Here is a 255,828-nt window from a genome sequence, read left to right as displayed (position 1 = left end):
TTCAAGCCCCACATGGGGCTCTGTGCTGAAGTCTGGAAGCCTGCTTGGAATTCTGTCTCCCTCTCTCTCTCTCTCTGCCCCTCCCCTGCTCGCTCGCTCTCTCTCAAAAATAAATAAACTTTAAAAAAGGTTTTTTAAAAAAGAAATGGGGAAATAGCCGTGGGCTACGGTGTACGCGTCCGCCCTCCCTCAACCTTCCATTGAAATGTAAATTCCATGAATGAAAATACTTTGTCGCGGTCGCTGTTACGGTGACCTAGCAGTGTACCTGGCACACAGTTGGGGCTAATATTTACTGAATGAATTAATTAACGGAGAATGTGGGTCCCCAAGGTTTTAAAGTTTGGAGAAACCAGAACTGGGATCCCGGTCTCCTGGCACTGGCCAGGGCTTTTAATTTGCCACGGTAGGCGGGGCCGGCGGAGGTGCGGCTTTGGTGACCGTCGGGATCCCAGCAGTTGGCCCTTTGCTTGGGTCATGCCAACCGGTTAGGTAAATCCAGGCAGAAGGAAATAAAAACTGCTGGTGGGCTAGTTTGAAAGCTTGTAGCCCCCATGGCTAACTAGAAAAGGGAGAGATTACTTAGATTTCATCACTGCTTTTGTGGGCGTGTCCGTGGCTCTGTGTATTAAGCACTTCACACTGAGCTCTACCTTTAGCCCGAGTAGTTGGTGTTCTGAAACAGGAGACAAGACAGTTAAAAAAAAAAAAAAAAAAAAAAAATCCCTCAACATTTACTAAGTACCCTTTATGTGCCTAGCAGAGCTAAGCATAGCAGGAGCCTGGAGGGAGATAAGGAAACTTCCATTTAAATCCTAAAGCAAGAATGTGTTTTAACAGGTTTGGGGGCAACACAGGAACAATGTACCAAATTAGGAACAGATAGGTAAAAACAAAGATGTGAAAATACAAAATTTTTAACATACGTGAAGGCTTTTTTTTTTTTTCCTTTTTATCTTGTGGGATTGGTGGGAGGATGTGGTGGGCTATGCAAGACCGCGTATTCACTATGGAATCCGTGTCCACTCTGTATCTCAATCTGGGAGGTCTTCCTGAAGGAAATGACACTTCAGGAAACTCAAAGCAGAAATGATTGCCAGCCTTGGGAATGGGAATTTTCCGCCTTAGGGAGGCTACTCCTTGCAAGTGATAGCAAAGCAATTAGGGTAGGAAATAGAGGGGCAAACCCAATTCCTGGGTACTCCATCGGAAAAAGAATTCCTAATGTTTCCATCCTGGAAACTCATCCGTCTAGCATATTTTGGTGCTGTGAAGAACATTGGCAGGAGTTGAGGAAAATAGGGTTCTAAACCAAAATTACCATTTTTGAAACGGCTGGAAAAACAGGACATTTTGCCAACTATCAACCAACGGGTAGCGACAAGACAAGCAATAGGTTAAAACAAAACAAAACAAAAAGGACAAGGCATTTAATCAATGAATATTTATGGAGTACCAGCTATGCCCTCAGCATGCTGCCAATTACAGAAAATTGAGAAACAGATCCTGTCGAGCAGCCCAGGTAGCAGAAACCTAGCCATCAAAGGCATCTTTATAAAATAGGACCAATCCTGGCATGTTTTCGGAAAGTATGTATAGCTAAATATCACTATCTCTTAGCTACGGTTCCTTTAAAGATAATAAAACCTCCTCACCCTCAAGATAAAACTTTTAAAAATGCAAACATTCATCCATTTACTCATTCACTAAATAATCATTTTTGTAGACACCTAATATAAAAAACAATCTTGAAAAAGAACAAAGTTGGAGGACTCAAGCTTCCCTATTTCAAAACTTACTGCCAAGCTGTCAAGACCGTGTGGTGCACGGTCTTTCTAAACATAGAAATCAGTGGGACAGAATAGAGTCCAGAAACAAATCCATGTTTTTGGTCAATTGACTTTGCCAGGGTGCCAAGACAATCCAGTGGGAGAAAGAATAGTCTTTTCAACAAACGGTTCCGGGACAACCGGATATCTGCAATACAAAACAATAAAGTTGAACCCTTACCTCACAACATATACAAAAGTTAATTCAAAATGGTTGAAATACAAGAGGTAAAACTATTAAATCCTTAAATGAAATTAGGAAATCTCAGCCCCATGGATCAAGCAATGACTTGTTAGATGTGATTCCAAAAGCACAAATGACAAAAGAAAAAATAGGCAAATTGGACCTCATTAGAACTAAAACTTTGTGCTTCAGACGACACCACAGAGAAAGTGGGAATAGAAACTGAAGAATGAGAGACTATTTACAGTTCATGTATCTGATGAGACTTTAAAATATATAAAGAATAGGGGCGCCTGGGTGGCTCAGTCGGTTAAGTGGCCGACTTCGGCTCAGGTCACGATCTCACGGTCCGTGAGTTCGAGCCCCGCGTCGGGCTCTGTGCTGACAGCTCAGAGCCTGGAGCCTGCTTCCGATTCTGTGTCTCCCTCTCTCTCTGCGCCTCCCCTGTTCATGCTCTCTCTGTGTCTCAAAAATAAATAAACGTTAAAAAATATATATATGCATAAAATATATAAAGAATATATGAAGAAGTCTTAGCATTCAATGATGAAAGACAACCCAATTCTTTAAATAGCCAAGTAATTTGAATAGATATTTCTCCAAAGAAGATATTCAAACAGCAAATAAGCACATAAAAAGAAAAAAATCATTAGCCATCAGGGAAATGCAAATCAAAACCCACAGTGAGATCTACTTCTCACCCATTAGGGTAACTATACCAAAAAAAATCAGACAATGGCAAGTGTTGGAGAAAAGGTGAAGAAAACAGAGCCCTTGTACATTGCTTATGGGATTTTGAAATGGTGCAGACACTTTGTAAAACAACCTGGCAGCTCCTTCAAAAGGTGACACCTAGACCCCTAAGTATAGAACCAAGAAACGAAAGTCCAAAACTTATAAAGTACAAGTACAGAAACTTGTAAATCAGCTTTGTCATAGCGGCATTATTCGTAATACCCAACAAGTGCAAAGGACCCAGTATCCATCAATTGATAAATAGATAAACAAAATGTGGTATATCCACAATGAAATACTATCTAGCCATAAAAAGAATGATACATGCTACAACCTGAAAACATTCTAAGTGAAAGAAACCGGACGTAATAGGTCACATGTGTCACATAATTCCATTATATGACATATCCAGAATAAGCAAACCCCTGAAGATAGAAGATAGATTCATTGTTGCCAAGGACTAGGGACATGGGAATGGATTTCTTCTTGGAATGTTAGAAATACTTCAAATTAGATTATGGTGATGGCTGCACAACTCTGGGGATATACTAAAAAAAAAAACACTGAATTGAGGGGCACCTGGGTGGCTAAGTCGGTTGAGAGTCTGACTTCTGCTCAGATCATGATCTCACAGCTCTTGTGTTCAAGCCCCACATTGGGCTCTGTACTGATAGCTCAGAGCCTGGAGCCTGCTTCAGATTCTATGTTTCCCTCTCTCTGCCCCTCCCCTCCTGGTGCCCTGTCTCACTCTCTCCTTCAAAAATAAATAAACATTAAAAAGCAAACAAACACTGAATTGAGCATTTTCAAAGGGTGAATTTTATGGCATGTGAATTAGTTCCAAATAAAGCTGTTTTTAAAAAGCCTACTATGAGTCACACATTCTATATATCTTAATGACTTTTCTGGCAAATTAATTATAATTGTCAGCAGCTTTAATGTAATTGTTAAAATGATATAAAAGAGTTGAAACTTCCTGAAATCAAATTGTTTAGGGCCAGGTAAAAGGATATTTGAAAAGCTGAGCCATTTGAATTCATAATTCATAAGTTTACACAAGCTTTTTGTGTAATCATCATGTTACAAAAAATAATTGTCCATTCTGTTCCAACAGTTACTGAGAACTACTATGCGTAAAGCATATGGGAATATGTCTCAACTTAACCATGTACAGAACCAACCAAACTTAAAATATATAGTGTATTGTGGGAAAAGATTCTGAAAAGTGCCTGAGACTTAGTGGGCTCTCAATAAATATTTTCTAAATATTGTCAAGTAAAAAATGGAACCTAAGCAGTAAAGGCAAGCATCTTGGGAAGTATTGTGTGGGTTGATATATATTTGTTCTATTATATGGACAATTTAAAGTGAACAAATAAATAAATAACACCATAGCATGCAAACACCTCAGTGTTCTCTCTGCAGCACATTTACCACTGCTGACATGTCATGGGCTAGAAGTGAAATTTCCAGACAGAAACGAAAGCTCCTTTTAATTATTTAAACCTTATAAGCTCTTCTGAAATTGTATTTATTAATATCATTGAAAATCCCATTGTCTCAAGATCTCATAACGCCAGGAAATCTAAATTAATTTAGGATAACTGGATCAAGTGATCAGTAGATTTTTGCCTTTTATAGGAAAAAAAAAATAGGACAAGGAACGGAGAAAAGACTGGGAAGTATGTGTAATCACTTCCTAAGTTTAGGCTTGGAAAATGTGCAGACCCTTTTGATAAATAGTCCAACAGTTCCCCAGTGACTAGCAATACGGCTCAAGTCCTTACTCATGCAGTGGCAATGGCATTTTTTTTTTGTGGATTCAATGGACTATTGAGAGAATAGAAGCAAAGCCAGGGCTGGTATTCACAGGGAGTTTCAGATGACACAATCTGAACAGAATAATCAGTTCCCACACAGCTTTGAATCATTCCAGCACGAAGGGGAGGAGCCCAAACACCTCAGGTGTTCCCTGAATTCTGTTCATCAGATCTGGTATTAGCAAAGGAGTGGTTAGACCAGAAACACTTTGTTCTGTGCCCTGTTACCTGCTTCCGACTGCCTTAACCAATGTGATGATCAGGTCTACTGATAATAACTAGGCCTGCTAGTTGGAGAGGAAGAAGTGGAAATATAAGATATGGCTCCTAATATGATTTGGATTTTATGTCCCCTCCCCCCAATTCCTCTGTTGAAATCCTAAAATCCTAACGTGCAAATATGATGGTATTAGGAGGTGGGGGCTTGGGGAAGAGTTTAAGTCACAAGAGTGGAGCCCTCAGGAATGGGATTAGTGCCTTAGAAAAGAGGGTCCAGAGGGTCCCCAGCCCCTCCCACCGTGTGAGGACACAATGAGATGTCTGTGACCTGGAAGGGGGCTCTCACCAAATCCGACTGAGCTGGCACCCTGATCTCAGACGTCTAGCCTCCAGAACTGTGCGAAATAAATTTCATTTTTTTTTGTTTACCCCATCCTCCTTTTTAACTCTTCCCCCACTTTTTTTAATACCTCACCCATGAGCAATAAATTTCTGTTGTTTACAAGTTACCCCTGTCTCTGGTATGTTGTTATAAAACCCTGGATGGGGGCGCCTGGGTGGCTCAGTCAGTTAAGTGTCCGACTTCCTCTCAGGTCATGATCTCGCGGTTCGTGAGTTCAAGCCCCGCGTCGGGCTCTGTGCTGATGGCTCAGAGCCTGGAGCCTGTTTCGGATTCTGTGTCTCCCTCTCTCTCTGACCCTCCCCCGTTCATGCTCTGTCTCTCTCTGTCTCAAAAATAAATAAAGGTTAAAAAAAAAAATTAAAACAGAAGGAGAGCATTTTTAAAAATTTTTAAAAAATAAATAAATAAAAGCCTGGATGGATTAAGACAGCCCCTGTACATAAAGGGCTTAATATAAAGTAGCAAAAACAAGACATTACACACACGCGCACACACACACACACACACACACACACACACTAACAATGCAGTAAGTGCTGTAATGTGTTGCCAGTGGTGGTTCTAACATTACTGAGCCATCTGGTTGTACGCCAACATGTTAAATATCCGCAATCTTGAATGTTCACACAGTTAAATATCGGTAAACAGAAGAACATGATAGTAATACAGCTCACCCCTCCCAGAGACCAATGGGGAGCACGAAGCCACCTTCACACCCCTCCCCCCCCATACAGGTGGGAGGCCAGGTTGGGAGACACGCCCTTAAAGGCTAAGAGGTCGACTGTGAACATGCCCCGCCGTTACAGAACTATTTTGCCAAGATTAAAAAAAGGAGAAGATGGAGGGGGGGAAAAAGTGTGTTATAAAAGATTAAAGCGAGGCAACCATGTAAAATTAAAAGTGCCATTTCCTTCCATCCCATGTCCCCTACCTCACACTGCAGAGATGAGCACTGTCAACATTTTGTTACATATATTTCTAGAATGTTTATAAGCATGTAGGCTGTATATTTCACATACCTATGTGCCTGTAGTAGGATTATACTGTGTGTGTTTCTTTGCAATATGCTTTTGGCCTTCACTGCTACATACTGAACATTTTTCATGTCCTGTATATAGATCTACCTTGTTCTTTTAATGTCTAGCAAAATTTTCCAAAGTGTGGATGTGGGGTAATCTATTTTTAATGACATATCAATTGTTCTAATTTTGTCACTAGTCAATGTCATGGAGAGCATCTTTGTACGTATATTTGTGCCTTTAAATGCGGGTTCTTAGGACAATTTCTTCCAAACATTTTAGAAGGTGGTCCATGAGAAAGTTTACCGACCCCAGGAGGTTTTGAATGCCAGTGAATCTGATTTGTTTTGGAAACTGTTGCATTTATGAAACATATTTAATGACATTTAATTCTCCCCCATAACTCCAGTTTTCCGTTGAGACACAGGGAAAATAGCACTTAATGATTATATTTCTATTTTTTTTTATGTTTGTTTATTCTTGTGTGAGCAGGAGAAGGGCAGAGAGAGAGCGAGACAGAATCCGAAGCTGACTCCAGGCTCCGAGCTGTCAGCACAGAGCCCGACACGGGGCTCGAACTCACAAGCCATGAGATCATGACCTGAGCTGAAGTTCGACACTTAACCGACTGAGCCACCCAGGCACCCCAATGATTATATTTCTAAAGGCTCTCTCTTTATCATATGTAAACTTACACAGTGCTAATAAGTAGACATTTTTAAATGAATGAATGGAAACAAAATAAAAGAAATCGTAGTCTCTTGGCTTCTGCAGCTTTATAACTGAGACTTCTCAATTTTCTGGAAACATCTCCCAGCTTAAGAATCTCAATCATCAAAATTATAAAAACGGCTGTGAAGCCAATGCTTTTTTTTTCAATGTAAAAACAGTTTTATGGGGTTTCTTATTATGAAAATACAAAAGACAGAAATGTTTTCCTAAAAAGTCCATCCACTGAAAAGACAATTCCTGGGTCAATTGTATCTATGTCAGTGGTTCTCAGCCCAGGTGATCTGGCAATGTCTGGAGGCGTTTTTGGTTGTCACAATTGGATGGATGGAGGCAGCTACCGCCATCAGAGGTCAAGGATCCTGCTAAATAGCCTATGGTGTATAGGACAGCCCCTTGTAGCAAATGATTATCTGGTCCCAAACGTCAATAGTACCAAGGTTGGCAAAACCTGAAACACATTACACGTGGGTACAGACACAATGTTTTACAAAATGAGATCATATGCAGATACTGTGTAGTCACCTCTTTTTCTTACTTGATATGTCAAAATCTCTTCCATACTAAAAATACACTTCTCCGGACTTTTTCTCCGACAGCATTTTAATGAATCGGTTATCCTTCAGTCTTTTAGAAACCTTGTAACATCCTTACACAAGGGGTGTGTAAGTGTCAAGTCCGCGTTGTGCGATCTGCTTAATAATAATACCTGGAAATATGAAGACAACTAAAACATATACCCTTTAGGGGTGCCTGGGTGGCTCAGTCGGTTAAGCGTCCGACTTCAGCTCAGGTCACGATCTCGCGGCCCGTGAGTTCGAGCCCCGCGTCGGTCTCTTTGCTGACGGCTCAGAGCCTGGAGCCTACTTCTGATTCTGTGTCTCCCTCTCTCTCTGCTCCTCCCCCGTTCATGCTCTGTCTCTCTCTGTCTCAAAAATAAATAAACGTTAAAAAATATATGTATACCCTTTAAAGTGATTATTGCTTCCCCTGACTCTATCATTGTAGTGAGAGCTTTAATATTTATTCCTTACGGTGTCTCAAAGACTGTGAATTTTAGCTACCTTATCGATACAGCCAACTCATCTAGCAGCTTCCTGCAAAGTGGTATAAACGGTCATGGCCTTGCATCTTCTTTTTTAGAGTTGTTAAAGTTCTGGATTTCTTTATGCCACGGCCTTCCCACCCTTTTTTTGTTTTTGTTTCTGTTTTTTTGTTTTTGTTTTTTACTGCAGCCTACAACAAGAAGTAGGTGTTACAGTGAGACCAAGTGCACTGCTGTGTATATATGTATGTATGCATAACGGAAACAAGTTTCTTAAAATAATGCTTACTTTTACTATATACATGCATTCTAATTTAGTTTTTCTTCGATTTCCTCTTTTAAATTTTCATTAGAACTCCGGGGCACCTGGGTGAAGCATCTGACTTCAGCTCAGGTCATGATCTAGCAGTTTGTGGGTTTGAGCCCCACATCGGGCTCTGTGCTGACAGCTCAGAGCCTGGAGCTGCTTTGGATTCTGTGTCTCCCTCGCCCTCTCTACCCCTCCCTCACTCTCTCTCGCTCCCTCTCAAAAAAAAAAAAAAATTTAAAAAATTTTTTAAAAATAAATAAATGTTGAGTATAACCCCAAATTCATTTCATGGCCCACCAATGGTTGTGACTTCGAATTTGAAAACCATTATGGCCTTGGTTTTACTCTGATTAATCATTGTATTTATAGTATAAGCTGACCCTTTTACTCCAATACATTTGCTGAGAAAATGGAATCATTGAAGAACAATGTAATTTTTCATTAAGTGAGCTAACCTGCAATTTATGTTCCCGCACATTTTTGAGGGAGAAAGGGGTTCCTCTTAATAATTATTCCAGTCATCAAGGATAAACCCAAAGTGTCCCAGACAAAATAGCAGGTGTGGTCACTCCATCAATAACTGACAGAAGAGAAAAGTTATTTTCGTATTTTTCCCTATTTTCTCCTACAACACATTCCTCTGTCATGTCCATGAAAATCTAGGATCTCTGATATTTGGTGCATGAGTCTTTTAGTTTGGTAGAATATGCTAGAATCAGGAGCTGTGGATTCTCTTCTCAACTTCAAAACTAAACGATCGGCTTTGAACAAATCTTTACATCTCCCCGGCCTTAATTATTTCATATATAAAATAAGAGTTTAACGATCTGTACGATTCCTTTCAACTCTAAAATTAAATGACTTTGGGGCACCTAGCTGGCTCAGTCAGAAGAGCACGTGAGTCTTGATCTCAAGGTCGTGAGTTCAAGCCCCATGTTGATGAAGAGGTTACTAGAAAATAAATAAATAAACTTTAAAATAAAAAACTAAAAAAAAATTTAAGTGACTTTATACCATAGGAAACGATACGAAAAAAGCTTGCAATATACGTGAGGTAACTAAGTCACATAATATCCCAGCTTTCCCCCAAAACATTATCTCTTAGAACATTTGAACACAAGAACATTTCAATACAAGTACGTTTCAATACCATACACTTGTATTGAATAAGAATAAGAATACTTGGTGCTGGGCTCAAAGAATTAACAGCCAAATATGTAAGCGGATTGGAAGCCGAAAGTGTCCCCTTCCTTTGTCCACCCAGGCACGATCCCCCCAAAAAAGACAAGATGATTAGGTTAGAGTAAGTTTCTCAGATGAAACCGAAAAACAGGTAAGAAGAAAGAGTCTGGGGTTGAAGAAAACTATGACAAGAGGCTAAACGAGAGGCTGACAATGTTGTTGACATCACGATTTTGTTAAGAGTAGATCCTATTTTTCTTAACTTTATTTATTTTTGAGAGAGAGAGAGAGAGAGAGAGAGAGTACAAGTGGGGAAGGGGCAGAGAGGGAGACACAGAATCCGAAGCAGGCTCCAGGCTCTGAGCCATCAGCACAGAGCCCGATGCGGGGCTCGAATTCACGAACCATGAGATCATGGCCTGAGCCGAAGTCGGACGCTTAACTGACTGAGCCACCCAGGCGCCCCAGAGTAGACCCTATTTAAATTCATGGTTGCAACCCTGTGTGTCGACTATAATTTCAAAAATAAATTAAAAAAATACACAGTAAAATAAAATCACGGTTGCTGAGTCAGTTAATCCTCATCGTTTTATTCAAATTGAATGAAACACAGCACATATGGTTTTAAGAGGTGCCGACCACAGAGGGCGTTTGTCATGTTCGTCACTGCCCAGCATCTCTTGAAACATCCTTTTCGTACGGGAAGAGCCCTTCCTCCCCAGCAGGAAGACCGGATTCATTCTCCCAGCGCCCAGAAAATGAGGTCCGGGATTTGACCGGGACTCCGGCCATCTGACACACCACGGGCCTGGCACTTCAGTTCGGAAGGGAGTGACAGGCACAAGAAGGTATACAAGGGACGCGTCCCCTCTTGGGGTTGCCAGCATCGTCTCTGCCCGTGTGGCACCCATGTGAGCACCAGCAGGGTGATGGAGGCCTCGCCCTGGAGCAGCCCCTGTTAAAATGTGGGCTTGTGGGGTGCCTGGGTGGTTAAGCCTCGGACTCCTGACTTTGGCTCAGGTCATGATCTCGCGTTTTCGTGAGGTTGAGCCCCACGGCCGGCTCCATGCTGACCCTGTGGAGCCTGCTTGGGATTCTCTCCCTCCCTCTCTCTCTCTCTCTCTCTCTGCCCCACCCCTGCTTCCTCTGTATCTCTCTGTCTCAAAATAAATTAAAAAATAACAAACTTTAAAAAAAATGCGGGCTTGTTCCAGCCCCCCTCTGACTCTCCTGGGGGAGTTGCTGAACATCCTGAGGTTACGCAATGCATTCAAAGCTATTTCGAGGAAACGCTGTTGTACTAAGGACACTGAAAGATACCATAGCTCTGTTTCGTCTAGCAAAGTTTGACTAACGGACGAAGAGGTTAGTTTTGTCCCAAAGGGGGGAAGTCTGTGATGGGACAGCAAAGACTCTGGACAAGGAAGATGGCTGAGGCGGGAGAGTTTAAGGCTGGCTGTGGAGCAGTAGACACAGAGCAGTGGCCCGCGGACAGCGGATAGACGACTCTGACACCTAAGCCTGCATTTATGTGTTCATGATTTGGGGGGCACAGGGTAGTCATCATAGAGGTTTCCTTCCGTGTGAAGTGATTAGAACTGATTTTAGCAGCAAAGACATGCACGTTTTCACAAGTAAGTTTAAACACTTAACTTCAGGGGCACCTGGCTGGCTCAGCCGGTTGAGTGTCCGACCTCAGCTCAGGTCATGGTCTCACAGCTCTCGGGTTCGAGCCCCGCGTCGGGCTCTGGGCTGACAAACAGCTCAGAGCCTGGAGCCTGCTTCGGATTCTGTGTCTCCCTGTCTCTCTGCCCCTCCCCTGCTCATGCTCTGCCTTTCTCTGTCTCTCAAAAATAAGTACATGTTAAAAAAAAAAAATTTAAACCCTTAACATCAGTGGTCTCAATATTACCATTCCATGAGAATTCCAGAAAGGTGCATCTAGAAGAAAACTCAAAAGAAGGAATAACAATCTCCCGGGAAAAATGAGAAAGTTGGGAGGAAAAGGGATGGGGGAGGAAAAGGATTTTTATTTTTATTTTTAAATATAATTTATTGTCAAATCGGCTAGCATACAGCGTGTAAAGTGTGCTTTGCTGATTGCAACAGCTGATTGCAATCGCATCAGTATCGTGAGAACTGCTTTGCGCTCTACACACCCTGACTAAAGAATCGCGATGATTTATCCTGGAAAATGCACAAGTACAGTGGAAGGATTTGAGAAAAGAAGTGCATGACTATCCCCCAAAGATATAGAGTACAGAGTAGTAGTATATTAGTTATCTATTTCTGTGTAATAAATGACCCCAAAGCATAATAGTTTAAAACACCCATGCACATTTAGTATCGTGTACAGTATAGATATATCATGAATTCAATAATAGCTTGGCTTAGTAGCTCATAGAGTCAGAGTCAAATCCTGGTGGAGGCAAGTTCAGGAAGACTCGCCTGGGGCCGGAGGACCTCTTTGCAAGCCGGCTCGCTCACATGGGTGGCAGACAGCTGGCTGTTGGCACATGGGTGCTGCCCAAAGGCACTTCCATGTCTTTGTGGCACGGTGGTTCACGCCCCCCAGGACAAGGAATCAAAAAAAGGAGCAGAGCAAGAGCTTCCGTGGCCTTTATGACCTAGCCGTGATGTCACGCACCATTATCTCCATCGTAATCTGTGAATCACATGCGTCAGCCCTGACTCAGTGTGGAGATAGACGATGTAAGAAAGTGACTACCATGAGGATTATTGGGGGCCATCTTGGAGACGACATATTGTAGAAATAAGGGAAAGACGATTGAGAAAGGAGCAGTCCTTCCCCTTTAGGTAATAAAAGATGAAAGCTATCTGAAGACTGGCACATTGAGGGGGGTCTGGGTGATTCAGCTGGTTAAGCGTTAGACTTCAGCTCAGGTCATGATCTCACAGTGCATGAATTTGAGCCCCCGCATCTGGCTCTGTCATCAGCGCAGAACCAGCTTCAGATCCTCTGTCCTCCCCCTCTTTCTGCCTCTCTCTCTCTCTCTCTCTCTCTCTGTGTCTCAAAAATAAACATTAAAAAAAAAAAAAAAGACTGGCATATTGAAACTGTTGGGAGAGTACAGAAAGAACTGTAAAGAAAGAGTCTTAGGAACCTAGGACCTAGATAGAAGAGAAAGGATAATGGCTCTCCGTGGATCCTAGCTCCTTAGGAAATATTTAGGAAGGTAGAATGGGCGGGAGAAAGAGCTGAATGCCTGGCAGTAGGATTTGTACCAGATTCTTCCTCAGAGCTTCGATCCCAAAGGGCTCCTTCTCATTTCCTCGAGATGCTTCCTTTAGGTCACTAAACTCATTTCACCAGAATACAGAGGGATCCTAGGGCTCAAAGAAGAAACTATTTAATAGTAAAACTTGTGGACTAATGGGGAGCCTGGGGGGCTCCGTCAATTAGGCATCCAACTCTTGATCTCAGCTCAGCTCATGATGTCACGGTTTGTGAGTTCGAGCCCCGCATCGGGATTGGGATTCTGTCTCTCCCTCTGCCTGCCTCCTTCTCTCCAAATAAATAAATAAACTTAAAAAAAAAGCTTGTGAGCCAAAAAAAAAAAAAAAAGGCATAAACCAGTAAACCTCATGTCGGTAAAGCTCCTGAACCCATCTTCACGGATGTGGCAGAGAATGAAGAATGACACGGCTGGCACCATGTGACTGCTCTGATGCTGTTACCTAGCTGGGCCGTCTGTAAGCACGAATCCCACCCACACCACCAGGGCTACCATTGCATGAAGCGAGGCAGGGGAGAAACTAATTACTGTTGAACATTTGACATGCGCTGGGCACCAGGCTAGGTGTTTTCTACACACTGTTTAATATAATTCTCTGCATTTCACAAAGGTGACACTGAGGGGCGCCTGGGTGGCTCAGTCGGGTAAGCATCCGACTTCAGCTCAGGTCATGATCTCGCGGTCCGTGAGTTCGAGCCCCGCGTCGGGCTCTGTGATGACAGTTCAGAGCCTGGAGCCTGTTTCAGATTCTGTGTCTCCCTCTCTCTCTGACCCTCCCCTGTTCATGCTCTGTCTCTCCCTGTCTCAAAAATAAATAAACATTAAAAAAAAAAAAAAACAAAGGTGACACCGAGGCTCAGAGTAGTCAAAGGGGTCAGGGTCTGCTAATTGTTTCCCCAAGGACCAGTTTTCATCCTTCCTTTTCATACTAGAACCTTTGTGGTTTCAGCTAAGCACATAGCTGGCCAGCTAGAGACTAGGATTCTCGACCTCTCCTCCACCCCGGTAATAGCCAAGTCAGTCAATAATAGTCCATGGAAGGTGATGAGAGAATAGATGTATGTAACTTACAGGTCAGGCCTTTTTAAGGAGTGCCTTCCACTGACATATTTCCCCCATTCCCAACAGGCAGGAACATAGATGTAGTGATGGGGCGCCCAGGTGGCTCATTCGGTGAAGCGGCCAATTGGGGCTCGGGTCATGATCTCACTGTTCATGAGTTCAAGCCCCGCGTCGGGCTCTGTGCTGACAGCTCAGAGCCTGGAGCCTGCTTCAGATTCTGTATCTCCCCTTGTCTCTGCTCCTTCCTCACTCATGCTCTGTCTCTGTCTCTCTCTCAACAATAAATAAACATTAAAAAATTAAAAAAAAAACATAGACGTAGTGCTGAGTCAACTTCCACACTGCAGATAAGACCACAACCTCATGGCATTGCAAACCCCAAGTTCTCAGATGGCCACATGAAGCTGTCTATTAGCGTGGACTGCCAGCCACCTTGAAGTTTTAAGTGACAAAGAACTAAAGTAATATATTTTATTTACTCCATCGTTCTCTTGATCTCTATGAAAGCAATTAAACCAGTATTCTAACCAACACGTGAACGTGTCAGAGATCAACCAGCAGTAAGTGGCAGATCAGAGACACTTCCGCTTTCAAACTTCTACTCCATCACTTGCCATGCACTTTCACAGGGAAGATGTCCTTGTTAAGGAGAATGTCACTTGTTTTCTTAGGTAATCTCCACGCCCCCCATGGGGCTTGAACTCATGACCCTGCGATCAAGAGTCCCATGCTTTACTGACGGAACCAGCCGGGCACCCCAGAAGGAATGCCACTTTTTCTCTCAACGCTCTTGTGTATTCTAAGAGCTCAGTACAAATTTGAAAATGAGTGGGTCCATTCGGACAACTTTATGCCCTTATTTAGTGAAGAACCAAAATTGTGTCTCCTTCAATGTTGAGCACAATCTACCTCCATTATGATGAACGTTACACTTTTTAGAATTTGGGCTCTGTTTATGTTCTGTTTTGGGGTTCTGACTCATTTTTTCTTTGGAACAGAAGTCTATTTGAAGGATGTTAAATTTACTGATTGTTTTTTCAAGCGCAGTGTTCTCTGGGCACATTTCTCCTGTAGCTTATACAGATGCTTACCATCCTGCCATCTTTATATAGCTCTTCCTATCCGTACTAAAAATAAGAACATGTACAGCTAGTATTAAGCCAATACCTACTGGTGTGGTCATCCCTGTTGGTAATCAAATATTGAAATAGTTCCATATTCCTTGGTAAACAGCCAACACCCTATGACCTCTGAGGTTTCCCAGCTGCTCTCACATCTCTGCTCCCTCTTGCAGCATCCCTGGTGGTCCCGGCACTCAGAAACCAATAAGCAGCCTCCAGCTCTGTGACGAGTCCTTCCGGATTAATTGCTGCCTATATCCTAAGGCTATTAAGTATTTTTAACGTCACTTCTGGACGCATGTCCAGTCTATGGCTTGCAAAGTAACTTTTTAATTTTTTTAATGTTTATTATTTTTGACAGAGAGAGAGAGAGAGAGAGAGAGAGAGAGAGAGACAGAGGGCCAGTGGGGCAGGGGCAGAGAGAGAGGGAGACACAGAATCTGAAGCAGGTTCCAGGCTCTGGGCTGTCAGCACAGACCCCAACATGGGGCTCAAACTCACAGAATGTGAGAAACATGACCTGAGCCAATGTCAGATGCTTAACCAACTGAGCCACACAGGCACCCCGACAAAGTGACTTTATGATAGTTTCTAAAGCTCCTCATTTCAACAATGCCTTTGAGAAACCAACAGCATGAAGATACTATTCTGCTGATAGTTTTATGTCTTCTCAAAGACTTTATGTATATTTCCATAATTCAAAGCATACATTTGCAGCATTCTTCCAAGGCCTTCCCACCAAATCCCCACTTACCCTACTACACACACACACACGCACACACACACACAATCATTAAGCTAACACAAAACGGCACTATAGGGAAATAAATTAAACATAATTCAATTTTATTCAAAACTACTCTGTACTTCAACCAATTTTCCCAAGTAATTCTATGTTCCCAAAATGAAAAGTATCCTGTTCGCTTACACTGTCAAATTACATCCTCTAAAGCTGGGGTCCACACATTACATAACGCCTCACTTGTGCTGGTAATCATGGAACAAAGCCCCATTTAAGTAAAATAAAATGAATCTCCTTTCCATTTTCTGACAATCACAGCATAATGTATATAGCTTTTATTGTAAGCAACAGTAATGGCACTTGAAACATATATTAGGGAGTGTTTGATATAAGACATTTAGTATCGTGTCTGATATGTTATCAACACAATGAATATTAGCAATGATTATTCTTGTTATTTATTATGATTATTATTATATATCTCAACTGCAAATCTTATCCTATTATCCTCCCTTGCTTAAGAACCTGTGTGACTGACTCCCCATTGCTTTGCTTTGCTTTGCTTTTTTGTTTAAGTTTATTTATTTATTTCAAGAGAGAGAGAAGGTGGGGGGAGGAGCTGAGAGAGAGAGAGAGAGAGAACCACGAGAGAGAGAACCCGATATGGGGCCTGATCCCACAAACGGTGAGATCATGACCTGAGCTGAAATCAAGAGTCGATGCTTAAACTGACTGACCCACCCAGGCGCCCCTCCCCATTGCTTTTCTTAACACAATGTAGTAGGTTTGGTGGTCAGGCTTTCAGCTTCCTTTTCAGCCCTCGTCTCTCAAAACTCATACTCTGTCTCCCTTTAACCTTCAAACCACAGAAAGCTTCATTAAGTCCCCTAACCGGACCCTGTCTCTCTGATCACTGGGCTTTTGCACATACTGCTCCCTTTGCCTGAACACTTTACCTGGGTAATTCTTGTCCATTCATAATGTCTCAGTGTAGAAGATGCTTCTTCCTTGCAGGTCTGGGTTAGATGCCTCATGTCTACGCTTTCACAGCAGCCTGGGCCTCGTGACACTGCTTTGCCATGTGGTGATTTGCCCATCTCCCAGATCACAAGCTTTGTGAACATGAGGAAATGATCAGTCCCTTCTCCCTCTTGTATCCCCATAGACTGCGTTAGTACAGCAATTGTTGAATAAATCAATGTTTGAAGAGGAATGCGGGCTTCTCTCATAATAAGAATAAACCCTTTCACTCTGAGGCAATTCATCGCATATAACTAAAGAGACTGAAAACAAAACGGAAATCTATATTTATATTTAATTACCCTGTGTAAATAAGTTAATAAGCCTCTTACATTTTAGATGGCAGCTTATGTTTTTATTTCATAGCCAATAAAATGGGGTAAGAATATTCACTCAATTTTTTTTTTTTTTTTGAGAGAGAGGGTGCAAGTGAGCGAGGGGCAGAGAGAGAGAGAGAGTGAGTGAGAGAGGGAGAGAAGCAGGGCTCACCGAATGCAGGACTCACACTCATGAACCATGAGATCATGACCTGAGTCAAAGTCAGATGCTTAACTGAGCGACTGAGCCAAGTAGGCACCCAATATTTACTCAGTTGTATTGAACTTGAAGGAGCAAAGGAGATTAAAAGTATTTTTAATTATCAACAATTAATTTTTAGTGGTAGGCTAATAGGCATTTTGTTATATAAATCTTATGTCCTTTCTCCATTAAACGTATCTTCAGTAAATGTTTTTGAGACTAAAAAGTACCCAGAGTATGACTGAATTATATTTTTAAAAAATATAATCTGTATTTAATTTACCTCTTTCCTAGATCTCATGATTATAGTGTCCTTAATTAATTTTGCTGTATGGTATTTTTTTTAATCCAAGGAACATATAATCAAATCTATCTTGTCATAAGATACAGACAAATATTCATATGTACTTTTAGAAGTAATAGGGGCAGATGAATGTTAAAACTTAAAGTAAATACAAATAACTAGTAAAATTATATCATATTTAATTAGGAATTAAATGCAATTAGGAATCTTTTTGAATTAGCTTATATAGGCCATACATACATGGTTATATTTCTACTCTTTTTTTTTTAATTTTTTAAGTTTATTTATTTATTTTGAGAGAGAAAGAGTGACAGCAAGCAGGGAGGGACAGAGAGAGAAGGAGAGAGAGAGGGAATGGATCCCAAGCAGGGTCCACACTGTCAGCACAGAGCCAGATGTGGGGCTTGAACCCACGAACTGTGAGATCATGACCTGAACCGAAATCAAGAGTCAGATGTTTAACTGACTGAGCCACCCAGGCGCCCCTGTATTTCTACTCTTGAGTGGTAAACATCATTCTGTATTCTTGATGAAAACAATGTTATAAGCACTCAAATAATGACTTACTTCAAAATTAAAGCTGAAAAGGAGAGCAGGACCTCAGCCTTCTGGAACAAAATTGGACCCAAATGTCTAGAACCCTTTTCCAGGCAGAAAACTAAATACGTTCCTTGTTACAAATAAAAGAGTGTTGTTGCCTTTAGACGACTGGCTTTCACGCTGCAATCTGAGATCACATATTTTGATGGAAGCCAGAGCTTTAGGACAGGCAAATTTACCAGAACTACTTGTTTTTAGGGAAAAAGAGACATAGAGCAGTGGAAATGGATTTTTAGACTGTCTGCATGAAAAAAAAAAAATGGGAAAAGATTTCCAATAAAGTTGCTCAAGTTGGAGGAAGGAGGGAAGAGTCAGATCTGTAGATCCAGCCACAAACTGGATCAAAGATGTGGAGTTTCCAGGAATAAGGAGCGACCTAAAGAAGTAAATTACTAATGGGGTACCTGGGTGGCTCAGTCGGTTAAGCGTCCGACTTCAGCTCCGGTCATGATCTCAGGGTCCATGAGTTCGAGCCCTGCGTCAGGCTCTGTGCTGACAGCTCAGAGCTTGGAGCTTGCTTCTAATTCTGTGTCTCCCTCTCTCTCTCTCTGCCCCTCCCTTGCTCGTGTTCTGTCTCTCTCTATCTCAAAAATAAACATTGAAAAAAAATTTTTTTAATAAAAATAAAAAATAAACATTTCTCCAAAAGAAATACAGCAGTGGTCAATAGGCACAAGAAAAGATTTTCAACACCATTATTAGTCTATACAGAACGGTAAATCAAAAGCCACAATTAGATAAAACTTCTTACTGGATTTTTTTTAAGTTTATTTACTTATTTTGAGAGAGAGAACATGAGCAGAGGAGAGGCAGAGAGGGAGAGAGAGAATCCTACAGCGGCACCCCACCATCAGCACAGAGCCCAATGCAGGGCTCACACTCACAGAGCATGAGACGGTGACCTGAACGGAAACCAGGAGTCAGTCACTCAACCAACTGAGCCTCCCGAGTGCCCCTTTACTGGACTACCTTTGAAGAAAATGAACACAAATCTATAGAGATAGGAAGTAGATGAAAGACTGCAGGGGTGAGGAGTGGGGCCATTGGAGAGTCACAGGTACTGGGTGAGGGTTTCTTTGGGGGTGATAAAATGTTCTAAAATTGGTTGTGCTTACCGTTGACAACTGTGAATAGGCTAAAAACTATTGAATTGTACACTTTAAAAAGGTGAATGTTACTGTAATGTGAATTACCCCTCAATAAAACAGGGAAAAAAAAACCCACAATAACAAGCATTAGCCAGTATGGGGAGAAATTCAAACCCTCAGACATTGTAGGTGAGACTATATAGCGGTGAAGCCACTTTGGAAAACAACTTGGCCGTCCCTCAAAAGGTTAACTATAGTTACCATACGACCCAGCAATTTCACCCGTCGGAATCTGTGCAAGAGAATTGAAAGTATATGTCCACACAGAAAGTTGGAGATGAATGTTCATCGTAGCGTTAGTCACAATAGCCTGAAAGTGGCAACGAACAGAATCAATGGATGAATGGATAAATAAAACACCGTATAGCAGCACAACAGAATATCAGCAATACACAAGAATTATGTACGGATACATGTTACAACATGGATGGACTTCGAAAGCGCTAAGCTAACGGCAAGACGTCAGTCATCACAGATGACCACATTTGTAGATTCCCATTTGTACGAAATGTTCAGCGTAGGCAAACCTACAGAGACAGAAAGTCGATTAGTGGTCATCTAGGCCTGGGAGGTGGGGGAAGGAATAATAAGGAAAGTGGGCAGGGACCAGTAACGGGTATAAGATATCTTTGGAGGATGGTGAAAATGTTCTAAAATTAGTGCATGGTAATGGTTGCCCAGCTCTGTAAACATATTTAAAAACATGGAACAGATGCTTTAAACCCCGTGTATTTCATGATATGTGAATTATATCTCAATGAAGCTGCTAAAAAAGAGTTGATTGTGGGGCGCCTGGGTGGCTCAGCTGGTTAAGCGTCTGACTTGGGCTGGGGTCACATTCTCGAGGTTCCTGAGTTCAAGCCCCACATCTGGCTCTATGCTGATAGTGTGGAGCCTACTTGGGATTCTCTCTCCCTCTATCTCTGCCCCTGTCCTGCTCTCTCTCTCTCTCTCTCTCTTTCTCAAAATAAATAAATAAACTAAAAAAAAGAAAAAAAGAAGAGAGTGCTAGGCATATTATCAATACTGAGTTTTCAGCCTCTCACCTACCTCCTTTCACCTACCTCCAACTGTGGCTTATTCCTTCCACGGGCTACCTTTCTTGAATAGAATGTGTGTCCCTTGTACCTGGAGAAGAAAGATGAACATTTTCTATTTTTCTCATAAAAACCAAAACACCCAGCATGTTGCTTCTTCCTCTTTCGGGTGTCAGGGATTACCATTCTGAAATTTAAAACTCTAGGGGCACCTGGGTGGCTCAGTGGGTTAAGCGTCTAACCGCAGCTCAGGTTATGGTCTCAGAGTCCGTGAGTTCGAGCCCTGTGTCACGTTCTGTGCTGACAGCTCAGAGCCTTGAGCCTGCTTCTGATTCTGTGTCTCCCTCTCTCTCTGCCCCTCCCCCCCAATAAATAAATATTTTAAAAAATTAAATTCAGAGTCTATGGAAGCAATCTCTAGAGAGATAGTTGAATGATCCTGCAAGAATAGTCTAGTCACTCTTACTTTTCTGTGAGACTTTCTGACCTGCATGGAGCTGAATTTGCTTGCCCTGCAAAACTTCTGCTGTCAGTGTATAAATCTCCCTAATGTAAGGATTTTTCATTCATTAAAATGGCTTCCGGTTAAACATTTTGGAATTGCTAAAAAAAAATTTTTTTTTTTTTTTAATCTGAATGGATCTCTCCTTTCCATTTCAGGCCCTCACACTCCTCCAGAGCTAAGCATAGCAAACAAAAGAACAATCTCAAAATGATTAGTGGAAAAGAGTAAGCTTTCTTTTTCCAAAGGGCTTGTTTTTTTGACTGTGCTTTTTCTTTTCTTCTTCTTTTTTTTTTTTTTTAAGAGGGAAATTTCCTCTCTCTGGCTCTTCAAGTGAGGTCAGAGCTTCAAAAATACCATACTGTATCATTTACTTGGACATTTTCTTAGAACAGGATTAACTTTGGGAAAGAGTTTAGGTGGTTACAAATGACTCAGAATGATAAAAGATGAGTCAGGGAGCATTGCTAAAACTGTAGCCCCTTCACTACAACCTTAGGAAGATTGGATTTTTTTCTGCAACTTGGCAACCGTAAGCGTATATTGATTAGCTTAATGGATTCCTTCTGAGTATGGTAATGAAAACACAGGCAGAATGTTCTTAGCACACCAATAAATTCTACCAGTCATTTTTTGATACTTGGAAAAATTACTAGGCTCAGGAAGCAAAGTTCAACCACATAGCAATCTTTGCATTATTGGAAAACGCTCTAAGAAGAAAGGCACTCTCAGCTGGATCTCTGTTTACTCAATAATATACAGAGACCAAGCGATCTTTAGTAAAAAGCAAATTTTTTTTTTTTTTTTAAGTTTAGGACGTAGCCTATTTCCTCTGAAACTTGAGAAATTATCTGATCATCTTCACTCTGGGAAATATCTTTAAAAAAAATTTTTTTTAATGTTTATTTATTTTTGACAGAGCATGAGTGGGGGTGGGGGGAGCAGAGAGAGAGGGAGACACAGAATCTGAAATAGGCTCCAGGCTCTGAGCCATCAGCACAGAGCCCGACGCAGGGCTCGAGCTCACAGACAGTGAGATTATGACCTGAGCCGAAGTCGGAAGCTCAACCGACTGAGCCACCGAGGCGCCCTGGAAATATCTTTTTAACAGGTTACTTTTGGATAAAACCACGTAATAATGACCAACGTCCTTAGTATGTTCTGGGCACTGTCTAAAACTTTTACCTGTATTAGCTCAGTTCAACCTCACAGTCCTTGTATAAGATAGTCACCATTATTATCACCAGTTTATAGATAATAAAATTAAGGTACAGCATATCCAATAAGTGGCAGAGCAGGGAGTTGAATTGAAGGCAGTCCCATTCCAGTGCAAACACTATTTCTGTGCCATATTGCTTTTTCAGGTTATGGTCTTTCATTGGAAGAAAGGGAATCCCATTTTATTATTTTTTTTAAGTTTATTTACTTATTTATTTTGAGAGAAAAAGAGCATGTGCACGCAGAGGAGGGGAAGAGAGAGAGGGAGAGAGAGACAAAATCGTAAGCAGGTCAGCATAGAGCCTAATGTGGGGCTTGAACCCATGAATCACGAGTTCATGACCTGAGCCAAAGTCGGAAGTTTAACCAACTGAGCCACCCAGGTGCCCAGAAATTCCATTTTGGTCTCACGAATGGATCCTTGTGATGAAGTTGAGTCTAGTTAGTGTTCATTCTGAAGATCTTTTGGGGTCCCCTTTTTATTTTTTTATATTTTTTTTGAGTGAAATTTCTAGGATCCATCCGAAATCTTGTGCATCTGAAAGGAGAATGTGTTGCTTCATAAATGCAATGTTTATCCAGTTGGGTTGGATCGACCGTTCATTGCTTGGATACCCAAGTAGATGGAATAATGACATCTGTCAGGAATAGAGAATAGCCTCTTAATCCGTAGTTCTTAGATAGTATCTTCATTTAAAGGGTGGCTTTAAGTTAATTCCAGTGATGACTGGAGTTTTGCATCCAAGACCATCCTAAAAGAAACTGAAAGGGCTTCAACATCTGGAGCTCAAGTCTGATCCTTAGAGGGGACTGCCTCACTGATATGTTTCCCAACTTCAAACTAGTTTGTTATGTTTCTCATTTTGTAACTGATTACTAAAAGCTTTACATGTTTAAGACATTTTAAAAACCACAGGCAAGTCAGAATAAAACTGAGAATGGAGATTCTGATCTCTTGAGGTATTGGTGATATTTGCTGAAGTTTGTGACGTCAACAGTGCTTCCCACCAGATGTTCAGGAATATAACAATGAGAATTTAGAACTACTTTTAGTATTCTTTTTTTTTTAAATATTATATATATATATATTTTTTTTTTTTTTTTTTTTTTGAGAGGGAGAGAGAGACAGAGAGAGTGAGACATGAGGGAAGGGACAGAGAGAGAGAAGAGACACAGAATCCGAGGCAGGCTCCAGGCTCTGAGCTGTCAGCACAGCGCCTGCCGCGGGGCTCGAACTCACGGAGGGTGAGATCATGACCTGAGCCGAAGTCAGACACTTAACTGACTGAGCCACCCAGGAGCCTCTAGAACTACTTTTAGTATTCTTAAAAGATGAGTAAAAGCATAATTCCGTAAAGTTATGTAAGCTAGTTAAATGTCAATTTCTCTATTTTTTATTGGAATATATCAACAGTAATTAACTATGAGCTCTCCAGAAAGAGCCTATTTCATTCATCGTTCTGGGAGCAGTGCTCAGAACATGCCTGGCATGTGGCAGGAAGTAAACAGTTATCTAGAGAAGTGACCACATGCCCACAGAAGCTGTGATTGGCTGCTGATGACATCATGGAGATTCCTGGGATTTATTAAATGGAGCAGATGGTTACCAGAGTGTTTCAACATGCTAGAGTTTTTTTTAACAACCCAAATTTTATCAATCTAACACATAGTTAATGTCATGCATAAATACAGAGTGACTGCTGCTAAATTTTAGTGACCAATAATAGCCACAAAGAGCACTGAAGTGTCTGTACGTTACTTACGTAATTGCTTGGGGTTTTCTTGTTTATTTAGTTTTTTTGTTTATTAGTATCAGAACATTTTTGTTTATTAGTATCAGAACCACAGCAGTGATCTGTGCAATCTTCCCATTTTGTCAATTTCAGATGATTTTTATCTGATAAATACATGGCTCGGTTTTGCAAGAGAAAAAAGGAGATACGCTGCTGCAACCAATGCTCCCCCGATATATGCATATGGCCAGATGAACGCATTCAAAGGATTGCAGTCTACTGGAGAAGATAATGAAAGGAATAGCCAAGGGTAGAAAAGGTGTCTTTGGCGGTGATGGTAAACATTCTGGGGTAGAACTATGTATATATTTGTGGACGTGCGGATCCCGGGTATGAGGTCCTAACCCATAAAGCCACCCACGAGGTAAGAGCTCAAGACATGGCCTGGAGTCACAGAGATAGGAAGCACCCTCCTCTTCCCCTCCACCCCTCCACCTCCATTCCTGTCCCCTCCAGCCCTCCACCCTTCTTTGCCCACTGCTCTATCCTTAATAGCAAACTCAAACCCCACCTTCACCCAGGCAAAAAAGGTGATTGGCTCATTGGCAGAGGCATTCTGGCATTCCTGAGTCCTCTCACTGAATACCTTCAAAGTCCCTTTCTTAACCACTTAGTACAACATAATTTTCGTTGCTCTTTCAATCTCTGAATATTTTGGGGTGCCTGGGTGGCTCAGTGGGTTGAGCATCTAGCTTTAGCTCAGGTCATGACCTCACAGTTCATAAGTTCGAGCCCCGCGTCGGGCTCTGAGCTGACAGCTCACAACCTGGAGCCTGCTTCAGATTCTGTGTCTCCCTCTCTCTCTGCCCTTCCCCCACTCATTCTTTTTCTCCCTCTCTCTCTCTTTCTCAAAAATAAATGAACATTAAAATTTTTTTTTAAATATCTAAACACTGAGCCTTATTAATCTGCAAACCATGAGGTCACATAAACTTGAATTTGGGGGAAGATGCCTGCTTTAAGAACAGGACATGGGGGTGCCTGGGTGGCTCAGTCGGTTAAGCGTCCGACTTCGGCTCATGTCATGATCTCTTGGTCCGTGGGTCCGAGCCCCACATTGGGCTCTGTGCTGATGGCTCAGAACCTAGAGCCTGCTTCAGATTCTGTGTCTCCCTCTCTCTCTGCCCTTCCCCCACTCATTCTTTTTCTCCCTCTCTCTCTCTTTCTCAAAAATAAATGAACATTAAAATTTTTTTTTAAATATCTAAACACTGAGTCTTATTAATCTGCAAACCATGAGGTCACATAAACTTGAATTTGGGGGAAGATGCCTGCTTTAAGAACAGGACATGGGGGTGCCTGGGTGGCTCAGTCGGTTAAGCGTCCGACTTCGGCTCATGTCATGATCTCTTGGTCCGTGGGTCCGAGCCCCACATTGGGCTCTGTGCTGATGGCTCAGAACCTAGAGCCTGCTTCAGATTCTGTCTCCCTATCTCTCTCCTCCTCCCTTGCTCACTCTGTCTCTCTCAAAAATTAATAAACATTAAAAAAAAAATTTAAAAAAAAAGGACGTGGGTTTATTTTCTTCTCTACATTTGTCTATAGTTTTCAATGTCCCCAAATGCCAAAATAAACCACTGCTTTTGTAATCAGAGAGAAAACCAGTAAACCATCAGAAAGAAATAGACTGAGGAAGGAGGAATAAGCAAACAGCTTCACAGCAGTTGTTGGGAAGAGTTGAAATTCACACTCTAGAGGAAGATTTTTATTACCTCTAAGACTTACGTTACGATAAGAGTGAGAACAGTTTACAGAGTGATTTTATGTACCTTTTCCAGTGTATGTTGGTAGTTCTTAGCCACAGGCTGATTACTACCTAAGTGCTAGCTTCCTTGATACACAGGAGACATGTGAACGAGTCAAGGAATATGAAGCTAGGCCCAATTTCCCCCATGTTTATCCATTCATTCAGGAGGTATTGAACTATATTCCAAATCAAAAAGCAGGTATTTTGAGTATAATAAGAGACAGGATAGACATGGTCTCTGCCTTCTGGAAATCTCACGTCTAGTTGAGGAGATAGGAGAAAAAGTAAACATAAAACAATGGAAAACATTTAGTCCATGCTATGGGAATCAATTCCATCCCGCCAAAAGCCATTAAGAACACACTTAGAGTTGAACAAGTTGGCGTCTGACTCATTACAGTGAGGGGAACATACCATGTGGAACCACGGGCTGTCTCAGTGACACGGTGTTGTTAGAACTGAGTTTGAAGAACCTGCTTGGGTGATTTGTGATTTGCCCCACAACGGATGCTGTCAGAAAGTGGGGGGCGATTCTATGATTGGATACAGAAGCATCAGACACTCATTTAGTAAGAGAGGGGAAAGTTTGGGATCTGTGGGTTTTACGTACAGTGGCCTGGTTTTGTCCGTGCTTTGCCCAAGTGACGAAGTGGCCTCGCTTTGTCTCATTTTATCCTGGTCTCTCGGAGGAAGCGTGTCTGAACTCGATATTCCGTGAGATTGTTTACATCTGAGAGCACCATGGCATGGCCTAGCTGTGAATGCCAAGACAGCTTCTGAACGTCAGCTGCTCCTCTTTTCTCCCCACAGTAAATGAATGAAGGACTGCAACCCCAAACAGCGGGGGAGAAATCTGTGTTCACCGGGGAGTGATCAGGGATTGCTATTATCTTCCCCAGAATGGTACCACGAGGAATCCTTAGAAGGGCTTCTCAAAAGGCACATTGGTTAGTGGTATAATACAGTATCTCTATCTCACTAGAAAGAGGTGGTGTGGTTGTGTGTGTGTGTGTGTGTGTGAATAAGAGACAGAAGCAGATCAGGAGAGAGAATGTGTTTGCATTGAAGGTTCTGGGCTAGGTGACTTTAAAGTCCTTATAGCGCAGGGGCCTCTGGGTGGCTCAGTCTGACTTTGGCCCAGCTCCGTGAGCTGGAGCCTCGCTCGGGTCAGGCTCTGGCTGACGGCTCAGAGCCCGGAGCCTGCTGCGGATTCTGAGTTTCCCTCTCTCTCTCTCTCTGCCCCTCTCCCGCTTGTGCCCTGTCTGTCTCTTTCTCTCAAAGATAAATAAAACATTAAAAAAAATTTTTTTTTTTTAGGTCCTTGTAGCTCAGCCAGTCTGTCGGTGCCCCTGACGAGACGAGTCACGCACGCGTGGTGATCGAGTAGTTGCCCTAACGGATCAGCAAGGAGTCTTGAAGATCATCTGTCTGTGGCTAACAGAAACACAGGCCTACACAACAGAAGCAAATACCGGTGCAATGACTACACATGACGACAGCTCTCCTGCTGACCGCAGTTAAAATAACAGGATGGAAAACAGTCAGAAACGCAACCCAGTACATTTTATTTTTCCAATCCCCACACCCTACTTCAAGTCCCTGCTCTCTCAGCTTTCTATTTTTATTAGAAAAACTATACCGGGAATATGTTGGTGCACCATGAATTCTGTCTTGAGTACCATGGCAACTGCTTGCTCTCAGTGGAGCATTTTATGTCCAGATTATACATTTAGACAATTTGTAAAGGATGCTTAACATGATGGGTGCATCTCAGTAACAACTTCACGGGTAGAGTTCTTGCGCGGAGCCCCACAGCGGGTCACCACGAAGTGACAGCAGGGTGGGAGATAAGGAATCGCTTATGCTTACGCAAAGAAGCTTAGTGTCTTTCACCAACGTCGGAAGGGCGACGCACATGCACCAAGTGACAGATACCCTTCCCCCTGTCACCACACACACGTCTGCAACTGGGCAGACGAATGGCCAATGGCTGGCCTTGAGTCTGGAAACCCAGGTTCCACCCTCTGGCTCTGCTCCTGAGCATGTAACCAAGAGTTGTGTGACTCACCTGCCCTATCTGGACGGTGAAGAGATTGGTCTAGAGGCCTCTACGGCCCATCAGCTTTATGCTTCTGTGATTGGGGTTTTCCTTCTTGAGGACACTCTCTCAAGACCTTTCCCCCCTATTTCTTTATAGATAATGCAACATGGTTAAGAGTTTAAGTTTGGAATGTAAACAAACCCAGCTTAACGGCTGGCTCAGTCCCCCTGGATGCGTCCTTGAGAAGTTCTTTTATTTGTGAAATGGATCTTATAATAGTAACCACCTCATAGGGGTGTTGAGAAGATTGACATGAGTTTAATATTAGCATCTAGCTCATATGTTGTGCAGATTGTCTGAGATAATACGCATAAAACTTACTTAGTCCTGTGTTTGACCCATCAAAAGCAAACAACAAATACTAGCAAATGTCAATAACAATCCTAAAAGGCATCTTTCCCTATGGGGTCCCCTGAATGGCACAGGCAGCCAGCCATAAACCTTTTCAGATAAAGTAAGAAAATCTTGAGACACAAAGTATTTGCAAAATATTTACATTTCTTGAACTATCTTGAAGCAATTTAACAGCCGTTGCCTAAATTCACTGGTTCTTGTCAATAAACCTCACCCTCGGGATTATTCAGGCCGAGATTCCAGGTAAAAATCACTCTCTGCAGAGCCAGCTAAACAAATCGCTCTGTGTGATTGTGTCCAAAGTCAAGGCCTTGTCAAGCTAATTTGCCTCTGGTCAGTGAAGTTTTTACCTGCCAAGCGCTCCAGCTTTTACTTTAATCTCTTAATCTGAATGCTTAGTTTCTCTAAAAGCAGCCTGGTATCTTTACATCATTTATCTCTTCCATATCATTTATCTCTTTTTCCTGCACCGTGACCTGCACACATAGGCAGAGTCATATCTGCATGGTTTAACCTCACGTGTATACTGCCTGTCAAGCAGGTGCAAACTGCCAGTCAGTTGTAGTAATACGTGATAGCACTATATTTAAAACTCATATGGGGAGCCTAGGTGGCTCAATCAGTTAAGTGTCCGACTCTTGATTTCGACTCAGATCTTGATCTCAGGGTCGTGGGATCGAGCCCCACTGCAGATCAAGCTCTGCACTGGGCATGGAATCTGCTTAAGATTCTCTCTCTCTCTCTCTCTCTCTCAAATAAAAAAAAAATAATACAAAGCTTCATATTAATATTGTGATTCCTGGGGCACCTGGGTGGCTCGGTCCATTAAGCATCCAACTTCGGCTCAGTTTATGATCTCACAGTTTGTGAGTTTGAGCCCTGTGTCGAGCTCTGTGCTGACAGCTGGGAGCCTGGAGCCTGCTTCGGATTCTGTGTCTCCCTCTCTCTCTGCCCCTCCCCCGCCTCTCTCTCTCTCTCAAAAATAAGCATAGTATATATATATATATATATATTGTGATTCCTTTCAATCCCTCTGAATTTAGTTTAAGAAGACCATTTAAAAACCTGCCTGTGTATATATTACTTATTCAATCACAAAATTACAGGTAATCATGAAAGATCCAAACATTGTAGTGTTAAGGAAAAAATGATTTGTGACGCTTGTTGAAGATGGTAAGGCACTTTTTGCAAGGGGGGACTGCTCCAGGGGAGCTTTGTAGTAGGGGCGCCTCTACTCCAACCAGGATAGTCGGGGGTTCATATGCAAGGAGCAGGCTGGAGGTCAGTGGATGGAAAAGAGGGACTCTCAGAGGTAAGGGGGCTTCTTACCAGACCCAACAGAATTTCTGCTGAAGGCAAGCCAGAAGGATAAGATGGGGGAGGGGAGGATGAGGCATTTGATCAGGTACCGAGGGTGAAGGCTTTTCTTTAAACTGGGTTAGCGGGATTCTTGCTGAAACCGGATCTTGCAAAGGGCAGACCCAGAAGCTCAAGATCACGCTGAGGCAGGTGGAGGGTTTAGAGGCACCAGGTCAGGGTTAGGTCAAGGAGAGAATCTTCGCCGTAGAAATAATATCCTGCAATGCTAGTCTCCCATAACCCCACCCGGGGACAAAGTCTCCATCAGGGTTTTACACAGTCCTCTGAGCTTGTTCTGTGCCTGTACTAACTTAATTAGGCTAAAGAGCAAGCTGCTATAATTACAAGGGGACTAAGTGACTTTAAAAGCACCGAGCCTTGTTTTTCTTTCACCTAAAAATGCCAGCCTGAGAAAAAGCTATAAACTGCACGATTCCAAATATATGACATTTTGGAAAAGGCAAAACTAGGGAGACAGGAAAAGATCGGGGGCTGCCAGCAGTTGGGGCGGGGCAGGGAGAGGGATGAGTAGGAGGAACCCAGGGCGTTTTTAGGGAAACGAAACTATTCCACAGGATACCGTGGTGGGAGACATAGGTCATTATATCTATGAGTCAAAACTCATAGAATCTACAATGTCAAGAGCAAACCCTAATGTATCCTATGGACCTCAGTTAATAATAATCATCCACTGTCACTAATGCACCACACTGACGCATGATGTTAATAATAGAGGAGGGGCGCCTGGGTGGCTCAGTCGGTTTAGCATCCGACTCCTGGTTTCAGCTCAGTTCATGATCTCATGGTTCATGAGATCGAGCCCCGCGTCAGGCTCTGCACTGACAGTAGGGAGCCTGCTTGGGATTCTCTCTCCCTCCTTCTCTCTCTCTCTCTTACTCTCTCCTTCTCTCAAAATAAATATGTAAAACTTAAAAATAAATAAAAAAATAATAAAGGAAACTGAGGGGGCAGTGGAAGGCTTATAGGAAATCCCTGTAATTTCTGTTCAAATTTTCTGTAAACTTAAAACTGCTGAAGAAAATAGTCTTTTTTAAAATTTTTTAAATTTTTTTTAAATTTATTTTTGAAGGAGAGAGAGAGAGAGAGAGAGAGAGAGAGAGACAGAGCATGAGTGGGGAGGAGCAGAGAGAGAGGGAGACGCAGAATTCGAAGCAGGCTCCAGGCTCTGAGCTGTCAGCACAGAGCCCGACGCGGGGCTCGAACTCACGGACCGTGAGATCATGACCTGAGCCGAAGTCGGATGCTCCACCGACTGAGCCACCCAGGTGCCCCATCTTTTCCTTTTTTTTTTTTTTAATGTTAAAGTAAGAATTCCAGGCTGTTAGGGAAATTCTGCTCCTCGTGGTCATTCAAGGACCCAGGTTCCTTGCCACCCCCGTGACCTGTCATTGTCGGAATAGTGAGAAACAGATGGGTCCCCATGACCTGTCATTGTCTGAATAGTGAAAGATAGATAGGTCCCTCCCGGGTCCAGGTTCCAGTTGGTGGGAAAGATGAAGAGAAAGTGGAGGATGTATGCCCACTCTCCAAGAACCTAGACCTGCACACGACCCTAAGCCATCTTCTATTTTGAGAATTTCGTCACTTGCCCACGCCTACACACAAGGAGAGCTGGGAGATGTCTACACCGACGCCCAGGAAGATGGTAAGAAGAGATCATGGGGCACAGGCATCCCTAGCCACACACACGCACACATATTCATATTTCATATTTTATTATGTATTTTATATATATACGACAGGAAATTATAATTATTGTCATTTTAAAACTAGGATAATACCACAGCACATACTACGGTCCAACTGTTTTTCAAATTTATATTTTATCTCGGACATAAGCTCATGCTTTTCAGCTGCCTAATTCTTTTTTTTATTAAGAAAAAAAAATTTTTTAATGTCTGTTTCTTTTTGAAAGAGAGAGAAAGACAGGGCATGCGCGAGGGAGGGGCAGAGAGAGAGGGAGACACAGAATCCGACGCGGGCTCCGGGCTCTGAGTTGTCAGCACAGAGCCCCACGCGGGGCTCAAAACCACAAACCACAAGATCATGACCTGAGCCGAAGTCAACCACTTAACCAACTGAGCCACCCAGGCGCCCCTCAGCTGCCTAATTCTTAATGACAGTTGTATGTGATTCTATTTATAGATTTGCTGTAATGTGTTAACCTATCCCTGAACTTTTTACCTATTGTGAACTTTGTGCTGTTCCCTATTTTTTTCTATTTCACTTCTCCGGTCTGGTCCACATCCTTTAATTACATGTGCTCAGAGTGGTGCATACTTCTCTTTTGTTTGGCCTTAAATTATATTTATTTAAGTAATTTGAATAATTTATCATCGTGTCGTTTCTTTTCTTTTCTTTTCTTTTTTCTTTTTCTGTTCTTTTCTTTTCCTTTTCTTTCCTCTTTTCTTTTCTTTAATTAAATGTGTAACCAAATCATGAATTGTGTGACTCCTATCTGTGCTCTCTTCTGGCACAGAAACTTTGTAAGAGCCCCCCATTAAAGCTGTACTACAGCCATCTTATTCAGTAATATATCCCCAAACCCCGCCCTACACCTACCACAGAGTAGATACTCAATAAATACATGTCAGTTGAAAGTTGAGTGTATGAATCACTACCTACCAAAAATGTCTCAGATTTTTTGATCCAAAAATCATGAAACTTTTGTATTTTTATAGATATTGCCAAATAGTCCCCCGGAAAGTGTGTATACTAATTTACATTTTAAGATTTTCACAACAAAAATACATAAGATCAAAGAGAGGAGCATTTTAAAATTCAATTTATTATACCTCTATCATTGTGAGATGAGAAATGTTATTTTTGGTTTGGGGGAGAAATTTTATTTTATTTTATTTTATTTTATTTCATTTTATTTTAATTATTTTGAGAGCTATAGAGAGAGCAAACAAGGGAAGGGCAGAGAGAGGGGGAGACAAAATCCCAAACAGGTCCCAAGCTGTTAGTGCAGAGCCCGATTCAGGGCTCTAATCCACAAACCCTGAGATCATGACCTGAGCCAAAGTCAAGAGTCTGACACTTAACTGACTGAGTCACCCAGGCGGCCCCTGGGGAAGCAATTTTAAAAAGATAAAATAGAGCCCTACTTACATATGACAGATTAAGGTCTATCAAACTTTGTAAAATTTTCAAACATTATCTTCAAAATATCTCAAATATGTATTGTCATGTGTATATGGTTCGTTACTGTTACTGCTCAATTTTTCCTCGAAAAACTGAGAATAAATAGCAAAGGTTTAATGTTCTGAAGGCGTCTGGGTGGCTCAGTGGGTTGATTTCAGCTCAGGTCATGATCTCATGGTTCTTGAGATCCAACCCTACATTAGGCTCTGTTTTGACGGTATGGAGCCAGCTTGGGATTCTCTCTCTCTCTCTCTCTCTCTCTCAAAAATAAATAAACATTAAAAAAATAAACAGCGTATGTTTCAAACTGTTTATTGAAATATAATACAGGAAAATGCGCGTAAGTGTTTGGTTTCGTGGATTTTCACAAACTGAATCCTCTCGTGTAAGCAGCTCCCAGACCAAGAAACTGAACACTGTCAGGACCCCTGCAGCCCATCAAATAACAGTGTTAATCGATACATGTATTTGTCTCAATTATATCAGCAAATCGATCACACGTGTAGTAATAATAGTAAGATGCATTTATATTACTATATTTAAAATACATTCGTGGGGTGCCTGGGTGGCTCAGTGGGTTAAGCATGTGCCTCTTGGTTGCAGCTCAGGTCATGATCTCACAGTTTGTGGGTTCAAGCCCAGAGTCAGGCTCCATCCTGACAGCATGGGGCCTGTTTGGGATTGTCGATCTCTCTCCCTTTCTCTCTCTCTCTCTTTCTGCCCCTCCCCTGCTCACTCTCTCTGTCTTCTCTCAAAATAAATACACTCAAAAAATAAAATAAAAATAAAATAATAGAATAAGATAGAATACATTCTTAAACACATTTCCATATATTATTGCACAGGGGTTCACACCAAAGTTTTCTCCTGACTTCCCTTCATCGTTACACTACGTATTTCAAAGACAGGTCAATGGAGACACGTAGAAGGTGCCTGACGTCATGCGTGGTTAAAATGAAAATCACCGATTACCCTGCACATTCTTAGCGGTTTCCAGATAGTGTTGAAAGCCAACCACACAAGTCGTGGAAACAGCTGAGGACCCCGGATGACACCTCAGTGACGCAGGATGATTCAGGCCCATGGGCTATTATTAGAGTAAGCAAGTGCTGCATGTGTAAACAGGCTATTAAATAATCCCCTTGGAAGAGGAAGGAGAAAAGGAAAAGTGAGTCCCTGGCGCTTTGTCCCTCCAAACTGTACTAGTCACAATCCAAACGTCCTCTCAGCCAGTGTCCGAAGAGCTCAGATTCTTGGCCTCTGCGCGTCTGCTGCAGGACTCCCATGGGCACAGCCAGCCCCCGTGTGTCCGTTTGTCCCTCCGCAAGAACTCAGGATCACTGTTACTCACTTCAGACACTTCAGGAAGCACATGCATTTCTTTTTCTCAGATCTTCTGTCACAGTTTACTTTGACTTCCAGTATGCTTGCTATGTTCTTAGGCTTTTTTAAAATGTTTATTTAAAATTTTTTTTCAACGTTTTTTATTTATTTTTGGGACAGAGAGAAACAGAGCATGAACGGGGGAGGGGCAGAGAGAGAGGGAGACACAGAATCGGAAACAGGCTCCAGGCTCCGAGCCATCAGCCCAGAGCCTGACGCGGGGCTCGAACTCACGGACCGCGAGATCGTGACCTGGCTGAAGTCGGTCGCTTAACCGACTGCGCCACCCATTTATTTTTGACGGGGGGGGGGGGGGGGGGGGGGGGGGGGGGGGGGGGGGGGGGGGGTTAGAGCGTGAGTGGGGGAGGGGCAGAGAGAGAGAGGGAGACACAGAATCTGAAACAGGCTCCAGGCTCTGAGCCATCAGCACAGAGCCCCATGCGGGGCTCAGACTCACGGACCTCGAGATCATGACCTGAGCCAAAGCCAGACGCTCAACTGACTGAGCCACCCAGGCGCCCCTTTCTTAGGCTTTTAAAAAGAGCTTTTAAATGGCATGGTCTTTTATGATTTTGTTTGGGTGATAATTATCTTACATTCGAAGGCCCAAGTAAGAAAGAAAAGCATCTGTCAGCAGGATAAATGGAATCAAAGCAGAAGCTCATATGACTCTCCAATAAAAAAACAAAATCAATCACGCAACAACAATAAAAAAATTTTTTTAGAAAAAGTAACTGTCCCGGAGGTACCAAATAATCACACACATATTTGATTTTCATTCAGCAGACCCCGTGGATGTTCAAAATAACCCAGAAAATTAGAAAAATTATCTATTGGGGAGGGGAAGGGGGAAAAAAAAAAGAGGTTAGAGTGGGAGAGAGCCAAAGCATAAGAGACTCTTAAAAACTGAGAACAAACTGAGGGTTGATGGGGGGTGGGAGGGAGGGGAGGGTGGGGGATGGGTATTGAGGAGGGCACCTTTTGGGATGAGCACTGGGTGTTGTATGGAAACCAATTTGACAATAAATTTCATATATTGAAAAATAAATAAATAAATAAATAAATAAAATTTAAAAAAAAGAAAAATTATCTATTGAATGAAATTCATTAGAATAATATTACACTAAATAAAATTCAATAGAAGTTTGAAATATGACACATAATCCACTTCCTGTATGGCAAACATTTTTGCATTTTTTTCTTGTTCACTTAATCCTTCTAATGGTGCAATGAATTAGTTACTATTATTATTGCTGTCTTATAACAGGGGACACTGAGTGTCAGTGAGGTTCCGCGATGCACACTCATTTACGTAAAAAAAAGACACCAGAACTCAGGACTGTTTTGATTTGCAATGAAACCTTTGGAAAGTTCTTCTAAATGTTATGCTCTACAAAAACGACTGCATATTCTTTCAGCTCAGGTTTACCTAAAGTCTTGGCCCAAAATGTGAATGGTAATGTGGAAATAGGTCAAAGACAAAAGTTGTTGACTTACAAGCCACGTGTCCGCAACACTGTCTTTGAGTACCTGTAATTTACCAGATACGATGGCAAATGTTCACCCATCAGTTTCCAGATGAGGCTCAGAGATGGGTCAGAGTCTTGCCCAAAGTCGAGCAGGTAAAGGGTCCGGTGGTGGGGTCTACGTGCATCACTATCAGTCTGACTCCAGATTTTCCTGCGGATGAAGCACATTAGAAATGTAGCGCTTTAACTTTTGTGCCTTTGTTCTAAGGTGTATTCCTGACGGGCCTGGGAGAGGCGTGGCTCCCTGTGGTCAAGCGTGAGGCTGCCCCTGTTACTCGTGCACCCGGGCCAGGAGTACAAATGGAGGCTCACATACCGTATGACTAAACATGTAAGAATGAACCAAGATAACATTTGTTAAATACATTATGTTCCATCTTTCTGCCTACGGGTATATACCTTTATGACGATCTGGGAGGCCAGATTGCAATTGCGGATTCTGACTCCCTGGAGTTACAAGCCGGGCTGACTGCACAGGGCCTAAGCTTGCCCTCCTCTTCCGTTGCAGTGAAAGGTCCTGTGCTGGGCCCCTACTCCTCCGCCCCTCTATGCCCTGCATCACCTGCCTGGCCGTGGGTACACACTTAGCTGCACAGTCTGCTCTTGGGACCCCCAAACGAGACCCGAACAAGCCCTGTAAATCAACCTGAGGCCATCTGGACAAGAAATTCTGGGGTCCTGGGTCCTTTGGGGCACCTTTGTGGGTGTTGGGTGGGCATATCTCTCTGGCCCCATCTCTTCACCACAAGCTACAGCTGCAGGAGATCAGAGCAAGCCCCCCCCACCCCTCCCCGCGCCTCCTTATGGGCAGAAAGTACTCCTTGTGGTCCCCAGAGACTTTGAAAAAAAGCATCCTTCAAACAGCCAACATTACAATTACTTTTTAAAATGAATTCTAGCCTTTTAACCGCGCCTAAGTTTCAAAACATTAAAAGCTATCCACTGCACAAATCCCAGCAATAATTCTTTAAACCTCTCTTCTCAGGGGCACCTGGGTGGGCTGAGTCAGTCTTCGGCTCAGGTTGCGATCTCGCAGTTCGTGGGTTCGAGACCCACGTGGGGCTCTGTGTCGACAGCTCAGAGCCTGGAGCCTGCTTCGGATTCTGTGTCTCCCTCTTTCTCTGCTCCTCCCCCACTCGCCCACACTCTCTGTCTCTCTCTCTCTCAAGTAAATAAACATTTAAAAAAACTAAACCCCTTTTCTCATGTATACAATTTTGTACCACCCCTAAGGCTCCCATCCCCCACCAACTACACATCCACCCAGGAAAGAAAGGAAGACAAATGCTTGCTCTCCCTGCACCCAACTGTTTAGAACTTGGCCTCCACCCTTTTATCAGTGGGAAAACACTTGTTCCCTGCTCCCATCTAGCTAACCGCCTACTCTAACAATATATTTTGCCCTTTCTTTGGGGGGAAAACCCCTCACATGTACACTGAAAATCTGACTCACAGCATTAAAATTCAGGAAAATCATTAAATATGTATGACGACATTCCAGTAATGTTATTTTTTTACTGACTGATTTGATTTCTTGCCTACTGTGGGTTTTTGTATCTTTGTTTTCTTTTTTAAAATAACAATAGAAAAATCGTTTTTAGACGTCGGAGGTAACATTAATTCTCACAGCTTGGGCAACCCAATATATGTATTGCTAGCTATATGACCCTGGGGAGGAAGTGTTCACAGAACTTCATTTTGTTAAGTTCAAAGGAGTTATCAATGGTGGTTTTCCTTTCAAGTCTTGGCTATTTTTCTACATGTAAAAATAACTATGAGACTATTTGCATTGGTATGTCGCTTAAACGAATGTGAATATTTTAACTAACAACTATCATTTTCCTTAAAGCATATGCTTTCAAAAGTTGGTGCCTTTATAGGTGAGCCTGTTTTCTTCCTGAGATGTGTTTCTTCCTGGCAAACATCTCTTGAATTTCATTTTGAAGGACATTGAGAAAACAAGGGTTGATAAGTAGGGGTATGTTTTATAGATAATGTTTTTAAGAATATATTAATTATATACCATAAGGTAGACCTGTCTTCCTTTAAAGGTTTCATCTGTACTCTGAGGAGAGATTTATGTTCCTTTTGTATGATTTGTATAAAGCATTGCTGGGGTGCCTGGGTGGTTCAGTAGGTTAAGCGTCCGACTTCGGCTCAGGTCATGATCTCACAGCTTGTGAGTTCAAGCCCTGCATCGGGTTCTGTGCTGACAGCTCAGAGCCTGGAGCCTGCTTCAGATTCTGTGTCTCCCTCTCTTTCTGCCCCTCTCTTGCTCGCACTCTGTCTGTCTCTGTCTCTGTCAAGAACAAATAAACATTAAAAAAAATTTTTTTTAAAGAAATAAAGCATTGCCTAAAAAGGGACATCCGGGGGCACCTGGGTGGCTCAGTGGGTTTAGCATTTGACACTTGACTTCGACTCAGGTCATGATCTCATACTTTGTGAGTTCCAGCCCTGCATGGGGCTCCATGAGGAGCCTGCTTGGGATTCCCCCTCTCCCTCTCTCTCTCTGCCCCTCCCCCACTCTCTTGCTCTCTCGTTCAAAATAACTAAACTTTAAAAAAAATAAAAATAAGGGGCACCTGGATGGCTCAATCTCTCTCTCTCTTTCAAAAATAAATAAACATTAAAAAATATATAAAATAGAGGCGCCTGTCTGGCTCAGTTGGTTAAGCGTCTGACTTTGGTTCAGGTCATGATCTCATAGTTCGTGGGTTCGAGCCCCACATTGGGCTCTGTGCTGATGGCTTGGAGCCTGGAGCCTGCTTCAGATTCTGTGTCTCCCTCTCTCTCTCTGCCCCTCCCCTGCTCATGCTCTGTCTCTTTCTATCTCTCAAAAAATAAACATTAAAAATTAAAAAAAATATATATGTATATATATATACATATATATATACATATATGTATACGTATATACATATATATACATATATGTATACGTATATACATATGTATATACGTATACATATATATAATATATATATTATATTTTATATATATATTATATAATGTATTGTGTATAATGTATATATTATAATGTATAATGTATATATTATATATATATATTATATAATGTATATACATATATATATAATAAAAAGGGGACATCTGGCTCCTGTAAAGTGAAGCTGAAGGCAACATTTTTTAACATGAGTCTTTCTTTTTACAAATGAAACACACTTATTATTTTTTTTTACTTTTTAGAATTAAACATTATAAATTTACACTCTGTAGAAACTAAAAACCCTTCCGTAGTTCTTCAGAGAGCCAGTCACTGTGAGTATTTGGGTGGCGACTCCTCCAGACTGATTACTCTGACAGACCCAATCGGATCCTATTCTAAACACTGTTTTACAACTTACGGTATTCATGTCAGATGGGTACTGACATCTTACCACGCATATATGCATATGAGTTGGGGTGTGCGAAATCGCCTCACAAGATAGAACCCAAATACGGAGGCTTAAAGAATTTATTCTATTCTTGCTCACTTAAGAGTTCCAGTTTTCAGGGAAGGAAAGGCAGGACATGGCTTCAGTCTTCATGGAGTCATTTGAAAACTTAGGCTGATGGCCGTTCCAGCAATTGAAGTCCAAGGTCACTCTGTGTGTGGTCCCAGTCAGCCAAGAGAAGAGCTCAGAGGTCTGCACGAGGGCAGTTGCGGGACAAATATCACTTCAGCCCCCAGGCCACCAGAAAGAACTTCCTCATACGGCCAGAGTTAACTATGGGAAAGACGGCCAAACGCAAGCCTAGAAAAAAGGGGAGGAGGCCTGTGGTCAGTTTATGTCTCTACTGTGCCATGTTGTTACAGAGCATTCTATATCATTCTAAGTGCTGTGGGGCAGTGGTTTCTAAAAGACTCTTCTGGGGCCAGGAACTCATCTAAAAATGCTGGCCCTTTTGTCTGAATTTACACATGAATGTTGTACATCTTCAGAGAATTTCATTTTAAGAGAAGAATCGGGGGCGCCTGGGTGACTCAGTCGGTTAAGCGAACGACCTCTGACTTTGACTCTTGTCACAATCTCATGGTTTGTGTGTTCGGGCCCCATCTCAGGCTCTGTGCTGACAGCATGGGACCTGCTTGGGATTCTCTGTCTCCCTCTCTCTCTGCACCCACCACCCCTCCCCCCAGCTTCTCTCTCTCTCTGTCTCTCAAAAATAAAGAACCATTAAAAAAATAAAAAAAGAATGAGTTCTACCTTTATTTTTTTATGAGTGTAAACTATCAGACTGCTGATATTTAAAATTCACAAGGCATTCTAACATAGTAGTTCTACTGGGTCAGAAATACTTGGACAGGAATCCTTCTTATGACATTTACTAACCATCTGCCTTTGGGCTTGAATGGACTCATCTATACATAGGCTATAATAATAATTTGCCCCTCACAAAGTTGCTATGATTCAAAGGAGAAAATGTGTACAGAGGGCTCAATACTGCCTGGCACATAGTAAGCACTCAATAAACGACAGCTTGGCTAACATTGCTAGAAAGAACAATTAACATATCGTTGGACTTTACCAAGGAAAGGCATCGGTTGTCCACCAGGAATGTTGCCTCACGTCAAGTGTGAGGCAATGATGCAAAAGGTCCCACTACCAACATACAGATGCTTGGGATTTCCACAAGTTTCCAGGAAATTACTTTTGTGTCAGGCCGCCATCAGCCGACTTTTGACGTCATTCCGATTTCTAATTTCTGACCATCTTCCTCTTGCGTGTGAAATACTTCCGTGTGGCTTCTTCAGAATGAGCGCCATGCTGCTGGGGTCGTTTGGTTAACTCTAGACTGAGCGGTAATGTGAACTGGCATCAGCTTTTTGGGCTTGTCGTTTTATAATAACCAGGCCTTGCGACATAAATGCATTATGATTTCAATATGAGTTATCCCGGGCGCCTGGGTGGCTCACTTATTAAGCATTTGACTTCGGCTCAGGTCGTGATCTCACAGTTCACGAGTTCGAGTCCCGCATTGGGTGCGCACGAGCCCCGCTTCAGGTAAACACGAGCTCCACTTCTGGTGAGCCCCACTTCTCTTTCTCTCTCCCTCTCTCTCTTTGCCTCTCGCTCACTTGCACCCTCTCTCTCTCTCTCAAAAAAAAAAAAAAAGAATATATATATATATATATATATATATATATATATGAGTTATCCTTAAGCTGCTTTCTAAGATCTGTTTCTGCACGTTCATTTTAATTTTTAAATTTATTTTTATGTTTTGAGAGAGAGAGCACACAAGTGAGGGAGGGGGAGACAGAGGGAGAGAGAGAATCCCAACCAGGCTCCACTCTGTCAGTGCAGAGCCTGATGCAGGGCTCGATCCCAAGAACCATGAGATCATCACCTGAGTCAAAATCAAGAGTTGGGCACTTAACCAACTGAGCTGCTGAGGCACCCCTGTTTCTGCAGTTTTGAGGGGCTCTTCCCAGTAAGACTGGGCAGGCTTTGAGGCCTTTTGTCCCTTTATCTAAAGTGGACCATGGTACAAACGAGTTCTAAAACACCACAACATAATATTCAAGACGACTTCTTGGAATCTTTGCTGCTGTTGTTGGAAAGTCTAATCATTTTTGAAAACGACTAACAAATCTTCAAGTGCAGGATGTAAGGACTGGATAGTGATTACCCTCTAAATTTGGTACTAATCATATCCTTTCAAATACTATATTTAATTCTAGGCGTTGCATCTAAAAGGAGACAGAAAATTTGGAGAGAGTTTAAAAGGAAGCCATAAAAATGATTAAAGGTTTAGGAAACAAGACCCATGAGGAAAAGCTACAGATGATTCCTCTTCTGCCTACGGCACAGAGCAGGAGCCGAAACCTGAGAAAAGCTTTCAAGGGGAGGACAGCGATCGTGTCCTAGCTACCACATAGAAAACAATTTACATTACATGTAAGATATTTTGACACTGGGGAGTGCTTTACGTAAAAGGCCTATTAAATAAGTCCTGTGCAAAGGATTACTACAAATAGGGTAGGTTTTCAGCTGCCAGGAAGGAGATTTGGGGCCTACCTGATGGAAAGAAATATACACAATGTCCTTTTGAAATTTCTTCTCAATCTCATGGTCCTAGGATCCTTTCTCCTTCTGTAAGTGAAAGGCTAATGTTAAGTTACAAATGGTGTGGGGCTCCTGGGTGGCTCAGTCGGTTGAGCGACCGACTTTGGCTCAGGTCATGATCTCATGACCGTGAGCTCGAGCCCGGTGTCTGGGCTCTGTGCTGGCAGCTCGGAGCCTGGAGCCTGCTTCGGATTCTGTGTCTCCCTCCCTCTCTGCCCCTCCCCTGCTCACACTCTCTCTCTCTGTCTCAGAAATACATAAACATTAAAAAAAAAGTAAAAAATAAAACTCCTTTAAGTTACAAATGGTGAGACCCCAACCTCAGGTGTGTTTAGGATCCCAATCTGATCCTGAGGATCCAGGTGAAGAATAAACTTTATGGTAATGCAGTCAATGTGATTCCAAAATGATGATGATGCTAATGAAGGTCAGAATGCAGTTCTATTGATATTCAGACTAATTCATTCATTACTGGAAGGCTTAAGCTCCCCAGCTGCAACCCTGCTCCACTGATCACTCTAGAAAATTCCGGGGAGATCATAGGGAATTGTGTTCATTCTATCGCTTTGTTGGCAAAGACCAATAACTCAAATACATGTCCATGGCCATTTTAATAATCAAGAAAAAATGTTGTACGTTCAGAATGTCAGAGCTAACCTGTACCTTTATCTATAGTTCTTTACTTGATGTGTATTTGACCCTGTCCCTCTCAACAACTTTGTAGATTCACTGAAGCACAGAGAAGCTGTAAAAACGTGTCCAGAAGGGATCACTGTATGAGCAAGAGTGGGACACTAGGTATAGTGAGCATTTGCTTGGTATTAAGAAGGTTTAAAATAAAAGTCTGAAAGGCACAAGCTCTGTCCTCCCCAAAACAAACACACTAAAGAAGCATGTGATGTTTGCTAATAGGACCAAGCTATGTATTATATAAGATAATTTTTTAGAACCAAACCGGCTTAAAGTCTTGGCACACCAGAGTTTGGGACAAGCCATGACGTCAGGCAAAGAAAATTCAAACTTTCACTTTAAATATTGCTTTGACTGCAACATAAGCATATTCGCCAAACTTGATTCACATAAATCTAATAACGAAGAAACAAGTAGGGTAATCCAGAATGTGGGACGTTGTTCTTCAAGACTCTTGGGGAAAAAAATCATTAATGTAGAATATTTTTTTTTAAGGCAGAGAAATTGTCTTGCAGTAAGAACTGAAGAATCACCAAATGGGAGGGACAAACCTGGGTTGGAACCCAGAGTAGGAAAACCAGCATCAACAGCAAAATCCAGCTTTAAGACCTTTTTTGGAAGAGCAGAGGAAATTCAAATATAGATTGTATATTAAATGGTATTATACGATCATTGTTAATGTCTTTTTTTAATGTTTATTTTATTTTTGACAGAGAGAGACAGAGCATGAGTGGGGGAGGGGCAGAGAGAGAGAGGGAGACACAGAATCTGAAACAGGCTCCAGGCTCTGAGCCATCAGCACAGAGCCCCATGCGGGGCTCAGACTCACGGACCTCGAGATCATGACCTGAGCCAAAGCCAGACGCTCAACTGACTGAGCCACCCAGGCACTTCCAGAGCATTCCAAAATAAAAATGTGGAGGGTGTGTAATTGTTTCAAAACGGTGCAGTTACAAGCCCCACTATACAATTAAGAACCCATATAGGGCACCTGGGTGGCTCAATCAGTTAAGCATCTGACTTTGGCTCAGGTCATGATCTCATGATTTGTGAGCTCGAGCCCCGCTTCGGGTAAACATGAACCCCCCCGTGAGCCCTGCTTCTCTCTCTTTGCCCCTCCCTTACTTCCATCCTCCCTCTCTCTGTCTCTTTCTCTCAAAAGAAAGAAAGAAAGAAAAGAAAGAAAGAAAGAAAAGAAAGAAAGAAAGAAAGAAAGAAAGAAAAAAAAAAAAAAAAGAAAGAAAGTAAACCCATATAGTTTTAGAAATAACAAAAGAAGTGAACTTCTTTTTGTGGTCATTATTTTCTTATAGCCTCTCTTACTCTCAAATTTATACTTGCCATTCAAAAAATATTTGCTTTAAATACAAAAACTTCCAAAGCTAAGAAACTAAGTGCTATAGAAATTCAAAATAAACGAACAAAACCTAAGTCATTCTCAATGTACATATGTCAAGTCATGTGGTATGCCTTAAACTTATACAGAGCTGTATGCCAGTAAAACTGGGGGGACTCTCTGTCTCAAAAATAAGTAAACTTAAAAAAAAATTAAAAAAAAAAAAAAGGGGGCGCCTGGGTGGCTCGGTTGGTTAAACGTCCGACTTCGGCCCAGGTCATGATCTCACAGTCCGTGAGTTCGAGCCCTGCGTCGGGCTCTGTGCTGACCGCTCAGAGCCTGGAGCCTGTTTCAGATTCTGTGTCTCCCTCTCTCTCTGACCCTCCCCCACTCATGCTCTGTCTCCCTCTGTCTCAAAAATAAATAAACTTAAAAAAAAAATTTTAAAAAAAAACTGGGGGGAAAATAAGTCCTATCAAAATTAAAATCTATAGACATTGTCTCGTGATTTACAACCCTCTTTCTCCCTGAGTTCTCAGAAACCCCATCTGTGTTTGTCTGTGTGATCATATCGAATAGCGGAAAAGTGAATAAAAGTTAGGGGCATAATTATAAAAATGCTTTGAGTTCCTATTCTTTAATATGTCAGAATATAGCCCCTAGGCTGTAATTTTCTTAATAACCTTAACAGTGCATAAAGTTTACATAAACGGATTATCCATTGAGCTGATCCCATTACTCCAAACTTACAATTTTAACATGTTCGTAGGTCCTGATGTCGTCAAGTGTAAATAGTTGATGAAACTATAACGAATCCAATTCAATTTGCCAGCGTGAGGCTTTCCGTTGCCTTGGTCTATCGCAATCCTCCCCATGTTCCTGTGCGATCTGCCAGATGAGTCGTAACTTGCACATTTCATATTTAGATTAGGGAATCCTTCTGGAATGCTACGGACTTGTTTTGCTTTGTTCACTGAATTCTTTGTTGTGTGTCTTGCAAAAAGGATTCAGCTGGATGGTTGAGGGCGACACCCAATAAATGCTTCAGAAACAGAAGTTGGACAGAGCATTCATTCTGCTTTCTGTTCTGAGTCACCGGAAGACTTGTTGGGTCTTGAGAGCTTGCTTGAGTAGAACAGGCTTGAGGCATGATTCAGAGCCACTGAGCTCGCAGTGTGCTCCTTTCACATCAGGTTCAATAAAGGGGCCATGGATATTTTTCTTGTAACATTCATGTTCCAAGATTTCCTTTGAAGCGTTTATTAGTGAAGCGATATTCAAATTCTTCAGTGTTATCGTATAGGTATTAAACCATTTGGGAGAGTTGGAGTCCATTCAAGTATTTCGGGAAACAAGCGACCCATTTTGGCAAAAGAGGAAAAACATCCTACAGTGGCATGGAAGTCTCCCTCTATGCTTTGCGGAAGGCAGCTCCAAGGTCCTCTGATTAACCATCAAAGAGAAACCTAGCAACGACAATGTACTCTCTTCTTGGGTGAAATCAATAAGGTTTGTGTCACAGACATACTTGTAGCTAATCCTTTGTTATGTAATATGACGTAGGCAAAATGTGGGGCAGAACAATTTTGCCCAGAAAGGTGTTCAGAAAGGTCTGGTCTTGCTACCAACTCAGGGCGCCCGGTCCCCAGGGTTTTTCCAAGGGTCAACGATGGCCCTCTGCCCGTTTCCTCGTGGAGTTCAGATGCCGCCTGAAGAAGGTGTAAGCAACGAGGAACTTCTTTCTCCCCTTCCACCCTAGTCCGCCATCCCTCGTGTGCTTTTGCAAGAGACCTTCTTCTGTGTCCCCAGAGTCCCCTAGCACTGTCGTTATTGAGTCCCGGCAATCTATTAAAGCCTTCTCGAGTACCTGGACATATTTTAAATTTTTATTACCATTATTTTTTAATACTACCGCCACTTAGACTAACTTCATGGAGTCACATGCCAACATTTCATGCGTCGAAGTGATTCACCAATTTCCAAGGACACCTGCAGATAATTATTAGAACAGTGTTTGTTCTTATTACTTATTATTAGGACTATTCCATCCCTATAAAAAAGAATTCTTTTCTTTAAGCTTATGTATTTATTTTGAGAGAGAGAGAGAGAGAGAAGGGCAGAGAGAGAGGGATAGAGAGAGGGAGAGAGAATCCCAAGCAGCCTCTACACTGTCAGCACAGAGCCCGATGCAGGTCTCAAACTCACGAAGCTTGAGATCAAAAAGAATTCCATTTAAAATTATTTATCATTGGGCCACCTGGGTGGCTCAGTCAACTGAACATCGGACTCTTGATTTCAGCTCAGGTCATGATCTCATGTTTCCTGAGTTCAAGCCCCAAGTGGTGGCGCAGAGCCTACTTGGGATTCTCTCTCTCTGCCCCTCCTCTGTTGGTGTGTGTGCTCTCTCTCTTTCTCTCTGTCCCTCTTTCCCCCTCTCCTTCTCTCAAAAATAAATTTAAAAACTTAAAAAAAAAAAGAAAACATACTTTATCATTTCCAAGCAGTGAGGTATAGTGATGCTAAGGTATCCTGCTTAGATCCTGCCCACCATTTCGGGACTGAAGGATTCATTCCGCCAGCTGCTGTAAGTATTGGTGCTGACCACTCCCATCTGAGTTCCTTTCTGGATGTTGCCCTTTTTTATACCAGGTGACCTTACCCCTGGCCAGGTAATTCCCTGGCCATCGTGTGTTTCTTAAAGGGCCATTGTCTTCTACCTGTGTTGGAAGCAAGTGCTGGTCCTAGGAAACCGGAGTTTCCTTTGAGTCTCCCTAAACTCCCATGCATCATGGTTTTACCACATCTGTACTTACGGGGCATCACATACACTATATGTAAACTGGGGGAGACACAAAACTCCATAAGTGGATGTGTATATTGTGTGTATCTCCTCTGTTCCACACACATGTTCCATTGTCCATCAGATTTCACTTGCAAGACACAGGTTAAAAGATATGATTAAGGGGCGCCTGGGTGGCTTAGTCAGTTAAGCATCTGACTTCGGCTCAGGTCCTGATCTCACGGTTCGTGAGTTCGAGCCCCACGTCAGGCTCCGTGCTGACAGCTCAGAGCCTGGAGCCTGCTTCAGATTCTGTGTCTCCCTCTCTCTCTCTCTACCCCACCCCTGCTTGCACCCTGTCTCTCAAAACTGAATAAACATTAAAAAAAAAAAGAGGTATGATGAAGAGAGTAGAGCATTAAACCAAGCACAGGTCCTCCTAAGCATGGAGACGTGTGCTTCTGGCAGATCTTATGTCCATAAGACATAAGCTACTGGGAAACGGAAAGAGAGGTGATGTTTTCCAGATTCTAGTTCCAAATCCTCACCCTGGGTGGGGCACACACATCCCTCTCTCTCAGTTCCTGGAGACACCCGTTCTGGGCACAGATGCAATGTAGACTTGAGCCGGTTTCGTAGGTTGCACTCAAAACTCTTAATGAATAGAAACGATCACGCATAGCGGCTTTTGTTTTTCCAAATGAAGCATCTGAATTGGGTCAGCCTGTATTGAAATGAGAAGCCCTTAATGATATCTCAAATGCTTTTCAGTGGTCTCTTGAGGTGACCTCTTCAGCTTCACTTTATTTTCCTCCAGATGCCGTGAGTAGGAGCACACTGCGTGTTAGACAGGTGCCTCTGGTTAGAGTGCAGGGACAAGATAGATGCGAGCTGTGCTATTCCGTTCACTTATCTCGGGGATGGAGGTCGCACACGTTCTCAACTTTCTTTCAATAGTATAAAAACTAAGAGCTCGGGCTCTGGTGCCAGGCTGTCTGGATTTGAATCCCATTCCCACCATATGCTTACACAAATGAATGCCTCAGTTTCCTCATCTGTAAAATGGGAATACTACTAGTCCTTACCGCATAGGATTATCGTGAGGATTAAGGGCTTTATATAGAAAGCACTTGGAATTCTTTTTTTTTTTTTTTTTGAGATTCTACATATAAATGAGATCATACCATATTTGTCTTTCTCTCACTTATTTCACTTAATCATAATGCCCCCAAGATCTATCCATGTTGTCACAAATGGCAGAATTCTCATGACCGAATACTATATATATATACTATAGATATATATATACATATATATATATATATATATAGTATGAGGGTTCTTTATGTGTGATGAAAATATTCTGGAATTAGAGAGTATATTCTGGAATATTCTGGAATTAGAGAATATATATAGTATATAGTATATAGTATATAGATATATATATACACACACTATATATATATATAGTATATAGATATCTATATACTATATATACTATATATACTATATATAGTATATATACTATATAGATATCTATATATATACATATATATATAGATATATATAGATATATATATAGTATTCGGTCATGAGAAACATTTTCTTTATCCATTCATCCGTCAGTGGACACTTAGGTTGTTTCCATGTCTTGGTTATTATAAATAATTCTGCAATGAACACGGAGGTACAGATACCTCTCTGAATCAGTGATTTTGTTTCCTTTGGATAAACAACCAGACACAGAATTGCTGGATGATACGGTGGCTCTTTTTAAAAACTTTTTGAGGCATTTCCCTGCTGTTTTCCATAGCGACCGCACCCATTTACATCCCCACCAACAGTGCATGAGGGTTCCCTTTTCTCCACATCCTCGCCAATACCTATTTGTTAGCTTTTTGATAACGGCCATATGACAGGTATGGGGCGATATCTCATTGTGATTTGCATGACGATGAGTGGTGTTGAGCCTCTTTCCATGTGCCTGTTGGCCATCTCTGTCTTCATTAGAAAAATGCCTCTTCAGATCCTCTGCTCATTTTTAAACTGGGTTATTTGGTCTTTTGTTATTGAGTTACATTGACTTGTATGTTGTGTTTTGGATAGTAACCCCCTATTGGATACATGATTTGCAAATATTTTTATCATTCAGTAGGTTGCCTTTTCATTTTGTTGAAGGTTTCCTTCACTGTGCAGAAGCTTTTTAGTTTGATGCAATCCCCCTTGTTTATTTTTTCTTCTGTTGCCCTTGCTCTTAGAGTCAGATTTTTTTTTTTTAAGTCACTAAGACTGGTGTTGAGCAGCTTTAGCACCTCCGTTTTCTTCTGGGAGCTTTATGGCTTCCAGATAATCCACTTTGAGTTAACTTTTGTATATGGTGTAAGACAGCGGGCCAGTTTCATTCTTTTGCATGAAGCAGTCCAGTTTTCCCAGTACCATTTACTGAAGAGATTGGTCTTTCCCATTGTCTATTCTTGCCTCCTTCATCAAAAATTAATTGCCCATATATGCCTGAGTTTATTTCCGGGGCAAAATAGGATTTTGTTCCATTGATTTATGTCTCTGTTTTTATGCCAATATCATACTACATGACTACATGACTTTGTAGCATATGACTACAGCTTTGTAGCATAGCTGGAAATCAGGAAGCCTGATACCCCCAGCTTTGTTCATGGTTCTCAAGATTATTGGCATCTTTTGTGGTTCCTCTCTGGCTTCTCTTTAAATCCTTACTTAAACAAGCTATTCTGTGATGAAACCTATAAGGCATCAGAGCTGACGGGATCCTTATAGATCATCGAAAGCTCTTTGCCAGAGGCCCCTGGGATTCAAACAAAACACAAATGATCTCGATCATTTTCCCTTCATCCATATTTGTTTACCATCTCAAGTAACTGTTTTAAATTACTAAGATTTTATTTCCCCCTATGTTAAAATGCTTCTTGGGGCTCCTGGGTGGCTCAGTCAGTTATGTGTCCAACTCTTGATCTCAGCTCAGGTCTTGATCTCAGGTTTGTGAGTTCAAGCCCCGTGTTGGGCTCTGTGCTGGGCATGAAACTTACTTAAAAAAAAAAAAGCTTCTTTCCCACTTCAGAAATTGGAGAGAATTATTTCTGAGACATGATTGTATGTGTGTGTGTGTGTGTGTGATACAGCAGGTTGGATAAAGCATTGGTATTTCTTACATAACTGGGAGTTCATATTTTCAACACCAAAAAACCCCCAATATATCCCGATTTTGTCGCGTGAGCTGGAGCCAAACTAAGAAGTCAGGTGGACGAGCTTCCCTTCAAGTTTTTCTATTTCTGGGAAGCTCAGGCTAGTTCTGTTCCCTGGGTCAGAGAGGAGGTAATAAAACTCACACAAAGCTGTGAGTGATTCAGTGCTAAGGAGGACGTATCAGAAAGCATGACTTCATACAGACAATGAATCACTGACGCCGAGAAATATGGCCATCGGCCAGAATAGGAGATATTGCCAAGTTTCACATCAGTTGTTTATTCAATAAGTAGTATTGATTACTTTTCATGGCTGGACTGTAGTAGCTGTTGGGGATACTCAAAGCTTTTGCTTCCAAAGAGCTGGTGATTTGGTAGAGGAACCAGCATAAAGGCAATTATAAAAACATGATAATGGAATAAAAGCAGGTGCCAAGACGTGCCTCAGATAGGCGATGTCAGGAGGGAAGCACAGGAGCAGAAATTGTGTTTGCCCAACCTCCTCTCCACCTCTTTCTCTCTGGGCAGCTGTCATAAGGTCAGCGGGCTGGTTCCAGCTCCAGGGATGGGCCCCGAGGAACCTAAGTCACTCAGAAGCCACGAGCCCTGCTCTGGATGCAAGACATCCCCCGGGACCCTGGTCAACCCATTCACGTGTCACAGTTTAGACCATCAACAGCTGAGGAGAGAGAGGTCTTCTGAGAACGCTGGGGAAAGAAGTGTTCATGCTCTTCTGTGATTATTAATTGAGATACAATTTGCACGCTGTGGTAGTCAAACCCACCCAGGTCAGTGGTGTTCACATATAGCATATAGCATAGAACCACAAAAGATGCCAATAGCCAAAATAATCTTGAGAACCGCACTCTCTAATTCCAGAATATTTTCCTCACCCGTGAAGAACCCTCATACTCATTTTCCTCTCCCTCCAGCTCCTGGCAACCTTTAAATTCCTCTCTGTCGCTAGCCTGTTCTGAACAGTTCATGTACACGGAATCACATAATACGTGGCTTTTGGGTCTGGCTCCTTATGTTTACTTAGCGTAATGTATTTAAGGACGATCCGTATTGCAGCATGTTATCAACACTTCCTGCTTTTTCTGATGGAATATTCCATTAGGTGGGTACACCAGCCACATGTGGTTGGCCCATTCACCCGTTGATGGTTCTTTTCACTTCTTTGGTTATAACAAACAATGCTGCTATGAACATTTTTGCATAAGTATTTTTGTGTACCTATGTTTTCAATTCTTTGGGGAAGCAGGGTCCACACTCTCAGTGTGGAGCCCAGTGTGGGGCTTGAACTCACGAAACCACAGGATCATGACCGAAGCAGAAACCAAGAGTCGGACCCTTAACCCACTGAGCCACCCAGGTGCCCCTGGCTTGTTTGTCTTTTAATTGTTGAGCTTTCAGAGTTCCTTATATACTCTGCACACCAGGCCTTGATCAGCGACATGATTTGCAAATATTCTGCCCCCTTTCGTGGGTTGTCTGTCCATTCGCTTTTGAGAGAAGTCTTGCACGTGATCCTTCTCCACCCGCATCTCAATGAGGTTTGATGTGGCTGCAGCCAGCTTGCTACTGCCTGAGAATGAACTGAGGAAATTGCAGGGACGTGAACTTGGAGCTACTCGCTTGAGTCAGTCCTTGGGAAAACTTTTTCTCTTATCTCTTGACTCCCAAGTTCATGAGCCAGTATATTTATTTTCAGTTGTGATGTTCAGTTACCTCCTGCTGAAAGCCTCCTAAATGATACAGGTACCAAACCCTGCCTGAGGGAGAAAGTCTTGACCATTTCCTTCTCCTCAAATCAAACCACGGAGTTCAAGAACTAACCTTCAAAAATCTCAACAGCAACATTTGGGAGTCTATCCAAGCATTGTAAGAGCCGTGAATAGTGTCACCACCAAGACAGGAGTGCCTTCTCAGAGGCAGTGGTTGTAGACGTTACTGTTGTGTTGCTAATTAAAAGTTAGCTTAATTACCTTTTATCTCTGCATCTGGTTTTCTGATATAATCTATATTTTAATGGACTTCAGGCAGATCAATGGGGGAAAGCCCAAATGGGTAATTCTACCGCCCCAGTCAGGAAAGCATTCTGAGTAAATGAGTTTCTTAATAGAGCACAACACCCTAGCCAGTCTCTACTTCCTTTGGTTTTCCACAAAGGAAATGTTCAGCTGCTTTGTTTTCAAAAACCTCAGGGTGTATCAGTTAATCAATTGTCCTGAATGTGGCTTTGCTGGTTTGTATACTGCTACAGAATGAATTACGGAAGGAAGGAAGGAAGGAAGGAAGGAAGGAAGGAAGGAAGGAAGAGAAACAAAGAAAGAAAGAAAGAGAGGAAGAAAGAAAGAAAGAAAATAAGAGAGAAAGAAAATAAAGAAAATAAAGAAAGAAGAAAGAAAAAGAAAGAAAAGAAAGAAAGAGGGGAAGAAAGAGAAAGGAAGAAAGAAAAAGAAAAGAAGAAAGGAAGAAAGAAAGAGAAAGGGGAAGAAAGAAAGAAAGAAGAAAAAGAAAGAAAGAAAGAAAGGGGAAGAAAGAGAGAGGAAGAAAGAAAACAAAAAGAAGAAAGAAAGAAAGAGAAAGGGGAAGAATGAAAGAGGAAGAGAGAAAGAGAAAGGAGAAGAAAGAAAGAAAGAAAGAAAGAAAGAAAGAAGAAAGAGGCAAGGTGGGCGAGAACTGATCATAGTAAAGACGTGCAAAGCACCGACGGGTGAATTTCACTCTCATTCAGAAACTCTAGTGATAGAGGCCACTCAATACCTACCCGACTTTTTTTTTCTCTTAGAAGAGAACTCCTTTGCTTTAGGAATCAAAATACCTAATCATTTTCACCAAACCTTTGTTCTGTGGATTTCCCTCAATCCATTTTCTCACAAGGATTTAGTAACACAAGCTCTGGTTAGATTTTCTCTTAGATGACATTTGGTCACATGGTTTGAAGGCTTAACCTATACCAGACTGTCAGTGCAACATCTGAGGGAAATGCATGGACCCTTCATTCTTCATCGGTGTACTTTCATACCACCTGGCATGTTACGTGTTCAAGTGTTGATTATCTCATGAGCGGGTGTGCACACGCACACACACACACACACACACACGCACCCACTATGTGACAGAAGGGAATTACTTCTATTCCAAATGCCTAGAAAAATAGTGGACAATAAATTTAATTGTTTTTTATTTTAGAGAAAGAGAGAATGTGACCAGGGGAGAGGGGGAGAGTGAGAGAGAGAAGAGAGAGAGAGAGATTGAGAATCTGAAGCAGGCTCCACGCCTCGCTTGGAGCCCAACAAGAGGCTTGAACTCATGACCCTGAAATCATGACCTGAGCCGAAATCAAGAGTCAACCAACTCAACCAACTGAGCCACCCAGGCGCCCCTGGACAATACATTTTTATGCGATAAATAATTCAACGAATCTGCCTCTTTATTCACTGATTCATCTGTTTAAAACAGCATGCGACACAAGTTAGGAGCACGGGGTCAGGACACAGACAAGTTGAATCCCAGTCCTTCTACTTATAAGCTGTGCGATCTTGGGCAATCACATAACTTCTCTGGGCCATAGTTTTGTCATTAGGGCAACAGGAATAAGAACTCTCACGGAGCTGTATGAAATGAGATGTTACACAGAAAACGCTGAAAACAGTGTCATATATAGCATATAAGCACAATGCCTATGAAATCTCTTGTGCTCGGGGCACCTGGGTGGCTCAGCGGATTGAGTCTGACTTCAGCTCAGGTTAAGATCTCGTGGTTTGTGAGTTCAAGCCCTGCATCGGGCTCTCTGCTGTCAGCCTGGAGCTGAGCTGCTGTGGATCCTGCTTCGGATCCTCTACATCCCCCTCTCTCTCTGCCCCTCCCCCGCTGGCTTACACTTACTTGTGTGGTTACTGTAATTCATAACTTTCTCCCTCACTGTATTATAAGCTCCATAAAGGCAGGGTCCATTTTTGGTTTTATCCACCATTGTATTCCCAGCACCTAGCACAGCACCTGGCCCAGAGTAAACGTTAAATAAATATTTGCTGAAGAAATGAGTAAAGACTGTTAACGTGTTGGAAGCACAAGAGATTTTTATTAACCGCCTTTTTTTTTATTTTTAAGTAGGCTTCACCCCCAGCTCAGAGCCCAACGAAGGGCTTGAACTCACGACCCTGAGACCAAGAGGCAGATGCTTAACTGACTGAGCCACCCAGGCGCCCCTGTAGCATTAACTATCTTAAAATTTAGGAAGAGATGGGGCAAGATTATATTTGTAGGGGACATTTGATCTGGCCAGAAACGGAAAACCCACATTTCTGGGAGAAGCCCGCTAGGTATGTGTGATGCGGTAAGGAGGTACACAATATTCGATTTCCAGTTGTTTTCTTTTATGTGCTGTTCTTTTTAAAAAAAAAAACATTTATTCATTTCTGAGAGACGGAAAGAGACAGAGCACATCGGGGGAGGGGCAGAGAGAGAGGGAGACACAGAATCCAAAGCAGGCTCCAGGCTCTGAGCTGTCGGCACAGAGCCCGACGAGGGGCTCGAACTCACGGACTGTGGGATCATGACCTGACCTGAAGCTGGACGCTCAACCGACTGAACCACCCAGGTGCCCCTCTTTTATGTACTAGTCTGTAATCCCCTCTTTTTCCTCAAAGAGTCTGTAGGATAAGAGTGAGCTCATAGCCTCGAGTTGTGATTTTTGCACTGAGGAAGAGGCCGGTCTCGGATGAGGCAGAAGCTCTCCTCAGAATGGACAGTAGCCATGGGCACAGGGACAAGGACAAGAGAATAAAGCCCTCCCCCCATCTCTGGGAATTAAAAAAGAAAATACAGGAAAATAGTGGGTTGTATAATTAAATCATTTTATTTGGACATAAAAGGAAAGTCGGAGCCCAGTGTCTAGCGTTTTGAACATCTGGTTTGTTTATAATAACGATGTTCAGAGAGAATTTAGAGGCAGGAATAAGTTCATTCGTAATCCCACCTCCGTACATAATCGTTTTTCCTTTTTGGTTTTCTTTTGTTTTCCCTTTTATTCTCGAGCTATTACAGCCGCAGGCATTTTTAAATGGTTGTACTCACAGGACACAAATAATTTCACGTCTCCCTTTTATGTGGTAGATAGTGTTCATAATTATTCATAGTAATCATCATCCTCTTTTTATGGGGGGGGGGGAGAAACTGAGCCTTAGAACCTTGCCGATTGCCGTCCTCGGCAAATTAAAGGCTCATGGTCCTTCGTCAGAAAGGCAAGTCCTCGACGACAGCATCTGTCTTACTGCTGCAGTGGAAAGACGAAGAAGGTACATTTTAGAGATGGAGAGACATCTAAAGAAAAACGTGTCCTGTGCCTTCTACTCCTGACGCTTCACTGGACACTTCCCTTTTGACTTCAGACGTGCGGGGCGTCCACCCTCCAAGCAGTTCTGCTCCACCGGCTGGGTGTTCTAGGGTTTGACTCGATTCTGACACTACCCTCCCTGCGGATAGTGTCAGATCCCACAGGTTACGGGCTCGGTCCCACAAGACTGCTCCCCTCCTTCAGACGCCACTCACAAGGCCAGCTTGCCATTTCGGTTTCTCACGGACCGGCTGTCCCTTGGAGGGTCCCAGACTCCGTGCTCGGGTTTAATGAATTTGCTAGAGGGGCTCGCGGAACTCAGGAAAACAGTGTAGTCACCAGATTACTGGCTTATTATGAATGGATATAACAGCCAGATGGAAGAGAGGTGTGGAGCAAGGTATGGGGAAGAGGGCGTGCAGCCCCCATGCCCTCTCTGGGTGCACCACCCTCCAAGAACCTCCATGGGCTCACCATCTAGAAGTTCTCCAAATCTTTGTTTTTCGGGGGGTATTTACGGAGGCTTCATTACAATAGGCATGAGAGATTAAACCGGGTCTTTGGTGACTCATTCAGCCTCCAGCTTGCCCTCCCTGTCTGGAAGATGGGGCTTGAGGCAGAAACTTCCAACCCTCTCACCCTGATTGGCTCCTCTGGCAACCGCCCCCATCCTGGGGCTAGCCAAAAGTTCCCTCCTTAACATCAACTGGTGGGTTGAGAGAGGGGCTTGTTACGAATGACAAGACACCTTTATCTCTTCTCTCTTGGGAGATTTCAAGGGTTTTTGGAACTCTGTGCCGGAAGCTGGACAAGACAAAGATACGTATTTCTTATAAATCGCAATATCACAGGGGGGCCAGAGAGCGGTCTGTGGCCAGGGAAGGGAAAAGGTGCAGGTAGGTGACAAGCCAAGGTCTTGGACCCATTGATTGGTCTCATTAGCTTATTCATTGAGCTTAACAGCCTGAAAAAAAAAAAAAAAAAAGAAAACAAGAAAACAAGAAACAAAAACTACCAACTGTTTCAAGCTTCAAAGGGTGAAGAAATTTTCATTTTAAAAGCGGGGGAGGGGGGGATAATAAATAAGATCCTGTGGACATCAAGATAGCGAGCGTTTGGATTAAAATTCATTAAGACACAATAAGAAACTCTAGGCTCCTTGCAGGTAAAAGAAACTTTGCTAATGAATTATTCATGAAGAAATGAGCTGAATGAGGGAATCCTGTCTTGGCTTGGCAAAGGTTCAGACTTGGTTCAAACTTTCTCCCCAGGTAATAGTATAACAAAAAGTAACAAAGAAGCGTGTTTGTTTGTTACTTGAGTACCTTGCTTGTGGTACAAACCAACCTGGCATTAGCCTTCCCGTTACAGTCTGAATCTTTCGCGGAAAAAATGCTAGGAAAAAACGCTAGGAATAAAATCTTCCACTTAAAAATCAGCAACGAACAGGCTCAAGAAAAGTTTGGAGCCTGTGTGAGTCCCTTTTTCTATGATTCTAAGCAAAAATTTTAAACCATACAAAGTAAACAGTTTTGAGCACAATTTATGTGCCATGTGCAAAGCTTACTGCGCATATACAGGGATAAATAAGTCCTGTTCCTCAAAATGACAACAATCCAGTGGGGTAGAGATACATCTAAGCAACTAATAATAACCCAAAGTGACGTGCCACCCCATGCCACTTTCCCGGGAGCACAATACAGCTCTACCATTTGTTCATGCTGTTTCTAGAACTGACTCCCTTTTCCTGTTCACCTATCCAAACTATATTCAGGCTTTGAGTCCCGGGTCTACACCAGCTTTTGCACGAAAGGTTCACTGAGTATTCCTTTTTCTTAGAACTTAGTTTTCTTGGGGCACCTGGGCGGCTCAGTCGGTTAAGCGTTCGACTTGGGTTCAGGTCATGCCCTTGAGGTTCGAGAGTTTGAGGCCCGCATCGGGATCTGGGCTGTCAGTGTGGAACCTTCCCAGAATCCTCGTCTCCCTCTTTCTACCCCTCCCCCCACTTGCTCTCTCTCTCTCTCTCTCTCTCTCTCTCTCAAAAGTAAATAAACGTTTTAAAAATTGACATTAAAAAAAAAGAACTTAGTTTTCTTCGTATTTCCTATTTGGAGTTTTCACTGTACAAAATAGCATTTTGTTATAGACCATTTGATGAGAACATGTGTCATTTTACATGTATTCATTTTGTCTTTTTCCAATGATGCATACGTTTCCAGAAGACCATCATTTTCCTCTATATTCTGTCCTGTGACTTTTTTTTTTCCCCTCCCCGTCCTGTGACTAACTTAATACCAAATGCTTATTCTGTGATTGGCTCTGCCATTCTCATTTGGCTCTACTTCTAAAATCCTAATTGTTGGGGCGCCTGGGTGGCTCGGTCGGTTGAGCATCTGGCTCTTGACTTTGGCCACGGTCATGATCTCAGGGTTCGTCAGTTTGAGCCCTGCATCAGGCTCTGCGCTGACAATGCAGAGCCTGTTTGGGATTTCTCTCTCCCTCTTTCTCTTTCTGCCCCTCTCCAGCTTGCTCTCTCTTTCTCAAAAATTAAATAAACATTAAAAGTTTTTTTAAACAGGGGCGCCTGGGTGGCTCAGTCGGTTGAGCGTCCGACTTCGGCTCAGGTCATGATCTCACGGTCTGTGAGTTCGAGCCTCGCATCGGGCTCTGTGCTGATGGCTCAGAGCCTGGAGCCTGCTTCCGATTCTGTGTCTCCCTCTCTCTCTGCCCCTTCCCTGCTCATGCTCCGTCTCTCTCTGTCTCAAAAATAAATAAAAACATTAAGAAAAAAAATTTTTTTTAAAAAAGTTTTTTAAACATAGATATTGTGTCTATCCTCACCTACCAGGCAGGTTTTGTTGCAAAATTTGGTTATAAGTAAAGAAATCATAATTAGAAACTATTTCTTTACTTTTACAAACACTTTTGCGTCAGAGCTCTTTTATACTGAATTCTGGGGATGGGTTTCTCATATTGGCCTGTCCCCGGATGAGATTCCGAATTATCCCATTTTTTCTTCTTCGGTCATCTTCAGCTCTGACCAGACTGTCAACATTTCATCTCCTAGAGACTCAATTACGTGATCCTAAGCAAATCACTCCATTCAACTGAACTTTCCTTGAGACTGATTTTCTCATATGAAAAGGGAAGATAATGTTATTGAACAAGGGTGAGTGAATAATGCATATGAGAGAGAGACGCCTGGGTGGCTCAGTCGGTTGAGCGTCCGGCTTCGGCTCAGGTCACGATCTCACGGTTCGTGGGTTCGAGCCCCGCGTCGGGCTCTGTGCTGACAGCTCGGAGCCTGGAGCCTGTTTCGGATTCTGTGTCTCCCTCTCTCTCTGCTCCTCCCCCGCTCGTGCTCTGTCTGTCTCTCTCTCTCTCTCTCAAAGATAAATAAACATTTAAAAATAATAATAATAATGTATATGAGAGAAGCATTCTCTGGACCTTAAGGACCTATGAGATATCAGATATCATCATCATTGTCACCATCATTGTTATTATTTCCTTCCCTACTTTGAAATTTGCAAGGTTGTTTAAGAAGGGTGATATAATAATGGGGGCGCCTGGGTGGCTCAGTCGGTTGAATGTCCGACTCTTGGTTTCGGCTCAGGTCATGATCTTGCAGTTTGTGGGTTCGAGCCTTGCATTGGGCTCTGTGCTGACAGCACAGAACCTACTTGGGACTCTCTCTCACCCTCTCTCTCTGCCCTGCCCCTGCACTCTCTCTCTCTCAAAATCAAAAAATAAACTAAAAAAAAAAAAAAAGGAGGAGGGTGATATAATGAAAAGAATACTGGTTGATATTACTAGTGTTCACTAATATCAGTTCCCTTCTATTTCCTGAGAGCTTGACCAATAGATTTTCTAGTCCCCTTTGCAGTTGGTAGAGCCATGTGGCTCTCATCAGTGGAATGGGCAGAAGGGGCCAATGTATTTTACTGCCAGTGCTTGATTCTTTCTCCTTCCTTCTCTTCGTAAAGTGACTCAAGAGGCCTTGTGTTCCACATCTGTTCCCATAAGAAAAAGATGTTTCTTGGCACAAAAACAGACCCTCAGATCAATGGAACAGAATAGAGAACCCAGAAATGGACCCACAAACATATGGCCAACTATCTTTGACAAAGCAGGAAAGAATATCCAGTGGAATAAAGACAGTCTCTTCAGCAAGTGGTGCTGGGAAAACTGGACAGTGACATGCAGGAGAATGAACCTGGACCACTTTCTTACATCAGACACAAAAATAAACTCAAAATGGATGAAAGACCTAAATGTAAGACAAGAAGCCATCAAAATCCTTGAGGAGAAAGCAGGCAAAAACCTCTTTGATCTTGGCCGGAGCAACTTCTTACTCAACACGTCTCCGGAGGCAAGGGAAACAAAAGCAAAATGAACTATTGGGACCTCATCAAAATAAAAAGCTTCTGCACAGCAAAGGAAACAGTCAGCAACACTAAAAGGCAACCGATGGAATGGGAGAAGATATTTGCAAACGACATATCAGATAAAGGGTTAGTATCCAAAATCTACAAAGAACTTATCAAACTCAACACCCAAAAAACAAATAATCCAGCGAAGAAATGGGCAAAAAAAAATGAATAGACACTTCTCAAAGAAGACTTCCAGATGGCCAACCAACACATGAAAGAATGTACATCACTCATTATCAGAGACATACAAATCAAAACCACAATGAGATACCACCTCACACCTGTCAGAATGGCTAACATTAACAACTCAGGCAACAACAGACGTTGGCGAGGATGCGGAGAAAGAGGATCTCTTTTGCACTGCTGGTGGGCGTGCAAACTGGTACGGCCACTCTGGAAAACAGGATGGAAGTTCCTGAAAAAATTAAAAATAGAACTACCCTACAACCCAGTAATTGCACTACTAGGCATTTATCCAAGGGATACAGGTGTGCTGTTTCGAAGGGATACATGCACCCCCATGTTTATAGCAGCACTATCAACAATAGTCCAAGTATGGAAAGAGCCCAAATGCCCATTGATGGATGAATGGATAAAGAAAATGTGGTATATATATATGTGTGTGTGTGTGTGTGTGTGTGTGTATGTGTGTGTATATAGGCACACACACACACACACACACACACACACACACAATGGAGTACTACTCGGCAATCAAAAAGAATGAAATCTTGCCATTTGCAACTACGTGGGTGGAACTAGAGGGTGTTATGCTAAGTGAAATTAGTCAGAGAAAGACAAATATCATACGACTTCACTCATATGAGGACCTTAAGACCCAGAAAAGATGAACACAAGTGAAGGGAAGCAAAAATAATATAAAAACAGGGGAGGGGACAAAACATAAGAAACTGTTAAATAGGGAGAACAAACAGAGGGTTACTGGAGGGGTTGTGGGAGGAGGGATGGGCTAAATGTGTAAGGGGCATAAGGAATCTACTCCTGAAATCACTGTTGAACTTTATGCTAACTTGGATGTAAAGTTAAAAAATAAAATAAAATAAAGAAAAAGATGTTTCTATCAGCTGGATCCCTAGGGAGTTGCATGGAGCGGAATTTCTTGCCAACTCGGTGGGAATTGTAGTGTGAGTGAGAAATTCACTTTTGTTGAATCAAGTCACTGAGATTTGGGATTGTTTGTTAGTACAACATAACATAGCTTCATGGGGCTAACATACTGTGATGGACCAAAGGATAAATGAATCCTAGATAGGGGCACTTGGAAGGCTCAGTCAGTAGAGCATGCGACTCTTGATCTCAGGGTTGTGAGTTTGAGTCCCACATGTGGCAAGGAGTTTACTTAAAATTTAAAAAAAAAAGAATCTTAGATGTATCTACGGCCTAACCTATATGCCCTTGAGTGAGCAGACTAAATTATACTATCTCTAAGGTCCCTTCAGCTCTGAAAACTCTGATATTGCAATAACACAAAGCAATCTCATGGGAGTAACAAAGAAATGTCACCTTTTGTTTAAAGAAGAAGATAAAATTTCAGTTATATCAAACCATCTCAGAGAATGAATTCAGCCAGAATAATTTTTAGGACACTTTTCTTGGCTGTAGAGGCAGAAAGCGGATTTCCAACTCTGTTGGGACTCTACATAATGGTAAAGATATATAGGGTCTAAGTAATGGGTTAAGAAGCTTTCCTAGGAGCAAAGCAATTAGGATTTAGGCATGAACTTTGTAGCCTCTTTAGGCTCACAGGTCTTTTGCTTAATTTCTAGTGCTCATGAATATTGCACAAAGGTGAATTTCTCTGATAACCAGGCTCCAGTTATACAGGGTGTTAGTGTATTTCTCTACAGCAAACCCAGCAACACAGATCCATAGTTACATGGCTAATATGTACTTGACAGTTTGAGAGATACTTTGTAGGCCATTTGCAAAAACGAACATTATGGAAAGAACTGAAATAATTCGTTCCTCGTGATGCTTCAGTGAGGCAATATAGCATCACGATGAAGCGTGTTAGGTTCTGGAACAAAACTGTCTGTGTTCGGATTCCAATTTCACCCCTGAAAACTGTGAACGTGGGCAAGTAAATGAACCTCCTGGTGTCTCCATTTTCTCATTTTTAAATTGCAGGTAATCAAAGGGATGTGTTAAATGCCTAAAAAAGTTGCCGGCACATAGTAAGCACTCAGTAAAGATTAGACTTGTAGCGGTTATTTTTTTCAGTCCTTTTAATATATTTACTGTATCCGTCAGGGTTCTCCAGAGACACAGAATCAATAAGAAAGATTTGTTATAAAGGGTTGGTTCATGTGACTGTGGAGGCTGAGAAGTCTCACACCCTATGGTCTGCATGCTAGAGGCCCAGGAAAGCCGGTGGTATAGTTCCAGCCTGCACTGGGAGGCATGGGAACCAGGAACCCATGGTCTAAATCCTTGTCCAAGTTCAAAGGCTGGGGAACCACGAGCGTGAATGTCTGAGGGCAGGAGAGGGTGTCTGTCACAGCTCAAGCAGAAAGCTAAGTAGTCCTTCCTCCCCCTTGCTGTTCTATACAGTCTCTCAACAGATTGGATGATGCCCACCTACATTAGTGGAGGGAGGGGGGCAGTTCTTTACTCAGTCTCCTGATTCAAATCCCAATCTTTTCCAGGAACATCCTCACAGACGTATCCATAAATAATGTTTTACCAGCTATCTGGGAATCCCTTGGCCCAGTCAAGTTGACACATAAAACTAACCATCACAGGGGCACCTGGGTGGCTCAGTCAGTTAAGCATCTGACTCTTGATTTTGGCTCAGGTCATGATCTTACGGCTCGTGACTGCTAGACCTGCATCGGGCTTTGGGCTGACAGCGCAGAGCCTGCTTGGGATTCTCTCTCTCTCCCTCTCTTCTCTGCCCCTCCCCGCCAAAGTAAATAAATAAACTTAAAAAACAAAAGATGCTCTCTTTCTCTCTCTCTCTGCCCTTTCTCTGCTTTCACGTGCACACTCTCTCTTTAAAAAAAAAAAAAAAGAGGGGCGCCTGGGTGGCTCAGTCGGTTGAGCGTCCGACTTCAGCTCAGGTCACGATCTCGCGGTCCGTGAGTTCGAGCCCCGCGTCAGGCTCTGGGCTGGTGGCCCAGAGCCTGGAGCCTGTTTCCGATTCTGTGTCTCCCTCTCTCTCTGCCCCTCCCCCGTTCATGCTCTGTCTCTCTCTGTCTCAAAAATAAATAAATGTTAAAAAAAAAAAAAATTTGTGGAGTGACTAAAATGCACTTCTTAAAAAAAAAAAAAAAAAAAAAAAAAAAGAAAGAAAAGAAAGGGAAAAAAAACAACTAACCATCACATTTACTATTATTGATATCATGTAAGAGCTGCAAAGAATATAAGAGTATCCTTTGATTAATTTATTAATTTTTCATTGGTCACTGTGTTAGCCAGGGTTTTCCCGAGAAACAGAATGAATACGATGTATAGAGAGATTTATTTTAGGGAATCAGTTCACGTGATTATGGAGGCCGGCAAGTCTAAAATCTGCAGGGCCTGGAAGGCAGGATGGAGATCCAGGGAGGAGCTAATGAGACAGTTGTAACCTTCAGGTCACCAGGCGGAAGACCTAAGAAAGAGCTAAGTTCGAGTCTAGAGGCCACCGGCTGCAGAATGCCCTTTTGCTCAAGAGTGGGCAGTCTTTCGTGCTATTCAGGCCTTCGACTGATTGGATGAGGCCCACCCACATAATGGAGGATAATAGGTTTTATTCCAAATCTACCAACTTAAATGCTAATCTCATCCAAAAACCACCACAGAAGCATCTAGAATAATATTTGGCCATATATCTGGGCGATGTGGCCCAGCCAATTTGATGTACATAATTAACCATTATAGTCAAACATACAATTTTTCCTTACCGGGCCAATCATTTCAATTGGTGGCTTGAACCTAGACCTAGAATTTCCTGATGGGAACTCACCACTTGCAATCCTTCCCTCCTTTCCACTTGTACATTGATGATGGGAGTTTCCTTCTTCATAAAGAATGAGGCAGCAGAGAAACAGGGTCTTTCTGGCCCAAACAGCTCCTTCTCCCCCCTGCCATGGGGTATGGGATTTCAGGCAGCCATCTGGCTTTGGCAGTCTGGATTAATGTCTCCCCCCGCCTAAAAATAGCAGCCAACAGTATTTGCCTGCCTAGTTCCTAGCGTGAACCACAGAGGTACATTATGCTTAAGAAATAGCTCTTTTAAAGGAACTTATTCAGAATTTCCCCATCACTGATTCATTGGACAAATTCTTACTGAATTCTTACTATGTGGATGGCACAGGCTTGGGCTGGGAACATTCAAGGACGAATTAAACAGATACAGATTTTACACGTCAAAATCAGTTACAATGAAAAAGATTTGATTACGTCTTCTGGCTTCCTAGAACACTGACTTCATTTGGTCACGCACAATTCTTACGTTTCTTTGCATCGATGCTATGTCCTTCAAAGAAATTTGATGAAGGTAAAGGTTGGCTATTCCCCACCTCCTCGCTCTCAGCTTGCTCATATTGAAAGCAAGTCTCAGGATGCCTGGGTGGCTCAGTCAGTTGAGCATCTGAACTTTGGCTCAGGTCGTGATCTCATGGTTCGTGAGTTTAAGCCCCACGTTGGGCTCTGTGCTGACAGCTCAGAGCCTGGAACCTGTTTCAGATTCTGTGTCTCTCTCTCTCTGCCCCTCCCCTGCTCAAGTTCTGTCTCTCAAAAAAAAAAAAAAAAAAAAAAAAAGTTGAAAAAAATAAAAAAAAAGAAGGCAACTCTCCCTCATTTTTTTTATTAAAAAAATTTTTTAATGTTTATTTATTTTTGAGAGAGGGAGAGAGAGCATGTGGGGGGGCGAGGGGCAGAGAGGGAGGGAGACGAGGATCCTAAGCAGGCTCTGCACTGACAGCAGAGAGCCTATGTGGGGCTCGAACTCACTAACTGTGAGATCATGACCTGAGCCAAAGCTGGACTCTTAACCTACTGAGCCACCCGGGTGCCCCTCTCACATTTATTTTTAAAAACACTCATGGCAAGCAGACCCCAAGAGGTTTATGCAGGCTATTTGTGGAGGTCTCCAGAGCCCCACCTTTCTGTCCTGGTAGGTGCCCTAACGGCAGGCATGAATGATTCCTTCGAAGCCGATGTGATAACATTCCAGAAGCAAGATCCTAGTCCCTGTTAGTAGGCATCAGGCAATTACAAATCAAAGGCTGGACGGAGGGCTGTCAGGGGATCAAGCTCCAAGCCCCATCCCTCAAGGTTTAAGTTCCAGCCTCCCTGAGACTCTTGCATACTTTTCCTGCAAGGTAGAGAGGGTTTCTGAACGATTTTGGCTGACCTACATAGCTTGAAGATCTTTAAATTCACCAATTTAAGCCCACTTCTAACATCTACTGTGCTAGTCACTGGGCCACTACATTCACCAACAAAAACCCACTGCTGACATCCGGTATATTAAGTAGCATGGCGTGGCTTGTTGATCTAGAACAGTTAACAGCAGAGCTTGGAGTAGCCCCTTCAGTAAGTTTGAACTTCCTGATTTGAGCAAGAGTGGATGTGCCATCGTAGACTGTGAGCTCCTGATCAGCACCTTGGTCGAGCAGAACCCCGGTAGCATAAGTCCCTCTCGGGGTACCTTGAAGCCTTTCTAGGTAAATAAACAGGCATAACAATAACAAATTGGAGTTTCACACTACCGAATTCTTCTGTGTCCAATATTCCCCATGAGTTCTCAAAATTGCTAAATTAGAATGTTTTACTCCACGTTTCTGAGATGGAGTTCGAAGCAGAAGGACAATGAAGGTGTTCATATTACACTCGCTGGAATACTAGTCCAAGAGCCGAGCTGACTTTCTAGGCAAAGCCCGACCTGGTGGTTCGTTGTGGGGAACGTCTTGTCTCTAAGTCTGGTCCTCCAGTAGAAGGTCTAAGCACTGTATCTTATTTATCAATTCACTTAGGTCAAAGCACAGGGGAATACTCACGCTAACCAAAACCAGATGTCTGCTATCTAGATTATGTCTTTTGTGTGAATCTATATATCCAAGGATCTGAATTACCCTGTGGCACTAGAAATAGAACAGACAACTAGACGGTCCTACGTAGCTGATTTATGGCAGTCTGATGAGTGTTCCCCTCCTCGTGACAGTAAATCCCAACCTTCTGTGGTCTGATGAAACGGAGCCCCCAGAAAAGGGCTTCGTCTCATCAATTCTTATTATTTCTTTCACTGATTCTAGGATTCATACCTTTACCGTCTTTCGTTGAAATCTCAGACTGCACGAACTATGGTAATCGCCCTTTTATATTTTTCTCCATTCAGACTTCTACCTTTCCAGAGTCACTTCACTGCATATTGCAATTTTCAGTATATACATATTGCACTGTATATGTTGCAAAGTTGCCAGGCTGTGTTGGCAGGCATGCAGACCCACTATGGTCAGTTGGCCAGACCCAGGAGACTTCCCGAATTTCCCTCGGCAGCAAGGTCACAAACCTTCTTGCAGGTGGACTGACTTCGGCAGACGGCTAAGCCCTACCATCTTTTTTTTCACATTTTTACTGATCTCCCTTTTAAACATCTAGACCAGCTCCAAATAGAGGATATCCTCTATCAGAGCGCTCAAGGACATTTGGCAGTAAGATCCAAATTCCACATCAAGACTGCTCCTGCCCAGCTCCCATCATACTTCCCATCTTGGTTTTCAGCTCTAGCCACGTGACGAACACTTACCAATGGATTTTTACAAGAGTGGATATGCTATGTCATTGCAGCAAAATTTAAGACATAAAAATGATCCAGTCTCAGGAGGTTTTCCATAAAGGATTTAGTAGTATAATATTGTCCTGGCTAAAGACCTGGCCATTTCCTTTCCCAACCCTTTATTTAAGACCTTGGGTTATGGATGAAGCACAACATAAAACAAGTTTACCTAACAGAGCCTGCACCACATAATCACAGATTACAGCTGGTGATAAAAGAAAAATAAGCACTTTACATATGATGACTCCAGAAAGAATTTAAATTACAAACCTAACCTGAAAACTCTTGGCTTTTATTAGACTACAGGACCGATAATATCCAAGTGGAATATATAAATTACTATGTTTAGAGTCAGCACTTGACTCGTAATCAAATCCTCATGCTGTGTAATCTGAGATGTTATCACTTTTAATAATTGGTGGGTGATATTTTCATATAAACACACATTACATTTATACCCGTTTCAAAGAAGCATTTGAAAAGTTAAAATCGGGGGTGCCTGGGTGGCGCAGTCGGTTAAGCGTCCGACTTCAGCCAGGTCACGATCTCGCGGTCCGTGAGTTCGAGCCCCGCGTCAGGCTCTGGGCTGATGGCTCGGAGCCTGGAGCCTGTTTCCGATTCTGTGTCTCCCTCTCTCTCTGCCCCTCCCCCGTTCATGCTCTGTCTCTCTCTGTCCCAAAAATAAATAAAAAAACGTTGAAAAAAAATTAAAAAAAAAAAAGTTAAAATCCTGCCGCAAGGAACACAAAGTTAAAAACTTTAACTTAAAAAGTAAACTTAACTATTAACTTAAAAAGTAAAAATTATTTTAGCTTATAAGACATTTCACCTTTTTAAAAATGGAAAACTTTAATTTTTTTTTTTTTTAACGCTTATTTATTTTTGAGACAGAGAGAGACAGAGCATGAATGGGGGAGGGTCAGAGAGAGGGAGACACAGAATCCGAAACAGGCTCCAGGCTCTGAGCAGTCAGCACAGAGCCTTACGCGGGGCTTGAACTCAAGGACCACGAGATCACGACCTGAGCCGAAGTCGGACGCTTAACCGACTGAGCCACCCAGGCGCCCCGAAAATGGAAAACTTTAAACAGTGTATTCCTTAGCTATGGTTTAGAAAGGAGGGACCCGCTTTGTTACAGGCCTGGTTAGGATCTGTTTTACCATGTGCTGCTTGAGCCGTGTGCTTTTCTTCCTTTATAGATTGCTCCCAACCATCCTGAGAAAGGTTGATTAGCCAGTTTTTACTGGTGAGAAAAAAGAGGCTTGGAGATGCTGAATCAATTTTCCAATCTTCTAAAGCAGCTAAATTTCACAGGATTTATTTATTTTTAATGTTTACTCCAGAGCTCGTGAGCTTTCCACCAAAAACCATCAATTAATTCATCGTGCGATTCAAGAGCCTGGATTTAGTATGACAAATGCTTTGACAGGGCCAACCCCAGTTGTTTATAGGTGAGAACATGATCTGAAATGACCAGTTTTATAAGGCAGAACGCCTGAGAGGTAAACGTAGGTAACTGACAACAAGAGAAGTGCGTTAGGTAGTTAATAGTTTCAAAAACAATCCTGCTCATAACTTGGTCTCCCAGACACTGAAATCTGAAACTCTTTGATATGCTCTAGCAAGGCTTGAAACAAAGAAGTTTTGTTCAGTCCATGTTTTCGTGGGATGGTGTAACTATGTCCGTATCAGCCAACAAATGCTGCACAGAGCTGACCAATGACTCATGAAGTGAGATGTCCCTCTTCAGTTTCAAAATACTCACTTTGAATTGCATTTACGGAAGCGGCCAACAGCTTGTCACGGTCTTTTCACCACCTTAGCCCAGTCCTAACCAGATTACATTTTTTTTTAAACAACAGATTTCTAAGTTTTTTTTTTCCTTTGAGATAATACGTTTTATTTTTTAATATAATTTATTGACAAATTGGTTTCCATACAACACCCAATGCTCCAGACAAAGCATGAGAGGGGGAGGGGCAGAGAGAGAGAGAGAGAGAGAGAGAGAGAGAGAGAGAAAGGGAAACATAGAATCCGAAGCAGGCTCCAAGCTCAGAGCAGTCAGCACAGAGCCCGAATTGGGACTAGAACCCATGAACCGTGAGATCATGACCTGAGCGGAAGTCAGACGCTTAAACCACTGAGACACCCAAGGTGCCCCTAACCAATTTACATTTTTAATTTTACCTTTTAGAATGTTTACCTTTTAGAATTTTTATGTGCACTGTGATAAAAAAAAAATCGCTTAAGATAATTATAGATTTATACATTTCTCTCTTTTAATATACTTTTTGATTATGATGAAATTTCCCTCAAAAGACTTAGAAGTTAGATTTTGAAAATAAAAATCTACATAAAATAAAAGTAACGCTTTCTGTCTTCACCTTCTCAAAGGAAAACGAAACTTTACAGAAGATCATGTTGGCATTGGTTGCGATTAATTTTTTAGTCGTCTTTGGATTGGGGCCTTCGGTCTTTGTCTTTAAATACAAGAGCAGTGTTAACGCTACCTAATTTCCTTTTTGTAGTTTGAGCTGCCAATATCAAACTTACTTTGTTTTCACACGATTATGAGAGAAAATATTCTGTTTTCCTGTAGCCCATGTGTTGAAATGGAAATCTAGTCTACTTAGCTCTAAAACTAGCAAATGACATACTATGACATTAGAAACGATGTATCACCATTGTCAACACGTAATTTAGAATAACGGATGAACACCAGCGTGACCATTAAGCAGTTTCTCTTACGATTTTAGACACTTTGCAACAATAAATTCCACACGACACTTCATCGCTTAAAACCTAACGCCGGAATTCTGACCTTCATACTAAGTAGGAATGTAGGCTGTTGAATGTGTGCAAAGAATTTTTTGTCCACGAACGCCTACGTCTGTGGTCAAGTGGCAGGTGTAGGCAATTCATCAGGCAGCCCTCTTCCTTCTTATTAAGGCACTGCTCCGGGCGCCCGAGGGTCCTTAGGTCCCGAGCATGGCTATTTGTCGTCCGCCGGGAGGGCGCCTTTTGGCGCAGGGTGGACGGCCACGGAGGCGACGGTCGCCGATTTTCGTTCGAACGTCGCGTGGGGAGGGGTGTTCGTGTGAAAAGAAAGGCGCTCGGGAGAAGGGGCGGCAAGGAGAGGAGGGGGCGTGGTGGGATGCTGCAGGGGCGGCTAGACGGGTCCAGCTTTTCCGGGGACACTTCTGCGGCGGCCTGGCGGTGGGCGCCCGGGGCACAGGGCGCCGGGTCGGGAAGCCCAGAGTCAGACGCGCGGTGCCAGCCGCCCGGGCCCCTCCGCGCAGGCGCCGCCCATTCCCGCGCTCCGCCCGCCCCCAGGGGTCGCCATGGCAACGGACGCGGGGTTCTGGACTCCGACTCCCCCGAGCCCCCAGCTTCGCGGGAGGCGGCCGGCTGAGGCGCGGGCTCCGATGGCGGGCAAGGGCGACACGCCCGAGACCGAGGAGTGCTGGAAGATCCTCGAGAGCCTCGAGTCGACTCTTGAGCAATGCCGGTTCAGCCCCAGGTGACCCGCGCGAGCCGCAGCGCCACCCCTCGTCCGCGCGCCCCTTTCCCGCGCCTCCGCGCCCGCGCCCCGGGCCACGGCCCTGCTGGTCTGATTTCTTAAGTGTATTCACTAAACTGAGAGCACGGGTTCTGGAGCCAGAGGGCCGGAGTTCAAATCCTGCGACCCACTGCAGGGCCCCTGAGTTGGGCGAGTCACTTAAAAACTCTGTCTCAGTCACCTGCTGGGAAAGCAGCCGGGGTGGTGCCGAGCAGCGCCTACTTCATAGCCCACAGTGAACATGAAATGGGTGCGTGTGGGTAACGTGTTTAGAAGTGTGCCATACATATACATATACATAGTACCCTGTAGTACTATGTACCCATAGTACATATACATAGTACCCTGTAGGTGTTTGCCAATATTCTAGTTATTTCTTGATGTTTTCTTTACATCTCCTCCCTCCTGTGACCCTTTGCCCCCCCCCCCCCCGCCACATTTTGTTTGGATAACATAGAGCTGATGTATCTGAGAAAATGTATTTTTCTTTCTGAAATCAGTAAGTGGCCGGCACTAGGTTAGCTACCGTGTACAACCACTTAAAATTCTCCAAGTCAGGGGTCTCACGGTGCCAGGTGGGCGGCTTAGAGGCAAGTCCCACACACTGAGGCTCCGGAGTGAGAAGAAAGGACGAGCACCGTACTCGCCCGATGGTGGGGACTGACCCAGTGAGCCGGTGCTGCTTAAGTGGGTGCGTGTTCAATCAGGTTTTTTTTGGTGGTTGTGAAAGTCACATATTGCCGGTGGCACGTAATAAGCACCATGGGCACAGTGTCTAACCTGTTCGGCTTGTTTACTGCTAGGAATGACTTCCTGCCTGGGCATTGCGTGGCGTGTGGCTCTCCCACAAAACACACCGGCCCCGCTCAGCGGACAAGGTGACGTACCAGGTGCCCAGGGCTTGCTTGGGGCCCAAACAAAGGAGCCGCTGATGCCCACGTGAATTCCTCTTCACCCCGAGGGCCAGGGGGACCGGGTTGGTGCTCTGGTAGAAGAGGCTGGAGTGCTGTCTGCCATCCTGGGTTTAGGGCACAGGTTGGCAGCGGGCAAGCAGCAGCCTCCGCCTCCTCTGAAGCCCCGCCTTTCTAGACAGGAAACCGATGATGAGCCAGCAAACTAGACGATAAATAAGTTAGCCTGTAAGCCCTGAGGACGGGATAGCAGGGAGGGAGCAGAGGAGCTAGTGTATGGAGTGGGGAAGCGGATGGTAATTTTAGACACTGATGACGTTTTAGGGTGATGGGGGCTTGGTTGGTAGGGTCCGGAGCCAACAACCAAGAAAGAATTTTAGAAGATGTCTTTGGTGCAAAAAAGTGATTTTATCGAAGCGCAGGGACAGGACCCGTGGGCAGGACGAGCTGCGCTGCAGGTGTGGGGGGGGTGACCATTTGGTGGAAGGGGGGAGATAAAGTCTAGAGGGAGTTTCGGAAGAGAATTTCACATGCTAAAGACTTACTGGAGGCCTACCTGTTGTCAAGCTAAGGTGGGTTTTCCCTCTAGCAAAGCATTAACATTAAGACTCTCGGGAGTTCCTGGACTTTTAGGCTGTTGATGGGATCGCCTTGATTGCCCTTTTCTCGTAAACAGTTTAGCCACTTGTGGGTTGTTTTTTTTGTGTGTTTTTTTTTGTTTTTTTTGTCCTTTCCTGTTTTGGGGTAGCTTGGAGTGTCCAAGGAATTACATGTCCCACCTCCGGGGGCAGGGGTGCTGTGAGCCTGTACTTTGCCCCCAGCTTGCCCCACACTCCCTCATCAACACTGTGGTCAAGGAAAGCTTCTCAGAGATGACACTGGAGTGAAGAAATGCAGGCTGGGGGTGGGGGGACCATTCTGATCTCTCAGGGGACAAAGTGTTCCGGGCAAAGCACAGGAAGCCGGAAGGGGTGGGGCTGGGTGTCTGGGGCCCAGCCAGGACCCCTGTGTGCCTGCAGCAGAGAGAGGGGAGCGCAGTGGAGAGGAGGTCAGACGTAAGGGGGACAGTGCCAGATGGTGGTGCGGGACCTGGATCATCAGAAGGACCTCAGCTTTGACTTTCAGTAAGGTATCAGATGTGATTTTCAGCACCGCCAAGCAATTCTCCAAATGTCAGCACTGACTGAGTGTCCTACACTTTAACTCAGTGCTGACACTGCTACCTAGAGACGGCCTCAGACACCACAGGTCAAGGGCTCAGTCCCACCAGCCTGCTCTCCCCCACCCCACTTCAGGTGCCAGTTGCCAATCCAGGTTGTTACCTGTGCTTCTGACCATTCAGCCTTAAGTGAGCGCTTCCCCTAACTCCCTCTGTGGGTTCAATTAATTTGCTAGAGCCACTCCTAGAACTCAGGGTAGTAAAGGAGACAAATACATACGTGACCAGATAAAGAGACACATAGGGTGAGGTCTTGAAGGGGCCAGAGCACAGAAACTTCTCTCCCCATGGAGTTTGGAGTGTGCCACCCTCCTGGCACCTGGCTGTGTTCTTGTTCATCAACCCAGAAGCTCGCTGAGCCTTGTAGTTCAGAGATTTTTATGGAGGCTTCATTACAGAGGCCCAATTGATTGAAATCATTGGCTTCTGGTGATTGGGTCTACCTCCAGCCCCTTCAGAGAGAGGTCTGGTCAAGGGACTGACAGGTTCCACCCTCTAATTGTGGTTGGTTTCCCTTGCAACCAGCCTCCATCCTTAGGGGCTTTTCACAAGCCCCCTTAGGAACATCAACTAAGGTGTGGTTCAAAGGAGTTTGTTATGAATTACAAAAGACACACAGTTGACCTTTTTCCACATTGAAGCTATTTCAGGAACTGAGGACAAGAGACCAGATATAACAAAAGATGATCCTATTGCCCTTGTCATTCAAGAAATTCCAAGGGTCTTGGGAGCTTTGAGCCCGGAACCTTGGATGAAGACCAAAATATATATTTCTTATAAATCACACTGTCAAAGATGGGAAGCCATTGCGGGGTGGGGGTGGGGTGGGGATTGGAACAGAGGAACAATTTCATATGATTAATCTTTCGACTGGATTACTCTGGCTGCTGTTTTGATAATAGATTATAATGAAGATAAGGGCAGAAACGGGTAGACCAGTTAGGTGGTATGGGGGGGAAAATCATTTTGCCTTTACCTTTCTGTGTTCTCAGATGAGACCAACCCCATAATAAAAGATAGATTAACAGGAAAAAACAAACAAACAGAAGTTTAATAGGGTGTATGCCTCTTGTATGCATACACGAGAGATACCCAGGAAAACTGAGTAACTCCTCCAAATGGCCCAGCCAGCACCTTAAATACCATCACCTAAACACAAAAGATGGAGGTTGGGTAGAGGGGAAGAGTGAGTTATGGGAGATATTCAGGAAAAGCACAGTAAACAAAAGCATGGCTGTTATGCAGATTTAAATTGGCGCCTTCTCATTGGTAAGCTTCTCCTGTGATTTACTCATCCTTTTCTTCCTGGTCTGGAGAGGAAGACACTTCCAAATGGCAATATTTGTAAATGTAAATTTATAAAATATATTATGTAATATATGTAATATAAATATACATAAAGAATATGATATATTCTTTATAAATGTAAATTTACAGAAGGAGAACTTCTGCTTTGTTTTCAGAGCTTCTCTTGTGTCTGCAGTTCTCAGAATAATTGACTCACAATAATCCTCGTGCCAAAGAGGCATACTTTGAGGTACCATATTCTGCTTCTCTTCAAGTCTGATGTCCAGAAGAGAGGTCCAGGCTGGCTACATCAATTTGGGAGTAATTAGCACAGAGACAGAGAGGCTGGAGGACTTGGTGAGATCACCTAGGAAGTGGGCATAACCGAGAGAAGTCTCTTTGAGCCTGGGGTACATCATAGTTGTGTATTCTTGGAGGAAAGAAAGAGGGAAGCAATGTTTTTCTTATTTCAAATTGAACAGTACGCCACGGTGAAAGTTTAGCATGCCGAATGTCATCTTCTTCGACTAATTCATTAATGAGCATTTGTTAGGGTAGTCTATTCTGGGATTCAGTGAGAAGTATCATTGCATTCTATTAATAAATATTCATGGGTCTGTTTTCTATAATAAATTTACATGTTAATTTTGTATCTAGTTTATTAAAAAAACACAATCGTCATCTTTCCAAGATTGTATTTTATGCACAACAACCAAGCCATTATTCAGAAGTTGAATTGCTGAGACTATAAATAAGGACTGTGTAGGAACCACTTAGCTAATTTGTTGTGATGTGGGTTTCCATTCTAGGCACGGCACGGGGGCTGCCATTTAAAATTAGAGACATTTGGAATGTGACGGGAAACTGAAGAATGAACCGTCATGTTTCACTTAGATCCTGAATGAGCCAGATCTTTCTGAGTCGATTATACAAAAATTTAAGACTCGAGAGACCTTGGAGCCGTGAGCCTGTTCCCACTAGGGATGGAGAATTGGAATCTGTCACTTCAGGCTTATGATTCTACAGGAGTTATTTCCTCTCTTCAAATCCTGGTTTCTACATCTTCAAAACAAGAAAGTCAGTATCTCTCTTATGAAATTATTGGGAGGATAACCTGAAGGGAAAATGTGCGTGTTAATGCATATATCTTAACAACCACACGGGACAAGTTAAGCACTCAATACATAGTGCTTAATATAATTTTTAGATGCTCTGTAGGAGGTATCTATAGAATTTTTGGACTTGATTTTAAAGCATCGTATTGTAGTATTATAACATTATAGCACCAGAAGGAATAACTGAAAACGTTATGCCAAATATGTAAATCATATCCTGAAAATATATGTATTGGAGGTGTTTTAAAAATACTTTTAACTTATTTTTACCAGCGTCATTGGCATGTAATTGACATGTAACATTATATATGCATAATAACTACCCACATTCCATAAACCTACTGTCCACAAAAGATTTTTTGCTTAAAATGGAAAAGAAAGAACATACATGTTCAAGCTTAATGAAAAATGAAGTCGAATAATAAAAAAGAGCTACTTGGCACCAGGGAGGGTAAAAGATTGCATTTCTAGACTGGAGGATGAAGCATTGAGGTCTGTGAAATGTGCAGCATTGTAGAATATAAACAAGTTAAGTCATTGTTCGTATTTATTATATCACTGTAGGACTCGGGATCTAGACAAGAGGGAGAAACCTTGCCAGTATTTGAATGGGGGAATATTTCCCGTTCCTTATTAAATTTTAAGTATTTTAACTAGTAAAAGTACGAGAAGTAAGTGAGAGGATTCATTTTCCGAAATACCAAATAAAAGCCGTGCTGTCTAGTTAACAATAGATTTACAACCTATTGGAAAAGATGTACGAACCCCCCACCCCCAAATGGAGTCCCAAACCCCTAGACACTTCACCTCCTTGGTTCTTCTTCCCTCTCCATCTTGCAGGCTCATTTTCGTGGGCTTTGCAATGAGCATGCACCAAAGAACTGAAGTCTCTGTGGCTCCTCAAGGAATGTACTTTGGGGCTTACACGGGCGTGGGGCGGGGGGTGCTGGGTAAGGCTGTAACGTCTGTAGTACTCAGCCAATGGAGAGTCAGGGGAGGAACTTGCACGCTAGGAGATAAATTGCCTGCTGTAACTGCCTGTCTGTCAGACACCCGCTCTTGCAAGAATGTTCTAAAGCCTCGCCTCGCTGTGCCTGAGTCTCCATGTCCCTCCTTTGATGGGGCTTATTTCCCACAAAAAAGGCAGTAACGTTGGCAAAAGAAGACTTTAAGCAGTATCCTCACAGCAATCGAAGAATGGAGCTGTGATCCCAAGGGCAGAGGGAGAGTAAAAAAGAAAGGAACTAAGAATTTAGAAGACCCACACTTCCACCCCGTCCCGGTCCAAAGCGGATGTTCGGACCTCTTGGGAGAGAGCATGGCTGGTGGCAGAGAAACTTGTCAGAGTGGTGGCGAGTGGCCAAGAGACTTGGGGGAAGATGTAGGCAGGCTGAGGTTCTTCACCCAGCTGGGAGATCCACATCTTCATTCCTGAAGGTCCTGAGTTCTGAAAAAATAACTTTCCCAGGGTGCCTGGCTGGCTCAATCAGTGGAGTCTGTGACTCTTGATCTCAGATTTGTGAGTTTGAGCCCCATGTTGGATGTAGAGATTATTTAAAATCTTAAAAAAATAAATAAATAACTTTCCCTCTACCCTTCTAGGCTGAGACCCCTGTAGGAAAAGACAGATTACTAGTAGAAAAACAAAGAGAAGTTTAATAACATGTATACCTCCTGTATGCATGGACGATACCCCAGCAAATTTAGTAACCCCCCAAATGGCCCAAGCTACCACTTTAAATACCATCTCCACTTAACGACAAAAGAAGATGGAGGGTGAAGAGGGAGCCAGTTGTGGGAGGTTACCAAGCAAAGCACAGTAAAGGAGGGTATGGTTGTTATGCAGATTTAAGTCCTTGCCTTGTTAAATTTCTACAGATTTAGTCTTCCTTCTCTTGCTGGTACAGCTTGGGAGACACCTTTACAAATGGAGATAACCCTCATAAATGTACATGTCCCTTACAAAAGGGCAATTTATGCTCTGTTTTCAGAGCTTCTGTCCCTGCTGGTCCTCAAAAATAACTCGCTCAAGATAATCCTTATACCAAAGAGGCATGCTTTGGGGTGGCAAATTCTGCTCCCGTTCAGCATGGAAATGCTAAAAAGCACCCCAGAGAATCCCCTGGGTTCCAAACGTAGCCTTCCCTGACTCCATTGTGTACCAACAACCCCCTTAACCCCTTTGTAATCAGAATCAACCATTTCAGCCAGACCCCATTCTCTCCAATTTGGTTCAAGGGCAAAAGGATAGCGAAGTGGCCAGGTAACCGTTCAATTAAATCTCATCTAACCCACTGGAATTATTGTTGTGTTTCTGGGTGGAAGTAATCACCCCTGAAAATGAAGACCTCCAAGCCGGCAGATCATCAAGTTGCTGGGACAGGAAGCAGTACTTTAAGGAGTGGGTTACGAGGTATCCTAGTGAGAGGAGCCACTTTACTTCTGTCTCTCGGTTCCTGGACCCGTGGCTGTGGGAATGAGAGCACCACGTGCTGATTCAAAGCATATACTGTGTCCTGTAACACAGAAACACATCCTCGCATGGGTTTGTGTCTCAGATGCCGTAATGGAATCTGCAGTAAGCTATTTTACCCTTCCATTAGGCCAGCCACTACTGGGTGATGGGATATGTGATCAGACCAGTCATTTCCATGGGCATGAGCCCATGGCTCCACTTCTGCTGTGAAACGAGTACCTTCTGATAGAAGTGCTTGTGTGCACCATGTCATGATGGCGGATAAGGCCTTCTGTGACGGATGGTGGTTCTGGCAGATGCATTATGACCAGGGAATGCAAATCCGTGTGCAGAATGCGTTTATGTCTATCCCAGGGAGGATGATGGAAGAGGTTCAGCGTTATCAAGCTGGTACCCGCCCCCCTGGTTAAGACTGCCATGTTAGGAACTCAGGATCGGTGTGTGTTGTTGGCTGAGTAGGCACTCAGTGCTTGCAGCAGCCAGGCCATCCTCCGTAAGGGGAAGTCCGTGTCATTGAACTCCATCCCTGCCACCATAGCCATTTCGTTCAAGGGCCAGCGAGCGAGCGCTGGGTTGGTTGCAGAAACTAACCAGCTGCTATCCCCAAAGGATGTCATTTTGCCTCCTTGATCACTGGATACTTTCTCTGCGGTAGATTCCCTTTTGTGAGCATTCACATGGGGCACAAGTATCATTATAGCCTGGGCCTGTTCTTCAACGTTCATCCACAGAACTCTTCCCCAGACTTTCTTGTCACCAATTTCTCAGTCTTCTTCCTACCAAGTTCCTGACCATTATCCACTTAACACTTGAACAACAGAACATAAATTGATACAGATACGCAATCCTGGCTGTCTCTCATCCAGAAAAAGTAAACAACCGAATGTACTGCATGAAAGTCTATTCAGTGGAAGGATTTTCCCTCATGGCTGTCCTTCACGGTCACCTCTGAGCAGGGCTGTGGGACTAAAGGTATCCCCCTTCTGACGGCAGCACCCTCTGTTAACCAGGCTTGAGTTCTTCTTCCTCAATCAACTGATGATACGGAACTGCCCATGAGGCCGTAGCCGTGGACTGAGGGGGAAGAGGCGATGCAGCGCGAGCCACATGCTCCCTGTAAGTGTCGTCCCTTCTCCTTGAGCCTGGACTCTTACATGTCCCTTCCATCTTATGAGACTGAAGCTGCCTATGCCCAATTTTACGGTTTGGTGGGTCAGATAAAACCCAGTTTGTCATGGGAAACTCAGGCCTGCTGACTCACGGTGACGTATTCAGTCTTTTCCAGGCTCCTTAGCAAGCCAGGGCTGTTTCTCAAAAGGATAATAGTCATCTGTACAAGAAGGCATAAGATTTGCTCTGAAATCCTAGAGGTCTCTGCTGTGATGTTCTTAGTGGTGCTTGCCACAGGGTCACAGATCATCCCCGTTTGTCATAGGCACTCATGAGAGCCATTTTATGTGCTGGATCATAACATCCAAGTGGAAAAGCAGCTTGCACTACAGCCGAGATTCTTTTATTCTGGGCTCCCATAAAAACTGGCAGCCTTACCTGTGACTTGGGAAATGGGTTGAAGTAGCATATACAAATGTGGTATATGTCGCTTCCAAAGTCACACTTCATGGTTCATTAAGGCCCAAAATATTGGCAGTTCTTCCTGGTTGAAGGTGGTGAGATTTGAGCTTGCTTGAAGAATGCATATGACTTTTAAAAAATCATTTACTTTGGGGGCGCCTGGATGGCTCCGTCTGTTAAACATCTGACTCTTGATCTCAGCTCCGGTCTTGATGTCTCTCTCTCTCTCTCTCTCTCTCTCTCTCTCTCTCTCTTTTTAATAAGTTTATTTATTTATTTTGAGAGAGACAGAGATAGCACAAATTAGAGGGGAGCAGAGAGAAAGGGACAGAGAGAATCCCAAGCAGGCTCCATGCTGCCAGCACAGAGCCTGATGCAGGGCTAGAAAACACGAAACCATGAGATCATGACCTAAACTGAAACCAAGAGTTGGACGCTCAACTGACTGAGCCACCCAAGTGCCCCAGCTCAGGTCTTGATCTCTCGGTCATGAGTTCAAACCCCCGCCCCCTCGCCCCCGTTGGGCTCCATGCTGGACATGAAACCTACTTTAAAAAAAAGATTAGTCTGAAATTACTTTGGATCTACAGAAAAGTCGCCAGAACAGAACTAAGATCTTTCGTATCCCCTTCACTGAGATTCTTCAGTTCTTAACATTTTACCATATTTGTTTTTCCTCTCTCTCCCTGCTTCCTCCTCCTCCTTGTCCCCTCCCTTTGTACACATTCACATATATAAAAACTCATACACTCATTATTGTTAGTCTTTTTCAAACATTTTGAGAGTAACTCTAGAATTGGTGGCCACCACTGCTAGGTATTACGGTACGATTTTCCTAAAATGGATATTCTCCTATATAACTAGCACACAGCTCTCAAAATCAGGAAGCCGACGTTAGCCCAGCACTACAACGAGCCCCTTCAATTTGTGCCAGTGTACTAACAATAACTTTTTCCTTTTTTGTTCAAGATCCTGTCTACGTATGTGTTGTGTTTAGCTATCCTGGCCTTTCAGGCACATTCAGTGTGGAAGAGTTCCTTAGCCTCTCCCTGGCGTTTATGTCCTTGACACTTTTAAAAAGTATTGACTTCAGATTTTGTAGGATGACCAGCTCTATCTGATGTTTTCTTGTAACCAGACTCAGGTTATGCATTCTTGGCAGGAATGCCCCAGAAATGGAGATATGCTCTTTCCAGGGCATCAACTTCAGTGGGCAAATGTCATTCAGTCTGTTTCCCCATTGGGGCTTTAACTTTGACCTTGTTGGGTTGGTGTTTGCCAGGGTTCTGTATCATAAATTTACCATTCTTTCCTTTGTAATAAATTATTATTATTTCCTTTGTAATTAAATTATTATATATTGGCTCAGCCAGTTAGGCGTCCCGCTCTTGATTTCGGCTCAAGTTATGATCTCAAAATTTGTGAGACTGAGCCCCGTGTTGGACTCTACTGGGACGGAACACAGCCTGCTTGGGATTCTCTCTCTCCCTCGCTCTCTGGCCCTCCCCCATGTGTATGTGCTCTCTCTAAATAAATAAATAAATAAATAAGCATTAGAAAAATTTTATTTTGTGAGTAGGTATTACAAAATCTCCTTCCCCCCCCCCTTGCTTCACTGAGATATATTTGACACTTGACATTATGTACGTTTAAGATGTATAATGTGATGATTTGGTATACGTATGTATTATAAAGTGGTTACTGCAATAAAGTTAGTTAAAACATCCATCACCTCACATAATTACTTGCGTGTGTGTGTGAGGACATTTAATATTCACTGTCTTAGCAACTTTCAAATATACAATACAGTACTGTTGACTGTAATCACTATGCTGTACATTAGATCCCAGAACTTCCTTCTCTTAAAATTGGGAGTTTGACTAACATCTCTCCATTTCCCCACCCTTCAGCCTCTGCAACCACCATTCCTTTCTCTGTTTCTGTGAGTTTGGCTCTTTTAGATTCCACATATAAATGAGATCATACAGTATTTGTCTTCCTCTGTCTATCTTATTTTACGTAGTATAATGGCCTCAGTGTTCATCTATGCTGTCACACAAATGGCAGAGTTACCCTTTTTTATGGTGGAATAATATTCCATCGTATATAAACATTATATTTTTTTTATCCACTTATCCATTAATCGGCACTTAGGTTGTTTCCATCTCTTGGCTATTTTGAATAATGTTTCAGTGAACGTGGGGTGTAGATACTGAGATAATGACCTCATTTCCTTTGGATATATACCCAGAAGTGGGATTGCTAGTACATAAGGTAGTTCTATTTTTAAGTTTTTGAAACAATTTCTTAAATTTTGATTAAGAAAAATTCTCTTAATCAAAATTCCGCTGACCAGCCTTACCTGTCACTGATGACTCCCACCTTAATGAGTTGCCTCTGCGGGGGTTGCCAAATGCTGGTTCCCTAGTTTCATCATTCTTTTTTACATCCATTACATTAATGTACCCAAGTCTCCCGATCATTCTGGCTCTGCGATGCTGTTCCTGTTTCTCACACTACCCTACATTCTTGGCTACTGGGCCTACTGGCCTTTTCCCCTGCATGGCTTCCAACCTTTCTCATGGGGAAATTGACTCTTGTCATTGACCACGATGTTGATTCCTCCACTCTTGCAAGGGAAGGGAATGGAAGGAAAAGGAAGTTGGAAAAGATAGTGACTACATATGGTTTCAATAGGTGAAACTGTGGGGAGACTGTATCTTAGGCTATGGGTACTACCAAGGTACAGATGTATTTTGAGAACATTTAATAGGTGACCATGGTACATAGTGTATATGCAATGAGAGATGAGTTAATCGCTGCCTCAGAATATATAACATATTTTTGTTCACTTGTTTACTGGTTGTCTTTCCCTTTAGAATGTAAGTTCCATGAGAACAAAGACTTTACCTTGTCCACTCCTATTAGCTTTGGTGCCCAAAACAGGGTCCAGCAAAAAGTAGGTACTCAGTTATGCTTTGTTAAATGTGTGAAGCTCAGACAAGTAGTTTGCACCCATATTTTGAAGGTCAGAATAAGAAGACTGTATTTAATTCTCTTTGACAAGGGAAGACTGTCAAAGTCTTTTATAGCAGGATAGTGAAACAACCAAGGTTTTCGTAAAATACCTCTAGGGATAATGGGAATGATAGATTAGAAAGAGAGAAATTTGGAGGCCTGTAGTAATTTTAGGAAACATTTATTATCTATATTTTATGGGATGCTTACTTAGAAGTAAAATGATTTTGTTTTTATATCATGTTTTAAAAGATTTCAGGGGCACCTGGGTGGCTCAGTAAGTTAAGTATCGGACTTTGGCTCTGATCACGATCTCACGGTTCGTGAGTTCGAGCCGCCCCCCCCCCCGCCCCGCCACCCCTTCGGGCTCTGTGCTGACAGCTCAGAGCCTGGAGCCTGCTAGGGATTCTGTGTCTCCCTCTCTCTCTGCCCCTCCCCCGCTCATGCTCTTGTGTGTCTCTCTCTCTCAAAAATAAACATTAAAAAAATTAAAAAAATTCTTATCATAGATAATAAGATTCATCCATTTCTATAGTGTAGTATACTGAATTTTAACATAATATACTGAATTTATACATAAATATACAGTATATACATAAATATACTGAATTTTAACATAATAATTACAACTTGGTGGTTTTCGCAAATTATTTTCAAAAATGGTTGTAAATGTCAGGTAGACAAAGCTTTAAATATTGGTGATCTTTTTAGTTAATTGCTATATCTTAGTCATAAAAAAATTCGATACAGAGGTGTGTGGCTGGTTCAGTCAGAAGAACATGCACCTCTTGATCTCAGGGTCATGAGTTTGAGCCCCATGTTGGGTGTAGAGATTACTTAAATAAAAAACTTTTTAAAAATAAAATAAATATAAAAAATTCAATACAAGAAGCATTTATTGAGAGGATTTATGGGTCAGGTACCTGTCAAGGACTCTGTAGTGTTTGAGATCTTACCCTACTTATAAGCTAACAAGTTTGCTTGTTTCATGGCTGTCAGAAGACACAAGACTCCTGGGTCAAAGACAAAGGACTTTATCATCATTGCAAAAGCACTGTCCAGACTTTCATGCTTATTTCCGATGATTTGCCATGCCCCTGCAGTGCCATGAGGCTAACACTGAAGACCCGTCACAGATACCTATATACACAGCGTGTTGCATTAAAGGAGGGGATCCCTGAGCTCGCCACTCTTTATAGTAAACAGTATCAGCCTGCTTCTTGGCAGAGGAAAGGCATTACCTCATCCTTCAAGATTGCTCACTGCAAACTCAACTCTGAGGAATGGCCTGCGGAAAGAGTGGTCAGGATTTTGCATTCTTGGCATACGCAGAAAGAATGTACAGGGACCCTCAGGGACCAAGGAGATGGCCTCTTCCAATAGTACTGTGTTAGTGCGAAAAAGATACAGACTCCTAAAATGAAATTAGGCCAAATCTAAAATACAATTTTCTGTGGAAAAACACTGGAAATATTAATTGGAACTGAGGTGTACAACATTACCGGTGCTCCCTCCCCATCTGGATAACACTACTGATGAGATTTGTCATCAGTCTGATATTGATGAGTGTGAGGAAGATGAGTTGAAAATTTAGTGGGAGTAGTTGAAAATCATTATATTAAGTGCTTAAAAATTTATGAATTTAAATTTAACCTTTCTTGGTTGAATATTACTAGACTACAATGGTTTTTTTCCAAACGTGATGAAAAAATGATACTTCAGACCGTAATAATGATAGTAACAATTGCCACCACCACACCAACAGCAGTGAACATTTCTTTTTTTTTTAATGTTTATTTATTAATTTTTGAGAGAGAGACAGAGTGTGAGCAGGGGAGGGTCAGAGAGAGAGGGAGACACAGCATCTGAAGCAAGCTCCGAGCTAGCAACACAGAGCCCCGTGCGAGGCTCGAACCCACGAACCGTGAGATCATGACCTCAGCCAAAGTCGGATACTTAACCCACTGAGTCACCCAGGAGCCCCAGCAGTTAACATTTCTTAAGGGCTTACTATGTGACATGCATCATTCAAAGTGCTTCTGGGTATTAACACACTAATCCTGACAATAACTGTATGAAATAGGCACTATTTTTTTTTCATAAGAAGAAATTAAGGCCCAGAAAGTTAGGTAATTTACATCATATCACATAGCTAGAATACCAGGAAGCGTTCAGCCACGATTAACAGAAACTCTCAACAATTGGTGCGTTTATTATATGATGCAGGAAGACCAGAGGTATGGCGGGCTTTAGAGCTAGTTGATTCAATGGCTAAACAAAGTCATCAGTGAAAATCACTTGTTTTTTTTTAACAGCTCACCATTCATGTACGAGCTTTGCCCTCTGACTGGCCCCACTTGTGGTCACCAGATGGCCGTGGCACTTCTTGGCATCGCTTCCACGCAAGGCAGTGTTCGGTCACAGAGGAAAACTCTCCCCTGGTGCCCTGTCGGTGTCGGAGTGTAAAAAGCTTTCCCACAAGCCCCCAACATATCTTTCCTCGGGTCATTCTTGCCAGAAGCAAGTTCCACACCCTCCCCTAAAACATCTGCCCAGAAGAATGGGATCTCTGTGATGGAGACAAGACAAGAGTTACCCTCGACAGTGGGAATATGATCACCCTGCCCTGATTTCTGTGGGAGATACATGTGAGACTCTGCCAGCAAATAAGGAGGGAAAGGGTTGCATGGGGGGTGCTCCCAGCAGGGTCAGCTGGTCAGCAGACAACGGAAGATAGAAGCACTCTGTCTTCTTCGGGGTCTGCCCTGAAAAGTCTGGTGATTCTCCTTGGGCTTTCGTGGCTTTCTTTGTTGAGCTGACATTTTATAAGCTGGTAGTTGTGGTAAGTTTGATCACATTGACGGAGTGAATCCAGAAAATTGGCTTTCTTTTTACTGTTTACGATAGCCATCATTCAAGGTCGGTAGGAAGAGTTTACAAATACTTAAACTCCTTGCCTACTCAGATTTCTCAAGAAACGGAGTCTGAAAATCAAATACAGTATGGTGGTGTCATGATCCCAAAGAAGAATCCTCAAATTGTTTGGTTCTGGGAACTGTGATCGTTCCTGGGGACCTCAAAGAGCTTTAGTTGATGCCTATTATTCATGGTAACCGTATTAGAATTTTACAAGGAGAAGTGAAGAATATACATATATTAATTCATTGAAAATAATGGTAAACCAATTCTATGTTAAAGTAAATAACACAGTTTAAAGAAAAATGAACTTGATTTTTGAAAACAAGAACTTTAATGAGTATAGTGTCATTGCTTTACATTTTTGCAAACCTTTTCAGTGCCCGGCTTCGTGGGGTAGCTGAATTCTCATATCTGCTTCTACATTCATGTCTTATGCTCACATAACCTGTAGCTTCTGGAAAACTCCACTGAACGCTTGGGAGAGCGTGATGGTGGAAAAGGAAAATAAAATTTTAATGCTATCGGGGTGCCAGGGTGGCTCATTTGGTCGAGCGTCTGGCTTGATTTCGGCTCAGGTCATGATCCCATCCATGGTCGTGGAATCCAGCCCCGTGTGGAATCCAGTCCTGCCAGAGCATGGAGCCTGCTCAAGATTATCTCTCCTTCTCCCTCTCCCCTGCTTGTGCACTCTTTCTCTCTTAAAAAAAAAAAAATCTTAATACTATTATGAAAATAATTTTGACCTTGTGGACTCCCTGGAAGGGTGTCCTGGAACTCCAGGGGTCCTCAGGCCACATTTCAAGAACCCCTATCTCAAAGTATTTTTGCTTGTATGCCTGTGTATAATTTATAATGGGTTTAAGCAGTAGCACAGGTAAAACAGTAGATAGGATATTAAAAGGAGGCTCAAATTGATCATAACTCAGAGAATGGAATTAAGATGAGTACCAGTAGAGCAATATGCCCAGTGCAAGGAATCTGATAATCCAGCAGAGTCCTGGTGAAAACCCCAAAGCATGAGCAGCTAATTCAGAACTTTCCTCACCCCACAGGTCCCTTTGAATCTTTAAAATATAATATGATTTGGGGCACCTGGGTGGCTGAGTCGGTTAAGCATCCAAATCTTGATTTTGGCTCAGGTCATGATCTCACGGTTCGTGGGTTCGAGCCCCCATCAGGCTCTATGCTGACAGTGCGGAACCTCTTTGAGATTCTTTCTCTCCCTGTCTCTTTGCCCTGCCCCACACATGCTCGCTCTCTCTCTCTCAAACTAGGTAGACTTTAAAAATATATATAACATGATTTACACAAAAAGATGTGGAATAACACACATGCTAAAGGAAATATCTATTCTATAAAGCACTTTTCATCTCCGTTTATTTTTTCCAGACTTAAAATTTCCGATGATTTGAAGATTGGCTTTTTCAGCACAGACCATGCTACTCAAACAGATTCCAATGAAATTTTGCCATTGAAAGAGTTGAGTTCATCTACAGAGAAGCTAGTTCAGGTAAATCTGGATTTATTTAGAAACTTCTGAGATTATTTTAGGTGTCATTTACCTTTATGTCTCTTTCCTTCACAGAATGGAAATGAGTAAAAAAATTTAAATATTAGCATCTTTTACAAGCTGAATTGGATGAGAGCTGTATTTTTTTAAATAATTTGTATACACTACTGCTTGTATTTACATCATGCGCATATATGTTTTGCGAAGTGTGTTGTTACTCTCCTTGAAATTCTTTTGACATCTGTGAACATTTTCTATTTATGATACCTTCTGAGATCAGACGAGATCGTGCGTGTTCAGGCTGGTATGGCCGTAGACTATTTATGATACCTTTTAAAAATTGTAAAATACTTTTGGTGTGTAGAAAAATGTGGCGAATACTACAACGAATAACTTGGGTTACCCATCATACAGCTTTGTCGAATCTTGACATTCCATCATATTTCCTCTGGATCTTTCTTGATTGTTAAGAAACAGCACATTTCATACACATCGGATATCAAGAGTTATTAAGGTCCCTAATCAATAAAACTGTCACACGGGATAGCATACAACTATAAATACTCTTGTGTCCTTCTTTCTGTTTTTTCACTCAACAATATAACTTGAAAATCATTCCATATTGATACATAGTTTCCTTGCCTATTTCAAAAGTACATCATATCATAAAATGTGCATCATTTATTTAACTATCCCTCTATTAATGGATGTTTTGGTCATCTTAAATCTTCTACTGCGATGAATAATTCTGTACATACTCATAAGCCAGCAAATTTGTGGCATAAATTTAAAAGTGGAATTTCTGAGTCAGAGGATGTATCCATTAGTCACTTTGAAGGATATTGCCAAATTGCCCTACACGGAGATTGTATCAATTTACACCCCAACTCATAACTTTTGAAAGTTATTTTCTTACATACTTGCTAATTTATTGTCTTTCCTAATGCCTTCAGAACGGTTTTATAACTTCATTTCCTTTGCAGTTTGGCGCGCCGGAATGACTGACTTCTGGTCAGTAGAATTAGGTGGAAATATTATGTGGCAACTTTGGGGAACCTTCCTTAGTGAACAGTTCATGTGCACTCATTTTGTGCTACTTCACTCCTTCCTCCACCTCTTCTCCCTACCTCCCTTCCTTCCTCCTTCCTACTTTCCTTCCCTTCCTTTCCTTCTTTTCCTTATTTCTGTGCCTAGAACATGGGTGCTAACGTTTGTACCGTGATTTTGAGGCAGTGCATGCAGCGGAGTGATTTTGAGGCAGTGCATGCAGCGGGGTGATAGAATGGGAGGGACTTGTGTCATTTTCACCACTGATTGCCCACATCAATTTCCAGTGAAAGAGAAATAATTTCTCATTGACACTTCTGTTATTTGGAGTTCTAAGATATAGCTGAACCAAATTCTGACACAATATGCTTAAATCAGATTAAGAGTGTTTCCTCTATTTTTAATTAATAAGAGGCATTTTAAAAAATATCATGAATGACTGGATTTGAATGCTTTTCATGGATCTACTGAATCATATGACTTTTTTCCTTTACATGATGATGTGGTGAAAACTGATTTCTTTTTTTATTCCCGTAATCTTTTTTTTTAATTTGTTTATTGTTTAATTTACATCCAAGTTAGTTAACATGGCGCAACAATGATTTCAGGAGTAGATTCCTTAATGCTCCTTACCCATTTAGACCATTCCCCCTCCCGCAACCCCTCCAGCAACCCTCTGTTTCTTCTCTGTATTTAAGAGTCTCTTATGTTTTGTCCCACTCCCTGTTTTTATATTATTTTAGCTTCCTTCCCCTATGTTCATCTGCTTTGTATCTTAAATTCCTTATATGAGTGAAGTCATATGATATTTGTCTTTCTCTAATTTCGCTTAGCATAATACCCTCCAGTTCCCTCCACGTAATTGCAAATCGCAAGATTTCATTCTTTTTGATTACCGAGTAATATTCCAGTGTGTGTGTGTGTGTGTGTGTGTGTGTGTGTGTGTACATCTTCTTTATCCATTTACCTGTCAATGGACATTTGAGCTCTTTCCATACTTTGGCTATTGTCAATAGTGCTGCTATAAATATTGGGGTGCAGGTGCCCCTTCAAAACAGCACACCTGCATCCCTTGGATAAATACCTATGGCTGGACCATAGAACAGTTCTATTTTTAGTTTTTTGAGGAACCTCCATACTGTTTTCCAGAGTGGCTGCCCCAGCTTGCATTGCCATCAACAATGCAAAAGAGAGCCTCTTTCTCCGCATCCTCGCCAATATCTGTTGTGGCCTGAGTTGTTCGTGTTGGCCATTCTGACAGGTGTCAGGTGGTATCTCACCGTGGTTTTGATTTGTATTTCATTGATGATGAGTGATGTTGAGGAAAACTGATTTTTGAATAGTAAACCCGGAATGAACCCAGCTGGACCATAATAATTCTTTCTGCTTTCTGCATCATTTGCTATCATTTTACCAATGATTGTTTTCATTTATGTTCCTAAGAGATTGTCCTGTAATTTTCTTTTCTTCTTACACTATTGTTCAATCTTGGCACCAGGGTCTTAGTACCTTTATAAAATGAGCTGTGAGATGTTCCTGACTCTTTTCTCTGGAATAATTGACATGAGGTTGGAATTACCTGTTTCTTTATTTGTTAGAAGTCACTTGTAAAACTGAATGTGCCTACTTTCATTGCTATTTTGATTTTGTTATGGATATATTAAGGTTTTCTTAAATCTTCTTGGGTCAGTTTTGACATGTTTTTCTACCAAAGTATTCAGAACGGCAAATTTTTAAATTACTGTCTTCTCTTATTATTCTTAAATCTTTATTGTATCTGTAGTTATATATTTTAAAAAAACTATAATTTTGTCCGCACACTCATTTTTCCCTAGATGAATCTTGGCAGTTTTATCTATTTCATTAATTTTTTCAGAGACTCAACTTGTAGATTTATTAATCCTCTCCATCATATCTTCATTTCTAGTACATAAATTTCTTATCTTTATTATTTAATTTTTGCTGCTGTTTTGGGTTCGCTCAGTTTTCCTTTGTCTAATTGCTCGAGTTGGATCTCAGTGTCAGTTAGGATGGCATATCACTCTATTTTTAGAAAATGCAACTATCGTGGCTCCCCTGCTTACACTCTGTCCCTCTGTCTCCCCAAAATAAATAAAACATTAAAAAAAAAAACTTGAAGAGGCACCTGGGTGGCTCAGTCGGTTAGGCATCTGACTTCAGCTTGGGTCATGATCTCATGGTCCTTCTGTGGGTTCGAGCCCTGCGTCAGGCTCTGTGCTCACCGCTCGGAGCCTGGAGCCTGCTTCAGATTCTGTGTCTCCCTCTCTCTCTGCCCCTCCCCTGCTTGCACTCTGTCTCTCTGTCTCCCCAAAATAAATAAGACATTAAAAAAAATTTTTTTTAATAAAAAATAAAAAAAAAGAAACTGCAACTATCGTGCCTTAATCCCATAGGTCAGTCAGAGTTAGATAATCCATAGTTGGGGCAGTAGCTCTCTGTTGTTATCTATATACCAGACTTGTTTTATTTTTTCAAATCTCCATTATTAGTGCACGGTTTTGCTTTCAAATTTCTGACCTCATAGTAGCAAGATTGCTGTTTCACTTCCAGTCTCCATTTGCTGTTCATGGAGGAAGGAGAAGAGGAGAGAAGTAGAGGGGGCGGCAGCCATGTGAGGAAAGCAGAAAACCCCATAGAAAGCCCCCGCTTGTTGATCGTTGGCCTTAACCGTATCCCTTGACCCCTTTAACTGGACGGGGTTCTAGAGAAGTGAACATTTTTTTTTTAATGTTTATTTATTTTTGAGATGCAGGGGAGGGGCAGAGAGAGAGGGAGACAGAATCCGAAGCAGGTTCCAGGTTCTGAGCTGTCAGCACAGAGCCTGACGTGGGGCCCGAACCCACTGACTATGAGATCATGACCTGAGCCGAAGTCGGACGCTTAACCGACCGAGCCACCCAAGCGCCCCTAGAGAAGAGAGCATTTTAACTAGACATATTTCTGTTCCAAAAAGTCCTGGTCCTCTCAGAAAGGAAGAACCAGTGTAATGGATATTGGGTTATCAGCTACCAAAGCCTATAGATCATTGTTTTTGAGGCCTCCTCTTTTCTTTGATAAGCATTTACAGTCTTATATTTCCCATAAAGTACTTTTTTACTTTCATTCCACAAATTCTGAAATATAGTATTTTTATTGGTATTCATAATACTAATTATTTTTATTAGTTATTGCTATTAATATTTATCGGTATTAGATTGAAATACTCTAACATTTTCCAAGTATGCTTTTTAGTTATTCTGATGTTGTTGATTTTTAACTTCAGTCCTTTGTTGTCAGTAAAAACTCGTTGTGAGACAAATCATTTGGTGTTTGTTTGCAACTTGTGTTCGTGTGAGGTCGGTCTTTGTCATTGTGCCCTGGATATGGGAAATTAAAGATAAGCTGCACTTGTTAAGAGTTGAGAGCGTATATACATGTATGTGTATATGTGTATGTGTATATATATGTATATGAACATATATGTATGTGAATATATATGTATGTGTATACGTGTATGTATATATGTATATGAATCTATATGTATGTGAATCTATATCTATATCATCTATATCTATATCTATCTATATTTTTACCATTCTCTTCAATACTAATATACCTATATCAACATTCTTTGATATAGTGTTTGCCTGATAAATCTTTCTCATTCTTACACTGACCTCATTTCTGTGTTGTGCCTTAGTACGTCTTTTACAAATTATATATAGCAGGTTTTAAAAATCCAACCTAAGGGCTCCTGGGTGGCTCAGTCAGTTAGTTAAGCGTCTGACTTTGGCTCAGGTCGTGATCCCACAGCTCGTGAGCTTGAGCCCCGCATCGGGCTCTGTGCAGACAGCTCAGAGCCTGGAGCCCACTTCAAGTTCTGTGTCTCCCTCTCTCTCTGCCCCTCCCCACTCATACTCTGTCTCTCTCTCAAAAATGAATGAACATTAAAAAAAATCTTTTTAAACATTCCTATATATATTAAACTAATAAGAGGTAAAACTAGTCTTTTATATTTGCTTGGATATTTACTATTTCCAATGCTCTTCACTCTTTCCTGAAAGTCTAAGTTTCCAGCCTGTAATATTTCTTTTTAGCCTGAAGGAATTTCTTTAGCAATTCTTGTCTTGGGCAATGAATTCTCATAGTTTTCTTTATTTAAAATGTTACATTGATTATAGCATTTTTGACTGATATGTACTTTTTTACTTTTTGCTGTAACATTGCGCCTCTGACTTCCATGCTTTCTAATAAGAAAACATCAATCATTTCAAAAGTTATTCCCCTGTGTATACTCGTTTTCTTTTCTGACTGCTTTCAAGATTTTCTTTTTGAGGCGCCTGGCTGGCTCTGTTGGTAAAGTATGCCACTCTTGATCTCAAGGTCATGATAGGGCATAGAGTTTACTTAAGAAAAAAAAAAAGTGTTTGTTTTTTTTTTTACCTTTAGAGAGAGAGAGAGAGGGACAGAGTGTACACATGAGGGGAGGGGAGAGGGGCAGAAGAAGAGAGGGAATGAGAGAGAGAGAGAGAGAGAGAGAGAGAGAGAGTCTTAAGCAGGCTCCATACTGATGTGGGACTCAATCCCATGACCCTGGGATATGACCTGAGCCAAAATCAAGATTTGGGCACTCAACCGATGACTAAGCCACCCAGGTGCCCCTAAAAAAAGATTTTCTTTTTACCTGTGGTTTTCAGCAGTTGAATTGTTATGTACCTAGGTGTGGTTCATATGTATTTATCCTGCATGAAGTTTGTTCAGCATCTCGAGTCTATCTTTCACCAAATTCGGGAGCTTTTTGGCCATTATATCTTCACAAAAACACATTGTATGTTTTGATGACGATCAGAAATGATTCTTAGTCACCATGCTAGTTATATATTTAAATGTTTGGCTAGTAAATTCACAACAAATATGAATTTTTTCCTATCTTTTCTGATTTAAAATCCACATCTTGGATGATACTTTTTGAGGTGTGATAAAGGGTTGTTGTTAATAACCCAGGTATTTTGTTCCATTTAGGAAGAAACCACCAGGAACCTTCTCTCCCTTACTCCATTAGCATATGTTAATTTAGCAAGTTAACTGGAGTTCTCCAATGTGCACCATATTTCAGAGGTATTCTTAAAAGGCAGGACAAGCCCCTGACCACATTCCAGACCATATGCTCATGTTGGGGAGGAGAAATTTTTATTGACCCTTCAATATTCATCTGGCTGGTCTAAGAATCAGATTGATGTTCGACAGATTAACAGGAGAAAATCAAGCAATTTTGTGACACGTACACCCCCTGCATATATGGGAGAGACCCAGAAAAACTGAGTAACGCTGAAATGGCGGAAGCCGTCACCTTAAATACCACCTTCAACTAAACACAAAAGAAGATGTTGGGGGAGGTAGGGCACAGTTATGGGAGGTTACCAGGAAAAGCTCAATAAACAAGGGTATGGTAGTTATGCAGAGTTAAGTCAACATAAGACTTTCTAGGGGAGTCTGGGTGGCTCAGTCGGTTAAGCATCCCCCATGATCTTGGCTCAGGTCGTGATATCATGGTTCATGAGATCAAGTCCCACATTTTGGGCTATGTGCTGACAGCACAGAGCCTGCTTGGGATTCTCTCTCTCCCTCTCTCTCTACCCTTCCCCTGCTCACGTGTGCTCTCTCCCTCTCTCTCTCTCTCTCTCAAAAATAAATAAATAAACTTTAAAAAAAATGGTCTTTAAAGATTTTGTGTCATGCCCCTCTTGCTGGTACAGCTAAAGAGACACCCTTACAAGTGGTGATTTCCCTTATAAATGTAAATGTCTCTTATAAAAGGGAAGCTTATACTCAGTTTTCAGAGCTTCTCCTGTGTTTGCAGTTTCTTAAAAAGAATCAGCCTAAAATAATCAGTTTGCCAAAGAGGCTTGCTTACCTTGCGGTGGCAAAATTTGCTTCTCTGTGCCCGGAACCAGGCAATGTGCTAGAACCTTTACACAGAGCGCCCTTACTCTCTACAATAATGTAGGTTTTTCCCATTTTTAGGTCATTAGATCTCTTCAGGTGGATTTTGGGTTCCTCAGAGAATTGCTTCAGCTGAAGTTTGAGGACCGTCTTAAAGAGGAGTCTTTCAACCTGTTCACTGCTCTGCATGACAGGATCCTAACAATCGAAAAACACTATCAAGAGGTACAAACTCTCTCATTTCCTTTGTTTTATATGGCTTGATCACCTGCTTAGGTAGATACCTACTGCAGGTTTGAATTTAGCAACTCATGAGGGCGATTTTATTTGCCTACGTTGTGTCTCATAGAGTAGATAATACAAATAGTAGCTTTACTTTGTGCCAGAAACTTTGTGAGTGCTGTGTACACAAATTAATTTAATTCTCACACTCACCTCATAAAGCAGGTGCAATTATTATTATCCTTCTTTCACAGATGAGGAAACTGAGGCCCAGAAAGTTTAATTCACTTGCTCAAGGCCACCGGTTAAAACAAAACATCAGGGTTTATGTTCCCAGCCAGCCAGTTTGATGCTTGAGATCTGACTCTTAAGCACAATTTTATATCCTTATTTGTGCTTATTATCTCTGTAGGAGCCAAAGGCTTGAAAATTCTGCTGTTTCAAGGAATTTTCTAAAATCTTTGGTCAGGTTAGCGTACGTATCTGTCATTAAGAACAGGTATGGGGGGTGCCTGAGTGGCTGGCTGAGTCAGTTGAGCATCCAACTCTTGATTTCGGCTTGGGTCGTGATCTCAGGGTTTTGGGATTGAGCCCCATGTTGGGCTCCACACATGGAGCCTGTTTGAGAGGTTCCATCTCTCCTCCTTCCTCCCTGGCCGCCACCCCTGCTCTCTATCTAAAAAAAAAAAAAAAAAAAAAAAAAGAACATGTACTGTTACTTCTCAGCTATAAAACAAAAATCTCATCTCACCATTCTAAGAGCCACACTAAGCCTTTTAAATTTTTTTTTTTTAATGTTTACTCATTTTTGAGAGACAGAGACAGAACACGAGTGGGGGACGGGCAGAGAGAGGGAAACACAGAGTCCAAAGCAGGTTCCAGGCCCTGAGCTGTCAGCACAGAGCCGGACGCGGGGCTGGAACCCATGAAGCATGAGATCATGACCTGAGCTGAAGTCGGACGCTCAACCGACTGAGCCACCCAGGCGCCCCACACTAAGCCTTTTAAATGTGTTTCCTCCTTAAGTCAATGCTTAAATGAAACCTGATCACCCCTAATCTACAGATAAGGAAACCGAGATGCCAAGGTCAGGTAACCTGCTTCAGGTCAGACAGATTGAAAGTGGCACAATGATACTGAAATCCAATTCTGTCTGACTCTAAAACCTAATCGTTGTTTGCACTCCATGCTGGAATCAGAATTGACATCAAAATCAAGATTTGTGAGTTTTTTTTAATGTACTATCTTTCATTGTTATCCAAAACAGTGGTCAAGTGATTTGATTAATCAGAAAATCACTCTGGTTGATGGATTAGTGGCTCTAGATTTCTTTTTATGCGCATATCCTATTCAAAAGGTATAAGGACCGGGACAAGATATGAATCATAAGTAGATTTTATTACTATTAAAAGCAGTTCCAGGAAGATACTAAAAAGATATGTGAAGCGAAAGAACGTGTTCAGATGATCTGTATTTATTTTATCCATGTGAGCTCTCTATTGCCTTTGGTTAAGTGTAAGTAAAAATTGACCGCAGTGTAATAGCTTTAGTGTAGGAGAAATGGTTGCAAATTGAAGTGTTCACAAGATTTGTGATGATCTGAACGATGGTTTTATATGGAGTCCCTTAGTAGGTGTGAGAGCTATATTTGAAGCTACATTATGGTGCTCATTGTATTTATTTTTTGGTTTGCAGAATGAGGACATCATAAGAAAATGCTACAATCAGCAGTTGGCCGATGCCATAGCTGTTATCAAAGGAACGTACAAGGTGGGTTTTTAGTGCCGTCACGGACCGGGCCAGCGTCACGTCCTGGGATCGCACAGAGTGGGGCTCACTGTGGGGTCCCCGTCCGTGTTTTTGGCTTTGAAGAGCTGTTTGCTCAGTTTTCAGGTCACTGTTCACACGCACATTAAGTTGACCAAAATGCCACTTTATGGTGACAGATGTAACTTTGCAGACGCTGGAAAATTCCATCCTGGTATGCGGGTAAGTGAGGGAATAATCCAAGGTTTGTTTGGTGGGCGTGCAGTTGGAGGGAAGGCTGGCTAGCCTCAGAGGGTTCACTGGGTCTGTGGTAAATCCCGATGAATCGTCTCTGACTCTCGGTCGAGTCACTTTTCTTTTGATGAGGACTCATCTATTCGCCAGGTACGGTGCTTCATTCTCCTCCATAGTGGGAAAACTCATCGTTTTCCGTGCTTACCCTGCAGGCTTAGGAAGGACCTTGTGCTTCTTTTAGATTTTATAACTGGAACCTTGTCTTTCCTGTCAATAAACCTCCGGAAGAAATATTTTTATTGTGGCAAACTGTGCGTTGATTACATGCATTTTTTCCTTGACACTTGCCACATTTGTACTTAATTATAACTGCTTGTTCCGCGTTCTGGTCCACACCAGACTGCAAGCCTTAGGAGGGCAGGGATGCTGTGTCTTACTCACTGCTCTGCCTGCCTCTTAGCAGGCCCGATGTGTGGTTAGCGATCAGCTAATATCTGCTAAACAGGTGGACGGCTGCCCACATTCGTGGCAGACACTGGTGACTCAGGAGTGATTCTCGCTCTTCCTTTTTTTATTAGCGGAAGCGCTTCTCACTTCTCTTCACAGTATTAAGGGGCCCAAATGCTGGGCCCTTTCTTTGCCTGCGCCCTTTCCAGATACGGCGGGAACACGGGCAAGGTCAGGTCCCTGACCAACGTGAGCTGAAGCTAAGTGGGCTCCGAGGTTATTCTTGGGCGCGTAAAGCCACCCGTGGGAAGAAATACCCTTCGTTTTCTTTGCTTGACACGTTGCCTCCTTCTGATGCTCGGGATTGCCGCGGCCAACCGAAAACGAAGGACTGAGACACTTTGGATGGGCGACGTACAGGTGGCAGAGTGAAAAGATGGAAAGCACTGGGCTCCTGGATGACATCACTGAACTACTAAATAGCCCCGGACTCGCTCTGCCCCTTGGCCCTTCCATTTCCAGACACAGTTACCCCTCTTGCTGTTCAAGCCACTGTTGGCTGCCTGTTCCGTAACCTACAGCTGGACCTACTGCTCTGTCAGCCGCCTCTCTGACTCTGCACCAGTCGTTTGCTAAAGTGGCTGGGACGGTGTCCCACTCACGTGCAGTGTTACCTCGCCCCTCTTCAACGGAGAGGACGAGCAGGAGCCTGACTCCCCCTCCTTGAACCTGGGCTGGCCTCAGTGCCTTGCTTGTCTGTAGCCAAGGTGAGGGCAGTGACGCCAGCTCGGAGACCAGGTCCAGAGAAGCCTTGAGGCTCCATCCTTCTACCCTTGGAATGTTTTCTCCGGCTTCACCCTCTCCGAATCCAGCTGCCGAGCCGCGAGAGGCCCAGGTTTTCGGAGGACCCACGTGTGGACACTAGGTCCACAGGCTCACCTGGGCTCAACTCCCCAGTCACGTGGCCCCCGGCCACTTCGTCCTTCCATCTGAGGTCCCGGGCAGTATGGAGCAGAGACAAGCCATCTCTGTGCCTGTCTTAACCCCCTGACTCACAGAGCCCGGGAGCACGAGGAACAGTTGTGGTTTCGAGCCACTAAGTTTGGGAAGATGTATTCTGCAGCAGTAAATAGAGGGGATGGCTTCCTTGCACTCCCATCAGTGAGCAGTTTCTGAATTACATTTGTTGGATGACAGAGTTCTGCCAGCACAATGTAGCATCATGGGTAAGAGTTAGCGTAATGTGTGTTTCAGAACAAGGACCCTGCAGTCAGGCTACTTGGGTTAGAATCCTGGCTCTGTCTCTTAATCGTTCGGCAACCCGAGGCAAAATACCGAACCCCTCTGCCTCCGTTTCCTCATGTGTCCACTGGGGATCATAGTACTACCTGCCTCCTATGCTTGTTACGAACATGAAGCGAATTGATCCTTGTGAGGCCCTTACAACTGTACCCGAGTCGGTTAAGTGTCCGACTCTCGGTTTTGAGCCAGGCCACGATCTCACGGTTCGTGGGTTCAAGCCCGACAACAGGCTTTGCGCTGGCCGCACGGAGCCTGCTTAGGATTCTCTCTCTCCCTCTCTCTCTGCCCCTTCCCTGCTCACACCGTCTCTCTCTCTCAAAATAAATAAATACACCTTTAAAAACACATAAATAAATAAACATTGTCACATATTCATGACAGTCCTTGGTACTGGTAAATTTTTTCCGCTCTTTTATCATCTTAGCATTCAGGCTTGTATCTTTCTGTCCACTGACTGTGGACTTCAGATACGATAAAGCGCCCTTAGGATACCTATAATAATTATCAATATTTATTATGTTGGACAATATGAAATTGCCACTTTTGGAGCCCGAAATGTCAAATATCGGCAATTTCATATAGTTCACCATAATAAAATACTTATTTTAACAAATAAAGGCAGCAACAAACTGCATAAAATATTAGGCTATATAATAACTTAATATTTTTTTTTAATGTTCATTTATTTTAGAGAGAGAGCACGCGAGCAATAGCCAGGGAGGGGCAGAGAGAGAGGGAGACACAGAATCCAAAGCAGGCTCCAGGCTCCAGGCTCCAAGCTGACGGCAGAGAGCCCGATGTGGGGCTGAAACCCACGAACCGCACGATCATGACCTGAGCCGAAGTCAGATGCGTAACTGACTGAGCCACTCAGGTGCCCCTAGGCTATAATAACTTAAAGTCAAATAAATTCATCTTCGATTTAGATGTTGAGTGAATGCTGTGTGCTGAGATATGCTGGACACTGACATTTCAGAGATGGAAGAAGGGCAAATGGAGGAAGATTATACACTAAACCATAATATACTTTGTTCGGTGCAGAGAAAAACACGTAACAGGAGTTATGTAAATTCCACAAAGGGAACAATTATTTCTGCCTTTGTGCTTTGGGAAGGCTTCACAGAGGAGGTGATATTTGGGGTAGGTTTTAAAGTAAGCTCTCAGTTTGTAGACAAGAAATGCAAAGGGATTCCAAGTAGACAGCATGGTGTATATTAGTCAGAATGTTTACAGTGGCAAGTTATACACATAGCTAATTACTCTGGCATTAGTTAAAAGAATTTATTGGTTCATGTAACTGAACAGTGTAATGATAGTAATGACTTCAGGAAAAGCTGGATCTAGGTGCTCAAATAATGTTATCGAGCAACCGTCCATCCCCTGCTTCTGCCTTCTTCTGTGAAGGTTTAATTTCCAGGCAGATCTTCTTCCCCCCAGAGCAACCTTAGAGCATCTCTTTCTAAATAGTTCCTACAAGAGTCTCAAGGCTGACCCTGACCAATCTGGCCTAGTGATTCTCCCCCGCCCCCACCGCAAGCCAAGCCAGAGTGACCTACGCATCTCAGGAGATGATATTGAGGACAGGGTTTACCCAAATGGAAAAGAGAAGTTTTGCTGCCCCAAGGAGGATTACTGGGGAGGCAAAACTGGTTAGGCAAACTGGCTTCCCACGTCCCATAGCATGTGAAAAGGCAAGTAGGACCTGGTCGGTCACTGACCGTTTCATTGCCCTACATGGTAGCTAGGAGCCATATGTGGCTATTAAAAATGAAGTCGAAATCAAATTAAAAATTCATTTCCTGGGTTGCACCAGCCAGAGGTTATCCAGCAACATTCTGTGAAACTAAGTAACAGGAGAACTCATGAAAGTTTGCACAGGTATATTTCAGTTATTTATTTTATTTTTCTATGTGTGTTAACAATAGTAAAAGAACAGTGCCTTACTGAGTGCTTTCTTTGTGCCAGGCACCATGCAAAGGTGTTTAGATACATTGTTTTATTCGGTCTTCACATGAGCAAGTAGCAAGAACTGGGGCCCCAAATCGAATCCTCACTTCCTAAGGTGGTAATAATAGGAACGATGTCGCAGGCTCGTATTCTAACCTAGTGCTCTTGCTAATTAGAAGGCAAATTAGGCTGCTACCAAAGTGCCTATGCTCTCGGGCTCATCCAAAACGTGGTGCCCAGAGATGAAGTCCAAGTATCTTTTGCTGGTTCAACTGCATGATATGAGCATTTGAAGTGGGCAGTAGGATCCTCCTTGGCTAACCGGGGAAACGGAGGCATGGCTACATTAAGCAACTTACCCAGAGCCACAGAGCTGGTCAGCAGTGGAGCTGGGACCCCAATTCCCATCTATGTCTCTAACGTGGTTCTACAGAAAATGGGAAATGCTTGGATTTTCTGAGCAGGAGAAGGAGAAACCCTTCGGGTTGGTTACTCCTGTAACGGTGTTAATAGCACATTGGAGAAACGGAGACTCAGGTAGATATACCATCTAGGAAGACAGAAACCGCGAGGAGTTTCCCCAGTGCCCGGCACTGTGCTTGGCTTTTAATAAATGTTTCTTGGAGAGAGACGGAAGGAAGAATGAGAAAGAGGGAAGGGTGGAAGAGGGGCACTATCTGTGGTTTAAGGCAGAATGTTGGATAGTGGAGGGAGGGACAAAAGGAACCAAGTTCTGCTCTAGATTAAAAGCATTAAAGAGACGAGGTCTCACTAAATGCAATCTGTGGGGCTCGTTAGAATCCTGGTTTGAACAACTGTCGGAAAATTTGGAGAAATTTTAATATGGACTGGCTGTTAAATGACATTAAGAAACCCTTCGTCAATTTTGTTAGTGTGATGGTGGCATTATGATTCTGTAGAAAAAAAAAAAAGAAGCAGGAGGAGGAGGCGCCTGGGTGGCTCAGTCGGGTAAGCGTCTGACTTCAGCTCAGGTCATGATCTCACAGCTTGTGAGTTCAAGCTCTACATCGGGCTCTCCGCTGACAGCTCAGAGCCTGGAGCCTGCTTCAGATGCTGTGTCTCCTTCTCTCTCTGCCGCGTCCCTGCCCGCACTCTGCCTCTCTCAAAAATAATAAACAAATAAATAAAACATTAAAAATTTTTCTTAAAAAGAAGAAGGAAAGAAACCTTTAATTATTAGCGATGAACTGGAAATGTTCAGGGCTCAATGGCAAGATGTGTAGGAGTCTCATAAAAATATGTAAGCACAAAACGGGTAGATAAGTGGGTAACAGACTATTATAATTTTCTCTACTTTGGCATATGTTTCATCATAAAAAAGTAGACATATTTGAAAAACGCAGGCTACTGCTTTGGTCCTCTTTCATAAAACCCTCCGATGGCTTTTTAAAAATTATTATTATTTTTTTTAATGTTTATTTTGAGAGAGAGAGAGCTTGTGCAGATGGGGGAGGGGCAGAGAGAGAGGGAGAGAGACCATCTCAAGCAGGCTCCACACTGCCAGCACAGAGCCCAAGTGAGGCTCGAACTCACAAACGGTGAGATCACGACTCTCCGATTTCAAGAGTCCCGTGCTTAACAGACTGAGCCGCCCGGCCCCCACCCCGCCCACAGTGCCTTTTAGAGTTCAAGGTGGAGTCCAAGCCCCCGTGCTTGGTCTATGCCTTCCAGGCCTTGGGTGACCCTGCCCCGTTGGCTCTCCAGGTTCATTCTGCTGTAGCTTTCGTACCCTCAACCCTGCCAAGTACGTTCCTGCCTCAGGGCTAACGCCTGGAACCATCTGTCGCTCGTGTTCATCTTGTAGCTCAAATGGTGCCTCCTCAGGCTCCCTGTGACCGCCACCACCCAGGCGAGATCTTCTATGCCAGTCTCTCCCTACTCCATCATCCCATTCTGTGGCCTTCAGAGCAGTTCCCCTGGCGACAACTGTCTTCTTCATGTTTGTTTACTTATGAGAGTTCTGCTTCACCCCGCCAGACTTTATGCTTTGGGAGGGCAGCTGTCTCGGCTCCATACCTAGAGGCATGTAGCAGGTGCTGGACAAACATACGTTGAAAGAATAAATACATGAACAGATAAATGGGGAAGGGCTTTCTGAGCATGAATCTTTCCACGGAGATCATAAAGGAAAATAAAAGTAGGCATAAAATGAAAAACTCTGCACAACAAAAGCAAGGAAAAGCGGTTGGAAGACAAATGAAGAACTGGGAGGTGCAAGTAACCTATGCAAATAACATATTAACATTCCTAACGTATTGAGGCCTCCTACCAATCATACAGATAATGCCGAATAGCCCAGTAGAAAACGAAGCAAAATATGTTCAAAAGCTGTTAAAATAAAGATATCCAAATGGCCAACAGACTTATAAAAAATGCTCAGCCTTATTAAAAATCAAACAAATGCAAATGAAGCAAAAAATACTGCTTTCGTCTATCAGGTTGGCAGAAATGTGAAAGATTGAGGGGCACCTGGGTGGCTGAGTCGGTTGAGCATCTAGCTCCTGATTGTGGCTCAGGTCATTATCACATAGTCGTGAGATGGAGCCCCGTGTCAGCCTCTACGCTGACCGTGGAGCCTGCTTGAGATTCTCTCTCCCCTCCCCCCCCAAAACAAAACAAAACAAAAACTGTAAAAAAATAAAAGATTGATATGATCTGCTGTTGGCAACACGTGGGTGAATGGACAAGCACATATACTGTAGAAGCATATATTGGTACCACCCGTTTGGAAGAAATTTAGCAAATTCTAATAAAAATTCAAATGTACGTTTATTTTGATCAAGCTATCCCACTTCTAGGGGAATCTATTCCACCAGTTGAAATAGAGACAAATACGTATACAATGACTAGCTGCATTATAATTTACTTTTTAATAGAAAATATTGGAATAATACTACTTAATGATACCAATGATAGAAAAATACCCAGCCATTTAAATTAAGGTAAATTCATATGTACCTACTATGAAGCCATGTCCAAGATATATTTTAATTGAAACAAAAAAAAAGAGGCAGAACACAATATTGTAGCATGTGCAGAATGTCTGGAGAATGAGGGAGAAAAAGAAAACAATTTTTAAATTGAAGTCTCTGTATTTTTATAACAGTCATGCCTCCATTTTTTATAACATGTATTACTTTGTAGTAAAAAGAAGTATCATTCCAGTTGCAATACATTTCTTCCCCCCCTTCTCTTCTTTCTTTCTTTCCCTTGACATTGACTTTTGCAACAAATAACAACAAATAAGGCAGTTGTCTTTCCAAATGTCCCATGTTCCGTATGTGTTAGTTTGCTTCTTAAAGGGATGTGTCACTTGTTCCTCTGTTTTCCATATTTCCTGTAGAATTTAGCTCTAAAATCTTGATTAGATTCATGTTCAAGTTTTATGCCTTTTGACAAGAAGAACTTATAGGCAGAGCTTTTAAAAAGTAAGCTTTTAGGGGCGCCTGGGTGGCTCAGTCAGTTAAGCATCCGACTTCAGCTCAGGTCACGATCTCGCGGTCCATGAGTTTGAGCCCCACGTCGGGCTATGGGCTGATGGCTCAGAGCCTGGAGCCTGCTTCCGGTTCTGTGTCTCCCTCTCTCTCTCTGCCCCTCCCCCGTTCATGCTCTGTCTCTCTCTGTCACAAAAATAAATAAACGTTAAAAAAAAAAATTAAAAAACAAAAAAAAATAAGTAAAAAAAATTTAAAAAAAAAGCAAGCTTTTAATTGAAGTGTAACTCACCCACATAAAAGTACACAGATTGTGGGGTGCCTGGGTGGCTCAGTTGGTTAAGTGTCCAACAGCTTGAAGCCTGCTTTGGGTTCTGTGTCTCCCTCTCTCTCTCTCTCTCTCTCTCTCTCTCTCTGCCCCTCCCCCACTCGTCGTCTCTCCCCCTCTCTCTCTCTCTTTCAAAAAGAAACATTATTTAAAAATTTAAAAAAAAGAAGAACACAGATTACAAGTGTACAATTCAAATTTTTGTTAAACAAAATGAACATACCCAGATCATCACTGCCTAGATCAAGAATTAGGACGTAGGATGTTAAGGTATGCCGGCACCACCCCGCCTCTCCAAATGTTAACGTGACCTGACTTCTGTCGCATAGATTTGTTTTGCCTGTGTTTGGATTTTACTGTAAATACAACCATAGGATACTTGCTTCTTTGTGTCTGGCCTCTATCACTGGACCTTCCATTTGTAAGGTTTATCCATATGGTTGCCATAACAATAGTTTGTTCTTCCTTATTGCTGTACATTGTTCCACTGTATGACTAGAGTTGTATGAATTGTATGAATGTTTAGTGGACCCATTCTATTGTGGATGGACATTTGAGTTGTTCCCAGTATTTGCCTGTTAAAGGCATGGTGCTGCTATGAACATTCTTGTACGTGCCTCTTAGATTTTAGATTTTATTTTTTTCAAGTCATCTCCACATGTGGGCTCGAACCCACAACCCCGAAATCAAGAGTCAGATCCTCTATCAACTGAGCCAGCCAAGAGCCCCTCTTGTATGTATCTTTAAATGCACATATGAATGCATTTCTGTTGGGCATATACTGGAGTAGAATTGCTAGATGACAGAGAAATATACAGAGAAAAAGGTTGAAATACAGATATATCAGCTATAGAGTCTATATAAAAATGTTATCCATGGGGCGCTTGGGTGGCTCAGTCGGTTGAGCGTCCGACTTCGGCTCAGGTCATGATCTCGCGGTTTGTGAGTTCAAGCCCCACGTCGGGCTCTGTGGTGACAGCTTGGAGCCTGGAGCCTGCTTCGGATTCTGTGTCTCCTTCTCTCTTTGCCCCTCCCCCACTTGTGCTCTGTCTCTCTGCATTTTATTTTATTTTTTAAGATTCCTAAGGTTGCTGGGAAGAAAAAGGATTATAGGAAGGCAAGGATGGAAACAAGAAGAGCGGAAGGTTGTTTTAGTAATCTCTGTAAGCGATGATGATGGCTTGGAATAGGACAGTAGCAATGGAGATAGACGAAGTGGATGAATTTGGGATGTATTTTAGAGGGAGAGCCAACAAGATTCACCAGTGAATTCAGTGTGCAAGGGGAGCAACACGGAGAAATCATGGGTAGTTCTTAGCTTTTTGGCTTGAACAGCTGGTTGGATGACGGGTCACGCTACTTTTTTTTTTTTTTTTATGTTTCTTTATTAATGAAGGCAGAGACATCACCACAAGCTATATCAAGGTGGAGGAAGTGAGAGAGAGAGAGAGAAGAGAAAATTGGAAAATATTGTGCATTAAACAAAATTTTTTTTTTGATCTGTTGTTTTAAATCTGTTTTATGTTTTAAATCTGTTGGGTCTTATTTAACTTGCAGGCGATTAACTTCTGACATATAAATATCTAGTTGGCGTAACTTTGGTATAAACTACCTGACTGTATAAGTATCATTTTTAAATTACCTTTATTAAGTTTTGAATAGAAACAAAAGAATTTTTATAAAATGTAATCACATACGAGATCATGGCACAACAAATACCCATGTAACAACTGCTCTACTTAAGGAAAAAGATGTAACAGTATCTTTGATGCCCTGTGTATATCCTTCCCCAGGCCTGTCCCTACTGCTTTCCATGCCCAGAGGTAACCATAATCATAAATTTTGTGCTTAATAATCCCCCCATTTTTATTGTTTGCACTTCAATGTATATTTCCAAATGAATTATTAAGACCTACATTTTGAACTCTCTATATGTAATTGTATATTATATATACTATTGTATGTATATATTTTTATACTTTTGTTCTGAAATTATGTCCCTGAGATTTACACTTCTTGCTATGTATAGCTATCATCCATTGACTGTCACAGCTATATAATATTCTATAACATAATGCCACAATATTCTTATCTATCATGGTAATACTTTTTTTTTTTTTGCTGTAATTACAGTTTTGTTTTTAAAAAAATCTGATACCATATTTGGTGCAAATGTGCAAGAAGAGTGCCCTTAAAGTATATTCCTCAGAGTAAAATTCTTAGGTAGAATATATGTGTATTTTGCTACTTACTAGAAAATGCCAAACAGTCTTCTAAACTGATTGCAATTGGGGCACCTGGGCGGCTCAGTTGGTTAAGCATCCAGCCCTTGGTTTCAGCTCAGGTCATGATCTCCGGGTTCGTGGGTTAGAGCCTCGCGTCGGGCTCTGTGCTGACAGCTCGGAGCCTGGAGCCTGCTTCAGATTCTGTGTCTCCCTCTCTCTCTTCCCCTCCCCTGCTTGCACTCTGTCTCTCTCTCTCTCTCTCTCTCAAAAATAAACATTAAAAAAATTAAAAGACTAAAAAAATGTAAAAAATAAACTGATTGCAATAAAAGACATTCCCTTCAGCAGTTTATAAAAATACTTCTACTTCTTCACTGAGACTTCATAATTTTTCACATCATTCAGTTTTCTTGTTCTCTGAGATGCCTGTTTAAATTAATTTTGTATTGGTATTTGTTTTCTCACTGATTAATAGGAGTGTTCTGTTAAATTAAAAAAGCAGGGGCGCCTGAGTGGCTCAGTCGGTTAAGCGTCTGACTTCGGCTCAGGTCATGATCTCGCGGTCCGTGAGTTCGAGCCCCATATCGGGCTCTGTGCTGACAGCTCGGACCCTGGAGCCTGCTTCAAATTTTGTGTCTCCCTCTCTCTCTGCCCCTCCCCTGCTCACGCTCTGTTTCTCTCTGTCTCTCAATAATAAATAAATAAATGTTAAGAAAATAAAAAAAAAAAATCAAACTACCAGTTACTTTACGGGCAAAAGATTGGTTTATTTGGGGGGGGGGGGGGGGGGGGAGGGAGGAGGTGGGGGAAGCCAGGGAGGGAGGGCTGGAGAGGAAGCATTCCTGCCTCCTGCCAGGATAGTAAAATAGTACCTGTTTACAAAGTCCCGCCTTTTCCCGTTTGATTTGCAATTGATGGGCACCACCAGTGAGACTGAGGCATGAAAGCCACACACCCTTTCCCCACCCCCAACCTCCTGACTCCATTCTAGTGAGATTTCCCTTTATTAATTTTCACAGTTTTTAAAAACATATTATGAACTCATTTTTATTTGTTGTATGTTACAAATATCTTCTCACTTCTTTGTCTTTCCAGCCTTTTTATGGTGTTTTTTGATGCCCACCGCCCCCCCCCACAAACTTTTTGAATGTAGTCAAACTTTCTCCTTTCCTCATTGTTTCCACATTCTATGTTTTGTTTTTAAAATGCTGCTACATCTTAAAGTCTTTTAAAATTTTTATATTTTTGCCTTTTACATTCAGGTGTTTAATCTGCTAGAATTGATTTTTAGTATTGGTTTGAAAAGCAGGGATTCATTTTTCCCCATAAGTGATGAGCTTTTGGGGGTGATGGAGGTTCGGAGCTGATGGCCAAGAAAGAATTCTTGGAGACATCTTTGGTGCAAAAAGTGATTTTATTAAAGCATGGGGACAGGACCGGTGGAACAAAAAACACTGCCCTGGGACTACGGGGAAAGACTGATTATATACTCAGGAGCTGGGGGAGGTAGAGTCAAGGGGAAGTTTCCAAAGGAATTTTCATATGCTAAAGAAGACTCACGGGATACTGGAAGCCTAGCAATTGTCAAGCTAAGATTGTTTTTCCATCTAGCAAAACATTAACATTAAGACAGTTCCTGGAGAAATGTTCTACTCTGCCAGCCTCAAGTATTTGTCAATGGGCTGCAGGTAATAAGGAAACTTAATTTTATCTAGCCATTTCCTTCTTGCCTTTGTTCCCATATCACTGTGGAAGAAGGGTGATGTTGGGGTTCCAGGACACTGAGTCCATAGGTTTCTGGAGATTTAAGCTACTGATAAAATTGCCTTTTTCTTGTAATTTACTAAAATATTTTAAACTGATGGAGACTCCTGTTCTGCATGGCTGTGATCTTTATCAGTTCATCATTTGTTTTCTTTCCTTTTCTTTGTTCTTGGGCAGCCAGGCATGCCTGAGGAATATCACACATATTTCACCTAGGTGGGGGGGCGGGGGGCAGGGGCAGGGGGTTGGTAGTTGCGGGCAGGCGTTAGCTTGCCTTTGGCTCCTTCATCAGTACCACTACGATTTACATGAAATTTTACGTATTTGGTAAGATAAGTTATCTCATTTTCTTTTCTTCTACAGAAATGGACTGAATGTTCTTGGCTCTGTGTCCCTCCGTATACATTAAATAATGTGTTTCGTGACATATTGTACAAATAAATTCGTTGAAAATTGTGTTGGGTTTGCATGAAAACTATAGACCATTTGGGGGGGGAGGGGATGCATATTTTCCTATAGTTAGAATTTTTTTTCCCTCCTAACACCAAATTTGCAGACTTTTCCAAACCCTGACACCAACAGGATGTCATAGAGGAGGAAAAACTTTTTCTTTTTCTTTTTATTGAGTGAGATGGCAAAAATCAAACTGATAAAAGACAGATTAGGGGCACCTGGGTGGTTCAGTCGCTTAAGCGTCTGACTTGATTTCGGCTCAGATCTCAATGGTTTGTGAGTTCGAGGCAGATCTGGCTCTGAGCTGACTGTATGGAGCCTGCTTGGGATTGTCTCTCTCTGCCCCTCCCCGGCTCTCACACGCGATCTCTCTCTCTCAAAAATAAATAAATGAACTCAAAAGAAAGAAAGAAAGAAAGAAAGAAAGAAAGAAAGAAAGAAAGAAAGAAAGAAAGAAAGAAAGAAAGAAAGAAAGAAAGAAAAAAGACAGTGGCGCCTGGGTGGCTCAATTGGTTAAAAGTCCAACTTGGCTCAGGTCATGATCTCACAGTCTGTGGGTTTGAGCCCCACGTTGGGCTGACAGCTCAGAGCTCGGACCCTGCTTCGGATTCTGTGTCTCCTCCTCTCTCTGCCCCCTCCCGAGCTCACGCTCTGTCTCTCTCTCTCTCTCTCAGAAACAAATAAGCATTAAAAAAAAAAAAAAGATTAACCGGAGAGAAAAACAGATTTAATTAAATGCTATGTAATATGGAGATGTTGGGGTTCGACGCGAACGGTCAAGAGAGAATTCTTGAGATACCTTCAGTGGTTTTATTAAAGCACAGAGACAGGACCCATGGACAGAAAGAGCTGCACTGGAGTTGTGAGGGGTGGATGATTATATACTTTCAAGTTGGGAAAGGGTTAGGGATAGTGTAACTCTCTAAGGAATTCTGGAAGCAAGGTCTCCAGGACCTTGAGGGGCTAGCTGTTGTTAGGAAAAGGACATTTATTACTGTCTAATAAAACCTTAGTCATGAGACCCTTCAGGTATATATCAGTGGCACATATACCTAGAGGATGATTGCTGACATATATCTTGGGAGGGTAGAGATAAAGGAAGTTTCCAAAGGAATTTCTACATGTTAAAGGAGACTTCCAGGATTCTGGAAGTCGGGATAATGTTAAGCTAAGATTGCCTTTTGCAATCTTTGCCTGAGCAAAGTATTAACATTGAGGTAGTTGAGTTCCTAGAGGAAGGTCACTCTGCCGGGTCTCAAGGACTTGTCGAAGGGCTGTAAGTTGTAAGGAAATTTAATTTTTTTTTCCTTTGCCTTTGTTCCCCACATCACTATGCATGCAAATTCACAAAGAAATGTGGCTTAAGGAGGCAGCCAGAATTTGGGGGCTGATAAACCCTCCCAGAAGGCAATAAAGTCTGGAGAGGCTAAACAAAAGAAAAGGGATTTGGGGCTTTTGAGGGAGGAGGGTGGTAAGTTATGGGCAGGTGACTAGGGAGAGTTTGATAAGCAAGGATCATTTACTAAGGACGTTATACAGATTCAAGTCAACGTCTTCTCCATTCCTCAGAGCTGCTCATGTAAGGGTCCGCTTCCTGGTCCGGAAGTGGGAGACACCTTTACAAATGGGAATTTCCTTTGTAAATGTCAATTTCCTTCACAAAAGGAGTTTTATGCTGTTTTTAGGACTTTTCCTGCACCTGCTGTTCCTCAGTTGCCTTCAACTCAGAATAATCATGTCAAATTGGCATATTCTGGGGACCTTCATTGTCCAAGAATTTGAGTCAGTTCTGACACCAACTATCCATAGCTAGTGCAGACCCCACAGGTAAAGGGTTCCATCCCACAATACTGTTCCTTTTCAGATGCCAGTCGCAAGCCCCAGTACTTCTGACCCGCTGGTTATAAAGTGGGTATTCCCTCTCCTGCCCTATCCTGCTAAGGTTTGGTAATTTCATAGAAGGACTCCCAGAGCTCAGGAAAGCACCTTACTTCTAGTCACCAGTTTATTATAAAGGACACAACCCAAAAAGCCAAATGGAAAAGATGTGTAAGGGAGCAAAAATAACTTTCCTTCTTCTTTTCTACGTTCTTAACTGAGCCCTCGACCCCTCCCCCCCCCCTCCAATAAGTGACAGATTAACAGAAGAAAAACAAACAGAACTTAGTAACATGGCGGGGGGGAGGGGGAGGCAGGAAAACTGAGTAACTCCACAAACGCCCAAGCCACCACCTTAAACACTATCTCGGGGTGGGGGGGGAGCCAGTTCTGAGAAGTTATCAGGCAAAGCACAGTAGACAAGTCTCTGACTGTTATGCAGATTTCCATCCTCCTCTCGTCCATCGATAAGCATTTCTAGGGTTTTAATCATCCTCTTTCTGGCCCAGAGGGAAGACACCTTTACAAATGAAGGTTTTCCTTACACATGTCTCTTTCATATCTTCTATGTCTAGTCCCTTGTCCATGTCCTGACAAAAGAGTAACTCCTCAGTTTGCAAAACTTCTCCTATCTGCTGTTTTTGAAAGGAAATCAGCCTAAAATAATCCTTATACCAAAGAGGCATATTTTGGGGGGGCAAATTCGGCTCTCCTTCAGATGCACAGCACAGCACGAAGCTTCCGTGACCTCTCCACAGGCATCACCTTCCCCGCTTCTAGTTGTGTTCACCAACCAACAAGCTCTTTGAGTGCGCTCATTTGGGTTTCTCATAGAGATCTCATCGGGTAGACACGATTGAATAAATCATTAGCTATTTACTCAGTCTCCAGCCACTGTCCCCTCCCAGAGGCGGGAAGATAGAGCCCAAAGTCTTAAGCTTCTAATCAAGGCTTCATCTTTCTGGCAACCAGCCTTCATCCTGAAGCTATTTAGGGGCCTCCCAAGAGTGGCCTCATTAGAACAACACGCTTCTGGGGCGCCCGGGTGGCTCCGTCGGTTAAGCATCCGACTCTTGGTTTCGGCTCAGATCACGATCTCACGGTTCATGAGTTTGCGCCCGGCGTCTGGCTCTGTGCTGACAGTGTGGAGCCTGTTTGGGATTGTCTGTCTCGATCCCTCTCTCTCTGCCCCTCGCTGGCTCTCACGTGCTTGCTCCCTCTCTCTCAAAATAAATAAATTTAAAAACAACAACAACAACAGATGTTCATGCCTCTCTTACCAGAACTTTTAAGAGCTTTAGGTGCCGGGAACCAGGAACAAGGACCAAATATCTTCCTGTGATACCACGCCTATATTGAGTCAATCAGTACTGTGCAAAATACAGTACAGTATTATTGACTTAGCAGTACAGTATTGACTTAGCTTTTTTTCATATTTTAAAATACAATTTTACAATTCTATTCAAAAGGACGTCTGCTAGTTTTGATGAGGGATGGAAGCAGAACGTTTTTCACCTTTAGCCGAGCAGGCTGACCTATGGCCCGCATATTTTCGATAAGGATCAGATATGTGCTGGTCACTGCATTCTCAGATGGTCTTATGACTGCCTCTAAGTCTCACTGATAGTTAATAGCGACTGAAGGAGAAGCATCAGAGAAATCTCGCAAAAAGTGGTTTTACAAGTAGAAATTCGAAGAAGACATTCGTGATCTCATATTCCCTGCACACCCCCTTCCCCCTAAGCACCAAGCATATAATCACCAGCTTCATACAGCAGAAGTGCAACCCTTTCTGCCCACGGGTCCTGTCCCGGTGCTACTTAAACTTTGCCGCACCACACAATGTCCCAAGAATTCTTTCTCGACCATCAGTGCTCCATAACCCCACAACACTTTTACTGCATTTATTCCAAAATACTTTTCTTGAAGATACAGCAAAGTACCTTTTCAAAACTACATTTTCTGACTGTTTATTACTGGGGTAGAGAAATGCAATTGATTAGTATGCATTGATTTTGTAATGACCATCATTAAATTCTTAGACTTTTGGGGGCGTCTGGGTGACTCAGTCCGTTAAGCGTCCAACTTCGGCTCAGGTCACGATCTCAGTTCATGCATTTGAGCCCTGCATCGGCTCTCTGCTGTCAGCACAGAGCCTGCTTCAGATCCTCTGTCTCCCTCTCTCCCTCTACCTCTCTCTCTCTTTCTGTCTCAAAAATAAACATTAAAAAGATTCTCGAACTTATTTTAATAATTCGTCCATAGCGTTTTCAGGACTTTGTATATAAACAGTTATAGTAATTGAGAGGAATTACATATTTGTTACTATATTTTTCATCCTTATACCATTTCTTCATTCATTCATTTATCTTTCTTTACTTCACTGGTGGTGCAGCCACTATAGTGTTAATAAAAGTTATTAAAAGCAAGCATCCTTATTTTATATGTAATCTAATAGAGAACGAATCTAATGTTTCAACATCACACATAATACTTTCTACATTACCAGGCTATTTTAAAGAGACTATTACAAAATCATGGATACATTTCAGTTTTATGAAGTGTGGGTTTTATGAGTCTACTGCGAGGCCATATGATTTTTCCCTCAATCTATTAATGTGGTGAAATTAATTAATTACATTTTTTTTAAGTGTTACATCAACCTTACTTTATTTGTCTGAGTCCAACTTGGCCATGATACGGCTTTTGGAAAAAATGGTTGTTGATCTTAGTGTATTAATATTTTGCTTAGGGTATTTTAAATCTACATTCATCAGGGCCTGGACAGATTGATTAATTGACATCTTTTGGATTCCTCAATTTCCTTAGTGATTATAAGACTATCTGGTTTTCTATTCCTTTTGATTCAGATATAATGAGATATTTGTCTAGGGTCTTGTCTATTTGATTGAAACTTAAAAATATGTTGGAATAAAGGCTTAATAATATATATTGTTCTCATGTAAAAATTTTAATACTATATTTTTAAGCCCACTTTTTTTGTATTACTGTTTTAGCCATTTCATAGAGTTTTTAAATATTATTTATAATGTTTTTTATGAGTAGGAATTCTATTTGACACTGTGCTTGATTATTGGTTATTTTTTTATGACCCTTGCTCTTTGCTGATAATTTTAGCCCAGTTGTCTTTCTAAATGTATTGGAATATACTTGATTTATATTCTGTGTTTCACCGTTTCCATCATGGAGGGTCTGATAAGTGCTGGCTGTCACACGTGATGTGTCATTTACTTTTGGGTTTTATGATTTTTTTAAAAAATTTTTAATGTTTATTTATTTTTGATAGAACACAAGGGGGAGAGGAGAAGCGAGAGAGGGAGACACAGAATCCGAAGCAGGCTCCTGGCTCTGAGCTGTCAGCACAGAGCCCGACGCAGGGTTCGAACCCACAGACCATGAGATCACGACCTGAGCTGAAGTCGGTCACCCAAGAGACTGAGCCACCCAGGCATCCCTGGATTTTATGATTTTTGACTCTGAACTTACATTTCTGTGGGAATTCCTTGAAGCCTAGGACAGAAGTAGTTTCTGTAGAGAAGATTCGTGTTTGCTTTTGTGAGATTCCTGGGTCTGTGACCACTTTAATCTGACTTTAACTTGAGACATTTTAGACCACCCAGATGTATGAATTTATACAGGTCATCTTTCATCTTGTGCTTACAAAACTCAGAAGAGATTTTTTTCCCCATTCTCTGCACTTCGTGCCAAGTTTCCAGACAGGAGGCAATTTCACTTGTAGTTGACTGGGAGCGGGTACAGAGTTCAAGGTGGTTCTGGTTTGTCCTCACACTGAAGGAGAGTGGCCTTTGGTGTTTCTGCCTTGAAGAGATGATCTCCTATTATTTAGAATGACCACTTTGAGCAGGACCTATGCGATGTCTCTTCTCTGTGTCCTGCAAAGAGGTGTAAGCCAAAGTTCATGTTCACCTGGTTTAGCAATTCCCTAGAGTGAAAGCCAGCTTCAGTGTGCGGCATACTTCTGTGGAATTTTGCATTCACTTCATTTTGGCCTAAAGTATTCCTTACTTTGTCAGCTTCTAGAGGCATTTCGCGTATCTTCTCCAGAATTTTTGTTGTTTACAGTAGGAGAGTAAGTCAGAACCCTATGGTTTTTCTTGAAGTGCTTTCCTAATCTTTTGTGTCTTCAGCAATTTCTGGGACACTGATATACTTCTAGTGTATCAAATGCTCAAAAAATATGGTGCTTGGCTAGCTCCGTTGGAAGAGCATGTGACTCTTGATCTTGGGGTTGTCAGTTTGAGCCCCACATTGGGTGTAGAGATTAATAAAAATAAAGAAAGAAACGAAGTTAAAAAAAATATGACAGAATAAATGGCTATCACTATATATACGTCTTGTACTTCTAAAAGTAGAAAGCCTTGAAATTATCAAATGTTGTATATTCATGAACACATGCTGATTAAATATACTTAGGCAACAATATTAATTGTAGTTAGTTGGCTTATCGAATTAGAGAATTATTGTAATGACATCAAAGTGATTATTTGAGTCTTCCCTTTGGCTTGTTGTCATTACTTTGATCCATGACCTCAGACAGTCTTCCTAATCCTGGCCACCCAGTTTGTTAAGGCTCAGTCATAAGAAAAAAAACAGGAGAGTATTGGGGGAAAAAAATCAAAGTAAACACTTTGGTTGAGGTAACTTTAGTTAAGTATAAATGACTCTACTGCCCTCTGGAGACCAGTTAAGGATACACAGGTACATTCCCTTTTCAGCTATGGAGAAAGTTTTTAAATCTACTTAACTTTTTTTTTTTTTTAATGTTTATTTATTTTTTGAGAGGGAGAGAGAGAGCACGAGCATGAGTTGGGAAGGGGCAGAGAGAAAGAGGGAGACACAGAATTCGAAGCAGGCTCCAGGCTCTGAGCTATCAGCACAGAGCCCGACGCGGGGCTCAAACTCACAAACCATGAGATCATGACCTGAGCCAAAGTCGGACGCTTAACAGACTGAGCCACCCAGGTGCCTGCCCCTCTACTTAACTTTTGAAACAATCTCTTGTGTTATATAATAGCACCTCATTTGCAGATGAAAGAAAATATTTTTCTAAAACTTAGACCTTATTTACTTATTTTTGGTTTTGGAAATGTATGAGCTCAGATTCAGATAAAAAAACAAACTAGGTATTTCAAACACATAGGGATTTAATGCAGGGATTTTTTTTATTTTTATTTTTTGTTAATGTTTATTTATTTTTGAGACAGAGAGAGACAGAGCATGAGCAGGGGAGGGGCAGAGAGAGAGAGGGAGACACAGAATCTGAAACAGGCTCCAGGCTCTGAGCTGTCAGCACAGAGCCCGACGCCGGGCTCGAACTCATGAACTGTGAGATCATGACCTGCGCCGAAGTCGGATGCTTAACCGACTGAGCCACCCAGGCGCCCCAATGCAGGGATTTTTAATGAAGGGATGTAGGAGCTTATAAAACCCTTGCAAAAGTGAAGGAGACTGTCACTAGCTTTTGAATTAACAAGGAGTTTTTCCATTTCTTTTTTATTCCTCCAGGTAAACTTTAAAATAATTTTGTTTACTGCCACTCCAAAATGGCCTCTGTTGGCATTTTTATTAAAATCGAACTGGTTGGAAATTATTCATGAATTTTGAAAGAAGTTTTATCATAATATCCAGTCTTCCTATTCAAGCATATCTCTTGATTCACTTATGTCTTACTTTATGTATCTTAATAAAGTTTTATAGTTTTATTTATGCAGGTTGTATCTCTTTCTCTTACAACTAAGTTATTCCTAAGTATTATATTTTATATCTTTAGAATATGGAATCTTCTTTGTTGTATTTTAAGAGTATTTTGGTATACATGGAATTTGTTGATTTTGTTTTTTAAGTTTTTTATTTTTTTAAGTACTCTCTATACCCAATGCAGGGCTCGAACTCATGACCCCGAAATCAAGAGTCGCCACTCTTTTGACTGAGCCAGCCAGTCACCCCAATCAACTTTACTAAGGTGTAATTTACATAGCATGAAATTGACTCGTTGAAAGCATACAGTTTGATGATCTATAGTATATATACAGAGTTATGCAACCATGACCATAATCTAATTTTAAAACAGTTTGATCATGTCCAAAAAAAAAATTGTACCTATTAGCAGTCACTCCCTATTACTCCCCCTTTCTTCCTCCCCACTCCAAACCTCTGGCAACTGCAAACCTATTTTCTGTCCCTACGGACTGACCTATTCTGAACATTCCATATAAACGGGAGTACAATACGTGCTGATTTGTGATTGCTTTCTTTCAGTTCGCCGATATGTTTTGAGGTGAAACAATTGAATTTATAAATACTGTATCCAGCCACTTTCTTGATAGATTTCCAAATGTGGAATTATCAGATCTCTCTCTCTCTTTCTCTCTTTTTTTTTTATTGACGTCTACTCAGCATATAACGTTTATATCGATTTCAGGTGTGCCATGTGATTCGATATTTGTGTGTATGGTGAAGTGATCACCCCAATAAGTCAAGTTCAACATCCATCACCACTCATAGTTACAAATTTTTTTCTTGTGACAAGAACTCTTAAGATTTATTCTCTTAGCAACTTTCAAATATACAATAGAGCATTGTTAACTATAGTCACCATGCTATGCAGTACACCCTCATGACTTACTTATTTTATAACTGGAAGTTTCTTTGTACCTTTTGACCCCCCTTCACTCATTACACCCACTTCCTACACCTTGCCTCTGGCAAACGCCAATCTGTTCTCTGTATCTATGCGTTCAGTTTTCTTTTCCTGTCTTTCTTTTTTTTAAGATTCCACATGTAAGTGAGCTCACATGGTATTTGTCTTTCTCTGGCTTATTTCGCTTACCATAATGCCCTCAAAGTCCATCCATGTTGTTGTAAATGGAAAGATTTTATTCTTTTTCATGTCTGAATAGTATTTTAGTAAATAAATTAAAAAAATAAAAACATAGATGTTATATATAATCACATTTTCTTTTTTAATTTTTTTTAAATTTTTTTTCAATGTTTATTTATTTTTGAGACAGAGAGAGACAGAGCATGAACAGGGGAGGGTCAGAGAGAGGGAGACACAGAATCTGAAACAGGCTCCAGGCTCTGAGCTGTCAGCACAGAGCCCGACGCGGGGCTCGAACTCACGGACCGCGAGATCATGACCTGAGCTGAAGTCGGCCGCTTAACCGACTGAGCCACCCAGGCGCCCCACTTTTTTAATTTTTTTAATGTTTATTTCTGAGAGAGAGAGCACGCGCGAGCATGAGTGGGGGAGGGGCAGGGAGGGGGACAGAGGATCCGAAGCAGGCTCTGTGCTGAGAGCAGCAAGCCCAATACGGGGCTTGAACCCACAAGCTGTGAGATCATGACCTGAGCCAAAATAAGAGTCGGATGCCTAACCAACCGAGCCACCCAGGCGCCCCTCACACTTTCTTTATCCATTCATACATCAGTGGACACGTAGGTTGTTTTCATGTCTTGGCTATTGGGACTAATGCTGTGGGGGACACAGAGGTGCAGGTATCTTTTTGAATTTGTGATTTTGTTTCTTTCAGATAAATACCCAGAAGTGGAATTGCTGGATTGTAGGGTAGTTCTATTTTTAGTTTTTTTGAGGAACCTCCATACTGTCTTCTAGAGCGGCTGCACCAGTCTGCGTTCCCCCCAGCAGGGCGCGAGGGTTCTCTTTCCTCCACTTCCTCACCAACACTTGTTATCTCTTGTCTTTTTGATATCAGCCATTCTAACGGATGTGAGGTGATATTTCATTTTGATTTTGATTTACGTTTCCCTGATGATTAGTGATGTTTCACATACCTGTTGGCCATTTGTAGCTCTTCTTTGGAAATATGTCTTCTGTCCATTTTTTAATTGGATGGTTTTGTTTTTTGTTTGTTTGTTTGTTTTTTTGTTTTGTTTTTTTGTTGTTTTTTTTTTTTTTTTTTGCTATTGAGTTACATGGATACTTTGTGTATTTTGGCTGTTAACCCCTTATCAGATATGTGACTTGAAAATATTTTCTCCCATTCAGTAGGCTGCCTTTTCATTTTGTTGATGGCTTCCTTTGCTATTCAAAAGCTTTTTAGTTTCATATAGTCCCGCTTGTTTAATTTTGCCTTTGCTTTTGGTGTTAAATCCAAAAAATCCTCCCCAAGACCAATGTCGAGGAGCTTACTGCCTATGTTTTCCTCTAACAGTTTTATGATTTCAGGTCTCAATCTCAAGTTTTATCAGATATTTTAAAAGTTCTTGGTTGATTCATTTGTATTTTCTACATACAAACACCTAACTGAAAATGATAATATTCATGTCTCAATTTCTCAATGGTATATCTATCTCTCTTTTACACTAGATGGACATCGTGGGATATTAAGTTGTAATCAAGACAGTGATCATCCTTTGTTATTACCGAATTTGATAGGAATCCATCAGTAACTCCTTGTTAACTATAACAATGGATTTTTGTTTGGCGTAATTTACTGACTCCGTCCCTAGATGGAGCAGCTGGACGGAAAAAGAATGAGAGATGGGTTGGTGGTAGGAATGGAACTAGCCTACGGTCTTAGTGCATAGGGCAAGCAAAGAAATATAGAATACATGTTTGTGGGAGAAAGCTAAAATTGCACCAGAAAAGGAGGTCAATAAAGGGCTAATGAAGCCAGAGAGACTGGCTATTGGATGTCAGGTGTCTACAAGTCAAACGGGGATCAGGACATCAGAGAAGGTTAACATAAGCAAAATGAGGCTAGAAAGTGCTTTCCAGTTTGGAATATGCTCACTTCCTGTGCCTTACTGCTTGATTTTGGATGCTTTTTGAGACGATGATCTCTCAGGTCTTTTAAAGAGAATTTTAGAAACTATGAAGCTCTAGTCTTTTCTCCATCTACACTGGATGTTGAGGATTTTCTTATACAAAGAGGAATTTGTGACTAGATCAGAACTGTGCATAGCAGGCCCTGTGAAGATGCACAGAGGGAGTGCTGGTGTTTTCTCGCAGGACTCTTCGTGTAGGAGAGACTCTGGGTGACATGGAATTGTATTAGGCACAGTCACACCCCCAACGTGCTTAAAATATAACCATGAGAATTTCATTTCCTCGGGTGCCTGGGTGGCTCAGTCGGCTAAGCCACCAACTCTCGGTTTCAGCTCCGGTCACGATCTCGCGGTTCATGAGTTCAAGCCCTGCATCGGGCTCTGTGCTGGCAGTGTGGAGCCTGCTTGGGATTCACTCTCCTCCCTCTCTCTCTCTCTCTCTCTCTCTCTGTCTCTACCCCTCCCCAGGGCATGCTCTTTCTCCCTCTAAATAAATAAATAAACCTTAAAAGCAAAGAGAATTTCATTTCCTCAAATCAAAGCACCACCCTCTCCTTTACCAACAGAGGGCTGAGGAATGAAGTCATGACCCTCCTAGTGGGTGTTCTTTTCTCTGTAAGAAAAATCTGCAATAGACAACGGACGCTTGAGGGGAGTTTGGGGGAGAGAAAGGGGTATGGATAGATGCTTTAGTTGAGAAAAGGATATGGGGGTGTAGAGAAAGCCCTGGATAAGCTTTGTCTCCACCCACCGTCTGGCTTACGCCTGCTCTACTGGGTCTAACATGGCCTGGGGCTGCAATTACTCTTTTTGTCTTTGGTGGCCTTAGTCACTAAAGGGGAACAGAAGTCATAATGCTTGGGGAGACTTCCTCATTTTCTCCAGGCTGATGTCTCCAGCAATCACATATCAAATTATTTACTATGGCCCAGGCACTGTGCAAAGTGCTTCAAAGGCAGCATTGTTATTTATTATATTTCTTTTTTTTTCAGTGTTTATTTATTTTTGAGAGAGAGAGAGAGAGAGAGACAGAAACAGAGCACGAGAGGGGAAGGGACAGAGAGAGAGGGAGACACAGAATCCCAAGCAGGCTCCAGGCTCTGAGCCTGTCAGCCCAGAGCCCTCGGGGCTCGAACCCACGAACCATGAGATCATGACCTGAGCTGAAGTCTGACGCTTAACTGACTGAGCCACCCGGGCACCCCATTATTTATTGTATTTCTACAGAAAGACGAAAGAGACTAGAGTTAAATTCAGATGGATTAGAGAAAATGAAAATGTTTAAAAATGTTTGTTTATTTATTTATTTTGAGACAGAGAGAGAGAGAGAGAACTACGCGTGCACGTGTGCGTGCACGTGTCGGGGAGGGGCAGAGAGAGGGAGAGAGAGAATCCCAAGTAGGCCCCACGCTCAGCAAGGAGCCTGATGCGGCGACACTCGAGCTCACAAACCATGAGATGATGACCGGAACCGAAATCAAGAGTGGGAGCCACCCAGGCACCCCGAAAAATGTAAATCTGTACGTCTAGGTTTATGACTTCTTTTTTTGGTTCAACTATAATCGGCATTCAGAAGGAAAGGTGAATGCAATTAACTCCTTTTTCAGGTGTTCTCACATAATTGGAGAAAACAGTATTCACGTCTTCTCGCCTCTGGTTGAGTCACCAGCTCCTAAACTGATCTTCATAGGAAGAGAATTTCACACTCCTCAGCATCCTGATCTTAATTTAAAAAAAAAAAAAGAAAGAAAGAAAAGTGACAATTGTTTTATCATTAAGCCAGAGAAAATTTCTTTTCTTTTTAACTTTTATTTATTTTTGAGAGGGAAAGACGGAGTACGAGTTGGGGAGGGGCAGAGAGAGAGGGAGACACAGAATTTGAAGCAGGTTCCAGGCTCCCAGCTGCCAGCCCCAAGCCGGAGACGCAGGGCTTGAACTCACAAACTGAGATCACAGCCTGAGCCGAAGCAGAGCGCTTAACCCACTGAGCCACCCAGGCTCTCTGCCAGAGAAAATTTCTGTGCAGTTTTCTCCCTTCCCAGAAATCTCTTTCCGATTGTTGTTCGTTGGGAAACTGGAAAACTGCTGTAATGTTTTCGAGTGTTTCGAGTGTAATGAACTTCGAGTGTGTCCCCAAGACGCCTTCACCATCACATAATCATCCTCGCTGACTTCAAAGAGATCTCGCCAACAGCTCAGAGACCATTTTGCAGGACTGAAGTCCTTTTATGGATACCAGGTAGCAGTGTTTGTTCCAAGGAAAGCGTTTCGGGTTTGTCTTCTTTACTTTGTCATACAGAGATGAAGATTTGATGCAGGATTCCCCAAATCCATTTCAAGGCGATAAAAAAATGTTTGTTACAATGATGAAATGTTAACATTGTTTTTAAAAGTCTTTGAACTGGGAAAGCACGTCCGTATTCTTACAATGGAAGCCTTGCTTTCTGGACTATCAGTGTCTTACACTCTTAAAGATGGGAGAAGGAGATGGGGTGCCTGGGTGGCTCAGTCGGTTAAGCACCCGACTTCAGCTCAGGTCATGATCTCACGGTTTGTGGGTTCCTGCCCTGCATCAGGCTCTGTGTTAATGGCTCAGAGCCTGGAGCCTGCTTCGGATTCTGTGTCTCCCTCTCTCTCTCTGCTCTTCCCCCGCTCATGCTTTGTCTCTCAAAAATGAATAAACGTTAAAAAAAACATTTTTTTTTTTTAAGATGGAAGAAGTAGAGAAGCAGCATATCTAATGAGGGCACTCATTTTAGATCCCAAATTTTAATGCAGCAAATACTATCCGGGTGTTAAATGATTTTTATTTCAGATTTTTTTTTTTTAAGTCTTATTAACAGTGTTGTGCAATAAAATACCAACATGTTGGTATTTGGAAGGGATTGAATTTTCTGGACTCTGATTTAGGAAACCAAGGCGGGCCTCTGCCAAGGCAGGGTGCATCTCCTTGGATTGTGAGGAACGCCTTCCCTGCAGCACTGCTAATGGCCTGAGGGAGGCTTTATGCTGGGGAGACGCCGGGAAAGAAAACCGCCTAGAGGAAATGGCAAAACAACTAAAATGAAAGAAAAGACTTACGAAATGAAGTCACTGCAGACTCACCACCACACAAGTTATATAATGTATCAGTCAATACAAGCTATATAATGTATCTTCTCCAGCTGCTGCTGGGAAGCTAGCAGGGGCTGCTTGTGCTGAACACCCACAATCCAGCCTCTATGCGTTCACACCTTCTGTGATCACCCTCCTTATCTCCTTGAGAGAGGGCAGGATTCGGGCCTTGCTTCTAACTGACAGAATACAGCAAAGGCAAAGGCGCTGGCATGATTATGTTCCACAAGGGTGTGGCTCCTGCCTTACAGAGAGTCTCTCCTTTGCTGCCTTGGAAGAAGCAAACAGCCATGATGGGAAGCCCCAACATTTGGAAGGCAATAACCGCAGGCAGTCTTGAATGGAGGGAAACCTCTGACAGTCAGCAAGAAACTGAAGCCCTAAGGCCTCCAGGTACAAGGACGTGAATCCTTCCAACGACCTGAGCGAACGTGAAAGCAGATCCTTTCCCAGTTGAGCCTCCAACAAGGCACTAGGATTGCAGCCTCATAGCCCCTCCACAGAGGACCCACTTAAGCCATGCCTGAGCTCCTGACCTGCAGAGACTGTGAGACAATGCGTGTTTGTTTTAAGCCACTAAGTTTGTGGTAAAACTGTATGCTTGTGACACAGCATAGATAAAAAACACACCTTAATTTCCAGGGAACCATCAACTCCTGCCTGTTTTTTACTTCCTACATCCATCCCCGTGATCTTGCCATGGAACTGGCTCAGGCAGCCAGCATTGCTTGCCTGGCCTGTGGCTGTTATCCCCTTATCCCATCTGGTCTCCATTGGTCTTTATCTGCCCAGTCAAGTGAGTGGTCTTTCAAAACATAAATCCCTTCACATCTTGCCCTTGTTTGAAACCCTTCAGTATCTTCTCCATACCTGTAGGGTGACGTCTAGCCCTTAGCAGGGCCCAGAAGGCCCTTACATTTCTCCACTCTTATCTCCTTCCACTTCGTAGGGAAAGCTTTACCCTCCAGCAATACTGAGCTATAGTCACCTGCCTCCCTCTGCACACCTCAAGGTATCAGTCACCTCCCTGGAATTTTCACATAATGTCCCTTCTTGCTGGAATGCTCTTTCTGTCCTCAATAACTGACACACTGAGTTGTGTCACAATTACCCACTTGTGGATTGTTCTGTACTCTAGATCCTTTGCTCCTGTGGACCAGGGACTAAGCTGTGTTTATCTTTGTACTTTCCTCCTAGCAGAGAGTCTGACCCATCATAGCTACTCAACAAATGTTTAGTGAATAAAGGCCTGAATATAACCAAGAAAGGTACCAATGAACTTGACCTATGCCATGCTACTGGAAATAGATCATGAGTTCTTAGTAAAAACGTCTTAGACCATGGCAGTGCATGATGCTGAGGGCTTAAATTGTTCTTTCACTCAATGATTGATTCATCCACCCATCGTCTGATTTTGTAGCAGAGACAAAAGCAATCCTTGCACTCAAGTTGTTCATAATCTAGTGGACATGAGAGATGAAAGAAAGAAAGAAAGAAAGAAAGAAAGAAAGAAAGAAAGAAAGAAATAGGGAGAGGAAGGAAGGAAGGAAGGAAGGAAAGAAGGAGAGAGAGGAAGGAAGGAAGGAAGGAAGGAAGGAAGGAAGGAAGAAAAGAATACTCAGCAATTAGAACCCATAAATGAGGTTTGCACCTGATGGATTCCCAACTCTTCTGGGTGATTTGGAGCAAGGAAAAGGAAGATTTTTAGGGCAAGGGGATTTCTGAGCTACACCTTGAAGGATGGTGAATTTTTGGCGAGCCTGGGGGAGATGGGAGAAATCAGGGACGTGGCCAATTTCACAGAACAGAGGCATTAAGGTGCAAGGAAGGCAGGGAGGTGGTTTGGTGAGGCCGGAAGACTGCAGGACTGGAAAGCGTGGTGGGAGGCAATGCAGGAAAGTGAAGCCAAGGAATCAGTACTTTACTTCCAGGACGTCAAAGAACCATCGTAGAATTCTAAGCAGTTTTCATGACATGCTTAGATTTCCCACCTTGAAAGATAACGACTATCGCAGTGTTTATGCTTGATAAATAACACCGCTCTTCCCCTCCCAGGTTCTGGACAAGTTGAAAAGGAAAGTCAGGGAGCCAACAGATGGAGATCATCTGCTTTGCTGGTGACGCGGGCTGCCTCGTGCTAAGTCTCAGAGTTTGGCAGACTCGACTCCCATCACAGTCTGCACTGGGCTGGGCGGGGCTCTTCCTGCCGGAGCAGAGCAGATGTTCCTGCAGCATTTGCCCCAAAGAGAACGGGAGAAGGAGAGAGATGGCCAAAGCGTGACCACCTTTCTTCTTCCAAGGGCATAACTGAGAGGAGGCTATCACTGCCCATAAAAGGAAACCACATTCCCTGGGCTTCTCTTTTTCTTTTCACACACTGATCCTCACCGTTTAGCCTGTGATCAATTAGGCGTGTATCTGAGCCTTGGTGGGGAGGACACTCTCCTGCCACCTACGTGATGCTGTCCTCCCCCCCGCCCCGGTACCACGTACTGCTCTGGGGGGTCCTGAGACCGCAGGTGCCCTGGAAGATATGGCGTCCAGCTAGAAGAGTGCATTATCGACATTTAGCTGCAAAGTGACTATGTATCCACTACTGGGACTTCATTTGCTAGTCTGTTTCTCACCCCTGGTTATATCCAGCTGTGTCGTTCGATACGGCTGGTCAAGAGGCTTTGCCCATGAGACCAAATGACATCATCAAATTATTCTAATAATACAAAGCCAACAGTTAATGCCAAGGATTTGAATATTAGGTCCTTCTCACTTTCAAAGGCTGAAGGAAAAATTAAAATACAAATATTAACTCTTCTTGCAAGACCAAAGGAATGAATGGACGCCCACAATAAAATTTTCTTGCCATGGTGAATTAAAAGTCCAAAGACGTGCTTCTGCCGTCCCTGTCCCATCACCTGCTTCGGAGCCAAGCTCTTGGTGGCACGGTGTGGTGTGGTCAGGAAATGGGTTACCTGAAGGGAGGGTTGAACAAACACATCAATGCATCAGGCATCATGGGACCCAGCTTTCTCACTGCCAGAGGGCTATGCGATGGAAAGGAGACAGGTTGTAATGACACCACGGTGTTGGGTTGGAATTGACGGTGTTGGTGTGAATTTAGGGTCTTTAGATGTAGATATTAGATTAGTTGGGATTCTCCAGAAACAACAGAACCAGTGTGCATAGAAAGAAAGCGAAGAAGCGAGAGGTTGATTTTAAGGAACTGGTACACATGACTGTGGGGGCTGGAAAGCCTGAAATCTTCAAGGTGGGGTAGCAGGCCAGAGATTCGGGGAAGGGTTGGTGTTACAGTTCAGGTCCCAAAACCGTCTACTGACAGGATTCCCTCTTCCTCTGGGACCTCAGTCTTTCTCCAAAGACCCGAAAACCTTCAACTGATTGGACGAGGCCCACCCACATTATGGAGGGTAATCTGCTTTTCTCAGTCTGTCGATGTTAATGTTAATCTCACCTAAAAAACACTTTCACAGCAACATCTAGACTGGTGTTTGACCAGATCTCTGGGTACTAGGAAGAAAGCAAAACCCAAAACAAAAAATAAAATGCCCCAATTCCCGCCTAATCTTACCCATCAAGGTTCCTGTCCTCCCCACCTGTGGTCTCCCTTGGATGTGGCATTCTGTGCTGGGGGAGATGGCTTGAAACTGGCTTTCTTTTCTATCTTTCTTTCCTCTGTCCAGTGTTGTTGCTGTTATTTAAGAGTTAAAAAAAAAAAAAAAAGCAGTGGAACTTTCCCGAGAGTTTTTCTCAAAGGAGAGAAACACGAGACGGGAGACCAGATCGGAGGGGTGGTGAAGAAAAATAAAAGCGCCTTCCGCTTGTCTCCTCGTGAGCCCAGCTCATTCCATAAATGTTGGTCGAACATCAGAAACATTCCTGGAGATGAAGAGAAATGAATCCAATGTGTTTGGGCCTTACAATTATTTTATGAAATGTCAAAAGTGAAACTTTTTGTTCTTGCAAGGAACTGCGTGACCCTCCCTGCCCTGAAGTCCAGAGGGACCGAGCCCTTCCAAGAGGCAGGCTCCCTGCTGAGTTTGCACAGCATCTCCGCCCAGTTCCTGGGGGCAGATTTTAAATGAGCGTCCAGGGGTGGTTTGTGTCATGTTAGAGAGGAGACTACCTGTCCAGCTTTTCGGAAGCATCTTTATTTTGGTGTTTTTTATAAGTAAAATAGGGACGCCTGGGTGCTCAGTCTCTTAAACATCGGAGTTGGGCTCAGGTCATGATCTCACGGTTGGTGGGTTCAAGCCCCAAGTCGGCCTCTGTGCTGACAGCTTAGAGTCTAGAGCCTGCTTCAGATTCTGTGTCTCCCTCTCTCACTGCCCCTCCCTTGCTTGCTCTCTGTCTCTCAAAAATAAATAAAAACATTAGAAAAAAAGTAAAAAAAAAAAAAAGTAAGAGAAACCCAAGGGCATCTGGGTGGCTTAGTTGGTTGGGCGTCTGACTTCTGCTCAGGTCATATTCTCACGGTCTGTGAGTTCGAGCCCCACATTGGGGTCTGTGCTGACAGCTCAGAGCCTGGAGCCTGCTTTAGATTCTGTCTCCCTCTCTCTCTGTCCCTCTCCCACTCGCACTCTGTCTCTCTCTCCCTCAAAAATAAACATTAAAAAAAAAATTTTTTAGATACAAGTAAAATAAATCCAGCATATACTGAACATAAAAAAAGCAGTGAGAAAATAAACAAATAATAAATGAAGTGACCCAAGAAGCACGTTGGTTGACAAGATACAGGAAGAACACAGCAGTGGAGAGCAGGTGGGCAAGTGGGGTGCTAAGGCTTCCCAGAGGAGTGGCATCAGGGTTTGAATGACAAAACAGATAGAACGATATGAAATTCTAAGATGTAATACTTACAGGGAGCTGATCGTGTTGTGGACACTGTTCAAAATGGTTTACGCGCATTAACTTATTTAATTCTCGTGGCAGTTTAGGTATTGTTATTAACCCCATTTTACAGATGATAAAACTGAGGCACAAGGCACAGGCACAAAGCTACTAAGTGACAGAGCTGGTCTGCCAACACAGGCTATCCTGTCCTCCACAATCAGCCTTGTTCTTTAAAGTCACTCAATTTAAAAAGCTGGTATTATTAGGGCACCTGGTGGCTTAGCTGATTGGGCGTCTGGCTTTGGTTCAGGTCATGATCTCACAGTTTGTGAGTTCGAGGCCCGTATTGGGCTCTCTGCTGTTAGCTCAGAGCCTGCTTTGGGTTCTCTTTCTCTCTCTGCCCCTCCCCGCTCTCAAAAATAAATAAAAAATAAAACATTTGTTTACAAAGCTGGTATTGTCATTTTGATTGTTCTGTCTTCCCTCTTTTCCATTGTGCTGTATTATGCATATGCTGATTTTTACGTTAGCACTGTGTAGGTCATGTTAATGTTCTGTTCCTAGCTTGACTCTTAATTCTATCATGATATATTATTCTCCTCAGGTGACTGGCGTTCATTATATATTATAGGACAATTTTAGTTTGTAAATCTAACTCTGAAATATAATATTAAGTGTAGTGGCAGATACGATTAGGTTTTCCTGTATTTCCTGTTTGTGCATGTGCTCAAATATATTAGCAGTGAACAAATGACAAAAATAAAATAATTCTGTAATTCTCAAAAGGGTCCCATATGAACAATAGGATTTTACACATCAGGGTTGAAAATGAGATTTTTTTTTTTTTAATGTTTATTCATCTGAGAGAGAGAGAGAGAAAGACAAACGGAGCTCAAGCAGGGGTGGGCAGAGAGAGAGACAGAATCTGAAGCAGGCTCCAGGCTCTGAGCTGTCAGCACAGAGCCCAACACGGAGCTTGAACCCACAAACTGTGATATCCTGACTTGAGCCGAAATAGACGCTCAACTGACTGAGCCACCCAGGCGTCCAGAAAATGAGATTTTTATATGCTAGAAATAAGAAACAGCATTCCTGGGGCTCCTGGGTGGCTCAGTCAGTTGAGCGTCCTACTTTGGCTCGGGTCATGATCTCGCGGTCCGTGAGTTCAAGCCCCGCGTCGGGCTCTGTGCTGACAGCTCGGAGCCTGGAGCCTGCTTCGGATTCTATGTCTCCCTCTCTCTCTGCCCCTCCCCTGCTCATGCTCTGTCTCTCTCTCTCTGTCAAAAATAAATAAACATTAAAAAAAAAATTAGAAAAAAAAAGAAACAACATTCCTTTTTTAAACATTTCCTCCCAGTTTGGTTTTGCGATACAGTTCTTACTGACTGTAAACAGAGGCCAGTCCCAACAGACTGTGGAGAAATGGCGCTTCTATTCAAATGCAAACAGTAAAGCTGATCAATAACACTGATGAAGAAATTGATCAGTGGAGGTCCTAAAACTATTTTGAGTTCTCAGTAAAAGGGCGTATAATTAGAATCGAGGACTTTCAAAACACAAAGCATAAACAGCTAATATCATGTGAAGAAAATTCACTTTGAATGGCTATCAAAACATGCTGATTAAGGGGCCCCCGGCTGGTTCAGTCGGTAGAGGCATGTGACACTTGATCTCGGGGTTGTGAGTTCAAACCCCATGTTGGTTGTAGAGGCTACTTTTTCAGAAAAAGAAGTAAAACAGGCTGATCAATACAAAAATAAACCACGATGTTCCTATATTGTCACAGTAAGACTTACAAAATAACAATATATAATCTTTCAGGGAGTATAGTAAGACAAACATCCTCATTCTCAAGGTGGAGTGTAAACTGAACAATCTTTTTGAAAAGAAATTTATAAAAGGAGTCAAGGCCATCAATACCTTCATATGCTTTGGCCAGGAATTCTACTTCCAAGGGTCTCTGTCAAGAAAAAAATAATTAGAAATGCAGACAGTGATGTATATATAAAGATTTGGTATCATGGAAAACTTAAAATATATATAGTATGGTGAGTGTGTAAATTATGGCATTTCTGTGGAACAGAATGTTATGGAACCATCAGTAACTACACTCATGTACAAGGTTAATGGTGTGGGAGATGCTCACGATATGAAGTCAAATGAATTAAAATAGGGGCAACACCATTTATGACGCATTGTATCAACTCATAGACAAATTCATTTCAAACCAATTCAAGAGTATGTTTTTCATTTGCTTTCTTTTTGATTAGGGTTATCAAAAAACAGCGTATGGGGCGCCTGAGTGGCTCAGGCGCTCGGTTGAGCGTCTGACTTCAGCTGGGGTCATAGTCTACAGTTCGAGCCCCACCTCAGGCTCTGTGCTGACCGCTTGGAGCCTGGAGCCTGCTTGGGATCCTCTGTCTCCCTCTCTCTCTCTCTTTCAAAATAAATAAATAAACTTAAAAAAAAAAAAAACCACAAAAAAACCCCAGCTTATTCAATTTTTTTAAGAAAAGCAAAAACATGCCTGCTTTTTCATGCAGAGAGAAGTAAATGATATGCTAGAATTACATAATTTTATAATGCACATGGACCCTGAAGATGACTTTCTCATACCTAATGGTTCATCTTCCACAGCTACCCACGGGGGGAAAAAAAATTCAATCGTAACGCGTCTTCCTCTGCTCTGGTCTCAGTTTCCTGATTTTTCAAATGGAGCCTCGTCTGTCTAGATGCATGGTCTGCAAACCTCCTCTGTGGGCGAAAGAAAAGGAATGGTATTTCTCTCCACATCCACACCAAAGCACTGGGGGAATTAGTGACACCATTGAAGTTTACGGCTCCTTTTTACATATTCAAATGTGCGCTACTTTCTTTCTAGGGGAAGGTTGAAGTAGGACGTTCACACCACGATGTGAATTGACAATTAAAGTTTAGTGTTATTACTTGCGTGGCCAGTGCAGTTAGAATACCACATTATGCTTTGTGTTTCATAGGATAACGATGTGCTGTATTCTGTGGCACTTGAGCGTATCATTCGATATAAATATAGTTACTTACTGAAAATTGTGTGCAAGTTATAAAAAGAACTTACAAGATAGTAGCTTAAATAAAACATGAAATAGTTTTCGCTTGGTGTCTGATTTTCTAATGCTGCTTTTCTCCCTAGCAATTCTTTGAGGTGGAGGAAGAGACTTTTGTGAAAGAATCAGCTACTCTCAAAATGAGTAATTTGTTAAAAAGACTGAAGGAGAGAGAAGAAACGATTAAGGAGTTACGAGAAGAGCTATGCCAATATGAAGAGTCTAGATTTCAAAAACTTGTAAGTGTCAAAACAATGAATAATTAATTTTAATACAGGTAAATAAGGCTATAGCTTTCCAAAAGTTTGGGTTAAGAATAAAGGAAATACAGGTGGTATATCTTGGGCATCTCTCCACAACATCAGCCAGTCCAAACTTTTCTGCTCAATGGCATATTCCAGAAAACCCATAATAGTTATAAATAGGAGCAATATAATTGTATTCAATTTTTATTCATAATGGAAATAAAATAACCTATCTCCCATTGCAAAAATTTTCCTCCCCTCGAAGAGCACGTAAATAGATTTTTGTTTTAATTTTGAAGACCCCGGCCCTGTTTTGCTGTTCTGACAGTTTGAAAGACACGAAGCGATCTCCCTGAGTCAGAGGCTTCCAGCAAGGCCCTTGGAACAAGAGAACTTCTGAGGAAAAATCTTGGGGAGGGTTTTCCCCCAGTTCTTGTCACAAAGGGAGTCCAAGGCTGGTTTACTACTTAAACAGAGGACTGGTGGGAACAGATATGGAAAGAGAGAGAACAGAGAGGCTAAACTCCTGTCAAGGAGGAGAACTGGAAAGTGTGGACATTGAGGGCGAGTTCATTGTCACCTCACTGTGAGCCAGTGGCCGTGGCCCCACGGCAGTTCAGAGCCATACAGGGGTTTTCATTAATGGATTCTAAGAACAAGAAGCTGATTGTTTGAGTAGGAGAGGCTCGCAGAGAGGCCGGAGGAATAACAATCTTTTTGAATATCAACTGGCAGGCACCGCATGCCTCACCAGCGGTATATTATCTTGTAGCTAAGTTTACAGCGGAGGAAGCAGAGATAGGGTGGCTAAGTTACTTCCCCCAGGCACATGGCTAGTAAACGGTGAAGATAGCATGTGAACCAAGGTCCAGCTGAATCCAAAGCCCACAAAAGGAAGTGGGGCTCTGGGCTCCACAGTAATATGTCAAGGTTGTAATTTTCAAAATTAACTAATTAGTATGTACATATAAAATAGACTATTATCATAATATGTTATTATAATGTACTAGTATATTAATACTTATGGATACATCCACCTGTAAATATCGACACACGCATATACATGCACAGAAAAAGTCTGAGAAGTTAGGTACCAAAATGTGAACACTGGGGGGAAACACTTGCTCGTTGCTGGGCCCTTTAAGTGCAGTCTATAATTTACCTAAATCCCGCATTGGTGTTCTTATTTAAAACGCCAAGTTTAGAAGAGATAAGGAATTGAAATTACATGATTCTAAAGGATTTCGTTTATTAACTGGTGAAGGCGTGTTTGCTTTGTATAATCTATTAGGATTCTTTATGTTCTAAAAAAAACTGAGTATCTTCTAAGCAATGTAATTGTGGAGTGTGATTAGCATAGATCTAATAAAAACGAATACTAATTCTTTTTACATCTTCTGATGGCTTTGGAGGAGGCATATCCGGTTCCTGCACTTACATTAACCTTTTCCTGGGTCTAAATCTCGTCTTTTTAATTAATTTTTAATTAATTAATTAACTTTTAATGTTTATTTTTGAGAGAGCGAGAGAGACAGAGACAGAGCGCGAACAGGGGAAGGGCAGAGAGAGAGAAAGAGAGAGAGAGAGAATCCAAGCAGTCTCCAGGCTCCGAGCTGTCAGCACAGAGCCCGATGCGGGGCTCAAACTCACAACCTGTGAGATCATGACCTGAGCCGAAGTCGGACGCTGAACCAACTGAGCCACCCAGGTGCCCCTAGTCTTACTTTTCGGAGATAATAACTTAAGAGAAAAGACTAAACAAACTTTAATAGTATCGGCTTTTAATCTGGACTTGGTCAAAGTTATCCAGCATAGATTGGCAAGGTGATTTTGATCCATTCATTTCCCGTTTGTGAGGTGCAAAGCAATACCCGCTTAGCTAAAAGAGAGTTACGAGAAGGATACCTGTTGTACTGACTGTGAATTGCTTTGAGCTCTTTGGAAAAAGGTGAGTGTATACATTCCAGTTATCATTATGAGGAAATGCACTAGCCCTTATGACTGTCTGGTTTACATTTGGAGAAATGCACTGAACAGAACTCAGGACTTGGTGAAACCTTCCCAATTTAGTAATTGAGCCCCTTACACTAAGACATGAGGTGTATCTTGTAATGTTTACACTCGTAAGTGTTCTCTACCTGTTAATTGGTCTCTCTGATGCCCTGGGGAAAGAAGGAAGATAAGAATAAGTGGTAGTGGCTTTGTGGGGACCAGGGAAATGGAAGGGTCCACCCTGCTCTTGTACAAGCAGGTGTTCCCTGGCTCAAGATGGCATCCGGAGGCCCCGGGTTATTCCACTGTAATTTGTCCCCAGGGAGACCACCTCACAATTTCTGTAAACACCCTAAGATCTGAGGAAGGTGAGATAGTCCTGATTAACTAGGTGTGTACGTTTCTCTCAGCTCCTTCCGACTCCAACAAAACACGTGACCCTGGTCTCCCACCTTGACTGAGGGCCAGGTAGGGCAGTCAGTAATATGGTGTACATTTCAGAAACATGGATGTGAGTGCCACAAAACAGATCGTGATTTGTATAAAATAAACCTATGGAGAATACCCCCACCTTTTTTTTTTTTTTTTTAATCCTCTAAGAATAAGATTTCCTAAAACTCCCTGCCGCTTCCAGAAGAGGTCTTTTTTCATTTGTAATTTCATCTTGTGCAACTGCTCCCTCTGGTGGCACCAAGAAGCTTACGACACGGAGCCTCTGAAATCTGATTTGGAAAAATGAGTTTGGAGAACCAGTTGGGAAATCTCAAAGTAGCAATGGAGATCACTTGTTAAAAAAAAAAAAAAAAAAAAAAAAAAAAAAAAAAAAAAAAAAACTTGAAATAAGCAAGCCGAATAAGGAGTATCTTTCCCTACTGCTGGTTTATTCCCACTGGCAGCCAAATCACATAGCTTTGTAGTTAATACGTATTCCGATTATCTCTCCAGAACTGTTTTTGAGGAAAACCTGATAAGAATGCGATCGCAGAGGGGAAAGTTTAATAAACAGCCGCCCTAAATCATACTTGTAACCAAATGGAAACCAGGCAAGAAAACTCTTCGACTTCCAGAAGCCTCCTCTCTCCGATCGGAACTTCCTGGGTGTCGAATATTCCTCAGAGCAACTTCATGCAAGGGCTGAGCCTCGTTTCCAGGTTTGGGCGCCGTGACTCAGCTGCGTCCTGCTGCAGTTGCCACGTGGTCACGCTGTAGGCTGACAAACCCCCGTGAGGACGGCCGAAGGAGGCCAGCGTGTACCTGGACGCGTGTGTGTGCCTGCAAACACGCGTGTGTGCTGCGGTCGCTTTAATTAGTTGTCGTTTTGAGAAGGCTTCATTTTTTTCTCACCTTAGCACGGATGAGCTGTGCCACCATCGCCCTCGCACCGCCCACAAGCGCACAGGACTGCTTGCTGCTGACGGCGCTGAAACAGAGCTGTCATTCAAGAGCCACAGCTCTGCAGGGCTGCACTGCCCCAGTGCGCCACTTTCCTGGTTGTCACTCACTGGGAGAGCACCTGCTCTTCTCCATGACTGTCATGCAGCACGGGCACGCATCAGCACAGCACAACACGCCCCAGCAGCAAATTGAGATGTCCAAGTATTATACGCGGAGCCTGCAGAATTGAGACACGAATACGGCAGAAGGAAGACTGCTGAGAGGCACATGCAGGGCTCTGAACAGAACTCCTCAGACTTTATTGTGCGTAGGGATCACCCGCAGGTCCTGTTAAGATCCAGATTCTGACAGTAGGTCTGGGCTGGGTCCTGAGAGTCTGTTTCCCATACGCTGCTGGGCGATGCTGAGGTTCCCGGTCTGTGGACCAGACGTGGAGTAGCAAGGCTCTGTGGTGTGCCAGCCCTCAGACATGATTCTTGCAAGATCTGTTTAGGATTCTGAAACCTGGGAACAGTGATCCCATTCCGCACATCTTGTGAGTGTTCACCAGAGAAAAATAGTGCATGAGCCATGGCCTGAAGTCATAATTTTCACATGATAGAAAAACTTGACATCGGTGAGTTCCGTTATCAGTTTAAAATTCCAGAGTGATCATGGATCGCACACGATCTCTCCTCAGCTATAATGCAGCTGTAAATAGCGACACCTAGTTAACCACCTTTTAATGATCTCCATCCTTTTCAACCTTGGTTTATTAAATGCAGTTTATTTTAAAGAAGTCTTGTGGTTTAAATAAGCCAGAGCTAGTGGTGTGGGCAGATGGTAGAAGGAACCCCACCACAAAATCTGCCACTCAGAGTGTAACAGATGACCGTAGCAGCCCAGAACTATCCCTTTGTTCATTTTGCTAATGAGTGTCCTCATTGCTGTGGGAGTCTGAATAGTTAATTACGTGCAGTTCCTGCAGCTGACAGATGGTGGGGACAGAGCTACAGATTAACCTCACAAGAAGGAGGGGCTGTAGATGGACACGAAGGGGAAAACCAGTTGAATGTGTTTTCCTTGCTTCCTGCTTTTATGTGAGAATTTTAGAAAACACATCTAAGTATTAGCCGCCACCCCTTATAAATACTTTGTGTGATTAGTTCAAATAGTTCTTGTATAGTTTATGCTAATGGGTGCTCATGCAATCCACTGTGGGTATTCTTATCCTGCCAGTTAGGAAACCTTTGCTTAACCCTTTGAAGACAAATATTGTTTGTTTGTTTGTTTGTTTGTTTGTTTGTTTGTTTAAAAAGGCCTTTTAGTCTATAAGTACATTCTGTGATGGCTTCAAGTTGAACGTGTGGGACTAGAAATTAATTTATTAAGGAAACAGTGTTGTTTGTTAACTATTCGATTTGTTAGCTTTCCTTAGTTAAAGAGTGAGTTGGGCTCAAATGATTTAAATAAAATGGTGATTCAAAATCATAAAGATCTGTATTGGGTTTAGTGCAAAATTTAACATTGTGTTAAAAATTAACTCTCACAGAACTAACTTCCTTAGTAGGTGGCTTGTTATTTCTTAAGGGTTTATTAAATGCACTGCAAAAATCGCAGCCACTTATTTGTCTTTTGAGCCATTACGGCCACAGAGAAAAGCATTTTAATAATTGACTTTCAGGTATCTGTGAAGTTAAAGAAAAATACAATTCCAAAAGGAAAGCAGTATACTGGGAGTATGCTGTTTTTGAGGAAAGGTTTTATTTTGGAGTATTAGCAATCACGGCATGCCTGCAGAAAGAACAGGTTATCATTCATCTGAAGATGAAAGTTCAAAAGTATTTCTGTCCTCTAGATGAATTTTGAAGGGAGGCAGATAGAACCTTCCATCTCTTGTAGCATAATAATATAACGACTTTTAAGCATCCTCCTTAAGATCTTGAGATTGCAGAGTCATTTAATATTTTCCCACCATGAAATATAAAGTTCTCCACCAGCTTCCCCAATCCATTACATCCTAATTTTAAAAAAAAATGCGCGGCAGTAAAATCTAGACAGCCATAAGCGAGCATATTCAGATGTGTTTCAATAGCTTTGAAGCGGACAAGAAGAAGAAGAAGAAAGGAAGAGTAGCTTCCCAATAAGCTTCTATTGCGTAAGAAAAAGCCTCTCCCATAACGGACAAGGCGAGATTTAAACAAAAGACGCACATAATAAAAATGTAAATGAGTTTGCTTTACTAAAACTATAACTTTAAAGTCTTTTGTTGTAAGTTATCCTGAAACCTTCTTACAAGGTAATCACTGTTTGCATAGAGATTTAAACCGAAGTCTTCAATAGCATTCAACGCCTGCACAGCCCCAGTGTGACAGGCATGCAAAGCCATGTTAATGTTCAGAATGTGAATTGCCTCTGGGTGGTTCCTCCACGAGGCAGCAAACCAACTGTGTGGATATCCGTGTGCCTGATGGACTCCATGCGGCTCCCGGCCTGAAAACGTCACCACTTTGACATGTGATGTGCTCCTCATGACACTGGCGACGCTGACACCGGGAAATGCCACAAAGGCAACAAGCCCCCCTCCTTCGCCGTGCACTTTGCTACCCCCTGGCGCTGCCCGTCCCGGTCTCCCCAGTCTGCCTAGTTACAGGCGGACAGCACTTCAGACACACACAGAGGGAAGGGTGTGGGTGGGGGGGCCCCAGCTGCCTCCCCGGACACAGCCTCCGTAATGAATTGACCTGAATGATGAGGGCACACAAACAGTATGATATGCATTATTCCTGTCAATAAAATGTCCCCATGGGCTGTGGTCTTTGTACGGAATGTACCACAGCCTTTCTTCCAACGCGCTCTATTTAATCTCCTTCCTTTTTACTATTCATATTATAAGTGTGTAATAGAATTCAGAAAATTATATGATAGCTCTTCTGTATCTGTATTGTGTCGTGTTGCATATTTAAATCCTCGGCTCTGTGCTTAGAAGTACGGGATTCCCCATCTTTTCAGGACGCTTTTGCCAGAGAGACAGCTCTAGGAAGAGAGGATTTGGAGTACAAACTGGAAAACGAGAGGCTGCTTCAAATCGTTTCAGAGCTCGAAGAAGCAATCCGACTCAATCTAAGGGAAAATGCAGTATTAGGTAACATTTTACAGTCATCTTGGAGAAAAACCTATGCATCGGGCACTTCCTAAAATCCATAGCTCTATTTGTCCTTACCAAATGTACATTTGCTTGATCTGTACATTGTACATTTACAAGATCTGTTTGATTTTCACGGAAGATGGCATTCCTTGCTTGGGAAAGAGGATTTTTTTTTTTTTTTTTTTTGCTTAGAAATATTATAAACAGAAACTTTTGCTGATTTCTGTCCCATATGATTGATTGATTATCTGAAAGTTATGACATTTAAATACTTAACACGCAGATTGGGGTATGCTTTGCGGAGACACAGAGTTAGCCCTTTCGGAAAAAATATGCTACTACTTACTATGGAATTATCTGCAATTTTGGATTCAGATTTAAAGCACAAATTTCCCTGTGTATGCTTTATACACCCCCCCTTTTTTTCTCCAAACCATAAACGTTGGCAAAAGTTGCATTTAAATCACCAAAGTTGAAGTGTTTTGAAGTATTTTGTCACTTACTGTTATCTTCGTATTTATGTTAATTATATAGTGTTCCCCTCACCTGCAGTTATGAAAAGCAATGAATAAGCAATAAAAAAAAACCTTACAGCAAAACGTTGATAAAACCAGAGATACTACGATATCCCTTGAATATAAATTATGCCTTGCCAGTGCAGTTTCATTTTCCTTCTAATGTGGTGTAATAACGCTTTTTCAGGTTCTGGTGGTTCTTACTGTGTCCCAAAGTACCACCTGCTAAAGCACTTTGTATTGGCTGTGACTAACAGCAAAAACGTCCCTTGCTAGTATTGATGAAAAGCTTTCAGCCCTCGGCCACACTTGGATCTTGAACTTAGTTCTTAATCCCTATCTGACCAGCCGTCTGAACAGCAGGAAGAAGGCTGTGAATGTCAAGGGCAGTTGTGAAGGTCACAGTCCTGCTAGGACTCGAGTCCACCACGCCTGCCAGCCGCGTACAGCCTGTCCCGGAGCAGGGAGTTTGAATACAGGGCCATAAGTTTGTAATTTCATGCTTGGCCTCTCTCTCCTTTTGTTTACAGAAGATGAAATTATAACTCTGAAAGAGATGGCAGCAAAGGATCATAGAACTATTCAAAAGGTACTGTAACTTTTTATATCGACGAATGACTCCTTTATGCTGAAATATCAACACTATCGGTGGCTTAACACTGCATCCCGCTTGTCCCGAGGTACAGAGAAAAATCGATTTCTGTGTTTCATCTCTCCCGTTATTTAGGGAGGGTCTCTGGTAATCAATAAGGATTCCATCTTGAAAATGAATTAATGTGCAGAGGCTTTTTTCTTTGGGATAGCTGAGGGTTTACCTCGTTGACTGTAAGGAAAGAAAAGTTACAGGACAAGGAGATCCCAAGATGCGCCTGGGGAAAACTTGTCGTTATTATTAACAACGAACAATCTTATTTGCAGCCCAGATGTGGCCGCGTGTTCATTTTGCGGTGTGGATGCACTGGGCTTATGTTGTGCAGGAAATCTGTATTTAGAACAGGGAATTCTTTTGGTATCGCCAAGGTCAAGATCTCCTAGAGCATCCAACGCAGCAGGACCTCAGCGGTTCTGCGCCCTCGCACAGGTCAGGCGCCCCTGCTTTGGGGTTTCTTCGCTCTCTGTACCATAGCCATCGACACATTTTCAGTGATGGTGAGTCCTCCCTGCCATGCTGTAAGCCCCACGAGGGCAGAAGCAGTATTTTTTCCGTCTCTGGTACATTGCCAATGCTGAGCACAGAGCCTGGCAGCCTTACAGATGCTCTTTCAGTGATCCGTAGGATGAGAATGTGTTTAGAGGTGAAATTCACAGGCGAAAATGTGTATTTACGTCCCTGAATTGTTCCGAATACACACAAATGCTTCCTGCTAGCTGAATCGAGGGTCAGTTAAAAATGAAAATTAATTTAAAAAATGAAAATTAATTAAAACTGGATAACATTAAACATTCAGTTCCTCAGTTGCACTACCTTTATTTCTAGAGCCCAGGAAACGGCCACCTGTGCTTAAGTTTAGGTCCAAATTTCAACTTGATTTTACAGTTCAGGGTATTCTTGGGTTTTAGGTAAACGACTTTTAAGAATTATTTTTTTATCTTAATTTAATTTTTTTAAGTTTATCTATTAAACTTGAGAATGAGAAAGCATGAGTGGGGGAGGGGCGGGGAGAGAGAGAGAGAGAGAGAGAGAGAGAGAAGAGAGTCCCAAGCAGGTTCCACACAGTCAGCACAGAGCCCGATGCAGGGCTCGAACTCACAAACTGTGAGATCATGGCCTGAGCTGAAGTTAGGCACTCAATGGACTGAACTACCCAGGAGCCCCTAAGAACTACTTTTGATTTGATTTGATTTGATTTGATTTGATTTGATTTGATTTAAGTGTTTATTTTTGAGAGAGAGAGAGAGAGAGGCAGAGAGAGAGAGGGAGACAGAGGATCCGAAGCAGGCTCCGTGCCAACAGCAGACAGCCCTATGAGGGGCTCAAACTCACAAACCGTGAGATCATGACCTGAGCTGAAGTTGCACACTTAATCAGCAGAGCCACCCAGGCGCCCCCTGAGCACCATGTTTTAAAGAATTGGTTAACCTGAAGGCTCAGAGTCGGGAGACGTTTTCTCTGATAACTGAACCCATCACGAGTTTTCAGGGCGAATTCTTTTTCTGGCACTGCAGCTTACTTGCAGTGGTGACCGTTCAAGTCCCATCCACACAGAGAAAACAACAGAGTTTGCGGGCAGACAAGTTTCACCTTCTTGGCATCAATGTCTATGGTTGAAAATGAAGCCCCAGCCTTCTCGTGTCACGTCACCTACAAGGAACCGTCACAGTTTATTTAAATGTTTCTGAAACTGCTCAATCCGTACGGCCACCGGGAGAAATGAATTGTGTAGGCTTACTATTCTCTGGGAGGAGCATGAGAAATTAAGGCCAGAAAAATCTGAGCATCAGGCCACTGATTAGAAAAAACATGCCCTTCAAATGACAGGTTATACCCTCTGTGAGCTTAAATATTCCCCTTAAATCCTTCCTCAGCTTCCTTAAATCTTCACTGTCCCAAGGTAGCCCTCTGTGGCTATTTGAACACATGAATCACGTCTAGTGCAACTGAGGGACTCAATTCTTACTTGTATCTCATTTTAATTTAAAAAATTTTAAAACCAATACTTTCTTCGGTATATTGGAAAACCTTTATGTATATTTTAAGTAACTTGGTATGTGAGTCTACTTTTTCTTCTGTGGATTTTATGCAGTCTAAATACAGATCAGACATTCCCAATGAGATTTTAGCCCCCAAATGGACACACTGGATTTCAAAGACTTCGTGTAAGTGAAATATCTCAGCACTGATTTTTAATATTAATTATTACACATTGAGATGATAATTTTTCAGACAGATATTTGGATAAATAAAATTTATTATTAAAAGTAATTTCACCTGTTTCTCTCACCTTTTCTCACAAGGCTACCATAAAATTTAAAATTATATATGTATTTACACCATATTTTAATTCACAGCTCTCTTCTACACAAATATAGCAGATCCCTAGTCTGTTTGATTTTTTTTTTAACTTTTTAAAACAGTTTTATTTACTTATTTTTGAGAGAGAGCAGAAGCAGGGGAGAGCCAGAGAGAGAGAATCCCAAGTAGGCTCTGCATTGTCAGCACAGAGCTTGAGGTGAGGCTCGATCCCACGAACTGTGAGATCACGACCTGAGCCAAAATCAAGAGTGGGATGCTTAACCGACTGAGCCACCCAGGCACCCCTGTTTGATCATTTTTTAAATCCTGTATCTTTCTTTGACATGTACTCGATCGCCACGAAAACATTGAATATAGGCACAATGTGGTATCGAGCAGAAAGAATCTCGAACCGTAGGTTCCTTTTCATTTCTGCCACTATGGTCCCTTGGGCCAGTGACTTATCTTTGCTCCTGTCTCTCATAGCTGACTGTGTGGATAGAATGAGAGAGTGTACATCAACGTGCTTTGTCAACTGGAAAGCGTACCAGGAGTTGTTGAACAAGTGAGAACTGATATTTACTGGTTTGGTTTCCAATATCCTCCATGTAATCAATTAATGTAGTAATGTTTATTAGATGCCTTTTAGTGCCAGGCACTGTGCTACTGCTGAGATACAAAAATCACATACACACACACACACACACACACACACACACACACCTCCCTGCTATGGAGCAGATTAAGTCTAGAGCAGGAGACAAAAACCCCTGGGCTGTGTGATAATGTAATGTAATGTAATGTAATGTAATGTAATATAATATAATATAATATAAACAATGAAATAATGAGATAATTAAATAATGAATATAATATAATATAATATAATATAATATAATATAATATAAACAATGAAATAATGAATATAACATAATAACATAACATAACATAACATAACATAACATAACATAACATAACATAACATAAGTATGTACACAGAGAAGAGATGTCTAGCTTTACCCAGAAGGGTCTAGAAAGGCATCTCAAAGAGTTCCACACCTGTCTCACACTCTTTCACTCGAGCTGATCTTTCCAGGTAGGTAGGAGGGTGTGGGAGCTGGATACAGAGCGTGAATGCATAAAGTGTGAGATATCCCTGTGGACTTGTTTGTGATTTGGTATGGCTAACGAACGAGGTAGGAATCTGGTGAGCCATGTGGTGAGAATTTGTGTTGGGGCAGGAAGAGGGGGAAATCTGGGGAATGACAGGCAGAAGGAGAAGCAGTTCAGAAGCCTCTGGATAAGACACGTTTTCTTTTGTAGCCCTGGATGCAATTAGAAACAAGTTGAAAAAGGCCTGTCTCCGGGGAGGCTGACCTCTTGCCATCTCTCAGGGCTTAAAGCACTGTCTGTGATGGCATTCAGTAACTTTTATGTTTCAATTCCAATACTCTAATAACAGCTGCATCAAATCTATCCTCCAGCTGTGGCCATAACATGAACGTCCTTCTGGGAAGGAGTCGGACCAGAAGTCAGACATCACAGCCCAGGGTGTGATCAGCCTCGGGACGCGGGGCAGCACAGACGGCCGTGGGGCACGTGGGGGAGCCCAGCATGGATTGTAAGGGATCCGGGAAGGTTGGAGGAAGGACTCTGAGTCGACTCCCCGAAGAGAGGCTCTAGTAAGCCAGGAAAGGGATATGGGAAGTGGGAAGGGTGAAAAACATGCAGAAGGGGAGTAAATTCAGGCGATCTGCGATAGCGGGAAGGGTACGTGAGAGCAAACGGCAGCAAGGAGCAGGGCACGTGGCAGGGGATTATTATTCACGCCAAGGGGTTTGAATTCCCTTCTGAGTGCACTGGGGAGCCTTGGACATCGGGGAAGGATTGGATTCATTGGATTTCTTTGTTTCAGAAAGGAAATGGGTGGGAAGGGGGAAAATAGAGAGCTAGAGAGACCAGTTAAGAGGTTCCTTGGATAAACCAGGGAAACTACGATCTGAAACAGGAAGAGGACAGTGACCCTGGTAATATTAATGAGAGTCATTTGGCGCAACTGAAGGAGTTGAGAAGCCGGGTGAATGCCGAAATGGCGACGGTGGGCAAGGGGAACTCTCTGGAAGTTCGGCTGTGGGTGGCCAAGAAGCGGTAGGGGAGTAGTTGGACGGGGACATGGGCTGAGGAAGGAATTTTTTTTTAAAGAAGAAACTAGAGTATTTTTGAATGATGTCAATGGAAAGAAGAAGGAGAGAGTGGACAAATGGCAGAAGTCCTCACTGATAAAGAGTGCTCTCAAGAGGACAGGAAGGGTTGGGGTTAACGGCCTTGACGTTTGTGGTAATCGGCCCCCGTTGGAAACTTGGCGACCCTCCTTTTCAGGCCGAGGTATGGTGATTTAATACAACATCTTTTCCTTTCCTTCCACCTCATTCCTTTACTTGCCCTAAAACCTGCCGTCCAGCCCTCCACCTCATCAACTACACCGCTGAGTCACCTCTGGAGCCTCCTGTCTAGCCAGTCCCCATGTTCTCCAGCCCTGCTCCGGTGGCAGTGGGCCAATCCTTGCCTGTGGTGGCATTGCTAGACTCTGGGGTTTTAACCCAGGATAGCCACGCCCTCCATCTGCCTATCATTTCACTTGAATCTAATTAGCACCCCTTCTTACTACCCCCCACAGGTCTTCCAATCTCCACTACTTTTCTCAATTCCCTTATTCCATCCCCCCATGCTACTTCCTAATTCACAGACAACATGACAGGCTCTTGGATTTTTTTTCCCTTCTGCACTCTCTTACTCTGTCACCTTTACTCTTTTTCAACAGAAGAAGGACATTCTTTGTCCTGATTCATCCTTCCATCTATTCCCCGACTCATCTCTACGTCCCTCCTCTTCTGGAACTTCCTGCATCAGCCCCTTTCTCTCTAATGCCTTTAAAACTTTCCCTCTAGCCTACCGAGTGAAACCATCATCTTGGTGGTATCTATTGACCCTAATCGTCTCAAGTCATTGCCATTTACTGTACTTCAAATATTATTTCAAAGAAATCTGTATTTACCACCCCTTTCTCATTACCCCAATGCTACTTTTTCCTGTGGGTAAGGTCACAGTGAGATGCACATTGCTTTCAGTCCTTTTGAGGTGTTCTCCTTCCTGAATTTTCTTCTGTATGACAGGATTGCCACCCCCCCCACCCCCCACCCCCCATGTCATAGATGCGTTCTGCAGCAATACTTGCTTCTAATTCTTCACACACTTCTTCACTCCTTCCTAAGCAAGATCTGTCAGTGGCTTCTCCTCCTCATTTTCCACTTGAACGCTATTCTTGGGATTTGTATTTATCCTTGGTCTTCTTCGTTTTCTCTCTAGCTGACCTCAGACTTTCCCATAACTGTTTACCAGTGACTTTCAAACTGCCTTTCCTACTTCATGATTTCCCTGAATAGCACGTCCATAGTTTTCACTCTATTCTCATCCTTAATTTCAACATTACATGCATTTTGATAGTTTCTGTCCACTCCCTAGGGTAATTAGAAGCTCCCTCTGGGGCCCCAAATACCTGGGACTATTTGCCCCCTTAAGGTCAGGAAGCATCTCGTTTATCTTTATATTCTTAGTCACCAGCACTAAAAATTATTGGCTGAAAAATGCTCTACACATTTGTCAAACCCAGTGTCAGAACCTGAACTCATTACCCCTTGAATCTAGACTCTCTGTGTTCCCCAGTTTAAATGAATGACACTGCCATGGATCCAAAAGAACAGATGACAAATCTAGGGCCATTCTCTACGCTCTCCTTTATACTTTATATCCAATTCGTGGCTCAGTCTGTACATTTTTCTTCCAAAATTTATCTCAAGTCCCCTTTCTCTGTCACAACATTGCTCCAGACGTGGTTGAGTCTCTCATCATTCCCATAGATTCGAACTTCACTTTCCTGTCTCCACCCTCACTCATCCCTTTTCAAATCCAGCGTTCGCACCCCTCCATAGTTTTCTCATACTCTAGTTGTATATGCTAAAACCTTCAATGGCTTCCCGTTGCCTACGGTGTAAAATCAGGCCACGCAAAAATACACTGAGGGATTTTTATATGCCGGGAACAGCCTAAAACACCTTCGCATTTGCTGTCTCAAATTCTCTCTGGAAGAACTCTTTGAGGTGGGGTTTATTCTCTTAATTTCCAGACAAGAAAACTAAGACTCGAAGCGTAGATTTAGTTTACCCGTACAGCTTGTAAGGAGAGAGCTTAGATTTGAGCAGTCTCCTGTTCGTCTCACTGCACCACCCTGCCTTCCACCCCTAATGATGGCATCAAGTGCCTCTCATGCCGTCACCTGACTCTCCTCCTTTCTTTTCCTGCCACTTCTTTCTCTCTGCACCCTGGGCCCCACGACGTTAAGCTTTTCCCAACTCGTCCGTGACTCCACGCCCTCTCCAGTTGCTGTTTCGTCTGCCTTTTTCTCTGCCTTTTCCCTTCTCCAGCTTGTTGCGCTTTTTCGTATCCCTCACAACTGTTGTCAAATGGTGCTTCTCCTGTTATATCTTATTATAATTATGGTTGCTGGGATGTGTGGATTTTTATGCTTTTTGACCATCTGAAATTTTGATTTGTCAACATATTTTCTTATGTATCCTAGTCAATTTTTTCCCCATTGCTCTCCTGCCATGGTGTAGATGCTCCAGAGGAAGGGGTCTGTTCTACTTCCTCTCTGTACCTCTATAGATGAACAAGATGCCTGGCATCTAAAAGGTGTTCCTTTTAGATAATATATACATATACATATACATATACATATACATATACATATATATATATTAGATACAATAATACATGTGTATTAAATTAATGATATACAGATACAGATACATATATATGTATATATATATTAGATACAATAATACATGTGTTTTAAATTAATGAACATATGAATTTTTTTTTTAATGAACATATGAATTGATTGAATTGAATGGATGTCAAAACCAAGGTTTGAATTTTATCAGCATATCTAACATACACAAATGCAATCATTTAAGATACCGAAGCAAGTCATAGGAGTACAGTGGCCCTGCATTGTGTACTTTTTGATGGCTATTTTCTTTTTTTTTTTAAGTGTTTATTTATTTTAAGAGAGAGACAGTGAGCAAGCGGGAGCAGGGGAGGGGCAGAGAGAGAGGGAGAGAGAGAATCCCAGGCAGGTCCAGGCTCTGAGCTGTCAGCACGGAGCCCGACGCGGGGCTCGAACCCACAGACTGTGAGATCATGATGTGAACCAGCATCAAGAGTCTGACACCTGCCCGGCTGAGCGCCCCTTGATGGCTGTTTTCATTAGGCATGAATGTACTTTGATGTGCATATAAATATAACACAAAAATCTATAAAGAGAAAAGCAACATTGCTCTTTTTGAGAGACTATACTTGCTTTATTATATATTGATGTCACATTTAAAAACATTTTTTTTGATGTTTGTTTATTTTTTGAGAGAGAGAGTGAGACAGAGTGTGAGTGGGGGAGGGCCAGAGAGAGGGAGACACAGAATCAGAAGCAGGCTCCAGGCTCCGAGCTGTCGGCACAGAGCCCGATGCGGGGCTCGAACTCATGGACCACGAGATCATGACCTGAGCTAAAGTCGGATGCCCAACCGACTGAGCCACCCATATTGATGTCATATTTTGTCGGGATAAGGTAAGGAAGATTGTAAATAAATTGGCATTTTCTGTGCATATTTTGCTTGCTTTTATAGTCAAAATATAGTAATTACATAATAATATATTATTATTACAAGTAATCTACAGACATTTAAATTTTCAAAATCCTATTAGGATCCCCTTTTCTCATATTTAAAAGCAAAATACATTTTGCTCAGTTCTACTGGGGAGGAATTTTAGGTGTTCTGTTCTTCTCTTTAATGACAATGTAATATTCTTTTTCAGCTAATTGATGGTAGAGACAGATTGCTATGTGAGCTTGATTATGAAAAATCAGTAGTTCAAGAAATGGTAAGGTGATTTACATTATTTCCTAATAAATTTGAAATCAGGAATTTCGTTTAATCATGAAAGTTTCCTTTGTAACCATTTACTGTAAACGATTATTTCACCTTCGTGCATAGTCTGAATGCATGCATAAGTATAAACTTTTTTACTGAAGTTTTATAGTAGTGTTTTTTATAAAACTGAAGTTTTATAGTAGTGAAGTTTTTACACAGTGTTATAGTGTATCAGCTATCGTGACCTGACAAATCTATACATTAAGCTACACACACTACAATAAATGGACTCACCACACAACGTCATTACGATATTATTGACTATATTCCCCACGCTGTATTTTTCAACCCCGTGACTTCTTTATTTTATAACGGGAAGTTTGTACCTCTTAATCCCCTTCCCCCGTCTCTAGCAACATTTTCGAATGATCGTCTTAAGAAAACAGTTTGATGAGTACGCGAATAAATGTGATACGCTGTCGTGTTGAAATAGCGTCACCGTTTAGAGCACTGCACAAAATTTTTGAGGATTTTTTGTGGAGATTTGAAAAAAAAAAAAACGCAAATGTGAGAGCCCAATATTTTGAAGGATTTGCTACTTTTCGTTACAAATTGCCATAACTGACCACAATAAAGAGCCCAGCTAGATATTTTGGCATTCTGTGTTAGTCTCGTAAGAAAACACTGCCTTTTTATGTTCTTTTAAGAGAACTTTCCAGACGGCTGCTCTTTTATTTTATCTGTTGACTACCCACCCCCTAGGCCCCCGCCACCTCACCCCTCCCCACCCCCGCCAGCTTATGGTGTTGTAATTCGGCTTTCAACTGGTCACCACTGGTATGTCTTTGTTACAGTAAACTGACTGTGTTTATTATAATCAAAAATAAAACACAGCTTGACTTGCGTTCTAAATGTGCTTGAAAAGAATATGATACTGTTTAGAGGAGAAAAGGTTGTTCATAGGAAGTCAACACCACTTCAGATATTGAAACATTCCCCTTTTTACAGCTCGTCACACTTAGTGCCAAGTCATGACTGTTTCCCTAACTCTGTTTTGTTGCTCTCAGCACCATGTGTTTTGGGTTCCTTGTCATAGAAATTAATGCCAAACAATGCTCCGGGGCTACAATAAAGCCTTCTATGAAACCAACTTGGGAATGCAGGCGAGGACAAAATGATGGTTAGCTCTTCACAGAAACCGTGGGCTAACAAATACGTTGTTTTGAACCCTCTGCTTTTCGATACCTGGCCTATAAAAATCGTCTCCGTTATTTGAGGTTACTTGGTTGATTCCCTCTCTCCCCTCCCCCTCTCCTGTCATTCCTCCAAAAGTCTAGGAGTTGCTTCTGAAAACAAACTAAATGTGCACATTGTCACGAAAAGCGACAGTGTTTCTATAGAATGGGGGCCAAATGTTACATCGTCAGTCTGTTTGTGGCGTCAGAAATCAGACTTGATCGTAGAAAAGTGAGTTTGGGCCAATACTATGAACAGAACCCATAGGTTTCCTTTGTCTCTTTATTTAAGCCTTAAGCAGTTAACTGGTGCTCTTACGGTGCCCGCAGAGGAGCCAATCACGTCTTATTTTGTTGTTGAGAAGTTTTTTGAGCACCGGGCTTCTTGCCAAGCAGCAAGATCTTGCATCAGAAACCCGGCCGGGCACAAGAGCCTCCGGAAGGCTCAGAACTAGCTTGGGGGTTCGTGTTTTCAGTAGAGGGAGTCTGCTCAAGGTTCTTCTGATGTCCAAGGTTTCCATGGTGTACTGTTGGGCCCAGCAAGGTCACTGGCGCCCCCTCCCTCCCACCAGAGCATTCCGTTACTAACTCCGAGGGAGGTTGGCTTTGTGGCTGGTGGGCTTCCTTTGTTTCTTGCCACGGGACTTTTTTCCAGAAATGAAGATTTCTGGATTGATGATCGCACCTAGATGGGGAAGTGGGAGAAGGTGGAGTTGATGCTGAGTCGTTTTGTAGAAATTAAAAAACTTTCTCACTGAAGGGTTTTTGTTCCATGCTTGTCTATTACTGTCCTCCAATGCAGTTTATTTTCTGGCCTCTTAAGAGACTAGTTTAAAAAGTCAAAGAGTTGGGGCGCCTGGGTGGCTCAGTCGGTTGAGCCTCTGACTTCGGCTCAGGTCATGATCTCGCGGTCCGTGAGTTCGAGCCCCGCGTTGGGCTCTGTGCCGACAGCTCAGAGCCTGGAGCCTGCTTCGGATTCTGTGTCTCCCTCTCTCTGACCCTCCCCCGTTCATGATCTGTCTCTCTCTGTCTCAAAAATAAATAAACGTTAAAAAAAAAAGTCAAAGAGCTACAAGTAAAAAGGCACCTTCAGTAAGGGTATGTAAGCAATGAGATATGGGGCAATGGTGTCCTTAGATTGGCTTGAGGGGAAGCATATGAAATAATTTGGTATCTTCCTGTGATTCCTACACTTAGTGGCTTTCACTTATCTTTTTTTTTTAATTGAGCTATAACTGCCACCTAACATTGTATTCATTTTAGGTGTACAACAAAATGATTTGATATATATGTGTATATTGTAAAATGATCACCACTGTAAGTCTAGTGAATACCCATCACCAAACCTAATTACAAAATTTTTTGCTTGTGATAAAAACTTTTAAGATCGGCTCTCTTAGCAGTTTCCGGATATACAATACAGTATTGCTAAGTATAGTCACCATGTTGTATATTATATTCCCAGGACATTTGTTAAAACTAGGAGTTTGTATATTTTGATCACCTTCACCCATTTCACCCACCGCCCTTCACCCCCCCCCCACCCCCACCTCTGGCAACCACCAATCTGTTTCTCTAAGTTCAGTTTTTAGACTCCACCTATAAGGTGTTTCTCTTCCTGTGACTTATTTCACATGCTGTAATGCCCTCAAGGTCCATCCATGATGTTGCAAATGCAGGATCTCCTTTTTTATGGCTGAATAGTATTCCGTTATACATATATGCCACGTTCTCTTTACCCATTCATCTGTAATGGACTCTTAGGTTGTTTCCACTTGTTGGCTATTGTGAATATGAACGTGGGTTGCAGATAGCTTTTTCAGATAAGTGATGTTGCTTCCTTCAGATAAATACTCAGAAGTAGATTTGCTGGGTCACATGGTAATTCTATTTTTAATTTTTTTGAGGACACTCCATAGTGTTTTCCAGAGCGACTGCACCAATATACATCCCCACCCGCAGGGCACACGTGTTCCCTTTTCCCCCCTTTTTTGCCAACACTTGCTATCTCTAGTGATAGCCATTCTATCAGGTATGAGGTGATATCTCATTGTGTTTTGATATGCATTTTCCTGATGATTGAGGATGTTGACCACCTTTAGAGGTACCTCTTGGCTATTTGAATATCTTCTTTGGAAAATGTATACTTAGATCGTCTGCCCATTTTCAATTGGGTTATTTAGGTTTATTGGGTTCTTTGTTTTGTTGCTATGGAGTTGTATGAGATCTTTATATATTTTGAATATTAATTCCTTATCAGATATATGATCTCCAAATATTTTCTACCATTCCATAAGTTGTCTTTTTATTTTCTTGATTGTTTTGCTGTGCTGAAGTTTTTAATGTGTTGTAATCTCATTTGTTTGTTTTTTATTCTGATATTTGTGCGTTAAGCGTCATATCCAAAAAAATCATTGCCAAGACCTATGTCAAGAAGCTTTTCCCCTGTGTTTTCTTTGAGGTGTGTTATGGCTTCAGGCCTTACATTTAAGTCTGTAATTTATTTTGAGTTAATTTTTGTGGTAGTGTAAGATAGGGGTCTAGTTTCATTCTTTGACATGTGAATGTCTGCTTTTCCCAGAACCATTTATTGAAAAGACTGTCTTTTCTTTTTCTCTTTTCTTTTCTTTTTTCTTCTCTCTTTAGAGAGAGAGAGTGAGCGAGAGAGAGAAGCATGTGCAAGTAGGGGAGAAGGGCAGAGGGCTGGGGGTGGGGGTAAGAATCTTAAGCAGACTCCACCCTCAGCCCAGAATCTGATGTGGGGCTCAATCTCAGGAAATTGGGACCATTACCTGAGCCAAAATCAAGAGTTGGATGCTCAACTGACTGAGCCACCCAGGCACCCCTATATTTTCTTTATTGAGCATTCTTGGCTCCTTTGTCAAATATTAGTTGATTATTTATTCGTGGGTTTGTTTTGGACTCTCGATTCCATTTCATTTGGTCTATCTGTCTGTTTTTATGCTGGTACCATACTGTTTTGATTACTATAGCTTTGTGATATAGTTTAAAATCACCAAGTGTGATGCCTCCAGATTTATTTTTCTTTCTCAGGATTGCTTTGGCTTTGGGGGGGTCTTTTGTGGTTCCATATAAGTTTTAGGATGATTTTTTTCTACCTCTGGAAAAACCACAGTCTGTGAAAAGTGGAATCTTAATAGGGGATTGCATTGGCTTTGAGTAGCATAGACCTTTTAACAATATTAATTCTTCCAGTCCATGAACACAAGATATCTTTTCATTTACTTGTATCTTCTTCCATTTCTTTCATCAGTGTCTTTAGTCTTCAGCGTACAGATCTTTCACCTCCTTGGTTTAATTTATTCTTAAATGTTTTCATTCTTTTAATTCTATAGTAAATGGGATCATTTTCTTTAAGATAATTTGCTGTTCGCGTATAGAAAACGCTACTGATTTTTGTATGTAGGTTTTGTATCCTGCACTTTCATATATCTTGAAGCTAACAACAACAAAAAAGGAGAGTTCTCATCAGGAAAGTACTAGAACTGAACTCTTAATTTCAGTTAATTTTCCATCTGCTTCATTCCAGTATACCTGGCTCCTAGGGACAATCCAGACTTAAGATGGAAAGGAGTTATAAAGGTTGCTCTGGCTCTTCATTCTGGGGGCACAGCCCTGAGTTATTGCTGCAGTTGGACTTGATCCTGTGACTGGGTTCCCTGTTGTCTGAGTTCCCTCTGAGTCATGCCTTGGGTGCGTCTGGTCCTATTCCAGGGAATGTGGCAGTGTTTGGCCATTCAATGAGGAAACCAGTATTTTGGTGACTCAGACATTTACTGTAATGAAACATAGGATTGAATTTCTGTGCCTCGGCCTGTATATTTGATAAAGTTTAGGACTTCTCATTGGTACCATTGCTGTTCTGAAGCTGGTGTCCCACAGGTAGAATCCACGGTTTGCCAACAATTGCTGCCCTAGGGCTGAGCACCATTCTGGAATCTGGGCCATGCTTTCAGTGATCTGTGCAAAACTGTATTTACATTGTAGCTCTGGAGAATAGTGGCTCTTCTAACAATTTTTTTTAAAGTTTATTTCTGAGAGAGAAACAGAGCATGAGCTGGGGAGGGGCAGAGAGAGAGAGAGAGAGAGGGAGACACAGAATCTGAGGCGGGTTCCAGGCTCCGAGCTGTCAGCACAGAGCTATTAGCACAGAGCCCCATGCGAGTCTCGAACTCACAAACTGTAAGATCAAGACCTGAACCAAAGGTGGACACTTGACCGACTGAGCCACCCAGGTGCCCCAAGAATAGTGGCTCTTAATGCAGATGAGCATGACAGACTAGTGGCTCAGGGTGACTGCCTCCCTCTATACGTGGCAGGGAGAGGAACAAGTTCCCCGATCCTGCCTACCATTAAGAAAATGTGTTCCATACAGTCCCGGACGTCTGGTGGCCCTTTATAATCTCCTTATAAGTCACAGAGGCGGAGGGCGGACCTTGTGGAAGGAATGTTCCTTTGAGCAGGTGTTGTTCACAGTCCATTACCACGAAGGCCACACGCCCTGGCAGTAATTCACCCCCTCTGAAATGAGCAGACACATTTGTCTGCCTATGGTCGGAAGGTTTATTGCAAACTATCTCAGAGGGCTGTTTCTTCTCCCTGGTTTCCTCTTCCCGAAGCGCCCTTTCTGGGTTAACTCCTGGTCATGCCTCAGGTCAGAGGTCAGATAACATCTCTGGGAACCCCACCCCATTACTGCCCCAGACTGGATGAGGTGTTTATGGAGGTTTTTCTAGCACACGGCCCCCCTCTCGTGGCTCCCCTCGCACTGTGTACAGATGGCCCGTTGACTTCTCTGCTGTCTCCATCCGGTGAGCTACTGGAAAGCAGGAGCTGCGTCTTGTCCGAAGCCTACCATGGCGGCTGCCACAGAGTAGAGACTCAAACGTTCGTTATGAATACGTGAAGGAATGAATTTCAAAAATGGCTAGCTGTGGGGCACCTGGGTGGCTCAGTCAGTTGAGCGTCCAACTCTTGATGTCGGCTTACGTCGTGATTTCTCAGTCCGTGAGTTGGAGCCCCGTATCGGGCCTTGTGTTGGCAGCGTGGAGCCTGCTTGGGATTCCCTCTCTCCCTCTCTCTCTCTCTGCCCCTCCCCCCCCGCCCTCTCTCTCTCTCCCAAATAAACTTAAAAAAACGATTAGTTGAAAACGACTTAACCCATACTATGACCTGAACTGCACAGAGTTTAATAAGCAGGTAGTACTGGGGCACCTGGGTGGCTCAGTTCTTTGAGCATCAGACTTCAGCTCGGGTCCTGATCTCATGGGTTCGGTTCATGCGTTCGAGCCCCGCATTGCGCTTTGTGCCGTCAGTGCAGAGCCTCCTTCGGATCCTCTGTCTCTCCGTCTCTGTCTCTGTCTCTCTCTCTCTGCATCTCCGCCACTCAAGCTCTCGCTCTCAAAAATAAACATTTAAAAAAGTTTTTTAAAAAGCAGGTAATACTGTTAATACATGTATGTGACATAGCTACACAATATATCAACTAACTACAGTGTACTTTCCAGTATTACTTTATAGGTTTTGTTCCAATGTTTCTCAAACTTTTTGGTCTCAAGATCCCTTTTGCTCTGAAAAATTATTGAGTCCCCTAAGGAGATTTGGTTTAAATTGGTTCTATCGGCTAATATTTGCTGCCTGTGAAGTGAAAACAGAGTCAAATTATTTCTTGATCCATTTAAAAATAACAATAATAGCCTCTTACATGCTGACCTAAGTAGCATTATTTATGAAAATATTTTCCGAAACGAAAAAGGTTGGTAAGGGTGGCGTTGCCTTACATGTTTGCAAATTTCTTTAACGTCTGGCTTACCGGAAGACAGCTGGATCCTTATATCTGGCTCTGCATTCATTCTGTCATGATAAACATCACAGAGCCTCTGGAAAACTCCACCCTACACTGGCGAGACCGTGAGAGTGAAAAACAAGGTGACCATTGTCTTAGTATTATTATGAAAATAAGAATGACGTTGCAAAAGCCCTAGAGATCTTGGGAACCCCATGGATTCTTGGACCGTGCATTGAGAATTGCGGCCTTAGTTACTAAGGGAAAACTCGTAGCCAGGTGTGATTAAGGGAAGCGTCTTTGTTCTGGTCTAGTCCTGAGCCTCTCTCCTTTGTTTTTATTGAATTCATTTATTTCCTGACTCTCTCCCTTGACACCTCCCTGTCAGGACGTCAGGCTGATACATTTCAATGAACAGAAGCCATTCATGCTGAGGTCAGGCAGAAAGCTCCAGACTTCCATTTGAGGAAATTGTCATGTATCTCTCATATGGTCGTAGCTGCAGTAAGCGTTCACTGTGGGTAACACCCACTGCTGGGTTGTGCTGTTGTAATCCTAGGTGTCGGGCGAGGGGCAGAGCCCTAAGTACCGCTGGTTTGTGTGGTATAAGTATATAACGTTTATTAATAACAATTTACAAGAGTAACATGAGCAGAGAGGACACTCTCCCTTGAGCTTGTATTATTCCACCACAAGGTGGTCTTGGGCTAGGTCGGCAGGATGAATCATGGAAAGTGCTGCAGGAGAGGAATCCCAGCTCCGTAGCACTTTGTACGTTTATTGGGGAAGTCGGAAAGGGCACTGGGACCATCCAGGCACTTTGTTGTAGCGGGAGCTTCCGGCCAGGGAAATGCCCCGTTACGATCACCGAGACGTGAGCTCAGGGAAGTGGCACCAATGCCATCAGTGTCACCCAGAGAACTCACTTGGGTCCAGTTGAGCCATCTACTGGTCAGGTGGAGGACAGATAAGTAGCTGCTGGGCTGTGGGTTTCATTTTTCCCACTGGAAAGTGTGGTGGTTCCTTTCCTCCTCCGAGAAAAGAGAGGTGGATTATTCACACCTACACTTACTGAAGAAGGGGTCATCGTTGAGAGGGTGACCCACTTATCCTGCTTTGACCAGAGTTTCCCCAGGCTTAGCGCAGAGAGTCCTGTATCCAGAAACCCCTCAGCCTTAGGCAAACCAGGATGGTGGCTTCCCCTGATGGCTAGAGACCTGAGAGCTCCTCCTGAGAACAGACGTGATTCTGCGTATCAACTCCAACATATTAAGAGTATTTGGAAGGAAAATTCAAACTCGTTGGGAAAGAGAGCCCAAACTTACACACACTATGTTGATCGGTGGGGGAAACTATCAAATAAGCTAGGCATTCACACCAACTCCCAGAGAAAAGAAAACAAAAAATTTTAGGTAAAGCATTATAAACATCTTTATAAATAAAGCACCAAAGGATTGACAAGAGAGGGAATACCAGGTCAAATCAAATGTCAAGGGAGAACTTAGCACTCCAGACTAAGTGTTCCTTTAGAGCACTCACCAGCCTGCACAAACCTGAAACAGAAGCCACAGCTGGGCGTGCTAGTGTGTGTGTGTGTGTGTGTGTGTGTGTGTGTGTGTGTGAAGAGGTGGTAGTAATCTCCCACGTGAGGCTAAGAACCAATGACCTTTTCTGCAGGGCAAATGTGAACCAAAACTAAGTCGGCAGGAAATAGGGAACGTGTGTGAGGAACAAAAGTGCTACATCAGTCATTGTTATATGCCTTCCATTCTTTCCTTTTTGGGTAGGAGAGGGTCTCTCGTGGTTAGCCTGTCTCCCACTGTGGTAGGTTGGCTATGGGGACTGGATAACTTGTCTTTTTGGTTCCTGGATCCATGGATCAAGATAGACTATCTGCACCTGGACCAGATTTAGACAATGACATCTGGGCTTCCAGCTGACACAATTACAAGATGGGATTTGGGGAAGGCCTTGGGTGGGGATGAATGTGTTTTGCATATGGGAAACAATGTAAAATGTGGGAGCCAGAGGACAGATAAAGGTAGAAAACGAATTTGAGAAAGTCCAATGTACATCTGTGATAGAAACTCTCAGTAAAATGGGAATAGAGCTGCTGATGGGTATCTACAAAACACTTAGACAACTGTTGTTATGTTTCATGGGAAAAGACTGAAACTGAGATCAGAAATGAGACAAGAGGGGCGCCTGGGTGGCTCAGTCGGTTGGGGGTCCGACTTCAGCTCAGGTCGTGATCTCACAGTTCATGAGCTCGAGTCCCGCGTCGGGCTCTGTGCTGACGGCTCAGAGCCTGGAGCCTGCTTTGGATTCTGGGTCTCCTTCTCTCTCTGCCCCTTCCCCACTCACACTCTGTCTCTCTCTGTCTCAAAAATAAACAAACATTAAAAAAAAATTTAAAGAAATGAGATAAGAATGTCTGCTCTTATCACTTCTATTCAACATCGTATTTTAGGATTTAACCAGTATAATAATGTAAGAAAAAGAAATAAACAGTATCCAGGTTGGAAAGGAAGAAGTTTTATTCCTAGATGGCATGATCATCTATATAAGAAATCCTAAAGAATTTACCAAAAAGCTACTAGAATTAATAAGTGAATTTAGCAAGGTTACGAAGATCAAGATATAAAAATAGTGTAGTGCTGTCTACAAGCAATAAATAATCAAAAATTGAAATGAAAACAACCCACCAACTTATAATAGCATACAAATGGGAAATGCTTACGGATAAATTTGACAAAACATGTACAAAACCATACAAAGCACTACGGAGAGAAATTAAGACTTAAACAGATGGAAAAACATACAATATTCATGATGGGCACAATGCATGTTGTAAGCTTTCAGTTATCGCCAGATTGTTTTATAGATTCGACACAATCCCCATCAAAATGCCAGCAGGCTTTTTTTAAATTATTTTTAATCAACCGTCTCCTCTAAAATGTATGTGGAAATGCATGGACACTGAAGAGCTGAAACGATTTTAGGAAAGAACAAAGCTAAAGGACTCATACAACCTGCTTTCAAGAGTTACTCTAAAGACACAGTAGTCGAGGTACAATGATATTGGCATAAGGATAAGCATATAGGTGGATGGAATAGAATAAAGAGCCCAGAAATAGAGCCAGCGGGTCGTGTGTGGTGAATCGATTTCTGACATCTGTGCCCAGACAATCCTAGTGGGAAAGGATATTTCTTTCAACAAAGGGTATTGGAACACCTGGATAGCTATAAGCAAAAAATGAACCTCAACTCTTACCTCACACCTCACATAAAAATTAACTCAAATCTATCATAAACCTAAATGTGATAGCTAAAACCACAGAATTTCTAGAATAAGGTATAGGAGAGGATTTTGTATATGGGAAAAATATAAAATATCGGAGCCAAAGGGCAGAGAGATGTAGGAAAAAACGTGTGAGAAAGTCCAATATACACTATGATGAAAACTTTCAGCCAACTGGGAATAGAAAGGGTTAAGAGGAAGACCACAATTAGAAAACTTTTTTATTTTTAGCTCATTTATTTTGAGAGAGAGTCAGTGAGCTCACTCTGTCAGTGCAGAGCCTGCCGCAGGGCTCAAACTCACGAACTGTGAGATTATGATCTGAGCTGAAATCGAGAGTTGCATGCTTAACTGGCCGAGCCATCCACGCGCCCGGAAATACAATTTTAAGTACATAAAACAGAAGGAAAAATAAAACGTATCAAATATATGAAACACAGCTAAAGCAGTGCTGAGAAGGAAATATAGCCCTAAATGCTTACAGTAGAGAAGAGGAGGGTCTCAAATCAAGAACTGAAGTGTCTACCGCAAGAAATTAGAAACAGAGGAGCAAAATAAACCCAAATCAACCAGAAAGGAAGTAAATAATAATGATAATAGTGCGCTCTCTCTCTCGATCTCTCTCGATCTCCCTCGATCTCTCTCGATCTCTCTGTCTCTGACTCCTTCCCCACCCACCCAACGCTTCACTTCACGTGCACACACTGATGAAAGGCCAAGTGAGCATACTGGGAGAAAACAGCAGTCTGTAATCTCACTAACCACCAAATCTGCTGGCATCTTGACCTTGAACTTCCCAGCCTCCAGAACCGTGACAAATAAACGTTTGCTCTTTAGGCCACCCAATCTGTGGTATTTTGTCAGACCAGCCTGAGTATATTCAGATAGGACAGAGTCCAATTTATCAATCTTTCCTTTCATGAATTGTGCTTTGGGTATCATGTCTAAGAACTCTTTGCTTAGCCCTAGATCCCAAAGATTTTTCTCTTTTTTTTTTTTTTTCTAAAAGTTTATGGTTTTATATTTTACATTTCGGTCTGTGATCCATTTTTGCGTTACTCTTTGTGTAAGATGCAAGGTTTACATGAGGTTCATTTGTGGCGGCTACCGATGTCCGATTGCTCCTGCCCTAAATGTTGAAAAGGCTATTCTTCTTCCAAGGAACTGGTGTTGCACTTCTGTCAAAAATCAGTGAAAATATTTGCGCGGATCTATCTCTGGATTTACTGTTCAGTTCCATTGATTTATGGGTCTAGTCCTCTACGAGTACCACAGATCTTTGATTACTGCAGCTATATAATAAATCTTAATATCAGGCAAAGTGAGTCCTTCTAATTTATTCTTCTTTTTCAAGATCGTTTTAACTATTCTAAGGCCTTACCTCTAGGATAAAATTGTCTATGTCAGCAAAAAACCTAGCTGGGATTTTGATAGAAATGCATTAAGCTGGAGATCAATCTGGGGGAGAATTGACATTATGTAGTACATTGAGTTGTCTAATCCGTGAACACAGTATGTCTATTTATTTGAGTCTTTGAGTTTTTTCATCAGCATTTTATAATTATCAGCATACAGAATGTATGAATGGTTAGATTTATATCTACTTATGTTTCCTTTGGAGCAGTTGCAAATTGTGTTGCATTTTTAATTTTTGTTTCCATATGCCCATTTATTTAGGCCTTCTCTAATTTTGTCAGCAGTATGTTAATTTCAGTGTAGGGGTTTTGCACACCTTTTGTTAAATTTATTCCATAGTATTTTATCGTTTTTAATACACTTGGAAATGGAATTGGTTTTAGGTTTTATTTCCACTTGTTTGGTACTGGTCTATAAAAATACAACTTATTTTATATTAACTTTGTATTCTGCACCTTGTTAGATTCACTTAATTGTTACAATAATAATTTCGTAGATTTCTTCAAATGTAAACAGTCTGCAGATTCTTGATATGTAAGCAATCAGGTCTTCTGTAAACGGAGACAGTTTTATCTATTTGTTTCTGATCTTTGTACCTTTTATAACAATGGCTAGGACTTGCAGTAGAGTGTTGTGTAACGGTGGTGAGAAGAAGCATTCTTGTCTCATTCCGAGGCTTAGGGCATACTTTATTGTGTCATCATTAAGTATGATTTAGCCATAAGGTTTTTATGGCAGCCATTTGTCAGGTTGAGAAAGTTCCCTTTTATTCCTCGGTTTCTGAGAGTTTCTTTCATGAATGGCTGTTGAATTTTGTCAAATGCTTTTTTCCGCAGCTATTGAAAAGATGATATATTTTTTCCCTTGTCCTGTAATGTGGCGAAATACCTGGGTTTTTGAACGTTGAAGCGATTTTGCATTCCTGAGATAAACCCCTCTTTGTCATGACGTTTTAGACCTTGTATATGCTACTGCATTCAATTTGCTGAGGACTCTGAATCTATGCTCATAAGGGACATTGGTCTCTAAATTTTCTTTCTTTCTCTGGGTGTGTGTTTTGAGTTACAGTTATGCAGCCTTCATAAAATGAATTTAGAAATATGTCTTCTCTGTCTTCTGAAAACAATATTGGCGGTGTTGGTAAAGATTTGTCATTTCTTTCTTAAATGTTTGGTAGAATTCACCAATGAAACTGTCTGAGCCTAGAGTTTTCTTTATGTAAAAGTTTTTGATAATGGTTTGATTTTCTTGCATAGCTTACAGCTATTCACGTTTTTTTATTTCATTTTCTGTTTTGTTATGTTGTGTTATTCAATTTGTTCACTTCTTTTAATTACGTATTTGTTGGTATGAGGTTTTGCATAACATTCTCTTATTATCCTTCTAATATCTATAGGATCTGAAATAATGAATCCTCTTTCATTCCTGATATTAGTAAATTATGTTTTTGATCAGTCCAATTGGGGGTTTATCAATTTTGCTGATCATTTCAAGAAATTAATTTTGGCTCTAACTTCTCTATTTTTTTCTTTTTATTTCATTGATATCTGCTCTGACCTCTGTCCTTTTTCCAACTCTATTTCCTTGTTGTTTACTTTGCTCTTCTTGTTTCAAATTTTAAAAAACTGTTTATTTATTATTGAGAGAGAGAGACAGAGCACAAGTGAGGGAGGAGCAGAGAGAGAGGGAGACAGAATCCAAAGCAGGCTCCAGGCTCTGAGCTGTCAGCACAGAGCCTGATGAGGGACTCAAGCTTGTGAACCTCCAGATCATGACGTGAGCCGAAGTTAAACACCCAACACACTGAGCCCACTAGGCACCCCGCTCTTGCTTTTTTTTTAAGTTTATTTATTTATTTTTGAGAGAGAGAGAGAGCATGCAAGTGGGAGAGGGGCAGAGAGAGAGGAAGAGAGAGAATCCCAAGCAGGCTCCACACTATCAGCCAGAGTCCAGGGAGGAGCTTGATCTCATGAACTGTGAGATCATGACCTGAGCCGAAATCCAGAGTTGGATGCTTAGCTGACTGAGCCACCCTGGCGCCCCCGCTCTTCTCTTTTGACCTTCCCAGGGTGGAACTTTAGGTAATTGATCTCCGGCTTTTTATTATTTTTAATATGAGCATTTAAAGCGATTAATTTACCCCCGAGCAGCTTTCCACACATTTTGATATCCTGTATTGTTACTCAGTGTAGAAAATTTTCTAATTTCTGGTTTCCTTTGTGATTTAGAACTGTGTTGTTTACTTTATCTTTTTTGTTATTGATTTCTAGTTTAATTCCATTGTGATCAGAGAACATTCTCCGTATGATTTGAATTTTTATCAGTCTGTTGGCAGTTCTTTCATGGCCAAAAAGCACAGAGTCTATCATGGGACTGTACCATATATACTTGAAAATGATTTATCTTCTGCCAAGTTGATGGGTGGTATTCCAACCTCTTTGTGTATTTGTATTTAAAGTGCTTATGTAATAGAAAAAATTGGTTCTTGATTTTTAAAATTTTTTTTTTAACCTTTATTTATTTTTGAGACAGAGAGAGACAGAGCATGAACAGGGGAGGGACAGAGAGAGAGGGAGACACAGAATCGGAAGCAGGCTCCAGGCTCTGAGCCGTCAGCCCAGAGCCCGACGCGGGGCTCGAACCCACCGACTGCGAGATCGTGACCTGAGCTGAAGTCGGGCGCTTAACTGACTGAGCCACCCAGGTGCCCCGGTTCTTGACTTTTTTACACATTCCGGCCATTTCAGCATTTTAACCAGATTGCTTAGTCTATCAACATTCAGTGTGATTATTGATAGGGGTGGATTAGGTTCTACCATTTTATTACTTGCTTTCTACATGTGCCCTCTGGGTTTTGCATTGTCATTTTTCCTCTGTTCCTTTGTTGATTGATTGGTTTTTACCTTTCTTTTCATATGTTTTAGAATCCCATTTTACTTTATCTGTTATCATTTTGGCTTTTCGCCTATCTTTCAGTGGTTACTCTGGCAATTATAATTTACATCCTTAACTTGTTGCCGTTTGGCTTAGAGTTAATTTAGGGCCATTTCGTGTAACATACAGTACACCTGAAATACGTAGGTTTGTTTATATAGATTTATTTCTCCATTCTTCAAGTGAAAGTTGTTCTATGTATTCTATTTACATCACAATTACAACTTTTGCCTTACTTTTTTTTAAAGTTTTATTTGTGTATTTATGTAATCTGTATACCCAACGAGGGGCTTGAATTCACAGTCAGCAGTTGAACATTCTACCTACTGAGCCAGCCAGGTGCCCCTATAATTTTTGCTTTATTATTTTATTTTCTTACAATTTTTGCTTTCAACAGTTGCATGTATTTGAAAGAAATGAAAACAAAATACTCTTACCTATTTACCATTTCTGATGCTCTGCTTTCCTTCCTAAAGATTGGAGGCTGTCCCTGGGATCAATTTTCTTCGGTCTGAGGAGATTCCTTTAGCGTTTCTCATAGATCAGGACCGTGGTGGTGCCGTCCCTCTGTTTTTTTGTCTTTTTAATGTTTGTTGTTGAGAGAGAGACAGAGAGAGAGAGAGAGACAGACAGAGGGTGAGCGACAGAGGGGGAGGGGCAAAGAGAGACACACACACGGAATCCGAAGCAGGCTCCAGGCTCTGAGCTGTCAACACAGAGCCCACGAACCAGGAGATCATGACCTGCGCTGAAGCCCAACACATAAGTGACTGAGCCGCCCAGGTGCCCCTCCTTTGCCGTCGACCTTGAAAGATACTTTCTCTCAGCACAGAATCCCGAGTCGACAGTGTTGGCTTCTCTTTCATTCTTTTAGCACTTTAGAGACGTCGTCCCACTAGTTTTTCAGCTACCGTCCAAGTGTCAGTCTGTTAACAGGCTTTTCCTTGAGAATAGATCAACCACACACCCTTGTTGTGTGGCGCATTTGGGGATTTTAAGGACATTATGAATGTTCTATGCCATTTTTAAGAATCAAGCAATGAGTATCGCTTCTCGGCCTTTTGGCTAAGATCAAGTGAAGAATCAAGCAATGAGTGGCTCACTCGGTTGAGCGTCCAGCTTCAGCTCAGGTCATGATCTCACGGTTTGTGAGTTGGGGCCCCGCATCGGGCTCGCTGCTGTCAGCGCAGAGCCCTCTTGGGATCCTCTGTCCCCCTCTCTGCCCCTCCTCTGCTTACGCTCTGTCTCAGAAAAAAAAAAAAAAAAAAAAAAACATAAAGAAATAAATTTTAAAAAGCAGGCAGGGGCGCCTGGATGGCTCAGTCGGTTAAGCGGCCAACTTCGGCTCAGGTCATGATCTCGCGGTCCGTGAGTTCGAGCCCCGCGTCGGGCTCTGTGCTGTCAGCTCGGAGCCTGGAGCCTGTTTCAGATTCTGTGTCTCCCTCTCTCTGACCCTCCCCTGTTCATGCTCTGTCTCTCCCTGTCTCAAAAATAAATTAAAAAAAAAAAAACAACGTTAAAAAAATTAAAAAAAAAATTTTAAAAAGCAGGCAATGAACTTGGTTGCAATCAAACTGCAGCCGCGTGTCGCAGGCGGTGGGTGGCGACATCGCCACCAATCCTAATTCCATCTTCAAGGCTTCCCTTCGCTGCAGGCATCGCCCAGGCATCAGCTAGAGATTAGGCAAAATTTACGCACACGGTTTGGGGCCGTGCAGTCTGACTTTCCTCGGGGTCTCCTTGCCTTGGGCCTTTCGTTGCCTATGGCTGTCCTGAACTGTGTCCTCAGCAATCCTGAAAGGCTGCGGGTTTCCCCTCGGTTTTAGTTACTCCCCCCACCAGCCAGACGGGGCACCGCTCTCAAGTTTAAAGCCATTGTCTTCAAGTAATTGCTTTCGTATACTTTTCTCCAGAGTTTATAGCTGTCATCTGCGGGAGGGTTGGTTTCACAGCAGTTACTCGGCCGCGACCAGAAGCATAGCCCCCACCTAATTACGCCTTCATAATGTGAATATTATCATGTCACACACATACACCCCCACACACTTAAAGTCATTCAGTGGTGCCCTCCTGCGTTTGAAATAAAATCCAAGCTTTGCGTGTTCTCCTTGATCTCAGCACACCTGCCCAGTTCTCCCCAAATGCAGCACTCCATGGACACCAGTTACCATCCCCCCAGACCTCAAGAGTTCATGACACAGACCTGTCTTCGGTTGAATTCTGCTCTATCTGTAGGTGACAACTACTTTTGAAACTCCATTGTAGTTGATGAGACGCTAGTGAGATGATCGGCTAGAGGTATTTCTCATTTTTCATAAGATTAGCCAGAATTAGAATCGCTGGCATTGGGGCGCCCGGGTGGCTCAGTCGGTTAAGTGCCTGACTTCAGCTCGGGTCATGATCTCGCGGTTCGTGGGTTCGAGCCCCGCGTCGGGCTGTGTGCTGACAGCTCAGAGCCTGGAACCTGCTTCGGATCCTGTGTCTCCCTCTCTCTCTGCTCCTCCCCTGCTCACGCTCTGTCTCTCAACAATAAATAAATGTTAAGGGGCCCCTGGGTGGCTCAGTCGGTTGAGCATCTGACTTCAGCTCAGGTCACGATCTCGCGGTCCGCAAGTTCGAGCCCCACGTTGGGCTCTGGGCTGATGGCTCGGAGCCTGGAGCCTGCTTCCGATTCTGTGTCTCCCTCTCTCTCTGTCCCTCCCCCATTCATGCTCTATCTCTCTCTGTCTCAAAAATAAATAAACGTTAAAAAAATTAAAAAATAAAATAAAATAAATAAATAAATGTTAAAAAAATTTTTTTAAATCACTGGCATTACTCGTAAATTAATATGAAAAAAGCTTAATATGATTGACGCATGCATTAATGATATATTATTTGCCCCTTGCAACAACACAGATGGATCTGAAGGAAATTATACAAAGTGATGTGAATCAGAGAAAGACAAATACTGTATCACCTTACTTATAGGTGGAATCTAAAAACAAACTTAGATTTGTTTTTAGAGAAAATGAACTTAGAGAAAATGAACTTAGAAATTCCAGAGGGTAGGGTGGGACGTGGGTGAAATGGGTGAAGGTGGTCAAAAAGGGCAAATTTCCAGTTATGAGATAACAAGCGGTCATAGGAGCATCACGTGCAACATGGTGACTATGGTTAATAAGACTGTATAGTATATTTGAAAGTTGCTAAGAAAGTAAATCCTAAATGTTCTCGCCAGAAGAAAAAAATGTAACTGTGTGGTGACGGATGTTTTAACTACATTTATTGTGGTGATCATGTTGCAATAGAAGCAAATTTTGAATTATTACGTTGCAGACCCAAAACTAATATAGCGTTATATGTCAGTTATATCTCAATGATACGTATGATAAAAAGCCTTTTATGCCTGGAACCTAGAATTGATTCTTTAAATCAAAATTTCATCATTATATGATCGAAGTCTGGCTATTGAATTATCTGAAATTTCTTTGCAAATTTTATAAGACCTGGGATTTATAGCTATCGTAAAAATATATGAAACAAATTATTACCACAAAAGCAAACAATATATATTTCTCTATAGTCTCTATTATGCTTAAAGCAATGAACAAATGCTAATGACTTTAAACATTTACAATTTTATTTCTTTCTGTTCACCTCTTTTAAGTGTTTTTTTTCTGGATACAAATTTATCTTCTAATTCATATTCAACATTATAACCTTACATCCTCATCATAGTTTTAGCAGTCAAGGGGTCTACAATTCTATTCTTTCATTGCTTGAGGAAGTTTTCTAGAAAATTCTTTTGAATCTTTGCAAATGATAACAAATGATATGGGCCTTCCATTTCACAGATTAATAAACAGAAGGAGGACATGGAAACAAGGAAGAGGATTGAGAGCCTAAGCGTCAAGGTTTGCATTTAACTTTAAGTTCTTTTTTTGTCTTTTATTCTCTGTGTGTCTCATTTTGGCATCTGGGTTAAAGAATGCCTGCATACCGTACCGAGACTTTTCACTTTCCAAGATCTGAGTCTGAAGGAGAAAATGCTTAAAAGTGTGTATGGGAGGAGCGTCTGGGTGGCTCAGTCGGTTAAGTGTCTGACTTTGGCTCAGGTCGTGATCTCATGGTTCGTGGGTTCGAGCCCCGCGTCGGGCTCCACGCTGACCGTGTGGAGCCTGCTTGGGAATCTGTGTCTCCCTCTCTCTCTGCCCTCCTTCACTTGTGCTTTCTCTCTCTCAAAATAAATAAATAAACTTAAAAAAAAAAAAAAGTGTGGGTGGGAAACCAGCAGCAGGAAGGCTGAGATCAGTGAGAGGAGTATAAGCTGACAAGAAGGCAAACCTGGGGGTGCCTGGGCAGCTCAGTCGGTTGGGCTTCCAACTTTGGCTCGGGTCATGATCTCGCGGTCCGTGAGTTCGGGCCCCGCTCTGTGCTGACAGCTCGGAGCCTGGAGCCTGCTTCTGGTTCTGTGCCTCCCTCTCTGTCTGCCCCTCCCCTGCTCATGCCCTGTCTCTTCAGACTCCTGCCCCTTCCCTCCTACCTTCTCTTTCCCGAGCTCCCTACAAATCCAATACAGACCTCAAGCTGTCACTGCACCCCACTCCTCACCCCGCCCCCGCCTTTCCAGCTGCTTCCAGGAAACACTGAATTTGTTGGTATGTTTTTCTTAGTACAGCAGCATCAGGGGGAGGAGTGGAAAAACAGACCCAGCCTGCAAATTAAATCAGGCCAACGGGGAGTGTGGGACCGGGGAAAAGGAATAGATCCATGCTCTTTGGGAATGAACACTTTAGCCTGAAATGCCCGCTCAAGGGAGGAAAAGAAAGAGACGTGAATCGGAGGCGTGAAGCGAGAATAACAAAGTTGGTTGTTTTTGTGTGCCAGAGCTGGAGAACACTCAAGGAAAAAGAAACCTCTTTGTCTCTGTGGTCCTCACAACCCAGGATTCCATCCAGGCCTGGAACCATTTCAAGGGCACGCTCGCCCTCCAGTTTAGCGCCTGTTAAGACCAAGAAAGTTAAGACTCCGAAGAAATCTGCCAAGGAAGAACAGCCTGTGGTAAGAACTTCTCATACGACCACACGCCATGACACTTTGGTCCACAAAGGGCCGCCGTTCTGCGGGCACTGTAGCGACCTCACGGCCAGCATCAGCAAGGCAGCGGGTCTCACCCGCCGGGTCCCCTACTCTCTGTGCGTGCAGCTGGGCAGGGCTCTGTCTGCTCTTCTGTGCACCAAGGTGTCCTTGTTGGGCCCCTTGACTGCCCAAGAGGATGCCACCCTTGTCCCCAGGTTGGTGGTTTATTAGCTTCATCACTAAGGCTTAGTGGGTCTCTATTAAATTAGCAGGATAGAACGTCCAAAGCACGTTCTAGGGGGTATAATTTCTAACTCATTACTGCCCGATATCTGTCAAAAGCTTACTGAAAATTCCCTGAATTTTCAGGGCATGAAGGCTACACAGTCCATTTGCTCATAGTATTCTAATTAACGTTTGTTTATTTTTGAGAGACAGAGCGCAAGCAGGGGAGGGGCAGAGAGAGAGAGGGAGACACAGAATCCCAAGCAGGCCCCAGGCTCCGAGCTGTGGGTGCAGAGCCGGACTCGGGGCTCGAACCCACGGACTGCTAGATCACGACCTGAGCCGAAGTCGGACGCTCAACCCTCAACCGACTGAGCCCCCCGGGCTCCCCTATTCGCTCATAGTATTCTAAATTGACAGCTGGATTAACTCACACCGTCAGGGACATGCACGCATGAAATACACGCTCTTCTTGTCCTAATCCGCCAGACCGCCACCAATCAGAGTTGCTTTTACCGGGCCTGCCGCGGTACCGCTGGTCCGTACAAGAGACCATGTTAGGAAGTAGCTTTGTGATGTGCAACCCACCCTGTCGGCTTCTTGTGCGGGCACTGAGGAGACACTCCTCCCCGCATCTCAGGAGCCCCACCTTCCTATGATCCTGAAGGGACCTTTCTGCTGTGAGTCACGGGGATCGTAATTCTCCCAGCAGTGACCCAGCCCGGGGGCACTGTGAATGGTATGACTAGTCAAAACTCTTTTTCCGTTGGAGTTTTTAGAAAGCTTAGAAGCCGGTTGGCGATAGGCACAGGCAACGCGCAGCACTTCCCAAACTCTCCCTTCTGCACGTTCCCCTGCTCTTCCTCCTTCCCCCACGGGGGGCAGAATCTGCTTCCCGAACGCTGGGGACCCGGAGGAGCAAAGCCGATTCTTGCTCCGGGGGCTCATCCGTATTCTAAATGCAGAGGTGCAGGCCTCTCGTGCCGACTCACCAGCCAGATGGCTCCCTGTTCCTCCCGAGCAGAGGAGTAAGCATGCGGGTGGAGGGAAAGAGTCACTCCCCCCGGAGCTGAGACAGATACTCTCCTCTGACAGCACCGCCACTGGGCACAGAGTTAGGAAGCGTGCACAACTGGAAAGCAGTGTAATTTCCGACGGAGGAGAATCACTATTTGGGGGGACATTTGGTGCATGGCTGACCAGCGCCTGGGTTCTAGAAGCGAGATGTTTAGAATCCAGTACTTGGGAAGTTTTTGGTTTTTTGTTTGCTTTATTTGTTTGTATGTGTTTTGATTTTGTTTTGTTTTGATTTGGGGGGTTGTGTGTGTGTGTGTGTGTGTGCAAAAAACAAAATGAAAAACCCACCCCCTGGTGTGAGTGTGCAGTGTGGCTGGCTGACCCGAATGGATAGAGCAGCCAGACTGGATGGAGGGATTCTAGCCCAAGCCTGGGATTCGGGGAGCCTATGGCCGAGGCAGTGTCCTGTTTCAGAAGGCGCCATCAACCGCCGTGATGGTGTCAGTCCCCTTGGCGATCGTGGCTGAGGAGAGTCCGGGTCTGAGGCTCTGAGCAGATGGCAGGACTGCAGAGCAAGGTCGGTGACTGGGACAGAGCAACCGAGTCTCTAATCTCACGATCACCGCCCCTGGGAGAGCTGCCCCATCCCTGCAGCAAGCCCAAGGCCCTAACTAAGTCCTGCAGTTGCAGATTAGAAACTCCAGTGTGCTCAGTTTACAGATAGAAATTGAGAGGTCATAGAAATATGACCTCAAGGTCATAGCCATGAGGGGCAGAAACAACCACTTGGTCTCACCCATAGAAAATACACTGTAAAGGAGAGACAAAGGCAGACAGGATCTCACAGAGGTATCGTTCAATGAGATGTTCTGTTCGGGTCACAGTCTTTCCTTCTGACTAGAATGATTGTTGTTTTGATGTGGCCAAAGCCTAACTGTGTGCCTTGTCAGCTGGAGAGACTCAGAAGTTAATGTTTAAACAGCAAGTAAAAATGAGACCGGAGCGGGGGATGGGGGGAGATGACGTAAGCTAGTGTTTGTATATTTATATGAATTGGCTGGATTGTAAAGTGAAATATATTTTTCTAGTTCACCAGTACGTCTATTACATGCACTTCTGTTGTTAATATTTTTATCGTAAGTGCTCCTTTATATCACCTTTCCACGTGGTATATTCCCCACTTGAGATTAACTTTACATATCATGCTCACCGGTTATAATTTCCCTCTTTTTCTCTTTTAAATATTTTATGAGACCGGACTCCTTAAAATTTTCAAAAGAGAACGAAAATTGTTTGAAATTAAAAAATGAAAAAGAAGCCCAGCCGGCTGGATTTCTTAAAAATCGCCTCTAAAGGGTTTTGTAACATTTACCGCATGGAAAAGCCCAAAGAGAGAGCTTGCTGAAGGAACTTTTTACATCAGTCACTTATCTTATCTAATTAATCATACTTATTTTTTTGAAATCTGTGTCATTCGGTGGGAACAGTGCACATGCTTCACACAGAGGAGGACACAGTGATAAACTGAGTGTTTAGCCAGTCTGAAAAGCATGATACGAACATTGCTGTTTGATTTCTATTTATGAAAGATTTCACAATATCAAATTTGTATTTGGACAGTGTTTTGTGTAAAGTTTAGTTTTTGATATCCGTAAAACATTGCAAATACTCAGGTTTCACATAACAAGGTTAGATTGGCTTCCCAGGGTTTTTGCCTGCCCCCCCTCCCCTGCTGCCCCCCTCCCTCCCCCCCGGGTAATTAGTTAATTAAGGTTGCACCCAGTCAATGATTCCCTGGAAGACTTCTGAGCTTCCACGGGGTAACCTGGTCTGTGCTCATGGAACATATGGTGTGTGCTCCGATCCGCAGAAAGCATCAGGACCTTCTGTGTGGGAAATGGGACACGGACAAAGTCAATCCTGTTCCCATTCTTAAAGTTCACTCAATACAAAGCAATTTGTACCGTACAAAGGACTTCAACAAAAAGTCTATAACGTTTTTCTTTTCCCATTTAGACATTGTGGGGTAAAATGGTTTTTGCAACGGTTTTGCAAATTATGACCACATGCACCCTGCACGCTGGTTAATTTACTAAAAAAAATATTATTATAGGGTACAGAATGATTATTATAGGGTACAGTATTATAGGCTAGGTAGGTGAGGGAAAAATCTTTCTGAAGTTGACCATTGCTCTCTCATGCCACTCTTTTATTTGATTAAATTGCACATGAAGTTTAATTAATTTTTTTAATGTTTATTTATATTTGAGAGAGAGAGACAGAGACAGAGAAAGAGAGGAACAGTGTGTGAGCGGGGGAGGGGCAGAGAGAGAGAGAGAGAGAGAGGGAGACAGAATCTGAAGCAGGCTCCGGGCTCTGAGCTCTCTCAGCACAGAACGCGACTGCGGGGCTCGAACTCAGGTGCCGCAGCGAGGTCATGACCTAAGCCGAAGTAACCGACTGAGCCACCCAGGCGCCCCACGCATGAAGTTTAAAATCAACATCCTCAGGGACGACGAAAATAATCTAATCTATTTATTGTTTCATTATTTCATTCTTTTCCCCTTTGGCTTCCTTTGCTAGAGCGGTTCCGCCCAGCAAGGCGGGAAGGCCTGCATTTTGCTCGCTGTGGATCTGGCCGCCTGGGCGGCGGTGTTAACGCAGAGCTGGGGTGATTCTGCGCATGTGCGTGCTCTTCAGAGGCTTGTCAAGCAATAGTCACCGTATTTGGGTAGATTAGGTTGACCCAAGAGAATTTGCCTCATCGTACCAGATCTTTCTCTCCTAATATAACTTTAAAAGGAGAAGATTACAGAAGTCATACCTTACACCTTTTTTATTTCAAAATCAAATTTCTCACGTGCCACTAAAATGAATTCATCCTTGGATTCTCTCTCCGAGACCGAAGTTGGCAAGCTGAGCGATATTATATTCAGAGTTCAACCGAAAGGTGGCTTTTACTTTCTACATCGTCTTATTCTGAGTAGTTCGATGGTAAATTAAATACATACTTTCAGGACATTTGGAACAGAAAATAATATTCATTATTCGTGGCAGGAATGAAAAATGCTTTTTGTTAAGAATCGCATAATGGATTTGCCTTGCCTTTTCGTTTATTTTTGGGGGGACCAATGATAGTATTTTCTTTGTAGGGCTTATGATATTTTAGAATAGCTTAGGTAAGGACCCAAGATGTTGCTGTGGGAATCAGGAAAAGATAGATTTGAGATTTGTATCGATATCTATACTCCCCTAGGCACGCTCGGCCAGGGGCAGTTGCTAGGTCCCATAATATCACCTTGGTGGTAACAGAAGAAGTGTCATCTTGACATTCAGGAGCCCGTAAGGCAGCCATCTTGCCCCTCGCTGCATGGTGCTGCTTTATTCCATTTGCTTGGATGTCAGCTGTGGGTTTCTCTCCAGTTCCCGCTGGCGGTTGAGGCCAGTCTTGAACACCAGGTCATTTAGCCAGAGTCCTGGTGCTGCCCAGACTTGGGTCTTACCCCCAGAAGACCGAACATTTGATATGCTGTCACTCATCCTAACTGCCATTATTGTACGTACCCATGCTGCTGATTGGTGCCATGAATGCTGTCATAGAACTCAGTGCTATAGGACTGCTTCTGTGTGGCTGCCGGCCAGAGTCAAGCCTGAGGTAGCTGCACCCCCACGGACACTGGCATTGGACTACTGGCCACCCTCTTTGGGTCTAACTCTGCTAACTTGTCAGTTTCTCCAGCCCTGAGCTCTTCAGGCCAGATCTCCCCCAGATCCCAGCTTTGTCCTCACACCCTGGGGATAATTTTCCAACACATCAATTTTTTTTTTTTTCTTAAGGCATATGATTTCATGAAAGATGGTATTTAAACTTTTCTTTATTATTTAATATCCCTTTGTTTTCTTTTCCTGTAGTCTCTGCTTGTTCGTTAAAAAAGCCCTGAACTGGAGCGCCTGGGTGGCTCAGTTGGTTGAGCGTCCAACTTCGGCTCGGTCACGATCTCACAGTTTGTGGGTTCAAGCCCTGCATCAGGCTCTGTGCTGACAGCCCGGAGCCTGTTTTGGATTCTGTCTCCCTCTCTCTGCTCCTCCCCCACTTGTGCTCTGTCTCTGTCTCTCTCTGTCTCAAAAATAAACGTTAGAAAACATTTTTAAAATAAAATTAAAAAATTAAAAACCCTTGAACTTATTAAAGTTCTTTGTCTTCCCTTACTTATTCATTTAGCACATGTTACTCTTAGCTTGCATATCTGATCAACCTTAGACAACCGGTGATATTTCACTGAATTGATTTAATGCCAACCAAATCCAAAGAGTTCTTAAGGATTGTTAGCTCATGCAACTTTATTAGGGAATGAAGGCACACTTTTATTTGGGCTTTTAAAAATCTTGAAAATAGCTTGAAGATCTTCTTTACCAATCTCAATGTGGGATCCATCCCTCTGCTGAATATATGAATATACATGAATATATATGAATATACATGAATATAAATGAATATACATGAATATATATGAATATATATGAAAGTATATGAAAATATATGAAAATATAATATAATATAATATAATATAATAAGCAGTTACATACAACATATGCCATGAAGCGTTATGGAGTTCAGTGAATCCATTGGCTACATGTATATATACGGTGAGCCCATATTCAGTTTCAGGCCACTGGAATTGATTGACATGGGCCTAGACAATCTAGAGTATAATTCTGGTTAGGATACGTAACATTTCTATTGGTTTACATTAAATAAAGCATAAACATATTTTTAAATTAATTGCCTATGTTAAGATTAGAAAGATTTTAATCTACAGTTTTAGATGTTTCCAACAACCATTGGAAGTGTTAGGAGAATAAGTATTAGGAAAGCGACAAAAAAAGATTTTGGACTGAGCACCCAAGTAACTGATGAATAGGAGACCAATACAAAGTCACTGCACTTTTTAGGAGCCTTTGGCCATCTCCTACCAAATCGCTTTGTCTTAGCTGTGAAGATAGTGTTTCTCAAGAGCTCTCCAAAAAGTCATTATGAAATTCATGGCTGCCCATTTACCTTGCTTCAAATGCCCCTGGAGAACCTTTCCCAATGTGTCCATCAAAAGTACAGTCCTTGGAATTCCTAACATGTTGCATCCCTCAAATATTTTGAAGTTTAATATATTTTCATGTAAAAAGGAAAAAAAAAACCTGATATAATTTGTCACAGCAAGATTTGCACCTGACATCTTCACTTACACCATTTCCCCAGAGCTTTCGTTTTTTAACGTAGATCTGGTAAGTTTCTGTCTGGTATCATATTCCCTCTTCCTGAAGGACTTCATTTTGCAGTTCTTACAGTACAGGTCTGCTGGCAATGAATTCTCTGTCTCTTGATTGAGCTTCTCAAATTTGTGGTTTGATGTCTCTCATTAATCTCTGACCATTATCTCTCGTTATCTCTTTTGCCCCATCCTCTCTCCGTTCTCCTCCTGAGACTCCAGTTACACGTATGTTAGACTGATACTCTCCCACATCTCTTGAATATTCTGGTCATCAGTTTTGAGCTATTTTTTCCTCTCTGTGTTTCAATTAGGGGAATTTCCTTTGTCTTACCTTCAAATTCACTAATCGTCTTCCTCAGCTATATTGAATCTACTGATGAGTCATCAGAGAAATTCTTCACTTTGGGTGTTGTCTTTTTCATTTCTAGTATTTCCATTTGACTCTTGTTTAATACTTATTTTTCATCTTTCTGCTGAAATTCCTTATTTATAATCATCCATGTCGTTCACTTCTCTAGATTCTTTAACATTGTAATTATAGTTATTTTAATGTCCTCATCTGATAGTTCCAAGATCTGGGTCATCTTTAAAAAAAAAATTTTTTTTTTACTGTATATTGATTTTTGAGAGAGACAGAGAGACAAAGTGTGAGGCGAGGAGGGGTAGAGAGAGAGGGAGACACAGAATCCAAAGCAGGGTCCGGACCCTGAGCTGTCAGCACGAACCGTGAGATCATGACCTGAGCCGAAGTCATATGCTTAACCAACTGAGCCACCCAGGCGTCCCCGGGCCTCCTTTGAACCTGATTTTGTTGATTGCTTTGTCTCCTGACACTAGGTTTTCTCTTCTCCTTGCCTTTTTGTCTCGTCATTTTTGACTGACCAGCAGACATCACGTGTAGACTAGTAGAAACTGAAGTAAACAGTATTCACAGCTGGAAATGGCGTGCCTCTTCTATCAGATCGCTATTGTAAGGGACGCAGCCAGTCTAGCTAGAAGTTGAGTTGACTTGAGTTGGGTCGTGGCTGTGGTTCTTCTTCATGGACCGCACGCAGCCTTGACGTACCTCTTGGGGTGGATGTGCACTTGGGATGGGAGCCGGAGGAACAGAAGGCTTTTTTCTGAGTGATGCGCCACCCTCAATTTCAGCAGAACCTTTCTGCTTGTGCCCCAGGGTAGGTCTTTCTCTGTGCTCCTATCCTTCCCTCAGTAGTTGACAGCTATTGCTTCCGTAAGTAACACAGAGGGGGTTCCCTCTTGTTCTAATCCCGACCAGTCTTTGGGGAATGCCGTGTGCCCGGGCCTCAGAGATGAGCTCTGTCAGGATTCCTGCCCCTCCTCTCTGTGGTGGTCTACCTGTGCCTGTACTTGAAGCTGACCTTGGGCGGGAGGTTCCCATCCCTCCTGCAGTAGTAGGAACCTCCCCTTTGTATTATTACAGACTCTAAAGGCCTAAGACAATTGCTTTCCAGGGAAGGAAATGTTTCTTTTTATTTTTTTTTTAATTTTTTAATGCTTATTTATTTTTGAGAGAGAGAGAGAGAGAGACGGAGTGCAAGTGGGGAAGGGGCAGAGGGAGGGAGACACAGAATCTGAAGCAGGCTCCAGGCTCCGAGCTGCCAGCACAGAGCCGGATGCGGGGCTCAAACCCACAAGCTGCGAGATCATGACCTGAACCGAAGTCGGACGCTCGACCAGTTGAGCCACCCAGGCGCCCCAGGAAATGTTTCTTTAATTTTCCCTCTTGCCATACGATGTCTTCACCTATGCCCTGAGAACAGGAAGGTTTGCTGCCCTCCCCAGCAGTTGAAAGTTTTTCCTTCCTAGGAAAGAAAGCCCTGGGAGAAGTGGGTGGGGCCTGGTGTTTCACACTTCTCCACCCATCACCTTCTTTGAGTCTGATTGGCCAGAGAATTTGCTTCCCCTCTCCCAGGGCCTTAAGACTTGTCCTTCTCTCCCAGGCAGGGTACTTTCGCCTTAGCATCAGCCGATCCCCTCCTAAAGTCTACACCATCAGCAAGTTTCCTGCCCTGCCCTCAATTGTCCCCATGAGCATCTGGCGGGAGATGGGGCAAAAAGCTGAGAGTGAGTGTGAACTCTCCCTGTAACCTGTGCCCCCAGCTACTCGGACTGCTCTGTAACCCGTCCTTGTTCTTCAATGGTTCTTCACATTTTAGCTTATTTTTCTTCCCTGCTTGTGTTGCAGCTGGCATGGTACTGCTTCTGCTGTAGATGAGACCGTTCGTGCATCACATCTCCCATCGCAGGGAGGTCCTCTCTGGAATTCATGTTGCCTGGTTGTGACCTCAGTTCTCTGACAGGTCCAAGAAAGGTTGTGATTTTTAGCATATCTGGGTTTTCTCGCTAATAGTACGGCAGTGGCTTTTTTTTTCTTCTTCATCCTATGTGGGATGCCGGAAGTCTGAAATTTTTTTATAAAACATTCATACATTTTCTCAGTAAAGAAATGTCAAGAGAAGAAAGTAAAAAAGAATCCTGCACCCAGGGATAATCACTGAAAACTTCTTGCGACCATCCATTCAGACAAATCTTGACGCATATTGGCACACACAAGATACAGGGGACATCTGTCAGTGACACTCAATGTATATAATCAATTACGGACAGTATTTTACTCCACGGAAGTAGCATCATTTACTTAACCAATCTCTGTCAATTTACTATCGCCTTCCAGAGATGTTGTTTCTATTCTTTTGCTATTAAAAACAATGACTTCGTCATCTTCATTAGAGCCATTTCCATCGTGGAAGTTTTGGTTACAAATTTCTTAGAGCAGATAGTTTGATAGAAGGTGTGTACGTAAAGTCTAGGATGATCTGGAGCCAGGCGAGGAGGCCAAACTCACAGACACTTTTGTGGCCTCCCGGGCCTTTGAGAAGACGTGCTTGAGATTTGCATATTGCCCGGATCAGCATGGATTCTGTAGGGCTTGGTAGCCCCATCGTCTACCAAGATGTTTCAGAGCCTCCCTGGTAGAGGGCACATCAAATGAAGACTTGTCCCATTTTTGAGAGAATTCCCTAGCGTAACAAGTTTATTAGAAGAAAATTCACTGGCGATATATGTAGACAAATGTTTTGTTTTTACTTTTGGCCTGTACAATGGTGAGTGCTTGCTTGCACACAGCCTCATATCTTATTTCAATGTTCTTAATCCCCCCGTCTGTTTTCTCCCAACTGGCAGCACGGAGGCTGGTCCTCCTCTCTTCATATCCTTGTCATTCCCCCTCTTCCCTGCCAACCAGCACCCACGGGCCCATACTGGTGTTTAAAAATAGCTGTGCTGCTTAGAAGGTAAAAAGAAGAAAAATGTTAACATAAAAGTCAAGATTAATGACATTTAAGGGACAAAAGATTACCTTTGTTCATGATGAGTTAGAAAGATTGTTTTGATGGTAATCTATTTAGTGGTTTAAAGGAGATGCAAGGAGGCATTCAGCCCAGAAAGAATGGCCAAAGTTTCAGAAAAGGGATATTTGTGGAAAGTAGGAGAAATAAGAGAATGTAATGACTCATTGACAAGAAAAGAAGAAAGTGGATATGATAAGGAATATGGTTAATTAATCCTATGGTGATTAACAAACATAATTGCACTGTAGTTATTACAAACGTTGACTCTTGATTCCTAATTTAGAAGATTATATCGATTAACTGTTGATTTTTAATATGTTTTACGTGCAAAAAATGGAAAACAAACTTAAGAATTACAACCTGTCATAAATGAACCTTGTTTCTTCATTTTATGGTTTTTTTAAATTTATCAATATACATACACTCAAAAGAAAATGGAACTATTTATCATAAATTATTTCTAATCACAATTTTTGGTTATTTTTACCATTATTTACCTTACCTTTTCCTACTTAGGAAGTTGTCTACTTTTGTATTAACATTACCATTCATTTTCACCTCCATCTATTGCTCTGCAGTCCAGTGTTTGCACCTGACAATGAAGTAGCCACAGAAAGACCAGCATGCATATTCCAGAGAAAGTGGAATGTCAGCAGCTGACAAAACAAAATAACAGTTCAATGTGGACAGAGCCAGGATTCAATGTAACGTGCTGTGGCAAAGTTGAAAGTTCAACTCAAACTGGGGAGCAAACACTCTGGTCTACGTGTAGTGCTTCGTGGTTTTGAGTTTTTTGTGGTTTTTGTTTTGTTTTGCTTTTTTCAGTGAAAAGAGACGCTATCTTGGTCATTGTTGAAGTATTGTCTTTTGGGGAAATGGAATGATTATTTGCTTTATAGAAGATACGCTTTAGCAAGGGTCTTATCTTTAGTTATTACAGAGTCGATCATTATATGAGAGGCAGGAAAAGAGAGCCTTGAAAATTGGAACTAGTGTTTACTACATGTGAATTTAAACACAAAGACTTTCATAAACTTTCAATTACAGGTATCACTTTGGATACAGTGACATGAGTAAATATAAATGTCTTTCTACATGAGAACTTATTTTGTTTTACCAAACTGTTTTCCTAACTTTTTGTGGATTAATTGTTAAAATTTGGGTTAATTTTTTCTCCATTAGCATACTGGCAAGTGCCCTCCAAAGCTTGAAATTCTTACCCCAATGGTTTCCTTGGTCCATTGTTAACCAAGTGGCAGTGAACTTGCTCTCTAGTCCCTGTGCCTAGGAAGAGAGGCAGTTCAAGTGGATGGTTCCCTTTGAAAAAAAAATAGGTGGAAGGATTCTAAAAAGTGCATGCCACGGTCACTTTGGTGATCCTCACTTTTTTGAATCCAAGAAAAGCTAATGATAACAAATACTTCTCATTGTTCTTGTTAAATTGGTGCTGTTGTACCTTAAGATTTCGGTTTTGTCTAGCTTTCTGTCACATGGGCCTTGGGAAGACTGAGTCACAATGTTGGTAGCGGTAGTTGGTGGTTTCATCTAGGGGGTTTGAGATACTGTGTAGACAACAGAGGGAACATTTATTTGGGTAGTTCTCAGACCATTTCAAAGGCTCCAAAGAAAGGAAACTAATTTTCTCATCAGCATCATTGATTGCTACAAGAAAATAAAGCAGGGTTTTCAAAAGGAAAAACATTTCTGAATCCTAATTCTTATGTCCAACTAAAGTCTCAACTGAGTATGTAAGAAATATAAAGATCTTTTTGAACGTGTAGAAACTCAAAAAGTTTACCCTACGTGGAACCCGTGTAAAAAAATTACTCAAGAAATACTCCAACCAAACATAGAAAGAATCCAATATGCAGGATGATATGGACACAGGAGAAGGAGAAAGTAAGTGTGACTCAGAGGGAAGGGAAGCTAGAAAAATGAAACGTTGTAGCATTAAACTAGCACTTGGAAGCCCCTCATTCAGGGGCGCCTGGGTGGCTCAGTCAGTTAAGTGTCTGACTCTTGATTTTGGCTCAGGTCATGATCTTACGGTTCATGGATTTAAGCCCCATCTTGGGCAGTGCGTAGTCTGCTTGGGATTCCCTCTCTCTCTCTCTGTGCCCCTCCCTTTCCCTCTCTCCCCTCCCTTTGCCCCTTCCCTGTTCGTGCTCTCTCCCTCTTGCTCTCTCCCAAAAATAAATAAATAAACTTTCAAAAAGGAAGATCCTCCTTTCAGTGGCAAAGCTTAGTAACAGGTTTACATTTCCTTCCCTATGGAGCCAATGACACTACTTGGTCCTGTAGTAAATAATATTTGCAAAACCACATTATACTTTTTAGAATCAGTGTGTAGATAAAGTGTAGGACACTCCATCATAGTTCGAGAACAATCCCATAGACATTGACAATGTAAAAATAACATTCCTTCCAAAAATTGGGAAGTTGAGAGAGTGAAGGGCATTGGGGGAAAAAAAAAGACTAAACAAATTTCCCATCTTTCACACCAGGGAGTTGGTAAATCACCATACAGAAGTTTCCATATATCGAAATGATAATAAAGGCCACTATGATAAAAGCTAAACCCTTGCAAAATGTTAAAACCTTGTGAAGGAGAGAAGGTGGAAAGTAATGTGAATGCTTTAAATTCTTAACCTTTATTTGTGGAGAAGCCCAAATCAATAAAGGCTATTCTTTATTTTGTAATAATGTTGAGAAAAACTAAACACAGAATGAATGAACAAAACCCTTAGCTTCTGAGAAGTGAGAGTTTCAGGTTCGTGTATGCTATTCGTAGCTCATTTAAAGAATATGTGCATGCATTATCTATCGATAAAAAATCTAGAGTAACAGGAATGAAAAGATCAATAGGTTAGTATATAGAAATAAATAGTAACATACGTGAAGTGCCTGGCACGTAGTAGGCACTCAGTAAGTGATAGCCTTTATGGCTGTCATTACAAATTTTGTTATTCTCATCTGTGGCAGCTGATGTCAGCTGGGTTCTCTCTGCTCCTTCAGAGAGAGGCAAAATTGGTTCAAACCATATTCTGGGCTTTGTGGCAGCCTAGAGCGTGTTCTGCGTTTCCTGCAGATGCCCGGGCATATTCTGTGGTTGTCGCTCTGCCCGGCTCCCTCTTCCTTTGAACTAAGTCAGTCTCCGAGTTTCATGGTGCTCCGTTTGCCATCCCAGCTTCCATTTTGTTTAATCCGACGCGAAATTCAATCCAATTCTGCGACTCCTACTAAAATGGCCCACTCACGTGACACCTTTGTCTATGTAAATTTCAGGAGGCTGAGGAGGCATCCCCAAGGTGCCGTTTCAAATTGAATAGTGGACATCACCCCTGGACACTGGTCACCTGTGGCTTCACCACACCCCAGAAGACCTCTAGGCTCGTGGTCTTGCCTGGCCATTTTCTTTCTGTCTCTTCCCAGCCCTTACTTCTGATTACCCACAGGGAGCTCTAGGTTCCTTTTACTTTATTCTGCAGAACTCTCTAGCTGCTCTTCCCTGACCCGGCTCCAGACCCTCCTGGGTAGAGCCTGCCTCACCAAGATGGGCAACAGATTTGGGGCCTTTGGGGTCACAGAACCCACCAGAAAGGTAGTGGTAGTAATAAGGAACACCTTTTTCTGTCTTTCGTGTAGGAACATAGAGATAACTAACCAAGCAGATTTTTACCTCCAGTCTGTTTTCTCACTGTCGTCGACTCTTGTCATCATCAGAGAGATACGGCAGTGAAAAGTCATCAGAGTTATCATTTAAAATAAAGTTTTCTTAAGCTTGTGACTTCACTGGGTAATAGCTGCCCACTTCGTTAAAAAAAAAAAAGTATAATGGTAAAATATGACCCAACACATAAATGCAGAGTAATGCACTTAAGTTGGTTTTAATGGGCTGTGACTGTCCAACTGCAAACTTGTACATTAGAGAAGGCAGAAAAGACCCCTGTGGGACTATGGCTGGCACATTTTAAAGCTCAGTCGCCTTTCTCTAAGCTGCAGAGAAACCACATCTCTATGCACGGATTTGAAATGTTACATTTCATGCAAATATATTTCATACATTTATTTTCATGCCAGGTAAGATCTCCAAAACCAGTCGGAGTGCACGAAGAAAAGAAGGAGAGATTACCAGTGGCTAAGGTAGAATAATAACTAATATGACCATTATTATTAACATACTTATTCTTTATGTTGATGCTGGCCCTTCTTAAAAAGTAGCAACGACTTTGAAGGCTACACTGAGAGTCCATCACCATGAAGAGACAGAGGACATGATTCCCACGATAGTCTGATTCTGGGGTACATCCGGGCTGGACCCAAAGAAATCGCTCTCATTCATATGCCTACCATTCCACTGTTAGAGATTCATTCCTTTTACCAAACTTTGTCCCCTTGTAAAATATAAACAATACTGAGAAATGGATGACACAAAGCTCTAACATGATTGCTTTGGTCAGATCTTTCCTGAGAACAGTTTTGGTAAAAAAAAAAAAAAAAGGAACTAGAGTAACTAGAGAAGCTCCTGCTTATAATGAACTAGAGAGGTCATAGGAAGGATTTAGGAAAAGGGATACCCAGGGTCGGCAGGGGGAGGGTGATGAAAATAAGTTTTGATTCCTTTGTAATATTATCTAGAGCTGGCTGCCTTTAAACGAATCACTTACAGGACATGGAAGCATGGGGTCTTAAATTCTTGAAATTGATGGGGATTTGCAAGTAAATGTAACTCAGATTATTTTTGATAGGGGCGCCTGGGTGGCTCAGGTGGTTAAGCGTCCATCTTCAGCTCAGGTCATGGTCTCACGGTTCATGAGTTCAAGCCCCGCGTCGGGCTCTGTGCTGACAGCTCAGAGCCTGGAGCCCACTTTGGATTCTGTGTCTCCCTCTCCCTCTCCTGCATGTGCTTTGTCTCTCTCTCTCTCTCTCTCTCTCTCTCTCTCTCTCAGGACTAAATAAAACACTAAAAGATTTTTAAAAATTAGTTTTGATAGTAGGTAGAATATGCATGCAATTTAACAGATACAACTTTTCAGACTTATGAAGACACAGTATATTGTGCACATAATTCACTTTGTGATGTGTTTTCTATTGAAAGATGGAAGACAAACATGATTTGGAAGAACAAATACGAGTGCTAAGGGCAAATTTAGAAAGTGAGAAAAGGAAGATAGAAAGGTACTAGTAATAATGTTCCTTTGTTGTTAATAGTTGTTCATTTGTAGTTAATAAAACATTTAACCATCTATAAATTTATTACAGATTTAAGAAAGAATCTGAATGGATAAACAAAAACTGGGAAAAGAAATTCTATATTCTCAGGAACAGGTATGTGGTGATATATACATATTCTATTTATAAAAATGTGACTAATCATCTTTTAAGGGAATTGGGAGCCTTGCATTTCTCTGTACATATTAATTAATATAAAATGCCAGCATACACTTTTAACAGGAAATGCAAACTAACTGGCTTATAATAGAAGAGTTGTTGAAGTCACTTCAAGGAAAAACTAATTCAAGACTGTTTTCAGTCCCTATCTCCATATTTCAACTTTTTTTAAGATTTATTCTTTTTAAAATTTTTTTTTCAACGTTTTTTATTTATTTTTGGGGCAGAGAGAGACAGAGCATGAACGGGGGAGGGACAGAGAGAGAGGGAGACACAGAATCGGAAACAGGCTCCAGGCTCCGAGCCGTCAGCCCAGAGCCTGACGTGGGGCTCGAACTCACGGACCGCGAGATCGTGACCTGGCTGAAGTCGGATGCTTAACCGACTGCGCCACCCAGGCGCCCCAAGATTTATTCTTTTTTAAAAAAATTTTTTTAATGTTTATTTATTTTTGAGAGAGAGAGAAAGACAGGGTATGAACCAAGAAGGGGCTGAGAGAGAGAGGGAGACATGGAATCTGAAGCAGGCTCCAGCTTCTGAGCTGTCAGCACAGAGCTGGATGCGGGGCTCGAACCCACGAACCATGAGGTCATGACTTGAGCGGAAGTCTGGCACTTAACCGACTGAGCCACCCAGGTGCCCCAACTCACACGGTCATTTTAATTTATCTTCCCGATGTCATCTCTGACTTTTTGAAAGTGTAAAATTCTGGAGAACACTATTCAATTCTGGAAAGGCTAAAAGCAGCACCAAGTAAATGCCTATTTATTTTCTCCCTAGTCCTAGCATGTTAATTTAACACATCTATATTCGATCCTCTTGTTTTCTGCCATAACGTCCCCCGGAGTCTCTTCTTTATTGCATGTTGAAAGTTCCTTTGCAAGATTTTCTCACAGGCAAGCAGCATTCAAGACAGGATCGACTGAGTGTTGGTCTGGTGTCATAGGTCAAGCATGAGAGTCACCTGACGTCATAGGATGATAATGCCCTACAATTGTACAGCGTTTCATAAGCGTACACTATTATTGTGTGTGTGTGTGAGAGAGAGAGAGGAAAAAAACCATAAAATTCTATACATAGCTGTGTTCATTACACTGAACTAGTCCCAGGCGGTACACTGATAATCCACGTGATAGCAGAAATATCATCAGATGTGACAGAAAGATCTCCTCCTTGTAGTAAAACGTTCTGCTTTGTGCTCCTGCTTGTGCTTCGAGTTTGCGCCGATGACACTTTGTGCCCTGAAAAATGTGCACATTAATACTTGCCCCAACCACCTCATACAGTCATTATAAGGATAGAATATAGACCCTGGTGAAACACAAGACTGAGAACAAAGGCAACTTGAATATGCACTTCATTTCATTTCCCCAAACATGGATTTTGGAGTCTCTCTGAAACAGAGTAGACTCTCTTCCCCTTACTTATTTCTGTGGGGTTCACGTTCATCCTTAATATTTACCTTATATCTGTCCCAATGGGATTCATCCTATGTTTCAAAGACCATTTACAAGAATGTCTCAGGTTTACTTCAAGTTGATTTGCTGTTAGTCAAGATGTTGACAATCATATTCATCATTTTGGTCTGTGCAGACCCTATGTTGATATCTAAATATCGTGAAGAGCAAGAAATCCGGTTGCATAGTTTCTATGTTTTCTAGTCGCCTAACTGGGACGTGATGTTGGGATCTAATGCATTGTGTCTCTGGTGTGGTTGCATCACCAAGTGTTCGTTCAAGGTGATATATAACATAGAGAGTGTATATATCCCGGGCACTGCATCATGGTGTGGGATGGAGATTAACGGTGCAGTCGCAGATTTGCATCGCTAGAATGGTCATTTCACTTCATCTAACAGAGCTCAGATTGGGAGCCATCATTTTGTTCAGTAGAGGAAAAACTTCACCTTGGCCAGCCAAGGAAACGATCAAATCCAACAATTTCTCAACCGATTCATGATTTATATTCAGCTCCGGTCCAATTCAGAGCTTTCTCTCCAAGCTCCTTTTCTGTCTCTGCCGAGTTGGCTCTATTTCCAGGAAGATGGAAACTAAGCGGTGATGACAAGGACAGGGGCTCGTCCTTCCTCTTAGCGTGGCATGCCTGGTACAGTGTCACTTCTCTCGACACAGATGGCCTGCAGGTGTGGCACATGGGCACAAGAATAGATCCCCCTCTTCCTGGTGCCACAGCGATGCCGCCTTTCCCGCCTCGACCCCAGACACCCATCCGAACCATCCCCCTGATCTGCCTGCTGAGCTCCTGGGGGTGGCCAGACCCACCGATGCGCATCACACTTCCCAGGTCACAGACAACTCGCACACACGCTGTTCCCCCATCACTGTGGAGTATGCACGTCTAAGAGGTGGATGTACGCACCCCTTCCCTCGCCCCTCCTCTCCGCATGCGCAGAAGCGCCAGCGTAGCATTCAGGGAGATTGTCCCCCCCCACCCCACCCCCACCCCCACCCCGGCCGGCAGAACTGAAGGTAGGAAGTGTCTGGTCCAGCTCGCTGGGCTCTGTATTCCCTCCTTCTTCCCCTCCCTTTGAACCCGTTATAAACCCCTTCGTTCTTGGACGTGGGGGGCAGGGGAGGTTAGGTAACCAGAAACTCTATACTGCTCCCTTCCTCTTCTCTCTCCACTTCTCTCCCTGCTCGGGTGTCGAGCTTGCCCCTGATGTCACGGGAGGCGTAGCACTTTCCCCGGTACACCTGCCGTCCCCGGTTTCGTTAGTTTCACCCCTGACAGGCCGAGACTCTTGTATCTTTGTTCTCAGTTCACGTCAGGGTGTGGCCCGGAGGTGGGGGGAGGTGGGAAAGAAGATTCAGCCCTTGATAGCTTGTTGTCTCTCATTGCCACGAGTGCACCCACAAAACATTCATTTTCAATTGTCTGTGAAATTCAAATTTCCCAACAACTGCCAAAGCCAAATCGGAATAAATCTGGAGTCTTGGGCATTCCGTGGTTTTTCTGAGTCTTGCCCCTTCTTCTTAATTCAGCTGCCCGAAGCCTTCTCAGAAGCTAGACCCTGGACAGGTGAGGGGATGGTGTGGGGTTGACTCATGAAGTTCCCAGTGTTCGGCTCATGGTGATACAAGACACAGTTTCCCAGGGTGGGAAGTGAGGGGCATTGGAATCCAGAGTCGAGCAGACATGGGTGCTGATGGCAGCTTTATTTATAACTGCCAAAACTTGGAAGCAACCAAGATGTCTTTTATGCAGAAAATGGAATATTATTCAGCAGTGAAATGAAATGAGCTATCAGACCATGATAAGATATGGAAGAACCTGAAATTTTCACATATTACTAATTGAAGAAAAGCCCGTCCGAAAAGGCTATGATTCCCATATGCCATTCTGGAAAAGGTAAAAGTATGCAGACAGCAAAAGGATCAGTAGTTGCTAGGGGTTTGGGCTAAGGGGAGATGAATCAGTGGAGCATAGAGGATTCGGGGGCAGTGACATTACCTTGTACGACACTGCAAAGGTAGATACCTGCCATTATACATTTGTTAAAACCCATAGAGGGGCGCCTGTGTGGCTCAGTTGGTTAAGCATCCGACTCTTGATTTCAGCTCAGGTCTTGGTTTCAGGGTCGTGAGTTTAAGCCCCGAGTTAGCCTCAGTGCTGGGCATGAAGCCTACTTTAAAAAAAAAAAAAAAATGAATGTACGAGACCAAGACTGAACCTTAATGTAAGCTATGCACTCTGAATAATAATGGTGTATGAGCGTAGGTTCATTGATTGTAACAAATGGACCACTCGGTTGGTTGTTAACCGTGGAGGAAGCTATCCACGTGTGGGGGCAGGAAGTATATGTGAAACCTCTGTACATCCTTCTCGATTTGCTGTGAATCTAAAACTCCTCTAAAAAATAAAATATATTAAAAAAAAAAGAAAGAAAGAAAAGGAAGGGGGGAAAAAAGCTAAGCGGACAACCAAACGTAGATGTCAGTCTGAAGTTACTGTTCAGAGACACAGGATTCAAAATGAATAGTAACTGGGAGCTCTCCGGGACAGAGGTGTGGAGGTACATGGTAGGGCGTGGAGGGCGGTCCAGAATCTCTGAAGGGTGTAGCAATTTTTTTTTCTCCCCTGATTCTTGTGGTTTCCTAGGCTGAGTGTGGGGAGCAGGCTATTAAGACCATCAAACAAAACTCAGAACTGAGATCCGTCTGAATTTTCCAGCTTCTCTTTTGTAGCAAATGAAAGTTGGCTTCAATCTTGGAGTATATTTATCCATTCCTAAATATCTCAGCCCAAAGTCCTCTCCCCAGTTTAGCCAGCCTACTGTCCAGAAGGGATACTTTTAGTTATTTGGAAATAGATCCTTTCTCCAGCAGTCATCTTCATCTAGCAAAGTTACATTGTGTGAAAGATCCAAACTGTCCTCTTTGCAAATGTATATGCAACAAAATGATTAATCTCATAGACGCCTGCCATGAAATTGTTAAACTGAATGAAATCTCAAGCTGATAGAGTCACCTGCCTATCTTCCGTTTTTGTATCTAAAACAATGAAGTCATTCCTATGGTTTTATAAAATTGAAGATACACTATTCTTTTAGAATTCCATCCATAGTGCCCTGTATATATCAGTTAGCCCATTTTTTCTGACCACTGCATAATATTCCATAGTGTGTCTTTTTGAAAATTTAATTTTTAAAATTTTTTTCTGACCACTGCATGATATTCCATTGTATGTCTTTTTTTAATATTTAATTTTAATTTTGTTTTTTTTTTTTTAAGACAGAAAGAATGCAAGCAGGGGAGGGGGTAAAGGGAGAAGGGGGTAAGAGAGAGAGAGGGAGAGAGAGAGAGTCTTAAGCAGGCTCCATGCCCAGTGCAGAGACTGATGCGGGGCTGTATCCCATGACCCTGACACCACGACCTGAGCCAAAATCAAGAGTTGGACGCTTCACCGACAGCTGCCCAGACGCTCCCATAGAATGCCTTTACCTAGTGTTACTAATCTACTCCATTTTTGGTGGTCAGTCAGGTTTTCGCCAGCTCCTCTTAAGGCTTGCCAGGATTTCCTTTGGTACATATGGAGTAAGGTGGTTGAGTTCTGTTACGATGATCACGCCTTTTGATTTGCCTGGGCTGATTCTGGTTTAAGCTGGTTGCCTGGTATAATGATCAATAGCATTTCCTTTCATTCTCAGATGTGTCCTGAATTGGTTGATAAATCACATGGTCACCCTAGTCCAGTTAAAAAGGCTCCTGTTCTTCTCCAGGAAGGCTATAACAGTTTACACTCCCAACAGCAGGCCCATTAAAGTTAGTTTCACTTTTGTAGATTCTGGAGATAGCGCAGTAAACAAAATAACCAAGTCTCTGCCCTCACAGAACTTACCTTCTATTGGGAGGAAACGCAATAGACAAGTAAATATATAAAATGTCCGGTTATGACATTTTATACAACACATCGTTCCCCTGCAGGACAGGGCAGGGGGTGCGAGTTTAGAAGGGGTGGGCAGGGAAGATGTTTCTAGTAAGGTGATATTTGAGTGAAGACCTGAACTGAAATGAGGGAGCAAGCCATGAGGTTGTCTGGAAGAACATTCCAGGCAGATGGAACAGCAGGTGCAAAGGCCCTGGGTTGGGAGCTTTCCTGTGTGTTCAAAGGATGTTAGGAGGCCAGGTGGCTGGAGTGGAATGAAGAGGGGCAAGTCGATGAGGTAGAAGATTCAGAATTTCGCTCTGCGTGGGAATAGCTAACATTTTTTTAACTAAAAAAAATGTTCGGGGCGCCTGGGTGGCTCAGTCGGTTAAGCAGCCGACTTCGGCTCAGGTCGTGATCTCGCGGTCGGTGAGTTCGAGCCCCGCATCGGGCTCTGTGCTGACAGCTCAGAGCCTGGAGCCTGTTTCAGATTCTGTGTCTCCCTCTCTCTGACCCTCCCCCGTTCATGCTCTGTCTCTCTCTGTCTCAAAAATAAATAAACATTAAAAAAATTTTAAAAAAATGTTCTCTTTCACGTGTCTGCTGTGACATTATCACACCTAATAAAGTTAGGAATATAAATTCTTCGCTATTATTTCACCATATCCAAAGTTTCTTGATTATCTCAAGAGTATCTTTTAAAGTTGTTTATTTAAAGTGAGATCCAGATAAGATGAACCACTACATTTGAGTGTTATGTCCCTTAAATCTCCCCCTCCCATAACAGTTCCACATTCCTGTCCATTGATTTGCTAAAAAAATATGCCCGTTTGTTGTCTAGAATGTCCCACGTTCTGGATTTGGCTAACTCTGTGTGTGTGTGTGTGTGTGTGGGTGTGGGTGTGTATGTGTGGTCATTTAGCGATTCTCCTACCCCTATATGTTCTACAGACTTATTTTTAAATCTGGAGGCTTGATCAGATTTACATTCAATATTTCAGGGAAGACTACTTCATTGGAAGTGTTATTTATCCTGCTGCATCACATCATCAGACACTTGATGTGAATGTGGCTGCATTATTTTACTGAATCCATACATTTTAAGGTTCACTATTGACCTTTCTCCAAATAATTTGAGCATCCATCAATGACCGTGAACTATGATCCACTATTTTATTAGGGGTTATAAATTAGTGATCGCCTAATTCTATCTTTCCGTCTCCATTTATTAGCTAAAATTCTATTTACAAAGTTTTCCCTCAACTATTTGGTTACCCTAAACTATAGTTTATACAAAGAAGGCAAGATAAATGCTTGACTCCCTTTACTTGTTAATATTCAGAATATTGAGTTCGTGCCCTAACACTTCATCGGAGAGTCTTTGCCAATGAAGAGGAAACCCAATCTGATTTTATATCTTAAAAACATTACTCTGACCTCTGTGTTGATTATAGAGAGGCCCAAGGTAAAGTTAGGAGTTCTGGAAATAATAACCCATTCTTAGGCAAAACACGGTGGTGATTTGGCTCGGATGGAAGCAGATAAATGATTGCATTTTGGATACATTTTGAAAGTAGGCTCAATAGGATTGTTGAAAGATTGCATAGAAGGTGAAGGAGAAAGACATTGAGGATGGATGTCAGGGTCTTAGCTAAGCAACAGGAAAGATGGGGTTGCCTGCCACGGAGACAAGCAAGCATGTTTCACACAGGAAAGCTCCCAACCCAGGGCCTTTGCACCTGCCGTTCCATCTGCCTGGAATGTTCTTCCAGTCAACCTCATGGCTTGGTCCCTCATTCAGTTCAGGTCTTCACTCAAGGATCATCTTACTAGAAACATCTTCCCTGCGCACCCCTTCTAAACTCGCACCCCCTGCCCTGTCCTGCAGGGGCATGTGGTCAGTGGGAAATCACTTCACTTTCTGATATCAGCTTAAGATGCCTATTATTACCTAAGAGTAGACGTCAGATAGGCAGTCATGACCATATGAGTCTGAAATTCAGAAGAAAGTTTAGGCTGCATACATAGATTGAGATATATTAGTATAGGTGTTATGTATGTATGTAGTTTTTTATTAAAGTTTATTTATTTATTTTGAGAGAGAGGGAGGGGGGAGGGGCAGAGAGAATCCCAAGCCAGCTTCCTACTCTCAGTGCAGAACCTAACCCAGGGCTTGAACCCACAAACTGTGAGACCATGACCTGAGCTGAAATCAAGAATTTGACACTTAACTGACTGAGCCACCCAGATGCCCCTGTGTGTGTTTTAAGTATGTATTTTAAGTAGGCTGCATGCCCAACATGGGGCTTGAACTCATGACCCTGAGATCAAGAGTCACAGACTCTACCAACTGAGCCAGCCAAGCACCCAGTGTAGGTGTTATTTAAAGCCATGAGACTAGGGGCGCCTGGGTGGCTCAGTAGATGAAGCATCCGACTTCAGCTCAGGTCATGATCTCCTGGTTTGTGGGTTTGTGCCCCGTATCAGTCTCTGTGCTGACAGCTTGGAGCATGGAGCCTGCTTCAGGTTCTATGTCACCCTCTCTCTGTATACCTCCCCCACTCATGTTCTCTCTCTGTCACTCTCTCTTTCTCTCAAAAATAAATAAACATTAAAAAAAAATAAGTAAAGCTAAGAGTGAGTGTGGGTAGAGAAAAAGAGCATGCTGGGTGAATCGGGGTGTTTCATCAGGACATACCTGAACAGGGAAATTTTTAATATCAAGAAGTATTAACTAATAGAAGGTGGTTAATTGCTAAAGGAGGTAGAGGAAACTCTAGAGAATTGGGGGAGTCACACAATGTAGGAAGCAGCTTCTGCCTCGAGGGCCGAGGAAAAGTATTTATGGAAGGAACAAATGTGGAAGAGTTCTCCCCTCAAGGCTGAGATTCAGACACCGTGGCAGAATGTGTAAGTCCGGCCCAGCGGATGGTGGAAAAGTTCCCTGAAGGCACCGCAGACTGGCCTGATGAGCAGGAAATCATCGGCCGAGGTACCAGCAAAGCTTGCTGGAGAGTGAGCTCCACGAACATCACTGACAGTTGCACACTTCCTAAGGTAAGAGGGGAAAAAACCCACCTAGGACACGGAGACTGCTTCGTGAACCCTCACTGACTATGCCCGTCCTGGGTAGTGCCGCCTGTCTGAAGAATGCAGCCCTCCTCGCTCCAGGGGTATAGGAAGGCAACAGGCCCATCACGCAGGGCAGCCAAATCTCGCCCCTGTACCACCTTTGCCTGAAAATGGAGGAAAAGTTCTGGGCACCTGGTCCCCGAGGAATTCCTCCAGTTCCTGTATCCCAGGACTGGCATAACAGGACCCTATGTGCTTGGAACTGAGCTTATCTTATATTTCCTACCCAAAGAAATATATGTGATTACTGCAGAGATCTTCTCTGCCGTGTCAACAATAAGGTTGCTTATCTATGTGGTTAACAAATGTGGTGCCTCTACTGGAGAATTTGCTGACAAACACAATGAGCAAAAAAATTGCCCAACTAGAAGAGGTGAAACAGACTTCCAACAAACAGATCCAGAACACAAATGATATGCAGAAGTCACAGCAGGCCTTAGTTCAAAAGCGCCGTTGTCTTTTTGACGTCCAGAGGAATAACACTGGAGCCTACTTACCAGGAACGGCTGCATAGAGTATACAAGGAGGTAAAGAATCGTCTGGACTATCACATCTCCGTGCAGAACGTGATGGGTCAAAAGGAACAAGAACACATGATAAACTGGGTGGAGAGGCATGCGGTGCAAAGAGCGTCTTTACACAGCAGGAAAAGGAGGCGATGGCCAAGTGCATTGCAGATCTAAAGCTGCTCACAAAGAAGGCTCAAGTACGGCCAGTTCTATAAATGCGTCTATCTCAGTGGAGACAGCTAGAAGCAATTGATCAAGGAGACTAGTCAATGTGGCAAAATCTTTCTGTGTTGCTGTCTACTAAAGTTACGCTTAACCTCTCCTAAAAATGAAAAGTTTGAATTTTACGTAGTGAGAAAGTGAAAACAATCTACGGGCCAGGGACATGTTTTTCATCCTCCTTGTGCTGTATTTTGAGTTGTTCCGTGATGACTTTTGAATGAGCAGTTTGCTTTTCATAAAACTTGTTGCCCGAATAAAGATTACCAAGACGTAGTTTAAATTTGTAATTGATTCTACCACCTTGCAATACAGTGACAGTTGAAACTAAAGGGAGGAGGAGGAGGAGGAGGGGAAGGGGAAGAGGAAGAGGAAGGAAAAAGCCCATCAAAACCAGGAAGTGCAGCCCCTTCCTCTTATGCGGACCTAGCAACCAGAGTACAGCAGGAACACAGTCAGCGTGAAAGACTCCTCTGTATTTTCCACTTCTTGGCTCATCGGGGCCCATTTCTAGCAACCCAGGTGGGTCAAAGTGGAATTCTTTTCTTGGCGGGGCGACCATGTGGTATCTGCCGCTGCAGGGACTGAAGGGAAGACAAGAACTTCATGATAACCCGTTCAAGACAAGCACGTAAGAATCCAGGCCAGCCTTCTATCTCATTTTCAGCATACAGTACAATTAATGTGTCCTTTTGTTTATTCATTCACTTAACAAATATGTATTGAGCGTGTACTAGTTGAATTTCTGGCAGGAGGAAAAGTAGGAATTGGCTGCCACTTGCTGTAACTCTGATCGACACTTCAAGCTGACAAGGGAGCGACTGTGCAGCATCTAAAGGAACAAGGAGTAAGCTGGGCAATTCGTCTCCTCGGCTAAAAAGGTCACCGATTTCTCTTCAAGAGAGATTCATATCCCCTCTCATAGCAATCTACTCGCGGGGGGAGGGGGAGTCACGCATTCAAAATGGCCGCTGCTAGTTGTGTGTTAGCGTGTTATGAGTGTGGTGAACGTATTCGATGAATGTTTTAGTTTGCTAGATGTGCCAGAGACAATGCTAATCATTTTACGTGCATCAGATCCTCCTTGAAACTGTAGGAGGTAGTTAAAAAAAATGCTAACTCCACTTTTCTTGGGAGGAAACTGAAGTCGAAAGAAGTTGAAGGAATTTGGCAGAATTCACGTAGCTGAAGAGTGGCAGGTCTCAGGCACGGACACAGCTCTTTCTGACCCTAAAAACATGTTACTCTTATTTTATTTGTTTAAAAACATTTTTTTTGTTCAGCATTGAATACGTACAGAAGAATACTCAAGATATACTACTATAGTATAAAGATAACAAGATAGCGAACACGTGTATTCTCACTACAAGATAGAGTATTAGTAGTAGCTTCGTAGCTGCCATGTGCCCACCCGGTGCCTAGTGCCTTTTCTTCCTCCAATATAACGTCTATCCTGAAGTTAATGTTTATCATTCTCTGGGGGAAGGTTTTTTGGTTTGTTTTTTTTGGTTTTTTTTTTTTTTTTTTTGAGTTCTTATTTTAATTGCAATTAGTTGACATACAGTGCTATATTAGTTTCAGTTGTACAATGTAATGATTTATCGGTTCCATACAACACCCAGTGCTGATTACAAGTGCACTCCTTAATCCCCATCACCTATTCCCCCCCACCCCATCCCTGCTGGGAGCCGTCTGTGTGTTCTCTATAGTGAGGAGTCTCTTTCTTGGTTTGTTTCTCTTTCTTTATTCCCTTTGCTCATTTGTTTTGTTTCTTAAATTCCACATATGAGTGAAATCGTATGGTATTTGGCTATCTCTGACTTACTTCCTTAGCAGAATACTCTCCAGCTCCGTTTGTGTTGTTGCAAATGGCAAGATTTAATTTTTTTGGCCAAATAATATTCCGTGGTATATGTTCTTTATCCATTCATCAATTGATGGATGCTTGGGCTGCTTCCATATCTTGGCTATTGTAAATAATACTTCTACAAGCATAGGGGTGCATGTATCCCTTTGCATTAGTGTTCTTTTATTCTTTGGGTAAATACCCAGTAGTGCAGTACTGGATCATAGAGTAGTTCTATTTCTAACTTTTTGAGGAATCTCCACACTGTTTTCCACAGTGGCTGTACCAGTTTGCATTCTCACCGACAGTGCATGAGCTTTCCTTTTTCTCCACTTCCTTGCCAACTCCTGTTGTTTCCTGTGTTGTTGATGTTAACCATTTTGACAGGCGTGAGGTGATGTCTCATGGTGTGTTTTTTAAGTTTATTTATTTATTTTGAGAAAGAGAGAGTGTGTGGGAGGTGGGGTGAGTCAGAGAGAGAGAATCTGAAGCAGGCTCCACACCAGTAGCAGTGTGGAGTCTGATGCAGGACTTCAACTCACAAACAGCGAGATCATGACCTGAGCCGAAATCGACTGAGCCACCCAGGTGCCCCTCTCATTGTGGTTTTGATTTGCATTTCCCTGATGGTGAATGGTGATTGAACATATTTTTATGAGTTTGTTGGTGATCCCTGAAGGAAGGTTTTAAATATTATCCAGTTCATTAAATAGATACTGAGTTATTTTGATTTTCTACCTTTAGTAGATTTCATAATTTATGTTGTCTTTTTAGAAGAATTTCACCTTTTCACTAAAGTGTCAGATTGACTTAAAGTTGTTCATAATATCCTCATATTATATATACACTTAAATTATCTGTAAGATCTAATGATGTCCCCTTTTCATTTCTGATAATGATAATTTGTGTTTTCTTCTTTTTTCTTGATCAATCTTGTTAAGAGTCAGCTTTATTATTTATTTCAAAGAAATCGTTTTTCCTTTGTTAAATTTCTCACATATATTTGGTTTCTTTTCATTAGTTTCTGTTCTTAACTTTATTATTTTGTTCCTTCTACTTTCTTTGTGTATGACTTGCTGTCCTTCCTAAGAAGAAAGCTGATATGATTTTTTTCTTCTACCATGTACATGTCAGGCTATATATTGTCCTCTAAGCACTGCTTGAGCTGCATCCCACAAATTGTGACATGTTATATACTATTGTTCAGTATAAAACATTTTCTAAATTCTATTTTATTTCATCTTTGATGCATAAGTTATTTAGAAGTGATAAATTTTATTTCCAGATAGTTGAAGATTTGCTAGTTGTGTTTCTAGATTAATTCTACTGTGCTCAGAGAACCTACTCTGAATTACTTCAGAGTTAATATTTAATAATTTCAGTCTGTTAATATTTTTGATGTTTGTTTTATGCTCAGTGTATGGTTGATTTTGAAAAAAGATCCATGGGCACTTATAAAGAATAGGAATTCTATCATTGGGTGCAGTGTTTTATATATTTCAATTAGGTCAAGTTGATTCATTGTGTCTTTTATATACTTATATTTTTGTCACAGTTCCAACTATTGAAACCGAAGTATTAAATTTTCCACTATGCTTATAGATTTATTTCTCTTTTAGTTCCTTCAATTTTTGCTTTAAATATTTCATGACTATGTTGCTGAATACTTACAAATTTAGAATCATGATATCTTCTTCTGAAGTTATCATTTGTATGTGTCATTATGAGCCATTCCTCTTTATCAGTAAAAATGTTCTTGGTTTAATGTCTACTTCATCTAATAGTAATAAAATTATATCACTCTTTTATGATTAAGATTGAATGGTGCATTTTCTTCAGCTTTTTTCTTTTGGCCTATCTTGTTTTTATATTGAATGTGTCTCTTCTAAGCAGTGTGGAACTGGATTTTTAATCTGTTTTGCCAATCTTATTTATTTAATTGGCCTACTTCATTTACTTTTCATGAGATTACTGGTATCGTTGAGTTTGTATCTATCACTTAACACATTGTTTTTTCTGTTTAACCAGCCTGTTTCTTTTTCTCTCATTTTCACCTTCTTTTGGATTAATCAGCTTACTTTTATTCCATATTTTCTTTTATTGACTTGTTAGTTATTCTTTCTTTACTCTTTCTGAAATTTTAACCCACACCCTTTGTTTGTCACAGTCTTCTACAAATTTCTATTTTATACTTCCGCAAGAATTCTAGAACCTTAAAATCACTGTAATGTACATCTGAAATTAATAGGACTGTGTATGTCAATTAAACTTCAAGAAAAAAAAGGAAAGAATTCTAGAAACTTAGAACATTTTACCTCCATTTAACCCCTTCTACGTTTTCATTTTCATTCCATATGAATGTTCAACACCATCAGACATTACAATTATTGTTTGGTGCAGTCAGCATTCACTTACATTAACCCACATTTTTACTCTGTGAGCTCTTCGTTTCTTCCTGTGTGCAGTGTGTTTCCATCTGGGGTCGTTTTCCTGCTGCTGGATCAGCACTCTTTAGTTTTTCTCTTAATACAGTTTGCTGGCAAATAATTCTGTCAGCTTTCTTTATAGGGAGATGTCTTTATTTTACCTTCATTATTGAGGAATATTTTCTCTGAGTATAGAAATCTGTGCTGGGAGTTATTTTCCTCAGTGTGAGGATGTGTTTCCTCAGTGTTAATGATGCCAGTGCATTGAGTACTGACCTCCATTATAGATATTGAGACCTATCAACTATCAGCCTCTCCTTTTCTAGGATTCTAATTATATGTAAGTGGTTCTTTTTAGCTATGACCTACATCTTTCTTATACTCTTGTCTGGTGTTTCTTATTTTTCTTTCCCTCTGGGCTTCACTTTGAATATATATATATATATATATATACACACACACACATATATATATACACACATATACATACACATACACATATACATACATATACATACACATATATATGAATATATATACACACATATATATACATATATATGTGTGTATATATATATATACAAAGTGTATATGTGTATATATATATGTGTGTATATATATGTGTATATATGTGTATACACATATGTGTGTATATACATATGTATATATGTGTATATATATATGTGTGTGTGTGTATAGATAGATAGATAGATAGATAGATAGATAGATAGATAGATCTTCCTTTCAGTTTAAGAATCGTGTGTTCTGCTGTATCCATTCTACTATTCAACCCATCTATTGAGCTCTTACTTGGAGCCTGGAGCCTGCTTCAGATTCTGTCTCTGTCTCTCTGCCCCTCCCCTACTCGCTCTCTGTCTCTCTCTCAAATATAAAACATAAGAAAAAATTCTTGAAAAAAGTAGGGGCGCCTGGCTGGCTCAGTCAGTAGAGCATGCAACCCTTGATCTGAAGGTTGTGAGTTCAAGCCCCATGTTGGGTGTGGAGATAACTTAAAAATAAAATCTTTTAAAAAATAAAATAAAAATAGGGGCGCCTGGGTGGCTCAGTCGGTTAAGCGACCAATTTCGGCTCAGGTCATGATCTCGCGGTCCGTGAGTTCCAGCCCCGCGTCGGGCTCTGTGCTGTCAGCACAGAGCCCGGATCCTGTTTCAGATTCTGTGTCTCCCTCTCTCTCTGACCCTCCCCTGTTCATGCTCTGTCTCTCCCTGTCTCAAAAATAAATAAAACATTAAAAAATAATAATAAAAATAAAAAATAACATAAAAATAAATAAAGACGAAAATAAAATACTGCTATTTTAAATGTTTTCCTTGTATCTCTTTCACAGTGAAAATTGTCGTTCCTAACCACAGACATGAACATAATATTAATTTGCATTGTCCTATGATTTCTATACGTTTCAATCTCACTGTTTCTTTTATTTCAGCTTTCATGTCCTTAAAAATGAGATGTTTACTAGGCACACGTTGTTTCGCCAGTTTGCAGTACTTGCTGATTCATCCTTCAATTATATTGTGAGTACATGTAATATTTAGATACTGTTGGTCTCTTTGGTGATATTTGTATGTACATGCCTTTCTGTTCTTATTTAACATTTATTGAACCCCTATGCTTATAGACTCTGGAGATAGTACATGACGGTCACTCTGCTAGACACTAAGGACATAGGACAGAGGGCCTGACCCCAAAGAGCTCAATCTGATGTGAGGTATAGACGTGAGAACAAATTGTTTCAACGCAACATAGTTGCGCTGTAACAGAGGCAAGGAAGATTTCCGCGGAGGGGTGACACTCCCTGGGCGGTATCTGTCAGTCTGACCACGTGTGGGCATGAATGGAATGGAAGGAAATATCAGAGCTCAAGATCCAAGTATCCAGTGACTTGCAAAGGGCAAAGGGAGGTAAAAGAATCTCTAGTTTCAAGCCATTCATCTTCATACTAGAAGTCACCTGGAGATAAAGCCCAATTTTAAAAGAGACTATTTTTTTAACCTGTTTGCTTAACGGTTTATTTGGGAGCTTCATTTATAAAGGTAAATGAAGTCCAGTATAGAAATATATCCAGTACATTTCTGGGGCGCCTGGGTGGCCCAGTCGGTTAAGCATCTGACTTTGGCTCAGGTCATGATCTCAGGGTTCATGGGTTCGAGCCCCACGTTGGGCTCTGTGCTAACGGCTCAGAGCCTGGAACCTGCTTCGGATTCTGTGTCTCCCTCTCCCTCTGCCCCTCCCCCACTCATGCTCTGTTTCGCTCTGTCTCAAAAATAAATACACATTAAAAATTTTTTACAAAAGAAATAAATATATCCAGTAAATTTCAAATAATGAGAAAATTAGCATGCTGTGAGTGCTATTGTATACCCATCAGGATGCTAAGTGTCCTGGGACAAGTCAGGTTTGTGGGAAAGAGCACAAGAAATACAAAATACATTCTCTTGCTTTAGGAGGCTTCCAATTTAAAATTACTCTTTTAAAATGTTTTTCAACATTTTTTACTCTAAAACTGTCTTCTAAATTTAAGTTGCTGCAGGAGATGAAAGAACTTAAGAATGTTGACAAGGAACATTAAATTATGTCCGATTTTATTTAAATATAGCTAGTAATCTGAGGCTTGCTGAGGTTTTAATAATTGACTCCCCTGAAATGTCCCTAGACTGGTGTACATAGATAAAAATACATAGTCTTGGGGTGCCTGGGGGGCTCAGTCGGTTAAGCGTTGACTTCGGCTCAGGTCATGATCTCGCGGTCCGTGAGTTCGAGCCCCGTGTCGGGCTCTGGGCTGACGGCTCAGAGCCTGCAGCCTGCATTGGATTCTGTGTCCCGCTCTCTCTCTGCCCCTCCCTTGCTCATTCTCTCTCTCTCTCTCTCTCTCTCTCAAAAATAAATAAAACATTACAAAAATTTTTTTAAATACATAATCTCTATTTTCCCCTTTTGTTTTTTCTTCTTCTCAACTGAAGGTTACAGTTTCTTTCTTTTTTTTTTTTTTTAACTTTTTTAAATGTTAATTTAGTTTTGAGAGAGAGACAGAGTGTGAGCAGGGTAGGGGCAGAGACAGAGGGAGACACAGAATCCAAAGCAGGCTCCAGGCTCTGAGCTATCAGCACAGACCCCGGTGCGGGGCTCCCGGCTGGAACTCACAAACCACAAGATCATGACCTGAATCGAAGTCAGTCGCTTCACCATCTGAGCCACCCAAGCGCCCCTGAAGGTTACAGGTTCAATTGGAAGAATCCTCATTTCAGATGTTGAATCACCTAGACAAATAAAATACTAGAGGACCTGTGAGATTGTCGTGCTACTCAACCATCAGGCTTTTTTAGGATTTCCCTGGTAAAACTGTCTGCTCCAAATGTGAATTGGCCAGCTTTTATGAAACAGAATTCTAAAATCTCAAAGTTACACTGATCTAAGCATATTAATAGATCCAGTCTTTTTTTTTTTTTTTGAGAAGAATCTTTTCCCTGCCCCCAAGCGATCGGGTCTATCTTCCTGTGGAGGAGGGCTGGTGCCCCGTCGGGTCTAGAATCCATCCATATGCCATTACCTCTCTGGGATTCCAGCCTCCTGATTCTTGTCCATACATCCACACAGTATACGGGCCCTCGAGACACTCGTCAGAGTGGAGAGCAAATATTGAAGTAAAACAGAGGGGGGTGGAGAGGAAGAGAGGGAGTGCTGAGTGAGTGAGTATTGGGTAACTAACATTTTTCCTCGGTTCCCTACACAGTAGCTGCCCATCCGCTCCACAAATATTTATTGAGTGTAAACATGTACCAAGCACCATGCTCCGTGCTGGGAATGAGATAGTGCACATGACAGATAGGGCGCTTTTCTTTATAGACTGTACCTTTCATGAGATCACAGACTGATCTGTCCTGTAAACTGTTCGGCTCACAGAGATTAGAGTAGTGCCTGACTTACAGAGCAGAGAAGAGAGGCATGAATAAGGAAATATCGAACTTTAAGTTGCAGGTCTGAATCAACGCTATAAAAAAGGTTTAATATTTTCTTGCTACGGAGGTATACATCTGGGAAAGGGCACAAATACCAAGTGTAACATTCGAAGTGCTTTGATCTGCGTAGCCATCACCTAAGTGAGAGAAAGGATAGAGCATTCCCATCTTCCCTGGAAGTTTTCTGTGTCCCTTTCCAGACAATACCTTAGTCACATCCCCCACACCGGATAAATATTGCTGTGATTTCTATCACCGCAGGTTAGTTTTGCTCGCTCTTAAGATTTATGCAGGTGGAATCATGCAGTGTGTGTTCTTTTCTGTCTGGCTTATTTTACTCAGCATGGTGCTCTTGTGATTCATCCATGTTACTGTGTGCATCTACAGCAATTTCTTTGGATTGCTGAATAGCATCCTATGGTATGAATAAAAACTAATTTGTTGATCCGTTCTCCTCTGATGGACACCTGGGCTGTTTCCAGGTAGGGGCTGTTTGGGGGGGAAAAAGGTGCTACAACCATTCTTGTACTAGTTATTTCTGGGAATATGTTTTTGTAACCCTCAGGTAGGACTGGAATAGCTGGGGCATGGGCATATATTTTTATATATTTTTTAATATTTGTATTTAGGGGCGCCCGGGTGGCTCAGTCGGTTAAGCGTCCGACTTCGGCTCAGGTCACGATCTCTTGGTATGTGAGTTCGAGCCCCGCGTCGGGCTCTGTGATGACTGCTCAGAGCCTGGAACCTGTTTCAGATTCTGTGTCTCCCTCTCTCTCTGACCCTCCCCCGTTCATGCTCTGTCTCTCTCTGTCTCAAAAATAAATAAACGTTAAAAAAAATTTTTTAAATATATTTGTATTTATATTTTTGAGAGTTATATTTATATTCTGAACGTTTGAGAGTTCCTGTGGCCCACATCTTCACCAACACGATCTTGTCAGTTTGTAAAGCTCAGCCATCCTAAAATAATGTCTCACTGAAGTTTTAACTTGCATTCCCTGATAATTAATGATGTTAAGGGATGTCCGGGTGGCTCAGTCGGTTAAGCGTCCAACTTCGGTTCAGGTCATGATCTCACGGTTCACGGGTTCGAGCCCCGCGTCGGGCTCTGTGCTGACAGCTCAGAGCCTGGAGCCTGCTTCCTATTCTGTCTCCCTCTCTGTTCCTCCCCCGCTCGCACCCTGTCTCTCTCTCAAAAGTAAATAAACAGTTAAAAAAATGATGTTAATGTATTTTGCTGTGCTTATTGGTTAGTTTTAGATCTACTTTCGTAAAGGGACCATTCAAGACTTTTTAAAAATATTGTGGCACAATACTCATAAGTTTACCGTCTTAACCATTTCTAAGTGTGGAGTTTAATAAAGTATATTCACATTGTTGTGAAACCAACCTCCAGAACCCATTCATCTTGCAAAAATGAAACTTTGTATTCTTTTTTTTTTTTTTTTTAACGTTTATTTATTTTTGAGACAGAGAGAGACAGAGCATGAACGGGGGAGGGTCACAGAGAGAGGGAGACACAGAATCTGAAACAGGCTCCAGGTTCCGAGCTGTCAGCTCAGAGCCCGACGCGGGGCTCGAACCCACAGACCTTGAGATCATGACTTGAGCTGAAGTCGGACGCTTAACCGACCGAGCCACCCAGGCGCCCCAAAACTTTGTATTCTTTAAATAATAATTCCCCATTCCCCCTTCCTCCCATTTTGTCTGTTTTTAATTATTACTAAGTTATAGCCTTTTGTTATATATTCTAGATGTGTCTTTTGTCATATATGCATTGCAAATATTTATTCCCATCTGCAGTTCCTCCTTCTATGTTCAGAACAGCATCTTTTGAAGGTCAGAAATTTTTAATTTTTGTAAGAAATTCTTAATCTTAATGAAGATCAACTTAGCTTTTCTTCTGTGCGGCAGATTGTGTTTTCTGTGGCCTTGGCTGTATCCCACATTCCGCATATACTTATGATGGGATTTTGAGCTTCCTTTCCCACTGAGTTTCGCTGGTTCCTTTGTTCTAATTCAGTTGACAATGTATTCATGAACCTGTTTCTAAAATGTGTTTTGTTCCATTGGTCTATTTGTCCTTTCGCCAATACTATATCGTCTTAATTAATATAGCTTTGTAATAAGTCTTGAAATCAGATAGTGCAAGTCCTTCCATTGTATTCTTCTTCTCCAAGATTGTCTTGACAATTCTATACCCTTAGTACTTCCATATGTTTTAGAATCTGCAAGTCAATGTCTTTAAAAAAAATATCCACTAGGATTTTGATTGGGATTTTGTTAAATTATATTTTTTGAGTCTCTCTAGCTGGAGGTTTATTTCAGAATGCAAAGACCCAAGTGGCTACCAGATATCTAGTCTAACTAAATATAAATGACAAAGATTTCTTTTTAAGTTTTGAGGCTATGCCCTACAGCAAGCTAGTAGATATAGTTAGCAAGGAAAATGCCACGATGATAGCTTTTGCTTCACATTATATATCATGATGTTTTATGATATAAAACAGCTCAGGGAGACTCTTCACTGTCCTATCTTTGCTGTGGATTATACCTTTCGTTCATGGCCAGTGAGGTTCATGCTAGCCTTGATGTCTAACTTGTCTATTATTAATTTTGTTACCTGTATTATCTTCTTGTCTGTATTTTACTATCTTTGCTCAATCTTCATGTTGCTGTGTCATTTTTAGTTGTGAACTTTTTTTAATTAAAAAATGTTTAATATTTATTAAACATGTTTTAATGTTTATTCATTTTTGAGAGATAGAGAGATGGGGAGAGAGAGAGAGAAAGGGAGACACAGAATCCGAAGCAGGCTCCAGGCTCTGAGCTGTCAGCACAGAGCCCGATGCGGGGCTCGAACCCATGAACTGTGAGATCATGACCTGAGCTGAAGACGCTCAACCGACTGAGCCACCCAGGCGCCCCAGTTGTGAACTGTTAAGTAACAGCATGATTGGATTTTAGTTTTTTAAATCTAACCTGTCGCTCATTTACATTTAATATGCAAACTGAAAAAAAATAATACACAAACTGAAACAGCATAGGTGATATTTTTGGGGGGTTTCGTCACCTTATTTTATGACTGCTGGTTCTTCTCTTTATCTCCTGGCTTATGTAATATGAACCACATTTTAGTTGTGGTTTTTGTTATCTGTATTGTAATAGTAAACTTCAATGGAAAATCAAATGACATTTCTGCAGTTACGATAACAAGAACCAAACAAGTTCAAGTCTTAACTCACTCTGAGTAAAACAAGGGGTTATATGTGGTTTTGTCCCTCCAAGTGTCATTTCAGCCTTAATTTCATCAGTGTATCCCTCCTTTCCTTCCAGTCTGTGTTAATTTTATTCTGTTTAGAGAACTACATTATTATTATGTGATTCTTTTCATCACATAAAAGTATTTTTGATTACTTAGCTTTTCTTTTAATTTTGTAACCGCTTGAATAGCAATGACTTGTACTTACTTAGCCATGTTTATCTTTAACCTCACAACCTTTTTATTTTTATTGTTTTAAATGTTTTTGTGTGTGTTTTATTTTATATTTGAGAGAGAGAGAGAGAGAGACAGAACATGAACGGGGAAGGGACAGAGAGAGAAAGAGACACAGAATCCAAAGCAGGCTCCAGGCTCTGAGCCGTCAACACAGAGCCTGGCACAGGGCTCGAACTCATGAACCGTAAGATCATGACCTGAGCTGAAGTCGGAAGCTCAACTGACTGAGCCACCCAGGCGCCCCTACCTTACAACCTTTTTTAAAATCGTGACTTCTGCCCTTCTTTAGTTCTTAATCTTGATTTATTTCTTGCAAACTAGACCATGTCTTTGAGTTTTTTCTTCTTTTCTGGAAACAACATTATCTTCACTTTGCTATGTCTTGCCCTGACTGGAGTCAGCTTAATATTTGTTTGTTGCTAATTAACCTGGCTTATTTTCTCCCAGTGAATATTTATAAGCTATTTTCTTTAAACTTGAAATTTAAAGGTGTCACCAGGATATGAGTTAAGAAGCAACATTTTATTAATTTCCCTTGAGTGAAATGAGCCTCTCTCATCTAGAGATTTAAATCTTTTTTTTTTTCCAACTCAGACATATTTCTTGTGTATTCTTCTAATGATTGCATCTACAGAATCAGTTTCTGTTTCTTTATCAGAAACACCATCATAGGTTGAAAATCTATTTTCTGTCCTCCATAGTCATCGTGTTCTCTTTAATGTCATGTTATTCTCTTTGTTCTTTTCCTTGGCGTTTTTAGGAAACCTTTCCAGTTTGAAACTCATCAGAATTTCCTGAACTTGTTTTAAAAGTGCAGACATAGTGATTGTCCTTGGCCCTCCGGGTGGCAAGGGTGAGGGCATGACTGGGGCAGCCTGAACCTCTCCTCCCACAGTCTAAGGCCATGAGTAACCTTGTCCACTCCCCCCCACCCCAGTACTCCCTACAAGTAATGCCATATTTATGTGTCCTGTGACAGGCTAAAGGTTAGAAACATTACTCGACATAAGTATTCTATTTTGTACTATGTTCATTCTAATCATTACTACCTCCAATACTGAGTTTAGTTCTGTTATTGTGTTGTTAGCAATCTGTGCATATCATATGCGCATCTGTTTGTGTAAGTTTCCTTACCTCTCAGCTCTTACTTTGGTGTTGAGTCTCGGTAAGAAAGAACCCATTTTGTTTCTACTCGGAATTTTGCTTGTTTCTATCTTATTTTTTTTTTACCGTGAAATAATCATGTGTACAAAAAGGATGAGTGAAAATACATATGTGCAATTTAAAGAATGACGATCACATGAATACTTGTGTTCCTAGGACCCAGGTATCTGTAGACTAAAACTGGAGAAGCCCACTGAGCACATTCCTCTCCATTCCCTCCCAGAAGCCATTGTCCCGATGTCCTTCTTGACAGTTTTTGTCACTCGTGCCTGTATCCCTAAGCAGCTTGTTGTTGACTTTTGCCCGTTTTTAAACTTTCTATCAATGAAAGAATATAAAATGCTGTTTTTTAGCATTTATTTATTTTTTGAGAGGCAGAGAGAGACAGTATGAGTGGGGAAAGGACAGAGAGAGAGAGAGACAGACAGACAGAATCTGAAGCAGGTTCTAGGCTCCGAGCTGTCAGCACGGAGCCCAATGTGGGGCTCGAACTCACAGTGAACAGGTTGATCTTGAACTGAGCTGAAGTCAGACCCTTAACCAACTGAGCCACCCAGGTGCCCCTATAAATGAAAGAATATAGTTGAAAAAATGTGAGTATTCTTCAGTGATGTGCTCCATTTTCTCAACATTATGCTTTTCAGACTCACCCGTGCTGACGCTTGGTGTTGTGGTTCACCCATTGAGAGTATTCTGTTGCTTGAATATACCACAACTTATGTATCCATTCTGCTATTGATCAACATGGGAGTTCATCCTCACTTTTTTGCTATTATGAGCATTGTCGCCCAAAGCATTCTTTTCGTTTCACCTGATACCCACATGTAGCAGTTTTTCCAAGTTTTGTAGTCATAATAGGATTGTCGGTCATAACGTATTGGTGCGTTCAAGTCTATGGATGAGCTGGTATGATTGCTATGACAAAACTATATTGGCTTAAATAAGATCAAAGATTACTTTTCCTTCACGTCATAGTGACACAAAGAGCCGTTCCTGGCAGAGGAGTGGCCCGTGAGGAACAGTACTCCAGTCATGATGATACACAGGTTTCTTCAGTCATTTTCAATCAATGGGGCTGGCCAACTGAAAGGCCACATGCGAAAGAATAAAACTACACCACTCTCCTACACCACACACAAAAACTAAGTTAAAATGCATTGAAGACTTGAAAATAAGACCGGAAACCATAAAACTCCTAGAAGAAAATACTGGTGGTAAGCTCTTTGACATAGTTCCTGGCCATGATTTTTTGGATCTGGCACCAAAAGCAAAAGCAAGAGTAGCAAAAATAAGTAAGTGGGACTACCCCGAACTAAAAAGCTTCTGCACATCAAAGGAAGCCATCAACAAAATGAAAAGGCAACATACTGAATGGGAGAAAGTAATTGCAAATCATGTATCTGATAAGGGGCTAATAGCCAAAATGTACAAAGAACTCATCCAACTCAATAGCAAAAAACAAACAACAAACAATACAATTTTTTAAAAACTTTTTTTTAAAGTTTATGTTTTGTTTTGAGAGGGAGAGAGAGAGTGAATGTGCAGGGGAGGGGCAGAGAGAGGGGGAGAGAGAAGAGAGAGTATGGCAAGCAGGCCCTGCGCTGTCAGCACAGGGGGCCACACGGGGCTCAAACTCATGAACCGTGAGGTCCTGACCTGAGCCGAAATCAAGAGTCGGATGCTTAACTGACTGAGCCACCCAGGCGCCCCCTAAGCAATATAATTTTAAAAAATGGCAGAAGATCTAAATAGATATTTTTCCAAAGATGCTATTCACATGGCGAACAGATACACTTAAAAATGCTCAACATCATTAATCATCAGGGGAATGCACATCAAAACCACAATGAGATATCTACTCACACCTGTTATAATGACTGTTACCAAAAAGACAAGGGACAACAAATGTTGGTGACGATGTGGAGAAAAGGGAATCCTTGTGCACTGCTGCTGGGAATGTAAATTGGTGCAACCAGGATGGAGAACAATACGGAGGTTTGTTAAGAAATTAAAAATATGAGGCCCCTGGGTGGCTCAGTCAGTTAAGCATCCGACTCTTGACCTCAGCACAGGTCTTGATCTCAGGGGCGTGGGTTCAGGACCCACAATGGATTCCACCCTGGGTGTGGAGCCTTCTTAGAAGTCAATTAAAAATAGAACCACCATATGATCCAGCAAGTGCACCTCTCAGTGTTTGCCTGAAGAAAACAAAAACAATAATTTGAAAACTTTGTACACCTCCCTGTTCATTGCAGCATTATTTATAATAGTCTATATACGGAAACAACCTAAGTTCCCATCAACAGATGAATGCCTAGAGAAATTTTGGTGTATATACACAAAGGAAAATTGTTCGGCCAAAAAAGGGAACGGAATCTTGTCACTTGCATTAACATGGATGGGCCTTGAGAGCATTATGCTAAGTGACATAAGTCAGCCAGAGAAAGGCAAATACCACATGATCTCTCTAATACGTAGAATTTAAACAAACAAACAAGAACCAAGCTTATAGATACAGAGAACAGACTAGTGGTTGCAAGAGGCAGGGGTGGAGGGTGGGAGAAATGAGTGAAGTGTTTTTTGTTTTTTTTAAGTTGAAGAAAATTCAATTAAAAAAGTTCTAAATATTGTACTGTGTGTTAAGTAACTAGAATTTTTTTTTAATTGTTTTTAACCTTTATTTATTTTTGAGACAGAGAGAGATAGAGCATGAATGGGGGAGGGTCAGAGAGTGGGAGATACAGAATCTGAAACAGGCTCCAGGCTCCGAGCTGTCAGCACAGAGCCCGACGCGGGGCTCGAACTCATGGACCGCGAAATCATGACCTGAGCCGAAGTCGGACGCTTAACCGACTGAGCCACCCAGGCGCCCCGGAGTAACTAGAATTTAAAGTAAGAACTTTAAAAAAGAGTTTATTAGGAATAAAAAAATTTCCTAAGGACCTTTTTATACAATTCGGAAACGAATCCTTTGTCAGTTATACGTGTTGCAAATGTCTTCTTTCAGTTTTGGATAGTATTTTGGTATCTTTTCACAAATGAATGTTCTTAATCTTGGTGTGAATTTAATTAGTAATATTTTCCTTTTTGCCTTCACATTTTTTCTGCTTTAAGACGACCTTACCTAACCTTTAGTCACAAATATATTCTTTATGATAGTTACATTTTCCCCTCTTTGCCTTCCATGTTTAGAGGCTTAATACACCTGAAATTGATAATGTGTGGAGAGGCAGGTGTCTGATTTCATTTTCTTTTAATACAGATAATCAACTGACCCAGCACCATTTATTAAAAAACCCATCTTCTCTGGATACATAATTCCACCTGCTATATATATATGTGTGTGTATATATATACATATATATATATATATATATATATATATATATATAGGCTCATATATGTTAGAGTCTGTTTCTGTCTCTCTATTCTGTTCTACTGTTCTATTTGTCTATTCTTGCACTAATATGAAACTAATTTAGTATTTCTACCTTTATTATTAAGTCTTTTTCTAGTAAGGGAAATACCCCTACCTTGGTGTTGATCTTTGCATCTCCATATAAAGTTTAGAATCAGATGGTTAATATTCACAGAAAAAAAAAGCAGAAGAAACAAAACAAAAATTCAATTGGGATTTTGATTAGAAGTGCATTAAATCTAGATCGATTTGGATACAATTGACATCTTTATGGTACTGAATCTTCTAATTTATAAACGTTATTTCTTTTGTCTAAGCTTCAGTTTGGTAGTTTTATAATTTTCTCCACACAAGTTTTTTTTTTTTCTTGAAAGAGAGCATGACTCGATAGAAGGACACAGTGGGGGGGGGGGGGGTGGGGAGAGAAAGAGAGAGAGAGAGAGAGAGAGAGAGAGAGAGAGAGAGAGACAATCTTCAGCAGGCTCTGCACTTAATGCAGAGCCCAATGCAGGGCTTGATTCCATGACTCTGGGATCATGACCTGAGCCAAAAAGGGAGTCGGACACTCAACTGACTGAGCCACCCAGGCACCCCTACAAAATTGTTTTTTAATTTAATGTTACGTGTCTTGTATTTTTATGCTACTCTCTTCTAATCGATGAGTTGCATATTTATTCATGTAATTTGTATCAAGTTTTGCTTTATATAATTTGAAACTGTGTCATTAGATGCTTACTACTTTAGAAATATTATATCCTCCTGGTAAATTGAGCATTTTACCATTATTTTGTGACCTCTTTATCTCTAGAAATGGTTTTTGCCTTGACGTCTGTTTTGGCTTTATATTACTACAGCTGCCTAACTTTCTGTAGGTCGTTATTTTCATGGTGTCTTTTTCTATCCTATCACTTTCAGCCTTTTATATGCTTATGCTTTGGTTGTAACTCTTTTAAGCAGCATATAACTAATGTTAGAATTTGTTCTTAATCTGGGTTGATAATCTTTGTCTTTTAACTTTAGTCCATTTAAATTTATTGTAATCATTGATACATTTGGATTTATTTCTATCTTATTTTGTGTTTTTCATCTGGCCTTCTTGTCTATGTTTTTCTCCTTGCATTTTTTTTTAAGGAATACACATTTTATTTTTTATTAATTAATATTAAGACATTTAAAAATATAATTTATTGTCAAATTGGTTAACATACATTGTGTTCAGTGTACTCTTGGTTTTGGGGGGTAGATTCCCATGATTCATCGCTTATATTCAACACCCAGTGCTCATCCCAACAAGTGCCCTCTTAAATGCCCATCACCCATTTTTCCCCTCTCCTCCACCCCCTATCAACTTTTAGTTTGGTCTCTGTGTTTAAGAGTCTCTTATGGTTTGCCTCCCTCCCTCTCTGTAACTATTTTTTCCCCTTTCTTTCCCCCATGATCTTCTATTAAGTTTCTCAAGTTCCACATATGAGTGAAAACATATGATATCTGTCTTTCTCTGACCGATTTATTTCACTTAGCATAATACTCACCAGTTCCATCCACATTGTTGCAAATGGCATGATTTCATGCTTTCTCATAGTCACATAGTTTTCCATTGTATATATAAACCACATCTTCTTTATCCACTCATCAGTTGATGAACATTTGGGCTCTTTCCCTGATTTGGCTATTGTTGAAAGCACTGCTATAAACATTGGGGTACATGTGCCCCTGTGAACCAGAATTCCTGTATCCTTTGGATAAATTCCTAGTAGTGCTATTGCTGGGTGGTAGAGTAGTTCTATTTTTAAGCATTTTTTTTTCTTTTTAAAGTTTATTTATTTGTTTTGAGAGAGACAGAGACAGCATGAATGGGGCAGAGAAAGAAGTAGAAAGAGAGAATCACAAGCAGGCTCCATGCTGCCAGCCTTATGTGGGGCTCGAGCCCACAAAACCATGAATTCATGACCTGGCCTGAAATCAAGAGTCAGATGCTTAACCAAATGAGCCACCCAGGAGCCCTTCCTTCTCACATTCTTATGAATTGGTTAATTTTTTTCTCATGTGTCATGTGGGAAGTTCTCAACTCTATCAGAAAAATCCAAATCTCTGTATCTTTACCATCATCCTGAATAGTAAGACTTCTTTTTTTTTAATTTTTTTTAATGTTTATTTATTTTTGGAAGAGAGACAGACAGAATGCAAGCAGGGGAGGGGCAGAGAGAGAGGGAGACACAGAATCGGAAGGAGGCTCCAGGCTCCGAGCTGTCAGCACAGAGCCTGATGTGGGGCTCGAACCCATGAACCTGAGTTCATGACCTGAGCTGAAGTTGGACGCTTAACCGACTGAGACACCCAGGCGCCCCAGGACTTCTTTAAGCAATTAAATTTAAATCACCACCACTGTCAGTTTATTATGCTATTATGTCATATATTTTAGTTCTATCTGGTTTCCTGTATCCCCATAACATATTATTATTATAGCCTTAATTGGTCAGTATTTATTTGAGTTTACTTATATATTTACCACTTTCTTTATTCACAATTCCTTCTTGCATCTCAGACCTTTCATCTGGGACCTCTTTCCTTATGTATGAAGTACACTCATTAGGATTTTCTTTAAAAAATTTTTTTAATGTTTGTTTATTTTTGAAAGAGAGAGAAAGACAGCATGTGAGTGGGGTAGGGGCAGAGCGTGTGGGAGACACAGAATCCACAGCAGACTCTAGGTTCTGAGCTGTCAGCACAGAGCCCGATGTGGGGCTTGAACTCATGAACCACGAGATCATGACCTGACCCAAAGTCAGATGCTTAACCGACTGAGCCACCCACCCAGGCGTCCCTCATTTAGAATTTTCTTTAGTGGATATCTGCTCCTGGCTAACACTCTCAGTTTTCACTTCATGGAAAATGTCTATTTTTGCCCCTGTTATTGGAAGATATTTTTGCTAGGTATAAAATTTTAGGTTGATGATACTTTCTCTTTGCACATGGAGTATATCATTCTACTCTCTCCTAGATTTCATTGTTAGTAGGGAATTTTGCTCTTTTTTTTTTTTTTTAAGAGAGAGAGAGAACGAGCAGGGGAGGGGCAGAGAGAGAAGGGGACAGAGGATATGAAGCAGGATATGCTGACAGTAGAGACCCCAATGTGGGGCTTGAACTCACGAACCACGAGATCGTGACCTGAGCTGAAGTTAGATGCTTAACCAAATGAGCTACCCAGGTGCCCCGGGAATTTTTCTCTTTTTAACTGTGGTTTCCTTACTGTTAATCTGTTTTTTGTCTTTTTCTGCTTTTAAGCTCTCTTTTTCTTTAATGTTCTGCAGTTTTACCATGAGGGGTCTAGTTGTAGATTTCTTTTGTTGATTCAGTTTGAGATTCATTGTGCTTCTTGAAAGTGAAGATTTGTTTCTTTCATTAGTTCTGAAAAGTTTTCAGTTACTATTTATATTTTGCCTTAACTCTACTCACTTTTTTGAAACTCTGATTAAATATATGCTATACCCTGTCCTTCTAACCTCTATATTCCATATTTTTTCTTTAATATTTGACCTTGATATTTAATATTTGACCTTTAATATTTGTCTTTGAGCTGCATTCTAAATAGTATATTCCATTCTGTCTTTCAATGTATTAAGTATTTTTTCACATATGTATATATTTTTTTTAATTTTCTTCTGAATTTTAATTTCACTTATTATATTTATCATTTTTAAGAAATGCACAAATAAATTTTGTTTGGTTTGTCTTTCAAATATGTTTACTATTCATCATCAAGCTTCTTGTTTTTATTTCTTGAAATATATCCTATGCATTGATTTTATATTTTATGACTGAAAATTCCTAGGTCTGAAGATTTAGAGGGTCTAGTTCTACTCTTTCATTTCTTCTGGCAGCCACTTATGATATATGTAAAGATTTTTGATGATGAGCTGTTCAGTTTCTTTGGAGACTTATTTACAAAAAAAAAAAAAAAAAATGAAGCCTGGGCTGAAGAGGAAGTCTTACATTAAAGATTTTAATGTGACGGGCGCCTGGGTGGCTCAGTCGGTTGAGCGTCCGACTTGGGCTCAGGTCATGATCTCACAGTCTGTGAGTTCGAGCCCCGCGTCGGGCTCTGGGCTGACAGCTCAGAGCCTGGAGCCCGTTTCAGATTCTGTGTCTCCCTCTCTCTCTGACCCTCCCCCGTTCATGCTCTGTCTCTCTCTGTCTCAAAAATAAATAATAAACGTTAAAAAAAAAAGATTTTAATGTGATTCTCTCAATCACCATGAACACCATCACCATATTATTACATTAAATCAAATGCTTTCAGCTTATGGTGTTTCAGACCACAGACGTGAATTCAGCTTACAAACAACATGGGCTAGGTTAGGAGTTTTCAGGAGAGATTTTTTATTTCCTTCAAATTTTCCTTGCAAACTGCTTGGGAGAACCTTACTTGAAGTTGTATTTAACCCTAACTGTGGTTCTAGCCTTGTGGTCCCAGATTTATCGTGGAGTGGACACTTGTCACTACTCATCTTAGGTGGACCTTGGGCTCCAGAGTCGTAGGAACCTTTGACAACTCTTACATTCATTCAGTAAGTCTGACGAATGCCTTCAAGGTGAATGGTAGCTCTGGGATGGAAACCTTGGGTGTCCAACTTCCCTTAGTCTGAGATACGAACATTCGTGTGTGTGTGTGTGTGTGTGTGTGTGTGTTTCACCCGCTAATGGCTACATTTAAGAATATAAGAAGCGGAAATCTTATTTGGATTTAAATGCTGCTCTTATATTTTAATCACCAGTAATCTTTCCATGTCACGTCCATAATCCCTTTGCATTTTATCTTACCTGATTCTTTTCCAGAGACTCCTGCCTATGTTTCCTAGAGACCATTTACTCTTGTACTCTACTGGTGGGCCCAAAAAGCTTAATGAAGTTTTCATCTAGATCTCTTCTCTTCATAGATCTTTTTAAAATTATATGCTTCTTCTGATTTCAGTATACTGTTGAACTGATTCTACAGTGTTTTCATGGTCCCTGTTTTATTTACCCTTTTCTCATCCTTGACAGGGTGAGATGTGGTGAAACCCGATATTATCAACTGTGTTCTTTTGTGTACTGCTTAAATCTGTCCTTCACATTTATGGCTGGAAGGCAGGTTGGTGTGCACGGCACCTATTTCTGACCCCAATTTTAGCAGGATTTTTACCATTTTCAGCCCTACCATAGAGGTCACATTTTCTCCTACACTTGCACTTAAAGATACGAGACTATGGAGTACCTTAAAACTTAAATTCCCAGCAGTCATACGGTTGATACTGGCTTCTTTTACCATTTTCATGAAAGACTTGAAGGTATTGAGGGAAGGAACTAGGAGAAGAATTTTCTAGACATGGAAAGGACCATTTGGAAGGCTCTAATAATGGAAGTGTGCCCGGCATGCTCGAAAAACAACAAAGTATCTGGTGTGACTGGAGCAGAGTGAGCAAGAGAGAAAATATAGTAAATGCCGTCAAAGGAATAATAGGTTTTTGACTTTTTTTTTAACTCAGAATAAAATTGGGAGCCTTTCAGAGTTTTGAGCAGAGGAATAAGACAATCTCACTTAACATTTTACAAAGGTCACTGTTGTCATTGACAAGAGTCGTTTTTTTTAATGTTTATTTATTTGTTTTGAGAGAGAGAGCTAGAGAGAGAGAGAGAGAGAGAAGGGGGGGGGTGCAGAGAGAGAGAGAGAGAGGAAGAGAGAGAATCCCAAGCAGGCTCTGTGCTGTCCTGCCTTGTAGAGCCTGACACAGGGCTCAATCTCACAAACTGCAAGATCATGACCTGAGTTGAAATCAAGAGTTGGATGCTTCACTGACTGAACCCCACCCAGGCGCCCTTCACTTAACATTTTAAAGGAGCAACTCGGGCAGTTCTGGAGAGCTCATGGGGGGAAAGAAGCAGGTCAGGGAGCCATGAAGTGTGCTGGTGACAGACAATGGTGTGGCCTGAACTGCCATAGTGAGTAGAGGGGCAAAATGAGGTAGATACATGTCTGCAGTACTAGGTAGTACTAGGTACTGTGCAGTACTAGATTTTAGGCATATGTAGCAGACTAAGCGGATCTTAAAAGCATAGTACTTATTCAAACTACTTAGTACTTAGCAGGAGAAGGAACACACAAGGTATACTGTGCGTCATTTTTTAAATTATTTTTTAATGTTTATTTATTTTGAGAGACAGAGACAGAGCACAAGCAGGGGAGGAGCAGAGAGAGAGAGAGAGAGAGAGAGAGAGAGAGAATCCAAAGCAGGCTCCAGGCTCTGAGCTGTCAGCTTAGAGACTGACACAGCACTTGAACTCACGAACCACAAAAGCATGACCTGAGCCAAAGTCAGACTCTCAACCGACTAAGCCACCTACCCAGGCACCCCTTCACTTTGAATGTAAGATGTGCTTAACATCGTTTCAAAACTTTCTAAGTCTCCAAAAGAGAAAAGTGCCACCAATTATACTGTGACACTCCATCCATTGCAAGATACATCCAATTTTAGGGATGTTAAAATACCAGAAAACTATGCCTTAGAATCAACAAAATAGGATATCACGTAGCACCACTTGCAAATTAAAAGGCACGCGCGACATTACATGTTTTTGCAAGAACGTATCCAAATAAAACACACACATAAAATATTTAAAGTGTTTCCTTGGGGTAGTAGCAAAGAGTGGGAGTGGGTTCTGGGGAATAGAAAAATACATACAAACACACCTGTGTGCAGACACGTATACATGCACACAAATCACCAAGACAGAAGCTTGGAATAGGGAAGATTTCACATAAATCCGCAGTATACATCCATGGATCTCAGACCTCTTTTTTTTCGATAAACACGTGTAATGCTCCTTAGGTCCTTTTTTCACCTGTACGTGTTTAATGTCGTAACGTACTTTGCGACATATGATGCTGGTGACAATTCTGCTTGTTTGCTGCTGCTCCTGAACTCCTGGAAGAGCTACTTCTGGTTTTTCACCATTCGGCTCCGGGGAATCAGGATTACCACTGCCATAGCTTGCCAGAACTAGGAGGTGCCGAGGACAAGCCTGTGACACCTGGCCAGTTACAAATTCTAAACCCCAAACGGGGTGGAGATCATCAAAAGGAGGCGGAATCAGGAGACAGAGGGTAGCGAGACCTGTGAGCGCAGCATAACATAACGTGTAAACTTGTTAAATCACGAAATTATGCACCTGAAACTAATGTAACATCGTGTGTCAACTGTACTCAAAAAAGGAAAATGAAAGAAAAGGAAGAAGAGTCAGAAAAGACATTGAAGAAAGCATTTTTCTTGAATCTTCTCTCAAGGTAGTCCAAATAAGGGAGGGGGTCTGTCTATTCCGTGGGTATCAAGGAGAGGATTTCCCCAGCCGTATTTAAGCAAATAAAGCAGGACCTTAGTTTTCAGATCTTAGTTAATTAAGGGTCGAAGAACGTTGTACATCGTTTGACTTGATGATCCTTTCCTCTTGAAAACACAAAACGTACCTTCTGTGCCTTTCAGAAATTAAAACCTTTATTTGTGGAGTCTAAAATGAACCTGATAACAGGCCGTACTTCCTCTTCAAGCGATCATACACCTGTGGTAGGTAGATTATTTTTTCTCTGTTAAACATTTAATCAGTTGCTATTATCCACCCTCAGTAATGAAACCTTTTCGTTTACCTGCAGCTAGACAACAAGGACACGGAGGTAGTCAGTGATCAGACATATTTTCCCCCGTCACCAAAAGGTAAGTATCATTATTGTTGGAAACAACAGTTCACACGCAGAACGGGCACTTAGTCTAGATTGAGATTTCCTTCTCGTTGTTATCGCGAGGCGTTTGGAATTCTGGGTGGATGCTTTCTTCCGCCAGTTTATGAAACGAATACTTGGATATGCTGAATAAAAGAATGCTAATACGCATTTCTGAATATCAATCCCTGCTAACTGAAAATGAATTTAATCACACTTCAAAACGGGAAGTGGTCTCAGTTGAGATCCTTTTCTATTTTATTAAACTATCACAAGCCTGAAGCTCGTGTTGAATTCCCATTTGTCCATTTTAAGAACCAGAAGAAAAGTATGACGATTTCTAGCATACTTTATGTCCCATGGGTCCTGACGGGGCTTCAAACTGAATTCTTTTGGAACCAGAAGTATGTTTTGTCCATAGGCTTCTGGAGGTCTTTAGGAAATAACCATGCTTCCTATTCTCTAACAAACAAGTTAGGCGAACAAAATCTGACATTATTCGTTTGAATTCTGTTAGTTTGCTGATGATAACCAAAGAGTGTCAGTAATTTCTGTTTTTCTGTCTGGGAATGGTTAAAAGTAGACTTCTATAATGAATATTTATGCAAGGGAGAAGTGTGGGATAAGAGGTTTTAAATCCTGGGCCCTAATTTTAAAATCTGCTTTTTGAAACCTACATTGTGCTTTAGCAGAGGGGAACCTTTCTTCTGGGTTTCCATGCAACAGAGAGGCTTTTTCTTTAGTGCTTATATTGTAGGTAGTGTCTGTTCTAGATGTACCTGCCCTGGGTACAGAGAAATCTTCCAACAATCATAGAGCTGTTTGCTTCCCGGGCTGCTGTTTACATTATAGGAACACCAGACTCTATGCCATGCAGCTGCTAGCTTGCAGAATGGCAATCTTTTCTTTCTTTCTTTCTTTCTTTCTTTCTTTCTTTCTTTCTTTCTTTGAGAGACAGCGTGCGTGCACATGCCTATGCACGCACACAGATGGAGGAGGGGCAGAGAGAGAGGGAGACACAGAATCCTAAGTGGGCTCCAGGCTCTGAGCTGTCAGCACAGAGCCCGACATGGGGCTCCAACTCACAAACCGTGACATCGTGACCTGAGCCAAAGTTGGACGCTTAACCGACTGAGCCACCCAGGCGCCCCAGAGTGGCAACCTTTATAAAGGCATCTGAAGTTAAATAAGTTTAGATTAAATAAGATCGGACCTGTTGAGTTGTTGGAAATTCTAACCCACACAGCAAGTTACTTCTGAAACATCATAATGTATTAGGGTAAGAGAGGCTCTCAGGATTTATTCTAAAAATCTAGATTGTCGAATTTGGAACCTATGGGTTGCCTGACATTTTAATTAGAGAGTTTAATTAACAGCAACATTCCATTCCCCAGAAATCCAGTTGACGTTTTTGCATCCAAAATTGATTTTCCATTTTTCAAAGGTCCATTCAAAGTAGCACAAATTAACCTTGATGGCCACCTCGAATACACGGTAGCTCCGGCCAAAACAAATGCTGTCACTCCCTTTCCTCAGCCCTGAAAATGCAGGGTTATTTCCACCCTTCATTAACCTGCTCTTTTGTTTTACTAAATAAAATCGAATGTAAATGCTTTTTTATGACCCACAATCTTGCGGTACTCCACAAAGCTCTCCCATCATTCTGAACGTTTATCTGCATTGCACTGGAGATGTATGTGACCGTGTTCACACCAAACATCTCTGGACAAAACCCCCGAAATTGCTTTCTACTCAATCTCTGATACAACTTTGACATGCCGCGTTGTTCCCTTTGAAGATAGCGTGGGGAGATAATCCAGTTAATAAAAGTCTCTTGTTAAGTGGATTCCAGTTAATCCAAAATTTACTAGAAATACATATTCTTTTTTTTTTTTCTAAATTTTTTGTTAATGTTTGTTTTTGAGAGAGATTCAAAGACAGAGACAGAGTGCGAGCAAGGGGAGGGGCGGGGAGGGAGACACAGAATCCGAAGCAGGCTCCGGGCTCTGAGCTGTCAGCACAGAGCCCTATGCGGGGCTGAAACTCGTGAACCTCAAGATCATGACTCGAGCCGAAATCGGACGCTTAACCGACTGAGCCACCCAGGTGCACATAGAAATACGTTTTCTATTTGTAATGAATGGAAATGAATAAATGAATGCCAGGAGGAAAACTGAATTCTAAATTTGCTAATTCGGAGAGTCAATGAATCTCACTAGCACACAGGTTACTCCCTTCAGGCCCCCAGGAAATAGTTTAGTACATTTCTAGTATTTTCGAGCACAAATTCACAAATACATTATTAAAGAGCTGTTTAGTTACATTATGATTTTCTATAGCATGGGGGATTACTGTAACCTGTCTGGTGACAGACCCCCAAATCAAACTCTTTAAAGTCAGTGCTGTATCGAGTTCCATTTTTTAGAACATGCAAATCAAATATTAATATTCTAAATACTTACTGAATACTTAGCCTCCATGTTAACAGCATCCTCAGTGTTCCATCAGAGAACCCGAGAGGTTATTAGATCGTACTTTCGCACCACAAGGTACTTTTAATACTTGTGTATGGCTAACGTTTAGTGGAAGTAGGCGCTGTTGTAAATGTCTTTCACGTTTTAGCTCTAGTCCTCACAAAGCCCTAGAAGGTTGGCATTCTTGCTTTCCCCCGGTCTACAGAGGAGACAGTGGGATACAGAGAGTTTTAGTAGGCTACCAGAGTTGTACCACAACAGGTGGCACAGCTGGATTCAAACCCAGACAGTGTGGCCCCAGAGCCCTGGCTTGTCACCATCCAATTATATTGACTGACCCCAAGACGTATGCGTGACATGAGCCCCGTTCTCAACCACACACAACGGGGAAATGAGGGACGTTAGAGAGAAGCCATGGAGGCCAACAGACTTCAGTTCACATCCCAGCTGCAACCGCTCGCTTACTGACATCATCTCAATTCCCTCTGCTCTGTACCATGGGATGGTGACCCCGCCTCATGGCTTTGCAATGAGGATTACACGAGATACACGCCATGTGCCTAGCGAACCCCTCTCCTTACCTTTCCTCCTGAGCTATTGACCAAATTATCCCCAAGTTCCCCAAGTAAAGTCCGCGAACCTACCTTTTAGCCCATCACACGAGTCATAATGTCCTCAGCACGAGGCTACTCTGGTGATTTAAAAGAGCTAGTCTCTCCTCTAATTCTTCAGTAATTACCTTTCTACCAGCCGGGAGCATAAGAATAAAATTGACCATTCGTATCAAAGTACACAGTAGGCATTTTGAAAACGGTGACATTAAACATAAAGTATAGTTTAAAACGATGTTATATCAGGGGACACATCTCTTCTAAGCAGCTTGAAAATAACTTTTTGTGTTGTGGCAAGTTTTAATCCAAAAAATTCTAAAGAGAACGAAAGAGAATCATTCATGCGACATAGAAAAAGAGATCGCTAAAAAAGAGAGAGAGAGAAATACATTTTTGTCAATATAAGAGAATAAAAAATGAGGTATGATACTATCTGCAAAATTTCAAAGCAGTTTTTACGCAGTAGTAATTATCCCAAGAGAGCCCAGGTAACATTATTAATTTGTTTGCTACTTAGCGGTGATAAAATTTGGGATCTGAACTGCCCATTGTATACTGTGGACTGCCACAGATTTTATGTACTCAAGAAGACCTTTCTCACAGCCCAGTAATTAGGTGCTATTGACATTGTAATCTTTGGAAATGTTCTTAATGAGCCCCAAAGACACGAATCTCATAGATAAAACCTCAAAGTAACACTGACCCTTTAAGTGGCTTGTCAGCAAGAGAAAGCTCAAACATAAATATCTGAAACACAGGAGACACCCAAATTTAAACCTAGATTACATTGTTTTGTTCATTCTCTGAGACTTTCAAGGAAGACATATTGAAGAGGTGATTTTAAAGGCTTTTAAAGAATAGTGGAACAATTGTAATATATTTGAAATAATTCGAAAATCTTTCTTTTCATCCTTTGAAGCTCTGGACTCGAAAAGTATTTTTTTTCTAAATGTGTTTTCCACCAACTTGTAAAGATACATGTTCATTGAGAGTGGAGTTCAGTGACTCCTGTTTTTGTTGTAAAATAATAATATTTTACAAATATAACTTTACAAAATAATTTACAAAAATATTTTACAAAAATAACTTTACAAATCACGTAAGAAGTTGGAACTTACATAAAAAAATGAAAAGCAAAAGAAATTTCAGACATAATGTTAACATTATTTTATATATTGCTTCTAGAGTGTAACTATAATTAATATAATTTAGTAAGGTTTTCAAATTCATGTTCAAATGCATATTTTGTAATATTACTACATACACTACATATATGCGTAAACAATATATAACATCATTTACCGTGTAATTGATAGCCATTGTGGCTATTAAAAAATGTTAGAAGAAGGAATTAGTCCATCAATATGAGTTAATGCCAGGACTAAGCTGATTTACTAAACATAATATGTTAAGGGGTCTGTAAATGTTAATGATGTCACTGCCACGAAACTTCTCTACTATTGTCCTATTGTCACCAATTACCTATTATTCAAATGGTCTATTTCCAAGTTATATATGTGATCCTTACCTTTAAGATTTGGGCTGATTCTCAACAACCTTTCCTTAGGAATCTTGCTTGCTCTTCATACCTATATTCTAGAGATATGTTCTACTCAAGGTCTGGGATTTAGGAGATTAGATGATAATTAAAGCCTGGACGATCAGCGGTTTGTCTCTTAAAACATCTTCCCAAATACCATGAATTCTCAGTAGCATAGAAAAGAGTCAAGATGACCAGTTGGGTTAGAGAACTAATCACAAAAATTAGAGGTTGTCTGTGTTCCTGAGGCTCTGTCCATGGGTTAGAGGGGGATTGAAAAATGTGAAAAAGGAAAATGAAAGGTAATCCATCCTTTGAAAACACAGTGTTGATCTTTGAAATGAGTAAGCCGGCAAGTTACTTTGAATTTGTAAGATCATAAAACTTTGAGTTGGAATGGAGTAGAAAAGAGGGTGAAGACTAATACATATTCTGAAAGTACTTTATTAATTTGGCATCAGAACTGTCTTGTATTAAATTGGTCTGGTGATGCTTTTAAGTATATGTGGGCAATGTTTCATCTAACAAATGCCACTACACACGTTCGTAATTGTGCCCCAAACTGATAGGTAGAGCTCTCCAAAAGTGTAAAGCGTGAGACAAGAACGCTTTCTGGTGCACACCGTTAGTCACGCGTTGGACCACGAGTTGGAATTCAGCAGCCTCCCTGGATCTCGTGAACATTATTTTATCCCACACCTTAGCTGCCTGCCTGTCAGTTACGAGGCCTTATAAACCATATAAGCCTCTGTGGTGGTAACGAAGTATTGAGAAAGGGTTTAATTAGTGCAGAGACAGTGGGGATTAATTTTTAAATTTAGGAGTGGTTCTGTTACAGAAATGACAAAATGTTACAAGATATTGTGTATAGATTCATGCAAATTTGTGGGCATATCAAGTACACCCTTAAGTGGGCTTGAAATGATATCTTGGGGTGCAATAGATATCGTATGAGTATTACTTTCAACTGGAGGGACCCCAAGTTTGGAAACCGAGGAAACTGAACTCTGTTGATTCCAATAGCTTGTCTGAAAGTCTCTTAGCGTGTCTGTTTAGACAATCACATCTATAATTTTAAAAACTTGTGTCTTCCAATCTTCATATAGCGATTATTTTTTCTTTCCTTTTTTATTTTTATATTTTTAACTTTTTAAAATGTTTATTTATTTTGAGAGAGAGAGAGAGTGAGCGCGAGTGGGGTAAGGAGAGGGGCAGAGAGCACGAATCCCAAGCAGGCTCCAAACTGTCAGCACAGAGCCCTACATGGAGCTCGAACTCATGAACCCTGAGATCATGACCTGAGCAGAAACCAAGACTCAGACGCTTCACCGACTGAGCCACCCAGGCGCCCCTATTTTTTCTTTTTCTTATTGCACTGGCTAGGATTGTCACTATGATGCTGAACAGAGAAGTCAGGGACACCCTTCTTTTGTTTCTCTCTTAATAGGACAAATTTTGAAGTGTCACTATTGCAATATATTGCAATATATTACAAGAATTAATTATATTCTCTATGCTGTACTTTCTATCTCTGTGACTTATTTTTTCCGTAACTGGAAGCCTGGACCTCCCCACTCCCCTTCACCCATTCTGCCCATTTCCCCACCTCCTTTGCCTCTGGCAGCCATCAGTCTGTTCTCTGTATTTATAGGTCTGATTCTGCTTTTATTTCATTTTTTTCCTTTATTTTGGTTTTCAGACTCCACATGTAAGTGAAATCATTTTGTCTTTCTCTGTCTGCCTTATTTCACTCAGCATAATGCCCTCTAGGTCCATCCATGTTGGCACAAATGTCAAGATCTCATCTTTTTTGATGGCTGAGTGATATTTCATTATATATACCATATATATACATACATAAACATATACATATACATATATATATTCATTATATATACCATATGTGTATATCTATATGTAAATATATGGCATATATATATTCATTATGTATACCGTATATGTATATGTATATGTATATGTATATGTATATGTATATGTATATGTATATGTAAATATATGGTGTATATATGTGTATATATGGTATGGGTGCCCGGGTGGCTCAGTCAATTGAGCGTCTGACTTCAGCACAGGTCACGATCTCACGGTTTGTGAGCTCGAGCCCCGTCTCGGGCTCGCTGTTGTCGGCCTGTCAGTGCAGAGCCCGCTTCAGGTCCTCGGTCCCCCTCTCTCTGCCCCTCCCCCACTTGTTCTCTCTCTCTTAAAAAATAAATAAAAACATTAAAAATATGTATGTGTATATTTATATAAATAACATCTTCCTTACCCACTTACCATACCTATCAATGGACACGTGGGTTGCTTCCATATCTTGGCTATTATAAATAATGTTGCAGTAAACATAGGGGTGCATATATCTTTTTGAATTAGTGTTTTTATTTTCTTTGGTAAATACCCAGGAGTGGGATTACTGGATCATATGGTATTTCTATTTTTAATATTTTGAGGAACCTCCATACTGTTTTCCACAGCGGCTTCCCCAACAATTTCCACTAACCGTGCACAAGGTTTCTTTTTCTCCACATCTTCACCCACACTTGTTATTTCTAGCCATTTTGATTTTAGCCACTCACATGTGTCTCACTGCTGTTTTGACCTGCATTTCCCTGATGATTAGTGATGTTGAACATATTTTCATGTGCCAGTTGGCCATATATATGCCTTCTATGGAAAAATGTGTATTCAGGTCCTCTGCCCATTTTTGATCAGAGTATTTAGGGTTTTGTGGCATTGAATTGTGTAAGTTCTTTATGTATTTTGGATATGGACCCCTTGGCAGATGTATCATTTGCAAATATCTTCTCCCATTCAGTAGGTTGCCTTTGTTTTCGTTGGTTTCCTTCACTGTTGCATTTTATTTTGGAGTAGTCCCAATAGTTTATTTTTGCTTTTGTTTCCCTTGCCTCAGGAGACATATCTAGAAAAATGTTGCCATGGTCAATGTCAAAAAAATTACAAGCTCTATTTCTTTTCTTTTCATGTATATATTTATGTATATTTATATGTTCTTGTGTATTTTGTTCTGGCCTATTTTGTATCATAATTTTTTTAATGGACATTATCAATTATTTCTGTGATACACATATTTCAAAGTTTTTGTCGGACTATGTTATCAACTAAAATTTATCTGGAGTGAATTCATGTTCTCACAGCTTATCTTGCTATTGTCTTTACAAGCATTCTATTCTTTTGTTTATTTTGGAACTTTGGTTTTCAGGCTCATTTCCTTCCTCCTTCCTCCCTCCCTCTGTCTTTCTCTCTTTTCTTTTGTTTTTCTCTTCTCTTCCCTTTTCTTCTCTTTTCTTTTCTTTTCTTTAATTTTCTTTTCCTTTCTTTCTCTCCCCACCTGAATACAGCTCTGTGCCTGCTTCCACTATGCTAGTCTCACTCCTAGTCCAAAACCAGTTCTTCTAAGTTTGGGGGTTGCCTGTGCCACTGTGACATTAGGGTCTTGAAGCCTCCAAGCCATCGGGTGGCTTGGTTCAGTTCCTCTGTGTGAAGTAGTTTTTGCCTTTGAGCCTCCCTAGGCCCAGAGCTTTCTATAAAGCCATAGCCCCAGATTAGAAACTATTTTTCTGGGGTTTTTTTTTTCCTCCCACAGTATCCTTTCATTCAAGCTACTGCCTTTGAGGAGTGAATTTCTTCTTTTACCCAACATGGAGCACATTTAGTCTTTTTGACCATACAGGAGCTCTGGGGCGTCTGAGTGGCTCAGTGGGTTAAGCATCTAACTCTCGATTTCCGCTCAGGCCGTGATCTCACAGTTCGTGCTTTTGAGCCCCACATTGGGCTCCATACTGACAGTGCGAAACCTACTTGGGATTCTCTCTCTCTCTACCCTCCCCTGCTCATGTTCTCTCTCTCTCTCTCTCTCTCTCTCTCTCAAAATAAATGAATAAGCTTAAAAAAAAAAAAAAAAAGGAGCTCTATTCCCGGCTGTCATGAAATCCTGCAGCCAGAGCCCATAGGCCTGTGGTTTCAGCCCCTGTGTCAATTTCCTAGGGCTGCTGTAACAAAGTACAGCAAACTGGGTGATTTAAACTGCACAAATGTTATTGTCTCACAGTTCTGGATGATAGAAGTTTGAAATCAAGGTGTTAGCAGGGGCGTGTCCTCTGACAGCTGTGAGGGAGGCGAGGGAGAACCTGTTCCATGCCTCTCTCTGAGCTTCCGGTAACCTCGAGTGTTCCTGGGCTTGGCAATGGCATTTCCCCTATGTCTTCACATTGCCTTCCCTCTGGGTGTGTCTGTATCTGTGTCCAAATTTCTCCTTTTCATAAAGACACAGACATATTGCATTAGGGCCCACCCTGAAGACCTCATTTTGACTTGATCGTCTACATGACCTTATTTCCAATTACGTTCACACTCACAGGTACTAGGACTTCACCATCTTTCAGGGAGACACAATTCGATCCATAACAACCCGGTTCGTTGCTTTACATGTCTTTACCAGAGAAATGTTTATCTTATCATGGGCATTATGTCTTTCTGGTCTCTCGTTTGAAATTTTATTTATCATGGAGCATAGGGTATACTAGATCGTAGACTCACTACATACCATTGTACTTCCTTCTCCCCTCACCAAAAAAGTCCTAAGTGTTCAAACCAGTTTTCTTTGTGTTTCTGAAGCAAAGACTTTCAGCTTTACCTTATGCTGTTCTAAGAACATTTTGTCTTGTAAATTTATGGCCACAATTATCATTGTCTCATACACCAAAAGTGTGCATTAAGATATTTATGAATATAAAAGAAATATATAAATATATATTATATATATTATATTTGTAAATATATTTAAAAAGAATACCTTTTTAAAATTTTTTAATGTTTATTTATTCTTAAAAGGCGGGGGGCCTTTTAGAACCAGAAACTGAAGCAGGCTCCAGGCTCTGAGCTGTCAGCACAAAGCCCAATGTGGGGCTCGAACTCACCAACCATGAGCTCATGACCTGAGTGGAAATCAAGACTCAGATACTTAACCAACTGAACCACTCATGTGCCCCTGGTTTATTTCTTAAATTCCATATTTGAGGGGCGCCTGACTGGTTCAGGAGGTATATAGCATGCGACTCTAACTCAGGGTCATGAGTTCAGGCCCCACGTTGGGCGTGGAGCTTACATTTTAAAAAAAGACAAGAAAAAATTCCACATATGAGTGAAATCATCTGATATTTGTTTTTCTCTGACTGACTTATTTCACTTAGCTTTATACTCTCTAGCTCCATCCATGTTTTTGCAAATGGCAAGGTTTCAATTTCATTCTTTTTATGGCTGAGTAGTATTCCACTGTGTGTGTGTGTATACACACACACACACACACACACGTATATATATACATACATGTATGTATGTATATATGTATATAATACATATAATATAAAATAATATACATATAACACATATAATACATATATGTATATATACACGTGTGTAAATATATGCATACATGTATCTATACACACATATATACACATGTGTGTATATATACATACATGTATGTATATATAGAGAGATGAATAGATAAAGAAGATGTGATATCACATCTTCTTTATTCATCAGCCAGTAGACTGTTTGACTATTGCAAATAATGCTGCAATAAACATAAGGGTGCATGTATCCCTTTGAATTAGTGTTTTTGTATTTTGCAGGTAAATACCCAGTAGTGCAATTACTGTAGTTCTATTTTTAAATTTTTGAGGCACCTCCACACTGTTTTCCACAGTGGCTGCACCAGTTTGCATTCCCACCAACAGTGCAAGAGCGTTCCCCTTTCTTCACATGTTTGCCTGACCTGTTGTTTCCTGTGTTGTTGATTTCAGCCATTCTGACAGGTGTAAGGTGATATCTCATTGTAGTTTTGATTTGTATTTCCCTGATGATCAGTGATGTTGAGCATCTTTTCATGCGTCTGTTGGCCATCCGTAGGTCTTCTTTGGAGAAATGTCTGTTCATGTCTTCTGCCCATTTTTTAATTGGGTTATTTTTTAGATGTTGAGTTGTATCAGTTCTTTATATATTTTGGATACTAACCCTTTATCGGATATGTCATTTGCAAATATCTTCTCCCATTCCGTAGTTTGCCTTTAAGTTTTGTTGATTATTTCTTTTGCTGGGCGGAGACTTATTTTGATGTTGTCCTAATAGTTTATTTTTGCTTTTGTTTCCCTTGCCTCTGGAAACATATCTAGAAAAGTGTCACTATGGCCAATGTCAGAGAAATTGCTGCCTGTGCTCTCTTCTGGGATTTTTATGGCTTCAGGTCTCACATTTAGGTCTTTAATCCATTTTGAGTTTCTTTTTGTGAATGATGAAAGAAAGCATGGTCCGGTTTCATTCTTTCGCATGTGGTTGTCCAGTTTTCCCAATACTATTTGCTGAAGAGACTGCTTTTTTCCCATTGAATATTCTTTCTTGCTTTGTCAAAGATTAATTGACTATATAGTTGTGGGTTTCCTGAGTTTTCTGTTCTATCCCATTGATCTGTGTCTATTTTTATGCCAGTACCATACTGTTTTGGTTACTGTCACTTTGTAATATAACTTGAAATCTGGAATAGTAATACTTCCAGTTTTTTTTCTCAAGATTGCTTTGAGGTCTTTCGTGGTCCCATATTAGTGGAATGTGTTTCCATTTCTTTGTGTTGCCTTGAATGTCTTTTATCGGTGTTTTACAGTTTTCGGAGTACTGGTCTTTCACTTCTCTGGTTCAGTTTATTCTTAGGTGTATTACTATTGTTGGTGCAATTGTAAATGGGATAGTTTTCTTAAATTCACTTTCTGCTGCTTCATTATTAGTTATAGAAATGCAGCAGGTGTCTGTACATTGATTTTGTCTCCTGAAACTTTACTGAATTCATTTACCAGTTCTAGTAGTGTCTTTGGTGGAGTCTTTAGAGTTTTCTATGTATAGTATCAAATCATCTGTAATTAGTGAGAATTTTAGTTCTTGCTTATCAGTTTGGATGCCTTCTATTTCTTTATGTTTTCTAATGAAACCCTTAAAAACTCTCTGTTGCATCTTAGTAAAAGTCATTTTTGCTGGTATTCTGCCTATGAAATAGGCAATGAGTTTACCTTTTCCAGACAAGAATGCATTATGGGTTGAACTAGGTCCTCTGCTCCCAAAAGATGTTGAAACCCTCACCCACAATTCCTGTGCACGTGACCTTACTTGTAAAATGGGGTCTTTGCGGATGTAATCAAGTTAAGATGAGGTCATTCGGTCATTAATTCATTATGACTTGTGTCCTAAGAAGAGGGAAATTTTGACACAGACACACGGGGAGAATGCCTTGTGGTGACAGAAACAGAGAATGGAGTGATGTAGCTGGAATCCAAAGAACATCAGAGGAGGATGGCTGCCACCAGAATTTAGGGAGAAGAAGGGAAGATTCTCCTGACTCAGAGAGGGAACATGGTCTCACCAACACCACGATTTTGGACTTTCAGCCTGCAGAACTCATGTGAGGGAATTAATATCTTTAAGCCATCCACTTTATGTTACTTGGTTCCAGCAGCCTTAGGAAGCTAATACTTAAGGCAATTGAATAACTTCCATGACGTCCACATTAACTAGATGGACAGCCACTGTCCCAAATGAGTTCAGTGACTTTATGTTTCCACTTTGCATTACATGTTCTGCCATTAATTTTCACCATAAAGGAGACATTTCCCCTTGATTGATTAGAAACTTACTTCTTCCAAGCTGCAAAACACATTCTAGCATTAAGGAATCAAATGTGATAAGCCTTGCGTATAAATTGTGTATAAATTTGCCTGTCACTTTCCTGGCAGTCAGTAAGTGATCAACAAATGTGTAATAAAACTGAATCTGAAGTTCATTCCACTGAGGCTTCTACTGTTATCAACTTAGGTTGCTAACGCACAAAGTCCCTACTTGTCCTCAGACTAAAGGGTATCACCGAGGTCCCTGTGCCCTCTTGCTATAAACATGTCCATGCCTCCTTTTCTTACTCATTCCTTCCCTTCCTCTTCATGCAAGTGCCTCTGGTCCTCCTACCTTAAATGTTAGCCCTCCGGAGAGCAATCAGAGCCTGCTTTCTCTCCTTCCTTCCCCTTCTCCAGGTTACTCTACTTGCCTTCCGGCTTTACATCTCACAGACACAGCTCTTACCTAGGTCATCGGAAGCCTTCAGATGCGAAACTGGTTTCCAGTTCTCTCACTTGACTGCACGCCAGCGTGTTACTAATGAGCCTCCCTTAATTCTTAAGATGCTCTCCTTTTGACTTCCAAGTCACCAACCTGTTCTAATTCTCCTCCTACTTCCCGGAGCTCCCTTCTCTGTCTCTCCTGGTTACTCAACTCTGCCGGTGCTCTGAGTATTAAGTGTTGGAGTCACTAGAGATTTTAATTTTGGGGTCGCTGTTACACACTTTGTTTGCCCCTGCTTAATCCGTCAATAAAAATCGATGGCTTTCAGGATAAAATCAAGTTTTTCAGTTTAGCATGTAAGACCTTTCATAAGAGCTCCCTTTCCCCTACATGGGCTCTCTAATCTAGGCGTAACAAATGACTTACTGTTCCCTGCTATTCCATGCTATTCCACGCTTCTGTGCCTTTATACGTGCCTTCACCTAGGTGGCAGGTCTTGTGCCTGGTCTTGCTGCACTCACTCGTCTTCTGTGGTTAGCTGGCCATCTGCTGGGGTGACAGGGTGACTGGATCTTGTATTTCTTATCACTGAGCAGGCAAACTGAGTCCTGTGATCAGATGCGCTCAGGGTTCTTAAAAGCAGCAAAAGAAAACAAGCTCCAATGCACAGGGAGCGTTCAAGTCTCTGGTGGCACCGCCTTTTGCTCCTGGCCCATTGGGCAAAGCCAGTCTGATGACCAAGGCCAGATTCTGTGTTGCAGGAGCTGCAAAGGCCATGGATGCCAAGGGAGCCACCCTACTTACCTTTACTGGGTTTCACCTTCTCTTTGTTACTCCATTCGTTCATCCATTGGACAGGTGTTATGATCACCTACTATAAGTTAGGCTCTGAGGATGCGGGGTCTTCTTAGTGCTTGGAATTTGTATTCTTTTTCTTAAAGTTTACTTATTTATTTTGAGAGAGAGAGAGCACGCGCGTGTGTACAAGCGGGGAGGGGCAGAGAGAAGGAGAGACAGAATCCCAAGCAGGCTCCGCACCCTCAGCACAGAGCCCTATGTGGGGCTCAAGCCCACGAACTGTGAGATCATGACCTGAGCCGGGATCAAGAGTCAGACGTTTAACCATCTGACTAGTCCACTCAATAACAGTAATACCAGGATTTAAGGTGGTGCAGTGAGGTGGGGTGGGCCTGAGAAGGCCTCTCCACTTCCCCATTTCTGCAGAAATTGCCACCTCGTTACTCAGAATGACCTACTTATGGCCTCCTCCCCCCAAATAGGGAGGGGGAATTGGAGGAAAGTGGTCAAAAGACACAAACTCCAGTTTTGAGATAACCACTGGGGAATGTATGTAGATCTTAAAAGTTCTCATCACGAGGAGAAAAACGTTTTGTTTCTCTTCTTTTTCAAAATATCTGTATGCGATGACAGCCGTTAGCTGAATTTACCGTGGGACTCATTTCACAATATACGTTAAGTCAGGTCCTTGTGCTGTACATGTGAAACTTACACAGGGCTGTATGTCAATTATAGCCCAATAATGCTGGGGTGGGGGGAGGATAATCAAAAGCCAAAATAGAGAAACAAAATATAAAATGTTTATAGTGTGTCTGTTTCAAAAATAATCACTGAAAAATTACTGAATTTCCTTGGTAACCGATAAATTTAAGCATGAAATTGTGTGAAAACAGCATTTCCACTAAATACCCAAACTTCAGAGGTGAGCGAGAGAAAAAGGCACAGTTTAATCCTGAGGCCCCAAGCTGTTCGCCTGTTGATAGGAATACATAGCTGTTTGTAACCTCAAATTCATACTTGTGCAAATTACATAGACCAGAAGTCCCAATGAAAATCGCTTTAAAAATAACGATCTAAAGCTTCCATATGAAGTATATTTATTTCTCTCTAGGATTAGGACAGATTGCATTGGCAGCCTAGTCTTTCATAAAGAGGGGGGTGGGGAACAGAGTTGGGCCTTCATTTTCTCACAAAAGGCACAATGGGAAGCGCATCTGTGAACATTGCATAATTTGTTATGTTCTACAAAGAGGTGGGTTTTTGTTATACACATACCAAAGCTATTTGGTACTGTTTCACCAATGATCTCTATTCAGGTCCAGAAAAGAAATTGGCCTCCGCAGAGTGAAAGGAGAGTAAATTTTTCTTTAAAAATTAGATACAGATTATCACTTCCAAATGCAGGAGGGAATTTTACAAGTGACGGTGCACTGATTAGCTTTCCAATGGACATCCAGTCCTTTATGAAACACATACTAGCAGTGGTCAACTGTGACCAATGTGGTTTATTACTCTCCAGAAGAGCTGAACTGAGATTACCCATCTAATCTAATTGAGAAATGTTGGGTGAACTTGAACTCTTTCATGGACATGAATGACCAGAGAATTTATTTGATAAGACATTAAAAGCTGAATATGGTAACTATCTCTTTGATGGTTTGATACAGTCATTCCCTTAGTTCATTTGCATGCCTTTCATATTTTTTCGTTAGTACTCTGCTGGTGACTACATGAGCAGCCTAAACGAAAAAGGGGAAAAAAAAAAAAAAAAGTTTCCGTACAACATCCTTATGGAAACATTAGAAACCTTACCTTGATCAGTAAACACTCCCGGCAGTCTTGAGTGGGTTAACACTTTAAAAAGTGACTCCAGCTTTCAAGAACAGTAATTAAATTGGGGAAAATTTAATAAATGCACTGTTTTCTCGGGTGACGGTCCCTAAATTATTTTTCAATTTCGTCCTCCGATTTTACTAATTAACATTTTAAAAAGACATCAGGAAGTTGACATATTATTTACCAGCCTCCTTTGCATTTTGTCGTAAACTGGGCAGTGCAAGCTATTATTGGTGGCATCTCGGTGCAACATTTATGGTAACTTTTCCAACAGTATGGTATACAGGTAGCATCAGATAATAAAGTAATAAACTGCTTGCTCTTCATACGCCGGCTAAATTCAGGATAAATGCTGTTGTATTCCCAAAGGCTGTCACCATATAATTTGGATATATGCATCTCCTTCTTCTTCTATTTAAATATTATACTTTAAAAACAACTCCTACAAACGCAAAGATAGAAGCTCGAGGTACAAATGACAAAATCGCGCTTCACGTTACTGGTGACTCTTTAAGTAAAATTTTTCATTGCCACTTTGTCCTTAAAATAAAAAGGCCTTTTGGTCGTGCCCATACAAGCATAATAAATTGTATATGTTTGTGATACTGAATGACTCTTGCCCATATGCTGCACCGCAAAGCTACATGAATGAGGCATTTACCAAATCAGGCCCACCACATTAAACAGAAAAACAATCTTTATTCATGGTAACTTATCAGTTTCAATTAATCAACCTTAACAATGGAAATTCTGATGTGTTCAAGCAACTTGAAAGCAATGGGTCATCTCCAGGGCAGCCATGTTGTGTCTTTGTGCCTAACGTTTCAAACAAAGCAACATCTCCAATAAATAGACATACGTATACATACATACATGTGCACGTATATACATCCCGATGCGTGACCACAGCTATGCCGCATTCTGCCAGTAACCATGCATGTTTATTCCCTGTGATTTTTATCACGGTAAGTGTAATTGTTTTCCTTCAAAGTATTACTTTTTTGAGCTCTGCAAGTTTAAACAAAAGGAAAGAAATTTCCATTGGATGACCATCCTTTCAGTTTCTGTGCTGCTATGTGAATAGCATTGTGCAAACCATTCCAATGGTTTTGAAAAGGGGTAACCATTGGTTTGATTTGGTTACACGGTTTAGCAAAGAGCTCCCTCCCACTGCCTTAGGGTCTGTGAAAGGTCTGTGACCTGTTTAGAACTGCCAAGTGAAATGTCATGTCGCCCCTCCCAAATGGGAGTATCTGCATTCATTTGATCAGTATAAAAAATGATTGGGGATGGCGAGATCAGTGCTTTTGAATTGCAATTTATAGCAGTTTACAAAAATGCACATTGTTGGAAAAGAAAACATGGAAGTGTTTCTTTCTAAATTGCATTACCTGTGAAATGTCATTAGTCTTTTAAGGATATTTACATCCTTTTTTTATTATTATTTAGGAGACTTATTTCAGCTACAGAAAATCAGAATTTTATCACATTATGATTTTTAAACTTGTGTTTTGGTTTTGATAGCAGAATTTAGAGAAGACGTTTCTGAGTTCTTAGGATAAACATAATTTGTTGTCGTTTCCATTTATTAACTCTCCAAGATAGTCTGCTAATCGGTTGCATTAGCGGAAGACTCCCAATGATCTTTCCCAGATTACAGAGGAGATCCATTTGTTGGCAAATGCCTTGTCTGCTGATTTGTAATAGTGAGTCCGAAATCATGGGCATACTAACTCTGCCAGGTTTCCGTTACTCCTTCAACAGCATGCTATGTAAATTTCTTTGTGAGAGGAATACTTTCTAAATTACGGTACCCCCCAGATTCATCTACATGTATGCACCGCTTCATAAAAGGAAATGTTCTTTATTTTCATTAAATACGCGAATGTCAACCGAAACGTGAAGGTAGGCTGTTCAAGTTCACAAAGGCTTAATGCAGCCACCTGGGTCTCTGGGTTGCAGAAAACAGCACCTTTTATACGATGTCTAGGAATCAGCACCTTTTCTACGATGCCCATCTCTTTGCCCAGGCAAGTGGGTGGAACTGGGTGCTATTTTGAAGAATTCTTCCTTTAGGAAGAAAAGTGATCTTGGGAAAAGGGCCTCAGAACTTCCCTGGCTGATACTTGAGTAGAAAAAGAAAGGGCCTGCTTCAGAAAAGACTTGACCCAGATAGACTCCCTAGCAATCCACTTTGAACCTCCCCACCATTGAAAGGCGAGGTTGTCACGTTTTTATCTTTGTTCATGTTAAGCCTTGGAATGACAGCCTGTCTCTGTGTTCCCCTCTCCCACTGCCCCGGCTGTAAGTGTCCACATTGACACCTACCGGTGACCGCAGGCTGCAATTCTTTGTTGCCTTGTCCACGCTCCTGGCTTTCACTGGGATTAGCTCAGGGCCTTTGTTCCCCTTCAAAGCTGGAACATCACATCCCATGTTGTGGCTTTCCTGTCTCAGACCCCCAACGCTTTCCTCACAATTTACACACCAGGTAAATGTCCCTCCCTACAGAGCAGAGAGCCTAGCCTGAGTGGGGGGGGGGCGGGGGGGGGGGGAGGAACCTCCCCAGTCCCCAACTTCAGAACCCCTGCCAACTGGTTTTGTTTCCTTCTCATTCATAATTTTCTATTTCATATGGAGGAAAGACTGAAAATGCAAATGGAAGTTTAAATCTTCGTTGGATCCTTGGACCCAAACACGAGACAACCTCTGCCTTTTTAAATTCTCTTACAACTGCTCCTAATTCTAGGAAGGTGACCCTCAGCAGAAGGTCATTTACTGGCCTTGGTCACAGGCTCCTAAGACCATTTCTATAGTATGGAGCAGCAGGAAAACTGTCTCAAAAAACAGAAAGAAAAAAAAAACAAACAAAAAAACTTGTCTGACAAGCTATTTTGAAGGCCAAGGAAGATCTGACTGCCCGACCTCCCCCACTGCCCACCCGTCCTACTTCCCTTCCAGGTTATTTGAAGGGGCTCCCAACTGGGGCCAGACAGGGAGGACCCACTGAAACTGAGGCAAAGAGCTCTGCGTGAGGAGCGGGAAGTGGTTTATATATAGCAAGTAAAACAAAATGCACGTATGTCTCTTTTCCCGTGATTTTAGGGAGGGTGTCTGGAACCCTGGAAGAAGAGTCTTTGGAGAAGCCATCGATACTCCAGAAGAGCCCAGTGAATGATGTGGACGCTACTGAGTGAGGGGCAGGGCCCTGGGCTGCGCAGAGGGGGACCACAGAGAGGACCCTCTCCATCCTGGCGTAAGGCCTGCCTCCCTGGCCAAGGGATACTCCCTCCAAGGCGTTTCTAACAAAGCTGTTCCGTCTCCCCGATGATGTAGACTAACTCGAGGCCTGCCCTTGAAACGAAGAGAACGCGTCCGCCCGGCTGTGCGCACCTTTCCAAACCCTCAAAGGCAGGTGCTCGCTCATGCTGGGTGAGAGGGACGCAGGGACTTCGAGGGGCTGCCAAAGCCACTGGGGGCGCTTCCTGGGCTCAGCAAGATGCCCCAAAACCTTAGGGTGGGGAGGAACGGACTTCAATTAAAAAAAGTTTGAGGCACTAAGCTTTCACTCCCTCGCTTATCCATCCGGTCTCTCTGTAACACCACGTCAAACTGATTTGCTGCCTCCTCGCTTGCCGATGAATCCCCATGAAGGCGAACCTTAACGCCTGGTCCAAGGGGATTTTAAATTTCCTCTAGGGAGATCCATTCTTCTCTTACGTGGGCACTGGGCTGCCTGCCCTATCTTAAAAGTCATAAACAATTCTTTCGTAAGTGGGAAACTCATTGGAGTTTTGCCTCCTGGTAAGTATCAAGGCCAAGATTCACATGTCTCTCTGCAGCATGTCAGGTATCATTTACGGAAAGTCCAGTTTGCTTTCTTCTGTGCGTAATGTTCAGCTTGGTCCTTTCCATTCCCCTAACTGCAAGTGGGGCCCTGTCTGTAGCCCCGTTTCAGAAATGCAGACTCTGAATTACACGTTTCTAAAGCTATGTATTAAGTCTCAAGAAATATATTTGTAGTAGCTGTCACATAAAGCTGATCTACTCTGCTGTAAAGGAAGCTGGAGAGGCGATTTATTTGTGCGTAAAAGGCACAAGATTTAATTGGAGAGAGACGTGTTATTTTCAACGCAAGTACATGGGGTGGCATAGCGCCGGGGAGCATTATTCGAGCTTCATCTACTATGCACTATATGCCACCGTCTCCAAAGGAGTGTTGCCCTAGAAACTTGTTTTAAATCTGCTGCTATATATCAACACCTTGTTTTAGCAGTCCTTGGCTGAATTACAGTTACACAGTTTGGCGCTTCTTTCAAATTTCCTCCCATCAGTTTGGCTAAAGAAAGGAATTTTTCTCCTTTAGAAATGAATTGGCTTAATTAGTAAGTAGATTAATGGCAATTGCTGGTGAGTTGGTTTCCAGCAGAGTTTCACCAGAGAGGGTTAATCGGAGTCAGGTCTGGAATCTTTCCCAGAACTGGCTGCCAGCCATTTCCACCAACCAATCAACCCTACAAGAAACGGAGGAAATGAAATAGAATTTATATTCCCTGTACTACTATCCTGGGCAGAAATTCCTTGGAAGCAGCCTCCTAGGCTGGGTTGGGTTCAGTACAGACGGTTTCATTTCAGAATTTTAACAGAAACCTTGAAAGGGTTTCACCTTCAAGATTTATCTGAGGACCAAAGCAGAATTTCAAATGGCACAGGGAGGCTCTCCACAGAACACTGAGGGCGCGTTGGAAACGCAGGAGGCTCTTAGTCAATTTCAGGTTTACCTAAATTGCAAAAACCTCCCAAGTTCTGTCCTAATCTGTTATCTACCAGAAGCCTTTAAAAAGTTGTGTGTTTTGCAGTCTTTTCCCTTATTTTTTCCATAGTGATAAAAATGCATTCATAGTTTAACTCGCAGCTGCATTAGTCTTGCAAAAAAAAAAAAAAAAATCCCTGCTGAGAAATGCATATAATAGGAAAAACAGATCGGCTGGACAGCAGTGTAATTAATGCCAGAAAGGGCTGAGGCCGGTTTCATAGTTTGTCTTTTGAGGATATCAAGACGAGACCTGGTGAAAAATGACGCATGCTTTAGCATTTCAGAAAGCTGGCAACTGGCAACGCTGTTCCTTTTTTCTTTGACTTTCTGCCTCAGAACAAAGAGGTCGGCAGAACTAGCTAGGTTGTAATGAGTTCTATGTCCCTAGCACATTAAGTGCATCATGGAAACATATTGTATCGAAATAGTTTGGAGGAGAATACCGGGGATGAAAGAGAATGGGTGCTTTGATCAGCTCCCTGGGGTCCTGAGTGCGCACAGACTGACTTGCAAGGAGTTATTCAGCCCCAGCTAGACACACTTACAACACCATTCAAAGAAATTTGCATATCTGTAATTTATCACATTGGTCCAGAACATTTTTGCAAGGTAAATAAAAGTTGGCTGAATAAAAAAAAATCAATCATCGCAGATATAGAAGAAACTGTGAAGCCTGTGTTTCCATTAAAAACATAAATAAATATGTCCATAAAACACGACGATTTAGAGGCTGACTTTATTTTAAAGCGTCCTTAGAGCAACAGGTTGTGTGTTCACAAAGGCAAGAGTGGCCACAGTTTTTTTTTTTTGTTTTTTTTTGTTTTTTTTGCACGTCTACTTTAGGGGAGTGTATTCGCAGCTTCCCGCTAGAATAACAGCAGAATGTGAATGAGATGTGTGTGGCTCTAACCAGCCCGCGACACGCAGAGAAAAATTAGTACACACTTTGAGGAGATGTGAGAGATGGCTTCGTCTCTTTGGCGGCTGCATGTGCTAAGGTTAAATCTCATTTCTCCTCCTGTGGATGGCATTGCCAAGCCCTGGTTGCTGAATTCAGAAGCCCGAGAGGATGAAATGTCCTCGCACGGGTCAATAGGAAAACTTGCTCTCGAACGCCCCATGAGAACAAGTGGAAATTTTAACAGGCAGGCATTGTTCTGAGTTTTTAAACAACCCGGTTAAACAGCAAACAAGAATCTTCAACTTGACCTTGGAAAAGGCTGGTGTGCCTAGAGATCATCTATCAAACAACTCTGGATGACAATGATATATTTCTAAGTATTGTCAGATGAAAAGATTGATAAATTTGCTGCTGCAAAGAGAGAACTTTGGAAACAGGCAACAGGCAATTTAGTGCGCTGCCTCGACCGCCGCCTCTGTCCTTGCCACCCCATCCCCACCCCTCCACCCCCCGGCCTTGGGGCCAACTTGGTAGAAAAGGGCCAGTAAATCAGCACTGTAATATTTCTTAAGGGGCACGGAAAAGCTGTGAACAGTACCTCTCATATTAAACGCAATATTTCTTTGCTTTCGTGGGGAACAAAAGTCATAGCACGACGTCTTTATGGCTAATTCAGTCAAAGGCACATCTTGGTTCCCCCCGCAGAAAGGTCAGTGTCGTTGTGTTTGGTCCACCGAGGGGGTGTTTTCACACTGAAAACTGAGCCAGCTGTCCCTGTCATACCCTCGCCATTGGGGAGCGCGCACTAGCCATGGTTATTAGGCACATTCTACACCTGCAAAATATACCGATTTCCAAGACTTTTCAAGACACCCCCCCTCCCCCGTTCTCATGCCCCCTCCTCCCTCGTCTACTAAACTTTGACAACACAATTCAAGCCCTGGATGAAAGCGCTGCCAGCAAGAGGAGAGCTGGGGAGGGGGCAGCTCAGCCAGCGGCTCCTGGTGTCTATTGAGCAGTCATCAAAGAAATGAGGCGTCAAGTATGTTTTCAAAAGTATGGAAAAACTTCCAAATAAGGGCTTAGAGCCATCACACATTTGCTATTGCCAACATGCTGATTTCCGAACCCTAATATTTAATTTTATGTACCAGTGTTAGGTGAGGGGTTATAGCCAGGCAGCCCTCATTTAGAACTGGCCCTTTTACAATTTTCATTTGTATTCAGCGTGTCAGGACATACATGTTTTTTTTCTAAGTTGCCCCCGTGTGAGCCCACATGCCTTTTTGAAACTCCAAATGCCAACTCACTGTTGTCATCCATTTCACAGCGCCTGCCCAACTGGATCTCATAATAAAACTCCTTCCAGAAGCATCTCTTAGCTAGCCTTTATCGCCGGAACCCAACTTCAAAGGCTTGCACTCTAAAGCTGGATCCCTAGCTGTCTGAGGGACGCTCAGCGGTCCAAACAAGAAAGGGGCTGAAGGGGATCCTGTGCAACCGCCGAAAAGAAATCGTAAAAATTAGAAAGAATTCAGAAAAATTCGCCTCTAGAGTGAGAACCCCAGTTCCTCTGAGGCAGTAGTGCAAAAGTAACTAGTTTTCTCCAGGAGCACTTGAAGGCGGGGGTGGGGGACTCAAGATTCCTATCTGGCTGCAAGGTTTGAGGGGGTGGGGGTGAGGAGAAAGGAGAGGATTTAATGAGCCCGTGGTGAGCCTCTAATCCCGATCTTTGTCTAGTCCTTCCTCCCAAATTACAAAGAGCTACGTAAGACGTCCCCAGGGTGGGCAAAGTGCAGGAGTGCCCAGGACACCTTGGGGACTCGGGACACAGTCGGAGGTGAAACACACTGCGTGCCACAGGAGGTGGGGGAGCGTTTGCCTCTCACTAGCAGGGAACCCTAAACTCTTTTCCTGGCGCCCCGGGGCCTCGGGGGAGCCCGCCACCGCCAAGCGGAAAGCCGGCGCCTTTCCAAAGCCAAGTCCGCGCAACAGGTTGTTTGGAACAGGTGCCGAAGCCCCAGGGAGGGGGTTGGCGTGAAGCCGCGGAGATAAGCCAAGGGCCGGGACCCTCCCGAGAGGCAGGTTTAGGTCCCCGGGGGGGTGGCCAAAGTAGGGGTGGGCTAGAAACCTGCATCCCCGCCACGCAGCTACAAGCGCTGGCGCCTCCGCCCAGATGCAAAACCGGCTCGCCACGGCCTGCGCCCCGGGCCAAGGGGCCCTCTGCAGGCGGCCGCCCGAGGGCTTTCCGCCCGGCCAGGGGGCGTAGTTACCCCGGGCCTCCCCAAAAGAAGCCCTGTCTCCTGTCTCCTGCCCTCCTTCAGGCCGTTCGCCCCCCTCTCTGCTCGCCGCTTCCCGGAGCCCCTCTTGGAGACTTCCATGCGCAAAGACAGCAGAACTGCGGAGAGCCCGGCGCCGGGCAGCCACTTCCAGCCTCGAAGGAAGACGCACGGCACCCGAGCCCCGACTGCCCCGGGACCAGGGGCTAGGCGGGCCTCCGGGGATACTCGTCCGACTCCACCCCGGCTCTCCGGAACCCTGGGAACTCGGAGCAGCGGGCGGGGCGCATGCGCGCCTCGGGCCGGGGACCCTCCCCAGCCCGCGGCTTTTGGGGAAAGTTTGGCGAGGTTTGCCCTGGCAGCGGCGGACGTCCCAAAGGCCGGGCCGCCCTGGGGAGGCGGCCGGGAGCCCCCCGGAGTTCCGGGAGCCGGCTCGGCGGGGGCCCGACGGCTGAAAGGCGGCAGAAGGTGGGGAGAAGGAGGCCTTTTGTGTGTGGCACAGGAGAGTCACTTGCGCACAAACGCAGCAGCGCGCTCCGCCGCCGCCTCCGCCTCCGCCGCTGCACCTCCGCCTCCGAGGCGCTTCATTACAGCCCAGCCCTTCCCCCGCCTCCCCCCGGCCCCTGCCTTTGTTCGGCTTGAAAGTAATGCTGTGAATTAAAAGAAATGACAATATTTTCTATCTGCTTGAAAGTCCAAGAGAAGAGCCCTTGAGCTTGGCAAAAATCAGGCAAATCATTCATCATGCCACCCCGCACCTGTGGTCTTGGCATTGAAAACCCTCCAGACCTATTCCTATTAAACTTAATTATTCCCCCAAAGCACACAATGGTTGAAATGGAGCAGGTTGGAGTCTGTTTATTGGTGGTAAATGTTTTTCTGAAGATCTTCTGAATCTCATTGTTAGCTCGTTGTTTGAGGCTGCCCTCTTTCTTTCAGACTAGAGTAGCCTTGGACTTTTCAATTTTCAATCGTAACATCTGCTTAATCGTACGGATCAAAATATGGAGACACAAAACATATGTAATGGTTGATTTGTTAAATCCTGGTAATGAGTTATTAACAAGGGAAAACAATAGGCCAGGATGGTGAGAGCCTTATGGTAACAGAGTCACTTTATGCAACGCCTGACGTTTCCCTTCTTGATAAATGGAACTAAGGTCTGAGCGCCAGGTGATAGCAAGAAAATCAATGTCTTTAGGGGCCAGCACGGAGACTTTTTTCTATGTGAAAAATTAGGAGACATAAAATTTAATTGGCTGATCAGGAGGGGGGGAAACAGTGGTCTTAAGTTTAATTGCCAGTAGGCTTAGCAAGGGAGACAAAACAAGATTTGGGCCTGTTTGTTTGCAGCACCCCAGCCTCAAGTCCAAGTGTATCATTGAAAATGTGTTTTATTATAACACATGTCATGCTTTACAGTTCCCATATTGTGTGAAGACAATAGTTAATGGTACATTAAAGACAGGCAAACCATGCCAACACGTCTTGGAGACATTGTAAGGGCCTCTCTCTTTGCTTCTTTTAGGCAGCTGCAGCCCAGGACCCAGAAGCACAAAAAAGAACAAGTTTGAACTACCAGGTGCATCCTAGAGAACCACGACAGGGATTGATATGTTATAGCCCAGGACATGAACCTAGCAATAAAGATATCATTTCGATTGTCTGCGGCTTCCACGGCCTGTAAAGCCCGGGAGGCCCTCAGCAGCCTGCTTTCTGGCAGCTCAGTCTCCCTCCCTGGGTTTCCCCATCTCCCTGGGCCAAATCCGAACACCTGTTGGCCAGACCCCACATCCCGTCGTGGGAATCGCTTCCTCCCAGTGGTTCCAGATCTCAAAAACGCAATTGGTTGTGGAATTATTTAGGACCATTCCCACAGGCTTGCAGAAGGCTTTGGAATGGCAGTGGAAGGGAGGGCGAGGGAAAGAGGGAGGGCGAGGGCTCTTCCCAGAGAGGTTCGCCAGGGAGTGCTCAACTGGTGTTTGTTCAACCTCGCAGCTGGTACTCGGTGCCACCGCAAAGGCCCATTAATGGAAATGGGATGAGTTTATGGATTTAAGAGGCTTCACGCCCTCTCCACCGGAGGGGCGTTAATCCCACTGCTGGCTGAGGAGCAGTCCTGGGAATCCGCCACAGCCGATTTCACAGGAGTTCCAACAAGGCTCTTTGTGCGCTCCGTTCCCACCCCGGGGTGGGAGTCTTGCTGTCTCTCCCCCTACCTTTTCTGTCCTACGGGACCTACAGTTTCCCGAATTCAACTTTTCATGAGGGCTTTCAATTAATCCATGGTGTCTCCGCCACCGGAAGGAAGACGCTCCACAAGGGGGCTCCATCCCAGAGGCCACCCAGCTGGGGTTGGGGAAGTGGCTCCCCTCTCCTCCTCTTGCCTCCCCCCTCCTCCCCTCAGGAACCACCCCACCCCACCTCCCTTCAGAACCTGGAATTTTCTGATGAAAAACAAAGGGAAGAAGCAGGATGCCTCAGGTTTCCAGCCTTGGGAACCAGAAAGGCCTCTTTTCATGAGGTGTAATATCTTTGAAGGCTATGATGAGAGGTCTCCAACCCTCATGCCCACCGGAAATGTAGGGGTGAGGGAGGGATGAGAAGGGGCTTTTACTGAGTAGAGCCATTGGCACTCTGACACAAAGGCCAACCTGGGATGGAGACCGGCTGAATGGGTGGGATTGAGGATTTGTATTTGGCGGTAGGGGGCAAAGTGTTGGGGGGAAGGGAGGGTACCTCACCCCAACTCTCTTCTCAGAAGTCTTCTAGAAACCCTCTCCAGTCCTCTCTCCTCCCACAGTCCCTAGCAGGGCAGTCTCGACCACTGGAGAAAGATTTAGCCAGCCCGCCAGTAGAGATCAGGAAACGTACTGGGTTCTGGGTTTGCAGCCTCTTTATTATGCTAAATGGACTAAGGCCGCCAGCGAGGACTGGAAACTCTTTCCCCTGGGGGTCCCAGGCTGGGATTCAACCTGGGGCCTAGGGGTGTTCAGAAGAGCAAGGCTGAGCAAAGAGTGTCCTTGGCCACCCAAGGGTTTGGCTTACTCCATTATTTTCATACGGAACTTTTTTTTTTTTTTTTTTTAAGTTGGAAGAAACGTGTGGACTTAGAAGGACCGCTGAATACCCATCGCTCAGACTGCCCACTGGTCCTTCCAGTGCCAGGCTGTATGTACTGGCCAGAGCTGCCCCAGGCCAGAGGCCCTCCAGCCTGCCCTACCAAGTGCAGCACGGGCCTCTCTGACGCCAAAGGAGCCTCTGAAATGATACCTTTGTTCTGCTTTTACTGCCGCCGTTGTGTTTTTTTTTTTTTAAGAATTGCTACACTAGCATGAATGGATTATGAGTAAATAAAAAGAAGCTGTCAGTCTCTTTGAAGGTTGTGTTTAAAGGGACTTGCCAAGTCAGGACAGAAGAGTGACAAGATAGAGACCCTGGTGTTTTACATGCTCAGCCCGGCTTTTCCGCTTCATCTGCACCGCACTAAAGGATGTGTTGAAGCATTGAATCCCACAAAAAAAAGTGGCACGCAAAATAAAAGGTGCCACATCACAATGATTGTAGTGTTTTAACTGCGAGTGCCACACTACCCAACCCAATTGAAACGCAGGTCTGTCTACACTGACGAAGAATGCGGTACAGTACTTAGATAACTTATAATTGAGTTGAAGTCTGCCTAACATTTGACTTTCTAATGAGTGTAATGAGATTACATGCCTGATAGAAGCATTTGTGCCAAAGCAACTTTCGTGTTTAATGGGGCTCGATTACAGGACAAAATCGAATTATTTTCTCTCGTTCCCAAATTCTGTCTCCAGTGTGAAATCTCCATCTTTTAGGGGGAGGGCCGGGAGAAGCTGCGTAGCCTGAAAGGGGTGTGAAGGTCCATGACCAAGGGCCTCCTGGGAGCTCCGCGACCCAGAATCTCCGCGTGTCTGGCCGGGCCGCGCTTCGGGGTCGGGCTCGCGGCCTCGCTTTAATTGCACTTGGACGAGGTCCATGGCACCCGCGGCGCGCGAGGAACCCCTCGGTGGGTCTGAAACTAGGTTAAAGCAATTAGCATGCTGCCGACATATTGTCCTGCGGCAGGGCCGTGGGTACCGGGGGAGATTCGACGCTGTACCTTGGCTGACCAAGCCGCTGCCGGGAGGCGGAGGGGCACCTCGCCTTGGCCAGGCCTGCGCGGCGCGGGGACGGCTCAGCTGGAAGGCGCGCGCCCGCCGCGAGCGCGGGGCCTCGGGCCCAGAGCGGAGGGCGCCCCGAGAGCCTAGAAGGTGCGGGGCTGCCTCTCAGGAGACCAGCCACAGCCCGGGTTTCCAGGGCTTTCCGGGGGAGCGACCCGGGCCGCGCGCCCTCGCGCCTCTCCCCTTCGCTAGGGGGCGGCCCTGCTCCCTCCTCGCGAGGCTCGCCTTCTCCCCAGGCTGCTTGCCAAGGAAGACGAGATCATTCTCTTGGAGACGAGACGAAGTCCATTTCAAAAGTAACTTTTGCGGAAGTGCCGGAGGAGCGGCCCGTCTCCTCGCCTTACCTAAAAGACCCTGGATTGTGTTGGGAGGCATCCCAGGGGGTCTCCCGACGTCAGCGTCCTGGTCTACCCCGTCTCCCTTGAGAGGAGTACTCGGGTCCACATACCTGATCCTGTAACTACAGGAGGGATGGGTCACCGGGGAGCTCACGAGCACCTCTTCCTCCCCAGCCCGCGGAAGCACCATGACCCCCTCCCTCAGCCAGCCCAGAAACTAGCTTTTTGTTCCCACCGGACCCAACTCGCTCGCTTCAAGCACTACGGTGAGACAGGGCAAGGTGACCTTGGGTGAGTCAAACATCGTCTCTGAGCCCTCGCTTTCCCCTCTGAGAAATGGGAATAATAAATACGCCATGACCATTTGCCTCATAGGGTGTTTGGAGGGTAGGATAAATATTATAGCCAAAGTTACTATTTAGGGCAAGGGATGCAGATAAGGGGCCCTCTCAGAGAGGTGGGGCCTAACCCTCTTACCCACTGTCAGCTAAATCTAACTGAAAGGTGGTTTCTTGCTAGAAAGCTACATTTTGCATGGCTGGTTCAGTTATCTTTTACAAAGTTCATTCTTCTTTTTAAAAAGCTACCCCCCTCATGTATTAGACAAGTTAAGTTTTAGAAAAAAGTGTAAACAGCATTTATTAACATCGCTTAGAAATAAACCATATCTGGCAATAAATTAGCATGAAGTTGTCCGGCCAGAGTTCTTCCAACAACGCAGAGTTCTGCCAAAGGTGCTGGGGGGGAAATCACAGGCTATTGCATATTTTTAGAAAATCAGGATAAATTATATAAATTATATACTTAAAAAGAGATCGTCTATTTCATTAACTCGACAGGATAATAAATAGATAAATAACAGTTGATTGCCTTTAGAAAAATGTGATTCTTAAATTACATTATTGATATTTACATGTACAATATGCACAGAGACAGAATCAGATCCTCAGGCGGGTCTGGGGCTTCTCAGGACACAAACTCAAAAGGCGGTTCGTTTTCTATGTTGTTGAAGGGAGATTTGTTGGTGAGTTTTCTGGGGTCCTCTGGGGTCCACACTTTGGCTGTTCGGATAATATTTTGTTCTTTGAGTTGCTTTTCATCAGTCCATGAGAGGGAGTGTCCTGCCAGGGGAGGGAGGCCATAATCCGGGTCGCTGGGGGAGGGGGACCCTGAGGAGGTGAGAAGAGAAAACAGACCATGAACGTCCAACTGTATTCCCAGCGATGCCCTCTCTGGTCCTTTAGGATCCCGTCCTGGGCGCCTCGGCCGAACGGGCGGGTCTTAGGTTTTATTACAACGACCCCGCTTCCTCCACCCCTCGAGCCCCCCAGCGCCCACTCCCCGGAATCCCTGGAGCTGCAAATCTGCCGGAGACGCACGCCCTCCCAGCCGCGGTCAAGTGGCAGAAGGACCCTGCCGAACGCCGACTCGTGCTCAAGGTCGCCGGTGCCGACGGACCCTCTAACTGTCCGTCGCTCGGCCGGTGGGTCCGTTCACCCAGCCCCTCCGGGACCTTCCCGTGCCCGTCCCCGTCTCCCCGAGCTGGGCTGCGGACGCACTTACGGGTGCCCCGATGGCAGATGATGACTTTCTGGGTCTGGCTGCCCGGGCTGTCCCCGCCCAGGCGCCCGCCGCCGCCCGGCCCCCCGCCGCCGCCCGCGCCGCCGCCGCGCAGCGGCAGGTCGGCCTGCACCAGCTCGCTGAGGAAGTTGATGTAGCCGATGGCCAGGCGCAGCGTGTCCACCTTGGAGAGGCGCTTCTCGTAGGGCAGCGTGGGGATGTGCGAGCGCAGCCCCTCGAAGGCGTCGTTGATGGACTGCATGCGCCGCCGCTCGCGCACGTTGGCCGCCTGCCGCAGCTGCTGCAGCTCGGCCTCGGAGCGCACCCGCCGCCGCCGCCGCGCCGCCGCCGCCGCCGCCGCCGCCCCGCTCAGGCCGCGCAGCCGGGCCTCGGGGGACAGCACGGCCGCCCCCGCGCACGGGTAGGCCAGGCACGCGGGCGGCGAGCCGGGCGAGTAGGGGAAGCCGCCGGGGGGCGCCCCTGCGTCGCAGCAGTAGCCGCCGCCGCCGTCCTCCGGCTCGCCGGGGCCCCCCGAGGGCGGCGGGGCGAGCGCGTGCGGGGCCGCCGAGGGCGCGGGCTGCAGCAGCAGGCACGCCCCGTCGCGGTAGCAGTACTCGTGCAGCTGGTGGCTGAGGAACTCCACCTCCGCCTGCTCGTCCGCCAGCAGCTCATCGCCGTCCTCCAGCGGGTCCCGAGAGGACTGGTCGGTGAAGAAGTCCTCCTCGTCAAAGTAAGGAGACGGGAAGGCGTCCAGGCCCCCGGGGAAGTGCTCTAGCAGCACCGCGTCCATGCTCCGTGCCGCCGCGGGCCCGGGGCGGGGGGCGGCTGAGGTGGCTCCCGGGATGTTTGACGTTGCAGTTCTGGCTCGAGAGGCAAGCCCCCTCCCTCCGGGCTGGTGCGCCAGAGGCGGTGAGCGCTGCCCGCCCGCCGCCCGCCCCCCGGCCTCCCTGGAGTGTCCGCGGCCGCTCGGCTCTGGCGGGCGCCCGCGCTGCGCCGGGGAGGGCTGTGGCCGACTTGCTGAAGCCCAGGGCCGGCACGCGAGGATTCTTATAACTACATCCACAGGCGCGTGCCAGGGACCCGCGGCGCCAGCCAATCACCGAGTGCGGGGTGCCGGCGGGAGGGGGGGCAGGGAGGCCCCGTCGGCGGCGCCGGGGCCCGGGCGGCTTCGCTCCCAGTGGGAGCTCCCGGGGCGAAGAGGGGGCGGGGCTCGCGCGGCCCGGGGCCCCTCGCGTCCCTCCCCGCCCGCTCCTCCGACGAGCGCCTGCGGGGCGCGGGCCTCCGGGGGTCCCTGCGGCCCGCGGCGCCCGCCGCTCGTCTCCCGCGCGCTGCGCGAGGCTGGGCCCTCCCGCGCGGGGACTGGGACGCGCGGCGCGAGGCGTCTGCTCGCAGCCACCAAAGGTCCCATGGGTGCGCGTCGGCGGCGCAGGGTGCGGAGCGGATCGCGGGCGGAGCTCGGGGGTCCGGGGACAAACGCCGGGCTGTCCGGCGGGGTGCATTCGCCGGCCCCTTGCGCGCGCCGGCCTCCGGCCTGAGTTTCGCTGGGTCTCCTCTCATCAGCGCACTTTTCAAGGACTCCTGTAAAGTTTGCACGGTGTGTGCGGGTGGGGTGGGGAGGCGACGCCGTGCAGCTCCCACGCGTTCCAGACTCAGGCCGGAGAAGAGGGGCGCGAGCCTTCGGCCGGTCTCCCCTCCCCTCCTCTACCCCGCCCGGGAGAAATAGATGGGGACACTGGAGGGGCTGCCTTGGAGAGCGGCTCAGTGGGGCACGTTTCTGCGGAGAGCAAATCGAGACCCTAGGGGTTCGGAGCAGTAAAACCTGATACAAAAGGAGTCCAATGAATCGTCTGCTCTGGAGCAGTCCGGAGGGAGGGCATGGAAGTTAAAGGGCGAGTGTGAACCCTTTCAAAGCCTGGGTCCCTCACCTTTCTGACTGGCCACCGGGACTGTCCCTGAATGATTTTTTTTTTCTTTCTCGACCTTTAAAAAAAAAAAAACAAACACCCCCAAACACAAAACCTGTGTGCTATGGCCCATGACACGCTTTATCACAGCCGGCGATGCAACTCGAATTCTTCAGTATAAGAGTAACAAAGAAACACTTTCAAGGTCGGGGCAATTCCTGGAAAAAGCCAAGCTCCAACTCGCACCCCGGGAGAGCAAAGTGGCGCACGTTCTCTGAACAGAAGACTGAGAGGCGAGGGCTTCGTGGGTCAGCCGCTTCCTTTTTCAGACACTTGTCTCACCAGAGGCTTCTAGGGCGTTTTCAGACTCCTCTCAAAATCCAAGGCCGTGCCTTTTAAGAACAGCGATTTCAACACGCTTCTTGGTTTTAGACCTTACACTGTTTCCAACTCAACTGCTGTGACCCAAAAGGTAAGGGCAAAAATTACGTACGGTTAGAAGACCAGAGGTTAATGTCAAAAACCCCAAACAATTTTAACCCAAAGACTTAACTGTTTTACAGCAAGTTCTTTCCTGTGTCAGCCTGTGCCCCTTCCCGGTGAGGTGGCTATCCATGACGCTGATGCAAACGTGGCCGCGTACCCTGTGTCAGACCTGAGTTGCAGTTTCGTGCATCTAGATTTATCTGTCTCACCTCAAAGAGAAGGAAGCTTTTGGGGAGTGGGGGGTCAAGACCACAGATCTAGCCAGCTGGTGGTGTGCACCCAGTTCTCTTTACATTTAAAAGGCCCTCATCCCTTTCCCTCACTTGGTTGGACTGAAATTAAGTGGCAACATGCTCTTGGATCAGTCGGAGGACTTGGGAGAATAATAAATGATCAGACTTCAAAGCCTCATCCAAAATATTGCTAACCGTTCAGTGAAGGCTGGAATCCAGCCTACAAAGGCGGTCTCTTGGAGAGGCTGAGGGGCCTTCTCTGATTCATCCAGGTGGCTTTGGAGAAAATGGTTATGTTGGGGAGGGAGCTGGGGGTCCTGGGAGTCAGTAGGCCTGTATATGGGGTGTCTTTTTACCCCGTGTGATTTTAACAGTTAGCACACAAAATCATCCCACATAGGCTCAGTGAGTTTGTGGTAGAGTACAGAAAATTACCTTGGGCACCTAGGTGAGCTAATGGGAAACGAGCTGGAAACCTTACTGCCCCATGAGGCTGAGCAGAGCTAGTGTGAACATTCTGGGCAGTTCTCGGGCTTCGTGGATGAGCATGGGATAGGAGGAAAAGACAGGATAGTCACGTGTTCAGACATAACCCTCTTCACCCTCTTGTTCCTCACCCCCACCATGTCCCCCTTAAAGAATCACCGACTGTCTGGAGACCACTCCTGTTGGGACCAAGGGCTAGGCCTGCAGAGACTGGGATACTGGTGTGGGCATGCATGTAAGTAAGACATGATGGTTCTTTTCTCTAATAAAAAGAAGAAAGACTACACCACTAATAAAGGACATTTTCTCTGGGTCACTGGAGGTCCCAACAGTGTGGACGGCTGCCCTCCACCTCAGGAAGCAACAGGTTGGTTGAGGAAATGGCTGGAGGCCCAGCTCTCATTCCAGCCCCTCCCTCCACTCTTCGTGGATCCTCTGGGCACACGGAGAGGGACAGGATCAAAAGTTTGCAGGTGTACTTCGTGAAGAGAGGGACAGAGATGGTCCCAGAGCTGTGAGCCTCCTCACCCCTGCTAAGGCCCAGCATCCTTCTCCTCCCACAACATCTCTGTCCTCAGAAGAGATGTTCCCTGACATCCTGAGAAATACCTGCCTCATTATAAACTAACACCCATCCGCTAAGGTCAGCAGTGGCAGGGGCAATTGCTTCTTTTTAGTTACAATACCGGTGAGGCCTTGTGATTTTTTTTTTTTTTCAAGTCTTTGCTCAGTGCCACCTGCTGCCCCGGGGCCCAGTTGACTCCTCACACACTCTGTCGGGGCTGCCTAGGAGCCTCATACGTCTTCAAGGTTCTCGGTTCCAGAACTTCTGGCAAGGCCCCACTGGGCACCGAGGAAGCCTTGCTGCCCCCACCCCACCCCACCGTGCCTCTCAGCTCTCTCCCTCCCAGGAGTCTCAAGGACCCGAATACTTGTTCATCTGCATATTTGTTCATCCGTTTCCCATCAAACCCTTCTAGCATCTTGCCCTAGCTTTTGGGAGCAACGACTGGAGAGTTGGAACCCAGGCCCCCCTGGCTCTTTCCCAGGATGAGTTTCGGGCAGACATCACTAATGAAGAGTGGGGCCTCCGGGCTCTCCATCCTTCAACTTGCCCTTCGTCTGTGCCCATGGGGTCTGATGCCTGCTGGGTCTATGTAGACAGCGCGCGAGAGAGTGGGGGAGAGAGTGGAGGAGGGGCAGAGAGAGAGAGAGAGAGAGAGGGAGAGACCGAGGATCCAAAGCAGGTGCCGTGCTGTCAGTGCAGAGCCCGATGTGGGGCTCGAACCCATGAACAGTGAGATCCTGATCTGAGCCAAAGTCAGACGCTTAACCGACTGAGCCACCCAGGTGCCCCAGCAACCCATTCTTTACCCCTCTTCAGCTAGGAAAGGATTTGAAAAATAGAATCACGGGATTAATGGTGAAAGGTTTCTGAGGCCCAGCAGGGTTCAGTGACTTCCCTAAGGTCACACAGCGGGTTACTTCAGCCCAGTGCTGGTTCCACTGGCTGCTGAGAGCGAGTTCCAGCCTTGCTTATACCCATTCATAAAGGGTAGGTTTATATTGGTGTGCAAAGGAGTCAGTCCCGGCCCTGTTCTAAATCTGCCCAGATTACCAGGTACCACCTTCCTGGCCTCCCCAACTCTCCGGAGTCCTGGCTGCACTTTGGATACCACAGCGCCTCCTGAGTGCCGAGGGAGGAATCACTGAATGGTGCTATTCCTGGCATAAGACAAAGTATGCAAAATTAAATATGGGATCATGGGGCTTTCTCTGGCCCCAAAGTCACACTTTATTGGTTATGGATGGTTTTTCCACTGAGAAGGCCCCCTGTGATCATGTGACATTGCGTTCCATCCTGGAAATGACGGGCCTGGAGGATGCTTGACCCAGCTTACAAGGCTTTCCTTGAACTACCCCTGCCTACATCACCGTGCCTCTCCTGTACTTTTCACTCCGTCCGTAATTAACATTCCATTTCTCCAGATGCCCTGAGGACTTCTGTCTGGTTTTCTTTGTTTCACTCCTATGGTCCTTTCCACTAGTCAGAGCTCCTTGAATTGTTTAGAAGGCCTGCAATTTATTTTATACTAAGATAGGTAGAAAGAGTAATACGAGTGCTAGGAAAGGTAGGAACGGGCATTTTGGAGGACTTGCGGACGTGTTTATCATTCGCCCTCATAATTCTGCAACCTGAAGAGTGTCCTCCTTACTTCAGCTGGCGAATAAGCAAGGCTCAGCCTTCCGTCCACGGTTGCATGGCCCCTTATGAGAAGGCGTCAGAATGCAACCCCAGGTCTGTGTGGTTTTGTATCTAAAATATGTTACATAGCATCTTTCTGCCCCTCCTTTGTCTCTATGCCTAATGTAGCTCATTTAATATGATTTTCACGTGGATTGGCTGATTTGCATCTAACGTAGCACCTTGATACGCTGCAGGTATTGTTATTGTTTGCAAATACGAAGATTCAGATAGGCTAAGTAACTCTCTGGGCGTAACACAGCTGCCAGCATTGAGCCACAAGTAGAAATAAGTAGATTTGTAGCACAAGGAGGTGAGATGTCAGAATTGTTTTCCAGATGTTGCCGTCAAACACTCTATCTACTCTGAGGCTTCTCGGCCTAAAAAACAAACAAACGAACAAACAAAACCCAGCTGGGCCATGTCCCATTTGGGAATGAGGGCAGGAGATACAGGTCTGTGGTGAAACACAGAGAAACTCCAAATGCTAAACACCCACCTCCTTCCTTCTTGACTTTACATTTCCCATTGTTAAACATTAATCTTTTGAGGGAGAAACACCAAAATGCTGATATAATTATCCAAATAAGTGTTTTCCGTCATGCCAAGGTTTATTTGATGAATAGCAAACTTCTGAGCTCTGTCCTTCAGTCCTGTTATTCTGAAAGGTGTTTGACCTTTTAATGTAAACACCAAAAATCATTATTACCAGACTTGGCCTCCACAGTGAGCAGTGAAAAGAAAATAATAATAATAATTTAATAGAAACGGGAACTTTGGGCTTTTTTTTTTTCCTGTTTGTTTCTTGTCAAAGCTGTCTGTGTTTTCTGGCTTCGTGTCAGTCTGTAGGGCCTTAAGTGGACTGTGGTACATCCATATAGTGATATATTCAGCAGCCTTACCAAAGGAAAAGAATGTTTTAGGTATAGTGATATGAAATGATCTCCAAGATACATCATTAAGTAAAAGGAACAAGAGGGGTTAGTATGCTCCCACTTGCATTTAAAAAAGAAGACAGTGAGGGGGCACCTGGGTGGCTCAGTCGGTTGAGCATCAGACTTCGGCTCAGGTCATGATCTTGATGTCTGTGAGTTCAAGCCCCACATCAGGCTCTGTGCTGACAGCTCAGAGCCTGGAGCCTGTTTCAGATTCTGTGTCTCCCTCTCTCTCTGCCCCTCCCCCACTCATGCTCTCTGTCTCTCTCTCTCTCTGTCAAAAATAAACATTAAAAAAATTTAAAAAAAGAGGACAGTGAATATATACGAGTGTATCTGGGCAGGCATCAAATATCTCTAGACGGATACATAGGAAACGGATGACGTCAGTCGCATTGAGAAAGGCACGGAGTGGCTAATGGATAGAATTTTTCCTTGTAGACTGTTTAGGATTTTTTGATTTTTGAAATATGTGAACAGATATGCAAAAACGTAGTTTTGAAATTGATGAACCTTTTTTATTTTTTTTTTTTTAATTTTTTTTTCAACGTTTTTTATTTATTTTTGGGACAGAGAGAGACAGAGCATGAACGGGGGAGGGGCAGAGAGAGAGGGAGACACAGAATCGGAAACAGGCTCCAGGCTCCGAGCCATCGGCCCAGAGCCCGACGCGGGGCTCGAACTCACGGACCGCGAGATCGTGACCTGGCCGAAGTCGGAGGCTTAACCGACTGCGCCACCCAGGCGCCCCTTTTCTTTTTTTTTTTTTTTTTTAAATTTTTTTGAAATTGATGAACCTTTTTTAAAGAAAATGTTTGGATTGTGATCTCTTCCTATAAGCCCTGGAGGAGCTCTCCAGAGAGACCGGATATCAGCTTGTGCCAGTCAGCAAGAACCTTCTCGCAAATAGGACAAATGAGGGCTGGCAGGGGCGGGCAGGCCCAGGGTGCCCTGCCCGTGGGCCAGGTCCTGCGTGAACCCCTTCTGTAATCGTCTCAGTCCTCCGTGCAGTGTGGTTGAAACGCGGTGGCATTGGATCAGATGTTATCTGCTGCATGAAATCAATATCAGCAAGATTTGTCGGGATTCGACAATATAAAGGCAACTTAAAATTACTGGATACTCAATAAAACCACCACCTCGCCTGCGTCGTCCACAGTCCCACAGCCCCGAGGCGACTACTGTTAACATTTTGGTCCATTTCCTTCCATGTTTTCCTAATTTTGTACCTTGCATTTTTCACTTGGCTGATGCCATCATCATTTCCGCATGTCTTTACCGACAGGCTTTAACAGCGGCATGACGGTTGAGCATCTGACTTTACCACTGTACGATTTCGCTTTCACCTGAGAACGACTCGCTCCTGGGGAGTCAGGATTGAGATCATACTTCCTGCCTTTCTTAGAATACCTCTGTGTTATGTCTGTGGTCTGACTTTATTCCTTACTTGGCAGGCCACGATTTTGATGCCCTTAGGATTTGTTTCTGCTTCCTATCAATAAGACCTTACCTTCTACTCGGTGGTCCTGTAGGTGTCAGGGAACTGAAGTGGTCTTCTTATTATCGTTGCCTTAAAATCCCGTGTAGAGCAAACATTTTTCCTTAGCTGAGTTAACCTTCCTCAAAGAAGCTTATGGCAGACCGTGCTTAGTTCAAGCAGGAAAGTGCCTACTGATGACGCAGGAAACATCAGCTATTCGGGAGAGCCGCCCCAAGGTCCAGGAGGCCAACTTTCATGCTTGTGTGTTCCGAGAAACCAGCCCCCTGCATATAGCTTGCGTGCCTCAGGTTTTGCCACTACAAGACCCTTCTCAGGGTCTTAAGCCTCCACTAGAGATTTAAGCCTATTTCTGTGACCTGGAAAGTAGCCCCTCACTTTCCACTGCAATCCCTGGGCATTAAGCCGGAGAGGCTGGGTAGCACAGAGTTCACGAGTCTACACCGGAGCCTGGATTCCAGTGGCTCTGCTACCGATCAGCTGTTTGGGCAACGCGGTGAATCTACCTGTGCCTCCATTTCTGCATATGCGAAAGGAAATAATAACGCTACTGTCTCATTGCATAGTGTGAGAGTCAAGGGCAATATAAATACAGGGCCAGGCACACAGTAGCGGCTGGTCAGTAAGTGGCTTCACAGGGGTAGATGCTCAGTAAACACTGGTGGAACGGACAAGGATAGACTGTCAGTGGGAAGCAGAAGTCTTAATACCCAGATGGGAGTCGTTCTTATTGGCTTTGCCGGCCAACCTCTACTCGGTCCCCAGAGGGAGAGGGGACACGTATCAACAAATGGATCAACAAATGCTAAGCTTCACTCCCCATTGACACGAGGAGGTGCAGCTGTTCTCAGAACTTTTGGGGGCAGTTAGGATTAGGCTAATAGTTGTAGTCTTTTGCTATAGTTTATAGTTTTCTGCTAATGTTCATGGCTATACGGTGGGGGCTAGAAGAATGACCCATTTATACACTGTGGCCCATGGAGAAAAGCCTGGAAAGGGGCAGAGCAAGACCCTAGCACTCGACTGAGGGTGTTCACAGAGGCCAAGCTGTCTGTCCTGTTTCTCTTCCACAGGAGCCTCTCAGAGACACCGGTTAGACCCACACTGAGACCGGGCATACGAGAGTGGGGCGGGGGCTGGATTTCCCCCTCACGCCTCCATTCTTACTGGCCCTTTGGGGGAAACCAGAGGTCTTTCCTCACCTGGAAGGAAAAATCAGGTGGGCCTGTTCTATGCTACGATCTCTCCACAGTCTGCTCATGCCCGTCTAACCAGGGGATTAGAGCCTTTTCCACTCTTCGTAACAAGGGATGTTTCCATACCCAGGAATCTGATTGTCCTGGTGAGACCCTCTCATTAGAGCTCTCATTTCCATGGACTTTGGATTTCCTGGATCTGTATTTCTTAAAGCTCCATAAATTATGACGTTTTTTCTTTTTTTTTTTTTTTGTGGCCTTGTGTAGATGATCGTTTTAAAATGACAACAAAGTATGAGCATATTCTGTTCCATCTGGATGACCACCCTATAACCTGGCCTGCCTTTGAACTTGGAGCCTGAATTTGAATTAACATTCAAGTTTAAGACTGTGGTGGTACCAACAGAGAGGCTATTTGAACTGCTAAAGAAAACACACAGACATTGTGCCTGCGCCCAGAAAAGACTAAACTAACCACAACACAGGCTAGACAAATAAAGCCATTATGGTAGTTTCCATGATAAATTAATTAATTAAAGTGGGGGAGAAATGAATACACCGTAGGGACCAACATCACGTCAACTTTGTGAATGGTGAATGTCGTTACCACAAAGTCATATCGTCGGTCGCATTAAGGTTAGTTTGAATTTTATTGACTTCTAGATTAAAAAGAAATCAAAGAACAACACACATCTAGAGTGGATGCCAACTTTATATTAGCAAATATTTAAGCAATTTCATATTAATAATAATTTAAGCTGACGCTGAGGGCCCATAAAAGCTTACCTTTTAAAATATTTTTTAAGTTTTATTTATTTTGAGAGACACAGAGACAGTGTGAGTGGGGGAGGGGCAGAGAGAGAGGGAGAGAGAGACTCTCAAACAGGCTCAGCACTGCCAGCGCAGAGCCTGACGTGGGGGCTCAAACTCATGAGACCAGGAGATCGTGACCTGAGCTGAAACTGAGAGTCGGACGCTTAACCAACTGAGACACCCAGGCGCCCCCCCATAAAAGCTTTTACCGGTGGTTGTATTGGTTTTTCTGTGAAAAGCGTTGAGATTATGCGTATGTAAGGACAGATACACATATACGTGCCTATACACATATACGTACATAACATATATCCAAAGCTGGGGAACCAGCTTTATTGAGATATAGTGATATATCACTCTATCACACATATACGTTTAAAGTGTACCATGTAATGAGTGCATACGCTTATATTCTGTGAAATGTTTACTCACAGTAAGGCGAGTTAAAGGTATGAATGAGAAGTGATATCACAGGCATTAAAAAAAAACAAAAAACCGAAGGGTTCTTTTCCACTGGTATCTCTTACCTGGAGCCCTGCTTGTCTCTATAAAGGAATCGATTTAAGACTTTGATTGTCTCCAGTTTTTTTTGACTGCACACCTTGCATTATTCTGGATAAAGGTCTGACTTCTTTAACAAATATCTAAAGATAAGAGCGATTAAGATATTACACTTAGGGGTGCCTGGGTGGCTCAGTCAGTTGAACGTCCAGCTCTTGGTTTCGGCCCAGGTCATGATCTCATGGTTCGTGGGCTTGAGCCCCACTCCGGACTCTGTGCTATTGGTGTGGAACCCGCTTGGGATTCTCTCTCTCTCTCTCTCTCTCTCTCTCTCACTCTGTCTCTGCCCCTCCCTCTCTCTTTCTTCCTCTCTCTCTCTCTCTCTCTTAAAATAAATAAATAAGCCTAAAAAAATTACCTTTATATCTCTCTTATGTAATAATCCAAGCATAAGCAATCTGAAGTTTATACAGAGACTAAATGGGCTGGGGTCAAACTTCCTTCTGACTTGCTACTCTGTCTTCCTGAAATATGTCTCCGAATCCCAGGTCTAAGATGGCCGCTCCAGCTCCCACCCTTATATCTGCCTCCCAGCCACCAAGAAGAAGGAAAAACAAAAGGCACACTCCTTTCCTTTTGAGAACGTGACCTGGGGGTGCCTGGGTGGCTCAGTCAGTTAAGCCTCCGACTCCTGATTTCAGCTGGGGTCATGATCTCCCGGTTCTTGAGTTCAAGCCCCGAGTCAGGCTCTGTGCTGATAGCACTGAGCTTGCTTGGGATTCTTTCTCTCTCTTTCTCTCAAAATAAATAAACTTAAAAAACAAAACAAAACTTTATGGTCTTAAGTGGGTAGCCAGTGGTCGTCCTGGTTCAAATTTGGAATGCTGTTAAATAAGGAGAGAAAAACACTGTGCGTGTGTAGGGAATAAGATAGGCTGTGCCTCACATCTTATCACTACCGTGTTTGAGCACGTACTCTAAATGTGAATTTATGTATATTTATGCATTTAAAATTGCATAGAAATAAGACTGTATTAATATATTGCATACATTTATCAACATGTATAAAAAGAAATTTTAGGAAGATGAGAAAAAATATAATTAAAGTTCTAAGATTTTTCCTGTAGTCCAATGGAACATCTTGTTCACTTTGGAGACTGCTGGTCTATATAATGCCAAACAATCAAGTTACGTTTGTTTTTTGAAGCCAAAGTGTCTTATTATTATTATTATTATTTTTTGCATCATTATATAGAAAGATAAACAATGTGGAAATACTTCCTGGAAATATTTCCTCAGGAAATACTGAGACAATATGAACACACTTTCTTTTAAGTCTCAATTTATCCCTTTAAAAACACATTTTGAGCGGTGCCTGGGTAGCTCCGTCTGTTAAGCGTCCGACTTGGGCTCAGGTCATGATCTTGCAGTTTGTGGGTTCGAGCCCCGCGTGGGGCTCTGTGCTGACACCTTAGAGCCTGGGGCCTACTTCGAATTCTGTGTCTCCCTCTCTCTCTCTCTCTCTGCCCCTGTCCTGCTCATGCTCCGTCTGTCTCTCTCTCTCAAAAATAAACATTAAAAATACCATGTTTTGAGCATTAACTGTGTTCAGTCACCATGTTAAATGTTGGGGATACAGAGATAAATAAAATGCAGTCTCTCTGACTTAAGACATCCCTGGGGTAGTTGGAGAGGGAGCGATCGTTTCAATCCAGCGTAGTAAGGGCTATTGTGGAGGGTTAGGGGATCAGCGTGAGAGGTTTGTCAGGAGAACGATACTGTGCTAGGTGAGTCTTGAGTGAGTCTAATCACACAGGAAGGGGCAGAAACGTGTTGCTGGGAGTTTGAATACACTTTACAAAAGCCCAAGGCAGGCAATCGCCCGTGGTTTTCCCTGCTTTAGGGGAGTGGGTGCCAGCAAATCCATGGGATGTGACAGGCCGGGTCTCCAGCAAGCCCACGGTCAGTGCATTTCACTTTGCCTTTTTGGGTCTCCTTTCTTAGTCGTGCCTCCGCTCCGGCACGGAGTGGCCTCCTGATGACCACATCTACGCCCCACCAAGACCCGTGTCCTCAAAGAATGTCCGGTGCTCCAAATTATCCTTTCTGCCCTCTTTAAAAGCAGATTACTTCAGGGCCATTGATCTCAGCCAGAGGCCATAAAGGAAAACATCTGCTCCACTAAGGTGTGAGCCTCCCATAGCAACCGAGGGGTCATCTCTCTGGCATGTTTTAGTGCCCTTGAAAGGTAATGCCATAAATCACAGGGAAGAATTTTTAAAACGTGGCCTTCTTGCAACATTTTGGGAGGAGTCGGAGATTTCCCGAAGCCCCTGGAATCTCTCACCTTCATTTAGTCTTTGCCAGCCTTGGAAGCCTCTTTCTCTGTATTCTCCTCGGGGCTGAACACCTTCCTTTCTCACACGTGTCCTCGTGTCTTTTTTTTTCAGATGCTTGAAACCTACCTGAGCACAAGCCCCTTGTAAAAATCCAAGATAGAGTAGGAAAATGTGTAGAGATTCCTAATGTGGAATGCGTGGGAGTAGGAAAGTGTGTAGGAGATGTCTTGGGTGGAACTAAGGACAAAGCTGCCGATGCCTCGTCCATTTGACTTCTCGCCACCCTGATTTAAAGTGAGGTGAGAGCTTTATGTTGACACTGGCCTTAGAGGCCCCCAGTACTTAGCGCTTTTCCTCTTCGGCTGGGCAGATCTGAGCAGACAAGAGGGGAAGGCACAGAAGGATCGTGTTAGGCATTCTAGGTGCTTTACAATAAGGGTTAACCCGAAAAGCGTCCACTCTTAGGTCGCCACCTGTGTGGTGAGCTGGCAGGACAAGCTGTGGATCTCTGTGTCTTCTTCCAGGCAGGTGGTAGATAAGCTTGTGGCTTCCCTACTGTCTTGGGGGTGAGCTGTGGGTTTGGGGTA

The 255,828-nt window shown here is 42.7% G+C and overlaps 2 protein-coding genes across 3 annotated transcripts; one reads left to right on the top strand and one right to left on the bottom strand.

The window, feature by feature from the left end:
• The first annotated feature begins 69,435 nt into the window (after positions 1-69,435).
• Positions 69,436-232,085, top strand: CB4H10orf67 (chromosome B4 C10orf67 homolog). 2 transcript variants are annotated; one of them, XM_042991229.1, is made up of 17 exons: positions 69,436-69,614; positions 85,560-85,680; positions 92,752-92,895; positions 94,588-94,662; positions 128,656-128,808; positions 135,193-135,325; positions 136,374-136,432; positions 144,728-144,793; positions 163,312-163,371; positions 164,345-164,518; positions 178,497-178,559; positions 179,515-179,594; positions 179,679-179,744; positions 194,772-194,859; positions 212,900-212,980; positions 213,067-213,127; positions 231,630-232,085. In XM_042991229.1, exons 1-17 carry the CDS (start codon positions 69,436-69,438, stop codon positions 231,719-231,721), a joined length of 1,695 nt encoding a protein of 564 aa, XP_042847163.1. In that variant the 3' UTR covers positions 231,722-232,085. The 2 variants fall into 2 exon arrangements, with proteins under 2 accessions (XP_042847163.1, XP_042847164.1); XM_042991230.1 differs by lacking the exon at positions 178,497-178,559 and having other exon boundaries at positions 69,479-69,614.
• Positions 232,086-241,870: 9,785 nt separating this feature from the next.
• PTF1A (pancreas associated transcription factor 1a) lies at positions 241,871-243,395 on the bottom strand. The gene is made up of 2 exons (XM_042993736.1): positions 242,609-243,395; positions 241,871-242,214 (listed from the first exon to the last, which is right to left on the bottom strand). Exons 1-2 carry the CDS (start codon positions 243,393-243,395, stop codon positions 242,012-242,014), a joined length of 990 nt encoding a protein of 329 aa, XP_042849670.1. The 3' UTR covers positions 241,871-242,011.
• Positions 243,396-255,828: the final 12,433 nt, after the last annotated feature.

This window comes from Panthera tigris, chromosome B4 (assembly GCF_018350195.1).
Source record: "Panthera tigris isolate Pti1 chromosome B4, P.tigris_Pti1_mat1.1, whole genome shotgun sequence".
NCBI classification, from domain to species: Eukaryota; Metazoa; Chordata; class Mammalia; order Carnivora; family Felidae; genus Panthera; species Panthera tigris.
Note: the sequence above shows the minus strand (reverse complement) of the source record. Positions and strands in the feature narration are given on the sequence as shown.

What these genes read in the sequence shown, in the direction of transcription:
- CB4H10orf67 (XM_042991229.1), top strand. Translation starts at nt 69,436, where the DNA reads ATGGCAACGGACGCGGGGTTCTGGACTCCGACTCCCCCGAGCCCCCAG. An exon ending in TCGAAAAACACTATCAAGAG is followed by an intron (nt 92,896 to 94,587) that starts GTACAAACTCTC and finishes TTTGGTTTGCAG; the next exon opens with AATGAGGACATCATAAGAAA. An exon ending in AAGGGAAAATGCAGTATTAG is followed by an intron (nt 135,326 to 136,373) that starts GTAACATTTTAC and finishes TTTTGTTTACAG; the next exon opens with AAGATGAAATTATAACTCTG.
- PTF1A (XM_042993736.1), bottom strand. Translation starts at nt 243,395, where the DNA reads ATGGACGCGGTGCTGCTAGAGCACTTCCCCGGGGGCCTGGACGCCTTC. An exon ending in CATCTGCCATCGGGGCACCC is followed by an intron (nt 242,215 to 242,608) that starts GTAAGTGCGTCC and finishes TCACCTCCTCAG; the next exon opens with GGTCCCCCTCCCCCAGCGAC.